Source organism: Nyctereutes procyonoides, unplaced genomic scaffold, assembly GCF_905146905.1.
Source record: "Nyctereutes procyonoides isolate TBG_1078 unplaced genomic scaffold, NYPRO_anot_genome, whole genome shotgun sequence".
NCBI lineage: Eukaryota > Metazoa > Chordata > Mammalia > Carnivora > Canidae > Nyctereutes > Nyctereutes procyonoides.
In genome coordinates this window covers 50,225,192-50,513,549 of record NW_026575020.1, presented here as the reverse complement: position 1 = coordinate 50,513,549, position 288,358 = coordinate 50,225,192, and the positions used below count along the sequence as shown (strand labels likewise).

At 41.1% G+C, this 288,358-nt stretch overlaps 1 protein-coding gene and 2 long non-coding RNA genes across 5 annotated transcripts; 2 read left to right on the top strand and 1 right to left on the bottom strand.

Annotated features, from left to right (window-relative positions):
- Window positions 1–108,089: 108,089 nt before the first annotated feature.
- Window positions 108,090–229,487, bottom strand: MAP2K6 (mitogen-activated protein kinase kinase 6). Of its 3 annotated transcripts, XM_055323800.1 has the most exons (13): window positions 229,206–229,487; window positions 151,690–151,756; window positions 142,132–142,180; window positions 141,441–141,554; window positions 139,673–139,792; window positions 138,308–138,424; window positions 137,584–137,635; window positions 135,404–135,531; window positions 134,254–134,331; window positions 132,692–132,831; window positions 124,951–124,996; window positions 118,624–118,739; window positions 108,090–108,418 (listed from the first exon to the last, which is right to left on the bottom strand). In XM_055323800.1, exons 1-12 carry the CDS (start codon window positions 229,219–229,221, stop codon window positions 118,662–118,664), a joined length of 1,005 nt encoding a protein of 334 aa, XP_055179775.1. In that variant the 5' UTR covers window positions 229,222–229,487; the 3' UTR covers window positions 108,090–108,418; window positions 118,624–118,661. The 3 variants fall into 3 exon arrangements, with proteins under 3 accessions (XP_055179775.1, XP_055179765.1, XP_055179784.1); XM_055323790.1 differs by lacking the exon at window positions 108,090–108,418 and having other exon boundaries at window positions 118,391–118,739; XM_055323809.1 differs by lacking the exons at window positions 108,090–108,418; window positions 142,132–142,180; window positions 151,690–151,756; window positions 229,206–229,487 and adding an exon at window positions 141,734–141,775 and having other exon boundaries at window positions 118,391–118,739.
- On the top strand, window positions 185,248–201,315 carry LOC129508755 (uncharacterized). Its single transcript, XR_008664235.1, has 5 exons — window positions 185,248–185,438; window positions 185,748–186,024; window positions 192,102–192,329; window positions 196,555–196,690; window positions 200,632–201,315. It is a non-coding gene; the product is annotated as an uncharacterized LOC129508755 (long non-coding RNA).
- A 134-nt stretch (window positions 229,488–229,621) lies between the features above and the next one.
- On the top strand, window positions 229,622–251,335 carry LOC129511542 (uncharacterized). Its single transcript, XR_008664859.1, has 4 exons — window positions 229,622–229,944; window positions 242,400–242,500; window positions 245,489–245,586; window positions 250,189–251,335. It is a non-coding gene; the product is annotated as an uncharacterized LOC129511542 (long non-coding RNA).
- The last annotated feature ends 37,023 nt before the right edge of the window (window positions 251,336–288,358 follow it).

Below are 288,358 nucleotides of genomic sequence, written 5' to 3'. Positions count from 1 at the left end.
TATGCTTCCAAAAGAGTTGATAGAAAGGATTGTGAATGGGAGACTTTCTCAGTTTAAGTTATAGAGAAAAGGTATTTGCTGGTTTTTTCATGTAACTTTGCTGTCTCCCCCACTTCCTACTATTTCTATGGACGTTAACTCCAGCCCCAGATTCTAACTTCTGGGGAGAACGCAGCCTCCTCTTGGGAATCCTGAACATCACCATGAGGCAGCCCTTGAAAATAGCCTTTCCAAATTAAGAATGTTCTCCTTTGTGCAAGAAATAAGAAATGTAGGAATGACAGCACCGTCTGCAGTAGCCAGTAATTGAAAACAAAGAGAATGTCTATCAACAGTGGTTGAATAAATTGTGTTATATTCATATCACGGAATATGGGGCAGTCATAGAAAATGACTTGGAGGATTTTTCTGAGTGAGGATTTCACCGAGTAAGAAACGCAACCCGGCAAAAGAATGTGTCATATGATCCCATTTTTGTAAAACACAAAATGACAGAAGACATCCTAGACTGGGGAGTGGGGAAAGCCTAAGATCACCTAAGTACAGAAAATAATAGTGAAGGACACATGTTAAGGTGTTATCCTGGCTTCCCAGTTGCGGTGTGTAGGTGGAAATTGGAATGAGAGGTATTGATGCTGGGAAGAATGAGGAAGTGTCCATGAGAAAAAAGCAAACTGCCATGTGTGGTATAATCCTATGTAAGTTAAAATTTGGCGGGAGGGATGGTATATGTGTGCATGTGTCTTGTGTATGCATAAAGACATTCATGGAAAAATGAATACCTAGGTACTCATAGTGGTTGTCACAAAGTAGCAATATTTCACATGACCTTTACTTTCTTTATCAAGTTTTCATATATTGTTGGATTTCTTTACATGAAACATACAGCATTTACATGAATAAGGGAATAATAAAGCCTAATTGATCCTAGAGATGAAAATTATTCATTCAGGTTCAACTCAACATCTACTTGCTGAGCATGCTAACATTTTTCTGTTGCTGCCCACATGGCCGGCCCCTTGGTCCCTTTAGTCTATCCTCAAGGCCAGCCATTGAGCGCGTCTCTGAGCCTGCTTCCAATGTCACATCTCTTTCTCTCTCTTCTGTCTCCTTTTTCTACTTTTAAGGACCCTTATGATGACACTGGGCCCAACCAAATAATGCAACATAATCTCCCTACTTTAAGGTCAAGCAATTAGCAACCTTAATTTTGTCCACAACTTTAAACCCTTCTCCAACGTTACCTAACATAGTCACAGGTTTGGGGGTCAGGAATTGGACATCTTTAGGAGAGGGGATATTATCTCACCTTCTTCTTTCCACACACTAGCACTGTACTATTAAAAGTTTGAAAGCAAGCAAATAGAAGAGTCGCTTTAGAAAAATTATACCAATGAACAATGCTCCCCAAGGATTGAGTGTGCTGTTGAAAGTATGAAGGCAAACAAACAATATTCACTTGAAAGAAAAATTACACCAACAACCAACATTCACTAAGAGTTGAGCGTGTTCCAGGTATTATTCAAAACACTACATTTATCCACTCAGCAAACATCAAGCATCTACTATGTGTTGGGCAGTATTTGGGCACAGGGCATGCCACGGTAAATGAGACCCACAGAGAGCCCTGCCCTCATGGAGCAGATAGTAAACAAAATGAATTTATTTGTCAAATGAACACTATGAGGTGGGTACTTATTACTCCCATTTACAGATGAGGAAACTGAGGTACAAAAGGGTCAGCCATTTCCTCTATATTCTAGCCAGTGGTAAAGTTGGACTTTGAATCCAATATTCTCTCTCTAGAGCCTGAAGGCCTTACCATTCTCTCACAATGTCACCCTTATTTTGCCCCGCAAAAGTGGCCCCACCTGAAGCAGTCCCAGTGGAACGCTGCCACCAGAAAAATGTGCTACAGAAACACACTTAGATAAATTTCTAGACTGATCGACTGGGAGACCTACTCAGAAGGCAAGACTTGGTATATTCAGACCCACACTGGCTCCTCCAGTCATCGACCTGGGCCAGCCTCATCCACTTAACTTTCCTTTCCCACTGCCCTTACTACTGTCCTAGTTGTTGTTATCAGAGAATGGTAAACCCATAGCATTGGAAGGAATTCAAGATAATTCTAAATCCCCTTTAAACAGAAAATGAGCTGGAGCCCATAGTTGGCATCTTTCCTCCCTGACCTAAACATAAATCTGTAAAGCCATATATCACATTTCCAATTCTTTTCCTCTCTAACCTTTCACTCACTCCTATCTCTTAACCCCAAATCACTATCAGCACAACAGCTCAAGGCCTCGAAATTTCCATCACATTCCTATGAGATGTAGGCTTTGCCACCCCAAGATCACAAAGGACAATTAACTTTGGCATTATACTGTCCATACCTCATTTCCTGAGAAACTCATAAACGTCACGTAATCCCAAATAATTGAACATCTTTCAAAGGGGTTAACATCATAATTCCCTGGAGAGATCATTATAATCTACCAGGTTTATTCATTCCCCTAGAAATATAAAGCTCAACTTTATCAGCTTAGTCCTCGCCCTATGGAGCAAAGAAAAGCCTAAGCTGCTGGCAGCCTTTCCAGACACTGTTCAGGCCCTGCTTGTCTGTGGGAAATTCTTTTCACACCTTTAGAAAGTCTCTTCCCTTGACTTGGGTCCAGGAAGAATTTCAATCCGTGTGGACACAGAACCTCTACGTGAACTTCCCTGCTTTGAGACATCTCAAACTTTACCTTCAAATGATACCCACCCACTTGGTAGCGCCAATGTTGTGAAAGAATGGGTACTGGTATCAATGCGTGTTTTCTTTAAAGCCACAGAAATTCCTCCATACTGTGATAAAACAAAACAAAAGAACAAAAAACATATGCCAGTTGAGTGCTCTGCTGTCAGGAAAAGGGATAAAGACATGGGTTAAGACTGATAAAGACACATAGCTACATGGCGCCATTTTAGCTGGATGCTTGGAAGTCCCAGATGGCTCCCTTTTAGTGGATTCTTCAAGATTGCTCAGAAGCCAAGGCTTCTGTGTTGCCACTAGGCAGTGTGAATATTTTGTGACTATTTGCTACTATTCTTCACTTGCCTTTCACTATCCCAAAGATAAGAACTGACCGTATTTCCAGTCTTCACCAAATGTCTCAGCATGGGCTCAAGTGATCAGAAATCTCTCTCCAGTTCACAGGTGTTTTTGTTTGATTCTTTTGGTGGTATCAGGAGGAGCTATGCATTTTTTATTCTTTCAGTTATTATATTAACCCCACTATAAAACATTTCTGTATCACACAATTTGAATTAATACTAGGAAGGAAGTTTGGAGGCATCGGCCCTTTCTACTGGGACTGATCTTAAAATCAAAAGCAAAAACTGTCTTATTGCTTTGTCCCTCTTGTTTCTCAGCCTGTTTGTTAAATTATCTGTTTGGTTTTGGGTTTTTTTGTTTTGTTTTGTTTTGTTTTGTTTTGTTTCATCAAAGGCCATGAGAAATTCCTTTTAGTTTGCATATGTGGACCATTCTCAAAAAAGCAGTGATGCTAATTTCCTGGACACAAGATCTGACATTTGCCAACAGACATTGGTTTTCCACACTATATTTTAAAGAAATTATTATATCATTATCCATGATTTATTCCACTCCAAGGGGCCTCCTAGGCATTGTTAAGTGAAACTTGCCTGAGCCAACTTTTAAAAGTCATAACACCCTTCTAGTATTTACTCAGGGACATTTCTTCTATTCTTTCCCTGAAACGAGATCACATTGCTTTCCTTTCATGCTTAATAGCCCAACACAAATCACTAACCAGTGTTAAGGCTAACAAGCCCAGCAAAGGCCATGCATTCAACAGCCAGACTCAGCAAAGGTGCATCTGCCACAGAAAAAATAAATAATAAAATAAAATAAATAAAATAAAATAAAATAAAATAAAAGATGGGGGGGGTTCAGAATTGAAAACATCTGCTGGTCCCAACATGATCATACTTTGAAATGAATGATTCCAACCACTTCACCAAATATAGGTACTAGAGATGCTACTTACAGGTATATTAGCACTTAGGTATGGTTTAATTAAATGTCTTGATTCCCGAGGAATTGATTAGCGATTCCCCTAATCGATAAAATACTTAAAGCATTGCTAACATTCAGACAAAAGTTAAAACACCCTTTTTCAATGATGCCTAAAAGGAAACAGCACATAACTGGTTAGTAGGGAAGAAAAGAAAATAGAAGATTACTAGGTATTGATGTCTTGCTTACAAACGCATCAGGGCTTTTTCCTTTTTTAAGTTTTGCAATACACAGATCTGCTGCTTTGAGTGTAATTTATGATACTTTGGACAAGTTAATAGCCTGCTTTTGTTGTCGGCTTTTGCTTTGATTCATCTCTCAATTGACTCATTGATTTCTGGACTCAAGTGCAGGCAACAACACGCTCGGAAAATACTCGGGTTGGTAGCACTAAATAAATTAGTCAATGACTCTCTATCGCTGCCACCAGGACTCTGAGCGAAACTGCAAAGTACAAGAAATTTGGATTTCTCATTTCAGTGCCTTTCTTCGACCAGTTTCCCAACAGAAGCACATAAATATTTGGGGCATGACAGCTCTTTGTACAGTCCCTGCAACTGCAAGAGATTTAGGATCCATTGCTCCAGACACCAAATGACAGAAGTACTTCCCAACGCATACGTGTGCACACATACCCCCCCAACCCCGCCGCTCCCATTACAAGTCTCTAAACTCCTAAATACCCTAATCCTTTCTGCTATCTTGAAGCCTGTCCAAAGTACCCTCCTGTACTCCATCCTCCCAGATTTTTCCTCTCTCATCCATGCCCCTTCACCTCAAAAATGCCTCTGGCCAAATAGTTCTATACAAACTTTGTTGAATTAAGGATTAGTAACTGTTCCAGTCTTGGCCATTGGTAAAGATAAAAGGAATTTAATGATCCAATTAAAGTAATTAACAGTAAATTCTCAATGACTAATAGACTTAATCTTTTTAGAGAAAATTGTAGGAAAGAAGAACAAATATGCGCACCCATTGTCTCTCTCCAGGCCCTCCCTCACACAAAATAGGAACTCCAGCCTCCAGTTGGGAGAGGTCGATGAACTGCCTCTCCCCCATACAGTGGAAAACTTAGAGAACTCTCTGACAGTGCAAAATAAATAACCAGAGCAATCTTGTTCCTCCTGTGTCACTGAGAAAACCAGAGCCAAATCGGTGACACTATTTTCCCATTCTCAAAGAACAAGGCAAAGTCGAAACTAAGGGAGAAGCAATAAAAGGCCCTGAATTTTTCAGGTTGTTCTTTAAAATCCTGGGTCTTTCTCACTTTCCTTGTGACAAGCTAACCAGAAACCCAGGACATACCTTTTCTTGCAAATGTCCTGAGGTTCAATTTTATTGGGCGGCTAAAGAAAAATATCATTTTATTCAAGTTTTATTAAATGCAGTCCCTCTTCCCATAAAAATTATAATAAAATTCAAAGTCCAAGGATATAGCAAATAATATTGCCCTTGGGAACTAGACCATAAAATTTTGAAGGGAAAAAAAAAAAACTTGACTTTCATTTTATAAAAAAAAAAAAAAAAAGCAATGGTCAGGGCTTTCCCCTTGTGAAACTGCATTGCTGTCTTCAGTAATAGTTCCAAATACTCAGAGAAAACATTAGGGCTTTCAAGATGACTTGAATATCTTTTCTCGGAGGGTCTTGGTACTATCATTAAGTTGAATGATTTAGTTGCAAATAAAGAAACCCAGTATGTTCTCCAAGTGACTTCCCATCCGTCCCTTAGCACGGGCATTTTGCCTGGATGTCACTGACAATCAGCGAGTGCAAAGAGAGGCTGTAGTCAAATGAAACCACAACCAGGGGAAAAGACCCCCAAATTGTTTCTCTCATAGATGTCATTCATTCTGGTGTCATTCACCATGCACTCTTCTGTAAGCAGCCATCTAAAGCCCAAAGCCCTATGGTACAAGAACAGAAAGCAGATTATGCTGTTACTCCTGAAAAATCTGCACCAGAAGGAAGTATCACAGCTCCCCCTTGGAGCTGTCCATGATAAAAACCCATTCACAGTGCTTAATGGAAGCTCTGGGATTCATTCCTTTGAGAGAAATCCATCTTATGGTGCTATCCTCAAAAAGACCTTTGTAAAAATTATTCCATGTCATCATTTATCCCTCTAAACTTGGCAGTTTTGTCTTATAACTGGGAGACTTCTATAAATCATCCACTGCCCATGGAAATTACAGTTCACTAGCTAGTTAAATTGTTACTTATCAGAGCTTTAGCAGAGACAGTGAGTAAATGTCTATGTAACACTTTCGAATTGCCTCCTTATTATTGTTTTCCATGAATATATGTGTATACCTGTGCGTGTATGAGAGAAAACTTTCATCTGTTTTTGATCATATTGTAAAAGAGCTACAAAAAGAAGACATGGAATCAACTTGGCTTATTTCTTCTTCTCCTATGTATACCCTAAGCCATCAAGTCCTGTGCTTTAAAATGTTTTAAAAATATATCTTGCGTTAATCTAGAAATACCAGAAGAGGATAAATAATTATGTAATGAGCACAAAAGTATCCACCACCCAATCTGAGAAATAAAGCAACACCAACATGGCTTGAAATCCCAAGGATCCTCTTTCCAGTTGCTTTTTCCTCTTGATCCCCAGAAGTGAACCACTGTCCTAAATTTGGTATTTATTATTCCAACATATTTCTTTTACTTCTACTACCCGTGTTACCCAGATGGGTCTCCAAACTATATATAAGTGGCATGATTTTTACCTTTATGTGGCATTGTACCATATGTTTTTCTCCTTCTCCTTGTCTTTTGATGCTCTAGGCCATATTATCCTAGCTTTATCCTGGTATTTCCTTACAATAGAATAACATGTAATAGTGAAAGGCAAAGAAGTATAAATGATTTGTCACATTTGTTCTTCATCTGTGTGCTCATTACCACTGCCTTATTTTAGCCTCTCTGCACTTCACACTTGGATCATTATCACAGTTTTCCCCTGGCCTCCCTGCCTCTAGTACCTCCCTACACTAAAAATGTCTCATTACCCCAACAGACCTGCGCCTCAAAACATCCAGAGGCTAATATGTGTGAAAATATTCAGGGGATCCCTGTTTTCTATCATGTCGGGTCCAAGCTCTCCTGTCTCACTTTTATTTTTTTTAAAGATCTTATTTATTTATTTATTCATGAGAGACACAGAGAGAGAGAGAGAAAGAGAGAGAGAAAGAGAGAGAGAGAGAGAGAGAGAGAGAGAGAAGCAGAGACACTGGCAGAGGGAGAAGCAGGCTCCATGCAGGGAGCCCGATGCAGGACTCGATTCCAGGACTCTGGGATCATGCCCTGGGCCGAAGGCAGGTGCTAAACCACTGAGCCACCCAGGGATCCCCTATCTCACTTTTAAAATGGCAGTGGTGTGTGCATATCTTTCAGGCCACCGTGGAGGTCAACTGCAGCTTCAGTGGGCAGTTCTCACACACATAGATGGTTTCCTGCACCACCCATCTGCAACGGGAACCTCTGGTCACAGGTGCAAGCTCAGCCCATAGTGGGTCAGGCCAGAAGTGCCAGGGAGTTATCACTGCTCCAGGCAATAGGAAGGACAGAAGCTAGTAGATAAACATCCATCTTTCTCACCCAATGGGAAGTTACTCTGAGATATGTTCTGCATATGGGACAAGAGTGCCCCAGTGGTCCACAGTCACCCATTCACTCACCTCTCCTTCATTGGCTTTCCTCCTTTCCAACTTCACCTAATCACTCTCCACATGCACCTGCTGAGTTCACCTCCAACATAAGCTATTGGCACTTGAGCCTTTGCCTTAGCATCTGCCCTTTTAGACAAATGCTACAAGAACTGGCCCTAGATAGTGACTCCCAGAATGAGACCCTAGAATGGGATCACTTGCCAGTCAAATGGCAAGAAGATCCTATTGCTGATGGTAAGTGGGTAGTGATGATCCTGGCCAACTGCAGCCTCACAATTATGAAAATGCTCATCTGTGTGAGGCAGAAGGAAAAGCACTGGCTTACGCATTTTTCTGTAGTCCCAGAAAGATGTAAGGGCAGTAATAATTATTATGAAGAGTTGAGTAGCTTCTGTTAAACATCCTGGAAGCCTTTAAGAGGGAGAATTACATGCTGGGACAGCCAGCTGTCAATGCAGAGCAAGCTGTTACAGCCAGAAAGCCTACAGGCTTTGGAGAAACCTACATACCCTGCAGCCAACAAGCAAACTGTGCTGAAAATCAGGTCCAAGCTTTGATCTTAAGAGTCGTAGAGTTACAAAGGAGCCTGAATTCACAGTTCAAACATCTCCTATGTAAAACCTAGAGCCTGAAAAAGTTAGCAGTGAGACCCTGAGCCTTGGGATGGGGAATTTTTGGTGGTTGATACCTTTAGAAACTTTGAATTTCCAGAGTCCTATGAACTGTCTAGGTGTTTAGAAGCAGCCTCTTGCCCTGGCTAGCAAAGAACAGCATCCTGTGTCCTAAAAACTGTCATCTAAGAAAGATGCCATGGAGGGGGTTAGAGGAAAAGATTTGGATGATGAACATTAATGATGAACATTAAGGGCACGTGATGTAATCAGCACTGGATGTTATATAAGACTGATGAATCACTGAATTTTACCTCTAAACCCAATAATACATTACATGCTAATTAATTGAATTTAAATAAAATTTTCTTAAAAATGAAGTATATGGAGAAGTTGCCCGGAGGTTCTGGGTGTGTTTTCCTATAGAAGATTTTTCCATTGCTAAAAAAAAAAAAAAAAAAAAAAAAGAATACATTTGCATTTTGAATTACTTCTCAAGCATAACTTTAAAGCCAAATTAACAATCTAAAATACCACACTTAAAAGAAAGCAAATATTCAAGATCAGATAGAAAGTATATCCAGCCCTCACAGCTTACAGAAAATATTTATATAATAACAAATAAGACTATTAAAAGAAAGGTCAGAATTTGTCTTGATGCAAAATTCTATTTACCAATTCTGTCTTTTTGTTTTTTAAGATTTTATTTATTATTCATGAGAGACACAGACAGAGGGAAAAGCAGGCTCCCTATGGGGAGCCTGATGTGGAACTCAATCCCAGGACCCTGGGATCAAGACGCTCAACCACTGAGCCACCCAGGTACCCCACCAATTCTGTCTTTTAATATATTACAGTTCTCACATTCTCTTTCTATTCCCAAATCACCATAAGATCATTTGATAAATTTTTAAATAATTTTAAAAAAGAAAAATGTCATGCAAGGTCATGTCTGGTCACTTGAGATGCTCCCTTGGCCCCTCTCATTGTTTCTAGACCAATAACTAAGGTCAGTTCCAAGTGTGGCCCAAGTAGGGGAAATACATTTGCTACTAGGGGAAGAAATGGATTATCATCAAAATAGTTGAAGGATATGGCTTCTCTTGTAGTAACCAGAAGGAAATGTCTGGAAATATACACTGAGGATACAGGACTAGGGGGTGGAAGTATATAGCCAGAAGACAAGCCTGGATAGGAGAGAATTTACCAATAAAGTGAAATTCTCCCACGACTTAAGATTTAACATCTTGACAGATAGCTGGAACCTATCCTAATACACTGCTGGAATGGCCCTTCAAAGCCTGGAGAGGACGATGGCTTATAGTAAATTAAGTGGAGATGCCAGCCTGTCTTGGCAAGGTACCAAGAAAGAGCTCCAAAGACCCAATTTTAGCATCAGCTTAAAGTTGATACCCTGAGTATTGAGGCGCTGTCCTCCAAAATGTAGTATATACACTGATCAAGCATCCTGTTATATGGTGCTATGTCCCCAGTAGCTGGAATACTATCTTGGAACCAAAACCTTTGCTTACCATATTAGACATTAAAACTGAGAAATGTATAAAATATTTCTTGATTTGCTAAAATTAAATACATTCCATTTAACTTGAATAATGTATTTTATTAATAATAAGTGTATTTTCCCAAAGAAATTCTAGTGAGAAGCATAGAATTGTTTTACATTTTATCAATCCTTTTTGTGCCTGGCTTAATTAAAGACCTTTAGATTCTCATATCTTCTTCTGCTTTTATGTCTCTGTTGTGATATGTTGTTTTGATTGAAGCATTTTAAAAATGGAGCCTCACACATATATGTAGTTGGAAAAGGGAGAAGTATTTTAATGGCCTTTTCATGTAACTGTGGAAATGCATCTCCGACAGTAGGGGAAATGCATCCTTGACACTATACCCATACTTGACAAGTGGTAGTTTCTTAAAATTAGTTGCAATGTAAAAAAAAAAAAAAATTTAGTTGCAATGTGATATCTGAAACCATATCAATGAGCTTTTTCTACTTTGCTTCATTCAAATTCATTGGCCTACCTTTCACTTTGAACGGATCTCTTACCCATGTCTAATTTTGCACCATCAAGCATTGGTCATTTGGAAAATGTTCGTTCACGAAGTTTTGCAGATCATCCAAATGTTGACACATCTTCATTATGCAACATCAAAAATCGCATTTGTTAGTATCACTTCCAATCTCATCAGAAAAGTCTTTAATTATTGGGAAACAATTAGGCTCCCGGTAGCAAATACTTGTTTTCCAAAGATTCAAAGTCTTACGTGTGGCTCAAATTTTATTATCAGCCAAAAAGTACTGTCAATTGTTTTCCTTAGCATTGACAGGTTGACTTCACTTGTCTTCAAAATGGTATCTGTCAAACACTGAAATATAAATATCCAAAGTTTGTCTGCCAGTTGTTCTTTTAAATTCAAGTGCATCTCATGAAAAAAGCGACTAGTTCAGTCTACAACTCAGTTGCAGAAGGGGTTTCTCGTCAAGATGGTCATTAGGCTTTGGTGGGCAGCATTATGTGTTGTGGGTCCTTCTCATTTCATCACACAGTTCATTAAAAAGATGTGTTCTCACTGCCCTGGTTTATGCCAGGGCACCAGTAGTTTTCCACCATTGCTTTTGCACCATCAGTATAAATGTCATCACAGTAAAAAAGCCAAACAACGTTTTAGGATTATTATGAAAATAGCCTTGACCTCATGAACCTCTGAAAGGGTCTTAAGGACCTCTAAGGGTTCACTGACCACAGTTTGAAAACTGCTTCTCTAGTAAAAGGAAACAAATAACAAGAAGGAGGAAAGATTCCATGGCAGTGAGTCCACAGTGGCAAGATGTAGGGGACGGCTTTCAGAATTGTAATCACTAAACACTGGAGTGGGGCCATATTTGGGTCCAATACTGTCCACAATTACTAGCTGAGTAACCCTGGGACTTACCCTCTCTGATCTTCAGTGGAGACAACCATACCTTCTCTGCAGGTGGCAGAAATATCCCTGGTGATAGCAGGAAAAAGACATTTACAGTGTACCTTAGAATGTCAAAGGGTATCAGACTACAAAATTGAGATTCCAGGACTTCAGTTCACTGCTGTTTCCTTCCATCCAAGAAAAGGAGAATGATTTCAAATTCTCACACAGACCTATACTTAGAAGTGCTCAAATGCCTTTTAAGGTTGTCCAAAGTTGGACATTAGTATCAGAGGAGACTGGGTAAAAGTGCCACAGGGGGGAAAAAAAAGCTCAGTTTTTTTGGCTACATGCCATACAAATAACCACATTGTTGGTGCCATTGCCAACCACAGCATGCCGCTTTCTCCCCATAACACGGTCCCTTATTGTAACTTGTTCACAGACCCTTCCAATTTATCGGCAATATAATTACTTTGTTTTATGATTCAGTAAAGAGCTCTACAAGTGTTTCTTAGATTTTTGAGGCCAAATAAAGTACACAAATGCTGCAATTTAAATACATGTTATATGAAAATACTGAAAAACGGAGGAAAGATTATTCATTTTCCTATCATTTTTAATGGAAGGACACGAGAAATGAAAATACCCTCCTTCTCCATACTAGCCCAGAAAAAAAAAAAACGCAATAGTTTGAGACAACTTCCTCAATATTATAGTTGTTACAGTAGATTCAACAGATACAGATTTATCTATCTATGCATATAATAGAACAACCACACAAAGATTATTTTATACCTCTAGTTATGTCCCATCTCTCCTTTATTCCCCCTTCCACTTCATGGTGTATTTCCAGGTCTGCAAACATAAATCTCCTTCTCTCTTAGATTCAATTGTTTCTCTGTGGAAAACATTTTCTTTGGGGTGAGAGAGAGAGAGAGAGAGGGAAAGAGAGATTTAAAAATAACAATGTTTAGATAATATTTACTACATACCATATCTCGCTGCACTGCCAAATAAATATACATAGTACTACTGAGTTTTTCCAGTGAGGAAAGTGAAACACAGATCCATCTCTATGGCTTTCTACCCCTCAAGAAGAAAGTAATCAATGCATCAGGCATAGGAAAGAGAGCTTGCATCAGGTCTGGCTTGAAAAAGAGAACATACTTGAGATGCATTTTACCAAACACTTCCAGGACATACAAGTTTGTTTTCTTTCCCCAAAAATACCAATCTTCAATGGAACACAGTTGTATGAACACTGTTCTGGAAAATCCACTTGCAGCAAATTGAACACTAGATGCCTATTCAAGCTTTTGCTCCTCACCTTCCCTTGGAGCCACCATTCAGGGCTCTTGCTCTGGGCTTTGAACGTGGACTGGAATCCAGAAAACCAACAAGACAATTCAGGAAAACCTGGAAACTGTATTGCTCAGAACATTAGCACCATCCTGAGGTTCGCAGCATCCTCCCTGAGAACAGCCACCTGCCCCCGAGCCCAAGGCCTCAATTCTAGGCCTCATAAATTGAAAACAGAGAAACAGTTCCCCTTCTCTCTAATCCTCAAAAACTGGCACCTGGGAACTCTCTGGTAGATCTGAATAGAGATCTGAATAGAGAAGCTCCGCTGGATATATGAATTCAGACCCTCTTAGGAATCAAGACTACACATTTCTTTAGTGTTCTGGCAAGCTGATGCTCTGCTGGGGAAAAAAAATTGAAATAATTTTTTTCCCTGAGCCATGATGGTCTCTTTCCTCTGAATATCCCATTCTTTATAGAAAAGGAGGCAGAAGCAAGAGGAGGACAATGAGTGAAATGAAGGAGAAAGTGGAAATGACTAGGAAAATAGGTATGGAGGAAAGAGAGGAGGTGTAAAGTGTCCTGGAAGATAAGAAAGGTGTAGGGAGCATGCAGGGTTACCTGTGCACTGGCATTTCTCCCCTTTGCCTGGCTGCTCAGGGATCTAACTGTTCCCAGCCCCATCTCGTTCATGATTCAAAAGAGGGTCAGCCGCCCCAGCTGAGGACTCAGTCACAATGGGACCATCCTCCTTGCCAACAACAAAGTTGAGAGGTGAGCCTGTGACCCGTTTCTGCTCAGGGAGGCGCCAGAAAAGGTCTGCTGCAGAGCTTCTGCAAAATGTGTCTCCACTTTTAAGGAAACGCAGAATGAGATGGCCCCTGTTCTGCCTCTGGCTATCATCACATCTGGAGCTGATGCTTGGAGCTGCTGCTGCCATTCTCCAACCGCAAGGAAAACTCACTTTAGAAAGCAGCCTCCACTGGCAGGGACAGGAACGGAGAGATGGAAGGACACTGGGTTCTAAAATTAGTCATTTTTTCCTGTGGCAATAAACAACTCCAACGTGTTAGCGGCTGAAAAGCAACACATATTTATTTCCCTTTGTCATATGAGGACTGTGGGACTTCTGGGCCTGGTCATCCCCAAGTGTCTGCTTGTTCCAGACCCAGGCTAAGGAGTAGCTGCTATGGAGGCGTGCTGTTCTCCTGGCAGAAAGCAGCAACCTGCAAAGAAAACGGGAGTCAGGCTACTCCTTTAAAGTTTCTGGGTGGATGTGTCACGCCTGTTCTCTTTCTCTCTTTCTCACTCTCTCTCTCTCTCTTACCACTGGCCAGAGCATGTTATGGGCCGAGCCCAAAGTCAGGAAGAAGTGGTAGGGTTGGGGGGTGAGGAAGGGTGGGTGTGGAGCACACGCTGCCCATAGGAGTAGGACAAGTCATGTGAACATGGGCAGGAATGTTTAATCCTGTTACAGGGAATGGATATTTGGAAACAAAAACCCAAATCAGCCAAAGCCCTTGGTGACATCATTGAGCCACTGATGAAAGGACACCGGGAAGCCTATTTCCTGAATTTCTGCTACTATGAGATAATATACATCTTTTTTGTTGGAGTCTGAGTTTTCAATGACTTCTCCATTTTAGGAAAGGGCATCTTCACCAGTACAGAGAAATATCCCAATGATTTTCTCTTATTCCGAAGGGCCATCCCTCCAGGCACTGACTCTCCTTCCCAAACAGATCAACACTTTTCCCTCCAACTGTGAAAAGTAGGGCACAGCTTCCTATAACGTCAAGATAGCTCTGAGCCTAGATGGCCAAGGACAAATACTACCAAGAGTTTCAAACAATGTGATGAATGTATGCCTGAGTTTCTATGGGTTTTGTTCTCATTTTGTTATAGACATCTAGGCACACCAGTGAGTCTGAAAAAGAAAGGAACTCAAACCAATGTTATTTTTCTTTACCAGTTCAATCACCTATATCTTATGAGAAGAAAAATAAAATGTACCTATTTATATCTTTGACTTATTCTTGCATTTCCATTCCAGTGTGATCCAATATTGTCTGTCCGCCATACCAAAAAAATTAATAATTATAAAATATATATAGTATTATATATATATAATTGCACATATATATATATACATATCAAAGATGACAGGCTTTAGGGTCTATTTAGTTGATAAAATCTAACCTATAATAGAGAGCTTGAGAAGAGAGGCAGACCTAAAAGATTTCCATAAGCCTCTTGCTACAACCTTGGATGACCTTGTAAGAACTTTTACTGAACCCAGTGAAAGAAAGAAAAAAATTAATGAAAACCTTCAAACTGTACAAGAGAACAGAATGGAGGGAGTCACAACAATCATCTTTTGTTTTGTTTCGTTTTATTATTTTTTTCTTTCTTTTCCTTTTTTTTTTTAAGACCATTGAAGCTGTAACCACAGAGGTGACTAGAGAATCACAACCCTCCTGACGCGATATCCAAACAGAAAATTTTCCAATACATATCCTAAAATCACAGAGCATGTAATTCCACATTAGCTCCAGGAAAGCAGCATCTTTGCTTAGGATATGGAAATTTGGAAGCTCATTGCTATAATCTGTGGTTATGATTTCAAGCTCCCCCAGTGATGCCGGGAATCAAACCACAGACTCCTAGCGCTAGGAGCCTTTATTGTAATCCAATAAAACCTTAACAACCAGTCTTCTTTTTTATGATAAATTAAGGGCCTCATTTGCTTTGAAGCAGCCCCTCTGCCCTAGAGTTTACCTCGCTGTGGAAACAGTCCTAGAGAAACACTGAATTCAGATGGGGTGAAGATGGTGGGGAAAAAAGCCTGTAGTCCCCACCTTGGTTTCATGGATTCAGAAACTTCAAAACAAACAAAAAGCTCTCTTTTTCAAAAGAACCGATCTTTGAGGATGAGCCACTGCTTAGAAGTTCTGACAACATGGTACAAACCATGACCTCTGAACTTTGCACCTCAGTCACAGAATTTCACCTTGAGCTCCTAAATGTAACATGTGGGACTGAGGCCATATGTGCTATCACCCACTCTTCAATTCATTTTATTTTGTCTTATATTTGCTAATTTCAATTCTTATTCAGAATCCCAAATTCTGCCCAAATTGCCACTATCCATTTTGCTGTGTCACCTTTGGGAACTCATTTGTTAAGGAATAATCTCCAAATTCAAAATAAACCTAAAGCTAAGGCCATGTTTATCTCACAGCCATAATTCCTTGCTAAGATCCCAGACTGTGATATCAAACTACCCTAATATTTAAACATGTGTATTTTTAAAGGATTGAAGAGACTAGCTCAGAAAGGAAGGTTTCAAACTTAATGGTGGCCCTAAAAATAAGCATCCATTCCCGGAGTGTTCATTTTAATATCCCTAATGATCTGGAAAGTCAAGGCCAAAGGATGTGGAAGAAAGAGTCAGAAAAATGAGACACCCTGGCTAGCATGAAACTGAATCTTCTATGTTCAAACATCAGGAAAGGCCATTGATAAATCCAGCTCTTAGGATATGTGAAACAGTAAGGAAAGAGACTCGAAATGGAGTTGCTTATGCTAAGACCCACCTCACCAAACAGAGATTTAACTACTATTTCAGTTCTCTCAGAAATGGAACCTTAGACCAATCAGCCCCAGTTAGGTCATCTGTCTGATAAGCCCCTGCCATAACCCTAAGGAAAGTAATTTTGCAATAACCAACTTGGTTTTTTTGCCTAATATAATTTCCTTGTTTCTGCTCCCTTTTGTCTATAAAAGTCTCATTTTGTACAACTCCTCAGAGCATCTGATAGATTGGATGCTGCCTACTTTGAATCAATTTTTGCTCAGGTAAACTCTTAAAAATTTTAATATGCCTCAGTTTATTTTCTAACAGGAACCCAGCCCAGTCCCTGCTGCCCTTCTTGGTAGGTAGAAACTTGATATGTACATTTTAAAAACCTGGAAACCCTGTATGTGTGTGCAGCTTTTCCATGCCCCAGTTCATTCTCAGTTTTACCGTGATTTTCACAAAATGGGAAAAGGAGAAATGAGGGAAAAAAATGGATTTGCCCAAGCTGTAAAATTTTAGATATAAAATGCTTAAAAATTAGTGGTTTGAATGAGGTTTATATTGGTTTATACTTTTTTTCCTTCCCACCATTCCCCCCACCCTGCCCCCAAATCCCAAAGATAATAATGACATGGTGCATTCCAAGGGGGATAGCATTTGAAGGTAGTTGATGACTTCAGCCAACGATTTCCCCCTCTCCAAAGGAAATAATGGGTTTTGTAATTCCAGATGTTCTTTTTACACGCTTCAGCAGTCATATGATTTCTCAGTGAGTAGTAAATTGGCCATTAATACTGATTCTTTGGCAAATCGGAGGTGTTAATGTATTAACCCAAAGCACAATATTTTCACTTCTAAGATGTATTTACAATTAACAGCTCTTCGTGCTCTCCCCGGAGTTCTAATTTAATTAGCAGTTGACACATCGAGCTCATTTCATTTAAATAGAAATTCCATTTGGAAATAGCAAATTTTCTTGGTTTTATCAACCCAACAATATTTGCTCAAGTGAGACACAGTCTGACTTCCAGTATGATCTATGGATTGCTCTCTAAGGTTAATGCTTTGTTCTCACCTGTAAATCTTCATCATCTTCTTAGAGATTCCTTTTACTTCCCCCCACCCCCAGCCTGAATTGCAGGCCTTGCATCCTCTTCTATATCCTTTTCCTCTTTTGTTTCGTTGGAGTACATTCTTCAGTACCCTCAGTGGATAGATATTTATTAACTGGGTTTCAGCTTTGATTTACCTATCTTACTCTAAGCAGGAATTTTATTCTGACACAATAAGTGGCTTCTTTAATGATGGATGAAGAAAGGAAAAAAAAACAATAAATATGAGATGTTCTAGGTCTATCTAGGGCACTAGAATTGAGCATGGCTGAAAGAGTAAATCCAATCTATCATAGCCTGTCCACACAACTCCAATATGAAAAGTAAGCTCTGAAATATGAATCTTTGGGGCACCTGGGCCTGGGTGGCTCAGTCGGTTAAGCATCTCATCTTTCTTTGGCTCAGATCATGATCCTGGGAGTCCTGGGATTGAGTCCGCATCAAGCACCTTGCTGAGCAGGGTGCCTGCTTCTCCCTCTCCCTCTGCTGCTCTCCCTGCTTGTACTCACTCTCTGTATCAAATAAGTAAAATATTTTTAAAAAATGAAATATGAATCTTTGACATTGAAGAAATAATATTCACAGGCAACAACAACAACTCAGACTCATTGAATTTTAATTTCAATTGTAGCTAATTGTCTTATTGAAGATTCAGAAACAGCCAGAAGAGCAGATTTTGTTTTGGAAAGCTATGCCTAAACATCCATTCTTAATCATAAAACCATGAAACATGATCCAGAAAATAAATTGAAAGAAAAGTACCCACAATTGTTATGTTTTCATTGAGTGGCTTCCTTGACTAGCCCAATTATGAATGCAACCACAGATATAGAAAAACATGATTATAAATCATTCATTATTAAACAAATGCAATTATGCTTTAAGTCAAGCCATACTCTTGTATACATACAATGTCCTGTATAAAAGAAGGTCTCAGCACTGATGTTAAACTTGACTATTAACACTAAAGTTAAAACAAATATTTTGTGATTATATGTCACTTCTGATTATAAAAAATCATATTGCTATAATCTTTCATATGTATCAGTAAAGATGTCCATTTGATTTAATTTACAAAGTCACACAATCTCAGCAAAAATACTATCAGATTTCTCTTTAGAATCAGATTCTATAATTTGATTATTAAGGTCATTTGAAAAACCAAATAAGCAATAATAAAGAATACCATGAAAAAGAAAAGAGATGAGGTAGTGAGGGCAGAAAGTTAGCTGTGACACCGTTAGAACATGTTACAAAGGCTCTAGAATTGAAACAGCGTAATAGTTATCAGTATATAAATTGTCATAGAACAATGGAACATATTAGAAAATCCAAAAATGGACCCAATCACAGATGCAAAGTTAATATACAATAAAGAAGTATATCACAGCATTAGGTAAAAGACGGACTTTTTAATAAGTTGTATTGGGCTAATTAGTCATATGAGAAAAATAAAATTGGATTCCTCTCTCACATCCTACTCTAGAATAAATTCTAGGGGGATAAGACACTTACATGCAAAAGTTTAAATCTATAATTCTAGAAGTGAATTCCTCTACAACCTGAAAGTAAGGAATTGGATTCCTATGGCTCAAGTTCAGAAGTAATGAAGAATTAGATAAATAAATTTGATAACATAAAATTTTAAATAAAGCTTTTCTTGACAGGAGACCACAGAATTAAACCAAAAGACATATGACCAGCTAGAAAAATAATTCCATTTTTATCATAAAGTTTAAAAACCTCTAACATGTAAGAATTTCTAAATACAGAGAAGTAAAACACTAACTCACCAACCAAGAGAAAAATAGGTAAGACTGGGACACTTGGGTGGCTCAGTGGTTGAGTGCCTGCCTTCAGCTCAAGTCATGATCCTGGGGTCCTGGGATTGAGTCCCACACCAGGCTCCCCACAAGGAACCTGTTTCTCCCTCGCCTATGTCTCTGCCTCTCTCTGTGTGTCTCTCATGAATGGATAAATAAAATCTTTAAAAAAAAAAAGAAAAATTAATGAAAAGAAATTTCATTGAAAGGGAAATGCAAAGAGCTCTTAACCATCACAAGAGAAATATAAACCAAAGCTAAACTGAACCATCCCTTCTCACCTATTTCTTTTTCCTCAAAAGCCAAAAGTTTGAGAATATACTGTAAGGACAAGTTGTGAGGACAAAGCAGTCTGTTGCTAGAGAGAATGGAAAACAGGGGATGGGTAATTTGGCAATACGTGACAAAATTATATATACATGTTTCACATCACCCACCAATCCCACCCCCAGATTCTAACACAAAGCTACATTTAAAAAGTCCAAAGAGTATGTGCACCAAGCTGTATACTCCAAGACTTTGTAGTAGCATCAAAATACACGTAACAGTCCATATGTCTATCAGAAGTCTGACCGACCAAATAACCTCTAAAATATCTACCCAATGGAGAAGTATTCCAAAAAGGGATGAGGAGTATCTCTATTCTACAATGAAGAATACTCTATCTACAATGGAAGAATATTTCTCCTTCTGTATTATGAAGGAGAAAGCACAAGATGAAGAGACACATATGGTATACTATCAGTCATCAAAGAGAGATGTGTATAGGAATATTAATTCAGCATCGGCTTAATACTCTAAAACAAAAAAAAATAATAAACTTCGATATTATTTTTAAAGCCTCTACATAGTGACAGAGAAGGAAAAGGAACTGGCTGGATGGACTGTGGAAAGAAGTTAGCATTGCTTGAATCCACTTCATTTGGGATATTTGAAGTTATATAAGTGTTTTACATAATCATAAAACCTGGTTATTACTTTTTAAAATCAGTGTCAAATATTAAAGAAAATGGTCCTAAATATGTACCTAACTAATGGCACAGCAATACATAGAGGAACTAAACTATTCTATGCAACTTTAAAACACAACAATTTGCACATTCCTGAATGATGCGGGGAAAATACTCTAAATGCTCCCATATACGAACAACAAAGAAAAGTACCCCAAAAAAGTTATATATTCTTTTCTATAATCATATGTTTGGGAGTAGTGTTGGGATTGTTATTCTCAGGCTGTTGGGAGTATTAAAAGGCATAAAGAGTTGAGCATCTATGAAATACTCGAATTCTGTAATTCCTATCATTATTGAGAATTGGAAATGCTGGGATAAGGGAAAGAAGATAGAGAGGTGTAGGTTACGTAAGTAGGTTATGTAAAAATCGTAAGTGGTCCTGAATTTGAACTGAATCTAACAAGAAAATTTATGATTTTTTCTCTTTAGAAGCTTATCAATATATTTGCCAGTACCATCCACTGAGAGGGCCATCTCAATAGCAATGATGACCCCTACAGACTAGATTGTGGTGTCCAAATTTTTTCCTCACTAAAAAGAACCAGGGCTTCTTACAGAAATGGCTGTTTACAGATACAAAATAGGCAATGTACAGATGAGTCTGGAATCCTACAATCTGACACAGACCCTACAAAAGACTACAGATGTCTTATAAAAGAACTCAGGAGCCAGTCTGAACAAGCTCCCACTGATTAACAGGGGATAATTTGGACATTAATAGGAAAAATAACTGCAATGGATTGAAACATACTAAGGAATTACGTTTCATGTGTGTATGCTTGTATGTTAATATGTATGCATGTATAATCTATGATCTCCAAATGACCTCCCCCAAAGTAATCACACTAATTGATCACTATTGGAGAATGTTTACTAACTCATTATTTTTAAAACTAGTACACAGAGAGGAGAAATCAAGCGTCTGTCTTGATTTTCCTATACAAATTACACCATTTAGGAAAAAAGTCATAAATGAGGAAGCATTTCTTTTTATTGAAATTACTAGCCAATACATGAAAAAAAGTTGCTAGAATGAGACCATGACAATTTTAGAAACCTTAATTAATGGATCTAATTGGTTGCTAATGACAGCATCGGCAAACATCACAAAAAGACCAGCCTCCCTATGGAAGAGCCAATCATCCACAAACCTTCTTTGCCCTGCCCACAATTACTTGTCAGATTTATCTTATCAAGCCTCCAAATATTACTATCAGTTTATAGGAAACTCAGAGGACAGTGCCAACGGGATGTATTCAGCAAAATCCAGACTCTGGACAAATAACCCAGTTTATTCGATGAATAAATTGCTAAGAGTGAGAGAGAGAAAAGAGAGAGAAAGAGAGAGAAAGATGATCTATACAATAAAAGTTATTTGTGATATATGAAATTATTTGGATCCCAATTCAAATAAATAATAGTTTTTTAAAATTAAAAATATACACACACATCAATAACTTTTATGAGGCACTTGGAAAGTTGAACATTTTTTATGGATATTTTATGACAATAAGATATTTTATGACAGTAAAGTGTTATATTATTTTCAAGCACCATATGGTATTGTGTTTGATTTTATTTCCTTAAGAGTTCTTATCTTTGGGGCACCTGGGCTCACTCAGTTAAGCATCTGCCTTAGGTTCAGGTCATGATCACAAAGTCCTGGGATCCAGTGGGAGTCTGCTTTTCCCTCTCCCTCTCCCTCTGCCCCTCCCACCCTCACTCATTATCTCTCTCTCTCTGCCCCTCTCCCCAGTTGGGTCTCTCTCTCTCTCAAATAAATAAATAAAATCTTTAAAAAGAAAAGAGTTCTTATCTTGTACAGAAGCATATGGAAATATTATGGATAAAATAATATGATGTCTAGGGATTTCTTTCAAAATAACATGGGAGGGGAAAACCCGTGGGGATATAAATAAAACAAGTGTGGCCATAATTGCTCATTGTTGAAGCTGGGAAATGAATTCTGGGCAGATTGCTATACTGGTCTGTTGCCTTTTACATATGTTTTGAATAACCCATGACTAGAAATAGGGGAGGGGAGAGGTTTTGCATATAAAACATTTAGACAACACCTAACACACAGGAAGCATTCAATTAGTTATCAGTAATTAGCTATTCATATTATTTTGTTGCTTTATAGCTTATACTTCACAAGGTTAGTTTTCTCAAAGAAATTTATTCTCTTTTTAAGTAATATATATAGGATATATATCATCTCTATCATTATTTTCCCATGTTCTTTGCAACTGGAGGTAATACAGAATTTGGCACTACTGAATTCAAGACTAGGAAGTTACTGCATACAATTGCCTTTGTGAAAATATATAATGTATTTTTTTTAAGATTTTACTTATTTGTTTATTTAGAGAGAGTGTGTGTGTGTGCTGGGGGTGGAAGGTTGGAGGGCAGAGGAAGAAAGAGAATCTCAAAAAGACACAGTGGTGAGCATGGAGCCCCAGACAGGGCTCAATCCCATGACCGGAGATCATGACCTAAGCTGAAATCAAGAGTTTGGATGCTTAACCAACTGAGCCACCCAGGAGCCCTGTGAAAATATGTTTTAGAGTTTACACATTAAAAAATCAAAATTTTTAGAAATACTACAATGAAAAGTGACTGGTCGGTTTCATTATTTCTAAATTAACTCTGTATTTTTAAAAATCATACATCATAAGAAATAGAAATGCTTTCATTCATTGTTCAAGAATGTAACCATACCTTGATCCTGCTTTCATTTGCCCAAATCCAGCTGAAATAAACAAGGTCAGCCCCATGTAGAGTTATCGTGTCTCATGTCCCTTCTATGTGCCCAAATCTTCCTTTTCTTATGTTTGTTTTCCCACATCCTGCGAAACAATCCTTCTCTCAAACTCCCATCACCTAATGCCCTCCTCCTAGCTTCAGTCCAGACACTATCAAAACAGACAAAATCTAAGTGTTTTTCACTTCTTGATTAAAATATACCTTGATTCACACTGAATTATACCAAAAACGTTGCTTTCATTTAGCATTTACCTTTAAATATATATATTTTTTCTAATGTTGTAGCAAAGTAAATTAAAGCACTTCTCTCCATTTACAAAGGGGAGATTGGGCAATCAGGAAAGATCTATTCAGGTCTGACACTCTCTGCCCTGGGTGGTTCAAAGTTCATCTCTACATCAACATACATAATGGTAGCAAGTTCGGAAAGGTACCAATGGAGATGATGTTCTAGGTGGAGGAAGGTAGACATATGCAAACACCCACAGGTGGAAGGATGATGCATGACTTGACCTCCAACGCTCATCAGGAACATGTTTTCCTGCTGTGGTGCTGAGAAGCCATCTAGACCACCACCTCTCCAGGTACTTCTGTGGAGATTTCCCTACACAAAGTATTCGAGGGCCATTTTAGTCAGACAGTAAGATTGGCACATGGTCACAAAAACACTCTGCTGGAACTAAATCTGAGACCAGCCAGCCAGTCAAGGACTTAGCCCTGTATGACACCAGACCTGCAATTTCTATTTTTGACTTCTTGGTTTTCCTTCCTGCCAAAAATTAAAAAAACAAAAACAAAAACAAACAAACAACAAAAAAAACTAGGATGAGGGAATGATAGAATGGGAGGCAGGGAGGGGGCTAAGGGGGAAGAGATGAAGGTGTAGAAGGAGAGAAGGGGGAGGATATAAAGGACAGGGAGCCCTTTCCTTGAACAATTCTCAAATGGAAATTGTGAATAAAGTTTAGAAAACTTTTATAGGTACTAAAGAAACTGCAATGTGACATCCCATTTCAGACTGTTTCTAATCTTCAATCCCTTTATCCTAAATATTCAAATTTCATTAGAGAAGAGCATTGCCAAAATCCAAGATTCTCCAATTAATGTGCACTTTAAATTACCAGATAAGAAATTTGAATATAGACTCTTTTCTCATTAAATTTTCCCAGCTTTTGTATTCCCCTTCACAGTGCATAATTTGAATTTATAATTTCTATGGAAAAGTTAATATTCTACTGAGATAAAAACTCATCTAATGTTTTTTGCACCCAAGGACATTAAGGCAAGCACTGACGTTCTATAGAAAAGAAATAAAACTTGTACAATAGTCATTAGGAGGAACACAGTGAAAAACCAGCTGCATGAAACTAATCCTCCCTGCTCTAGAAAGATTAAGGACAACTGGCGTGTAGAAGTAAGAATCACGAGGAAACAAAGTCAAGCCAAATTTATGACAGCAACCATTTTTAAGGGAAATTCTCAAAATCTGTTGGTGTATTAGAAAAGTATTGCTTATATGGTCTTCTCTGTCCAGGATGGAAATCCAAAATCCAGATTATTAGGGGTCTTTATACTGACACAACACTCTCTCCTGTACCAGTCTCTACCCCATCCCAAACAATACAAAGTATTTCTAGGCTTCCAACCCAGGCAGATTTCTTGTTGGGATGAAAGTATCATTACAGCCCCTCAGTTATTCAAGAAAAGTGAGAAAATCTAAATCTCTACTGTCTCATTGCCTGGAACTGCAGCCTAGCTTCCTTCTTTCTCCTAGAAAACGATCATGCATGAGCAGTTGGAGGACAGACATCTCCTACGTTTGGTGTCACTCCCATTTCCTAGGTTGAAGCTCTCAATCAGAGTTCCCAGGTGAGTCAATAGTGGGCATGACCCCACATGACTTTCTCAGTCTCTAGAAGCAGTGCCTGCTAGTTCCCCGCTGAGGTTTCTATGGGCAGGAGCTTCCTCCAAGTGATGACTCAAAGCCTTGAGAAATTGCATAGTATTATATCACCCTTCCACTTACACTTCTTTTTGCTCCCACCTGCTGCTCTTTGAGGTAAATTACATGTTCATTACTCTCCCGTTGAGCTCTCAGACTTCTTAATGAGCTCACAGAAAGCTACAATAAGGTCATCACTAGGACTGATGTCATCAAGATGGCGTCCCACACACAAGAAGACAAACATACAACTATCCACAGATAAGACACTAGAGCTAGGGGTGAAGCTAAAGCACCCCTGGCCCCCAGAGACTGAGAGGACCACATTATAAGGGTAAGAGGAGCAGCTACATTCTCACTGCATGCCTCTCTGCTAGGCCAGCAGAGCACCACACTGGCAGGGACCACCCCTCTAGCCCATCCCATCCCCCTGGGCCTGCTGTCCCTCCAGTGGGAAAGAGACAAGGGATTGTGGCCATCCAGCTCCCCTAGGTTTGCAGGATGCTACCCAGGAGGCCCCCTCAGGTCTAACCTCATGGGGATCACTGGGGGAATCTGCAGAGCCCAACCACCAGGGATCAGATAGAGGCAGACAAGGGGATGTAGGGCTTACTGCAACCAGTGCCCAGACCTTGACAGTCTGTGTTCCTGCTAGCAGCAGTACCTGCACAGTTTTTAAATTACTACTAAGTTGGGCAGCAAGTGTCCCTACTACCCAAAGCCATTTAGAGATTCAATGATCCTTATCAAAATACCAAGGACAGTTTTCACATAAATTGAAAAAAAATCCTAAAATCCATAGGGAACCACCAAAGACCCCAAATAGCCAAAGCAGTCCTATGAGGGAAGAACAAAGCTGGAGGCATCCACTTCCAGATTTCAAGCTATACAGCATAGCTACAGTGATCAAAACAGTATGGTATTTGCATAAAAACAGACATGTAGACCAATGGAACAGAATAGACACCCCAGAAATAAATCTGTGTGTATGTGGTCAATTAATTTATGACTAAAGAGTCAAGAATATACATTAACAAAAGGATAATCTCTTCAATAAATGGCATTGGGGAAACTGGAAAGCCACATGCAGAAGAATGAACCATTTCCTCACACCATAAACAAAAATAGACTCAAGATTGATTAAGGACTTAAACCTAAGACCTAAAACCTTAAGACTCCTAGAAAAACATGAGAAGTAAGCTCCTAATATTGGTCTTGGCATTGATTTTTTTTTTGGATTTGACAACATAAGCAAAGGCAACGAAAACAAAAATCAATAAATGGGACTACATCGAACTATAAAAAGCTTCTCCACATAAAAGAAACAACCAGCAAAATGAAAACAAAACCTATGGAATGGGAGAAGATATGCACAAGACATATATCTGTTAAGGGGTTAATATCTCAAATATATAGGGAACGTATACAACTCAATAGCAAAATCTAAAAATAAGAAAGAATAGAATTTTAAAATGGACAAAGGACCTGAATAGACATTTTTCCAAAGAAGATATACAAATGGCCAAGAGGTACATGAAAAAGTGGTCATCGTCACTAACCATCAGGGAAATAAAAATCAAAACCACAATAAGATATCACTTGAAAGCTGTTAGACTATCTATTACCAAATAACTGATGAGAGATAAAAAGTGTTGGTGAGGATGTAGAGAGAAGAAACACTCATGCACAGTTGCTTGGAATGTAAATTGGTGCAGCCACTGTGGAAGACAGTATGGGGGTGTCTCAAAAAGTCAAAAATAAAATCACCATATGATTAAACAATTTCACTTCTGGGTACTTATATGAAGGAAATGAAAACAGTACTCGAAAAGGTATCTGCACCCACTTGTTCATTGCAGCATTATTTACAATAGCCCCAACATGGAAATAATCTAAGTAAAAAAATAAATAAATAAATAAATAAATAAATAAATAAATAATCTAAGTGACTGCCAATGAATGAATGAATGAAGAAATCATGGCATGTACACACACATACACACACACGTGTGTGCATATAAACGATGGAATATTATTCAGTCACGAAAAAGCAGGAGAGTCTGTCATTTGCAACAACATGGATGAAGCCTGAGGGCATTATGCTAAGTGAAATAACTCAGAGAAAGACACAAATACTTCATGATCTCACTTATATGTGCAATCTAAAAAACTGAACTCATAGAAACAGAAGAGACTGGTGGTTACCAGAAGTGGGAAGTAGAGGAAATGGGTGACAATCATCAAAGGGCACAAACTTCTAGTTATAGATAAATAAGTTCTGAGGGTGTAACGTACAGCAGGTGACTATAGTTAGCAATACTCTATTGTATACTTGGAAGCTGCTAGAGGAGTAGATCTTGAAAGTTTTCATGACAGATCAAAAATAGCGATTATGGGAGGTGATGGGCATGTTAACGAGCCTTATTGTGGTAATCACTTCACAATCAAAACATATATCACATCATCACATTGTACACCTTAAACTTACACAATAGTATACGCCAGTTACAGATCAATACATCCGGGGAAATAGGGGCACCTGGTGGCTCAGTGGTTGAGCATCTGCCTTTGGCTCAGGTCATGATCCTGAGGTCTTGGGATCAAGTCCCACAAAAATCTTGGGAAATAAATGTTTGTGACGTGCACCTCTCAGGACGAATGCCATATTCTAGCCCCTTGCAAAGGACCAGCGATACTGACATCACCTGGAGGCTAATTATACACGCAGAAGCTCATTCTCAACCCTGGCCTGAATCGGTATTTTTATCAAGATCCCCAAATGATCCACATGCACATTAAAGTCTGAGAAGCATTGGTGGAGGTGCTTCAGCGAGTGAATTTTTATTTCTGTGTGCCCTACTCACTCACCTGTAAGACAAAGGAGCATCTCTCTCCTTCTGGAAATACTCCTTGCTTTTATCCAGTAAATTTCCCCGGGGAAATGCACAATGAAAAAAATTCGAACATCACTGCCTTACACCTAAATGAAGCATTAATAAACGGCTTTCTGAGCAAACATGGGAAGCAATGGCATTGAGGTCACCCGGTTTAATTTGCAAGTCATGTCATATTTATGCAGAGAATGACAAACAGGCTCCCTGTCTTCTCCACCAAAACTAACACTTCGTGTCATACGTGATTTCTGTCCCAATCTCATGAGACGTTTCATAATGACCCTCTTGTAAAACTGTTCCCAGTGAGAGAAAGAAAAATCTAAAAATGACTTTTAAAATATTCTTTGGGAGTCATTTGTAACATTACAATAGTTGTTCAATTAAAACCAGAAAAGGGGATCCCTGGGTGGCGCAGCGGTTTGGCGCCTGCCTTTGGCCCAGGGCGCGATCCTGGAGAACCGGGATCGAGTCCCACGTCGGGCTCCCGGTGCATGGAGCCTGCTTCTCCCTCTGCCTATGTCTCTGCCTCTCTCTCTTTCTCTCCCTGTGACTATCATTAATGAATAAGAAAAAAAAAACAAAAACAAAACAGAAAATTGGGATGCCCGGGTGGCTCAATGGTTGAGCATCTGCCTTTGGCTCAGGTGGTGATCCCGGAGTCCCAGGATCGAGTTCCGCATCGGGCTCCCTGCAAGGAGCCTGCTTCTCCCTCTGCCTGTGTCCCTGCCTCTTTCTCTCTGTCTCTCATGGGTAAACTTAAAAATCTTTAAAAAAAAAAAATCTGTAAACTTGATCCTACGTCAATATCCCCACTACAACCATCTATGATAAGAATAACCCAGCCTATAAACACCCCAGCTTCACCTCAACCAGCTATCTTTAAGGAATGGGCCTGAAAAGCTGCAAGCCTCACCAGCAACTCTGTGTGATTGCAACAAAGAATCTTGAGAAACTTGGCAAGCCGTTCTGACACTTTTGAGGGTATCGAGATGCACTTTGGTTAAAAAGAGCAGGTTTTTGGATCCTAGCCTGAGATCCCAATTCAGTGAATTGGTAGAGGAGCACAGGCCGTCATTGTAAACAGATCGTCCACGTGACACTAGTGAAATGTTCCAGGGCCCACCTCTGTGAAAGGCATGGCACAGGGACACTCCCCTGCTGGAGATCTGGCCCCATCCTGGACCCTGGGAGCAACGCTGTTTCCAGGCCATTGTACTGGATCATATTTCCGATGGTTACGGTTCAGACCTTTACAGCCCAATTTAACACAAAATGTGTTCTTGCCTCAGTGACGTTGCCAACCAGTTCCCTGTAATTTTCCTATCAACAGTTGAACTCCCTACCAGTGCTTTATTTCCTCAGCAGTTAAGGTTCCTGTCCCTAAAGCCCAAATTATCCTTGATAGGTAATGGAAAAATTCTTCACACTCTATCTAATGCCAGCTTCTGGATCTCTGCTGTCTACCTGCCGCCTGCCTTAGGGATCCCGGTCAATCTCAGTGGTCTTCTTTGTCTCACTGATCCATAGTTTTCAAAATTAAATGTTAGCCATGAAACTCTCCAAGAACAACCTTAGATGGAAGTCCTTAATAAAACAAAGCTGCTGTGACAGATGGAGGGGGAAAAGGGAAGTTGAGGCAGAACTCAACAGGACAGCATTCCCACTGTCCAACACACACACACACACATACACACACACACACTCATTCATGCAACACATTCATTCATTTGAACATGCAAAGCCGTTCACTCACACAACATCCTCCCGTGTACACCTGTTTGCTCACGTTTGCACACATCTGCATGCAAACCCCACGTATACACATGTGCTCACAGCCACACAACCCATCCACCACATTTACATACACACACACACACAGACATACTCCTGACCCTGAGGCAGCTCTACAAAAGCTTGTGACTCCATGGGAAACATTCTGAAAATCTTTACCCTTGGTCATGGGTTCCCTTTTGTGGCTATAGCATTGGATTCCCTTCCTAGGCTTCAATGTCTAACCTTAAATCCACCTTCAAGAGAACCAGATGGGGGCCGCCTGGATGGCTCAGTTAGTAAAGCATCTGCCTTTGCCTCAGCTCATGATCCTGGGGTCCTGGGATCAAGCCCAGCGTCGGGCTCCCTGCTTAGTAAGGAATCTGCTTCTTCTTCTCCTGCTGCCCCTCTCCCTGCTTGTGCTCTCTCCCCGCAGCTCTATCTCAAATAAATAAATAAAATCCTTTTTAAAAGGAGTACCAGATTGCCTCTTCATAAGACATAATTAATGAAAGTAACTCCCATGTTCACGTTTTCAACTCATCTATGGGTTTCATTAAAACTCCTGTTCGAACATATTTTACTCAGGTCTATTCAAGCACTTATCAAGCCTGGGTATTGTTACATTCTCTGAAAAAATTAATTAACAAATGAGAGTTAGACATCATTGTATACAACCGAAATATCGAAGTATTTCATATTTTAGTATTACGGTAAATGATACTGCTTTTAAATGTATAATTTTTCAATGCTAGCATATTGAAATATAATTGACTTTTGCACATTGGCTTCATATTCTACAAACTTGCTAAGTTTATTACTTACAGTGACTTGACATCCATTGGGGTTTTCTACATGAGCAATCATGTTATCTTCCAATATTAACACTTTGATCTCTTCCTTTCTAAACTACACACCTTTAATTTCTTGGGCTTGCATAATCGCAATGGCTGAGACCTCCAGTACGATGTAGAATGGGAACGGTGATGGTGGACATCCTGGCCTGGTCCCCAGTCTTAGTGGGAAAACATTCTATCTTCATTCAGGATGATGAAGCCTGTAGGTGTTTTTCTAGATGCTCATTATCAAGTTAAGGAAGTCCTATTCTAGCCCTAATTTATGAGAGTTTTTTTATCACGGAATAGTTGTTGTACATTGCCAAAAAGATGATTGTATTTTCTTCTTTCATCTGTTGATACGGTACATTTCACTGATTGATCTTTTAATAGAGTTTCAATCTTGGTTCAGTTCTCGAAGCCTTTGCTGTATGTGTCCTTGGGTCTATCTCACAAACCTGCAGCTCACAGGCCTTGGACTTCCGTGCATTCAGATCGTGAACTGGGGGCCCTCTGCCCCAAATGTCTTCTCTCAGGGATGGCTGCACAATCTCACCCACTTGCAGGCCTCTTTTCCTGGCTGCCGTGGCCAGAAACACAGGGTTTCTCTCTGAGTCCAGCTGCCTGCACCGAGTGCCATGCTTTTCTGTGACTGAGGCTCACCCCCAGAGCAAGACAAAACAGAAAAAGAAGAAAGAAAACAAAGACTCCTCACATGATTATGATTACAGGGGCACTTTTTTCTACTCCCTGTGGGTAGATAGATGGGATCACTACTGGAGTTTTAACCTCCCCTGCCGCGGCTGGGCAGTCTAAGGCCACAATAAAAATGAATAAAAACTAGAAAGCACGGTCCCCTGTGGGACACTTTTCCACTGTTTTACTTTATGCCACAACCTCTTTGTTTTCGTCTGCTTTTAAGTGTTTTCAAGTAGCTGATTGTTACATTAACCCAAATATTTTCAAATGTAATCGGTGGGGAAGACAGGTTTGCATTATTCCACTTTGAACAGAACTAGAAGCCAGGAGAACCTGTATATAAGACTTAATAAACATGGTCACACGTGAAGTACCAGGTAATTATTTGCCTTAACCAACCTATTTCTAGAGCTAAATAATGATGACCCTGGACCACAACTTTATTGAATATTTTTAATGTTATGGGTATTAGATAGATGTTTCAGAAGACAGTATAAGAACTTCCTAAGAGACATTCCCAGCATGATTTTGGTAATGCTCAATCATCTCAAACTATTTTTTTGTAAGTTTTTAGGGGTGGGGGACAACCTAAAATGGGCTATGCCTTGAGTCTTCACTTAAAACCTACTTGCACAATTTCTGTGTATTTTGAAGGAAACCAAATCCATCTATATCTAATCCCTAAAACTTCTGTCAACCAAATTTTGCTTTTTAGAGCCATTTGATATTTCAGACCTTAGCAGAGGTTCCCCCCCCCCCCGTAAAAACAGGAAGTGGTCATCTGCCAAATGTAAACTAACTTGAAAGTCATAAGAGGGTCATGTCAAGTTCATAACTTCAAATGCAAAAGTTCATGGGTGCATTCTAAACTTGGCAATATTTGTTTATTTGCTTTCTTCACTCCTAAAGATCACCTGGCATTAAGTGCGTTCACAGAAATTATAATTTTATCATCTTAAGGTATTCCTAGAGATCATATTTCATAAAAGAAAGGGATGAGGGGGTAGGTACTGAGTAATAAGCATAGGACATTTTGTTAAATGTAAAAACTGGAACAATTTGAGCAAACTAAATCACATAATACTGGATTATAATCCCACATTTAAAATAAATAACCATGAGTCCATACCGATATAAATTGAGTTGTTAAATAAGTAACTAATAAATAAATAGGGGATAACAGACAAATCTCCCATTCGGAAGAATTACAAATATCCTAAGTGGATCTTTTCTCGTCAAGGAGATAGAGCATAACTCTCCACCCCAGAAGTATAAGCTGCACATGGGGACTTCTTCCTTCCAAAGAACACAGGATAAAAAAATGGGGGGAGAAGGAAGAGTATGTTTATGGTGGAAAACATGACAAATGCCACCTCAGCCAGGTGATCAAGTTAAGTAGAAATACTGTTAAGTCATGTTGGCAGCATACACCCTTGATATGATATGATGGGAATGACCTCTGTGGTCTTCCTCTCTGAACCTATGAACCCAGTGTAACCTTGAGAAAAATATCAGGGAAAAAAAATGCAATGTAGTAGGTGCCACAAATATACCTAACCAGTACCCCTCAAAAGAGTCAAGGTCATCAAAAACAAGAAAAGCCTAAAAATTGTCACGGCCAGGCGCCTTGGTGTCTCAGTCAGTTAAGCGTCTGCCTTCAGCTCAGGTCATGATCTCAGGGTCCTGGGATCCAGTCCCATGTTGGGCCCTGCTCAGCAGGGAGTCTGCTTGTCCCTCTCCCTCTGCCCCTACCCACCACTCTTGCTCTCTCTCTCACTTTCCTTCTTCCTCAAATAAATAAATAAAATCTTAAATAGAAAAAACTGTCACAGTCAAGAGGAACCCAAGGAGACAGGACAACTAAATGTGATGTACTGTCCTGGCCAGGATCCTAAAAAGGACCGTCAGTTAAAATGAGAGAAATCTGAATAATGTATGGACTTTAGTTAACAATGTATCAATATTGGCTCATTAGTTGTGTCAAATGTACCACACTAAAATACGCTGTCAAGAATAGGGGCAACTGGGTATGGGTTATATGGGAACCCTCTGGACTATCTTCACAATTTTTCTGTGAATCCAAATCTATCCTAAAATAAAAAGTTATTTCAAAAAAACATTCAAGGCTGAGTTCTCTCCTCCAACCACCCACTCCTCATCCGAAGTAAGAAATGTGTCAACCCATTTTCAACGAGTAAAAAGCAAACTGAAAACACTTCCAAAATGTCCCTTTTGATCATTCTCAGAATTGGTCCGTGGCAAGCTAATTTATTGTGATAAAAACATGTGTTTTGTTTATTGTGTATTTCTCCCTACAAGAAAATAGTCAAACTTGAGTGTTCCCTTGTCTGCACAGTTTATGTTGAGTGGGGCAGGGGTGGGGGGATCTGAAAGTGTCTGAAAATGATGTCACTTAGGTTCTGGCTTACATTTCCAAAATTCTGAATTCTTTGGGTAAATGATAGTAGGTAATCCTTACATGGGGTGAGAGAAGCGAGGAGGTCATTGGAGAAGATGGGTTTAAGAATAGAGAGAAAGAAGTAAAAGTGTGGTTCCCCAAATTCAGGTACCACACAGAGACTTCAGCATCCTATGAATATTATAGACCTCAAACCTATTTCTTCTCAGCTTCCTGGAAAATCACCAGACTTCAACGAACAAAATGAATCTGGGAGAAAATGAATGGTCAGGCTCAAAACACTAGTGGTACAGGTCTTGGCAAAGATGCGGCTGTCCAAGCTGACCAGAAGCTGCAGTATCCCCCAACCCACCTGCACCCCCACCCCCACCCCTGCCAAGGGCCTGTGCCCAGGATCATCCTGAATAATCTGTACTGCTTGATACTGTACAGATCATTCACACCCCAAAGGACCCCAAATTTGATTGAGATTCAATTTCCTGCTAAGCCAGTGAGTTAGAAACTGGAGAGTCAAATACCTTCAAATGCTGAAAATCAAAACTACTTTAGGAACAAAGGGTAATAAAGCTGTCACCCGGGATCCCTGGGTGGCTCAGTGGTTTAGCTCCTGCCTTCGGCCCAAGGTGTGATCCTGGAGTCCTGGGATCGAGTCCTATGTCAGGCTCCCTGCAGGGAGCCTGCTTCTCCCTCTGCCTGTGTTTCTGCCTCTTTCTTTCTCTGTGTCTCTCCTGAATAAATAAATAAAATCTTTAAAAAAATAAAAATAAATAAATAAATAAAGCTGTCACCTAAAGAACATCAATGCCATGCTCTCGGAGCAGAAGAAGAAAAAGTTGCTTGTCAATATCCTACCCGCAGAAGAAAGAGAAAGAGTTCTTGAAAGATGCTCTCAACATGTACTTTATATTAAAAATAACATTTATTGAATCATTGAGCATTTATTATATGCCAGAAATATGTATTTTGCATGCATGATTGCAATCATTTCTACTGGGTGGAAGAAGGGAGGTATGACAAGTCTCTCTCTCTCTCTCTCTCTCTCTCTCTCTCTGAGATGTGAGAGATGAGTCTCCAAGAGGCAGAGGAGCTTGCCCACAATGACACTGATAACAACTGCCAGAACTAGACCCAACCCACAGCTACAGAGATGGGGCACACTCCAAGCCTGTCCTCCCTTGGAGACGGAGCTTTATAGCTCTCTTTGACTTTCCTCATGTCTGCCATTTCATCCCGGGCCCATCTTTCCTTACAAGATTTGCCAAGCCAGGCATGAGTACCTTTGTATGGGTTGTATCTCCCTTGGATGAAGGGCAAGATTTAGGCCAAAAGTAATTGGCCTTCATTTTAAAATCAGGATCCGTTCATGGAAAAATTTAGTTGCTACATAAATTACTCCACACACCACCAAGTAAATGTTCACCCATAAGTGAACTCAGGGACACCCAGAACCCCCTTGCATGTCTTCAGGCCACACCGCTTTCATTGGCTGCAGAACATTTGGTCTGGACTTTGGAGCCCATGAGAACCAAGCTGGTGTTACAGGCATCAGACATTTTGGGTTAGACTGAATAGTGCAGAAGCTTTTGTGTGCCAGAGGCACCTCATCCCTCTGTCCCAGAGGAGGACAATCACTATTGTCTGAATCAACCCCTACAGGGCTGCTGAGGAGAGACAGAAAAACCTCAACATGTTCCTCTACTGCAATGCAGACTCTACCCCTACCCCAGCACCCCCATAAACTGAAAATATCTCTTTTAAAATGATAATATAAATGAAGCTTCTTAGAGATTATGACCTTACATAAGTGACATTAGAACCACTGCAGCTGTTTAGTGAAAGTGGTTTTTTTTTTTACTTCTTCCTGTTGATTTTTTTTTTTTTTTACCCTTCTCTGCCAAGAAAGTTTACTACATTTTTTTGAATTATTTTCCTTGTGTCAAGTGGAACTTTTTCATCCGAATTTCACTGCTCGGCCCATATGTCTCTTCTTTCTTCTTCTTCTATTTTTTTTTAAGATACCACATAACAAAAATGTTTCTCTTATATTAATTTTGTTACTCAGGCAAAGTAAACCATCACTCCTCGGTATGTCATATAAAAGCCAGAAGAGTAGTGACTCACTCATGCAGAGATTTTATTTAAAACATTTGCTCTGTGGTCAGAGTAGATTAAAGACAGATCAGGTTGCCCTCGCTGTGCTGGGTTAGTGAGAGTGAGAGATGTTGCCACTTGGTAGATAAACCACATGCAGCTCATATGACAGGAACTTTCCTTGGTCCCCTGCCTCCCTTCTGTGAGATTGGAACACCTGCATTCAGCAGACTCAGGTTTACTGACCCAGTGAATGGGAAGGACCAGATGTTTCATTTGGTGACCAGAACTCAGAAGGCTAGTGGAAGATGGTCTGGGTTTCCCTAAGGGACCCATGAGACATGCAGAAAGGAAAAGGAGCAAACCAGTGGGGGTGAAAAAAGAAAATAAAAAGAAAGAAAGAAACCAAGGGAGAGCACTACGACAAGTTTCCACTGTTCTTTTTCTGTGCCAGAAAGAGTTTGGAATGTTAAATGATTGCAAATTGAGCAGCTCATGGGTAATCGATTTGGTCTCCACCAGTAGGGGTCAGAAACCCATGACATGCAAATAATATTTATACAATTGAAACAAGGAACAGATGAAGGCCATGGAAGAGAATGAATCTCTGCTTTTTGATTTTTATAGAAAAAGCACAAATTCCAACATCTGAGACAGACACAGTGAAAAAAATGGCACATGGTAGAAGCTTACGTGTGGATGAATATCCATAACTGTCAGTGCTCACAAGTCCATGTGATATTTAGCTCACGTCTACCAACTAAATTAACTCATAAAGATCAGCTAGGTAATTAATTTTGCGTGTGTTCAAGATTCCATTTTGAAATTTACACCTCTCTTCTTCCAATCTCCTTTTTTAATTTTTCCTTCAAGAAACTCAAAGCAAATCAGTGATTTCTTTGCACTTAAAACAACTCTTGAGCTGCTGAAGATGGAAATTGTCGACAAGATCATATAATCCACAGGTTACAAGAAATCCCAGTTGAACTGGACCTCTGACTCAGGGCAGGACTCTTTTTTCCAGCATCTGTTAATATACGGTTGCCAAAGAAAGCATGCTTGTGTATTTCTATTGATAAGGGAACTGATGTTTTGTGGGGCACTTACTTCCATTGTTCATGTAGCTGTGCATTAAATGCATATTTTTAAACACTTTTGTGTTTGGAATAAAGTAACGAACAGGAAAATCATAAAATAGTGATAAGTGCAATTCAAGACACTTAATTAGAATAATTATTTGTTTAATTTAACTAAATTTAATCAGAATAATATGCTTGGCTCCTATAGACTGGATGATCAAGGATGGCTCTCCTAAGAGGTAATATTGAGGTTCAGAAGGAAGAGTGTTCTAAGCAAAAGGAGCCATTGAGATGAAGGGACTAAGCGGGGGAATTAGTTTGGCCTAGCAAAAGAAGAGGGGAAATAAACAATGTAACAGGAAATTGGCCAGATCAAGGGTGCTGGAAGACATAATTGGAATGGTGGACAGAGGCCATTCAATGTTGGGTTTTGCAGGCCATGATAAGGATTGTGTGTTCTAGTCTAAACACAGCATGAAACTGGTGTTTAAAATTTTTAAATTAAATAATTTTAAGCATGGGATTTAAAACAGTGCTCACATATAGAGAATGGGATCCACAGCAACAGTAGAAGCAAGGAAACCATTCCAAGGTTATTGTGGTAGATCAGAAAGAAAGAGTTTGATAGCTCAGATTGTGGTGGTAATCCTAGAGGTAGAAAGAAGTATATGAATTTGGGGTATATTATAGGATTGGGGTTAGCAAAACCAGCTAGATCGTGTGACTTAGGGTGAGGGGAGTAAGAGAAAGAAGCCTCGCCTACAACTCCAAAATATTTAATTTGAACAGTTGAACAGGTGGTAGGATAATTTACTATGAAAAACACTATGGGAGGCACCTCGGTGGTTCTGTGGTTTAGCATCTGCCTTTGGCTCAGGTTGTGAAACTGGGGTCCTGGGATCAAGTCCCACATCAGGCTACCTGAGGGAAGCCTGCTTCTCCCTCTGCCTATACCTCGGCCTCTCTCTGTGTGTCTCTCATGTATAAGTAAATAAAGATCTTTAAAAAAAAAAAAAAGAAAGAAAGAAAGAAAGAAGAAAGCAAGCAAGCAAACAAACTATGAGCTGACCAGGTTTGCAGGCAGTGTAGATAACCCAAGAACTATGCTTTGACCACATTATGGTTGAAATGCCTCCCATGTAGACAATTGGCTATGCAAATCTAGAGCCTGAAGCAGAGGCCATGTTTTTGAGGCATCTGCATTTTGTAAGACAACGGAATTATCAGTAGGCTACCTCTAATACAGAAATGAAATGTTCTGTAACTACTACCTACTAGTCTTCATTTCATCTTGAGGTTGGGGTAGAGGGAGAGCTAATTAATGCATGACAACCTTCCAAATATTTGACAGCATATAAACCACTATTTACTACACATCTGATCTATACCTAGTACTTGCACGGAATTTATTATTTGGACATTATAGGGTATATAAGGACATATATTCATGCCCCAACTTTATTTTTTGTAAAGTTTTATTTATTTACTTGAGAGAGAGTGTGTGCATGAGGTGGGGGGAGGGGGGAGAGAGAGAGAGAAAGACAAGCACACTCTCCGCTGAGCGGGGAGCTCGATGGTGGGGGGTGGGGGGGGCAGTGATCCCAGGACTCTGAGATCATGACCTGAGAGGAAGGCAAGGCAACACTTATCCAATTGAGCCATCCAGGTGCTCCTACTGCCCCAACTTTAAAGAAAAGGAAACTGGAGTGTGGAGAGTATCTCATCCAGGGTCACAGAGCTACAAAGAAGGAGAGTGGAGTTTCAGTCCAGGCAGGTCTGTCTGATTCCAAAACTCATTATTACACCATACCTCCCAGCCCCCGATGAATAAACACTAGTGCCCTCAAGTGTTCCTCACATAGCAGGGCTTCCAGAACATTTTACCATTCTGCAAGTCCTCTAGTAGCTTCCGACTTCAGCAAGATTTCTCATTAAATTTCAGTCCTTCCAATGAACACATCTGATCCGACCGAGGAGGAGTACACCCATCTTCTGGTCAGATGCCTTCTTAGAATGATGCTGGACATTGCATTAGAGCAACCACATCACACTGCTGGCTCATATAAAATCTGTGGTCAACTACTGTCTAGCCAGGGCGCCCACATCCTATACTTGTGCTATAATTTTTTTTTGCCTAAATTAAAAATGTCGAGATATTTGAAACCCGAGTCTTTTAACGAGCATATTAGTCTCTTCCTCCCACTTCTGTTGCACATACAGGTCTGAGAAGTGAGCCTTTTGTCTACATCCCATTCGTTGACTAAAGTGATATTTAAACCACAGAATCAAAATGTTTAATACAATAAAAATAATAGCGAGGATTCATGGTTTCAGAAATTAGCCCAAGTCTCAGTTTTCTCATCTGTAAGACGGAAATCACAACAGTAACAAGGAATAAATGACACATTATGCCTGTGAAATTCTTAGCTGTGAGGTCATAACGATCCACTGCTCAAAATCTTGGAAGAGCATCTTATTTTAAGATGACGTTCACCCTTTGATATTAAGCCATGCTCTGATCTAACCATGGGACATCGTGTTGAGAAAGTATACAGGAACTAAAATTAATATGCCAACAGCAGTTTTTCTTTTAAGAAAAAAAGAAAGAGCAAAGGACATCAGTGTATCATGGAGAGTTATGCTACTTAATTGCCCACTGGCAGTCTGAAATAAGTCACCGCTAATGCACCTCCCGTTCTGTCCCACCAAGAAAATGAGCTATCTTAGGAGCCCTCAGGGAAAAGATCCTGGGGTAGAACAGTGACTGAAGGGAGGCTCTAAACACCCCCACTCCACCCAGCCCCATACTTCCTACTTATTGGTGCCCTGCATACAGCCTATCCTTCTATCCTAGCTAGAATTCTCCAGAAGCAGATGATGAGATGAGGATTCCAGTGTAAGTTGTTTCTTTGGGAGATGATAGGAAACACCAGGAAAATGGACACCTGAGCCAGAGAAAGAAAAGAAATAAAGGATTATTAAGTTAGTTACCACTGAGTGTAAACAGCCTGGTTCCCGCTGGGGAGTTTTGGGGTCCAGTGTAGACTTTGTGCCTCAGAGTCATGCCATCCCAGTTAGTTAGTTATATACTAACTCCCACCAGTCATGGGATGGAAGGTTACTTCCAGAATGCCTTGAGCACCAGAGAAGGCTGCCAGACAATTGTAAGGCAACTATAACTATAGTATAATACATGGTAAGACCAATACAAGGTAGATGGATATAGATGAAGAAGAACAACTGGGTGAGGGTTTTAAAAGCCCCCAAGCTGTTTAATAATCTAGATGATCAGATGCCTACTTCCCTGACTGGCTGCATGGCCAAAAAGAAGAAGGTAACATGAAAAATGTAAGCTCTGAACAACACAACAGCAAAACAAACAAAACAAAAAAGGCAAAACATTTTAACAGACATTTCACCAGACATGATATACAGATAGCAAATAAGCACATGAAAAGGTGCTCAACATCATAAACTATTTCGAACATGCAAATCAAAGGTGAGATACCACTCCACTCCCACCAGGATGGCTATTATCCAAAAAAGAGGGGAGGGGTATGATTACAAGTGTTGGTAAGGATGTGGAGACATTGGAGCCCTCATGCATTGCTGGTTGGGATGTAAAAAGTCAAGCACTGCTGTAAACAGGAAGTTTCTCAAAAAGTTAACATATAGTTACTGAATGATACAGCAAATTCACCCCTAGGAATAGATAGACCCAAAAGAGCTGAAATCAGGGATTCCAACATACTTGTACACCAGTGGTGGAAACAACCCAAATGTCGACAAATGAATAGATTGTACAAATGTGGTATATATACACAATGGAACATTACTCAGCTATAAAAAGGACTGAAATTCTGACACATGCTACAGCATGGATAAATCTTGAAAGCATTAGGCTAAGAGAAATAAATTAGACACAAAAGGACAAATATCGTATGACTGTTCTTGCATGGGGTACCTACAATAGGAAAATTCGTAGAGGCAGAAAGTACAGCAGAAGTTACTAGAGCCTCAATGAGGAAGGAACGGGGAATTATTATTACAGAATCACTATCTGGGATGACAAAAATATCCTGGAAGTGGAGAGTAGTGATGATGACCCTATATTGTGAATGTACTTAACACTGCTGAATTGTACACTTAGAAATGATTAAACTGATAAATTTTGTTATGTATATTCTGCCACAATAAAAAAGGTTAGGGGGGATGACTGGGTGGCTCAGACGCTGGGCATCTGCCTTTGGCCCAAGGCCTGATCCTGGGGTCCTGGGATCGAGTCCCACATCAGGATCCCTGAATGGAGCCTGCTTCTCTCTCTGCCTATGTCTCTGCCTCTCTCTCTGTGTGTCTCTCATGAATAAATAAATAAAATATTTTTAAAAACAATAAAATAAAATAAAATAAAAAAGGTTAGGGGCTCCTGGGTGGCTGAGGCAGTTAAGTACCTGACTCTTGATTTGGCTCAGGTAATGATCTCGGGGTTGTGGGATCAAGCCTCATACCTGGCTCCATGCTCACCACAATGTCAGCTTGAGATTCTCTCTTCCTCTGCTCCTCCCGCATTTGTGCTCTCTCTAAATAAATAAATGTTTTTGAAAAAGGTTAAAACAAGCCAATATGTCTTTTAATTAAACACTGAAGAATAATTTTTGAAAAGGGAACTTTGGAATCAATAAACACAGCATATTACAATTAGGACCCACATCTTCCATGAGAAACCATGTTATCTTAATGCCATTAGTTTCGGTGACTAAAAGCATGAGTTTGCAAAATATAACATTTCAAGTGTCTGAACATGTACATTTTAGTAACCAACAACTCATACCTGTAAGCCAGATTTCTCTTTCATTAGTGTGATGAACCCGATAATAAAACAACCTTTTTCTCTCAAAGTTCTGTCACTATTATACGGTTGGCCAACACTAGCATGGAACCAAACCCAGAGTAGCTTGACCTTTATTTCTTGCTAAACTATTTTTAATATGAATCTATTTCCAAAAATTTCATAAGGCAATAATTTACCTACTGTTCAACTTTCTATTTGGCTTCTTCTCTCTCTCTCTCTCTCTCTCTCTCTCTCCCTCTCTTTCTCTCTCTCACCCCTTTATAAAATGGGTAAATACATCTTGTCCATTTTTTCTTTGATTGAAATATTTTACAGTGAGCGTAGGCTTTTTCCATGAAGGATGTTCCAATGCCAAAGTCTATCCTCCACTCTTTCTTCCCAGCAGGATAGCCTTCCACTTGCCAACCCCTCTGACGTGAGCCTGTGTTCCCCACAGGAGGTGCAGATAGCAAAGATAAGTAAATCTCTATTTGAAAGCCATCCTATATTTGGGAAACACTGGTTACAGGATGGATATTTACTTTACCAAATGCTTTTATGCTTCAAAAAAAAAAAAGACATTATTTAGGAAACAAAGTAGATCAGCAAATGCTGATTTGAAAAGAGGCAGCTAGTGACAAAGAGGAGAAAGCCACCTGGCTTGACTTGCATGCCTTCTTATAAGTACATTGTTTTTGTTATAAAGACAATGAATATTCATCCTAAGAATGCGAACAGTATACGGAGGTGTTTGGTGAAAAGTAACTTTTCCCTCCATCTCTCAGACTCTCATTTTAAATCCCCAGAGATAATCACAAATTGCACTTCCTATATATATTATTTCAGACATTTCATATGTAAAGAGAAAAATATGTGTAAGTCATATGTATCATGCATCATAAATGCTGATTTGAAGAGATTCTGAGTGGGCGGGGCACCTGGGTGGCTCAGTCGGTTAAGCACCTAACTCTTGGTTTCCACTCAGGTCATGGTCTCACCGGCTGTGGGATAGAGCCCTGCTGGGCAGGGAGTCTGCTTAAAGACTCTCTCCCTCTGCCCCTCCACCCCCTCAGACATGTGTGCTCTCTCTCTCTCTCTTTCTTGTTCTAAAATAAATAAATAATCTTTTTTAAGAAGATTCTGAGTGGGGAAAAAAAATCAACAAATATAGTATACAACAAATATATGTATACTGTCATCTCATTTGTGTAACACATGATGTATATATGCAAAGGCATATTTTCATATTTATATGCAAAATGCCTGAAAGGAAATATATAAAATCCATGTTTTGGAACCTAAGACCCATGATAATGGTATTACAGGAGATGGAGCCTCTGGGAGGTGATTAGATCATGAGGTGGAGCCCTTGTGAATAGGATCAATGTCCTGATAAAAGAGACCCCAGCGAGGATCCCTGCCCCTTCCACCAGGTAAGGACACAACACATAGTCTGTGACTGGAAAGAGGGCTCTCCCCACACCTGACCACACTGGCATCTCAGACTTTCAGTCTTCAGAACTGTGAGAAATCAATTTCTGTTGTTTATAAGCTACTCAGTCCATGGTATTTGTGATAACAGCTCACACAAACTAAAATACCAGGTTAGGAATCAAACACACCAGCCAGAAGGACTTTTCCATGTAAAGACAAATAAAGCAGAAATAATCAGAATGCGCCAGAACATGTATCACATGACTTAGTATATACTAACTTCCCTGTATTTTTCCCCTTCTTCATTCCAGCATGGCAGCTTGGCCCATTTGGGTCCCACTTATCAGCAGATTCTTCCTGCCTGGAAAATCCTTGATGAAATTATGTTAGCTCGTCTTCATCTGATGGGAACAGAGCTAGAGGACTGCATAATTAAGCAAAGAGGAGGGAAATTTGCCCAAAGTGAGCAAAGATCCAGTTTTCTCATTCCAGTGAATAGATAGGCTCGGCCACTGCTGGTCAGATCACAGGACCTCAGGGGGAATGAGTACAAGTATTCTAGGAATCCTAGACCCAAGACAGCATCTCCCAGCCTTGGCAAAGATGCCAGTGCATCCAAAGTGGCACAGAAGTAGCAGAGGATGAGCTATGAAGGGACCAAAAAGGCTGAGGTATCTTGGGGTCAATCAGTATTGGCTGATAATGGGAAGAAACTGTCCTCTTTGCTTCCCCATGTCCCCTGGATGCTGTGACCTTAGAATCTTCATGCAATACCAGTTAATATGGGTAATGGAGTTAGGAGAAAGAAGATAACAAGAAAGAGAAGGATATCTCAATAATTATTGAGATATAATTTTCCTTGGCCAAGGGTCAGAGTCCATTAAGTTGATTTAAGGAAAGTATTTAAACATAAAATCTCATTCATACTTGGAGTTTTTTTAATAGATTAATGTAAAGTGATCATGTATTAAAGATCATAGAGAAAGGAGAACGTACAAATATATGAAAAGCTTCAAAAAGAGAATTCTAAAATATATGAAACACTTCTGCTTATATTATCCTTGTCCAGTGATAATATTACTTTTTGGAGTGCCACTCCTACTTTAATACATATGTTACTAGAATAAAGCTATTATTTATCACCTACCAGAATTAAAATATGCCCTTGTTTAAATTACAATTTAATAAACAAGCCTTAATTTTAACCTAAGGTTTTATCTAAATTATTATAAATCACTTTATCTGGATAATTTTATCTTTAGCTATCTTAATTTTATCATCTAACTTGACTTAACCTTAAAGACTCCCTGTTGTCAAATCTTACCCAGGACAAGTGTCCCCTCCACAAACCTCCTTAAATGCATGTCAGTTTGCCAAACACCAATTGTGCAAAACAAGCCATACCTTTAATGGATGTGGTGACTCTCATTAACAAAAACCCTCTTCATGTCATGGGCTCTGTAAAAAGGTAAACAGTATAGATCTCGTGTAGGAAATTTTGAATTAAATTAGGGACACATGACCAGCAAGAATGACTTAAGAAGATAAACAGAATGGATAAAGAAGGAAAAAAGAAAGGAAGTAGCTAAGAGGACCAGTTAACAGTATTCTTAAAATACAGTTTGGAAAGGTAAAGAATGATAAGACAAATCCTGAGTCTTCTGGGGGCTAAGAAGAATTTTTATAAGAGAGCATTTGGAGTTGAGGTACAGAGATCTATTACACACTAGAGCATGGTAATCCTAGCTCAACTTATACCTTCTTCTATATACCACTGGGTGCCTAACTGTGAACTTCCTGCCTACATGTCAGAAATCTTGATTAAAGTTGTATGATGGTCAATGTCATATGTCAGCTTGGCCAGGCTAGGCGACCCAGTTGCTTGGTCAAACACAAGCCTAGATGTTGCTGGGACAGTGCTTTTTAGATGGAATGGACACTGAAATGACAAGATGCTGAGAAAAGCTATTTGCCCTTCATAATGTGGATGGGCCTCCCTCAATCCCAAATCAAGGCCTTATGGGAAGAGAGGTTCTAAGAGGGGAAGGAATTCTTCCTCCAGACTGCCTTTGGACTCAAGACTGCGGTAGCAACTCTTCCCTGGGTCTCCAGCTTAGTAACCTACAGACTTTGAACTTCCATCCCGTAAAATTGTATGAGCATATTTCTTAAGATAAAAGTCTCTTTATACCTATCTATTGATTGATCCTATTAGCTCTGTTCCACTGGAGAACCCTGTCTAATACAAACTGCTTCAGAGTTAAGCAATAAAGGTATTTTCTTCCTTATCAAAAACAGCCACTCTAGGATGACTTGAATTCCCCCTACTGCTAGACTATTTTCAGGCCAATGGTGGCTGTGTCCAGCCTGTGTAATTTCAAGTACCTGAACACTGACCGTACAAGACATAGAGGCAATTTCCCAAAGCTAAAATGTGGAGATGAATGTCACTGGACACTGAGAACACACAGTAGAATATGGAAAGGCCCCTTCCAAGTAAAAATTTCCAAGTTTAGAGTCAAGGTAGCAGAGTGGCCTAACATCTTCCAAAAACCTTTTTTTTTGTTTTTGAGCGATGGGAGGTAGCTACAGTATAAAATATTACAGTGGGAAAGGCTTGTCTCTTTCTTGCATTAATCTTGTCCATCTATTTCATTTTTAGAGAGTTTCATGTTCAGCCAACTACCATGCAATCAATTAAATCCCCAAAGATTATATGAGCAGGATTGCACTTTGACTTCTTCATTTCAATTACCCAGGACCCCAAATGTCCGTGACTAATGAAAAAGAGGATCCTGTTACTAAAGTTCCTATCTCAAGGAAATGAAAATGATTACTGGCTTGCATGCCTGTGGGTAATGCCCTATAGTAAAGCCAAGAATTTCAATTCCAAGTGGTCAAGTTATTCTGTATGCTTCAAAGTTATGGTTTCTACATGGGATGAAAAAAAAAAAAAGGACAATCCGTCCAAGATTACAATTGCTAATCCCTAAATAAACAGTTCAAATAGATGCTTTGGTGCAGATTCAAAAGAATGAATGCATAGGAGGGTATGTGGGGCTTCAGGTTGGAATATGGAAGAAGGGTATGACTTATCTCAGTGGATGAATGCAATCAACAAACACAGAGATATGAAGATATGACCATAAATAGATCACAGATGATCAGGAACAAGATATTCTAGTTTGATTTAAATAAGGAGATATGGGAGAAAAGTATAAAAGGTAAAAAGGCAGAGTCTCAAAGGCCCAATTTAGGACCATAGGTTGTATTTTGTGGGAGAAGTAGAGCAATTGAAGTTTGTGATGAGTTCATGACCATGTGTATAGTCAGTTGGAGCTTTGTTATCAGTTCTCCCTTCCTCCTTGAAATAAAATGATGTGTCCACATATCTTCCCACATAACTGTGCAGTGGCTCCTAGTAGAGAAGGCAGGATATTCATGTCTGCCACTTTTACCTTGGGCTTAACCATGTGCCTTGATTTGACCAATGAAATATTAACTGATGTGACATCTACAGAGACGTGAAATACGCCTGCAGAGATTGGTTTGCTTGTATGTCTTTCCACAGCCATGAGAAGAACATCTACCAACCAGGTAGCATCTGATCCTAAATAAGGAGCTACATGGAGGCCTGAATTCAACACATGTGTGAAGTTAAGTATATGCGATCCTAGTGGAGCCCCCAAAACCACCACTGACCCACAGACATGCGAGTATGAAACATATGCTTGTCATTGTAAGCCCTCAAGGTTTGGGGCTATTTGCTACACAGCATTACTAGAGCAGCAACTGTCTAATAAAAATCAAAAGAGCAGTTTTGGAAAAGAAAACAAACTGGAAACACGAAGACAATTTAGAGAATTATTACAGACCCTCTAGAGAGATTTTTGTTCCTCTGACACAATAATCTATAACGTTTTGGATGCAGTTGTTCCAAATGGGTGGCTTCTAGGGTGAGGGGAGATGGATCGAATCCCCTATCTAATCCACACTGTCCACACAGTAGGAGCAAGAAATAAATCTTCCCTGTTATAGACACTAAGATTTAGGACCTGCTTGTTTCCTCAGCATAACTCAGACAACCTCAATACAGGAACGAAGTTCCAGGATTAATTCAGCAGTTTTCCAACGTCATGGACTTTTGCATTTTCCCTCTTCCTATTCCTCTCCTATCTGCAGACAGTAATATCTCCTTTTAAGGTGTCAAGGTGACGATAGCAGGTGTAGGCCAGGATTGAGTCACATGTCCATGTTTGGGCTGTATCAGAAGGAAGAACAGACAAGAATCTTTGTCTTGTCAATACCTATGGTGGGAGACAGGCTTTACCAACCATGAGGAAGGTGGGAGGAAGAGTTTCGAGAAGGCTGTCCAGAGGTCCTCCAAAAGTAGGATGAGATATACCACCCACATTTCAGATCCGACCCTATTGTTTATTGAGCACTTACTCTCTGACAATTTCTTTTCATAGTTTATAGAGGCTATTTTCCACCTGCTTGACAGATAATAAGCCAAGATCCAGGGGAGCTAACGGGGATCACAAAGCTAAGTCACCTTGATAGTAGGTTACAGAATCCAGTCTTGAAAGCACTCAGGCCTACCCCTCTAGCCAAGTGCCCTTCTTGTTAAGATTTTGGCCCCTCCCCATCCTTCAGTACTTCCAGACAGCCACCGATTGTGCTGCGTGATTTCTCTGTACTACAAAAAAGGCGCAGGACACAGACACAACAACAAAGTCCCTCCCTGGGGGTCTGAACTAGCCAAAAAAAAAAAAAAAAAAAAAAAGGCAGATGAAGGTTTTATTTTTTTTAGTGCCAAAGTCCATTCCAGAGAGCGCCTGCTGTCCCATGACTTATAACAGTAAGTGATGCTCAGATTCTGTTGGGCTCCCGAGCAAGCATGCCAGGTCTGTTTGTAATTTTGCAGCGCCTAGCATGCTTGTCAGAGGCTTTCCATTCATTTTCACTGACGCTTCTCTGGCCTTTTGAAGGCTTTGCAGCTCTGAAGGCCAAAAGCCCAGGCCCCAGCTCTTCAGAGGCTGGCAGTCCTCTTAACTGCACTTGCCTACATCCCCCGTCTCTCCTTTTGCTCCTTCCAAAGAGAGGATATCTCGCTACCACTGGAAAGGCAGCGACCTGAAACATGCTGTGAGGCTGGGCAGCAAATCTCTGTGTTGCTCATCCCCGGAGCATTATTTCCCCCTTAATCACCAGGATCCTGGACTCCTGCTCTTGGGACGGCGGCCTGTCTTGATCTCTCTGGGAGAGGCAACAGAGCAGCTGCGGTAGAATGTGATGCTGCTGCGTTCATAGCATTGCCCTCTTTCTTTGGATTCCCACATGGCTGCGCTCCCTCCTGGGTGGCCTGCCATGCAGACCAGAGTAGTCCCTCTTCCCAGAAAGGCAGCTGAGCTTCCCAGCTGTGGCATCTTGAGGAAGGGAAGCCCATCCCCTCTGCTGCACAACCGGCTTATATTTTTTCCACTTTGGAAGCTGGTTCCCAGAGAAAGAGAGACCAGGATTCTGGTTTTTTTTTTTTTTTTTCCCCTTCTGGAACTCTTGTTGCTGTTACCATCAAGTCAAGCTGTAGTAAAAAAAAAAAAAAAAAAAAAAGGCAGTCTGCTCTACCCATTTCCTACAAATTGCACCTTTCAATGTGCACCAGATCGCAATTTCCTGAGTTTGGCCTTTAGAATGTGTAGCTTTTGTTCATCGTGTTACCTCCAGTATCCACGGGTATAGTAGGTACAAAATAAATATTTGTTGACTCAATGCTTAAAAACACAAGCTTTAGAGGAAGAAAGACTCCACCGGTATCCCCTAACAGCATCATGATCTTGAATGAGTCATTTAAGCTCTCTGAGCCTTAACAGCCCATTTACAAAAAGGGGGGTAAGAATACCTGCCCTATCTTACTTGACTATTCTTGCTAAGTGACATAGCTGACAACTTACTCCTTTTTGAAACCCTCCAGCGCATTTGACAATATTACATTCTTCTGATCTCCGCCCTACATCCCAAGCCATTTCTTCTCCATCTCTTGGAGAACTTTCCCCTGTATCTATTCCTTAAATAGCAGAGTTCCTCAGGCTTTGATTCAAATGCCTTATTTTGCCTCCTTCTTTCTCTTATAATGAGGTTACTGCATAAATTTCCATGGCTTCAAATACCATACACAATCACCCTTATCAAGATTATACCTCCAGATCAGCTCTCTCTGCAGTACCCCAAGCCCCAAATCTATAGGTCTAACTACATGAGAGCTCCATTGGTATCTCTTTGGTTCCTCAAACTAAAAAAGACCTAAACTGAATTCATGATATTTTCTCCCCCAAATTACTCCTCCTTCAATGATTTCAACCTCCAAAATGCCTCTTCCATTGACTTCTACTAAAAATCTGGCGGGTGTCGCTGAAAACTTCCTCTGGGTTAATCATTCACATTCAACCCGACACCAAAGTTTGTCCATCATACCTGTGAAAAATGTTCTTCATCCGTTCCCTTCTCTCCAGCTGCACTGTTGCTATCATCCAAGTCACCATATTTGCTTGGACTATAACAATAGCATCTAAACTATATCCCACATGCACTCTTTTTTCTCTAAAATTTACTCTCCATGTTGTGTCATATGACCTTTATAAAAGGCAAATCTAAACATGTCACTGTGCAAATTAAAGTTTTTAAAGCTTATATTGCCTTTAAGATAAATCACTACTAAAATTAATGATAAAGTTATTAATCATAGAATAAGTTCATGAAGTTGTTAATTAAAGAGCAGTGATCAGTTATTTTTCTTTAATTTCAACACTAAAATTAATATTTACCGTATCTGCACAACGCATGCCCTCCTATTTGGAAGTGCCTCTCTAACCAATGTGAAGAAATATCTTGACTTTCTCACCTGGAAACCTTGTAGCCTCAGCCAGAGTGACTAGATGAGAATGAGAGAGAAAGACAGAGAGAACGAGAGAGAGAGAAAATGAGAAGGAGGGAGGGAAAGAAATGTCTGACATCTTAATAGTTCCCATGAGGCCAGTAGTACTTCCCACAGTTGGGTTTCATGAATTTCTCTTGGTTCCTTATAATAAATTTCCTTTTGGTTAACATGGGTTTGTTTTTCTTGTAACCAAATAGCCCCTAAACAGAAATAAAAGTAGCCTTTTGCCTTTCCTTCTCTACACAATCCCAAACTTGCATACAAATTTTAATTTGCAAAATCATCATATTTGAAAGGCACTAGATTTCCCAAGTTATGGGATTCATTTACCGAGTTCTTTGCAAGCAAGCAATCCCTTGCCAAGGGAAACAAAAATTTCCCAGATCAATGATATATTTTTAACTTTTTATTTGGAAATAACTTCAAATTTACAGATAAATTATAAAAAGTAAAAATAATATGAAAACTACCCATCTATCCTTTATTCAGATTCATGTATTTTTAACATTTTACCCCATTTGCTCTATCTTTGGTTCCATTTATCAATGTATCTTGCTATCTAGCTATATCTCATTTATTTTTTTCTGGACCATTTGATAGTAAATTAAATATATCATGGCCTTGACCCATCAATAATTCAATGTGTACTTCCTAAGAATGAGAATATTCTGTTACATAACCATGGTACCATTGTCGACTTTATCAAATTTAGTATCAGCAAATGTTTTCACCTAATCTATTTGTATTCCATCAATTTGGCGACTTGAGCATTAGCATCGGCTCCCCTGGCACCCTCCAGTACAGGGTCCAGTGTAGGGTCAGGCATGGTATATACTTGTCATGCCTCTGACTTCTTTTAATCTGAAACACTTCTACATCGTTTCTCTGTCTTGCATGATACTAACATTTTGGAAACAAAGAGTCCCTCTTTTGTTTAATAGAAAGTTTCTCTTTGGGGATTTGTCTGATACTTCCTCACAATTATACTGAGGTTCTACATGCTCAGCTGGAATACTGCATAGATGATGTGACGCTCTTCTGGGAACGTCACACCTGGGGTCCATCCATCCTCCATGAGCAATGCTGACTTTGAGCACCAGGCAAAGTACAAAGTGTGAGCTGATTCTTCATTCAACAATTACTGGAATTTTTCCTCCTTTACAAGGAGATAAGTAGTCGATGGAGAGAGACTTTAAGTACATGCAAGTTTTCTGTTCCTCATCAACATTTCTTCCTATATTTAGATCCAATACAGTATATGATGGAAGCAAAATGTAAGTTTCCGTGCCCACTGCCTCACCCTCCTCTGCATTTACCAGTTGGCTCTTGTCACTCAACTACTGGCGAGAGCCCTCGCCTCTCTCTTATTTATTTGTTTATTTTTGGTATGAACTCATTTCCTATTTTTTCAGTGGTTTATGATTCATTATGGTACTGAATCATTTTGATGTGCACATCGTCCTACATTTGGCTAATCATAGCCCTTCAACCTGAATCTTGTGTTCTTGGAATGGGCCACTATATGTACAGTGCTTTCTTACTTTATATTTCAGGCTCATCTTGTACCTACCCTGCCCCAGATCTAGAATCAGCTATTTCTACCAATTATATCTTAAAACTGAGACTATTGAACACTGAATTTTCTTAAAAGGAGGCACATTTATGCCTGCCCATTCTTTGTTATCAGAAAACTTCAGGCATACATAAGAGCAAAACAAAGAAGTTTCAATGGAAAATTCTAATGGCTTATTTCTCCTTAGTTCCTTGGTTATGAAGATAGACTGAAATATGGGTTGAATTCTAATTACTGAAAATCAATGTATTATTATCCTAATATTCTGAGAGCCAATGCTTGGCGGACTTCCTCAGATTTTATTGTGAGTTACAATGCTGGTGATCAACTAATCCAATAAATTGCTCAGTTCTTCCAATTCACTAAGACCAAATATGATTGCTCTTTAAAAAATGTTGGCATCCATCTCTTCATCTACAAGTATAATGATTTTGACTAATTTTACACAAAAATATTGCCATGTGTGGGCTCCATAAATCTGTCTTATTTTGTTACTTACTACTCTCCCCAGCTGCTTTAAATTTAGCAGAAAATCACCAAATCAAAAAATAAGCTGTCATGTGTGCTAATATCCTCTCTGTGGGCATTTTTAATTTTTATCATTATATATCTTAAATATATATCTTTAAAACATATTAAACATATCTGATCCTATGCTCAAGAAACAATTATTTCTACTTTTAAAAACAGAATTGGGAATTCAGGGAAAGAGATGTTAAAACTTGAATTTTTCTTGTGAGATTTTATGTGACAAGTGTTAGCATCTCATCTAATTACATTTGTTAGATTACTCATCTTTAGGAACAAAATGTTAATGAAACTCGAAACACTGAAATGACAAAGAATGGATTTTTTTTTTCTGGCCTTTATATTCATGCTAAATAGAATTCTACAATTCTTTGAATAGTATGCATTTAGGTTGTTGTGATAGGTATCGGTGGTATCATCAGATACCTTCAACAGAAGATAATATAATTTAACTAAGAAGTGTGTAATGGAATGCCAACAGCTAAAAGTTTAAATTGGTCCAAGTTTAAACAAATAAAAATATAAATAAATCGATCAAAGTTGGTTCATAGGCACCTATAGCATAGTCCAGACTATTGCTTGTTTTATCAAATTCCAAGATTCAGAAGAGGTGAAATAGGGGGATGTTTCTTTTTTATAATCACTTTTTTGTAATATAGTTCATAAATGTTACCACTTTAATGTATATAATTCAGTGTTTTTTGTACATCCCCAAAGTTATGCATTGATCACCACAAATCACAGAACATTTTCCTCACCCTGAAAAGAAATCGCAGAATTGTAAACAGTCACTCCCCCTTCCTCCCTCCCCTCTGCCCCAACCACCACTAATCCACCTTCTCTCTATGTCTATGTGTCTATTCCGGACAATGCATATAAACGTAATTGTGGAATATGTAACGTCTTCTCTCTGGATCCTTTCACTTAACACAATGTTTTCAAGGTTCATTGATGTCCTAGCATGTATCAGTGCTTCATTATTTTTATGGCTAAATAATATTCTCATTTTTTTTTTTATTCTCATGTTTATATACACTGTAAACACTTGTTCATCCATTCATCAGTTGATAGGTATTTGGATTGCTTTCACACTTGGGCTATTAGGAATGATATTGCTATGAACATTCATGTGCAAGTTTTTGTGTAGATACATGTTTTTAATTCTGTTAGGTAGATACCTAGATGTGGAATTGCCAAATCCTATGCTAACTCCGTGTTTAATTTTTTTTCCCCGTGTTTAATTTTTAAAGGAACTGCCAAACTGTTTATCAAACAGCTGTACCAGTGTAGATTCCCACCATCAAGGTATAAGAACCTCTGTATACCCAACCAACACTTTTTATTGTCTTTTTCTTGGTAGCTATCTCAGTAAGTGTGAAATGGTATCTTATTGTGGTTCTGATTTGCATTTCGCTAATGACTAATGATTCTGAGGATCTTTTCATGTGTTTATTGACCTTCCCTATATCTCTTTATTATCTATTCAAATCCTTTGCTTGCATTTAAATTGGATTATTTGTCTTTTTTAAACTGAGTTGTTTTAAGAGTGTTTTGTGTATTTTTATGCAAGTCCCTTATCAGATATATGAGTTGCAAATATTTTCTCCCCATCTGTGGACCGTCTTTTCACTGACAGTGTCCTTTGCAGCACAAAAGCTTTTAATTTTGATGAAGTCAAATTTATCTTGTTACATGTGCTTTGGGTGTCATATCTAAGAAACCATGATCTCATCCAAGGTCATAAAGATTTACTCCTCTGTTTTCTTCTAAGAGTTAGTATAGTTTTAGCTCTTATATTTAGGTTTTGATGCATTTTGAGTTAATTTTTGTAACATGAGATAGGGATCCAACTACATTCTTTTGCATGTGAATGTTCATTTGTCTGAGCCTCTTTTATCCAAGAGACTATTCTTTTATCATTAACTTATCACAACACCCTTGTGATAGAGTCTTGATTGAATTTGTCTCCCATAAAGATGTAGAAGACCTTTAAAATTCCCTTTAGATCCACAGTAACAAAGCCCTGGGTTTCAGAGGATAAAAACAGTCCATTTTTCCATTACTAAGAATAGATCTTTTTTAAAATAAATAAATAAATAAATAAATAAACAAACAAATAAATAATAAATACATACGCACTTATTTTTTTTTAAAGATTTTATTTATTTATTTGACACAGAGAGAGAGAGAGAGAGAGAGAGAGCATGAGCAGGGGGCAGAGGGAGAAGTAGACTGCATATTGAGCAAGGAGCCCAAAGCAGGGCTTGATCCCAGGACCCCAAGATTATGACCTGAGCCAAAGACAAACACTTAACCAACTAAGTCATGCAGGAGCCCCTTTGTTTATTTATTTTAGAGAGAGAGAGAGAGAGAAAGCATGAGCAGGAGGGACAGAGGGAGATGGAGAATCTCAAGCAGACTGTGTACTGAGTGCAGAGCCCAACTCGGGGCTCAGTCTTACAACACCAAGATCATGACCAGAGCCGAAACAAGAGTTGGATGCTCAACTGACTACACCACCCAGTCACCCCTGGATCTTTCCTTACTGAATACCTACAACAGACCATCAGTATATATGGACCTTATCTCAATCATTGCCATTCTTTGACCACTGAAGACCATGAAAAAATTTGTCCAGTCATAGAATTTATATTTCAAAATGTAATCAAGACTCCAGAAACACGAGAAGTGCCTTTATTACTGAGCCATTTGATACAATTTGGGAAAAGTAGAGCTGTCGTGGAAAAATTGTAAGATTTCGAATCTGTGGTCAAATGTCCAAGTACGGATGACACATTGCAAAGTTCTACTTTAAGCAACACTTCAACTGAAAGGGTCAGGTAGGATTGCAGGTAACTTCTTTCCAGAAAGCCCACTGTAGCAGGTGGGTCAGAAAGGTAAATGTTGAGCCTGAATAAATCATTCAATTTCTCTATAGATACCAGTGATTCATAACCTATTCCTCATTTATCTCTTGTTAAGCCCTAAACCTGCAATGTCCCTTCTAATTCTTTCTTTGGAAGAGAGCATCATATCCCTAACAAATCACTTTTGCAGTAGGCTGCTTCTAAAATAGCCACCAGCGATTCCTGCCTCCTGGTGTTCTCTTGTGTAATCTCCCCACGCCCCCATTGTGGGTGGGCTGGTCTCAGTAATTTCATTCTAACTGACAAAAATGATAGGACATTACTTCTGAAATTAAGTTATAAAAGATTGTGACTGCCATTTTGCTGGCATTCTCTTGTTCTTTCTCACTTGCTCATTTTTTGGTAAATCCAGCTACCATATTATGAACCTTTTGGAAAGGCCAACTGGTAAGGAACGGAGGCCCTTAGTCCTACAGCCCTACAGCGAAGAACCAAATTCTGCCAACAGCATGGTGACCGAGCTTGGAAGCAGATCCTGCCCTAGTCAAGCCCTAAGATGACTGCAGCTTGGACAAATACCTCGATTGAAACCTTGTGAAAATCCATGAGCTGCGGGACCCAGCTAGGTCATTCTCAGATTCCACATGAGCAGTGAGATAATATACTTTCTTGTTAAGCCACTAAGCTTTGGGGTGATTTGTTACACAGCAGCAGGCAACTGAAAAACAGGACAGCTTGGTTTTCTACTGTTTTATACTAGTCTGTAGTTGCTATAGTTTCTCAACAAACTGAAAGTAATGTCAAATAAATAGTCCCTAAATCCTGGGTTTTCAAATCCATTCGCATAAATGTACCTTCCCAAATATACAGCAAGACACTGGCCCCATATTCAATTGGTCCAGTATTCAACTGATGCAGTATTCAAGTACTAGATCATTCCAGCCATCCTCATGACTCGAGTCTCACTGCATCATCTGGAAGTTCACTGTCTCACTACTAAATGGTATCTTTGTATTCACCAACTCCTTCAACTTTCTAGCATTAACCAAAACCAGACTTTTCAAAAACCACATCAAAGGAAACTCCTACTTCCATCCCCCACACCACTCCAGCATCCTGCTCTGTGTCTGCCATTTACTGGTAATGGGAAATCAGGCAAGTTCACGTAAACCCTCAAAGCCCCCAATCTCTTCCTTTCTTAAATGGAAATAACTTCTAGTTTGTAGAATGTTGGAAAATTAGTAAAATGATGTAGGTGAAGGTGCTGACAGTGCTTATCACTCAGCATGTACCAAGTGATACTGGTTTTCATTTCCCAAAATCCTTTCCTTACTCATGTATTCAATAGTCTCTCATTGAATATTTATATGGTCCTGTTTTTGAACCACATCCTGCTGATACAAAGATAAATGAGTCTTCAAGGTACTCACAATCTGCCAGGGGAGATAGTATTTATCACACACTTACTGTAATAGTTGGTCAGTCCATGATAAATGCTTATACTCTGGGAACACAGAAAAGGGATACTTCATTATCCTGACATCTCGTCTTCAGTAATTCATGACACTTACTTATAACTGCCTCGTTATTTCCTCTTTGCCACAGTCTACAAAATTCTAAGACACCCTCCATCCCTCATCCTCCAACTTATTTTTTTTTAACGAGAAAGAAAGAGAGTGCCTGCACACATGAGCCAGAAGTGGGGGATGGAGGAGCAGAAGGAGAGAGAGAGAATCTTAAGCAGACTTTATGCTGAGCACCGAGCCCCACACATGGCACCATCTCACCACCCTGAGATCATGACCTGAGCTGAAACCAAGAGTCATATGCTTACCCAACTGAGCCACTCAGGTGCCCCTCACCCTCCAACTTCTGGTCAGAGTTTTTCTTTCTACTCTTCTCTGATCCACACCCCTTAATTCAAGCAGCTACTCTATTAATGATCATTTTATTGTTTTATGTCAGTAATTCAGCAGCAAATTTGTTACAGCAGCAGCATAGGAAACTAATAAAGCACCCCCTCAAGAACTGCCCACATCCTCTTCTCCTGGTTTCCAGGCTGATAACTAAGATTGAATCTCAACATAACCTAGCTGGGGACATGCTGGGTCTGATAAGGGCAGAAAGAGACCATAAATCTAAAGAACTATAGACCTACAAACTGGCAGGAGTCAGGGGGGTTCTCCTGAGATGTGATTTTGATGGTGCTTGACCAAGAAGCTGGAATGTAAGCCTGGATAAGCAAGGTTTCATTGAGTTCTGGATTTTTTTTTTTTAATCTAATGGTAATTAACATTCTAGCAAAGAATTCAGGAAACTGGACAAACTTATTGCTGGCATGACTTTTGAAGCCTAGGAGAAAAAAAGGTCCATTCGTAGCAATGGAGAAATGCCTTGTTTCCCTGGCAGGTAGTAAAGGAATAAATAAAGCTGAGGAGCAGCATGGACATGCTGCAATGGATAAGTTAGGTGCATCTAGAAGACCCACCAGAGGAGCATGTTTCATGGGAGGCCCAGAAACAAAGATATCTTTCCCCAAGACATTACCCCAAGGCTGATGAGAGGATACCAGCCTCACTAAGAATTCCAGAGGTGGTTCCCTTTGTAAGCCAGGGGTGACAGGAAAAGAGGTGCTACAGCATCCATTGGGAGGGTGAAGCTGCATAGGCAACTATGTCAGTTGCCATCCAGAGCAAGCCTGAAGATCCTCTATTTCACTCTTCTTAAGTAATTCATCACTTTCAGTAAAGTCTTCATAACACATTCCAGAGACACTGCGAAGTTCTGAAACGTCTGTGAAACAAAATTCTAGAACCACAAATAAAATATTAAATGACCTCTTTAAGTAGAAAATAACATATCTGGGAAGATTTCATATAACTACACACTTTAATCAGCCTTTTCTTTGCTAGGCATTATGTGTTTAAGTAGCAAACAACAGACAGATACTTTAATTAATCTTTGGCAGTCAAATATCATGCTCTGTAGCCAGACTGTAATCAATACGCACAGATTTCTTGGCAGTTGCATAGTATGTAATCATAACACACTGGCCTGACATTTCACATCTCATTGAAGAGGATTACTACCTACAACATTCTCCTCATCACAAGAGGCAGAAGTGATGGACACTTCATCTTGTCCAGGGGCACCAGGGCGTAATGGAAAAGAGTGGGTTTCAGAGTCCCACACAGTGGGTGATTTGAACGTCAACTTTGCTGCTTCCTGGTTTTCTTGCCCTGGACACATTTAACTTCTCTCCCCTCAGATTACTCCTCTATAAATAGGAAATTAACATAGATTTCTTGTCAGCAATACATGAGGTAATACCAACTGACAGTGGCCAAGAAATGCTAGCTCTGTGCCAACCCCTGTCCTTCCTCCTTGGTTTTCTTCCTTTGTCCATCTCCACACCCTCAGTACTACAGGCTCACATTGAGGGAAGACATAGACCAGGATTGCCCTAAAAGACCTATAACCACCATGCCCTACCCATTCTCATCTTTCTAAGTCATTTCCATTCACTTTGGTTAAAAAAGACTGCAAAAACAAAAACAAGACAAAACCAAACCAAAAGACAAAAAAAAATTGACCTTTCTACTCTCTTACCTAAAGTTTTATTTTTAAAGTGAGAGAGGGACATTCCATGGTACCTCTGAAAAGGGAATAAGATCACCTTTGGAGCAGGCAAAAAAAAAAATCCTCAGAAATCACCTATGAAACTCATAAATGTTTACTTCCAAAATTTTTGCACTCTTCAAAGGGCATCTAATATGGCTTTATTCCTACTTTTCCAACGGCACTTATATCTCCAACCATTGGCATCTGACTTGGCCTCCTGTTTTCAATCCATAATTGATTTCTTACCATCTTTGCCACTCCCTATTCACAGAAATAAATAATAGAGGAAAAATCCATTTACAGGGGTTTCTGGGTGGCTCAGTCAGTTAAGTATCTGACCTTTGGTTTCAGCTCAGGTCATGATCTCAGGGTCATGAGATTGAGTCCCACGCCTGGCTCGAGCTCAGCAGGAAGTCTGCTTCTCTCTCCCTCTGCCTCTCTCCCGAATCTCTCACTTTCTCTCTCTCTAAAATATAAATAAAATATTTTTTAAAATCCATTTACAATAGTTTATTTCTGTCTTATCAATGCAATAAGAAGCAACATCAGGAGAAGGTAGAAGCAGAATGGAATTCTGGTCAGGAAGATGCCCCAAAAGTTCAGTCTCCCACACAAATCTGTGGCAAGCTCACTCATATAACCCTCCACCCAGAGAACTCTCCAGAAGTTCTGTATCTAGTCTCTGTTAGCAACATCTGCCTTGAATTATTAAAAACAACTATATATGAGTAGGAGGACAGAGCTAATGGAGAAGTTGGTAGGTCACCCAAGGCATTCTCTTGGTCAAGGAATAGTTTGCAAGGATCTACAACAGGTAGCACTCCCCCATTCAGGCACCTCTAAATATTTAGCAATATCTAGAGAAAGTTTTTTTGTGCAAGAAGGGGGTGTTTCTATGTCATCTAGGGGCAGAGGCCAGGGATGCTACTAAACATTCTATAATGCACAAAACAGCCCCCATTAATAAAATAATATATTTTTTTAAAGAAAACAATGCTCTGGCCCAAAATGTTAGTACTACTGAGGCCGAGAAACTCTGGTCAGTCCAGAACTTAGCTGGGAATCCTATTATCCAGAAAAGAAGGAGGAGGAGGAGGAGGAGGAGGAGGAGGAGGAGGAGGAGGAGAAGAAGAAGAAGAAGAAGAAGAAGAAGAAGAAGAAGAAGAAGAAGAAGAAGAAAAGAAGAAGTAGAAGAAGAAGAAGAAGAACCACCAGCAGCTATAATATGGTTTCAAAACAGGAGATCCAAAAAAAAGATCCAACAAAACAAAACAAAACAAAACAGGAGATCCAAAAGGAAGCAAACATGACCGTTGTCCTAGAATAAAACTTGTGACATTGGAATGGGGGGGGGGAACCCTTGAAACACAATCAAAGAACTTGCCTTAACATCAGATGCATTTTAAACAAGCCATTAAAACTAATTCAGAAGATAGCATAGCAATTCCCAGAACTTGCCTAGCATGCTACTGTACTATGACCTCATGGGCTCATGGACATGACTCTAGGAACACAGAACTAGGTTTATTTAATCCCTAACTTCCTTTGAGCTCTGGCAACAGATGAGTTCTATGGGCCAAATCCTCTCTGTAGAAAGGCAATGGGTGTTGTGCACAGTTATCCAAGAGTACAGATTGGCTTTGTGGTTTCTTGTGTGGCATTTGGCTAGCTTAACTAGATTAGAAATGGAAACACAGCTAGATTTCCGGGGCAGATGGTTGATAGGCAATGCACTATTAACATCTCATTTTGAATGTGTAGTTACGTGCTTATAGGTAGCCTCTCAGGGAACATGGATTAAAATATCATCATCTGCAATCCCATAGCTTCCAGAGCAGATCTGCATATCATTGGTACTCAATACCATTGATTTACTATCTCATCAATCATCTCAGTCCAACATGACAGAGATTTTCATATCTCTGGAAAATGAAAACAGACACTGAAAAGTAACTTATCTAAGGAGCACCTACTGTATGCCACTTACTACATCAGGTGCCAGAAATAGAGTGATAAACAAGATGAATGAGTTGCCTACCATTTGGGAGCCTATTTCCTCCTCCCTGAGTTTACCGTGCCCACTTCTTTCTAGATGAGGCTGAAGTTCATTTATATTACAGGAGTAAAGTTTTGGGGTTTTTTTCTAAGATTTTATTTATTTATTCATGAGAGACACACAGAGAGAGGCAGAGACCCAGGCAGAGAGACAACCTGACTCCCCGCGGGGAGGCAAATGCAGGACTCGATCCCAGGACCCCAGGATCATGACCTGAGCCAAAGGCAGACACTCAACCAATGAGTCACCCAGGTGCCCCTACAGGAATAAAGTTTAAATCCTCATTTCTTCTTCCATGAGACTCTCCATCACTACAACCACACCTACTAGGTTGGAACAAGAGTTTAAAATAAACTCTTATAAAAATGTGCATCGGTTAGGCGGGGGAGGGGGAAACTATGGAAGACGGAATCAAAAGAATGGTGGTGTTTTTTTCAGGAAAAGAAATTCTGTTCAACAGTCTCCTTTTATGAAGGGAGCAAGAGGAGAGGCGGAGGCACCAAACAGAAGTAGAAATGGTAACCTGGACCAGAGCTACTTGTGTTGGAACAAAGATTCCAGAAGCTCTGAGACAAATGAAAAAAAAAAAAAAGTTTATGACCAGCCTGTAAGTCTGTTTCCACTTGGGGATTAATTAGTATCAACATTTTACCAGCCAATATGTCAAAAAAAAAAAAAAAAAAACCATCAACAGCATGCTCTGCTCTTTCTTGTGCAATAAACCCTTCATGATTACAGACGTATGTACACTATGCCCTTTATCCTTCAGTAGAATTGGAAATATTAACTAAAAGCATATTCTTGATGACTTTTTCATTTCAGGGTAGTTGTATTATTTTCAATAAGTGCAATTTATTAAGAGTATATCTAAATGTGATTCAATATTTCTATAAAACACTGTGTGCATTCACCAAGCAGACGATTTTATCAGATTTGTTACATTTCCTGTGCCTAGGTGAAGTGACTCTGCAGAAGATGATTTGGTCAGCAGATGTGACCAGAAATTCATAAAAGTTCTACTTTTATTAAACCTGCCTCATCGACACAGCACACTTCTGTTCTGGTCCCTTCCGCAGGGCTTCGGAGGCCGGTTCAACATTCCTGTGCTCTCAGTTATAAGTTTAGGTCTTTCCACCAAAGCAGTTTTATTTCCTGACAGGCACTTCAGCTTATGAAAGCCAGTGATGTTGGGAAAATATTCCAAGTGCACAGGTTGTGTGGTTGGTGGAAAATAGGCATTCATGGAAAACGGATTGAAAGCAAAGTCCTCTTCCGATTGCTATTTTGGAACTTCTGGTTTTCCTGTGGAACTCCTAGTCAGTGGTGATTGCAAAATCAAAAAAGGCAAACAGAATGTTAGAAATGCAAATGACCAGGAGTCTATTTAGAAGAAGACAGATGCATGCAGATTGTGCTTTTTGCATTTCTTTTTGAAGCCAAGTGGAGTGGGTAATGGTCAGGAGTGAGTAATGTTGCACAGTCGGACAGCAATGCAATGGGCCTTCTGTATTTCTCCTTTGTCTCACATCCGGCTCCCTGCATCTTAAACCAGACTCCTTAGAAAGGTTTTGCAGCTGTGCCCTTTGGACACAGGGCATGTTCTGACATGCAGAAGTTTATCTTGTGCGGTCCATGGCAGCCAGCGCCACCTAGCTTCCACATTTCCTCAACTCAACAATTTTCCAGATTGTTAAAGAGAGTCTTCCTGAGGGCTTGATATCAGTTTCACAGATTTTGAATGATGGAAGTCTGGACGGGAGCTGGGGCAGCCAAACTGCTCTCAATAGTTGTTAGGCAGAAAAACACATTCTGCAAGTCTGTGGAACTCTACATAAGATTTACACAGTTTCTCAATGCATTGACTGGTCAGAGCCTGCTTTTCACTTGACAAATCTTTGTGTGCCAAGTAGTTAGGTAATATGCATAGACCAGACTTCTGAATTTTAGCTACTAAGTCCTGAATTAGGGAGTATTTCTAAGAAGAAAGTCTTTGCTGGGCTCATACCCAGGGACTACTTCCTTACATCCAGAGAACAAAAATCAATTACTAGAAATAAGAAAAGTTAGAAAGTCCAGGAAAAATGGCACGAGGTGATTTGCTATAACTGAGAGTATACTCAATCTTTCTGATGTCAACTTTGGCTTGAGGTTATGATTCTAGATTTTTTACATACTTTTTTTAAAAAGTTCATTCACTCTGGGGATCCTGGGTGGCTCAGCGGTTTAGCACCTGCCTTCAGCCCAGGGCATGATCCTGGAGTCCTGGGATCGAGTCCCAATCGGGCTTCCTGCATGGAGCCTGCTTCTCCCTCTGCCTGTATCTCTGCCTCTCTCTCTGTGTGTGTGTGTCTCTCATGGATAAATAAATAAAATCTTTTTTTTTTTTAAAAAAAAAAAAAAAGCTCATTCATTCATTTATAGTAATTTCTCTACCCAATGCGGGGCTCGAACTCACAACCCTGAGATCAAGAGTCACATATTCTTCTGACTGGCCCTCCCCTGATTCACCATTTTATTAGATGACAACGATCTCACCCAGGGCATTATACTCTTCTGCTTTGGTGACAGCTAACTATTACGGTGTGAGAAACAGAGGGACACAGAATCAAGGGCCAGGCTGGATCTACATCATTAAGATCAACTTCATGGGAGCATGATTTGATATGCATGAGAGGCCCTGGGTGTTTTAAGTATGTAAATGAATCAACACAGAAAAAAAAAAAAGAGCAAGCAAATCGCTCACTTTGATTTCCTGGGAGGCATTTCTTTTTGTTTTGTTTTGTTTTGTTTTGGAAGTCATGATCATATGATCACCAACCATTAGTTCAATGGGGAATTTTGCAGACGGTATTGATGATGATAATGAAATAATGATGATGAAGAAGAATTTGCAAAGTATTCAATACTTGCAAAAAGACATCAATAGACTCCCTGCTTCCTTCTGTAGACTCAGATTTTTTTTAAGAAACATCAAAAATGACTACAGTAAACAAAAATAAAATTTACTACAGTGCCTAGTGGTAGCAAAGGAAAAACGCAGAAGGAGCTCCTACAAGCCTAAAACCTCCCTCCCTTCTAATGAGAAAGTAGCTTACACCTACCTAAATTCTTGTATGTTACTTTGGTAGGAAAAATTTTATCAAAAAAAAAGAATTCTATCATTCTATGTACTGGGTGAGCACACCCCCAACTGGGTGGCTTTGATTAAGAATAGAAATCTCATTGCCCAGAAGAGATACCTATGGTCTAGGTACAATCTCAAGTTCCAAGTCAGTCGTTCCTTACTTACTTCCTCACTAACAAAAGACGCAAAGATAAAAGTCCAAAATAAAGCCCATGGCATCTCCATTCCTGTTTCTTTGAATTGAGTTTGTAGTCTTTGGGATCCCCAAAGTAACCCACACAATGATCTCAGATGTTGGTGCATTTCTTGTTTCTCTTCATATGAGGAAGGGCAATGGGTTTCATACCAGCATTTGCTGATGGCAAAATATAATGAAAACATTTCTTTCTAATAATGTTGACCACATTCTAAATGTCATTTAATGTAACTATGCTCTATTTTTTAATATTTCAATTTAACATAGCTAGTCACAGGACCAATTATACTATGAGGTGGACACTTTGAGTCCTGCCTGAGAAAATCTGCCAAGATACTGCTCAGGAGAGAGGCCTAATCACACATTTACAATTAAACATTTTAGAATATTAAACTTTTTTAGTTTATAAATGATGAAACAAAGAGAGTGTTTTGTTTTTGTTTTTGTTTTTTAAGAAGACCTATCCTTGCATATAAATCATTAGCAAAGGGCAACTTTGGTTTACCATCTGTACTGGGTTGAATGGTGACCCCCTCGCCCAAGAGGTATGTCCACCCAGTGAAGGTGACCTTGTTTAGCAAGAGAATTTTTGCAAATGTAATTAAGCTAATGATCTGGAGATGTCATCATCCTGAATTACGGAAGGTCCGAAATCCTATGACAATGTTTTTTATAAGAAAAGAGAAGACACAGACACAAAGAGTAAGGCCATGAGAAGACAGAAACAGAGATAAAGGTTATGCTGACACAAGCCAAGGAACGCTTGGGGCCACCAATAGCAGGACGAGGTGAAGAAGAATTCTCTCTAGAGACTTCAGAGAGAACATGGCCCTGCCAACACCTTGATTTCAGATTTCTGGCCTCCAGAACTGGGAAAGAATCCATTTCTTTTGTTTTCAGCTACTGGATTTGTTACAGCAGCCCTAGAAAACTAACACAGTATCTAATTCCACAATAAAAGAATCAGTTAAGAAGAACAAACTTCCTTCTTTCTAACCATCCTCTACCCTCACCAGCATGGAGACTGCAGCAAGAAAGTTTAGAGATTTTGGAGTACTTCAGTACTAGAAGTATAAAAAAATCAAAGAAACTCTAGTAAGTGCTATTTCCTCGCTGTTCCCTGAGCACACCTTGTCCTGTGACACCTTTGCAAATGCTGTTCTTTCAGCTCAGGAAATCCCACTAGCCTTCCAGATGCAAGACAAGTATCATCCATCCCTTACCCTAATGCCCCCCTACACACAAGAGCTCTCTACCTTTTCTATGGCTTCTACAACATTTCTTACTTGATTCTGTTACAACAGAGTTTACAATGTTTTGTGCTTTGGGGTTTATAGAGCCATCTCTCCCACTAGACCGTGATGTTTATAGGCACAATGATAAGATCTATTTATTTCCAATCTCACTACATGTGGTCTCCAATCCTTCAGGGGCCTAGCCTGGATGTCCTTCTAGCATGGTGGTTGGGTTCCAAGTTCTAAGATGCAGAAGCTGCCAGTTCTCTGAGGGCTTAGACTCTGAAGTCCCAGAACATTCTATAGGTCGAAGAAAGTCACAAAGCATCCTCAATTCAAGAAGCAGGGAAATGGAGCCCCCCTCTTGATCTAAGGAATACAAGCATACACAGAGATGAGAAGAATGGCTGGTGGCCTTTATTGGAGACTACTTACTCCACCTGAATTCCAATCCTGCTCTCTTACTAGGATTATGACCTTGGCCACAGATTCATAATTTCTACAATTCAACATCTGGTTCTATAAAATGAGGATAGCACTGTCCACTTCATAAAACTATTAAAAAGAGTAAAGGAGATGTTGCAATTCACTTAGTATGGTTCTTTGCACATAGTAACCTTCTGACTAATGATATCTACTTTCCTCTTCTGATAAAAAGAGGGACACATGAGAAAACAGGAAGTCACTAGGTAGCTAAAAGGAAGAAATGCAGAGGAAGACCTTCCTGGGGCAAAAAAGAAAGGCAAAAGGACGATAAAGACAACCTTTATCAACTTCAACCAGTTTTGCCAAGGAGTAATCTTATTACTTAATATTAGGCAACCATAGTTGAAATAAACAAAAACTCTGGGAAAAAAAATGTTTTGGGTATTGAGCAGCTAAGTATACTCATATCTAGAAAACCTCATAGTTCAGCCTCAGGGTTTATATTATAGCTTTAAGAATTTATAAAATAAGTTTTATTTCTTATTATTAAAGCAATATATACATTGAGAACATCTTAGGTAACATAGAAAAGCAGTAGGAAGAAAATCACCATTTATAATGCTATCACAAAAGGTAACTGGTAGAAATAGCTCAACATACTTCCTTGCAGTTATTTCATTATCAAAATGTGCATTTAGGACCTTCTGCATTCAGCTTAGGTCACGATCTCTTAGGTCCTGGGATCAAGCCCCAGATTAGACTCCACACTCAGTGGGGAGTCTGCTTGTCCCTCTCCCTCTGCCTCTACCTCCTGTTCCTGCTCACTTGTGTGCTCTCTCTTTCTCTCACTCTCTTAGTCTCTCTCTCTCTCTCAAATAAATAAATAAAATCTTAAAAAATATATGCATGCAGGACTGACTTCACGAGTGTATAATCTGTGCAGTAACCCAGGGCCTCACACTAAGAAAAATCCTTTTTTTGGTTTAATTCTCTGCTGTCACTATCTTGAAATTCTTAATAATTTTTGTACAAGAGGGATGGAAATCTGTTTTGGCTGAGAGTCCTACAATTATGTAGCCAGTCCTGCCTACATGTGTGTACATTTGTAGGTATGTGTCTGTGTATATCTGTATATTTGTACAGATGTAGCTACACATATATATACATGTATTAATACTTCAAGCATATTTAGAATAAAACATTTGTTTCAGATTTTAAGATTTTCTATATTTCTATTTAGAGAGTGGGGGGAGCATGAATAGGGCAAAGGGAAAGGAGATAGAGGACCTCAACCACATTCTGCACTTAGCACAGAGCACAATACGGGACTCGATCCCACAATCCTGACCCAACCAGAAATCAAGAATTGGAGGCTCAACCCACTGAGCAATCCAAGCACTCCACATTTATATCAGATTTTAATGTAACATATCATTCTAAGTATTTTCCCACACTATTAAATCTATTTTGTAACCATTTTTTTAATGGTTACACACACTTCGCCCATGGGCCTGTCATGTTTCAACAAACTGTTCCATTCCTATTAAACTTTCAGGTTATTTACATTTCTACTTATGCAAAATATTTTGCAGCACATCTTTATGCATAATTTTTTTTCTTCATCTTTTATTTATTCCTGTAAGATGGATCCCGGGAAATGGAATTACTGGACCAAAGAATATAAATATTTTTGGATTTTAAAATGTATTTTCAGAAGGGAAAGAAAAATAAAATAAGAGGAAAACATAGAGGGAGGCAAACCATAAAAGACTCTTAATCATAGGAAACAAACTCTTGTTGATTGCTGTTTGGACTGTTCATCTGTATAGTTTTGTTAAGAAGAAAATCAATTTGAAAATATATTTTATTTTAAAGTTTTTAATCTAAATTAAATTAGTTAACATATACCATACTATTAGTTTCAGGAGTAGAATTCAGTGATTCATCAGTTGTATACAACACCCAGTGCTCATTACATCATGTGCTCTCCTTAATGCCCATCATCCAGTTACTCCATCCCCCCATCCCCCACCCCTTCAACGACCCTCAGTTTTTTAAGCGTTGATAGTAGAGTCCAGGGAAGGTCTCTCTGAGGACTGGTGTGGCTCTAGGATCTGAAAAATGATGGAGTATGGGATCCAAGTGAAAGCTGAGTGAGTCAGAAGGCATGTTGAAGACAGAAGAAAATACATGGGGCAAAGGCCCAGAAATGTGTATCAAGTTCAAAGACACCAAAAGAAGACCCATATGGTTGGGTAACCAGAAGTCCCGGGTTCCCTAGTCAGCCCCAGTTTATGTCAACTGTTTTTCATAATAATTGTGTCCCCCATCATCTCAAAAATGACCTGTCTTAGAAGATAAATAATACCATCATGCTACAGCAAAAAAAAAAAAAAAAAAATCCACGAACAAGAGGGAGAGGAGTAAGAAATTAGGTAAGGGTAGACTTTAGAGGATCTTATATATCATGTAAAGAAGTTTCATCTTTATCTTCAGAGCTATTAAAGGATTTTCATCAGGACAATTACATAATCTTATTTGCATCAGAATGAGAGATGTTTTTGCGGAGTGAAGATTAACACTCACAAAGAACATAGAGAAGTTTGCAATGTCTAAAAATGACAAGGAACTGCTACCTAGATTTGCTGAGGAATTCTTAGAAGTCAGCAATAAAGAAAAAAATAGGATATTTGATAGGCAAAGATTTGAACAGGCCTTCCCTGGAATAAGAAATCCGAACAGGTAAGAAGTATCAGGAGAGACACCTGACCTCAGAAGTTAGTTATCAGGGACACCTGGGTGGCTCAGTCGGTCAAGCATCCAACTCTTGATTTCAGCTCAAGTCGTGATCTCAGGGTCATGAGACTGAGCCCTTCGATGGGCTCTGTGCCAGGTTTGAAGCCTGCTTGAGATTCCCTTTCCCTCCCTCTGCCCCTTTTCACTCTACCACACTGTTTGCACACACAACTTTCTCTCTCTCTAAAAAAACAAACAAAAAAATTTAGTAATCAGGCAGATGATGCAAATTAAAACAATGAGGTGCCACCTTACCCTCATCAGGCAAACATAGAAAGTCCAACGATACCACTGCTGAGGAATCTTGATTCACACATTCAACAGATATTCGCTGAGAACCTATCATATGCCAAGCACTGTGATAGACACCAGGAATATAGCATTAAAAGGAGAAAAAAACAGGCAAGCTCTCTGCTAGACAGTCAGAAAGAGGGCAAGCAATAAACAAAACAAATAAACAAAACATATCTGATGAAACCTTAGATGGCAATAGGTCCTAATGAGATGAGAAAGGGATAGAATATTGGGAGAGAGGGGTAACGATTTTCAGTATGGTGCTCAAAGAGGCCTCACCCAGGGAGTGATACTGGATGTCAAAAAAGTGAAGGAGAAACATCTCTAGGTACCTGGAGACAGGTATTCCAAGTAGAGAAAACAACAAAAGGAATGGTCCTGGTTAAGTAGGTGGTTGGGTATACTCATGAAAAAATAAGTCGGCGGAAGTCAGGTTGGGAGGGCATAAGGTAATATTGTGTGGGTGCCTATGCCAACCAGAGTATGAGATCTCAGGTACAGAGAAAGATGGGGAAGATAATTAAATAATATAAATAACATTAAAGAAAGGAGGACTCTTCCTAACAACTCAAGTCTGTGGAGCTGACACCAAGCAATGACACAGGCACAACGAGAACAAAGGTATCTAGCGTACTGGGAAATGAAGTGTGGAACCTAAGCTAGAAAGGGAAATAAAGACAAGAGAGAGCTCATAGAGAAAAACTAGTCACACTCAAAGGACGAGAGGTCACAATGAGACCAAAGGACAGGTATATCGAGGTCCAGGTAGGAGTCAGTCGGAGGGTAAATGATGTGGGTCAGAGACAGAACTCTGATTTTCTAAGCCGGAGTAACACTGAGTGACATGTCCCAAGGAATGAGCCTTGCAAGTACTCAGAGAAAGTCACTGCAACGAGGAGTCATCAAAATTAACCACCAGCAAGGGACTGGTTAGCCACATGCATTTGACATTAAACTTGGCCAGGATAATAGCACATTGGTTCCAAGTACTTGACACTGTGCAGAATATATATAAGAACTCAGCAATCAGGAATATTATTATTACTGCTACTATTATAAATTAAAACAGTATTTTTTTAAAGATTTTATTTATTTATTCATGAGAGACACCAAGAGAGAAGCAGAGACATAGGCAGAAGGAGAAGCAGGCTCCCTGCAGGAAGACCCATACAGGACTGGATCCCAGGATGCTGGGATCATGACCTGAGCCAAAGGCAGATGCTCAACCACTGAGCTACTCAGGCGTCCCTAGGATAGTGCTCTTAACAAAAAGAAATTCTCTAGAGCTCTATGTCTCAAGGTCTTAGAAAGCAACTAAAAGTGACACCATCGGACTGCTGTTCCCAAATGCTAGTTTATGTTCACAATCTATGGTGTTTGGAGCGCCTGAATGGCTCAGTCAAGCGTCAGCCTTCTACTGAAGTCATGATCTCAGGGTCCTGGGATTAAGCCCTGCATCGGGCTCCCTGCTCAATGGGGAGCCCGCTTTTCCCTCTGCCTCTGCTGCTCCTCCTGCTTGCTCTCTCTCTCTCTCTCTCTCTCTCTGTCAAATAAATAAATAAAATCTTAAAAAAAAATCTATGGTGTTTGAAAGAATAAAGAAAAAGACATATCACTGATGATATATGTTTTTTATCTTCATTGATTTATATGGCAGATGTTTCTTTATCTGTGAAATCTTTATCCTAAGATTTCAGAAAAGAATATATGACCGAAAGGAAAGAGAGAGAGAGAGAGAGAGAATGAGTATGAGGCCAACCTAGGTTGAACGGTAGAAAGGAAGGAGAAAGAGAAGATGAAGACAGTTACGCAGCGCATGTAAGACCATCATACGGATGCTCAGCGCCATCTACGCAGCTAACACAAATTAAAAGGGATTCACTTTCTCTGCTTCCCCATTTTACCCACTTCTATTTTATTTCACACAAAACAGTCTAATCAGAGAAACTGAAAACTAATTAAAAAGGCCTTTCTTCATAGAAGTTTCCTGCCACAGCATAACATAATACGTAGCATCACACCTAACACGACATAAGACCATTGGGGATGTGTTGGGCCCAATATCTGAAATTTTCTTAAATACCTAAACTTATAATAGAGGAATTCAGAACTCCAATTTTTCTCCTTGAACTGGATCTTATCCTTCCATTTGAAAGTGCTTGGGAATGAAAACCATAAGTAGTATCTTATGTTCATTTATAACCCCCAGGGCTTCTTGGTCTTTGCTGAACCGGTGGATCCCACTGCCTGCCCCAAGAGGAGACAGGAGAGGTGGAACCAAAATATTTAAAATGCATTCTCTGAATCCATCTTACAGGGTGTTTAACACCAGCTAAAAAAAGGTGCATCTCAGGTGGGTGAGGGGGGCACGGAGTTCAGCCACGGATGTAGCACAGGCCACGGAGAGCCAACACAAATGACAAAGGATTCGGTGTGGCCGCCAAAACAAGGAAGATGGGAGGCTGGGGGTGATTCCATACTAACTCTCCACCTTGGGAAACCACGGGATCTTGTGAGTAAGCCCTGCCCAAGGTAATGAAAGTTTAGAAATATATTTACACAAGAGTCATTGAAGTTCAGTGTTTTTCATCTTGTTTTCTAGTCTCCTGGCTAAACAGGAAGTTTTCTGCAGGATGCTCCGATATCCTCTGTTCAGACTAACAACTTTAGCACTTTGCTTTCCTTTTCTCCCACGATACACTTAATGTTTCCGCTCTGGGTCCTGCATTCAGCCACAGATTTCCTGCCGGAAGCTGAGGCTCCTTAACTCTTTGCAAAGATCAGTCATGCCCCCACCCTTCACATTAAAAAAAAAAAAAAGAAAGAAAGAAAGAAAGAAAAAAGTCACAAGGGGACTTTTTTGTAGATCGATTCCACTTACTAATGTGCCCTAAGGAAGTCAGAGTTGGCAAGTTAACCTCGCAAAATGTGACCAGTTGTCTTATGTCAACTACCCCCCCCACCATGGCATTCCCTGAAAGTCAGGTATTAAAATAATTCCTGATCATAGTGAGAAGCATAAATGATTCATTGGGGTTAGCTATGAAAGGAAGTTCTTCCTCCAGGCCTTATCTTGGCATCTGGAAATAATTATAAGAGCTAAATGCTATTGCCATCTAAAGGGAATGATGAAAATAAATTTAAAATTAGCTCCAATGTGGAGCTAGCCATATTGCACTAATATCCAGAAGGATTATACCAACAGCTGTCAATCTCCTTTTAAACCAATCTTCTATTCAACTGGTCATATTTAATTTAATCTAATTTGGCAGGGGGGGGAAGGGGTCATATTGAATTTTAAGTTCTGCCTTTCTGGTTCAGTTCAGCATGGTGATTGAGAGTGCCCTGGCTTTGACTCCCAGCTCCAAAATTTATTTCTATAAAGTGGAGGAAACCTGTAGATTTGGGGGGAGGGGGGGCTTCTCTTTTTCTTCATCTTTAAAATGCAAATAATAGTTGCATTTGGTTGAATCATAAAATTATTCCTTTTTGTAGATGAAAGCCCATGCAAGATTTTTTTTTTAAACGGTTAAGTAGTTAACACATGTAAAACCCCTGGCACACTGCTAATGCCTATTCAATCTAATGAAGCGATCCAATTTTTGTCATTGTGGCATCTTTTGTTGCTTCAATCTACCATTACGAGTATTTGTGACATGGAGGTCACTTAATAACTTAATGCTAGAGACTGAGGTTCTGGAGGACAGTGTTTGTCCACTGCTACATCCAATCACAGAACAATGCCTGGTCGTGGTGCACGTTCAATAAATATTTGCTGTATGGATGAATAAATTAATAACATGAAGATAAGTGTGACACGACAGGGCTTACCCCCAGCTTGAAAAATCTTGAGCTACCTTCTCCAGTTTCTTTTTAGTGAAATGAGTTATTGGCTGAAAATAATAGCCTTTCCTAGTTGGCCCAGGCAAGTGGGTACATTTTCAAGGTGGCAGGATAGATCTGCATTTAATAAACCTTCATCTCCAGAGACAGCGCATCTCAGAAATGTCAGCAGCCATCCAAGGAAAGCAACGGGGGAGTCTACGAGGAGGGCTCTGCTTTGAAGCACATGAACCAGCAGGAATGGTCACTGTGGTATTTCTTATAAAACTAACGACAGCTATGCCTATTCATAGGCAAGAATGATGCATCTGATTTTGACAAACCCATTCTCAACTTGGCTCCTTCCTGGTTTCTTTCCCTTGCAATAAACAAGGGGGGTATAGAAAAGTCCTAAGATAGAGATGTCATTTTTCTTGATAATTTATAGAAAAAAAGACCTAAGGCCTGCCCCTTCAAAACCATGAAAGGGCACTCACTGAAGGCCCTCAGAACAGTGACAATGCTATAAGAAATCGGCTTCAGTATGAAATGTCACAGGGATTTTGAATCTACAACAGGAGAGTGATTGATCATTTTAACCAACAAAATTAATAGAGAGATCATGAATTTGCCTTTCCCGACCACAGGGTCTTTATAGAGGAGCGTGGGCATACTGCAACATCTACTGAAAAGTAAGGACAGTATGGACAGGTGCAGAGTGTAAAGCACAAGGGAGGTAGCTATGAGCCACACCACCGGGGTTCCAGTCCTGATCCATCACTTACTAGCTGTGAGGCATTGGGAGAGCCACCTCCCCTCTCAGAGCAAAAGTAGCTCCGTGTATTAAGTGAGATAATGCACATGAAGTACTTTGCACAAGGCCAGGAATGGTGAACACCTAATAAATGCCAGCGTTTGCTGTTAAGGTGGGGTTCAATAAAGATAGCATCTGCTCCAAAAGAGATGCTGTTGGAAAGATAAGATCATGAAAACCCTTTCTTCTTTCTGCTTTGTTCCAATTTACATCATTTCCCTTCAAACAGTGTCAGTCCTAAGGCATTTAAAGTTTTATTCAGCTAAAAACAAGTCCAGCATTGTAGCTGTGACACGGTGGGTCGTACTCATAGGCTTCAAAATAAAAGAGCAACAAATAAGATGTTTTGATGATGTCCACTGGAAATCTTGAAACTCTGCTTCATCTCTTGACTGCCTTCCTGTTTCAATAAAGATTCTCATGAGAGCCTTGAAAAAAATAGAGTCAAACAGACTTGGGTGTGAGCTGCCCACTTGCTGGTGTTGTGAGGATGTTGTTTATGTTTTAGATCCTGTTTTCTTCCTGGTTGAAGTGCTGTGGCTACCAGGTGCTTCTTCCGCTGGTGCTGGCTCCTCCTTGGGGCTCAGCCTGCTGGAGGCAGCTTCCTGCAGCCTCCCCCCCCCCCCCACTGTGTGATTCTGGCTGCTAAAGACCGCTGAGAGCCTGTCAAAGGTTATCTCCCACCCGGGTTATGGTTTTGAAGGGTCATCAAAATCTGGTACAGTCATTTATATGATGTGCCATGGGCCACATAGGGGAGGCAGGGTTGTCACTGAAGGAGACTTCAGAAGGAAAAAACAAAAACACAAAGGTGGTGGGGGTGGACAGTGGACATGCTAAAGGAACCCCCAACAGTCACATGCTGTAGGTACCAAGTAAAGTACAACAGCTTATACACCCCTGGGAAAGGCAAGGAATGCACGACACTCGATAAACGACTTCCAGATTGCTTTGTACTTATCTGATGGTCAATGTTGCTCCCAAGAACAACTTTGGTTTTGCTCTTCAGAGTGAATAGCTTTTGGAATCCTCCTCCAAAGAAAGAAGGTATTATACCTTGGATAATTAGTCTCCGGAACTGAGACACAGTGGGCCAATTTTACTCCAAAAGGCAACACATCAACTGATCGGAAAGCGAGGATGCTTAATTAGGCAGTGAAATGGGATGCCTGGGTGGCTCAGTGGTTGAGCGCCTGCCTTTGGGTCAGGTTGTGATCTTGGGGTCCTGGGATGGATTCTCACATCAGGCTCGCCATGGGGAGCCTACTTCTCCCTCTGCCTATGTCTCTGCCTCTCTCTGTATGTCTCTCATGAATGAATGAATGAATGAATGAATGAACGAACAAGTGAACAAATAAATAAATAAATAAATAAATAAATAAGCAGCTAAACTTACTGCTTCTACTGGGCCATGCCTTAGAACCAAAGGCAAGACCCACCAACACCCAGTTCCACTTGCCAGACTGCAGAGGAGAGCAGGTAAAGAGAGGCTCACAGAGGTCCTAAAAGTGACCATCTGGAAGTCCCACTAAAGCAGGCCAACAGTTCAAGGCCTGCCAGCGAATAAGCAGCATGCCTGTATAAACTACCTACGTACGGAAATGAATTACCAAGGTTGTATCCTCTGAGTGACCAAGTTATTGACGGTAAACTTGACTTAAGAAGAGGGAAGATATCACCCACTACACTTCCTCAGAGTTTGTCTCAGCCGTTTCCCTTCACTACTCATGGCTTCCTTCCAGACACAGACAGGCTCGAGCGACAGTCCTCTGATTCCAGACAGGCCCATTCTGAGCCCCCACTCACTGATCTCAAAGGCAAATCACAAATGGTAACCATAACAGCAAAACCACAGCATGGTCAGTAATTTTTCCGCTTGTTGACAAATTAGGAACGAAGATGGGACAGAAGAGAGGTGGTGTGGATGAGGGGGTGTGATTTCTTAGGACAATCATTGGGATTCCTTTTTATAGGTTGCAGGAAAATTGAGATTTGCAAATACACAGAACTGTTTTTACTTGGAATCGGTTTTTCTAGATTTGGGTAAAAACCTCTCCTCATCCCTAGGGTAATCACTTTCCAGGACTGGGATAAAACTAAGCAGTTTCTAGACCACAAGGGAATTCAGAAACTCTTTCCACTGAGTTAGAACTAGGAATGTCTAGAGAAAGGCCATGTTTCCTATACGGAGATTTCAGAGTCTCAAAAATAAGTGAGAAAAATTACATTTAAAAAAATAAGCAAGCCTCACTACTCTTAAAATATTAACCAAAAAGGAAAGAAATTCCATGGTTTTCACTCAAGCTGGCTTGAGTATTTGAAGGACATTGAAGTGTTACCCCAAAATATGTTTTCCCCAAGCCTATTACAATGTCTAATGCTCCACATTGAAGGATTTGTCTGTTTGAGTTAGGGCCTGCGTTGAACAAATATTTACTGAGTGCCTAATATCTCTAAGCACTACACAGTGGCCATACAGAAACAGTGCCTGACCACTATGATTTCAAATCGTTCCATAATGAATCATTTTTTAAAAGAAGTCCTGCATGTTAGCATCAAAATAAACAATAGTAACAGATTATAAACCGCAAAATAAAATTAAAAATCCACACGTCCATTCTGATAGATAAATAGATAAATATGGAAGAGAAAGTTTTTGCTATCAACAGAATTCACACTGATACATATAGAGGAGTAAAGGAATTTTAAAATTCACTTTTGGTAACCACCATAGTAATAATTGTTACAGAGATGGATTATCAATAGATGCTAAAACTACTGTGTGAAAGTTTGATAAGAAAATAGGGTACTTAGACCCAAAATAACCTCCCATGAGATACTCCTTGAATATATAATGGGAAACAGTAATTTTACAGCAGAGAAAATCTAACAGATGCCACCTCAACCAAAAAGATCAAAATTAATATAACCAATAATGGGAAAAATAAACACCAAGTGTCTCCTGTCACTGAGAAAGACACAACATCACATCTGGAGTGTTCACGGCAAAAACGTATAACATGAGTCTACTCATAACAAAACTTCAGACAAACCTAAACTGAGGTGTGCTCTACCAAATAAATGGCCTTATATTTATCAAAAATTTCAAGGTCATGAACAATTAAAGAAAAAGACAAAAGAAATATTTCATAGAAAGGAGAGTAAAGAGTCATAACAGCTACATATAACACATGAGCGTGGATAGGCTAACAAAATTGAAAAAGTTGTCTTTTTCTTTTGCAATAGAAGACATAGTGAGCAAATGATAAAATGTAATAGTATTCATGGACTACAGTAGGGGGCAAACTTTTTTGCCCTAGAAGGTCAGGGAGTAAATACCTTCAACTCTGCAGGCCATACGGTCCCTGACACAACTATTCAATTCTACCATAATAGGAAGAAAACAGCCATAGACAAATGATAAACAAATGAGTGTGGCTGTGTCCCAAGAAAACTTTATTTGCAAACATAGAAGGCAGGCCACATTAGCCAACTGTTGGACTACATAATAGTATTAGATCAATGTCAATTTCCTAAATATCAAAATTTTGATGATTATTCTGTAGTTCTATAAGGGAATCTTTCATTTCTAGGAAATATGCACTGAATTATTTCTGGGAAAAAGGTATCACACTTGCTTGCAACTTAGTCCCAAAAAGATAAGAAAAGAAAGAAAGAGAAGAGGGGTAAATGTAGTAAAATACTAATATTTGGGTAACCTGATGACGGATATGTGGGAACTCTTTGCACTATTTTAGCAAATTTTCCCTAACTTTGAAATGAATCCAAATAAACAATTAAAAGGAAAAAGGACACAAAAGTCCTTGAGACAGGATAATTGCTTAGGACATAGCCCACCGTTGGCACTATTACCAAACACATAGAAGGTGCTCAGTTAATGTCTGTTAAATTAATTAATTCACTAATAATTTTTTTTAGTTATTCACTGGAGGAATGACACATAGGAAATTATATTTGAAGAAGCTGAGGAAAGGAATGAAGTATGAGGGCAGCCTACATGGGACAAGGCCAGTACACAGAGAGAGGGGTAGAAGTGTGACAGGACGGAACAAGACAAAAATAACAGCTGGCACAGATCATTGGGGATTTCCTCCAGGGCTGACTTCCATACACCACCCTGAACTAAGCTGGTTCTCCCTTTATTACCAGCCATAATTTTAAACCGTGCCCTTCTGCCACAATATGCACAAATATTCATAAATATGTTCCTCCTGCCCTGCATTGTGAGCAAAAGGCATAACTCAGAATGGAAATTGCTTCTACATTTTATCCTTCTCAGCTCTCACATGGTGGGGGTTGTCTGGGCATTTCAAAATCCATGGGCACATTTTGCATAACACAAAGAGCTGCCAAACATTGCAACCAAAGCTTTTCCAGATATAGGTCTAAATTAGCAGGACAAGAATCATAAAATTGTGGAAATAAAATCTTTCCATCTAGGAGAGTTTCCAAGGCAATATTTGGAACCATGATAAAAATTTGGATAATAGTTCTGATGTTAAACAAATTTGGAAAATATCTAATAGATTAGTTTACGGTATGATGAAGTAATGAGGAAAACCCAAAACATGGGTGGCTGGACTCAGTTAAAGTTCATTTCTTGCTCAGAAGTGCAATGAATGCAGAATTTTCTCCAGGAAATCTCTCTCTATGCTTCTTCCACCTTGCGGTGCCACCATCTTGGCTCCCAGGGCCTCTAGAACATGGCAGGAGAGAACTCAATGGTCACAGAGGAACTTTTACCACGAGGCATGTAAGTAGTAGAGATCACTCCTGCTCACACCCCATTTGCTGAAACCGGTCAATGGCTCCCACTTAAATACATGTGGGGCTCGGAAATGCAGGCAGGACAACACTGCTATTCTGTGAGCACAAGTCAAAGCCACTTCTGCCACCAATTCTCTTGTGGCTCTTGTGTAGCAACAGACAATGCAACACATCAGGTGCATTCCATGATACATGACTAAACCACATGCTGAGAGTTGACTTCCTCGTTCTTCCCCTAAAGCAAACCCTACAAATGTCATGCATTTTGGTCTTAAATGTCTAACCCTTGAGAAGGCACATGTGGAACATCTTTGTGACAGAACTGGTTGTGGAGTTGATTCTGTAATTCTGGTTGGTGTCACGGGTCGTGGAAAGACACAGGGGAGCTGGGTGGCCTTGTATTTCTATTGTAACTGAGTTTGGAAAAGTACTCTGAGGGCACGTAAACAGAACACCTCTGTCATCGTAATAATACTGCAAGAGAAAAACATCTCACGGAGAAAGAAATTAATAAATTTCTGACATTCCAAGGTGTGAAAGGAAGCAATCTGACGTCTAAAAGCCGGAAAAAAAACAGTTTCTTGGCCCACACTGCTCACACACACCGAGGTCATCTTAAGAGTTATCAGGAGTCAAAAATAAATGAAATTAAAAGTCTATTTTAAATGATATCTTGTGCTCAAAAACCACAAAGAAGCATGGAAAGGCCCAGACATTTCTCTCTCCTGTGTTAAGACTATTACACAAAGGTGGTTGTTCACCCAGGTAAACCCTGGAATTATAGATTAATTCCCAAGCAAACATACTGCCCACTACATATCATGGGAACCCTAAGAGGGAAAGCCTGAGAATGTTGACTCAAAGCTGCAAAAATGATGAAAAGTCATTAGTCAAAAAAATTAGATGAACTGAAAAGAAAGTCCTAGTAGGACTAATGTCACAATGGAAGAAAAACAAGCTTTGCCTTGAAGTTCAAATGGTCCTGTGGTATACAAATTACATCTCTGGGGAAGATCGTAGTTTTAAGATGTTAAACTTTTATAAATGAAAGTCCTTCTTACCCTATGACTTAAAGAGGCAAAAAGAAAAGTTCCCCACATAAGCAGACAACACATTCCCTGAAATGCCACCATTATGCTTTTTTTTTTTTTTTTATAACTCAACTTCTTCCTCATGGGCAGGTTCTCTAACTCCCACCCTCTGTCCCTTACATACATACATACACACAGACACACACACACACACACACACCCTCACTGGAATAATATCTTATGTCACTGGTGAGTTATGGTTTAAATATATATTTAGTGTGGCATAGGGAAAGTGGTAATACGGATCAACCAAAAGGGGGAGATACTGAGAAAAAAGCAAAACAGAAGAAAACAGGAAATGGTGGAAAGCCTTCTAGCACATCTATTTGTATCCCATCTTTGCCATTTGTTAGTGCCATGATCGGAGAGAAACTACATTACCTCACCAAGCCTCTGGTCGATCTTCTACAACGTGGGAACGAGAGTGCGGACTCTAAGATACATGGAAGGACTAAGTTACTGAATACCTGTGAAATGACCACAGTGCTGGCCACACGTTTTCTCACTTTCCTTCCATCAAGGATGTTATCATCAATATCACTGTGAAAAACTTCTGACCACCCACATGTGTGCTAAACAACCAGTCGAAAAGGAGTAATGATTAGAATACCCAGAATTAAGTGAAGAGTCACTGATGAAGAAGTAAAGAAAGAGGAGGAAAAACAAGATGACAATAAGATGGCATTGGTGCTTAGCAGGACAGACTGATCTGTGTCTGGCCAACAGGTTATTAGCATATTGCTACAACCCATCCTTTCTCCTTCGGGTCATAAAGTAGGAACCAGCTGAAAAGTATTTGCTTACCGTGTGTTTTTCTTTCAAAGATTTATTTATTTATTTGAGAGAAAGAGAACGAGAGCATGAGCAGGAGGGGCAAAGAATAAGAAGAGAGAACCTCAAGCAGACTGAGCCCCACACGGGGCTTGCTCTCATCACCCTGAGATGATGTTTAACCAAGAGTCAGATGTTTAACCCACTAAGCCACCAACTTGTCATGTGGTTTTAAATGATCCTTAGAAAATACCACAAATGGAGTCACCTAACGGACTCATGACATTGGCAAGGTATTGAACTCTTCTGAGTTTTGCTTTCCTCATATATAAAGTAATAATGAAAAAAATAAATAAACAAAGTAATAATGATTACTATGAAAATGAGAATAGAGACCCTAGCACAGTAACTAGCAGAATTTCCTTTGATTCCACTTATTTCCTTTCTTTATACATCCAATCCAAGAGCAGTCTGTGGCCAATACCTTCACCACTTACCAAAGTCATCCATTTCTCCCCGTCTTCACTTTGGCCGGTTTAGTCTTGCCTTCCAATCTGATATTTACATGGTACATTAGTCAGGGTTCTCCAGAAAAACAGAAACAATAGGATGTGTGTGTGTGTATGAATGTACATATATGGAAAGAAAGAGATTTACTTAAAGGAATTGGCTCATATGATGAGGAGGCTGCCAAGTCCAAAGTCTGCGGGGTCCAACAGGCTGAAGACCCATGGAAAAGTTGATATTGTAGGTCTAGCTCACAGACAGTCTGGAGGCAGAATTTCCTCTTCCTGGAAATACACTTTTTTTCCCTTTTAAGGCCTTCATTTGATTAGACCAGACCCACCCACATAATGGGAAATAGTCTGCTTCACTCAGCCTATTGGCACTCAAATAACATCTAATTGTTATTTTTATTCATAATCAATTTACATCCTTTATTATGTTGATGACTTGTACTCCAGTCTCTTACAACCACACCCATACTATCTCTGGATTATCCTTTAGTGTTAGAGACTGAATTTATCCTTAATCCTACTGTCGTGATAAATTTGTGAAATCTAAATTGTATTATGTGAGGAGCAGAAGATGAATTCTTAGGGCATTGGGAACAAGTGGTATCTTGCAAAGCTTAATATTTCATATACTAGCTTACCTAATTGTGGATATAAATAATAGAGCCCTAAAATAGAGGATACGTACACACACAGCATGAGTTAGAAATGATTCAAAAACCTTGTGTAATTCAGGCTGAAATAACCATGTCGATTTTAGATATTTGGGTAAGGTAAAGCAAAGGTGGGCTCCTATTCCTTGGATTACCTTGTTATTTGGCTTCATTCCTTCCTTCATTTGTGCATGCAGACATTGAAGAGCACTTCAAAAATCTGTATTTGGGGACGCCTGGGTGGCTCAGCGGTTGAGCTCCTGCCTTCAACCCAGGGCGTGATCCTGGAGACCTGGGATCAAGTCCCACATTGGACTCCCTGCATGGAGCCTGCTTCTCCCTGTGCCTCTGCCTCTCTGTGTGTGTGTGTGTCTCATGAATAAATAAATAAAATATTTTTAAAAAAATCTGTATTTGACAGAGGAAATGAACCTCTTTGGAAATTCACTTATTTTGTAAAGATATAAAAGTTCTAACTTCACTATTCATTGGGGAAATGAAAACATGAAGGTGGTACATACTGGATAGTGAAATAAAATAAAGCCCTAAATCAACTATCTTTTCATATTTTATTCTATCACTATCATATTCAATTAAATCCCTGAACATGCTAATAAATATGACTTTGTTGGAAAGATGGTCTTTTTTTTTTTTTTTTTTTTTTAAGGAATGATGGAGTCTCATTTTCATTAGCACAAGGTAACCCGTGAGAACCTGGTAGAAAATTCTGAGAAGTTTCTTCTGCTGGGAGTTCCCGCGGACTTCTTCCTGAGAAACTCCTCAGCATCTCAGCCCCCTGCTTTCTCTCTGTTTAGCCTGAAACCTTCACAAAAGCAGACACATTCAATCATTGTAGTTTTTAACCTGGTTTCTTTCTGCCACAAAATTATTCTTTCCAAAATTTATAATTTGATAGAGACACAGGAACAAAATTACCTATTTCTTTTCCGGAAAGAGATCCCAAAGCAGAAAACAGATTGGTCATTCCTTGGTCCCCACATGACATTGTGAGAGCCACTTCCCCGCAGGGCATTTATTAATCGGAAACAAGGCCAGGGAAAGAGAAATCTCTACCTGGCCATTCTCTTCTTTAGAGAAATGAAACCAACTAAGTATCCAATTCATTTTGGAGTTGAACCCAAAAAAGGAAATACATCCTTTCCCTCCTTCTTGGGGAGCCCATTACTGAGTCCCAAACCTTCCCACTTTATCTCTTTGATCGGCACTGTGAAATAGGTATTATTATTTCCATTTACGAACTTGGGCAAGTGATTTAGACTCAGACTTCTCTGAGTCTCAGCCATATAAAACAGAAAGGAGGATTAAAACTATTCTCTCTAGTTCTAAAACCTAAGAGTAAGCTCTACATTCAGTGACAAAAAAAAAAAAAAAGCCATCCAGTGGAAAACACACACACACACACACACACACACACACACACACAAAACAGAAATCATAAACAAAAGACTGGTAGGTGCAGCTACGTAAAAAAAAAAATCATGCATGTAGGAACAAAAAAGACATCTTAAGACTAGAAGACAAAAGACAAACTGGGAAGATATTTGTATATCTAAGAGAAAAAAATTATATCCAGTGGAAAATTATTCTTAAGAATCAATTAGTAAAACCTAACAACCTCATGCGGGAAAAGTTGAAAAAGACAAAAATTAAACCCCTAAAGATAAAATATGAATAGCTAATAAATACATGTAAGGTTTTTCAAGCTACCCAATAGCAAAGATGGTCAGTGACAAAAATTGAAACAAAGGAAACCCTCCATTGGCCAGAGTTTGAGGAAATGGAAATTCGTATATTCTGTTGAAGAAATTTGAGGTGGATCCAGTCTTCTGCGGGATGGTCTATCAATGTAGAGCAAGACATAACACGTGTATGCCTTTTGAGTTAGTAATTTCACATTTAGAATTTAATTTTTTAAAGATTTATTTATTTACTTATTTGAGAGAGAGCACACAAGTGGGGGGGGGGGGAGGGCAGAGACAGAGAGAGACTCTCAAGCAGAATCCCCACTGAGGCAGGGCTCGATCTCATGACCCATGAGATCATGACCTGAGCTGAAAACCAAGTCTGACACTTAACCAAATGAACCACCCAGGTGCCTCTCACATTTAGAATTTAAGCTGAAGAATAGTGGTAGAATAATTCACTAAAAGTATAAGAAATTAGTTGTGGGACATCTGGGTGGCTCAGAGGTTGAGCGTCTGCCTTTGCCTCAGGTCGTGATCCAGGGGTCCTGGGATGGAGTCCCCCATCGGGCTCCCCACAGGGAGCCTGCTTCTCCCCCTCTGCCTATGTCTCTACCTCTGTCTCTGTGTCTCTCAAAGTAAATAAATTAAATCTTAAAAAAAAATTAGTTGAAACAATATTGATAAGAGTCCCCAGAAGGTTCATCAAGAAGTAATTGGTTGAATTATAAGAGCCCTAAAATGGTTGCCAGCATTGAAAAGAAAGCGTGGTGCTCATCCATTTTTCACTTTCATCTTTATATCTTTCTATTCTCTTTGAATTGTCTATACATATATATTCACTTCAAACTCAGGGACAGCAAACTATAATTTTCAAGCCCTTTAATACACCTGGTGCTTTACAATTTACAAAGCACTTTCCCAGATTTTATTCCACAGTAAAAACGAGGTCTCCTGTCCAATGAAAGTACCGCTTCACGTGGTTTCATGCCAAAAGCAATCGTTTCACTTTGCCTGCGAATTTCTTTTAATTACTTCAAAAAAAGGAAGTAGGCAGGCGACTCAAATTCACCCAGATGTTCAAGTTCAGCAGCCACGATCAAAGGGAGAGAGAGAAATGTGCTTTTCTTTTATTTCATTCCCCTTGAGCATCTTCGAGACCCTTTGAATGGACAGCTGCCTCTTCCAGGTGACCCGCTCCACTTTTGCACCAGGAGGTGATGAGCTGTGCCCTGTAAAGAGTAGAACTGCTTGCAGGACCCAGGGAGTTGAACTTGTCCGTGTCTTCCCCGGGCTCTGCTGGGCTGGCCTTTCATGTGAGCAGGAAGGAAATGACCGACAACTTTCTCGTCTTTATGGAAGGCAGACTTTATTTCCAGCTCTCAGGTCAAAAGGTGGCGGAAAGAAAACAAAACCACTAAGAGATAAAGGCTAAAAATAATGTCCCGTAGGGTGAATCAACACAGTTTGGGACTCTGAAGACAGCAACAAGGCAAGGATGTGCGTAGGGCTAAATCTGCGTCATCCTTAACAGGTGGTCGTGACCAAAATCAAAATGCCTGGACAGGAGAGGAAGAGGCTCTGCAAACAGGTGTGCTGGGGGGAAGGCGTGGGGAGGGAAGAGGAAAGAACCGTTTAAACAAGCCTGGGCTTAGAGCCCAGACACTTTCCCAGCAGTCCACCTCTGGGAGAGCCCAAGGGTTGGGCATGGGCTGGGAAGGAGCTAAATTTGATTTGGGGTTTTGTGGTTTGTGTGATGCACTTTGAGTTTAAAATAGAAATCGATGTGTTTATGCAGTTGGGCTTTCTTTCTCCTTGCTTTTAATTGTCACTTTAGAAGAAATAAATCCATGATTCACAGACTAATGCCAAAAAAAAAAGGGGGGGATTCTCATTTGGTGATTTCCTATTTTATAGGAAGCAATGGGAGAAGGGGTTTAAAAATCACACTAAAGACATCCGTTATGGACTTTTGATGATGATGATGAGTATAAAGATGATTTATTTTAGTTAGAAGCACTTGCGCTTCTAGCAACATTCCAGTTTGGACATATAGCCATCTGGGTGATCGATACGCTGGTCATTATCAACCATATTTTATAGTTTAGCAAAATGAGATCAGATAAGCTAAAGGATTATTTTTATCTTTGTAGACTGAGCTATAATAATCATACATGCACACACACACACACACACACACACACACACACATAACACAGGCCAGTCAGAATCATTATTTCTCTACCTGTACCATTAGGTAGACCTCCAAAGGAGAAGGTTGGCATTAGATCTATGGAGCATAATGCCAAAAGCAATACTCAACACAGAAGTATGAGGAAGAATCTAGCCCACCTGATTTAGTAACAGCTAGACCCGAGGGACACCTGGGTGGCTTGGTGGTTGAACGTCTGTCTTTGGCTCAGGTCATGATCCCGGGATCCTGGGATTGAACACCTTCCCCCAGGGAGCCAGCTTCTCCCTCTGCCTATATCTCTGCCTCTCTCTTTGTGTTTCTCATGAATAAATAAATTAAAAAAAAAAAAAGCTAGACCCCATAGGGATCTGAGCATCACCACCTTACCAGGCCTTTTGGACTATCTGCTGCATAGCTCTATCAGGATGTCCCACTGGCATCATGCCTATATTTGTGAGATGGGACTGGTTATCTTTCTTTATTCCCTTTACCCCTTTCTCATCCTTCCTTCCATTTCTCTGTTAACATCACTTTTTTTTCCCCAGACTCAGGAAGAAACGAGCTCCCAATTTCTCTACCTGCCTTGCCTTCTACCTTTAACCCCCTCTCTTGCTTCATCCACTGAAATGACTCTCATATGTGTCTTTCTCATCTCCTGTTTTAGTCTATCATTTCTCCCGCCCCAACAAATGAAATAATTTCTAACTTCCCACTATCTCCAGGTCTATTCCAGCTCCCATCCATCTCACATACTATTCCGGCCAATCTTTCCTTAGAAGTAACTAGAACACTACTCTGCTCAACATCCTTCACTTGCCACAAAATAAAATCTAAACTCATAGGCCATGACAACACTAAAAGACCATTTTCCTCTAAATATACACTCTTAGTGTCCATCACACAAATCCCTACATCTCCCTTCTTTGTCCTTCAATGCTCGGTCAGATATTCACTACTGAATGAAACCTCCCCCAATTCTCTGAGCCATTAGACATCCCATTCTTCCCCTCTGTCCCCACTAGACTCAGTACCTCCCTTGCACCACTTATCACATTTCATCTTTTAAAACAGTGCTCTGTATGTTTCCTAAGAAGTTGTAAAGTCCTTCAAGGGATGCCCTATCCTATTCATCTTTACATCTTAGAGAGTAAGAAGAAGATGGAAAGAAGAGAGAACTGAACTATCATACTCCAGAGTGTGGTCCTAACAAGCTATAACTGTAACAGACATTACGGATGGGTTTTCACAGCTACCCCGGACAGTACAACCAGTTTTCCCAAGGAGGTAATACATTTTCACCAGGACACTTATGTCCTCTTGCCCGGTCCCCCCTGAGAACAGCTAAATTATGCCATGACCACTATAAACAATGGCTCTGGATCAGGCTATAGGCTGAAACAAAAACAGAATGTAGAGCACAAATCTAGAATTGGGATCACCAAAGAAAAGCCAAGGCAGAGGCAGGTGGAGGAGCTGGCCGGAGTGATATCTAGAGGTACTGAAGCTGGAAACCTGACTTGGAATGGACAAGAGCAGACACACCAACAGGCACAAAGTCTGAAGAGGCCAGCTGTAGAGTCGGGAACAAAACAAAACCCCGGCCAGCAAGGGGGCCCGGACACCAACAAGAAGAATGGGCAAGGAGTCAAGTTCAAGCAAGCCCAAGGCCAGAGCTCCAGTATGTGCCAGCCATTACTTTCCCTCTTGCTAGATGTTTCTGAGAAGGCAGGATGCAATTCTGAATGTTATCTGACTTGGGACTTTTAGGTGGAGATTAGTGGAAGATCCTGCCTAGAGACAAGGATGGTGGGAGGGAAGCTGGTTCAGAAACTTCTGATAATTTATTCCTATATTCCCAAAAGCACACGGTGCAATGGAAAGCGTATAGCAAATACTCCCTTAACACTTGCCGATTACCTGTTAGATCACAGGGTCTGTCTCTTTGTTGTTCTCTTATGAGCAAAAATAAATCAAGGCTATTCATGGTCCTCTTGCTCAAACTAGCACAACAAATCAAAAAGGATTCAAAAGAAGCAGAGCTGAGCCCCAAGGGAGGAAGAGCTCTCTGCTTCCTAAGCCTGGGTAACTGGAAATGCCACCTCTCTTTGAGAGAGTAAGCAAAGAGTCCCTGCCTATTTTAGGAGCAACATAAGAATTCTCCAAGATGTTACGATTTCGAGCAGCAGTAGAGAAGCTAGAGCGAGTACAGTCAAAACTAGATTACTTCCAGAAAGCTTCACTCCACTCCATAAAAGTACTTAGAGAACACATTTTCTTTCCCAGATAAGAAAATTCATCATATGTCATCATCAAATTTCCCAAAAAAGTCCAAGTTATCTCTTACAAGTGTCAAAATTCAAAGCCAATTGTTCACTCCTATCAGGGCCCTTTCTGAAATCTGAAATTCCCTGATGAATTGGACCTGGCAAGATACAATCTGCCCCTGGAGGTGAGAGGACAGTGGGGTTTATCTTCAGCTATTTCCGTCTGTCCCCTTTGCTCTCTGATCCCTTGAAACCAACTCACTCTATTTCGAATGGTGTAGCCAGTAACCAAAGTCATCAGGAAAAGCCTATTTTTCATCATTTTTGAAATGTCTAATATTTAGTTTAGGATATTTTATGACATAGAAAAGCTTAGAAACTTTAAATGAAATACCTCTCAGTGTGGGTCACATTACAAGATATTTCCTTTCTGCTAAACAAGCATAAAAACCTTAAAACCCATGAACAAAATTAATATATTTTTTAAAGATCTTATTTATTTATTCATGAGACACACACAGAGAGAGGCAGAGACATAGACAGAGGGAGAAGCAGGCTCCCTGCAGGAAGCCCAATGTGGGACTCAATCCCTGGACCCCCGGATCACACCCTGGGCTGAAGGCAGATGCTCAACCACTGAGCCACCCAGGCGTCCCTGAAATTAATATTTTTTAACTAGGACGTTTTAGTCAGTTGGTTTCGATCACTAACGTTGTGATCAAATCATTCTTCTCCATAGTAGAATTTGTTTATAATTTGTTCTTTTAATGATTTTAGGAACAAAATCAACCCCTTTTATGGCTGCTCAAATGAGGGGTTGTAACTGGCTATCAGTCAACTATCAGCCCTCTAAAGAGGAAGGCAACACAGTCACTAAAATCCATAATCGCTATCAATACCTTTCGCTGTAAAGAATGTGTCCCTTATAAGTTTTGCCATAAACTAATGCCATAATGTGAAGCTTGCATAATTGTGCCTATTGATATGCCAAAAATTTATTAATGAAGAAATGGTGGGTATAAGACAAGGTTCTCAGTAAAATATAAAATGTGGGTTCAAAAGTATTTTTTCCCTTACCCTTACAGAAAAGAGGGGGGGAAAGAGACAAAGGTTAATAGAATCTCACTGTCATATTCAAATATATACAAATGTCCCCTGATTGGACACACACATATCCTGCAGGGCTCTAGTGGAGCCATTTGCCTCTCAGGCTAAGTACAAGGAATACCATGGGTCAACTTAGGCAAGCGATTGCCCCAAAAATGTGTCTTCCAGGCCTAACTCTGCTGGCCAGTCAACCCATCTCAGACATTCCTGGAATATCATTTCTTCTCATCTCTGCCTGGGCAGAATATAAAACTGATAACAGGGATCTCTGGGTGGCCCAGCGGTTTAGCGCCTGCCTTTGGCCCAGAGCGCGATCCTGGAGACCTGGGATCAAATCCCACGTGGGGCTCCCGGTGCATGGAGCCTGCTTCTCCCTCTGCCTGTGTCTCTGCCTCTCTCTCTCTGTGTGTGTGTGTGTGACTATCATAAATAAATAAAAAATTTAAAAAAACTGATAACAAACACCTGACATGCACAACATCATTCTTACCAAACAGCAGCATCACAAAAAACTAAATACCATTTGTAGAATGACTTGCACATATAGAGCATGGAATGTGACGCTGTCATTTTAGGCAAAAAGTGATTCTGGATGTCTTGACGCACAAGGAGTTTTTAGAGAAACACCTGACGTGCTACCAGCAAGTCTGAGTTCCCGCATGCAGCAGGGCACCATTTACAGAAAGCCCACATCACAAAAGAGCACAGAGGAGACCCTCTAGAAGGATGAGCAGATGGGGCTAGACTACTGGGATGGAGGGTAGCCATCAACAATGGCTTTGGGTTTATTTCTAAGTTTTCACCATGAGAAACTACTGATGTATTTCCCAGATAAATGCCCTCGGTTCCCTTACCTTCTGCCAACAAGGGTTTCTGTGTAGACACAGTAGCCTGTTTAATTATGAACTGGGCAGCTCTCAAGATGAGCCCACCAAACACCCATGTTGGGCCATCCAGTCCACATAGGACATACCACATGGACAAGAAGTCCATCTTCTTGGGAGATGTCTCTTAGCACTGAGGTCTGGTTTTTAAAAGCCACTCTTAACCCGCAGAGCCCAGAATAGTGGTTTTATCTTTTCAGTTAACTTTTGTGAGAATTGTCTATTTCCATCATTTCGTCGCTCATGTTGCCCCAAGACCCTCTGGGACCCCTCTGCTCTCTGAGACTTCCTCTGCTGGCCCCCCACAACCCAGCATCACTTTCTTGGAATTAACAAATCTTTTTTTTTTTTTTTGTAGGTTTCCCAAGTCCCTCATGAGCTGTTGCACATAAACTGGAATTAAAAACGACGACAAAAATCTATGCCATTTTCCTTTCTCCGGTTGACCAGGCTTCTCCAGACTAGAGTGACAACGGCAATAATTTATGATGATGCTCCAAGTAAACTAATAATGCAGACCACACTAATAAAACATTGTACATCGAGAACCGTGCTAATGACCACACAGTGGCCACAAAATGAACATTTTCCCTGAACTCTTCATCCAAAAACATCCCACAGCACTTGCCAGTTTTCAGATATCAAGAAGCCTTTGCACTCTTCACCACCAACGTGCTGGCTGCTCCCAGAGAGCACAAACAGCCGAGATAGGAAGTGTGCACCTCAAACTGGAAAATAACAAATATGTGAACCAGCTTTTGAAATTCCCCTCCACCCTGGACTGGAGCCAGGACACCACGTCTTCACACTTCCAGCCATGCATGAAGGATGTTTGGGGACTTTTCTGATCCAAGACCCACAGGACTGTTTCATGTTGACTTCCAGGGGACAGAGCACTGAGTGAAAGCATCACTTGCCACGGTCTGACTTTTATATCTTCTTTTTAAAATTTATTTAAATGTGTCATAGCAGCTAACCACATCTGCAACTCTATTGCATCCCATTTAAGAAATAGGATAAAAGACTCAAGTCCATCATTTTGGTTTTTTTTTTTTCCTAAGTAAGGATTTAAATTATCAACTTGAAACAGAAAGAATCTACAAGTCTGCAACTGAGTATTATTCAAAGACAGGTAAAAGCAGGGAATACCACCAAACCTGACAACTCACCATACATGAGCTTATCAATACGAAGACACCTGGTCGATTCTAAAGGGCTCTGCAAACATAAGAAATGATTTTCAAGGCTATCATAAAAGGTCTCACAAGGACTTTGACCTACGCATATTGTATAGCACCGAGTGGAGTTTTGGCAGCACACACGATATTTTTGTGATTATTACTCACTGTTATTAATACAAATAATTGACGTAACAGCTGTTCGTGGGCCAAACACTCATGTTTGATATGGAGCTACCAGGAAGGACTTCCAAATTTTCTCAGCCTGCTTCCTCTTCCCCTCCCCCTGGGACCCCAAAGCCACACAGGATGACTCAAGGAGATCACGTGTCTGTGGCATTTTGTGTGTGTGTGCGAACCAGCATGCATAGACATCACGCTCTCCTTTGAGGGATTTGCACTAAAAAGATGGTAAGGAAGGGGCAAAGCTGAATGTCAGAGGTGACTTCCAATCAGGATATCCCACCTGGAAGCCAGCCAGCTTCCTCTCCTTTGAATTCGGCAAGAAAAAGACTTGACCTTTCTTACAAATCAACCTACAAGCCCTTAGGCACGGCCACGGGCCAGGCCACCGTGGGGTCTGTCTTGACTCTGACTCGAAATCATTTGGTAATAAGTGAATTCCTGAAACAGACCTCGTTTGGCAACAAGGTCTGAACATTCAAAGCTGCTTAGTCATTCCCCTTTAAAAATTCACTTAAAAAATAAATTAATTAAAAATAAAAATTCACCTTGAAGTATTTCTTGAATGATTACTCTCAGGAGTCCAGCCAGAACCTGGACAATGTCCTATGTTGCTGATGAGAGGTTATGTGGGGTAAGACATTTAAAAAAATTAGTTTTGCCTTATTTGATAACACATGTTATATACTTATATGCTACTGAAGATGCTCTTGACATAGAAATCCTGTCTCTAGGAATTTAACCCAGGAAGCATTTGTAGTGTCACAAAGAATCGGCTACAGAAACAACTTTTAGAAAATAGTCAAGAGGAAGGAGAAATTGAAAAACGGACCCCTGACAGACCCAAGAATAGTGGCCAGTCACATGAATGAGGGATTATTCATATACGTGTCTGCTCTGCTGTTGTTAAGGAATGGGAATACTTAAAAGGAATAAAAGCAAAAATGTCCCCATTTTTAGAAACGTATATATTTTGTAAATTGTATGCATTATGTAGGTTGAGATATTGTGCGTCTTGGATGTGGACAGGAGAGAAAAAAATGCCTATGTGCACATGCACACACGCACACACACAGAAAGTCAATACCCCAAAATGGTAACAATAGAGATGATATCTGAATGCTCAGGTTGTAGGGACTTATTTACATTTTCTACCTGAAAAATCTCATTTTTGCCATATTTTTTTTTTAAATTATGTTAAAAATCAGCAACCCAGGGAAACAGAGGACTGTTTATGTTTGGGTTTGCTTTGGTTGTCGACATCGTTGATTTTTTTTTCATTGTTTCTGGTTCTTGTTTATGTTTTATCTGTTTGCTTGTGGTTTACAGGTCAGGCTATTAAAATACGAGTAACTTCATAGGCAAAAGGGATGTCTCCTGAATAGATTTCCAGATCGTTCTGGTTTGAATGCCTTCCTGCTGACCTGATGAAGCTCATGCTCTCTTACCTGCCTTGGGGACAGGATACCACCTCAGGCTGCAGGTGAGGTTGACAGGATGAAGGGTGGGGAGTGGACCAGTGAGAAGATAAGGAAAGTGTGTCAGAGTGGTGGTGGTCCCCACACAGCCCTCAGATTCCACGACTCTACCTCCTTTATGCCATCAGGATGAGATCCTTTTTCTGCCACTCCCAGGGGGTCCTGGGGGTGACTCTGTGAAGATGCACATGCACACATTTTTTTCATTTGCCAAAGGAGCACGGAACATCACCCTGCCGTGGAGCAGATGGCCTCCAGCTACCATCGTGTCGTGCAACTTGAGACCAACCCTTCTACCCGAAAAATTCATCCTCACCACGGGAAGGATGTACTGTCCTAACCTGTCCTTTTCTTCCTTTATGTCATTTTTTCCTTTTAGGTCACTTCCAAAATAGGAAGGTAAATACATGTTTTAAATCACCGGTGGCAATGTCTTAAATTATGTCATCTCTTAAAGAAGGAGAAGGAGGAGATGAGGAGGAGGAGTCAAGGAAGGGAAGGGAACGGAAGAAGAGAGGAAGGAATAAAAGACAAGGAAAAGAATGTCAGTCATTATCTTTCGGGTTCCCTTGCCACGGACATTCCACCTGTGAAGGCTGCTTCTTGCTGTGGGACGTGCTCTCAAGCACTTCTGGCAGTTTCGGGGAGAGCCACACAGACACATTTCTGATTAAACAAATGTTCTGTTTTGACTTATTCATTCAGCAAGGACTTGTTCCCATGGCAAAGGCGGACCTAAAAATCATCTTTGTAAAGATGTAAAGTGCATCACTGCATGTTTAAAATTAAAGCTCACAGGGAGGGGAGGTACCTGGGTGGCTCAGTGGTTGAGCACCTGCCTTCAGCTCAGGTCATGATCCTGGGATCTGGGATCGAGTCCTTCATCGGGCTCCCCACAGGGAGCCTGCTTCCCCCTCTGCCTCTGTCTCTGCCTCTCTCTGTGTGTCTCTCATGAATAAATAAAATCCTTAAAAATTAAATTAAATTAAATTAAATCCCAAAGGCCTGAGTGGTTCAGTCCCTTAAGTGTCTGCCTTAGGCTTAAGTCATGATCTCAGGGTCCTGGGATCGAGTCTCACATCAGGCTCCCTGCTCAACTGGGAGAACCTGCTTCTCTCTCTCCCTCTGCTGCTCCCTGTTTGTGCTCTCTCTCTCTCTCTCTGTCAAATAAATCAGCAAAATCTTTTTAAAAATTAAATTAAAGGCCCTATGTGGGAAGAAAGGCTGTTATTCCACAGTTGATCAGATATGAGTGGAAGCACATTTATTCAAAGCGTAACTTACATATTTTCCTCTAACTATTCCCTAAACATAGTTGGCACAATTCCTTCCCACGTACTTAAATCATCACAAGTGATGTAAAATTTACCAAATAGGATGTTTCATAGAAGTTTCCTTTACAGGTATATAAAACCAAAAGAAACATCATAGAGCCCTTCTGCAGAGCATACTCCTGGCTCTAGGGTAGACTCAGGAATGGAGAAACAGCTTAGGCAAACCAGAGGCGTTTGACCCCAAACCCACCTCTCTCCCTGACCACCACATTCCATCAGACCCCTTGCTTCCTGGACAGACAAATGCACAGAAAGCCAATTTGTTTCTCAAGGCCCATCCTCGAAAAGAACGAAGAGAATCCACTGATAATTCTCCCCAAACCTCAAGCAAGTCAGGGTCAAGGGCATGGAAGAGCTAAATAAATAAATTTATATTTAGGATGTAAATGAATACTACTTTTAAATACAATTGATAAAGTCAACAAAAATTCAGAAGATATTTTAAGGGCCTTTTCGATGGAGCCCTAAACTTTTGAGCTGGATCTTGGCAGCCACATGTCTTTGAGCACGGTCCACAGTAGAGCATTTACCACCACCACCCCCTTTGCATCTGTGATGCCTGGGGCTAGAAACCTCCAGAGCTGCCTGGGTGACATCTGAAACTGGCCCTGAAAACAGAGGGACAGAGAGGCAGGCCACTCCAAATGGGCAGCTGGCGGTTATAAGAAGCAAGGGGACTTGGGATGCCTGGGGGGCTCAGTGGTTGAGTGTCTCCCTTCGGCCCAGGGCCTGATCTCAGGGTCCTGGGATCAAGTTCTGCCTCGGGTTCCCCACAGGGAGCCTGCTTCTCCCTCTTCCTGTGTCTCTGCCTCTCTCTCTGCATCTCTCATGAATAAATGAAGGAAATCTTTAAAAAAAACTTTTTTTTTTTTTTTTTTTTTTTTTTTTAAGAAGCAAGGGAACTCACTTACAGAGGCTCATCCTGGGCACCACCAGAATCTTAAGCATTTTCAGGAAGACCTTGGAGGGGTTCCCCCACACACACACACACCATCTCTCTCTGGATTGCGTCCTGGAAAACAGCTCCCACGTGGAGCAGGGCCGGAAGGAGCGTACCTGGTATATTTCAAGGTTGTTGAGGGGTGAGGAGCTGCCCTTGGCCCCGCCCAGCTCCGGGTCACCCTGAGGTCACATCCTCTCCAACAGATGCTCCTACTCTTCCTACCATTAGGGTCTGAGAGCAGCTTTTATTCATTTGGGGGCACATCAGTTGTTATCAAATACTTTTTGAAAATAAATAGGTTACTACAGGAAGTGTCTTGTATCATCTCCGTAATATTTTCTCAGGGGATAAGAGCGAGCCCACATAAGGTTAGCGGCCCTTCTGTTTGAGGTTTTGTGCTTTTCATCTTTCTCATCGAGCATCTTCTGATTTAAAATAACAAAGACTTTCTGGATGATCAAACTGCTTTAACCAGAGGAGTTCTTTGTTTCGTTTTTTGTTTGTATGTTTGCATTTTGTTTTTCATTTAAAAAGGACACTTAGAGGGCTCCTGGGTGGCTTAGTGGGTTGACTGTTGGACTATTAGTTTTGGCTCAGATCATGATCTTAGGGTCCTGGGATCCAGCCCTGCGATGGGCTCTGTGCTCAGCAGGGCTTCTGCTTGAAGATTGTCTCCCTTTCCCTCTGCTCCTCCCCTGCTACAATCTTGCTTGCATGCTCTCGCTCTCTCTCAAATAAATAAATCTTTAAAAATAAAATAAGACAAAACGTACACTCAGTGTGGTTCTCAAATATATAAGGCAAGTGGCATGTGTCTCTAAGCCTGTGAGGGTGGAAAGAGGGACATTGCCTCCTTTGATGGGAAGAGAGGACCACATGGCACCATCTTGAGAGAGACCAAGTGGAGCCCATTCTGTGAGATTATGTATTACTCCTCACAAAGACTTAAAGACTCAGGAACATCTTTGGATCCCAGACGACCACATACCATTTTACTCCAGACAAGTCCACTCATTCCAACAAGCACCTGTTCCCATAGGCAGGGATTACACTGGATAAAGTGGAAGATGCACAAATGCACGGGATCATGAGCTGAGCGTGTGTTGCCCTAGACTCACCCCTGGTTGAGCCTGGTCTGGGTTTGAGACAGGAGAGTAGCATGTTCTTCCTTGGTGATTGCAAGAAAGCCTTCCCCTCCTCTCCCCTCCCTCCCTCTCCCCTCCCTATGCCCTCTAGGAGTCTGGTGAGCACATGGGGGAAGATCTATGATTCCGTCCTATGCTGGCCTATCAGACCATTGAGTCATTTTCAACAACCACCAGGTAGTAACCTCAGGTAATAACACAGGAGGGGAGGGGACATGACCATGGTCTCCCCCACCCAAGTGCGGTGGAAAGTACATGGGGCTTGGAATCCAGACCTGGGTGGAAATCCCAGTCCTTCCACTTAATCCATGATGTTAACCAGCTGATTAGCATTCTAGAATCTCTGAAGCTCCTGGACCCTAAAACTGGGAGGAAATAAACCTAGTTCTCACAGTGCTTGTGTGACTTCGGCGAGATAACAGCTAATCAGATTCGTCAAGAAATACTGGGCACGGCCACGTGCCACTCATTCCTTCTAAGGATTTCTTGTCCCTACTGAGTCAATTGAATTCTCGCCGCAGGTCAGGTGCTAGGCTAAGTGGGTGACATACACTCTCTTACTGGATCTCTGAAATGACTTCTCTGGTACCATCCTCGTGTCACCAGGAAAGGTCACACCTAAAGGTTACAAAACCTGCCCAAGGTTAACAATTGCACCAGATGGAACTCTGCCAGTCATAGCCGAGTTTTCCCGGGACCCTGAACTCCCCTGCATTTTGTAAGGCTCCCTGCCCAGTAGAGCCTACTAATTAGTGAGTGAGTATTTACTACTTCTTCTGAAGAGAGGTTTTTTTCCCCCATATTAAAAAAAAAAATGAAGCCTCATTGACACTTTACCCTCTTGTTATTCTTCCCTGAAATGCAGGAAAAAAAATCTTAACAGGGGAAGATTAAGATCTGCTGGGAAGTACAGTGAGCAACTGCCAGGTTTTAGCTCACTGTGGGCCAATCACCAGCAGCCCTTTTTAAGAAATACCTAGAAAGTTGGTGTCTCATATATTCAGTTAGGAATATACTCTAGGAAGCATAGTCCCCCCTCCTCCCCCCCCCAGTCTCACTGTATTTATTTATTTACTTACTTACTTACTTATTTTGAAGATCTCATTTATTTCAGAGAGAGGGAAAGAGAGCACAAGTGGAGGGTAGGGGCAGAGGGAGAAGCAGTCTCCCCTCTAAGCAGGGAGCTGGATTGCAGGATTTGATCCCAGGACTCTGGGATCATGACCTGAACTGAAGGTAGACCCTTAACAGACTGAGTCACCCAGGTGCCCCATGCTCACTGTGCTTGACCTAGGAGTGCCTGTGCTGGAGGATGGCTCAACCCCAGGTCCTTCCAGTAGTGCTTCCACTTGCCTTCATCACACCCCTGGAGCGGTTAGCAGAATATTGCTGCCTTGGCGGCTACGGGGGAATTCAGTGTATTTTGCTGCCTCCTTGTGGTCACCTTAAAATTTCCCTCTTTAAGAGCCCCCTAACCTGGATTAAAATTTTCCAAGTAAAATTCCTCCTTTCAGAGGACTAAGTGTGCATTCTTTGTACCATCGTCATTGATGTAAAAAGAAAAAAAAAAGTATATGTACTAATGCACTGATTTTTAACAGCTGTGACTGCTACAGTGATGACGGAATACTCGACTGCATGTGAAAGGAATCTTCTGACCTAAATGTCCACAACCTCAAGTTCTTTCTTTTCTCCAGAGTTTAGTATTGGAGTTGGGTCATTCAGCCTATTATCCACATAAACAGACCCTAATGAACTTCTGAACCTTATAAACTTATCATTATGTTATCTGCTTTTTATGAAAATGTTAGAAAATCTCAGTATTTTAAATAGTGAAGACTCAAGAGAGAATCAATGAGTCGTTTTAAAATAGTTTGCTCATGGGGGCACCTAGGTGGCTCAGTTGGTTAAGTGTCTGGCTCTTTGATTCCGCTGGGTAGTGATCTCAGGGTTATGGGATAGAGCCCCACACTGCTGGGCTCCACACTCACCTCTGGATCTGCTTGAGACTCTCTCCCCCTTCCTCTCCTCTCCACCTGCTTATGCTCACTCTCTCTCTCTCTCTCTCTCTCTCTCTTTCTCGTAAATAAAATCTTAAATGAAATGAAATAATAATGAACTGAAATTTAAAAGTTTGCTCATCAGTGCTGTGGAACTCCTCAGAACACAACCATCCATCCTGAGAGGTTGACAAGAAAGGAGGGTGGAACAGTAAAATATGACAAAATATGTGAAATGATCAAAATATGCTGGAAACTTTAAGAGGATTTTTTTTTTACCGACTAGTTTAAAATCAAGTTAGTTCATCTGAACATTTGCCAACCTCTCTCCTAAGACTTTAATGCTTATTGATCCCCAGAATATATCCTAACATTAATAGGGGATGTTTTTTCCCAAGAAACACCAAACGCATTTAAAAATAAATATTTTATAGAGTATAATTGCATGTGATAAAATATCAATGATCAGACATTGAAAATGATTTTTTTTGTCCTTTGGTTGATCCCACTCCTGTCAAAATTTATTCTCTTCCACCCGCACTTACACTAAAAGCGAGCAAACTCTTTAATTTGGGGGATAAGTTGCCTTTGGATCAGCACAAGTCTTGCAGGGCATATTTAATATAAGCCCCATACATAGTGCATAAGGAGACCTTGTTTTACTTTGTGGAAACGTATATGAGGATATTTGGGTGTTAATGAGTTAAAATGATTCCATTATGTGGTCTGGATAGGACACCGGGCACGTTGCTAAAATTCATAATAAATATTGTACTCTCTATGAAAATTGCATTTCTTTTCATAGGAATAAAACAACAGATTTCTTCATCCTTTTAGGGTTCAGGATTTTTTTTTTTTGGAGGTGGGGGTGCCTTCGCTGCTATGGATCCTCTCAGAAAAAGGTACGTCCATGCACAAAATCTTGCAATTAGTCCTATGAAGTTCACAGCCCCTTTGAAGCCATCCGTAGGTCCCAAAGCACCCATAAGAGCTTAATCTGATCATTTCCAGAGCTGTCCGTTCAGCACCAAAGAGGCCCCTCACGTTGTTGGAAAGAATGCAAGCCCACCCAGCCTGAGGAAGAAAGTAGATTTCCGTTACTGTTAGGGAGTGAGAGAGATGTACAGGGCTGAGTATCTGGCATGTGAGTCACTGGATGGCATGTTTGAGTTTCATTCAGCATTTCAGGGTTTTAAAGCAGTCATATTACCCTATTCACAGAAACGGGGTAATGAAAATTATGTAGATTTTATGGTATGGACATTATTGCTGGCAATATTGCTGGTTCACCAATACGAATTCACTTTTTTTTTTTTGAGAATGTGCTACACTCTCATAAATTATCGAAATCCTGGTATCTTACCAAAGATGGTTTTACAATTTGAAATGGATACAGTTCTCTGATGACAATACACTGAGATGGCTATGCCGCGTCCTAGGAGCTTGATAATTTCTTCCCCCCAAAGACCTAATTCTTTGGTTCGGGGAGAGAAATTTGCTGAATTTGCTGAATTGTTGCCAAACATTAGGATTATCAACTATTAGATATACATTAAAAAAAACTGCCCACTGACCTTTGAAATGTATTGGGAAGAACTGAAGCACCGCTCTGTGTGCTGTTCATTGTCTACAAATCAGTTTTTTTCCTAAGCTGCCCAGAAACCATAGCATAAACTGTTCTTTCCCCTGAAATGTGTGCTAACACCCAAAAGACAATGCAGAGCTTCCCTGTGTTCGCTCCTGTAAGGAAAAAATGGGAAATCCGCATTACTGGTCCATGTGTATTATGCATCTGAAAATATTTCCGTCTGCTTCTAAAGTTTCCATAAGAGAATGCCAGAAAGTCTTTTACAGATTAACAAGAGGGTAAAAGGAGAATTTCAACGGAGCTTTTCCCGACCACATCTTCCCACCTCTCCCTGCCTGCCACCCCACGCACACCTAGTCGGTGTGGGCCATCCTTGAGCTCCGAACGAGCTCTCCATCCACATGCAAAAGACATTAACTTGACATTTTCCGTAACTTCCCCGACCACAGGAGACATTCATTTACTAAATGTCAGACTATATAGGACATAGATTTTTCCCACATTCATCAGGACGGGCTTGTGTATTTAAGGAGGTGGAGCCCCACCCCCACCCAGATTTTCCAATCTGATGTTAGAAAATGTTGCCATTTTGTGGCGATGTCTTTATTTTAAAAAAGACTTTATTTATTTATTCCTGAGAGACACAGAGAGAAAGGCAGAGACACAGGCAGAGAGAGAAGCAGGCTCCATGCAGGGAGCCCAACGTGGGACTCGATCCCAGGACCCTGGGATCACAACCTGGGCCAAAGGGAGATGCTCAACTGCTGAGCCACCCAGGCGTCCCTAGACTTTGTCTCTGATATGGCCCTAAAAGAGTCCATCTCTCTTTCTTTCTCGAATTGGGGAATGAAAGTAGTTCACGTACTCTACGGGCACTGGTTTCAAGAAGAGGGCCTGGTTTTTCACATGCCATCTGAACGGCAGGGACAGAGTCGCCTACTAACAAACCCCAGGTTCCAAGGCATAATGCCACCATGCAAGGTGGTGGTCCCCATCCTAGCCAGTTCTTACAAAAAGCCTGAAAATGAACAAATTATCTGTGAGCTTATCCTCCCAAGCCCCTTGCTTACAGCATGGAATCAACCACCGCCTCTACCTGGGGAAACAGAAGCTCCTGCCATTGCTTCAAGCCCAAGACTATGGGTTCTGGTTCCTAGCCCCTCAGTCCTCTACTTTTTCTTAGTTGGATCCACCAGTCCCTCTCACCTCAAGGCTCAGTCCTACCTACTGAGTCCCTCACCTCTGGCTTCCCTGCAGCCCTTCACGCTGGGGAGGTGAGTGACAGCCCTGGCCCTAGACCTGGTGTCCTGCTACCGTGACTGCTGAGTTACTAGGTGACCTTTCTCTGACCCTCAGCCCCAGAGTCACCTTCACTGTCATGCTTCAATGAGATGAAGAACACAGGGATTGTGTTCCAGCTCAGTTCACCTGGGCTGCCTACTGTTCTCCTCCATCTCTTTGAGACTGGCCCACCCAGTCTTTGTACGTCTCTTCCCTCACCCTTGACCAGGACCCAACTCTCTATACTGCTCTCTCCGTAGCCAAATCAAGAGCCACCTGAAAAGCCAGCCCAACTGCTCAAGTCCTGGTGGTCTGCCCATAGGCCCATTGGGAAAACCCACACCCTCATTCTACCCTTTGCAGCCTGACTGGGAGGCCAGGCCTGGGCCTTCTGGAGCTCCATCTTAGCTCGGCCTTCTCTGGACCACACAGGGTACCAGGGTCCTGGTTTTCTGCAACTCCTCAAATTGGCCCATTTAAAACATTTCATTTCCTTGGCAGATGAGAGGATGGAAAAATTGTTCTCAGGGTCAAGTGTGTTAGAAAACATTTTCTTGGGTTTAATGCAAACCTAAAAGCTATACAATAGGGACAGGCCCATTATGTAAAGAGGTTTAGCACCTCCACTGCTTAGCTGCATAAATTTGGGGGAGTTTCTGCACTTCTGAATCTCCATTTGGGCTTTGAAACCTCAGGAGCTTGCCAGGTGAGATCTGAAAACGGCCCCGCACACAGAGGGCCAGGAGAGATGAAAGACACAGGCAGGCCACTCCAGACTGGCAGGTGGCGGGTTCAAGAAGCAAAGGGACTTACTTCCAAGGCTTGAAATGGGTGCCACCAATTTGGAATAGGTCTCCGAACCTGTTACCAGAATCTTAAAGGTTTATATGGAGACTTTAATGAGGTTCTGACACATATCATCTCCCTCAAGGCTGCGTCCTTGAAAATGGCTCCCACTCTGGGCCCCAGGAGTGAGGTGGGGAGGGGGTCCTGGAGGAGGGGCGGTGGGGGGAACGGAACATACATTCAAAGGACAGGAGGGGTGAGGAGCCTCTGACTGCCAGGGGCCAGCTCACAGGTCGGTCAACAGTCCCATCCCCTTGGTGACCTCTTTCACCACCATTTCTCCCACTGTGAAATGGGAGCAGATAGTGCAGGCCCGCTTGACATTTTGCCAGGATTGAAGGAAACAATGCTACATCATTACTGTTGTTCTTGTCTCAGATATGTATCCTTTTAAAGCAAAATGACATGCTTTCTTACTGATATTTTTAATTTATAAAACTTACATAAAACTGTCATATATTGCACTTATTGCACGCACTCCTCACCTGCGATGGGCCTGTATTAGCTGGAACACTCGCATGTGGGAACCATGTCCTCACATGGCATGGGTCTGTGAGTTGGGGTCACCAAATGCAAAATGAGGGCTGTATGCCAGGCACGCTGCTCGATTCTTTCCTTCCTTCTTTTTTTCTTAAGATTTATTTATTCATTTCAGAGAGAAAGAGAGAAAGAAAGCATGCAAGGGGGAGGGAGAGAGATACTTAAGCAGACTCCAAGCAGAGCGAGGAGTCCGACTTGGGGGCTCCATCTCACAATCCCAAGATCATAACCTGAGCTGAAATCAAGAATCAGATGCTTAACCGACAGAACCACCCAGGTGCTTCTATTTTCTCTTTTTGAAGTAGGAAACTGGGTCTTAGAATGGGCTGAGATTCAAACCCAGTTCTGAACAGCATCAAAGACCACATGCTTTCCACGGACATATGTCTGGTGCTTTCTCAAAGAATAAAGTAGAATGACAAACTATATGTGTTTTTAAAGTCTCAGTCCATAGAGAATACCTTAAGTATTTGAGAAATTACAAAGACATTTTTACTTAAAATTATTTTTGTTTTGGGACACCTGGGTGGCTCAGTGGTTGAGCATGTGCCTTCAGCTCAGGTCGTGATCCCGGGGTCCTGGGATCAAGTCCCACATCGGGCTCCCTGCGAGAAGCCTATTTCTCCCTCTGCCTGTGTGTCTGCCTCTCTCTGTGTCTCTCATGAATAAATAAAATCTTTAAAAAAATATTTTTGTTTTTAGTGTTTATATTTCAGCAGCCTAGAGTACTGTATTATCTGTTGTCTACTCTTTGTAAAAAAAAAAATCAAGTAAGGAAGTCTGCTCTCTTCTTTTGATGTATCTTATTTTCAATCTTAATAAATCCCCTGAAATTTTCTTTCACTATATATTGGATTTTCTATCTCAAAAGTGGTCATGTCACTGTTTTAATCTCAGAAAGCAGGGTCTGCAGAAGCAAAAGGTGTTGGTTTTATCACTTTGTGAGTGGTAAGCAAAGATTTTAATCTGATACTTAAACCAAAAAATATGAGCATTTGTTTCTGACATTGACATTTGGCTCTGGTGTAGAGTCCTGCACATTCAGTCCAACAACAGCTTCATTATTGTGATGGGTTGGGGTAGGTGACCTAAAATACCTTCATATTTGAAGTTGCCTGCTTATCTTTCCTTTATATACACTTCTGTTGAAATTTCTTTGGTTGAGAAAGATTTTGTTCAGAGGACTATATTAGGGAAACGGTATCGAGTGATAATGCAGCTGTCATGGGGCTAAGTGCTCTACAGCAACATTCCACTGAATCTGCAGAAGGTCCTGTTATTGGGGCACCTAGGTTGGTTAAGCATCCGACTCTTGGTTTCAGCTCAGGTCATGATCTCAGAGGTCGTGAGATCGAGCCTCAGGTTGGGCTCCGCACTCAACGTGGAGTCTGCTTAAAGATTCTCTCTCTCCCTCTGCTATCTTTCTCTTTCTCTCTCTCAAATAAATAAATAAATCCTTAAAAAAAATAAAGTAGGTCCTGTTATTATTTCCATTTGAAGAAGGAATAAATCGAGCGACAGAGAGTTGAAGACATGTGTCCAAGGTCACACATGGTGCAGCCAGGATTTCAAACAGCCTATGTGGCTCTGGACTGGATCCATCTTCCTACTTTCCATACCGACTCAAGCTCCGTCTCATGCTCCCTTCCAATACTTAAAAATAATTCCTCACCCATTTTATTAGCATTATCAAATCATATTTCAACTCACATTATCCTGCAAAAGTATGTCATGAATCATAGATATTTTTGTACACAAACATAATTTTCAGATAAGCTAAATTAAAACTCACTGGCTCCTTAATTTCTCGAGAAATTGCTTACATAATGAACAGAATTCGTGTTCTTTGCTATTGGCAGACATTGCCATTTGCCCTAGGTTTGTGGCTTGAAACAAATCCAATCTATTCTTCCTTATGAGCTATAGTTTAGGGAATTGGAGGCTTTGGCATATCGGTATTTATGTTTATCTCCAGCAGTGACTCATTTGATTCCAGCAAACGAGTCCCAAAAGCCAACCAGCTCAAGGAGCGGGTGGCCCATCCAAAGATCACTATCTGACTAGTGAGACCAATTTAGCCACTTTATGGTGGAAGTTGTGAATTGCTCAGAAGTTTTCTAAAGCACACAATGTCACTGGCTTGACTTTCCTGGCTGACAAATTGGAGGAGCCAAGAGAGATGGCATGCTCTCGATAAACAGTTCTGCAGCTGTTGAAAAGGTCAAGTGGTTTAGCAAGTTCTTGTCTAAGAACAGCTCTTTGCCTCCCAGTCCATGGGGTCACTCCAGATCAGGGGAAAGCTGATTGCTCTTAACCAAGCTGAGCATTCTTAGGCAAGTAGCATTAAGTTCTGAGTCTGCCTCATGTCCTTCCTTACAGGCCAGAGAGCCACCACTTGCCAAAGAGGTTTCTGGCTGGACTGGCAGGGCAAGGAAACCCAAGGTGAGGTGCCTCATGGCCCAGATAATACCAGGAAGTCACTGAATTTGGAAACAGTGGAAGCACTAGGTCATACTCTAAGCTTTACAGTAACTACCTCCTAAGCTCCATCACTACAAAGTCTACACAATGTTCTGCATCCCTGAAGCAGCATTCCATTTGGAATCTCTAAGACACTTTACAGATGTAAGGTATTCAAGTGTAAGAGTCATTTTTTTTTTCCTTTAGGAGACTGGTCTTCGATAATCTTGCAATGAAGTCTGAAAGGAAATTGTATTGAACCAAACATCAGAATATGTATATATTAAATATATACTAATACACCTGACATAAATAATATATATTTAATGAATAAATATATATTCAATATACCTGAACACATATAGTCCTCCATCCAATATAGACTTTCTACTATATAAATCTGATTATCACTTCCAGAGGCATCTTTTGTCTATCACATGGAGTTAATGTTGAAAGAATTACATCTGAGGTCTGACCATTGAAACTCCAAAATTGGGTGACATAGACAGATGGCCACTTCTCTATCATGTGAATGTGAGTCACCTGGGGGTAGTGTTGCACTCCAGGCTCTTCTCTGCGTTGTTAGCCAGCTCCTGGGGGGTAGCACCGCTGCTATAGCATCGAAGAACGAGAACACGGAAGACAAAGTCCTGGATAGAATTTGTCCGCAGAGGGATCCCTGGGTGGCGCAGCAGTTTAGCGCCTGCCTTTGGCCCAGGGCGTGATCCTGGAGACCCCGGATCGAATCCCACATCGGGCTCCCGGTGCATGGAGCCTGCTTCTCCCTCTGCCTATGTCTCTGCCTCTCTCTCTGTCTCTCTCTCTCTCTCTCTGTGTGTGTGACTATCATAAAAATTAAAAAAAAAAAAGAATTTGTCTGCAGAGGTCCACAAAACCAATATAGCCAGATCATACCTGAAAAGGGTTTTAATAGCTAATGCCTGTGGAGTGGTTGATGCTGAGTTTTGTTGGCAGAGTTACAGCTCTAGCTTCATTAAGACTGACATGGTCATAAATGGGTAGAATGCCCACTAAACCAACTGGATATTTTGCTCTTGCCTCATGTAGTCATTCTGTAATCATTATACCAACACAGCAAGAAGTTAAGAAAAAAAAAGTGCAATCTTTTGCTTCTCAGAGGCAGATTCCATTTCCCAGTTCCTATACTCTATTTTTCCTCCGAGCACTTCTTCCTGATATTTTTTTCCCCCTCTGTGTATATTCCTGAAAAGCATTCCTTATGCTCCAATTTACTCAAGAAATATACCTTTGGGATCATCAGGGCACCACTGTGTGGGCAGGTCCCTGTACTGAAAATTCTCAATTTGGGTTCACTGCCAGAGAGGTCTGATCTCTTAGTTTATGGCTGGAGCTGGAGAGAGTGAGCACCAGGAGACAAGTTTAAGTGAAACCATTGCTGATGTTCAGCCCTGTGGAAAATGTTTGAGGTCCATTAGCTCTTCAAAACGCCCCCAAGACAATCACACTCATGCATGAATATGTAGGAATAAGGGTATTTATCAAAACAATCAAAAAGGAATAATTAAAATTTCCGTCAATGGGGAAGCAGTTAAATATATATATATGTGATTTTTTTGGAATATTAGGCAGACCTCAAAAATAGTGATGCCATCTGCATTAATCGACATGATAAAGATGCCTGGGATATAATTTGGAAAGCAAGGCAGGAAACAATAGCATAATCCCATTAACATTTTGTACTTCTCTGTGTGTGTGTGCTATGAAAATATAGAACAATATATTTTCAAGAACACATGAACAATTAACTTGGAATTGTAGATGATGTTTATTTTCCTGCATGTATTCTCTAAGTTTTCTCATAATGAGTTATTTTTAAAATAAAAAAAAAAAACAAAGCTATTTCCATTTGAGGAGAAAACAGCTACTCCGCAAGTATTTATGAGGCCTGACATCTGGGGTGGTGGAGAAGTACTAACGGTTCTGTATGCCATCAAATGTCAATGCTGAGTTTTCTCTGTGTTATTCTCATTCCAATTATGGCTTCAAACTTTCAGGCAGAGATGGCTAATTCATCCTCTACAGGATAACATCATCTTGACCAATGCACTTGCCTTGACAAAACTGGATAATAAATGAATGGAAACTGATTCCATCATTAACTTTAGTACATTTATTCTATTACCTCTCTGGACCACCAATTTAGGAAAGAAGGAATAAGATCCATTTTTAAAGTTCACAAGTATATTCTAACTGTATCGGACTGACCAAGCACGTAGCTAGTCTTCAAAGATGCCCACACCGTGGAACACAGTCCACTATTCGTCCTGGGGCTTTCAGATCATTCATTCAGGGGAAATCCAATTGCCCTGGAAAGATTCTAAGTACTCAGTTGCCAAGCTGTGAAGAGCCCATGGTAGACACCTAGGCCGCCTGATGGAGAGATGCCTCATTAGTCCCTGATCCAGCCCAGTCCAGCCACCCCAGCCCAGGCACCAGACAGGGGGCATGAAGACACTTCCAATAGCCCTTGTTCCAGCTACCTGACTACAAATGCATAAGAGATGACAAGCCAGAACCATGCAGCTAAGCCCAGCCAACCCACAGGACTGGGAGAAATAGTTTCAAGCTGTTGTCTGAAGCTACTAAGTTTTGGGCTGTGCTATATTATCATAGAAAACCAAATAACCAAGGAACACCAGAAAAAGCTTTTGTTTTTTGGAACACCACAAAAACCTTCCCCATGTTCCACTTTAATTTGGTTTCCTTCAAAATCTTGAGTAAACAGGGACTCATTTTGATGGGCAAATAAGTGTCAGTCAACACGAGAAGTGTGCAAAAGAAGGCGCTAAGCCATCAAGAGGAAAAGAACTTTAAGATCTGATGATATTTTAAAGTTTGAAAATAAGGAATAGCTGCAGAGGACCATATGAAATGCTTTCATATATGAGGCTTGAGAATACTGTGCTTGTTTATGCCTTCCCCCTCCACATACCCTCACCCCTTATAGGAACTTAAACCAAAATTCCCAATGACAGGAAGGCCTACCATTTAAGAAAGATGAAGGATTACAGCAATCTTAAGATAGCACACGGGCAGGACTTCACAATCAGTATGAGAGAGTCCATTGGTGTTGGAAAGTGACATGAACAACATATGCAGAAGTCGAGAGAACCCTCCACTTGAGATTCTAGCCCCGGAAAGGATGTCCATCCAAGGTGAAACATTAGGGGCTCTAAAAAGAGTCTGTTCCTGACTCAAGCAACATCAACCGGTTTCAACAATAAGACAGCAGTGAAGGTGAGCCTCTGGGTGTAACTGGTCATGCATTCAATCTGGTAACACTAAGGTCTAGCCATTCTCTAAACTGGATTAAGGCAGATGCAAGTCAAATAGTTATAAACACTTGGTTGATAGGAGAAATCAGAGAACCCTACCAACCCAACCATATATACCTGAAATAACATTTTCTTTCCCAGAACGTGTCTGTGTCATAGCACTGCCTGATGATGTAGAGCAAATATCCTAGTATTACATATATTGTATAGAAGACAAGAAAAAATTCAAATGATTGGTTGGCCTAGGAGTTCAGCAGGAACCGTTAAGAGCCAAAAAAGTCTGGGTCTTAATATTTTCATCTAACCCATCTGGACCCATCCTCCCTACAAACCATCTGACTTTAATAATGTAATATAATATTGGCCTTCAGGTCTAACCTAGGAATATTGACTCTACGAAGATTTCATTACAGATGAAATGACCTTCTAATGCATCTACAACACTGTTGTTCTGTTATGCTTTGTTCCATGAGGTTCCATAATGTTTTGGAAGTGAGGTAGCAGGAATGGGAGAACAAAGGGGATAAATAGTTCAAACCAAGCTTTTACCTGCAGCACTTGTATACCTAAAAGCATCATCCCTGGAATAAAGAAATTTCCATGAACGACCCAATTAATATACAGACTCGCCGCACTTTTTTAAATGTCTTTTTATTGGTTGTACATTTTCTTATGAGATCAACACACCATTTCTTTCAAGGACACCTTGCTCCTGAATATGTTATGGTATTTGTCCTAGCTATGAAGGTCATAGCAAGCACTCTGACAAAAAGAGGTGGATGGGTGTCTTTTGCCATTATTCTTGTCTTCTGTATCTTCAAATTGTTGTTTGAGTCAGTTCATAGATTGACACAACATTGAACACAACACACACAGTGTGAAGTTTTGCATACACACGCACAAACATCCGGAGACCGTTACAGTGTCTGCGGCTTGCTCCTTCCTCCTCAGCAGCAGTATGAAACTGAAGAATATCCTGAGATAGGAAATCAAAGTTAAGCTCCTCATCAACAGAGGAGTCCAAGTTTGACTTAATGTCCCAATTTCATTTTCCTTTTGAGGTCACCATGTGAACCATGTAACAACCACTTAGTTCAACATCTCAGCCATTTATTTCCTTGGTCAAAAACACAGAGTCAATGAACTATTTTGTATCACATCAGAACTTTACTTTTCCTTTACTGTGCTCTTAGATCAGAAAAGAGAAGGAAAATAATAACATTACAGTTTTTACAAGATGCCGTGATTGGAAATTTCACCACAGAATGATCTATAAGAGGCAAAATTACCCCCACCTTTGGGAATTATTAGAATTCCTTGTTTACTGACTGATATGATACTGTTATCCAGGGATCCAGGCTGTTAAGTATGCCCTGCCAATGGTATTTGCATGAAAGGATGAATTTCCCACGAATAAGGACCCAGGACAGGTGGCTTCTCCAAATGTTAAAAACAAACATGGTGTCTTCAAAGCCACATTATCCCCCTCAATTCAGTATATTTCTGCTAACTCTGCCAAAACGTAACCTACATCAACACCGATGCTTTCATCTACCCCAAGTCCTGCGCATTAGCTATTTCCTTGGTGTCAGGATTTTGAGATAACATCACCATTTATGATGAGCAGTAGTTCAAAAGAAAACAACAACAGCAAAAAAAAATTTTAAAAAAAGAGAAAACAACAACAGCAACAACAATGCACACAACCTGGATAACAGGAAAACTAAGCTAAAATAAAAATGCATGGTGGCCACCAAAGCCAATATGGCAAAGACAACAAAAGGCATGCTTCCCCACAACACAGGTATTTTTAAGTACAGTCCTAGAGCTTGACTGAAGTTATCAACTGATATTTATAATTTCCCTTTGCCAGACAATGGTGAGAAATGTTTTTGCCTTAAGAGAGCAGCCCCAGACATTTCCTTATAGGAAAAGAGAATGAAGTACATACTCCCCGACTTCTTTGCCTCTGCAGCTTATGAGCAAAAAGTTCCCAGGGCCAAAGCATCAATTTCACATTCACCTCATAGGCATGGAACATCCCCCCCAGCCCCCCACATCCTTCAGAGGTCTTTACTCTATGAACTTCTAATGAATTCCATACTGGACAGTTCAGTCTGATTCATTCATAAAGAGAAGATATTGCCATCTATGAAGAAGAGATGATTCCCACCAAGGAGAGCTAGCATCACGTTAAACATAGCAAGAAAGACGGGAGAGTCCATTGATGAGGGAATCCATAAAATGGTAGTCATTCTGCTATTTTACACTTCCCAGAGACACAGTGTTAGAGATCGGTTTCAAACGATTGAGGTGCACAACCTCTCACATATCCTTTCATAATATTTCAGGTATTAGGAAGAGATTGCAGGGCCTCCTAACATATGGAATTACCTTTTTCTTAGCATCAGGGGATTGTAAAGACCAGGCATGTTTCCACTTGCCCAATAGCTATCTTCACAATGAACATGGCTTACAAATAAATGTGGGGGTCAGCGCAAGAAAACAAGCATATATACAAATAAAAATGGTCTATTATAAAATCCACACAATGTAAGGGGGGGGAGTGTGTGTGTGCGTGTGCGTGTGTGTATGTGTGTGTTTTCCTTACAAAGACCAGATTAAATAACCGGAAGCAGCATTTTCCAAGATGAAACAAAAGCACGAAGGAATCTGGGGCAGCCCGCCTATTTTACTAAAATTCTTGTAAAGTTCAATTCTGTACAGAAGTTACCTCCAGCATCCTGTCAGGATTTACACAAAATATACAGAAACATGTCTGTGTATTTAAATAAAGAATTTGAACTGCATCCCTAACCCCTTTCTCAGCTTTAAGTGACCTAATGTGATGATTCTGTACAGTAGGAAATAAGTTCCAATTATGGGAGTTAATGACATAGAGAAGACCTTTTTTTCCTGTAAAAAAAAAATACCTGTTATTTTACTAAAACATCAGTTCATCATTTCAGTTCATATAGGAAATCACTCCACTCAGAAAATAAATTTGAGACTGAAAAAGAAACTAAACACAGGGGTATGATGACAGATAAATTGTCTGAATTTTCTTAATTGAACCTCCTCAGGTGGTTTTTTACACAGAGATTGGCCAAGAACTCAGCAAACGGTTGCCAAATGTAACTTCCTGACACATAGAGTTCTAAATTGGCTGCTGGAAAACCTCCCCTGTTAAATTTGGTTTTAGCAGTTCAAGTTCCACAATCAGAGGCTGCCACAGACCGTATGTGTGTGTGTAGAAAGCACCTGATGTTTCCATCAATGCCTAAGAATTGCCTTGTGTAGAGCTCACAACAGATAACCCACCCGTTTTCAGCTTCCAAAGGCTGCCCTGGCTTCCCCCTACTGTTCTCCACCTGTGAAACCCAGTGAGGATAATCGTCAGCTTGACTCTCGCATAGGACCCCTCTCTCTGCCAAAACTGTACATTTTCCTACACGTCAATGAACAAAAATTACAACTCCTGCCTCTGCAAATGAAGAAATTTGGATACTCCACCGCCCATCAAGAGCCCAGTCTCGCTCCTCTTTACCACTGAGACCAGGTTATCTGCAATCACTTTAGAAAACTAAGCAATTTAAGAGTCTGCGTGCATGGCCATCACGTATTGATTTGTGCATTTTCTTTCAGAGGAGTCATGCTTAAACATTTAAATAAATGGCCACCTCTCTTTTTGCCCTTCTGCCGCCAAGCCCTGTTAGCATCCTGAATATAGCAGAAGCCAGGGCCATAGAGACATGGTTGGCTACTATTTCCCAGATTCTTTGGCAGGTCTTCCAGGAGTCATTTCAACCCAAGTTCCCAAGCTTTTAATAGCCACAGAGAATTTCCAGTTAAGGGGAATGATGATGGTAGCCAAGTACTCTGATTAGAGGTTGATGGGGTTTTCAGATGGGCATCACACTCTCCATCCTTCATCACATGGTTTTCTCCTTCCCTGCTGGACAAGAGACCTCCAAGGGGTAACACTGAACATAATCTGGAAACCACTTCTGTGCCCGCGACACCTCTCTCCCCAAGTACTGAACACACACTATGAACACACACTAGGTCAGACGATTTGAGTTCAGAAGAAAATAAAACTACTTTCCCCACACAATGCACTGCTTCTGAAAATTCAAACTAGCTTTGAGTGTTATGTTTTAAGATTATAAATTCTCCCCTTCGGATGAAGATCTGTAGTGTTTTCCTCAGAACATTCACAGTCCTCTGCCTTGTGGACAAAGTTTGCACACCAGATAAACTTTGGTGTCCACCTTTCTGTCCACGTCAGCCACCAGAATGAAAGATTAAGGGGCTTAGTTTTGTGTACATATTTCTTTACCCTGTGGGTAGCTGACGAATGGGTTGTATACTCACAAAATGCTGTGATGTCATTAATCATTTATCTTTTTTTTTTCCTTTCCTGGGTGTCATCAGTTTAAATTGGTAACTCTGTAGAATCAGTAAAACAAAGGAAACAAAATTTTCTGAGATCCAAATCAATACTGCTCTCTGAATCTTCTTTAGAATTCAGTATTTTTAAGGAAAAAAAAATAATGTTTGGCTTTTTGCTAGGCTTTCCCAGAGGAGATCATGTCCATGATAATACTGAAAATGAGTTATGGAATACACCTGACTGCCAGCTTCTTTTATCAGCTTGCTCTTCCATGGGGACCCTCGGTAAGCACTGCTCTTTGCATGGATCTTTTCTCCTAGCCCCCAAACATAATTCCACATCACTGTTCAGTCTTAAAGCCCAGAGTCTAAAGACAATCTCCTAAGGCAGGGCCTTGACTTGCTTTGTTGAAATTGCTTGTGGACTCCAATACAAATGAACATTCGTAGTGACCAAATGAGGCTAATTGCTCATTTCCGGCCACAACAGAATATTACTTCAGAGGAAAGGATACCAACCCAGCAGTCCTTGCCTACAGGATGAGGAGAAGTTTTATTAAGACCTTATATAGAAGGTCTTATATTTTGAATGAGGGTTTTGCTAAAAGTCCTCTTAGACATCCATTACGTTTTTAAGATTTGGGAACAATAGAATCCTGTAGTCAAACCAAGGCAAAATTGCCAAATCTGAGTTTTGATGTATGAAAATGGTTGGATCCATTCCTTTCCACAGAAGCGTTGAGCCAGCCCAGGTCACGTGTGCCTGGCAGAGGCGTAATAAGCAAATGCAATCAAGGGAACCAGGAAAGACCAGGTGGCCTGGTGAAAGCCACAAACTCTGGGGACTACTTAGGAAGTTCTGTTTCCTACATTAAGATGCAAGTAAGTGCCTAATCATTCCCGTGCATTCCCTGAAATCAGTCTCCAAGTCATAAGAGCATTAGCTTCATTCCTCGAAAGAGAGCTTGAATCCAAGAAATGCAAAAGTGGACCCTGGGGGGAAGCCTGTATGTATCAAGATGAACAGCCCACAAAGAAATCTTTCCATACTGACAATTCCAAGACAGAAATACAATGCAAATCTCCCAAAATCTCACCATAAACTCCCAATAATGAAGGGTTCTGTGTCCTAGTTTAAGTGACAATACAAATGATGTCAAGATCCTGACAGCCCCGGGAACTAGGTTGGATGTTTTTTAATTCTATTAACACATGTTTGTCTTAGAGGGGATTTTTTTTTTAAAATATCCCTACCACAAAGTCCTTGACCTTGTTTTGAATTTCTACTTAAGGCCCAGTCCCCTTCACCTCAGATAGGAAAGAGGCTTTTAGAGAAATCTTGCTTGAAAAAGGAGTTTGGGTCAGGAGCTCAAAAGATAAACCCCAACATTCGTTAAGTGTGAATTCCAAATGACTCCACTAGAAAACCCCCAATGGTAGAATTGTATCTGCATAGATGTAAACAGTGGCTCTCTAAACCTGGGCAAAAGGAACATATCTTCCTTGAAGACACCAGGAATGGGTGGTGAGTGATGTATTTGGGAGCAAGGTGTTTCCCCCAGAAGGAGAATTTCATTTTGAAGCCTCTGGAATTCGGGTTTTGTTTTCCTAGGCAAAGAGAAAACATTCCTTCAGGTAAATTGCCAGATCAAATACTTAAATATGCCCTTCAGGAGGTTCCGAGGGTCCTTCTAAGTAGAATTTACGTTTGCCTGATGATGCAGCAGGAAGGAAAATGTTTGGAATAAGAAAGAGACTACAGCATCAAGTGAGATGTGTTGGGCTGTTCCGGAAGAAGAAAGTGGAGCTAGGCAGCTTAGGTGGCAGACCGGTCTTTGAATGGCAATCCGACAGCAAGAGGGGGACAGGTGCCAACATAAGGAAAGCAAAGGACAGTGTTCTGGTCCCAGAGGGAAGGCAAAGCTTTCACTAGAGAGTTTCATTAGGCAGCCCAGAAACTCAACCAGGGCTGGTAATCCAAGATAATCACATCAGAAAGGGAGCATTTTGCATCAGGCCCTTAGAATAGAAATTTAGGGCTAGTACTCAAGGAGAAAGACTACGTCCCTTCCTGTTACAGTGAGAGCCTGGAGCTCCGAGTCTTACCTATGAACAAGTATTTTGACCCCACACGTGACCGCCTTACTTTCTTGAAAGAGGGCCAAACAGCTCAGAGGGATGAATTGGAAGGTTTTAAGAATTCTATCTGTCTTCTACTTCTGAGATAACTGTGGCCTCCCAAATTCTCCAATCTGAATGCAGGTCAGAGAAAAGGAAAACCAAGTGATTAATGCCTGGGTTCATGACTCCCCCTGCACAAGTATCACACCACAGAGAGAAACAAAATGCAAAGCTAAGAGACAAGAATGTCTAAGAGAAGCAGACCTTTTATTTCCAAGTTTGAATGAGTTATGCCGGTTACTGTATAGAAATGGAAAAAGGAGGTAGTTGATTTCATCGGAGGAAAATTGTCCTATTGGCTTCCCGGGCAAGAAATACTTACCTGAGACAATTAGGCAGTTTCCATGGGATTGAACAGTCTTCCATTCTTCCCAATTTCATTTCCTATGTCCATCTTCCTAATCCACCTCAACAGCAGTGGAGCTAAATACCCACGAAGTGGAAAAATTCAGTTCATCAATTAGAGTTTTGTATTCGATGGCCTAGCTCAGGTGTTGGTAAACCATAGCCTGTGGGCCAAATCCAGCCCATCGTCCGATTTTGTAAGTAAAATCTAATTGGGACACTGAACCAAGCTCATTCATTTATGTACTGTTTACAGATGCTTCCACACTACAACAGCGGACCTGAGTGGTTGTAACAGCTTGGTGAAGCACAAAGCCAAAATATTTACTATCTGGCCCTTTACAGACAAAGCTTGCCAGTCTTGGTCTAGAATGTCACAGTCCACATTCTACAGAGCAGAGGTTATTGATCCGATGGGGTCTATAAACCGGACTCCCCTCCCCTCAACAAAAATGTTTGCAAAACTATGTGTTCCATGTACCACGTGCATTTTCCTAAGGAAAAGGTCCTAGCTTTCAACAGATTCCTAAAGAAATCCAGAGTACCCCAATTAAAGCCAAACCAAACCAAAGAGTATCTTCAGCTGCCAGCATATTTAACAGTGCTAACACACACACACACACACACACACACACACACACACACACACACCAGACGAGAGGAACACAGAACTGCTACAATAAAATATCTTTTTTTTTTTTTTCTATTCTAATAGGGTTTATTTGGTAGTTCCTTCTTCCTAGATTTTTCTCTGGTAATTTTCCATCAGAGTATGTAAATGTTCTGGGGTCCCAAGAAACTGCACCCTCCACATGCTAATGCAATAAAAATGGAAGATTCCCTTAAGCCAACAAATCGCCCTCTAAGTCACAGACAGACATTAAGAAGACAACATTCCCAGCACAGTAGAGGTTTCATTCATTTTACTTGATCCGACCACCCACTCCAGTGAATCCTATAAATATATGAATCTTCCCTTCAAAGTCTGTGAAGGTCACATGCCCAAGAAAGCATTGAGGCGGGAAGTCAGGCACTAGGCATCTACCGCACTTCCAGGCTGAAGATAAAGCGTTTTGTTAGACAACGTTGGAAGAAACAGTAGTTTCCATGAGCAGAGCTGACAAAGCCCCTTGGGAAACAGAAGCATTTTGAGTGTTAAAAACCATGAAAACATTAGCCCCTCTCTGCCTCCTTTGTGATTACTTTCCTAAGACACTAAATCAAGTGCATGTGGAGAAATGCACATGCATTTCTCATGACCCCTTTAGTGTCAGTGCTGGCTTCCCCGAATGCTGAGGCTAATGGGTATCTCGTGTCCTCGACTAGAACAACAACCAATGTGACAGAACCAATCAACAGCAAAGGAAGGTACGCGATTAAAAAGCACACCAACAAGACACAAGCAAGAGAACAATAATGATACACAACGAACAGGGTAACACAGAGCAACCTGCATGTATGTACAGGAGGCTTCCAACTTGTATCAACTTAAATATGGTCTGTGCATCTCCACCTTTATTTTAAAATTAGTTTAGAACACCATTCTCAAAAAAAAAAAAAAACAAAAACAAAACCATATTCTAGAACTTAGAAGACGATCAAGTCCTTCTACTTTAAGCACAGAAGACATCTAATCACCATGGAGCACATCATTTCTATGGGGAAAATGTATCCCAAGTTTCAAATCAATATTCTGGGAACGTGCTGTCTCTGACAGCAGCAAAGATGTCCCCATTCGAGAGGACAGGGAAAGAAGCAGAGGCCCTTGCTTCTCTCTGCCAACGTTCCAAAGAAGTTGTAGGTCAATTCTCTCTTTCAGAGTACTAGCCCAGTGTCCTCAACCACGCTGTGCATCAGAATGACAGACAGCATGGTAAAAATACCAATTTGGGGCAGCCCAGGTGGCTCAGCGGTTTAGCATCACCTTTAGTCCAGGGCCTGATCCTGGAGACCTGGGATCGAGTCCCACATCAGGTTCCCTGTATGGAGCCTGCTTCTCCCTCTGCCTCTCTCTCTCTCTCTCTGTCTCTCATGAATAAATAAATAAAATCTAAAAAAAAAAATCAATTTCCAGGCCCCACTCTGGACCACTGAAACCCCAACCCTGGCATTGGAAGTGTTCACCAGTTCCCAGTGATTCCACTGTGCACAAGGCTGGGAACCATTGAGTTAAGTCCTCCTCTACCTCCGTATGATTGTTTCGCAAGTTTAGGTCCTGGGCTCACAAACTGGAGAGGAGTGCGCAGGGGGACACACTCGGTGAAGAATATTTCTAAGTAGAAACCTCACTTTACAACAGGTAAGACTTATCCGACTTAGACCAGAGAGGTGTTTTGCTTTACGTATTTCACCAAAAGCTGTCCATGGAATGAACTCTGATTTTTTTTCCTACTACTTGCTATTTTTCATAAGATGGATGGACAATGGAAAGAATATGGTTGTTATTTTTTTTTCCTTTTGACCTCAAAGAGAGAAACTGCCAGATTTAGGAAGGTGGGTGGGAAAGTGAATGACCATAATTGGTAGGTTCATCCACCTTTTCTGGCTAGAAAGAGATGAGAACAGAGGTAGCTTGAGAGCAGATGAAACTATGTTTGATCCAACAGGTATGTCTTGGAACTGGATACAAAGAAGTGAATGGAGGTGTCATACTCAGTCGGGGCTACTGCTACGAGCTAGACAGAGGTCAAGAACAAGGGGAAAACGCAGACACAGAAGATTAAGTGACAGCACTTCAAAATCTAAGAGGGGAAGAAGGGAGGATTTTAGGGAGCAGATATCTCCAAATCTCTGAACTTGAGGCAAAGAAAGAATCAGAGTGAGTTCTCTTCTTCCTTTTTAATGAAAATTCTCCTTTTGTCCTTCAAGAACAGCCTTATTATCAACTCCATGTCCAAAAGCAATGCTTCCAGGTTATCAGTCTGTACTTTCCCTGGATCATTTCACTCCTTTTCTCCTCAGGGAAACTAGAGAACCTAGGGGCAAACATAGCCACGAGAAAGAGCTTTTGTTGTGTTGTCAACCTGCCAGAGACCCACGGTGGCACTAGCCTCCTCCAACAGGACAAGCTACTGTGTGCTGCTGGGAAAAAAAAAAAAATACAGCCTCACCTCAACCTGTGGAAATTCGGCAATCTATTCCAAGGAATGAATTCAACCCCCCTCCCCCAAATTAATTCCTCAGATTATCAAAGAACTTTCATCTTCTTCTATTGCAGTCCTCCCATTAATAGTAAGGCTTCTTTATTGAACAAGAAAAACAAAGAAGAAAGCAAATGGGTATGTTCAGGATTGCCACCAAGTCAATGCTTGGGGCTTACACATTGAAGGCACCAATTCTCTGTATGGTTCGACATGATATTTCCTCTCAGAAGTGACATACGTCCTCCTTACTAGAGATGTTTACAGAAGCTACTTGGCAGAGCCTGTGACTTATCAAATACACACACACGCACACACACACATAGGATAGATGGGTGATATAAAATCGCATCACGAACTGTACATTTCATTAATACCACAAATGCCAAGAGAACCAAATTTGTGACTCTGAGATGTGATCAAAGTGATTTTATGTTTTCCAAAGTTAGGAAAAGGGTATGACCAAGATACTTTGCCACTTCACCTGAAATATGTGGTTATTACCCAGGAGTTGAGAGCAGAAATCCGAGGACATGGCAAGCAGCCACAACAGCTGGAACAGGTATTTTACAAGAAGAGCTCCTTGTTGATATTGTTATAATACTCTTAAAGATGCATATTAAATAATTTCTTCTGGACCACAGACACGATTGAACTTCAAAAATAAAAGGCCTATAAATATTGCCAACCCAACCTTGTCTTTTGTATCTCCCTCCTTGCATAAAATGGAATCTTTTCAACCAAGCGCTTAAACATAAATATTAAAATAATAAATGGGACAAAGTACAGATCTACTTACAAATTCATCACTACTGTAGCACCTTTTGACCAGGGCCAATGCATTCATTTCATAAAGAACAAGAGAAGTCTGAGAAGCTTAAGGACTCATATGACACATCATTAAATATTTAATCACCTTTTTTAAGTCCTAAGCCTTTGTCATATTTCATTCATCTAGACAGTTCATTCTATACTAGAGATTCCAAGGCCCCCTTTGGAGGGGAAAAAAAAAAAAAGAAAGAAAATGGGGAGAAAAAAACCTTCTGAGAGGCAGGATTAAATTATCTCAAAGATGAGTTTCTATTGGCGCTTTAGTGAACCTTCTTCACCCTGTGAAACCCACCAATCCACAGGAGGGCCAACCGATTGAGTCCACGGTACTTAGTCTCCAAGAATTAGTTTTACAAAAGATGCCACGTCTGTTGCTTTGGATTCGTGTAGGGTGAAAAATGGATGTTGCTGGGAAGGAAAAAGAAAAACACATGGTATTAATATTCACCACTGACAATATAGGAGATTAGCAACTTCACAGATGTGTTTGTTAAACACATTCAAATACCCCTGTCAGGGTTACATTGGACTCTTCCAACCTCTTCCCAAATCAAGCACGCATGGAGTGAGGTGGACATTTTAAACATTATCTTTTATCTTTCACCGTACCCCTCCCATTTTGGTATCTGTTTCCTCTAGAGTTTCTATTGCTTTCCAAAACAATAATCCCACCTGTGGTAAAATACAAGGATTGACAAAGACAGTCCAAACTCTTGATTTGCAAACAACTCCGTCCCCTAAAAAAGTAATTGTAGATTGATATAGTGATAAAATAATGAGAAATTTCATAAATTTCTGTGCATCCATTTCTCAGGAAATGGATGGTGGAAGGAGAAACCAATTTTGTAGCACAGGAAATGGTCAAGGCGTTGCTTGCCCTTGACCCTGCAGAGCTGGTTTGGACAGAAACAGTTAACAAAGCCACGCTGTAAGCCACATCGACAGCCACGAGTAATACTTCTATGTCTCTCTTGATGATGAGTTGATCCATCTGGAAAATAACGTAGACTGCCAAACTCTAGGTATGTGCAGAGAAATTCAACTTGGAGATTAAAGATTGAAAAGCATAAAAAAAAAAGAAAAGAAATGGTCTCTATCCACACAGCTCAGATTAAGCAAACTTTACAAAAATACCAGGGCTATCAGTTTGCTGGGGGAATAGACCTAGTGAGTCCAAGAGGCCACATATTCCAAAACAGTTGTGAAGGGAACAAAACATTTTCTCTGCACCGTACATCCCTCCCCAGAAGGCTCAATTTTGTTACAGTAAGTTCCCAGCTGTCACCCTGGAACCTCACACCTCTAATTAAAAGGAGATACATCAGCTCACGAACCACAGTTGTCACAGTGGAAACAGAATGAAGCAAACAAACCAAAAAGGATGATTTCCTTCAGATAGAACCTAGTGCCACGTATCCCCCCACACCAGTCACGGCCACCTCCCTGATTGTCTGGTGGCATTATTTTCAGTGACTATGTTGAGAGCGGCTACATATGAGCACTTTTGCATGCAGACGTGTAGATGACTCACTCCATTTCCCCCTGACTTTGGGGATGTTGGTTTATAACCTTCACATTGCCTCGCTGTAGGTTTTCTAATTATATTTGTTTTAAACCTGACAGAGCAGGGCTCGATGAGTCAGCTCTGTGGGGAACCGAGTGCCCACCCGTGGAAGTTTTAGGAAACAATGCAAATGGGAAAGGAACAAAGAAACAAAACCCAAATGAAGGTAGGTGGTCCCTGGTAAGTATCGTGACTCAAAAAAATGATAAAGAGGCTGTGTGCTCTTGCCCATCTGGAAGATCCAGGTGGAGTGTTGGCTCAGAGCCTCACACCCACCATATCCACTGAAGCTGTAGACTCCGGGTCCTTCATCCTCAACTCCTTGCACAAATAAACAGCAGCATTACTGCTGATTACTAACCACTTACACAGCACACTTACCAAGTGCTTTACCATCATGCTCATTAGCTTTCCCACATCCTCTTGACATTTGGTGATCTTTTAATGTACTTAAAAGTCTTTACTATCAAAACAGGACATGTCAAACCTCAGATCGTCTCAATGGCTACCTCTGACGCCTGCCAGCCCCATCTTGCCTCTGGGTCTGCTCTGGCTGTGAGCTCAGTGAATGTAGGCTTACTCTGTGAATGAATCAAATACCCTGACCTAGAAGTCCTTAAGAAAAAAAAAAAAAAAAACCTTCAGACATCTTTCAGGTTATTCTCTGGGTAAATGCGGTGAGAGTCAGAGGGCAGGGGGAAGGGAAAGCAGGCAACCATGTCAAAATGGAAAGTGTGACTCGCCCTCTTGTGTGGGTTTGGAGACTGTAAAAGGCTGGGAGGGAACCCAGTCCCCTCTATAAGCAATCAACCAAGAATAGCAAGGCCTGCAACTAGGAGGCGAGCAAATGAGGTACCATGGATTCATCCCCAGGCTGGGTTGCTCAAAAAAGGAGCCAGGTACGGGAAGGGAGGCCATTACCAATGGCTGTGCCTAGAGAAAACATGGAGACCCAAGAACACACTACCAGGAACATCAGGGCAAACCAGAAGCACCAAAGGTCACCGTATCTTCTACACAACACCTCACCCCTTAAGACTATGATTTCCTATGGGCTCGGGCATCCTTGCTTAACACTGGGATTCAATCTAGAACTTCCCGGATATTTGAAGAACATAATGGCCTGGCTGGGCAATCACCTGCATCACCTGATTATCATTTCGGGTGGTTCTTATCTGGGGCAGGGGTCAACGATCAATGTTCCAGGGGCCAAGTCTAGCCCACTGCCCATTTGTGACATAGAGGTTTTTGGAACACAGCCATACCATCTGTTTACGTGTTGAATATGGTGCTGTCACGCTAAAACAACAGAGCCGAATAGCAGCCCACAAAGCCTAAAATATTTACTATCTAACCCTTTACAGAAAAAGTTGGCCGGTCCCCACTCTGGAGGAACAAATCCTGCTGAGTCATGTCCCCCAGTGGGAGTTTGAGAGAACAAGCAAATGAGATGATGTGAAAGCATGTACACCCTTCAATCCAAGTTAGAGAGGGAAAACAGTTGATATTTCTATAAGAGGCACATGTCTGGGTTGGGGCCTTAATTATACTGCCCTTTACCTGGAAAAAAAAAAAAGGATTTTTTTTTTTTCTCCCTTCTTCACCAACTCCTACAATTTAAACAATAGTCTCTCAGCATGTGTTTTCCCAATGCTAAAGTCAAAGAGTTTGGACTCAGATTTTCCATTTAAAAACCTCAATTCCACAGGAAAGCAGAGAGCAGTTATAACCTTAGAAGGCTACTGCACACAGACTAGTGTCGTAAAAAGAAGTGTGTGTGTGTGTTGGGGGGGAGGAGATGGGGGGGATACACATGACTTTGTAACGTTAATATGTAGACCATGAAAGACCACAGCATTAGAACATACTGGAAAGGTGGAATTCGATTATCAGTTGCCCATGTATACTCAGCTAGAACTCAGCATTTTTCTCCTTAAGTGTGTTCCACTGAAATCTCTGATAAGAGTTCACTTGGAAGGAAAAAAAAAATATATTTTCCATTTTAAATAGCCAGAAATATATAGAAATAAAATGCTCTTCCTTTATCTGAAAATAGGGACTAATAAGGCAACTTTACAAGGAGTACAGGCTTCGTAAGACACCCCAGAAATCACTCCACGTCTGTTGAACTTTATGTGAAATTAATTTTAAAATGCTCTGGGGGTTTGCATAAGCATGCCCAAAAGGACTGAAAAGGCCCTGACTGGCTACTAAAAATATAATCAGGGTGGAAAAAAATATACGTATATATATTTCATATATATATATATAATATAAAATCAGGAGGAAATGTTCAGCCCAAATAGGTAGTATGCTGAGATTTTCTCAGCATTTCTCCACATTACCCATCTTTTCTCTCTCAACTGTGAGTCTTGCTCAAATACAGCCAACAACAGAATGCTGAGTCCTAGGGGATGCCTTTTTAAAGGGGACAATTGGGAGCCCAAGGAAACCACCTTGTCTATTCTAAAACTCTCCCCAGTGCTCCTTTACAGCTCCCTCAATGAGAGAATGGTTCAGACTTAAAGTTTAACCAGCAGAACCAAAAAATCCACGTGATTGGCTGTGACTATCACCTGTATGGTATGGATCAGTTTTCTGCAACTCTCCCTGGCTTGAAATCTCCAGGCTATACTTTTTCTCTTCTTTTTTTTCCCCCAGCTTTATTGAAATATAATTGACACAGAACATTGTATAAGTTTACGCATATGACGATTTGATACACTTATATATTCTGAAATAATTATAATAAGGTTAACCAATACATCCTTTACCTCACATACTTACCATTCTTCTTCTGCAATAAGAACCTTTAAGATCTACTCTCCTGGCAACTTTCAAGTACGCAATGCATTATTATTAGCTAGAGTACTAGGCTATACTCATTCTATCCATGGTGTCGCCAAAGGGGGGGATTTCCTTCTTTTTTATGGCTGCATAATATTCCATGGTATGTGTATGTGTGGGTATCACCTTTTCTTTATCCATCCATGCATTGATGGACATTTACATTGTTTCTATGTCTTTGCTATTATAAATAATGCTATCATGAACATGCCATTGCAGATACCCCCTTAAAATAGTGATTCCATTTCCTTCAGATACATACCCAGAAGTGAGATGGCTGGATCATATGATATTTCTATTTTTTAACTTTTCTGTGGAACCCTCACACTTTTCCATACTGGCTGCACCAATTTACATCCCCACCAACAGTGCACAGGGTTCTCTTTTCTCCATAGGCACGCCAGTACTTGTTATATCTTGTCTTTTTTATAATAGCCATTCTAACAGGTGTGAGGTGATAGCTCATTGTGATTTTGATTCCTATTTTCTGATGACTAGTGATGACGAGCATCTCTTCATGGACTTGTTGGCAAAAACAAGGGGTACCACATCAAACTAAGAAGCTTTGCACAGCTAAGGAAATGACTGATGGAATGGAATGGCAACCTACAAAGTGGGAGAAAGTATTTGCAAACCATATATCTGATAAGGGGTTAATATCCAAAATATATTTTTTTAAAAAACTCATACAACTCAACGGCAAAAAAAAAAAAAAAAAAAAAATCTGATTTTTTTTTAAATGGGCAAAAGACCTAAAAAGATGTTTTTCCAAAGAAGATATATAAATGGCCAATTATATGTTTGTATATAGAATACAAGATATACTTTTTCCATGTCAGAGCCACCTCACCACATCATTTTGTTAAAAGAGCTCAGGAAGGAATGCTTGGGAGGCTCCGTCAGTTAAGCATCTGCCTTCAGCTCAGGTCATGATCTCAGGGCCCTGGGATCAAGCCCCCCATGTCGGGTTCCCTGCTGAGTGGGGGGGTCTGCTGCTCCCTCTCTCTCTGCCTCCTCCCCCTTGCTCATGTTCTCTCTCTCAAATAAATAATCTTTTTTTTAAATTTTTTTTTAAAGATCTAAGGAACCTGTACTTCTAGCACCTGCCCTGAGCAGGTCTTAAAGACTGAGCACTGCTTGTGTTGGGGTGTGATAGAAGCAAGCATTTAATGCTTGCTAAATAATTGTGTTCCCAGGGATCCCTGGGTGGCGCAGCGGTTTGGCGCCTGCCTTTGGCCCAGGGCGCGATCCTGGAGACCCGGGATCGAATCCCACGTCGGGCTCCCGGCGCATGGAGCCTGCTTCTCCCTCTGACTGTGTCTCTGCCTCTCTCTCTCTCTCTGTGACTATCATAAATAAATTAAAAAAAAATAATAATTGTGTTCCCAGAAGAAATGGTGCCAATGATTGCTCTTATCTCTAGGAACAAAACTCTTCCTTCCCCTGCTAAAATTAAATCCTTGATAATTGAAACAAATCTAGGGAATAGTTCATGCAAATAAGTAAGCAGTCAGAATTTTATCATATTTCCCCCAAAAATGTGTTTCGACATAGATAAAAGTTCCTAAGTTTCGGTCCCTGCCATCTATACTAAAGAAACATTTGTAATCAGCTTAAAATTATAGTTACCATAATTTAAGAGAAACTATTTTAAAACAACAACTGTAAGGTCTTATTTTCACTCTTTTTTTTTTCTTAGTGCAAATGGTAAGCTGTGAATGCAGAGGTAATACAACTCAAATGAATAAGGCTTACCTTTTGTTCACTAAAGTGAAAATCAGAGAGAGAAAACAGTCTTTCCTCACTAAACATCCAGCAAAAAAGCTCCCCACCCAACAAATCCTAAATATTTTATCAAAAATATCTGATGAGTCGCCCAGCACTTGTTTTTCTCATTGCTGAAATCCTTTAAATCATGATTTCCCTCATTTATATTAGTAATTAATGACTCTTGGTATCTTGAGAACTTGAAAAGTTAAATTTTATAGGCATCATTTAGTCTATATGATGTCAAGGTTATCAACATGGAAAAAGTTGCTAAGAAAGGTGACCTGCTCCTGGTCTTTTTTGCTTTAATTCACTTCCAGTTACCAATTTCTCAATGAACCAGCTCTTCCAATATGATTGTTTGATTATAATTTAGGTCTTAGTCACTTTACCTTTACTACCTGTTGGTTTGGACAAGTTTACACCAGTAACGATACGTACCATAAGTTCTGGATATGTTGGCCGTTCTTTGGAATTCTTCTTCAAGCTAACGAAAAAAAAAAAAGGAATTGCGTTAAAATCTATGAACCATCTGTATTTTCACAAGACTAGGATTTCAGAATCTGCAGAAGACTAAACACAACCAGCATTAAAATGTATTGAAAACATGAATCTCCTATCCTGACTCCCCTCTTCTGTTACACTTATAAAATTGTTTTAAATCACACTAAGTATATCTTAATAGGAACACTAAGAGTGTGTGTGTGTGTGTGTGTGTGTGTGTGTGTACTTTCCTCTTGATACTTTACCAAATGACATACAAACTAGCTTTTCTGATCTACAGCCATTGCATTCCAAAATACGTATCTACTTTCCTTCAAAACAGCATTTCCTCTACCCGCACTGGGAAAGAAATTGGCACGTATTTCTTACATTACATGTTATCTCTTCACTATCTTTAATACCTGGTTCTCCTTGCTTATGTATAATTTGCTTTTATATATTTCTAACCAAACCCACCTAAGATAGAAGCAATATCCCCATAAAATGTCTAAAGTAATGCTACTTGCTTACAACCTCTTGGCTAATGAAAGAGAAAGCAAACTCAGTGACTTCCCAATTACTCTACTTAGAGATTCTTTGTGGTCACGCACTACTGTTGAGTGGCTCCCACCCCGTATACACAACTGTCTATATACACGAACGTTTTAATGACATTTGATACTGGAGGCAACAGTAACAAAACTGCAATAAGAAGAGACCAACCCCTCACCTCTATCCTCATCCCACCCCTGTATCCACCCATGGCCTTAAAATGGAGAAAAAAAAGAAAAGAAAGAAAAGAAAAGAAAAGAAAAGAAAAGAAAAGAAAAGAAAAGAAAAGAAAAGAAAAGAAAAGAAGTGATTTACTGGGAGTTGGAACCCCAGGTTACAGAATGAAGAGAAGGATGGTTCTGAAAACTATGGTTTGCAAGGCAACCTACGGACCCCTCTGCCCACCGGGCCACAGAATCATGGATGGAAAGGAACATAGCCTGGCGTTGAAGAAACCAAAACGTGACTGATCATTAGGTTGCTGGGATTTGTGCCAATGGATCATTTGAGCAGATGAGACCTAGTATGTGTGACATGAGCTCTGCTCCGCCCCCATGGACTAATAATAATGAAGAGGGGAGACAAGGTATGGAGCCATAAGAGAGTGAAGTAGTTGAGACACTTTGAGAAAGTGTGGTATAAAACAAAACGAAATGAAAAACAAACAAAAGAGAGAGAGTGAGAAAGCTTTTGAACCAAAACAACTTAAACCAGCCTACCTATTCCAGGCAATGCTGTGGGTAGAAGCCAGGGAACCTGAGACAGGGTACAGTAGATGTGAGGAGAGAAGTTTTCAACCTGGAACTGAGGGCAGATCTAGGACCTAGTGACCTCAGTGACCAGACAACCTATGAGAGAAAGTTTCATCTCAACTGAGGATAAAAATAAGAGCGAATTAGAAAGAGGAATTATCAACTGTCAAAGTCAGATTGATATGGGAAGATGTGCCTGAGTGAAATGAAGGAGACCTTGTAGGTCCCACTTAGGACTTTGCATGGATCTGTATCCTGAGAGTCTACAGGGGCTTTATTGGTGGTTCTCAGCTGCAGGTGATTTTGCCCTGCAGGGGATATTTGGCCATGGCTGGAGGCATCTTTGGTTGTTGATACACCTGGTGGTGCCACTGGCATCTAAGAGATGGAGACTTGGGATATTGTTAAACAGCCTGTAATGCACAGCACAGCTGCCCACAACAAAGAATGATCCAGTCCAAAAAAGTCATGCGTGCAGAGGTTGCAAACCCCTTGGGCTACGTGTACAAGAGGATCCCTCCTCATTGCTGCCTTCTAGCCCCTGCTCGGAAATGAAATTCACTTAGAAGCACCTCCAGCTGATGCAGCTGTCATTCGTGCACATTCTCAATTATACCACCTCCCTATCCCTGAACATCCCTGAACCCCAGGAAGCAGAAGTTTTCTTTTGAAGTTCAAGAGCTAGTTGGCCTAGAAGGAAACACACAGAAGAAGAAACGTGATCCCAGGAACGTTGCTGGCTTGCACCACAGACCATAGTGAAAAAAACAAAAAAACAAAAAAACAAACAACAACAACAACAAAAAAAAACAGGCGTACATACAAAAGCCCTGAATTTTCAGCTATTGTTCAAAGCAAATCAAAAACCAGAAAGTCTTCTCCATAGTCTGAACTATTTAACTGGCCAGAAGCAATCGTGGAAAACACAACCTTAAGTCCACATTCACTATTGTGCTTGACTTCAGGTGACAGGCACCTTCGTGAATCCTGGGGTCAGGGCTCTGGGTTGATTCTGCTAACATTCACCTGGGGGACCATGACCCACCTTTCCATGACTAGTTTCCATCAGTCAGCAACCGAACCAAGGGAATGACAAGAAAAGAAGCTTCTTGCTCAAGTATTAGAACAGTGGCCTCTTTTACCAACCAGAGATCTTTGTGATGTTGCTGAGTTTTGAACTTCTGTTTAGTAGATAATGAAAGAAGACTCTCTCTTCTCATCAGGTCAAGGAAAGTAAATGCTTCCTTTTTTTTTTTTTTTTTTTAAGGAGAGATCATTCTAAGTCAGGATAGCTTATCTTTTCACTTCTGGAACAGTTTAAGAAAATTTCTCTAGAGGTTTTTCGTTTGTTTTTTGTTTTGTTTTGTGTTAGTCTGTATAAGGAAAATGTGGGGAAAGTACCCCAAGTTGATGAATGCATCAGAAAGTGTTTCAGATTCCTGAAACCTCAGGGATTGCTGGCCGATAGGCTATTTCTTGACTTACAGCCTCTGATCAGGAGGCTCAGAATTTACCACAAGCACTAGCACAGAGAGCATTCATGGAAAATACTTACACAGCAATCCAAGGCTGTTTATTGAATTAATATAACTGATAAAACCCATTCTCTCCATCTTTTAAATTGAGAACACTTCAAAACACGAGCTAAAAATAGCAAAATACTCAGGATAAGTTTGGGTGGCGGGGGGGGGGGGAGGAAAGCAAATTTTCCATGTTTGATAGGAAGTGCTTGAAATTCAGTATAAAATAACAACCGTGGAGTTCAAAGCTACACCAATTTCTTTTTGGATTGGAGTCAGACTTTTGAATTTTCAAGTGGCTTGTCATTTTCAAGCGTGCAATTAGCTAACTGCTCTAATTCTTCTTCCAAATGCCACAACACACGCTCCTGACCGTAGCTGACACTAAAAAACAGCTTCATGCTGTCTTGAGAACTGCTAGCTTGAAGTCTGTGCTGACCAGAGGATTTCTGCCTATTTGAATTCCCTCTGGAGGTTTCCAAGAAGGGCTATTTGGCACATCCACAGAATAAAAACACATTGCGCCTCACAAGCCCATACATTTGTCATAAGCTAAACAAATACCCAGTGCCTCTTTTTACTCTTTTTTCCTGAACAAGTCGGGAACTATATTTGATTGTCTCTGCTTTATGCTAGTTCCTCTGAGTCAGACAGTACCACCATCTGGGTGGGCCTCCAACACACTCCAACATGCCATCAGGCTGGTCAGCTGGGCACTGAGCCTCTCAAATGGGCCCAAAGGAAAAGCAAAAAAGAAGTCGCGTGGTTCTGGCACTCAGTAGTTGGGTTTCCAGAGACTTCCTTCAGTCACCAAGCCTGTGAACCTATAGGAAGAGGCTATTCTGTTTTTCCTTTTTAGACATGCATTCATTAACCGTCTGTTGGACCAGAAGGGGAGGCTTTTTTATTAGACTTCTCTATTATGAATCCCAAAACAAGGCCTTTATGGACAGCATCACCTACTCCAGGAATCCTTTAGAACTGCTATGGTAAGAAAGCCATGTATAGGGAAAAAAGAGAGATGGAAATGTCATTCAGGAGTCCTATTTCAAAAGAAGTACAGAAAGGGCGGGTTTGTAGAACATCATTGGGTTTTCCTTTATAGTCCATAAGGAATAAATGCTTTAACTTTCTTTCCTCTTCTACCCCCTGCCTCCATCCTCCCCAGCCTCACACATGCACACACTCCCACCAAGGACGTTTCTCTTGTGTTATTGCAAAAGAACACATCAGATGGAGCTCTGGGCTCGAGATGTAACCTTGGGTATGAGAGTGTCAGCTTGTTACTGCTTTCTAGTCCATCTCACAGACCAGGATGACTGTCAACTCATAGCAGTGATCAGAGGACAGTGACAGCCAAGTTGACCCTCTGGATGAAGTTGTACAGTGTGGAGCAGCACTAGGACACTGGGAGGGGTCCTCAAATGCTTAGTTAGAACCCATCCCAGGAAGGGTCACACATACCCTGATAGATAACCAAGGCTATAGATAATGCGACCTTTCTCTTCCAGTTGGACACTCAGCCCAAGACAGAGGTAGGAGATAAAACCACAGGTGTGTCCATCTCAAAATTTACGATTAATTTTTCACTTTCCAGGTCTGTATTCCCCTTTCCCCACTTAAGCACAAAAATAGGGGCTTTCTGAGAAGTCTTGAAGAAACACAGCCATGTCATAAAAATACAAAAAACAGGGGTGCCTGGGTGGCTCAGTGGTTGAGCATCTGCCTTTGGCTCAGGTCATGATCCCGGGGTCCTGGGATTGTGTCCCACATCAGGCTCCCCACAGGGAGCCTGCTTCTTCCTCTGCCTGTGTCCCTGCCTCTCTCTGTGTGTGTCTCTCATGAATGAATAAACAAAATCTTTTAAAAAAATAAAAAATCAGCCCCGTGTTTGAAGCATTAGACAACTTTTCCAACTCAATGAACTTCAAAATAGTGTTCATACGAAGGGGGTATCAAAGAAAATATATTGGTAGTTTATGGGAGGCAAAAAGGTATTGACCTGCCATCTGAAACAGAAGAGACTGTACTCGTTAAACAAACAAACAAAAAAATCCAAGAGAATCATTAAGAATGCTGATAAATTCAAAATTAATGCTCTTCTTCTTCTTTCTAATTATCCTACCAACAAAAACGACTCACTATTTTACACAGTTGATACTCTTAAATGTCAGGGTCTACAGGAACTACAACACTGCAAGTTTGAATTGTTGGACGCCCGGGTGGCTCAGTGGTTTAGCGCCTGCCTTAGGCCCAGGACGTGATCCTGGAGTCCCGGGATCGAGTCCCACGTCAGGCTCCCTGCATGAAGCCTGCTTCTCCCTCTGCCTGTCTCTGTCTCTCTATCTGTGTCTCTCATGAATAAATAACTAAAATCTTAAAAAAAAAAAAAGATTGAATTGTTGAAATAGTTGAAGTTGAAAACTTGGAAGTTTAGGTGACTTGAGTTTGGTTTCTATTATATATATGTATATATACTACATATATATGTGTACTCCATTATACACACACACACCCACACACACACACACACACACATATATATTAGTAAACCTCATAAGCAAGCCAGACTGGCTGACACAAATATGAGTACAATGACACAGAATTAATAGCAATGACCAGAACTAATGGTTTAGGAAAGCTAGAAAATATCTATGGCTCAAAGTTTTTAAATTTATGAACTACAGTAACTAGGACCAAAATTGACAGAAAACGAGAGGGAATCAGAGACGTCAGACGGCAGGCACTAAGAAGCTGGCAGTGTTTCGGGGCGGGGGGGGGGACGGAGCATAGGCACAGAGTGGTCGCCACACAAAGAGCCATAATAAAGTATCTGGATCGTCCATGTATGTGTGCATATGTTAAATCAGAAAGCATTATTTCTTAAGGTTTTAATTTTTTTTGAAGATCCATTAGAAGCTTTAACGCTCTAAAATCTTCAGAGGAAATTCTAAGTAATAGGTAAGAATACTTTGGTGAAAGAAAAAATAATTGCATGATTTAAAAAAAAAATAAATCATAGAAGAAAATCAGGTTTTGAAAAAGAAGTTGATATCAGGTCCACAGATCAGAGGGCAAAAGTAGGCGGTCTCACCCCAGCTGTATTGTAGAATGGTTTGAGAACACTGGAAAAATCCTGATCTTTGGGATCCTCCCCAGACCAATTAAGTCAGAATGTCTGAGGGTGTGGCCTAAGCGATGGTACATTTTAAAGTTCTCTCGAGTTTTATAAATGAACAGCCAGAGTTGACAACTATTGCAGTACACTGGTGATTCGCAACAGGCAGCTCTGCTTTCTAAAGCGTTTCACGCCAGCCTTGTGCTTACCAAGTTTTCCCAAGTACCCAGCCAGACTCCTGGGGACAGGGGAACAGGCAACAGAAAGGTTATAGGGAGGAGAGTTTGAAAAGACTTCCCTAGGTAAGATCCTTCCCCTTTACCACTCCTCTTGAGAACTACTGGGCTGAACTACCCAAGATGACTCATCCCTTTTCCTATGTGACCTTTAAACGTTGGAGGATAAAGAAGAAGGGGAAAAAAATAAAAATAAACAATAAAAACAAGCTCTCAAATCCAGAAGGCAAAATCATGAGCCCATGTCAATCTGGCCGGTGTGCCACCACGCACAGCACACTGGCTCGAGGAAAGCAGAGAGGAGGACGCACCCCAACAGCCCAGAAGAAGTGCCCAGTCAGAGGCACCCAACGACACACTGTACGACGGCCCACTGCTCCAGCCCCTCTCTAGCCATTCAGCCAAAACTAAAACAAAAACAAGCAACAGTAGGCCAGCTTCATACATCATCAGGGCAAAATACCAGGGGTGACACGGGGACCCACGCTAACAGAAAGTCCAAGAGGCCTTGGTTTCACAAACAACAGACAGTTGCTTTGTCTCATCATGTTTCCCAATAAAAGCTGCATTCAGAACACTTCTTCCAAAGAGCACGGAGGCCAAGAAATGATAACCTTGAGGGGCTGTGCTGTCAAATGGCCTTCAGGGGCCCAGCTCCTTCCTCAGCAGGAGCGGCCGGGATCGCTCCTCTCCCAGCGTCACCACTGGGCTTGTCACTCTCTGCTTCTGCGGGGTGCCCATATAAACAAACTCCATTTCAGTGGCCTCTTCCAGGAGCACTTGCAATGGTCCTTCATACCAGGCAGTATGGTCACCATGCATGCCCTCTCCTACTTTCCTCGATGCCCCTGACAATTTCCATGAGAATAAAGTCTATGTAATTAGCATGACTCCTTCCATATTTCTACTTCCAAGCTTTCCTTAGATTCCCTTCTCAGACCCCAAGACTGCCCCATTGCACCCTCACGGGCAAGCGTATCCACAGTTAGTGAGCGTTGTCTAGGAGACAGCCTACAAAACACTAGAATGTCTAATCTACTCCACCGCCCTAATCATCCAACCATCCGATCACTGTTCTCTTGATGCTGTAATCAATATCAAATAGCTTATAGCTCTCATAAAGGAGTTTCTCGCTCCTGGGACACGAAGTATGGAATTCTGCTTGGAATATGTTTCTCTTCCCTACCTTCTTGATGGCTTGGAAAAATCTTCAGCACAGAATTGATCTCCTCCAATAACTCTATCCTAATGCCTTTCCTCTGAGTTTCCCCAAATACCCTATGCATACCTCCATCCCTGCCATATTGTACCATAGATTGAAGAGACTCCCCTACTTGACCCTGAGTTCACTGCGGGCAGGGACCAGGATAAAGGCCAGCTTTGTTCCCCCGGCCTCGAGGACACACTCCATACATGCTTTTGGAATGAATGTATGTGTAATGGATTAAAACCAATGGAGGGAGTTCATGAGAACTCCTCTTCTTCCTTCACCCTGGCATTTGGCAGATGAGGCTCTCTTACCACTGTGAGGTAAAGTCAACAAACTCTTCAGAGAATTTGTCCGCCGGGAGCTGTGGCGAGGGTTCCTCTACCACCTGTTTGAGCTGCTGGAAGGGAGTTCCCCAAGAGTCATAGGGAAACCGGAGGATAGCCAACTCAATCTAGAGAAGAGAAAAAAACAAAACAAAACAAAACAAAAACAAACAAAAAAAAAAAACACAAGGGAACAGCAGCTGAAATAGAGCTACTTTAGGGAATCTGCTGTGTTCTGTCCCAGGAGAATCCGAGAGAAATACAAAGGTGAAATTCAAGTAAAATTTGGGGAGAAAGGAACTAACGATACGTTGTCTACATTTTCCCAATTCCTAGTGCTATGGATTTTTGAATATTATCTCACTACAGGCGGCCAGTGGAGACTATTTATAACTGGGTCCTCACCCAAAGCCACTGTGACACTTAATAAAATTGTAAGCCAGCAGTATTAAGCTCCAGGATGTAAAGCAAGCAAGGTTTTCCAACGTTTGCTCTGAAAAGTTATGCTCGCCCTGCAGCTTTTACAGAGCTGTACATCTGCTGCCATCTGCAGGTCCCTTACTGGAATGGAAAAAAAAAAAAAAAACAACCTAGGACCAAATGACTGATCTTTTTTTGGATCTGAGTAAGGCTACTTTGCCATTACAAGATCATCACGTGTATTCTGGGCAAGGATGTGAAATAACTCACAGGATTCAATCAGCTGCTGTGCCTGGGAAGGAGCCAGGACCACAGTGGGTAATTTCAGACCTTGGGGATACACTGAAAATGTCGGATCACCAAAGTTACAAGTAAAGCACTAACTGTATGACTTTAGGACTGTGCCTAAGGGAATTATCTTGTTGGTTACTAGGCCCTTTGGCTATACGTGACCCGGATGGCCTAGACTTCTATCATAACCGCATTCTGGGGAGCACAGCCCGGGTAACACAGTTCTGTCAGGGTCCACACACGCTAGCACCCCTCGAGTAGCTTTAAACTTCATGCCCAGCTTAGAATAATTTAATTTTAAACAATAAGGTAAACTATCAAGAGCTACGGTCAGGATTCATTTTATAGATGAGGATAATAAGACAGTCCAGTCCGTGTGACTCCATCAGTTTACTCAGGGACACACGGCCAGTTAGAGGTGAAATGAAAAAAGAAAAACTGGGACGCCCGGGTGGCTCAGCGGTTTAGCGACTGAGCCTTGGGCCCAGGGTGTGATCCTGGAGACCCAGGATCGAGTCCTGCATCGGGCTCCCTGCATGGAGCCTGCTTCTCCCTCTGCCTGTGTCTCTGCCTCTCTCTCTCTCTCTCTCTCTCTGTGTGTGTGTGTGTGTCTCTCATGAATAAGTAAATAAAATCTTAAAAAAAAAAAAAGAAAAACTGGGTTGGCCCAATCCCAGTGAAGTCTTAACTACAACACCCTGCAGACAATCATCATTCAAAACCTCCTGCTACGTCAGACAGGAAAGGTTGCTCGGGACCCACAGTTAAGGTGTCAAACCCCACCCCGTTGCAGCTTCATGCCCAGAACCTCACAGTCCAGAATGATCATCACACGTTACCATTGTGATGCCCAGACTCCAAATGTCAGACTTCACACTGTATCCCTTCTGATTGAGCTCTGGGTTTATTCTTTCAGGCTGCAAAGGAGACAGAAAAAGACAAATGAGATATGTTCTTAGCTCAGTCAAATCTCTGGGGTTGGGAGGGAAGGTGTCACCAGCTGCCAGGTGAGTTGTTTAAAGCTATCACCAAGAAGACTCATTAACTACAATAAATATTGATGCCTCCATGGGATTTTCTTTATTCTACAGGAGTCTTTTCTTGGAGACAATGAAGGATCAAAGTCCCTCACAATTGAAAACTAATTTTAAGGGATCCCTGGGTGGCTCAGCGGTTAGGCATCTGCCTTCAGCCCAGGGCGTGATCCTGGAGACCCGGGATCGAGTCCCACATCGGGCTCCCTGCATGGAGCCTGCTTCTCCCTCTGCCTGTGTCTCTGCCTCTCTGTCTCTCTCTGTCTCTCATGAATATATAAGTAAAATCTTGAAAAAAACCCAACTAATTTCCATTTTGGCTTAAGAAGAAAATAGGATTACACAGTAGAAAGCTACTTTGCCAGGCTAGAATCTTCCTTGTTGAGAACACTAACAGTCCAGAATCCAATAGTAAGAATCCCCAAGAGTCACCGGCCACTGTCTGAGTTTAGCTCAACACTGATGGGAAGGTTCTCAACCCCAAGTGCAAATCAATTTCAAGACACAATACAGAGGCCTTGTAACGTGAAAGGGGGTCCCTAAGTCTCTGCCAATGGCAACGAGTCTTCACAGCTATGAGCTTCTCTCTGGACTAACCTCACTGACTTGTTTGGGTGATTTAAATTCTGGTTACTGCTCTGTCCTCAACAAACAGGACAACACTCCCTTGCAACACAGTGTGACAATTTCGTGTGGGCCGTACAGATGACTTACATGGCTTTCTTCCCCCAAGTAATAGACCTCTTTTCCTTGAATTTTTAAAAATAATATGTTTGAAGCAAGTGACTAACGAGTTCAGACAGAAGATATTTAAGAAAAAAATAAGAAGAAGCAGAATATTTCGTGCACCGTAAGCACATTTCCATTTTCCCCGTGTGGCCATCCATGTCCTATTTCCTGGCGAGCTTTGCTGGCGGCTGCATTTCCAGATGCCTCCCCCCACTGCTGTACTTACGGCCATGTACGGTTTGCATCCTGCATCAATAGTTTTAGCGACAGAGTCTACAAGGTAGCCACTGATTCCAAAATCGCACATCTTTACTTGGCCCAGAGCGTTGATCAGCACGTTGGAAGGCTTGACATCTGAAAGCAAGAACAAGCAGAAAAGCCCATGGTCCCAGGCTGCTCTGAAGATTCATGTGTCCACCACCAGGGGGCATGGCATCTCCACGTCCCCCCTGGCCTTCCTTTCCCTCTGGGGCCCAACAAGAAACTAATGGCCCTCCCTGACTCAACACTTTGGTGCATCTTACTGCTTCCAACTGGACTTTCTATTTCGTGTTTTGTCCTCCTTGTAGGATTGTGAATCCATCCGCAGAAAGGGCTGTTTCCTCTATAATCCTCACTGCCCCCGTATGTGTAGGACAAACTTTAAAGATTATGCCAAATCAAATGCCCTGTTCCTTGGGCAGAGTCTCTATTATGCAAAACGAGTAAGTCCTAGAAATCTGCTGCATTGACCCTATAATAAATAATACTGCGTTGCACACTTTAAATTTGCCATGAGGGTAGATCTCCTCTTAAGTGTTCTGATGACAACAACAACAACAAAAATTTTTTTTTAAAGCCCAGTTCCTCATAACTTATTGCACAGTAAGGGTAGGAGCAAAGAGACCATGGAATTGTAAGGCAGGCTGCAATGTAACCATACATCCAATCTGATCAAAACAACCAGTTTTGATGGAAGCATCTGCAAGAAGTGTGTCCGAGGTTACATAAATGTAACTCCTCAGGAATTCAGATATTCCAGATCACAAAGCATACCCTCAAATAGATAATCATTGCTATCTTTAGATGATGGACTTAGAAATTACAGTTAACTTTTTTTTTTTCCCCTTGTGGCACTTTTCACAAAGGACACGTAATCAGCACAGTAGGTTATTCTAAAAACACTAGAAATTATCCTTTATAATGTTTTCCTTTAAACTGAATGGTGGATATGCAAATTTTATTTTATGCCTTATGTATATATATATCTTTTAATACAAATGAAATACTTCCTCATCTTGAAATAAATCTTTAAAAGCTAAATTTCACATTTGTGGGTAATCCACACTCTTTTTCCCACATGGATTCTTTCCCACTTTCTTCTCCTCTTCCTCTTCCTTCCTATTTTTTCCAATTTCTAATGATAATGATTAATGATAATAGTAACAGTAATAATAGTAATAACCGGCCCTCTGTGTAAGGCATTTTACATCACTTTCAGGCTCAGAGAGCATAAGAATCATCAAATCTCACTACCCTACTAGCTATCCATACTTTACCCTAATTTTTCTTCAGACTTGGTTGAGCATGTGTCTTCTAAGACGTTTTCTTTTACTATAATCACCCAGTGCTAATCATCTCCTTGCTTTATATTCTATCTAGACTACTTCCATATTTGGTACTTTCCTCTGTGTAATGTGGTTTATTTTTTTCCATGTGTTTGTCGTACATTTGTCTTATTTCCCTATCAAAAATCCCTTTGTGGAATTTTAATAAGAATGTTTTCTTTTCAGCCATCTATTATAGTGATGCATAAATGGTGGGAAAATGAGCATAAGTGATAAATGGATGGATGAAAGATGGAAGAATGGATGTACAGATAATTGGATGGATGGATGGATGGATGAAAAGATGACAGGCCAACAGGAAGGAAAAAAGAGGAAGTAGAGGAAGAAGAGATAAATCTATCAATTTTTTCATTTTATCCTGCCTCCTGCTATCTGAAATAGCTATACTTTATACTAGAACTTTTCATACTCTATGGTATACAAAAATTACCTGGGGATCTTGTTAATAATGGAGACTCAGGTGGTCTGGGGAACCATGCATGATTCCACTTTTCTAAGAAGTTCCCAAGTGATAGTCTATACTACATGCATTTTTTATCCTATCTTCTAAAATAATTCTCAATGGGGTAATCCCAGAGCTGTGCATGGTAACAGGTGGTTTATATTCAATTTAGGTGTAATAAAGACCCCGTGTTTTCTTAACATCCTCAGACAAGATAAAAAGCAGCTACTTATTGGCTATTCCTCTGAGAAGGAAAACCCCTCAGTTTTACTGCTTAACTCAATTTCACCTCCAAATCTGGGTAAAAGAAATTGATTTCATAAAAGGAACAGCCAAAGCAACTCCACGTATGCTTACCTCGATGAATGACAGAGAGCTTACTGTGTAAGTGTTCTAATGCTTTTACAATCTGCAAGAGAAACACAAGATAGATTTTTCTCCATCACTGGAAAGAAACTGAATGTTAAGTATACTCAGGTTTATTATCCCATCACCAGGTGAAGTATTTTCTCAGACAGTGGTGGCCCTATCCAAGAAAATACACAAAAAGCTACACTCTTGGAACTCCACCCACCAGAGAGGACCAGATCTTACAGTAGAAAGCATGTCTCGGTCATCTATCCAGGGTCTCATTTGGTCTCCAGCATTTTTTTCTCTCCACCTTTATGAGCCTCAATGGCTATTAAGGGAGTAATCTCTCTTTCCAATTCATTTTCTTATGCTTCTCTCTATGCCCTCTTAGCCCTAAGAAGATTTGAAAATCTACAAATGAAAATCAAAGTAAACTAATATAGACACCAGTAATATGGTCACAGCAGATGAAGGCACCGCTTAGAGGCATTTTAACTGAGAGTTTACCAAACCAAGTCAGTAGTAAAATCTTCTACATGGTGCCCAGAAAAAAAAAAAAAAAAAAAAAAAGCATTCATTGACACGTCCAGGGACGCATTCACACATTCAACAGACATGTAGAGGAGGGAAGCTCTGGTCCAACTCGTGTTTCCTCACAGCAGGGAATCAGAGACACACAAGGTCTAGACGTCTCATATTCTCCTTGTGGTAGGGTCCATGATGTACTCACAGAAACTGCTATTTTCCCTAAGATGTCCTCTGGAATTGTTTGGCCTTTATCAATCACTTGTTTGTAGAACTTATCTAGCGACGTATCCATGAGCTCCATGCAGATCCAAACATCACCCTGGAGACCGATTGGTTCAGAGATTGTTAGAGAGGGTAGAAAAGGAAAAGAAAAGGAAACAGTTAATACCTGTCGGGAAGAACTGTTTCTTACTTAAGTTTTTGGCAGAAATGTACAATTTCCCTTCAAGACCTCAAATAAATTCACAAACAAGCAAGTGTGTTCCCAAAGAGCCAACTAGCAGGCAGCCAAGCAGAACTTGCATGTGATCACCTACTTACTCCTTGTTAAAGAGTAGGATCTGAATACTAACACTCCAGCTATGGAATGAAGAGGTTACGAGAATAAAAGGCACAGTATAGGGAATAGTCAATGGTACTAATAACAGAATTATGTGGTGACAGATGGTCGCTACATTTGGGGTGAGCATCTATAACGTATAGAGAAGTTGAATCCCTATGTTGTACAACTGCAACTAATGGGACATTGAGTATCAACTCAAAGTTTTAAAAAAACTTCTTTTAAATAAATAAAGGCATCTCTACTGATAGTCACAAACAATAGATTCCCAGAAATCCAGGCTTTTGGGGATTAGGTCTACAGGCCTGCTCTATCCTCCCACACAGAACGCTGGCAATAGTTCATCAAAAAGCTGGTTGAGGGCAGTCCCAGTGGTGCAGCGGTTAGGCGCCGCCTGTAGCCTGGGGTGTGATCCTGGGGACCAGGGATCGAGTCCCACATCGGGCTCCCTGCATGGAACCTGCTTCTTCCTCTGCCTCTGTCTCTGCCTCTCTCTCTCTCTATGTCTATGAATAAATAAATAAAATCTTTAAGAAGAAAAAAATAAAATAAAAAATCTACTTTAAAAAAAAAAAGCTGGTTGAAGCATCATAATCCATATCACGGTGAAGTAAAAGCAGAGGTAAAGCAAGAAGATAAATGTAAGCCCGTGTGGTCCATAAACAAAGTAAATGAAGCTTATCATTTGGCCAAAAGACCACAATATTTCAGGTTTTAAGAAATCTATCTAAATTAGCCTATAGACCGCTGCTATAGATGACTATGCCAAAATAAACAAACCAGAACAGAAAGGAGAAAGAGAGCCTCAGTGTCTTTAAAAGGGCTAATGCTGTCATCTCAAGCCAACTTCGCGGCGGGCCATGTCACCATCACCCAAACAGAGATGTCTCTATAGAAGACACATCAAACGAGAAAGAGTGCCAGGACTGTGTATTGTGTTCATGTGATTAGAGAGACTTCTTTTTAATTGCTTGTTCTCCTCAGATGGTGAATGGAAGGATCACCTACCTCCCGGAAGAGTGCGCCATAAAAGGTGACCGTAAAAAGACAGTCCACTGTCCTCATGGAAATATCCAAATCCATCAGTAGCCTTTTCTGCTCCTGGCTATTTACTGTGGCCCGGATCCGCTGAATGGGAACGCATGGAAAAATGTATGGTTACTGCTCTGAGGATGAGTCAGTTAATAAGGCAGGGACCTGAAAGATTAAGGAGTCCCATCCCGAAAATACTACAAAACTCACAGCCCAATTTCGAGCAAAGACCTTTCAAGTATTTATCCTAGTGATTAGCTGTTTGTAACAAATGAGAAATAAGACTTTCAGTGGATTTCCTGAAAGATCTCTGGCAAGAAACAAACTGATAATATATTTTGGACAGTGTGTGAATGTTGGCGAATGTATTTCCTTCCAAGTCACAAAAGCAGTCTGCTTTATTGTGTTATGTCTGTTCAGTACAGAGACCACAGTATTCGTGACTTTGTGGCTGACGCAGGATCCCACAGAAAAATCCAAAACCCCTCTTTGGGGATAGATAAGAATATTTGGACTAAGTAGCAACTGTAAAAGAATTGACAGAGCTGGGCGCCTGGGTGGCTCAGTGGTTGAGCATCTGCCTTCAGCTCAGGTTGTGATCCTGGGGTCCTGGGATTGAGCCCGCATCGGGCTCCCCGCATGGAGCCTGCTTCTCCTTCTACTCTGTCTCTGCCTCCCTCTCTCTGTGTCTCTCATGAATAAAGAATAAATAAATATATAAAAATTAAAAAAATTAAAAAAAAGGAATTGACAGAGCTATCAAAAATGGATGGAATCAGGTAGAAGTGAAGAAATTGTTCATTCCTATCCCAGGGCTTCTGAGAGAAGACACACCTGTCACACCAGTAAGTGTTAGCCTTAAAGAAACATGGTTCTGTCATTAACTGACAGTAAAGATATAACATCACAAGGCTTTCATATTTTTTGCCTAATGAGCAAAAAGTCTGCAGAAGAACACATTGCAGAATCTTCAAGGTAAGGGAAAGATATCTCCATCCTCCAAAAACAAAGGGGTCCAAGTCATCTGATGGTTCGAGCGCATTCCTAACAATGGCTCAAATCCATGAACTCATGTAGAGACACTGGATCTCCAAAGCCCCTTGAGCATCTATTCAAGAAATATGCAATGATTCTAAGTTCCTTTTTATAGCTCAAAAATTATGCAAACTCACTCAAGATGCATTTTTCCCCCTTTTTCCCACAAATGGACATAAATTTTCTCCCTCAATTCTGATTTCCTGGTTTTCAAGGACCATTCTTTAAAAGCAACAGAATACAGAATAAAAGAGACTTTTGAGGCAATATGTGAACTTTTTATTTGGATCCTGATTTCCACAACCAACAGGCAAAAAAAATAAAAAAAATAAATAAAAAAGAAAAGAAAGAAAAAAAGATTTTGATGATCACGATAATCTCAATTTGGAGCTGGTATTCCATGACATGAAAGAAGTATTGATAATATTCTTTTAACTGTGATGGCATGGTGGTTACATAACAAAATTAAAAGGAGGGGGTGGGATTTATCAGTTAAAAAAAAAAAAAAAAAAACAACCAAACCAGTAAATGCAACTCACACCAAGGAAGCACCTTCCACACATTTGGAGGGAATACTGTTCCCTCCCAATAATCTTTGTTTTACCCCCACTGAAGATTGTTTGTCTTCTACAAATAGAACTGATCTGTAACTGAGATGGATGAACGGATACACCACAGACAGAAAACGTTTGGGGAGCGTCAACTCTACCTTCACCGCCATGATCTGCCCGCTGGGCACGTGTCGCATCTTCTCCACCACCCCGTACGCACCTCGCCCCAGTTCCATTATAGGCTCCAGGTCATCTGCCTTCACCTCAAAGTTCTGCAGGAGAGAAAAGTAACAATGCAATAGTAAAGAAAAAATAAAAGACGACGATTACCTCATCCTTTCTCTGGCTTCTCCCAACGTTCTAAGGGTTATTTCTGGCCTAGAGGCTTTATCCAAGCAGCCGCTGAACACGGGAAGCACCAGGGCATGTTCAGACTTGCACAGTATGCCACCTGCTTGTCACCAGCAGCACAGAGATCCGGCCTCAACTCAACCTGCTTGGTTTGACCTATCTACACTGTGGCTCCTTTGCCCTCCTGCCCCCTTCCTCATGCATTTAATCCATTTGTGGACTGATGGCCAACTAGATCCACCCTTGGACTCGGAGGAGCACTCCCCAGAGTGAATCATCTACTCCCCTCCTCAAATACCTTCCATCAGAACCACGCTAGCCTGATTTCAGTAAGGCACTCAAAGCAGCAAAAGTGCCACATACCACTTCTGCTTAAATTCAAACTTTTTGGCCCATCCCCTGACGGCATGGTATGGAAAATATATTTTTCAATGGCCAGTCGGAAAGCATGCATGAGAAATGGTCAAGATGTTAACTGGCAAACATGATTCTTCTTACCTGATTTCCGATAGAAATGCAAGCTTTAGAGTCTAAGTCTCGAGGTGGCCTACGAAAATAAAAGGGGGGGGGAACATGAGGTATATTTAGTCAAATATGCCATTCCCAAATCACATACAACAGGAGGGATTTTTTTCCTTAGGAAGTTCATCAGTAAAACAAAGTAGTACAAAAGTGTTAATAGTGTGGGATTTGGAATAAACTATATCTGGGTTTAAATGACTTAATCTCTGTGGTGGCTCAATCGGTTGAGCATCCGGCTCTTGATTTTGGCTCAGGTCATGATCTCGAGATTGTGGGATCGAGACCCACATTGGGCATTGTGCACAGTGGGGAGTCTGCTTAAGATTCTCTCCATCTCCCTCTGTCCCTCCCCCTCCTCCCTCTGCTTGCTCTCATGCTCTCTCTCTCTCTCAAATAAATATTTTTTTAAAAATAAAATAAATGACAATCTCTTTGAGCTTCTATTCTTTAACATGAGGATATTAGCATATCCTGAGATATTCCAAGTAAAATGCTTAGCAGAATGGCTGGCATAGAGTAAATGTTCAATAAATATGAGCGAGGTGTATGTAATTATATAAATACTTATACTCTTCTTCTAAGCCCCAAATTTCTTCTTTCATCCAAGAACACCAATGTGCCCAATTATTCCACCACATTTTTCCACAATGATTTTTAAAAAACAATAATTATCACATGGTTAAGTTAACTCACAAAATTCATAAACCATAATAATTCCAAGTCTATCTAGTCCCCATGTTTATAGATGGAAAAAAGGTCCAGAGAGGTGAAGTGACCTTGCCCAAGGTCACAACTAACCCAGGTCTTCCAGTTCGCAGATCAGAATAGTTTCTCTTTTATCAGGCTACCTAATGCAGTTGTGTAATTTCTTCCGTATGTAGCACACACACTATCCAGGGGCCATCTCAGCAGCCAGAGCTTGGCTGATTTTGTCTCCATAGAGAAAGCATACAGTGCCCTCATGTGTATTTATTTCTACTACCCAGTTTGGTATCAATCCATTTAAGAGAAAGATGTTTGGCTTTGGCCGTGCGACTAGCTAGAAGCTCCAAAAAGCGCTTTCTTAAAATAAATGCACCCAAAGTATCACAACAAAAAGACAAAAGAATCCTAGGGCTGCTAGGGTCCAGGCTGACCAAAGAGACCCAGGTCTTCCTAAGGAGACATTCCATTCCAGAATAGTCTCTAGAAAAATACAAGGGAAAATGGAAGGGAAGGAAGGGAGCGCAAAGGAATCCTAGCCCATAACAATTTTTCCCAGTCCTAATGTGTTATAATCCCGCCCCTTCTGCTGAAACTAACTCAATAAAACAGTAAGGAAAAGGGACGCTTGGTTGGCTCAGAAGTTGAGCGGCTGCCTTTGGCTCAGGATCTGAGATCAAGTCCCGCATCGGGCTCTTGCATGGAGCCTGCTTCTCCCTCTGCCTGTGTTTCTGCCCCTCTCTGGTCTCTCAAGAATAAATAAATGAATCTTTTTTTAAAAAAGAATCTTTAAAGAAAATGATAAGGAAACAATGGGAATGTAAACACAGATATAAACATAAAGTTTTAATGGCAAGCCCTCTCTTACCTCAAAATCCCTCTTGAAATGCACTAAAATAAAGTTTTTCTATACTAACTTAAAACCAGCGACTGGGTGGGAGAGAATCAGAGGAACACACACACACACACACACACACACACACACAACACACCAGGGATGTTTTTATAGATCTTGTGTTTATGAGCAGGGAGGTTTTCTTCAGAAATACTTTCCAGAGGATTCAATTTCTAAAAATCTGATCGCTCATTCTTAAAATTTCCAAAGTGATTTTTCTTTCATCATCAATGATTTGTACTAATTGCAATGGAACTCTGAAATAAAGACGAGTATTACTTGAAACATGTGACAATCATAAACAATAAAAACTCTTCTGCAGTTGTTCAGCACCCTTCCTTTTAAAAAGCATGAAGCAACAGAAAGGTCACTATTACTTTGGGCTACCTCCGTTTTCTTGCCATCCAAGGAGGGCACTGGGGAAGACCTCTTCTACCTCTGGTATTCCAGTATTCATGCAGGGCTTTGCAAATTACAGACTGTGGTCCTGCTAAGAATGATTTTTTTTTTCAAGTTTACAAAGTTGTAGGAAGGGGCGCCTGGGTGGCTCGGTGGTTGGACATCTGCCTTTGGCTCAAGTCATGATCCCGGGGTCCTGGGATCGAGTCCCACATCGGGCTCCCCAGAGGGAGCCTGCTTCTCCCTCAGCCTATGTCTCTGCCTCTCTATGTGTGTCTCTCATGAACAAATAAATAAAATCTTTAAGGGACGCTTAGGTGGCTCAGTGGTTGAGCATCTGCATCGGCTCAGGGTGTGATCCCGAGTCCAGGGATCGAATCCTGCATCGAGCTCCCTATGAAGAGCCTGCTTCTCCCTATGTGTATGTCTCTGCCTCTCTCTGTGCATCTCTCATGGATAAATAAATAAATAAAATCTTTTTTAAAAAGTTGTAGAAAAACAAACCACAAAGAATATTCGACAGAGGCCACTGTGGCCCAGGTAGCCTGGAACATTTACTAGCTAGCTGGCCTTTGAAAAAAAAAAGAAAAAGTTTGTTGAACTCCAGTATTGTACTAACCCTGCATTATGCCTCTACCGAATAGGAGGGGGTCATGACATCTTCCAGAATGAGAAAAGCACAGAGATTTGCTAAAACCATCTAGCCCACCCGGCCTGAAAATAAAACTCATGCCACTTGAATCTCAGTCTTGACCTAAAGAGAAGGGACATATGGTGAACTGGGTGCAATGCTTTACCTAAATCTCATTTAATTCTTTAAACACACACACACACACACACACACACACACACAGAGTCCTACAAGCAGCATTACTCCTGTGGTCCAGATGAGAAACTATTTGGCTCAGAGTTTAACTAACTTGCTCCCAAGTGGTAAAGCCATGGTTTCAGTCCAAGTCTGATGGAATCCAAGGAACCTACTCCCAACACCAAGGCCCCCTCTAATGAAAATGATCAATCCGCCCAAGCCTGAGGCCTTTGGACTCATCAGGTCAGCCAAAAGCACCAAATGATGGAGCCAAGGCTGATGGCTCATATTAGACTAGTTGACACTGTGTTCTGTCCAGGGCTGGGCATATTAGCTTGCCTGGGGCACTGAGTCTCTGCAGGAGGTTCACTGTGGGTGTACGTTCTCTGTTGCTTATTCAATATTTTAGTCCTCTGGGGAAAGAAACAAACTTATTACAAAATTCCTTCCCTGGAAGGTCAAAGATACTCTAAAGGTCACCTAGTATTAGTCTTTTTTTTTTTTTTTTGAGAGAGAGAGAGAGAGAGAGTACACATGCATACAGGAGCAGGAAGAGGGGGCAGAGGGAGAGAGAGAATCTTAAGCAAGCTCCACGCTCATCATCATGGAGCCTGACACGGGGCTCCATCTCACGACCCTGAGATCATGACCTGAGCCAAAAACCAAGAGTTGGACACTTAACCAACTGAGTCACCCAGGTGCCCCTAGTATTTATTGGCTTTTATGAACAATAGGCTTTGTTTGGCTTATTATAATAATTATTTATTTGTAATTCTAAGTCATAAATAATCAGTTTACTGGTTATTAGGAGAACTATTATTCATCTGTTTGTTTGTTTTTTTTCATCTGTTTGACAATATTTAACTAAGCACCTACTTAAGCCAGAGACTGTGCCATACCCTTTGTACAAAATATCTTCTTTAATTTACATAACTCTACCTTAATGTGAAGAGCTGACAACAACAAAAAAAACTAAATAACTTAAAGTCCTTCAAAGACGTGGTGAAATTAGAACCCAGAGCCTCACAATGATGTCTTCTCGACTATAGAAGTAAAAGATCCTGCCTCTTGTTTTGCTAGCCACAGACTATTTGACCACACTCTGTACCAGTCTGACATGTGGCTCAGAACATATACTTGAAAGACAGAGAGCCCTGACTTTGTATGCCAGCTCTTCCACTTAATTATAATAATTATTAATAATTACTAAGTGGATTAGTAATAATAATAGCAGTGACTTGGAGCAACCTTCTTTGAGAAGTTATAATGGAACTAGGCTAAGCATTTAATAGGGTTATGATACCCACTCCTCACACCAACCACATCACTATTTATTCCCATTGTTCAGAAGGAGAAACTAAGGCTTAGTAGGGGTAGGGAGCTTGCCAAAGGTATTCAACTAGTCAAGTTTAGATCCCAAATGTGAACCTAAGCATTCTAGCTTGAGCCTGAACTCTTACCCATGAAGTGATGCCCAACTGTTCTGAGCACCTGACCTTGTACAGATCTGTTTTCTCACTTATGAAGTAAAAGTAACAGTAACTGCCTCCTGAGCTTCTTGGGAGGGTTAACTGGAATAATACTCACTAGCACAGAATCAATTCAGAATTAGCTGTTGCCAATCAAGTATGGGGACAGCTCAGAAACCTGAGCCAAAAACACATTGGCATCAGTTACTCAAAGAAAGAGCTCAAGCAGAGGGACCACACACACGAAACTAGGAAGAATGGAGCTCTGTCCCAGGATATTTATTTTTGTGTAGTACGGCAGAAGAAGGCAGGGTATAAATGGTAAGAGTCACCAAGCCAACCCTAAAATATCGCCAAGAAAAACACAAAATGTGGAAGCTACTTCTTTAGGACTACAAATATAAGAATCGGTATTAAAATACAACTACTAATAATAAGGCTCTCCATGAGCTAAAGTGGTCTAGTCTGTAATAATAAAGCGATGCTCTTGGCTTTACACAGTGAAAAAGAAAATCATATTCAAAGTTTATTCTAACACATGAGGGAAAGACAACACAGAAACTATGTTTATCATTGCGTAGGTTTTTATTCATTTGTTTATACCAAGGAAGGATTTATTGTGGCTTTCATAAAATTCACAAAATACAGAAAATCAATATAAGTTAGAAGAAAATGAGGACTAAAAATTTAAAGGGAAGGAATGTAAGACAAGTGGAAGGGTGACATAAGAATGTATCCAAAAAACGGGCACCGGGGTGGCTCAATCAGTTAAGCGTGTGACTCTCGATTTCAGCGCAGGTTTTCATCTCAGAGCCCCGAGTCAAGCTCCATGCACTCAGTGGGGAGTCTGCTTGAGTTTCTCTGTCCCTCTCTTTCTGTCCCTCACGCTCTCGCACACATGCTCTCTAAATAAATAAATAAAATCCTTTAAAAAAATCAATAATACTAGTAAACCTCAGTAAGACTGATACAAACTACAAGAGAGAAGGCACAGATTACCAATCTCAGGAAAAACTGGGATATCACATGTCCTGCAGTCATTCAAAGAATAATTAGGAAATACTAGAAGCTATGTTACTCTTAAAGATTCAACAACTTAGAAGAAATGGACCAGTTCCCTGAAAACCTACAACCATCCAAACTTGAAAAAACAGATCATCTGTAGAGTCCTACAACCATTACAGAAATTGATTTTGTATTTTAAAAGCTCCAGGAAAAAAAGAAATATATTGGCTCATTTTGTTTCACTGGAGAATTTTAGCAAACATTTTTTAAAAAGAATTAATACAGATTTTATGTGTCTACCAGGAAAAAAAAAAACACAGAAGAAACTCTTAACAATTCATTTTATGAGGCCAAATTACCTTAATGTCAAAACCAGAAAATAATAACACAACGAAAAAGAAAAAAGGAAAAAAAAAAAAAAACTCCAGACAACCCACTACAGATGAACATCTCTCATGCATTTAGATGCAAAAATCCTCAACAAAATTTCAACAGATTGAATCCAATGACATATAAAAAAAAAAAATGTACCACAACCAAGTGAGATTTATTTTGGGTATGCAAAGCTAGTTTAATATTTAAAAATCAATCACAATGCAATCCATTTAAACAGTACAAAGAAGAAAAATCTATGATTGTGTCAAGAGATGCACAAAAAAGCACTTAACAAAAATTCAACACACATTAACAGTAAAAACCCTCAATACCCCATGACTAGAGAGGAACTTTTTCAACCCTCAATTTACAAAAACCTAACATCATGCCTAATGGTAGGATATTGAATGCTTTCCCTGTAACAACAAAGCAAGGTTGCCTGCTCTCACCAATCTTATGTGACACAGTACTGGATATTCTTGCTACTGAAATAAAGCAAAAAAATAATAAAAAGCTTTTTAAAATACAGTTCAGAAAGGAAGAAAGAAAACTGTCTCTATTTGCAGACGGCATGACTACATAGAACTCTAAAAAATCTACAAAAATGAAAAAAAAAAAAAACCTCTACAAAAACACTCCTAGAACTTCTAAGTGAATTCAGTATGGTCACAGATTATAAGAGCAATACAGAAAAATCTATTGTATTTCAATACACTGACCCTTAACGGGTGGAAACCGAAATTTTAAATGGAGTATCATTTATGGTTACCTCCACAAAATGAAATACTTAGGTAAAAATCTTCACAACCCCTAATGCAAAGAGTTTGTATGATGAAAACTATAAAATATTGATGAAAGACATCAAAGAAAATCTAAAGACTTGCAGAAGTCTACCAGGTTCATGGACTAGGAGACAGTGTAGTCAAGATGTCAGTACTCCCTAAATTGATCTAAAGGTTCAACATAATTCCTACCAAAATCTCAGCAAGTCCATTTGCAGACATAGATGAGCTACTTCTAAAACTAATATGGAAAGAAAAGCCCTAAAATAGCCAAAATTATCTTGAAACATAAGAACAAAGTGTGGAGCAATGGGTTCTTTAAATTGTCACCAAAAGCATGACCCATAAAAGGAAAAATTGCTAGGCGGGATTTAATCAAAATAAAAGGATGAGGAGAAAATGTTTTCAAATCACGTATCTGACAAACTCCTTGTGTCTAGAATACAGAAAGAAGTCTCAAAACTCAACATTAAAAAAGGTAATCTAATTAGGAAGCAGGCAAAGACGTGCACAGATATTTCACCATCAAAGATATATGGATGGGAAATAAACACCTAAAAATACTCAGCAGCATTAGCCACTACAGAAATGAAAACGAGAACTGCAAGGATATGATATTATACATCGATCAGAATGACCAATGGGGCACCTGGGTGGCTCAGTCAGTTAAGTGCCCGATTCTTGATTTCAGCTCAGGTCAAGATCTCAGGGTCATGAGACAGAGTCCTCTGTCAGGCTCCATGCTCAGCAGGGAATCTCCTTGAGATACTCTCTCCCTCCCCTTCGCCCCCCCCCACTCCCCAATTTGCACTTTCTCTTTCTCACACACACAAATAAATATTTTTCTAAAAAAAGAATGACTAAAATGGGAAACAGTGTTAATGTTGGCAAGGATGCAGAGAAACTGGATCATTCATAAATTGCTAATAAGAATGTAAAATGGTACAACCACTCTGGAAAATATTTTGGAAGTTATTTCAAAAATGGACTTACCATATGACCCAGAAAATGCACTATTGGACATATGTCCATGGGGAAATGAAGACTTATTTTCACGCAAGAACTTGCTATGGTCGTAACAGTCCCAAAGTGGAAACTACCCATATCTTCTTCTAAGGCTAAAGGGTTAAAAGAAACCATGGTATATCCATACCATGGAATGGATTCAGTAATAATGAGGAAAGAATTATTGATACAAGGAACAATTTGAATGAACCTCAAAGAAACTACGTAGAATGGAAAAGCCAATCTCAAATAGATGCATGATTCCGTTTATGCAGCAACCATGAAAACAAAATGGAAATGTGGAACAGATTAGTGGTTGCCAGAGGGTTAGGACTGGGGGTTAGAGGTAGGCGTGGCTCTAAGGGAATAACACCAAAGAGTCTTGTGGCGTTGATACAATTGAGTATCTTGATTATGGTAGTGGTTCCATAAGGCTACACACGTGATAAAATTGCATAGAGCTACACACACACACAAATACACACACAAGAACTTAGAATACTGGTGAGATTTGAATAAGTTCTAGGTTTACACCAATGCCACTCTGTTTTGATATTTTGCTGCAATTGTGTGAGATGTTAACATGGAGGAGAGGACACAAACCAGGGGAAGAGTATATGGGATCTCCCAGTGCATTTCTTTGTAATGTCCTGTGAATCTACAATCATTTCAAGTGGAAAAGTTTCAAAAGTCTATGACATAGAGTCCTATGCAGATAGTACAAGGAAGCAATATATTTGAGTCTAAACTCTTGAGAGGGGAGAAGTTACGAATTACACAGGTCACAGGGCCACAGGAAAAAAAAAAAAAAAACCAAAAGGGCCAGAAAAAAAAAAAATCTCTCTCCATAGCAGATATGAAAAGAACCTAGTCCTGTAGGGCCTCACTAAAGGAACTGTCTAAGGTGAGTGTGGCCCTTGAGCTACCCTGAGGAGTGGCTCTCCACTCGGCTCCATACTTCAATGTTCTTGAACCGAACATTTCTTCATACCACTCATGGAATAGCCAATGGTCTCAACAAAGTCTTACAGTAGACATGATCAGAACATTCCACCACCAGAAGGGGCAATTTCTGATAGGATGAATCATGGTGAAGGCCAAAAACCTTTAGAAAGGGAGACACTTTTGTAGAGATGAGCAAAGGCCTTTGGTCTCGAGCTTCCACTGGGATGGCCTTTCCTTATACTTGCTCTGCCTCTCTTGTACTTCTGATCCGAATTTTTTCCTTGCAATTTCCATTCCTCCCAAGGAGATGCTTTGTAATAACATGGTCATACCTCCAGCAGGACAGGAGGTATTCTCACTACCCCACAGAGAGAAAAAGAAATAAGAGGGAGGCTAAACGAGAGGGTAATCTTGCTTCACCAGGACTTGAGCTCACTTAGGGATTTGGGCCAAAGCCTCTGCTAATTAAAATTAAAAAGTTCCTTTACTTCATTTTGTCTTCTATTTATATGGGACAGGATTTAGGTGTCAGGATGCTGAGTCCTTACCAAATACCATCTTTCCATCTCAACCCAAGTTTTATAGTCGTGGCTCTCACAGGGATTTGCTTATTTGCTCAAGTCTATGTGGAAAAGGCAAAAAAAATCCATATCCAGGGACCTTTCTGAACTTCATAGGACCCCATCTGCCAAATGCATTTGTGACACTCCATTTTCTGCCAACCAGTAAGGTGAGACGCTGAGTTCAAAGCTATCCATTCAACATAGACTGACTGACCTGATTATTTCAGGTCTCAGAGCAGTGAGCCCATGGCTCCCTGCTTTAAAGGGCTCTTCTTGGAACGCCTCGGTGGCTCAGTGGCTGAGTGTCTGCCTTTGGCTCAGGTCATGATCCTGGGGTCCTGGGATCGAGTCCTGTGCCGGGCTCCCCAGAAGGAGCCTGCTTCTCCCTCTGCCTATGTCTCTGCCTCTCTCTGTGTGTCTCTCATGAATAAATAAATAAAATCTTTTTTAAAGGGGGGGGGGCTCTTCTTTCTAACAGTGATTTCCATAGTCAAGGCATTGCTCATCAACCCAAAAATGAACCCCCCTTCCCTGGAAATCTGTAAAGTGAAGTGTTTGGAGTAAGACGATGATCTTGTCAACTTACGTGGAACTGGTCTGAGGTTGTTCAAATGCTTCTTTTGGAATTTTAAGACCAGGGTTCCGCTTCCTGCCTACGGGGAAAGACATAAGCATAAAGTTAAGGTCTGTATTACAGCATGAGTGTGGGGACAGAGACACTGCAGCAGAAGAAAGGGCTAGCCTGGGAACGTGGAGCTCTCACCTCTTCATTCAAAAACCCCACCTCCTAGCCAGGAAGTCTGTGAGTGACCAGCACCCAAGCATCAGGCAAAGCACAGCTTCCCAAATGCAGATTGTGGTCATGGATGAGGTTTTTCACCACTTAAGGATGAAACTATCAGGGGCCCCGGGTGGCTCAGTGGTTGAGCGTCTGCCTTTGGCTCAGGGCATGATCCCGGGTCCTGGGATCGAGTCCCACATCAGGCCCCCTGCATGGAGGCTGCTTCTCCCTCCGCCTATATCTCTGCCTCTGCCTTTCTCTCTCTCTCTCTGTGTCTCTCATGAATAAGTAAATAAAATCTTAAAAAAAAAAAAAAAGGGATGAAACTACCAGTATAAGAATGCTAACTCTCTTTACTCAGGAGAGCTGCCCTCTTCTCCCTACTGAGAGGTGGTTGTTTCAACTTCTTTGTTCTTTCCTGTACATAATAATGGTAGATGGTAAATGGTAGCTACAGAATTTTTCCTCTCAATGTCAGTCAAATATAATCACCCTTATCTCAGTATCTTATAACGTTCTAATTTGATCTGTAAACAACTGATAGAGTTAACTACGGAGGGAGAATAAACAATACCTTCCCGCTCCTCTGCCCTGCCCATTTGTCAACCACCTACCATAAGATGAAACACCTAAAGGAGGGAGAAAGTAATATTTATTTACATTTACCCTGTTCCAAAAAGGAATAAGATAACAGATGGGCTCGTGCAGGGAGGTTATCACTTCTTTTGGGGCCAGGTGGGATTGTAACCCACGTGTTCATCTCTGGATTGAAACTGCAGAGACTTTGGCTCAAATAATCTTGTTGATGAATAAAAAAGAACAGGCTGACAGGGCACCTGGGTGGCTCAGTTAGTTAAGCATCCAACTCTTGATTTGGGCTCAGGTTCCTATGATCGAGCCCCGTGTCAGGCTCTGTGCTGGGCATGGAGCCTGCTTAAGATTCTCTGTCTCTCCTCTCCTCTTGCCCCTCCCCCATCTCTCAAGGAAAAAAAAAAAAAGAACCGACTGAGAAATGCCAGCTCAGGAGACAGATCCAAGAAAATAGTCTCTTAAGGCCCCAGAATATTCCTCACCTAAGGAGATCCTGTATCTCTTCCTGCTTGGCAGGGGAAACCAAAACAGATCTGGATAGAAGGCAGATAGTTCTACTTTCTTTTCTCCCCTCTGCTCTACATTGCAGGGGTGTACTACAGCAATGACACCAGTCCTGGACAAAGCCCTTGATAGAGATTCTCAAGATGCAAAGAAACATAAGACATCAAGAATATAACCTCCTTACAGGAAAATGACATCCAAAGACTTCAGTAACTGTTCAACATCAGAGAGCCAGCAACAACCCAGCCAGGATCAGAATCTAGGTCTCCGACACCCAAATCACAGCTTATTCTCCTCCTATTCTACAATGGAAGGAGTTCAGAGATGGGGGGGGGGGGCAAGAGGAGCATGAGATTTTGAGCTTTTAAAAAACCAGTTTACATCTAGTATTTCCCTCACCAAGTAACCTCCAGAGTCACTTTTCACCTGACTCTCAATATCCTCAACTGTAAAATGGGGAAATAATACTAATCCCTACCTTCTTGGGCTGGATAGGAAGGCCAGAGGGTATCACATATGAACAAACACAGACTTATCTTAAGTAGCAGTTAATTATAATCATTTAGAGAAAGAATCTGTACAGTCTCAATAAAACAGAGTAAGTCATTTAAGAAATTCATGAGTGGAACTGGTCAGATTATCTCAGTCCAAGATAATGTGTAACTGACTCTATTTCTCTATGCCTTCAGAATCCAAAATCAAGACCAACTCTGCCAAGTTGTATAAAGCCAAGAAAAAATATGCTTGGCAGTAGCCAAGGCAGAGAAAGCCTTTCAGGTCCACCTTCGTTGTAACAGGTTTTCTCAAATGCTCTCCTCCTTTGGACTCATCTATGTGTTTCACAAGACTCGAAACTCACCATGTACTTTCCTCCTCCTGGAGCTCAGATGTCTGCTTAGCACATGCTACTAAGTTAGTCAGTTAGACAATATGTAAAGCCTTGTCCATACATATGGTGGATAATACAAGGAGCTGTGCTGTATCCCAGGAACGATGATAAGTGCTGGATCTGATAGTGAAAATCCAAATAGATGTAGTGGCCTAATTCCAACGGTTCCTCTCCATGGGCCTCAGTTAAATTGACAGAGGATGCTACTTTAAATGGGATACTCTAGTGAGGAATGAACGACAAGTGCCATTTGTCCAGATGACCACATCTCTACTCCCACCCAGGTGCCAGGTAATTCAGATAACCCCAGCAGATACAACCCTGTAGTCCTCTCCATTAAAACAAAATAAAACCAAAGTTAAATATATTTTGCCTGTGAAAAAAGGCTCCCCCAATGCCATTTAAGCAAACCAAAGTTATATTCCCGTATCTCTCTCTTCTTCATCTAACTCAGCTCTGACAAGATAGATGTCAAGAGAGAGAGCTATTTATGGGGAAAACTGCCTTTGAAAAATAGAGCAATGCATTTTTCTACCATAGCAATTGATTATTAACAATTCACTGTTCTACTATAACTCAACAAATCATTGAAACGTCTATGCAAAGAAAGAGTAAATGAAAGAGAGAGAGAGAGAGAGAGGCCCTTGGCACAGAGACTAAACGAATAAATGACCAAAACAAAAATAAAGTCTTCCAGGTGTGAGAAAAAAAGGCTCCTGCTTCTCTTCTGACAGCAATAAGACAACTACTTGCAAGAGATACCAAACCTGGTTGAATTACACAGTTATAACGTACCCTGCCTTCATTTTCCGTAGTGCATCAAATCAAACAAAAATCACAGACACATGCACAAAAATTCCACAATTCACTTACTTGCCCATCACTGAAAGAGGAGCCCAGTAAGAGGCCGGGAGTGACTCGGATGAGGTTTTCAAGGCTGCAAGCAAGGCTAGCAGAAGAACACCACACACAAGGCATTCTTTGCTTAGCTCTGAAGACCACACTTCAGCAGAGAGAAGCAGCACTGAATAGACTCCACCCTCTCAAGTGCAGATTGCAGCAAACCTCTCTGAGTTTATTGTTCCCAGCAAACCGCAACTTCACAAAGAAAGAAGGAAAAGTGGGTCCATTTGGACACCAAGGCGTGACGCTAACCGTTACCCCGACATGGAAGAAAACAAATCTATAAAGGAATTCTGGACAGTCGTGCATGCTCCAGCCTTTCTATAATAAATGCTTCTTTCATTTCTTAAAAGAAAGAAAAACGATATGTGGTCAGTTCCCAGCTGTGTTTATTTCAAAGCAATCTGTTCCCCCTGCAAGGCCTGCCAACACCTGACGTTAACATTTAACACCACGTTGATGAAAGAAAGAAAGAAAGAAAGAAAGAAAGAAAGAAAGAAAGAAAGGAAGGAAGGAAGGAAGGAAGGAAGGAAGGAAGGAAGGAAGGAAGGAAGGAAGGAAGAAAGGAAGGAAGAAGAAACTCAGTGAGGAAGAAATGTAAATGATACAACTAAGTGCCCAAGTGCGTTAAATGGCCCTTTCCCTTGATAGACTGAAGCAAACACGGAAAACATATCAGAAAATAGTCTCTGTGTTGTGTCACATGCTAGTAACCACCTTCTCAGAATGAGAGAATTCCTGTGTCCTCCTACAGACCTCGATTGTTGGTACAATCTGCAAAGGGTAAGCCTCGTTGGCTTGCCTGAGCATTTGCAGTGCTATATTACATCAGCCTGGGCCACACCCAGGCTTGTTTTCTCTGAAAATGTAGCCCCACCGCACACATATATTTGCAAAATTCATCTTAAACCAAAGCCGGGTCATTATAATCCTGGCCTGGAGCAAAATGGCACTGGAAAATAAAAACCTTGCCAATAGTTAGCAAACATTTCCCAGGCCACAGAAATGTTCACTAGCTTTGACCATGCCGAAAATGATGGGGTACACAAGACCTCTTGCTCAGTACCCACGCGGACAGGCTATGTACAAAGAGCTTCTCTCATGTGCCTTATTACATAAAACAGAAGACTGTGAGCCAGTGCCAACCCAAACAGCAAGAGAATCCCACAGGGTCAACAGAAGGTGGCATCATGAGGATACGCTGACGCCTAAATATTTGTCAGCTTGGCCGAGAGGTTGGGGGCATGATTATGAGGGTTTATGATTATTGACACAGCTTTACAAAAGGATGGCATCACTTCCAGTGCCAGATTTATTTTAAAAATCTGTTTCCCAACGTGAATGGGATTTCCAGCCAAGAAACTGGCAACCTGGAAGCCTTGGCTGCCCTCTCTTTAATACTTGCATCTAGGCTTAAGTCCCAAGGGGAGCTGGCACTGAAATCGGCAGAGGAGTGTCATTAGATGTTATTAAATTGCGATGATCAGAGGCAAAGCAGCTAACAGAGCAGGGCAGAGGGAAGGGAGTGCAGGGAGAAAGCTGGCTTTGCAACAGCGATAGGACGCAGATGCTTCCATTCCCCCTGAAACCCCTGGATCTCACGCACCACTGAGACTCCAGCCAGTGTGCCAACCTTCTTCAGAACTACATAAGATTTAGAGAAAGAAAGTTGACAAGTTTGTGTTAAAACGTGTAGTCATTTTGATTTCAAGGAGGGAGATGGATCTTTGTGCTGCTTCTGCCTAGAAGGCTCTAGCCCTCTTGTGGACAGGAAGTCAAATTTCCATACCCAGCTCTTTTATCATACACCCCCACAGAACCCTCCCAGACCTTCCTGAACACCCCTTCAGGGTCACAGTCCACATGTCCAGTTTTCATATCCTAGCATCTCGCACAGAATGTGAACTCAATGCACTTTACAGAACCTCGGACATTTTAGCTTAAAATGTCCACTCTGTCTCTGTTGGCAAGGATACCAATAGGTGTGGCCACTCTGGAAGGCAGTATGAGGGTTCCTCAAAAACCTAAAAATATAACAACCCTCTAATCCAGGAATTGCACTACTGGGTATTTACCTAAAGAATACAAAAACACTAGTTCAAAAGGATATGTACACCCCTATGTTTATTGTATCATTATTTATAATAGCCAAATTATGGAAGCAGCCCAAGTGTCCATCAACAAATAAATGGATGAAGATATGGTGCACACACACACACACACAATGGAATATTATTCACCCATCAAAAAAAGAATGAAATGATAAAATGATAAATTTGCAACAATGTCGATGGAGCTAAAGAGTATAATGCTAAGTGAAATGAGTCAGAGATTTCACTCTTATGTGGAACTTAAGAAACAAAACAAATGAACAAAGGAGGAGAAAAGAGAGAGGAGGACAAACCAAGGAAGAGACTCTTAACTAAAAAAGAACAATGCGGACTCCTGGGCGGCTCCATCGGGTTAGTGTCTACCTTCAGGTTGGGTCATGATCCCAGGGTCCTGGGACTGAGCCCGGCATCTGGCTCCTTTCTCCTCAGGAAGCCTGGTTCTTCTTCACCCTCTGCCTGCTGCTCTACCTATTTGTGCTCTCTCTCTCTCTCTTAATCTGTCAAATGAATAGATGAAATCTTTAAAAAATAAATAAAAAATAAAAAGAACAAACTGATGGTTACCCCCAAGGAAGGTGGGGTGGGGGATGGGAGAAATAGATGATGGGAACTAAGGAGTGCATTTGTTGTGATGTACAAAACTGTTGAGATACTGCATTGTACACCTGAAACTAAAATAACACTGTACATTAACCATATTGGAATTAAAATTTAAAAACTTAATAAATAAAAAAATGAATAGCTTAAACCCCTTACAAAAATGTCCAATCTGTCTCAAATGGCTCTCCATGACTGTCCTCCATTTATATTCCTCATACCATTTCTCATAATCCCACATTATGTTTGCATTTATGTTTACTTCTGCATTTATTACTTGTTTAGCATCTATCTTCCCAGTATGGGTTCCATTATGGTAGTGATTTCGCTCACTGCCTGCACATTGTAAATAATTGTCGACTGAATATTTATTTATTACTTTCTCAACTGTTTTGAAAGTGAGTATTGAGCCCTTGAAATAATAGAAAAAAGAAACAGACTGGAGTAGAAATAGCACAAACTGGGCAGCCCAGGTGGCTCAGCGGTTTAGCGCCGCCTTCAGCCCGGGGCGTGATCCTGGAGACCCAGGATCGAGTCCCACATCCGGCTCCCTGCATGGAGCCTGCTTCTCCCTCTGCCTGTGTCTGTGCCTCTCTCTCTCTTTCTCTCTCTCTCTCTCTCTCTCTGACGCTCATGAATAAATAAATTAAATCTTTAAAAAAAAAAGAAATAGCACAAACTTAAATACCAATAGACCTCAGTTTAAATACCAGCTGTGCCACTTATTAACATGGTGAGCTTGAACACATTTCTTAAACCTAGTTTCCTTGCCTGCTAATGGGAGATGAGAGACTTGGGTCATTGAGAGGCTCAGTGGGCACAATATGTGTGAAGATATCTAGCAGGGTCTAACAGCTAACAGGTGCTTAATATATACCAATTTCTTTTCTCCTTTGCATGGTTGTCCTTAAATTTTTTAAAAAATATGACCTAAATAGACTGTTCCCTGTATGGGCAGCTTATTTCTTCAGATGTCCTCCTCTGTTCTTCCTCTCTTATGTGATTTATGTTAAAATTACAGTTTTCAAGCAGCTCATCAATTTGAAACTATATTCTCTTGGTTCCTACTGACCATGGGAATGATTCCGGCTCTACAGACTCAGGATCTCTGGGAGTGTGGCCTCTGACTCCACATCTTTCTTTACGAAGGACTTACTTTTTAAAGATCAGTTTGAAGTTCACAACAAAATTGAAGGGAAGATACAGAGAGTCCCCATATGCCCCCTGTCCCCTGCCTTGCCATCATCAACATCCCCACCAGAGTGGCGCACGTGTTACAACTGATGAATTCACACTGATGAATCATTATCACCCCCAAGTCCATAGTTTACACTGAGCTTCACTCCTGGTGTTGTACATTCTACGGGTTTGGATAAATGTATACTGATATATGTGACATATACTGACATATACAGACATGTTTGGATATCATTATAGTACCACATGGAGAATTTTCACTGTCCTAAAAACCCTCTGTGCTCTGCCTATTTATCCCTCCTTCTCCCCAACCCTTAGCAACCACTGGTATCCTTTAACTGTCTCCATAGTTTTGGCTCTTCCAAAATGTCATATAGTTAGAAACATACTGACTGGCTTCTTTCACTTAGTGATATTCCTTTATCTTTTCTCAGCTTGATAGCAAATTTCTTTTTAGCATTGAATAACATGCCATCGTCAGAACGTGCCACAGTTCATCTATCGACAGGCATCTTGTTGCTTCTAAGTTTTGGCAGCTATGAATAAAGCTCCTATAAACATCTGTGTGCAGGTTTTCATGTGGACATATGTTTTTAATTCCTTTGGGTAAATACCAAGGAATGTGATTGCTGGATCATATGGTAAGACTATGTTAGTCTTATACGAAACTGCTAACCTGTCTTCCAAAGTGGCTGCATTACATACTTTTTTTTTTTTAACTCTCCACAAATGATTGAATGTTCTAGCCAGGGTCAAGTACACCTTGTCAAGTATATGTCTAAGTAGAGTGTCTCCTTTTTTCACCATTTCTTTCTTTATGATGATAAGGTCACATTCCGCCCAGTCTCTGGTACTTCCCCCACCACCAGTCAGTTCTTTGTGGCTAGTAAGAAATTCCAGATGAAGCTCCTAATGGGGCTATCTCTATCTTTGAGCTGAAACTGTTAATAACTCACCAAAGTAGACACACTACAAGGAACAAGAATTTCATCAAGCTACAAATTCTGCTTTGAAAGAGGGGATAAGAAAAACCAGTTCCTGTAATATCAGAGTACCTGTGATGTACAGTACAACTACCGCATCATGAATACATGGGAGGTTCAAAGCAGAAGAGGGAAATGAAAAAAAAAATGATCTCACAGGGGAAGTGGTATTTTAGGTGGTCCTTTGACCTCTGGTAGGATTTAAGGCTACATGAGGATTTATTATCTTATTAGGTCTTTTTTTTTAACATATTTAAATGTTTCCATTATAATTTTTTTTTTTAAGTAATGGGTAGGATTTTGGCAACCAGAATGCAGAAATACAACAGTGAGATTCTAAGCAGAATGAGAATGAGCTCCCAGTTGGTAGTGAGAAGGACCTGTGGTAGAGTCAAAAAAATTGTGAGTTGTCTACTCTAGACAAAGTGAAGGATGGTACTACAGAGAAAAATGAAAGCAGAGGTTGGAGCCAAAGATTGGAAGACCAAAACTAATAATATTTAAATTTCAGGTTTAAGAAAAGGAGTCATCTATGCTGTTCAGTTGAAGAGGCATGTCATGTCATCCACATTTCAAAAAAATAATGCAACAAGATGAATCTAATATCTGCAGAATATTTGGAAATAGGGTACACACACACACACACACACACACACACACATCCATATATACAACCTTGGCATTTTAAGCTTCCAGGTCTTTGCTTATGTTTTGCCCAAAATGCTGTCATCACTTGTCTCTACTGCTCAACTTTAACTCTCAGCTCAAGCATGTTCTCTTCCATGGAACCTTCCATAAAAACATGTAGGATAAATGCTCCTCACCTGTCTGGTTGCAGTAGTCTGAATATATATTTAATGTCTCCCTTCCTACATGGATTGAAACCCATCTGCTCCCCCTTGCGTCGCACTGGACCGCAAGCTCTTCAAAGCCATCCCCCATGTTTCACCCATGTAGGAGTTAAGCACTACACCCAAGAAGTAAGAGGCAGCGACCACAGCAATCTGATAAATAAGCTGCTTAAATCTCATGGGGGCAACACCCCTAGGCTCTAGAAATTCACTGGATTAGAGGTGTAGAAGATTAGAAGATAAGCAGCAGCAGCAGCAGTAGTAGTATTACAGGTGGTAGTAGTAATAGTAGTAGTAATTTGGCTTTTCCACACCTAAATGAAATTTGAGTGAATGTGGAAAGTCAGGCCAATTGGGGTAGGTGGTGGGGAGAAGGCAGATAATGAATTCCAATGCAGACATGCAGACGTGTTAAGTGTAAGATGTGGGGTGACCTCTGACAGATTTCAAGCAGATGAATGGAGCTTAAGGCTGGGTGGGGGTTGGGGGTGGGGAGTAAATACGCAGATCTGGGAGTGACAAACAGAGGTAAAGAGTTGAATGAGAGTCAGGGAAACAAAAAGAGCAAGAGAATGAAAGGCAGTCAAGGCAAGAACATTTTGACAGAATGAGATGTGAATGAAGAATCAGTGAAAGACACAAAGAATTGCAGGATGCGTCAAAGAGGAATAAGCCAGAGCGTTTAGAGGAGCACTCGTTTAGAAATGGTCCTGTTTTCAAAGAATGAAAGCACTCAGCAGACTCTTCTTACAACCTCATGTGATTGAAGCTCTTTTTTTTGAGACCAGATCGAGCTGAACTATGTTTTGTCGTGTCAACAATTTGATGCTGACTATGTGTTCTTGAAAGAACCTAAAAGCAAATCACAGTCAATGCCCTTTACTTGTGGTCTGGGCCCAGCGTGAAGGTAGGAGGCAGGCAGTGGTTAGGTGGGGAATCCCCACAGTCTGCGCTCACCTTCCTCATTTATGTGCTGCTTCATTCATGAGTCTTTATCGAGAGGAAATGTAGTCATACGGGTGTTAAAATACCACTTTAAAATATGGCAACAGGTTGCTAAGAAATTTGGTGATGTGTTTGATCTTTTCAAAATGGTGGGCTAAATTTAATTTAGATTTAAAATTAGCTTTCATATTTTAGAGCTAAGTACCAAAATGTCTCCAAATGAAATAATCTGATTGTAGGGTGTGCTTCAAAATAATATGGTGGTGGGGGAGGGGGTCGGGGAGTGGAGATCTAGATGAACTTAGATTAGCCATGAGTTGGTAACTGTCAAAACTAAGTGATATGGATACATGGTGACTCACTGTACTGTATTCCATTGATTATGTTTGAAATTTTCCAAAATATAAAGATTTTCTTCAATAGCTACTGAATTACAGAAAGCTCTCTTTTCATATGTAAAACAGGTGGATAGTGAGTCAGAGGGTTGAATTTTTTTTCTTGGGAGAAGTGGATGACTTTTCCCTCTGGTCCAAGGTCACACTTTTAATAGAACTGTGATCACCTCCCAGCTAGCCAAGGAAAACTACAGAGGAGTGACTCTGATTCAACCAAGTTGCATGAAGACGAGATGCAAAGAAATACACAGTTCCTCATCTGTGTTACCAGTGTAACCAGTGTAGAGTCGATTTCACACCATTTCTGCTATTGAGCTATGTTCTACTATGAAGTAGGGTACATCTTTAAAGAAAGACCTCGGAAATTCATCTCTGTAAGGATGTGTCTCATCACCTTACATAATGCCCTCTTTATAAAGACTCTTAGAAAATAAAACATGTCATCAATAATTAGAAGAGTTGGCTTCTTCTGTATCAATCTCTGATTATGGATGTTGTGAATATCTTTCTTTGCATGTCCTTCCATGGGGTGGTGGCTGAAATGCGTAGGGCCAAACTGGGACTCATATTCACATTCGCATTCCAGGAAGTATTTTTTGTTTGTGTCTTACCTACCCTTTAATTTTTATTTTATTTTTTATTTATTTATTTTTTTTAAAGATTTTATTTATTCATGAGAGACACAGAGAGAGAGAAGCAGAGACACAGGCAGAGGGAGAAGCAGGCTCCATGTAGAGAGCCTGACGTAGGACTCGATCCCGGGTCTCCAGGATCACGCACGCCCTGGGCCAAAGGCAGGTGCCAAACTGCTGAGCCATCTGGACTGCCCATCTTACCTACTACCCTTTTAATACCATTTTATTACGGAACATCTTAAATACACGGGAAAGTAAACAAGACAGTTATAATCAATTCACATGAACCCATTCCTCAGCTTCAACAAATATCAACTCACAGCCAATCTCATTTCATCTATACCCACCCAGTCTCCCAGACATCAAATCATTTCATCCATAAATATTTTATCAAGTATCTCGAAAAGAAATTGACTGTTTTTTAGAAAAAAAAGATTTTATTTATCTCTTCATTTGAGAGAGGCAGAGACAGCATGAGCAGGGGCAGGGAAGAGAGCAGAGGGGGAGACAGTGAGGGAGGGGGAAAGAATCTCAAGCAGACACTGTGCTGAGTGCAGAGCCTGATGTGGGGCTGGATCCCATGACTGTGATCATGACCTGAGCTGAAACCAAGAGTTGGACACCCAATCAACTAAGCCACCCAGGTGGCCCAGAAACTGACTATTAAAAAACAAAACAAAACAAAACAAAAAAAACAGGTAGCCCTGGTGGCTCAGCGGTTTGGCGCCACCTTCAGCCCAGGATGTGATCCTGGAGTCCTGGGATAGAGTCCCACATCGGGCTCCCCTCATGGAGCCTGCTTCTCCCTCTGCCTGTGTCTCTGCCTCTCTCTCTCTATGTCTCTCATGAATAAATAAACAAAATCTTTAAAAAATAAAATAAAATTAAAATAAAATAAAATAAAAATAAATAACCACCGCAGCATTATTACATGTAAACAAATAATTTCTTAATATTTACTCAGTGTTCAAAATTCTAATGGTCTTACAAATATCTCAAATATTTTAAAATTATAATGTGTTTGAATTAGGATCAGAATCAGATCTATGTTTGATGATTGCTTGATAAAGTTTCTTGTCTCATTCTTTATCTATAAGCTCTCTCTCCATTTCTTATTGTCTGTCCTTCCCTATGCATGAAATTATTTTTTTGAAGAAATCTGGTCATTTGTTCTATCAAGTTTCCCACTGGGGATCCCTGGGTGGCGCAGCGGTTTGGCACCTGCCTTTGGCCCAGGGCGCGATCCTGGAGACCCGGGATCGAATCCCACATCGGGCCCCCGGTGCATGGAGCCTGCTTCTCCCTCTGCCTGTGTCTCTGCCTCTCTCTCTCTCTCTCTCTCTCTCTCTCTGTGACTATCATAAAAAAAAAAAAAAAGTTTCCCACTGGATTTCGCCCATCATGTATATCCCCTATTGGTACAACACTTTCCTCTGCACATTAAAACTTGATCAGATTCAAAACTGACTTCTTTGCTTGGCAAGACTCCCTCACAGGTGGTCTCATTTTTTATGCAGGCTATATTGCTGCATTATATACATCCTCATGAACTCTCTCAAACTCTTGATGAAAAAAAGAAGAAATAAATAAATAATCCTTCAACAACACTTAGTATTCAACAATATTTTTAATCTTTGTCAATTTAATATGCAAGAGTACTTCATTGTTTTTAATCACTTTTTCAATATTTAATAAAGCTGAAATATTTTACCTTTTTTCTATGTCTACCATTATCTATTTTTCTATGAACTGCCTGTTCAAACTATTTGCTCATTTTTATATTATTATTTTTTTTTATAAGAATAGACATTGCCCCTTTGGTAGTTTGTGTTGCAACATGGACACACACCACACATTTGGGGGCTTTCAGCCTTTGGATTATATAAAATTAATTTTTTTATGTTCCTTTATGGCCTCTGCGTTTTTATAAAGCAGGAACATTGTTTCCTCTTCCGCAAATGGCTAGATACATACTTGTCCCAATACCGACCTGTTAATCATCCATTTGTTTCTCCATTAATTTTACACACTTTATTTTTTTCTTTGAGAGACAGACAGAGGGAGAGCACATGCACAAGGCTAGGGAGGGATAGAGGGAGAGAGAGAGAGAGAGAATTTGAAGCAGGCTCCACACTCAGCAAGGAGCCAGACACAGGGCTTGATCCCAAGACCCTGAGATCATGACCTGAGCCAAAATCAAGAGTCAGACATTTAACCAAATGAGCCAGCCAGATGCCCCATATACTTTTTAAATATGCGTGCCTCTTATTTAGGTTCATTGGCTTCTATATCAAAAAATAATTAAATATGATGGTCACTGCAGATATCTTTACTTGATCCTGACTTTAAGAACACTCTTTTGGGGCACCTGGCTGGCTCAGTCAGTGGAGTATGTGACTCCTGATCTCAGGGTTGCGAATTCGAGCTCCACACTGGGTGTGGAGTGTACTTTAAAATAAAATTTGCACAATTCGTAAAAAGAAAGGAAAAAGAAAACTTTCTAGCCTTCCATCTTAAAAGAATTATTCTGGGTTTAGATTCAGTTTGGTAGAAGAAGTATATAACCGTTCACATTTTAGTGGGTGAAGCAGGCTAATAATGGCTTCCAAGATGTGCCCATATCCTAATCCTTGGCACCTGCGAATGTTACCATAGTAACAATTTTGCAGATGTGATTAAATTAAGGATCTTGTGATAAGGAGATTATGCTGGATTATCCAGCTGGGCCCTACATGCCATCAGAAGTGCCCTTATAACCAAGATGAAAGGGAGGTTAGATTCAGCCAGAGAAGACGGAGGCAGAGCCTGGAATAAGGGAGCCAGAGTCTGCAGAATGCCAAAGAATGTGGCAGCTCCCAGAGGTTACATGAGGCAAGGAAAGGATTCTCTCCCAGAGCCACTGAAGGAGGCTGACCTGCCCACACCTTGATTCAGACTTTTGGCCTTCAATGACAGAACACATTTCTATTGTTTCCAGCAACCAAGTTTGCACAGATTTCTTGCAGTAGCTACAAGAAGCTAACACAGTGAATCATTAGAAATGGACATGAATGGATGCCTGGGTGGCTCAGTCGACTGGGCGTCAGACTCGTGGTTTTGGCTCAGGACCTGATCTCAGGGTTGTGGAATCAGGCTCCGCATCAGGCTCTTCACTAAGCGCAGAGTCTGCTTAAGATTCTCTCTCCTTGGGGGATCCCTGGGTGGCTCAGTGGTTTAACGCCTGCCTTCGGCCCAGGGCATGACCCTAGAGTCCTGGGATTGAGTCCTGCATCAGGCTTCCTGCATGGAGCCTGCTTGTCCCTCTGCCTGTGTCTCTGCCTCTCTCTCTCTCTCTCTCTCTCTCTCTCTCTCTCTGTGTGTGTCTCTCATGAATGAATAAATAAAATCTTTAAAAAAAAAAAAAGATTCTCTCTCCTTGAAAGGGGAACTCTCTTATAGTGTTGGGGGGAATGCAAGCTTGTGCAGCCACTCTGGAGAACAATGTGGAGGTTCCTCAAGAAGTTAAAAACAGAGCTACCCTACAACCCAGCAGTTGCACTACTAGATATTTACCCCAAAGATACAAATGTAGTGATCTGAAGGGGCTCATGCCCCAGTGTTCATTGCAGCAATGTGGACAGGAGCCAAACTGTGGAAGGAGCCGAGACGTCTGTCGACAGATGAATGGATAAAGACGAGGTAGCGTATACATACACAAAGGAATATTACTCAGCCATCAGAAAGGATGCAGTCTTACCATTTACATCGATGTGGATGGAACTGGAGGGTATTATGCTGAGAAAAATACGTCAGTCAGAGAAAGACAATTATCATACGGTTTTACTCATGTGGAATAGAAGAAACAGTGCAGAGGATTATAGGGGAAGGGAGGAAAAACTGAATGGGAAGAAATCAGAGAGGGAGACAAACCATGAGAGACTCTTAACTCTATGAAATGAACTGAGGGTTGCTGGAGGGGAGGTGGGGGGGATAGGGTAACCGGGTGATGGGCATTAAGGAGGGCGCGTGATGGGATGAGCACTGGGTGTTACATGCAACTGATAAATTATTGAACACTACATCTGAAACTAATGATGTCCTATATGTCGGCTAATTGAATTTTTTTAAAAAAGGAATCTCTCTCCTCTCCCTCTGCCCCTCCCCTCTCACACTCACGTTCTCTCTCTCTCTCTCAAATAAATACATAAATAAAAGCTTTTTTTAAAAAAAAGAAAGAAATGGATACTGAATTTTATCAAATTCTCTTTCAAAACTTATCCTATATCTCTATCACACTCATGCTGCTATACTCTTCTACCAAATATATTTCTCTTTTCCCCTTTTCCTTTCTTTTACCCTTTCTTTTCACTCCTTTCATTTCCTTCTCAACTGCTTCGGTCACTGACCTTCCAAAGCATCCTACAATGCCGCTGGTGATAGAAACACCTAAAAGGTCTTTTTTTTTTTATAAAAAAAGATTTTATTTATTTCTTTGAGAGAGAAAGAGAGCAGGAGCGCACAAGCAGGGGGAGCAGCAGAGGGAGAAGGAGAAACAGGCTCCCTGCTGAGCAGGGAATCTAATGCCAAAATCTTGACCTGAGCTGAAAGCAGATCCTCAACAGACTGAGCCACCCAGGTGCCCCTAGAAGGTCTTAACCTGATGATAAAGTGGGGCAAAACAAGCACAACTGAGAAGTTAACTGCAAACTAGAAGAAATGGGAGTGGATAAATGGAGCCATCCTCCTCCTCGGTGGATGCCCTTCACTCAACAAAGAAGGAGTAGATGCTGACTTCGAGTTCTTTCTAACTCGATGACATCTCAGAGGAAAACTAAGAAATGTGACTCTTTCCCCAGGCCCGTGGCATATTCTGGAATCCCTTATGCCCCCTGCCAACAAGAAACAAGAATATAAAGAAACCATGGCCAAAGCAATGCCAAGAAACCATGGCAGGGCGGGGTGGGGTGGTGGGGGTATGCGGTAACTGGGTGATGGACATTAAGGAGGGCACATGATGTGCTCAGCGCTGGGCATTATAAAACACTGATGAATCATGACCTCTACCTCTGAAACTAATAATACACTATATATTAATTAATTGAATTTAAATTAAAACAAGCAGCAAACAAAAACTATGGCAGGATTCTTCACCTGGACACTCCTATCCTCCTGCCAGCAAAAACTCAATACAATCCTCTGCATCTTGGTTGTTTCTGCAATATCTAGTTACCTTCTTTCCAGGGAGGCTGGATAGTTCTGAGACTTGTGTTTTGCAAACCACAGCCTGGCAAAAGACCGAGGTGGGCTCTGCCTTTTGGTCTGCCACGTACTCGCGTGGCTTTACTGCACCTCCCACTGATGACACTCCAGGCTAGAGGTTCATGATGCTCAGTTAAGAAACAAAGACCAAGCAACAGCTCCTGAGAGAAAACCACCACATGCAAATATGATTTTTTGAGAAAGGAATGCTAATTTGCTAAAGCAAACAACTTAATTTCAAAGCAGAGTGCTTTATGCAAATCTATTGTACTTCAATACTAACTATTTCAGATCCTGTGGGACGCTGAAGGCAAAATTCCACAGTCCTGGAGAAAGACTTGGGCCCTCTGTTTTTTTTTTTTTTTTTTTTTTTTTTACTCCTGGATAAACCATTGTCCCCATAATGAACAAGTATTGCTTCAGGCAGTGCTATAACTCTGGGTGTCAAAAGCAGTGGAGTTCTCTAGTCTTGGGTAATAAGTCTAGAAATTGTTCCAGGCAGTCACCTTGAAACATGTAAATCAGTTAATCTCCAAGACTCAGCACCAAAAAAAGTACATAAATTCTTTACTGCACCAAAGGAATGTTCCACCTTCCTATGTGATCAGAAATGTGAGTCAAGCGTGTAAATTTAAATACGCTCTGTGATGTCTCATACACGCTGTTACCTATACAATTTCCCTAAGTTGGCTTTCCCGGCTCACCAAAAATATGAGGAGATGATGTAAAATGATCCCTGGATACACTAATTTTATAGAACTTGCGTTAAGTCCGAGATTCTTATGGGTTTGACTTCAACTGAATATTACTGATGGCAATTCTCACAAGCCTTTATTATTGGAAAGCAGCCTGAAGGACTGGGGCAAACGCTTGTCCGACCAAGTTATATATGGTTCAGTTGGAAAATAACTCCACGTGACCCTGTCAAAAGGAGGCCTAGTGGGAAGGGACCAATCATGGTGCTCATTAGTCGTAAAACCTTGAGAAGGTATTAATCCAAACCTCATTCTTAAAATGGGAATATTGGTATCTATCTACCTTGGCGGAATGACGCAAGGTAAGCAATATATGCAGTGCCAACAGACAAAAAGGTGTTGGGTAAATGGATGCTGAAAATGGCCAGGTCAGCCTACGCTGCTGTTCTTGGCAGGTGCTTTCTGATGAACAAGTAGCTGCTCATGAGAATAATAAAAGCACCTAATATTTACTGAGAATTTATTACGTACAAGGCATGGTGCTCAGCTTTGCACATAAACTCTTAATTTAATGATCAGTACAAATGCATGGGATAAGTATCACTTCCTCCATTTCAAGGCTTTATGGATGTGAGATACTTGGAGCTTTATGGATGTGAGCAGTCAGTCGGCCTTCCCATATCATATAATAGCATTCAGTCCTTTGGTTGCAATGACTTTTCATCACAGGTCTATTTCCACTGGCTCGTAGGAGGATTATTGTTGACTTGTGTCCAGGCTATATATAAAATCTGAGATCCAAAAGTAAAATTCTCAGTTCAATCCCCCGTGCAGGCTTCCTACCCCCCTGCCCGGACTTCTCTTGATAACAAACTCAGGTTGTAAAGCTATTTACCGGCAACTAATGCGACATGACCTAAGGACTATCAGGAGATCAAAACTCGATGGAAGAGCCATGAACTTTGTCCAAGATATCTCACTGAACCTTTCTGGACTTTCGTTCCCCTGATTCGAAGATGGAAAACATCCCATCAATAAAACTAGCTGATTTCCTCATTAAATGGAGCTCTGGTATTTGGAGGAGCACTCTATCAGTTTCATACATGATGTCATAAAGTTCTCTACCGTGTGATAGCTCTGTGGTATGTCTGTAAACCAGCACCCCTTCCCTAAGGGGGTTCTGATAAAATTGATAAGCCTATCGCCTCCCTGACATCAATTACTCCAGCAGGAGGGTAACGGTCAAATGACTATTTGAAACTCATCACTATGGCTTCGGTTTGCAAAATGTTGTCTTGGTGTCACTTGGGCTGTGTGGTGACCCTCCCCTCTCAATACAAAGAAGGAGGGGGGTTAGCTCTCTCAGTCCATTAATGGATTCCTTGATTGGCTGATCCTGATGGTAATCTCAGCCTGATGTTTCTCCCATTTTACCCGAAGGTTCACCCGTCCTGGGCTGGACTGAACACTCAGGGTCACTGAGACTCTCCAATCTGATGACTCCAGAAGCCTTAACACTCAAAATAAAATAAATGCGCAAAACCAAATACATCCCAATGACTATCTTGGGGCCATTTTTCTGAAAAGATAGAACTTTTAGCTTACTATCATACTTCTTCTCCAGGAAATGGCCCCGTCCTCCTCCAGCACCTAACAAATAAACCAATGAGGCCTTACACCAAAGCACACTCACACTGCATCTGGCCATGTAACCAGAATGAGAGTCCACTTGGGCCTCTAGCACAATGCCTGGGGACACCATTAGGAAAATGTGCCTTCCACCATGTGAGTACAGGACGCCCAACTCTGTAACCTCAATCTCTTCATCACAAGGACACATCAAAGAAAACAGGAAAATACACAGATACTTGGCAAAAAAAAAAAAAAAAAAGTTATCTTTGGGGGGGAAAAAGGCACAGAGTACATTGAGGAAGAAACAAGAATCTAAGGAAAGTTTTGGAATTGGGGGTTTTTCTAAGTAGGACGGGAAATTTCTCAGCTGTCTAGCTGAGAAGAGAAGCCAACGGGGAAAGGGACAAAGAGGCCAGAGATGTGGACAGAAGCGATGGGGCCAGATTCCCGATGGGCAGAGTGGGCTCAATGGCACAGTGGAGAAGCCTGGGCCCAGAGGAAGGAGCAGAGGGTGTCTCTTGAGGACAAGAAGAACGATGGGCATAAAAAAGTGACGACAAAGAGAAAATTCAATGTGAAGGGAAGTTGAGAGAGGCATTCCGTATTCACGTAAAACAGGGTGTTCTGCCAAGATTTCCCATGGGGTCCTCGGGAGCACGGAGCCAAGAAACATTAGAAACAGCCAGAATAGGTCAGCAGAGGAGTTCCTGTAGTTTCCAATGAAACTTTACCACACACTCTCGCAGTATATAAGCTCCTGAGGAAGTAACTAATGAGAAACATACGGGAAGATTCCAGAAGGCAACTCAACTATGTCAAGCTCAAGTAGGTGTGACCTAAAGCTTCCCTCTTTCCTCTGAGAACCTCCTCCAGTCCAGAGGTGGTCATCATAAAATGCGGAAACACACGAGTCAGAGGTGGTCCTCAGCTCGAGAACTATCCATGAGTCTCAGACGTCCCACATGCATGTGATGAGCATTTCATTCTTCCAGAAAATTCAGAGGGTTGGCGACTTAAAGAGCTGGAATTCTTCATCTCCAGAGTTGCAAACCCCAAGGTCTAAAGAAATCTGAGCCACGACACTGCCTTTGCCCTCCAAATGTCATTACAACAGCTTTATTGAGATAGAATTCACACACACACACACACACACACACACACACACTCACAATTCATCTATTCAGATTGTACAGTTCAGTGGTTTCTAGCAGACTCGCAGAGTTGTGCAACCATCGCCACGACCAATTTCATGACATTTTCATCACCCACAAGAGAAACATCATGCCCATTAGCCATCACGGTTTCCTTTCCTCCCAGTATCATCCCTCCTTCTGGTCCACGGCAACCACTAGCCTAACTTCTGTCCCCGTACAGGTTCCTATTCTTGACACTTCGTATAAACGGAATCATACACTTCGTTTAAAAGGAACCTGTGCCTCCTCCTTCTGTGCCAAAGACTATGCTCTCCCCAGTTAAATGGGTTAGTACTTCTCTTGATTGTCTCCATATCCAGAAGCTGTTGGGCCAAAAGCTTTGCTCCGTGAAGAGCTGAAACTAGGACCGTCCCAGGGGGTAAGGCTGTGCAGTGAGTCCTGCTCTCCATGTGTGCCAAGTTGCAAACAGGTTGGGGCTGGTGGGAAGAACGGAATGTCCCATGACAAAGAGGAGGGGCGCAGAGGGAGCCACGGCCAACAGGAGGAGCTGCCACGGTGCTCCACATGCTGGGGGAACGAAAGTGAAAGAGCACGAAGGAGCAGACAGGAGAAATGCAAAATTCTGGGAAATGATACTAAGCTCTTTAGAATGCTTAGCTTTCAAGAATACAAGCCCCGTGAAGGGCTGGGCTGTCTTTTAAAAACTCTGTGTTTCTTAAATTTGATAAACAAATAAGAAAGCATTGAACCTGGGGATATCAGGTTAAGTCTCCAAAGCCTCCTGTACCGGGGGCAGAGCAAACAGCCAAGCGTGTGTGCAGCCAAAGCCACGTTATAGAAAGTAAAAGCACGTTTCCTGGGCTTAGCTCCCCAAATAGTACCACGGTTAAGTCAAAACCTGTTACATTAAAAACAACAACAAAAACAAAACCCTGTTCCATAAAGCTCCAAGAAACCGTTCAAATTCTACGGTGGTCCTGAAATTCGGTTATGCTTGAGACTGGCTGGAAAAAAGTAGGCCCTTAACTGGGGCCGAGCCCCTTTTTCCATATAAAATAAATAGCCCTGGCTATGCGGTGAGCTCTCTTGGCGCACGGAAGGCAACCTGCTCTGGATGTCCTGGCAGAGGCTGTCATCACTGGTAACACACGCTGCCTCTGAGTATTTACCCGGCCACGTTATTTTTCAGTGAACTACACCACTTTTACCAGTACAAGCCGAAACAGAGCGTGCTCTGACCTTGGGAGAAAAACGGAGACACGTGCATTCAACACGTATCTCGGCTCGAAACCCTTCCCGCAGTCTTGATACTCAGAGCTTAAGAACACTGTCCTCTGGGGCAGCTGGGTAGCAGGCCAACCGATGCCTCCCTGCTGGTGCTTGGGTGAATGTCTCACCCAAGGGGCCACAGAAGCTCGTGATGCCACCAAAAAGGGAACTGAAGAGATAAACACACAGAGCTCTCATTCATTCATCCTCTGCCCCAAATACTCAGGACCCGCTATGCGTCAGCCCTGAGCCGTGCCCTGCAAGTAAGACATTAATTAGAGCTAGCCCCCTGCTCCCATCCATCCCCAGCCTCTAGGATGTCTCTTCTGGAATGATCAAGCTACACTGCCAGATTCCCACAGGCTGCAGGAAGGACAGGGCAATGGTTACTTCCTACATGGCCTAAATGAGCCGGGAAGTAGGGACCGGAGAAAGCCAGGTGGCCCCTCTGGTTCCCTATCGTTAATTCCCAATCTTTTTTTTTTTTTTTTTTTTTTTTTTTAAGATTCGATTTATTTATTTGAGAGATAGAACACACAAACTGGGGGGAGGGGCGGAGGGAGAGAGAGAAGCAGACACTCCACTGAGCTGGGGGTTCGATCCCAGGATCCCAGGACCCCAGGATCATGACCTGAGCCAAACGCAGACACAGACACCTGAACCGACTGAGCCACACAGGCGCCCCGGTTAATTCCCAATCTTTGAGGAAGTTTGTCTACGCCTCCTTCCTAACTGCCAGCCAAGTATAATTCAAATTACTCAAGCTGGCATTCAAGAGCCTACCCCAGTTGTACTACTACTTCCACCTCCAAGAAGCAACTATGAGACAGTCGAACAGAAGTCCTTTCTCTTTCCTCGAATACACCTAACCTTGGTCTTGACTCTTCCTCTGGCCGTGCTACTCCTGCCACCTGGGCAGGGCACACATGTGGTCCTCTGACTACTAAGAGCTCTTTTGCCTGCGTTTTGGCCCAATAACTTCTTCCTATATACTCATCTCTCACCTCCCACCTCCTTCCCTCCCCTTCCACACTTAAGACTAGAAAGTTATCTGTGCATCTACTGCTCCAGACGGTCAGGTGGCAGGTCACTGAATTTATTCCAGGCCCAAAGCAAGGAATTCAACAGAAACCACCCTCTGCTAACCCTCTTGAATGCAAAATGAGTTGTTTTCCTCATTGCACAGATGGGAAACTGAACTTTAGAACGGTCAGGTAAATACTCCAAGGTATCACAGCTAGGAAAGAGTTGAGCAAGGTGTGTTTTGCTCAAATCCTGGATTGTCCTCACTCAACCATTTGCAACACAGTGTGTGCAGGGGACAACTCTTGTACACCACTCCCAGTTTCTCTCTACCTCACCTCCCACTCCCTTCCCTGGTCTGGGTTTCCAACACAGCCCGGGTTCTGGCCAGCTTCTAGACAGATGCAACCTGACAGTGCCCGGTCTCTAGCTGCACCAGGTGCCTCTTCCATCTCTGGATTCCTATTCTCAGAGTGCTCTGGCTGCTGGAATCTGCTGGGCTTGCAGACATGCAGAACCTGGGGTCAAAGCGTGTGGGGCCACCTGTGATCAGTGAACAATGGGGGACAGGAACTGATGAATAACCCCTTTCGTCCCATGGGCACACAATTCTGAGACAGACTTCACAAGGCTCTTAGAAGGTCGATGCAGTGGCCCTGGCCAATGACGGCTGCACTGGCTTTCCCTCCTTCCCTATCTCAGCTGCGCTGTCCATCCCACTTACTGAGATCACAGTCACAAACGAGTCTCTTGCACATAAGCCTCTATTTTGAGCTCTGTGGTCAGAGTCCACACAGAAACATGCAGCAGAAACGTGAGCCAAAGCAGAGGAGGGCTCAGCAGCAGTGTAGGCAGTGAGTGGTACAATCTGCCCTGCCCCTCAGGGCATACGAACCAGAGATCCAATGATGCTTGAGCTACTCTTGGAAGAATGCATGTCTCCCCCGTGGACGTCAGCTAGCTTCCCCTTCTCAGCTACTCCAGTGCTGACATAATGCACCCAGGAATGGCATGGCTCAGGTGACAGGGATGGATGGTGCATGGGTCCAACAGTATGGGCTTCCTCTTACCAATGGCCCAGCATCGCCACTGCTAAATCTCTAACCAACCGACAGCAGAGATGGATGCAATCCCTATAGCGCCTTCAAGGCTATCAGCCAGCCCTTTGGCGGAAGGTCGATTCTAACACGCCACTTCCACTCCGGAGGAGAGGAGGAGATAGCTAATTCATGTTTCCTGGAATTCAAGCCTGCCCACCTACTCCAAATATGGGTTCGCCTTCTCTGCAAGCACACTGTCCAAGGACCTAAGAATGCCTCGCCTACCAGCATGTATCCCATACAATATTGTTGCAGACCAAGGGACCGATTTATGTCAAAGGAGGTGCAACAATGAACCTTATGACCAAGGAGTCGACTAGTTTGATCACGAACCTCATTTTACAAAAGCAGCCAGTTTAACTGAATTGTGAAATGGCCTGCCAAAGGCTCAGGCAATAGCTTAAGTTAGAGCACTAGCATACTTAGGGCACTAGGTTGGTTAGAGCACCAACACAGTTAGGGCACAGGCATATTTAGAGCATTAGCTTAGTTAGGGCACCAGCACAGTTAGGGCACTAGCTTATTAGAGCACTAGAATCACCTTGACCCCATGCCCCATCCCTCGAACTTCTGCAAAGAGCCTTTTTTCCTTTCAGAGCAGGCAATGGTGTCGAGATCTGAGTACTAGGTGTGTTCACTGTTACTTGAGTATCATTTCTTCTTGGCCCTTTCACCAATCAGAGGTGGAAAATACATGCATGTTATGTACATCTATACCCAGATATTAAAAATGCACATACGTGCACATCTGCACATGAACATACGTATGCACATCCAGGTGTGTATTTTAGAAATCATGAATTCATACCAATACGGCCAATTCCAATCCATCCCCCCAGGGTTCTTTTTGTTCTCTCTCATTTGCTCAGTCCCATAACACACCTAAAAGAGTGTCAAGATAGCTCTCTCCATCCTACTGCATGGTTTTCATTTTAAGAGTGATCAAATTTTGACAGCAAGCTCCCCAGAAGAGTTACACTCCTGCCGTATTTGTCAGCAACATCTCACACACCCATGCCAGAACCGATCTCTGGCAAAGGACATGGGGCCACCTTGATTGGCTCATTCCAACCATCCTCCCCACCACCTCCACTCCTGGGGCTGGAGGGGTCAGGGTCTCCTCTCAAGCACACCATCACATGGAGGAGGGTGAGACACCTAAAGCATGTAGGGTTTATAGTAGTCTCAAGGAAGGGGGCTGTGTGGAATGTGGGTATTGGGGAGGAAACCAGCTGTACGGCCACATGAGCCTACAATCCATAGAGTAGATCGGGCCACATAAATCCTCTGAAATTATAAGCAAAATGTCTCCATGTGTGCAAACGCATAATTCTCCAGGGAGAGGATCTTCAGTCATCTTCATTTCTCCTTCACCTTAAATTTGCAGAGCACAAGAGGTTTCCAGGAACTTAGAGCCCAATTCAGAAATGCAAGAGTTTCCCCAATCTCATTTATTACATCCCTGCTCCTAGGGCAGAAATCAGAGAACGGCATGGCCTTTGTCAGAACACAAATGTCTGTCTCAATCTGAATCCTTCTTGAGCCTGACTTCAGGCTTCTAGGACAATTAAGGGGCACTAAATCTTCTTCGAATTAGACATGCTGTCTCTAAACTCTCTTTCTTCTAAAGAAAAGGGGGACCTAGCGGGAGTCTCCGAAGAAATAAAGGGAGCAGAAGTGCACACTGCCATGAAAGAAGAAGAAAATCAGTGGTTTAGGAAAAACCAAAGAGCAAATGTCAAGGCAGCTTGTCAGTGTCAACCTGGTCTCAGGATTTTATCCCACTGGCCCCAAACGCAGCGTTCAGAGCCCTAGAAGTATTACCACCATCTGGGGCAGCTGTGGGCATAGAAAGAGCTCCCCAGTCCAGAGCTTTAATCCTCTAGGGTTCCTTCAACAGTTGCATTGATCTGTCTGAAAAGGCCGAATACAAAGGCATCTACTGCAGTCGCTGCAGGATAGGGAGCGGCATGGAGCATTAAAAAGCATGTGCCCTTGGGTGTGGCGCTTAAATTTTTGCCAGGCGGACAACTGCTGTGCAGAGATGAAATCACAGAATCCAGATTTGACTTGGCCACCTCGGTGACAGAGTGACCCTATAAAATGATCATCCCAAATGAGGAACTTTGGAGAATGAAAGAGGACACGGTTAATGAATAAAGCAAGGCAAGGGGTGTGAAGAGGGGCAATGTTGGCAAACCCCGGTGCTTCGTAAATCTCGGCTCTGCTCTCCCCTCCGCAGCACCTGCATGGGCCTTACGCTGTGCTCAGCATCACAGAGGATAGAAATGAAATTAAAATAAAATAGCATAGGGGTGCCTGGGTGGCTCAGTGCGTTAAGCATCTGCCTTCAGCTCAGGTCATGATCGCGGGGTCCTAGGATTGAGGCCCGCATCGGGCTTCAGGCCCAGCAGGAGTCTGCTTGTTCCTCTGCCCCTCCCTCCCCCCAGCTTGGGTACTCTCACTCTCTCTTTCTCTCTCAAATAAATAAACAAAATCTTTTTTAAAAAATTAGAAACAGGGTACCTGGTGGCTCAAGTGGTTGAGCGTCTGCCTTTGGCTCAGGTCATGATCCCAGGATCCTGGGATCAAGTCCCATATCAGGCTCCCCAGAGGGAGCCTGCTTCTCCCTCTACCTGTGTCTCTGCCTGTCTCTCTCTCTCTCTGTGTGTGTGTGTCTCTCATGAATAAATACATAAAATCTTTTTAAAAAATTAAAAATAAGTAAAATAGCATGTTACAGCACACCACACCAGGTTGTCCTGGCCCATAAGGAGCCATCTCTCTTCATTCTAATGCTACTCTGTCTTGAAAATAACCACCTTGGTAGCCTGAAAACCAAACTTCACTGATGTTCTCTCAGAGCTAAGGCATTAGGACCATTTGCAGGCTTTGGTTTTTAAATCTTTGATTCAGGATGTATCCAAGTGACTCACTGGACTATTTTGGTCTTGGGAATGAAGTTGCTTTCAGAAAATCTTGCTGCAATCACACATACCAGGGTAGACGGGAGGCCCTCCTAACAGAAGCTGGAACATCTGCCTGAGGTTGGGGAAACCACACAGATCTGAGCAGGTACTCACTGCAAATCTCTGGAGCCCTGGTCATATTTCTACACTTTAAAGTCATCTCCAAATACTCCCCTGGATCAATAAGCATGTACACTCATTAACCTTCATTTTCTAGCTCTCTTGACTAAAAAAAAAAAAAAAAAAAAAAAAAATCAAAACTCAACTCCCTGTTTTTTTTTTTTTCTCTCTTCATCGTTGGCCAAAAGAAAAAATAAAAGGAAATTTTAAAAGATGTCTTACCACTGATGCTTAAAGAATAATAAATTACTCCTTAAAACAAGTACCATGGATTTTCTAAGTTCAAAAGTAGACAATATTTAGTGGAAAATAAAATAAGGAATAGAAAATAAGGAATAGAAAATTCCTTATTTACTGGAATAGAAAATAAGGAAAGCTATGAAGAAGAAAATTGAAATGACTCAAATTCCACTGCCCGGGCCACACTGTTGCTAATATTTTGGGGCGCTACTTCGTGGTCATTTTCGTACACAGATCTATAAGTATATACTTATACAGATACAGCATTTTCTCATAAAATTAAGACCATACCGTGTGTGCGATTTTTAACAGTTTCCATCCCTTAGCATTTCACCATGAACATTTTCCTTCGCAGACATTAACCGCATCTTTGTAGATCTTTTCTCAGTTGCACAAGATTCCATCCGAAACACTACAAATACTGCTTAGAAATATATGTATTTATTCCTGATGGTGAAGTGACCAGTTGCATAGCTAGCATGCCTTAGAAGCGCATGTGAAACGGGTTTGGCTCTTTACAAAGAACAAGTTGACAACTGATTTGCTAAGTCACCCGGTTTCACAGAACTTTGAAATCAATCCACTTAGAACACCACCGGCCTCTGACACAGGTAAGGGACTTAAAGTCATGGTTGTATCAGAATACCTCTCTCGAAAGACTGTTCGAAGAACAGAAGGACATGCTCTGGAAAGGAAGACCGGCCAGATACTACAGCTTCTAGAGAAAGCCATCACCCTAAGATCATACAAAATAATGGACACATTTTAATGCCTTCTACAGGTTTTCCTGCCAGGTAATGGTGACACAGAAGTGACTAGGGCTATAATCTTTCTCCAGAGGACTGCAAAGCCTACAGGATGATCCAGAATCAAAGCAGGGACAGAGAATGCATGGCCTGCTGGGATTTGGCCGTAGATTGTGGGCAAAATAGTCAAAACAGGTCAATGAGAAGTACAATAACGGGTCATGTACACTAAATAGATGGATATTTTTCCATCCCACTCTAATATTTGCTTGATATACCTGCTGTGATACCGTTAAGTTCAACAAACAGTTGAGCTTATTTATTTATTTATTGAGCTTATTGAGCTTATTTATTGAGCTATTTATTTATTTATTTGAAGATTTTGGGGGATCCCTGGGTGGCTGGGGGATCCCTGGGTGGCTGGGGGATCCCTGGGTGGCTCAGCGGTTTAGCACCTGCCTTTGGCCCAGGGCGTGATCCTGGGGACCCTGGATCAAGTCCCACGTCGGGCTCCCTGCATGGAGCCTGCTTCTCCCTCCACCTGTGTCTCAGCCTCTTTCTCTCTCTGTGTCTCTCATGAATAAATAAATAAAATCTTAAAAAAAAAAGATTTTATTTATTTATTTGAGAAAGAGCAGGGATAGGGGCAGAAGGAGACAGGGAAGCAGGCTACTCTGACCGGCATGGAGCCCCACACAGGGCTCGATCCCAGGACCCAAGATCATGACCTCGGCTGATATCAGAGAACACTGATGTCAACTGAGCCACCCAGGCACCCCTTATTGAGTTTTTTAGACACACAAGCACTGTGCTAGGTGCTATGGATACAAAGATGGAAGATACATGCCTCCTGCCCTCAACAAATTCACATTTTAGTACAGATCACAGATATACAACACACAATTCCATTAGGAGTAATAGTAGTGAAAGCAGGGAGCTCTGAGTGCAACTGAACAGCTAACTAACCCGGGTGAGGGTGTGTCTCAAGGCTGGTTGCTGGAGAGCTGCAGGTGGGAGTGGCGCCAGAGGTGGAGCACTAGAGGTGGAGCACTGCAGGCAGGAGTAGCAGGGGTAAGGGAAAGTTAGAAGAGGTGAGATATTCCAGTAAAAGAAGTGAGCAAACAAGAAGTCAAAAGCAGAGAGGTGTGGTGTGTCCAGAGGTTTCTAAGGAATGGGTGAGGCTACAGTGTGCAATCCTAAGCCAAGTACCCAGAAATGGAGACAGAGATAAGCAGAGAGGGCCGGTGAAGGGTTTGAGGCCACCAGCTGGAATGATCACAGCTGTTTCAGATGATAGCCCTGCTTCATATTTGAAGAAATGGAAAGTATGAGATGGGATCTCACTCATCTCTCGTCACAGTGTCAGAAAGTTCCCTTTCTCCTTTCTACACAAAGGTTGGCACATCCCTCCCATCAAAGGCCAACTGCTCCACTGGGCTCTGGATCCACCCTCAGAAGGATTCCAGGGCTTCAGGTGTTCTCTCCCTGATGATACGACCCTGTATTCCCATCGTGCTACTCTTGCAGGTTTATTCCCCCCAGTGAACAGCTATGTTCTTGTATCTGCCCTAAACAACCCTTCACTCCATTCCACATCCCCTCCAGTCCTGATTCCAGTTCTCTACAGAGTTGCCCACATACGGAGTTGTTTCTACTTCCTAACTTCTCCTTCATCGCCCAACGCACCATGATATGGCTCTTTCCTGCCATCATGCCCCTGAGAAAGCACTGTCCAGGTCCTAACCATCTCTCTGGATATTCTTCCCATTTTACTCAACCTCTGTAGTAGACAGAATAACGCAACCCTCCAAAGAAGTCCACATCCAGAACTTGGGAAGACGTTACCTTACACAGCAAAAGGAACTTGGCATGTGTGTCTAAGGCCAAAAACACTAATATAGGGCGATTACCTGGATTGTTTAGATGGGCCCAATCTAAGCAGGAATCCTTCAAGGTGAAAGAGAAAAAGAGAATGGTCAAAATCACTTCCTCATCTCAACAGGTGACCTCCCCTCCATTCAGTTGTTCAGACCAACCATCCTGAATCTCCTCCTGTTCTTTTGTCCTAGTGTCTAATCCCATAGAAGACCCTATGGACTTTACCTCCCAAAGATATTTCAAATCTGCCCACATTTCTCCATCTCTCTTACTAACACCTTGGTCTACACTACATCACATCTTACCTGGGCTCCTTCAACAGCCTCCTACCTTGTCACCACACTTCGCCTTTTATCCTCCTCTGACCTATGCCCCACAAGGGCAAGAGGAGGAGTGAAATGTAAATTGGGTAAAACTGTACCTGTACTTTGAATTCCTCAGTAGTTCACCATTAAACTTAAAATGCACTCCTACTGTAGCCTTCAAGGCCTTGTGTCATGTGATTCCCCCATTTCTCTGCTCTTATCTCAAATCGCTCTGCTTTGAGGGATCTGCACATTAATCATTCTCGTCTAGTTTTTTGGTTCTTTGATCCCACCAAGCTCTTGCACATCTCAGGGTCTCTGCACATACTGTCTTTTCTGCCCAAAACATTTTTTTTCCCCACTAGAGTTATTGCCCTTCTAGATCCTTTTTATCCTTTTTATCTCAGCTTGAATGTCATCAGCAAAGGGAGCCTCGCTTGTCCACAGCATGCAAAGCATGTCCACCTTGCTATCCTCCATCTCAAATCCTTGTTGGTTTCCTTTATGATATCATACAGTTTATAAACATGTTAGTCATCTGTCTGGGTACATGGCTTTGTTGGTCTTCAGCACTAGAAAATAAGCTCTGTGACAGAAGAAACAGTGATTAGTTCACTCTTTTAACCCCAGCCCTGAGAAGAGAGTGATTGGCCTGTAACTGGTTGCTGAATTACTGACTTCTTTACTCATCCCGAGGGCCAACAGAGAGGGAAGCAGGATGGGGAGCAAGAATGGAGGCGGGAAAACTTACTGAAAGCCTATGGCAGAGATCCAAGTAGGAGGAGGGAGGAGCCTGGGCATGATCAGTGACAGTACTGATGGAGAGGAGGAAAATCGAATTACATTAAAAAGATCTTCCTAGCAGAAACAGGAGGTACCAACTGGGAACAAGCACACAGGAGAAGCAAATTTGAGAAGCCAAGAATGGATGGGCTTGGGTTGGAGTAGAGTGAGGTTGAGGGACCATCCCAGTAAAGAAACTCAGCAAACAAGGGTCTATTTAGATCTAAAGCTTCAGGGAAAATGATTGGACAAGCAACCAAGATTTGAGTCATGTTGTTATATACAGAAACATACATAGTAATGTTTTGATTGTATAGTATTTCTAGGATGTTCCTAGTTGTCTCATCAAACAGGCCAAGTCTAAAACCACTGTTTAATGCTCACCCCAGCAGCAGTGAAAATGGAAAGGGACTCAGTCCAGAGCCTTTCTCTAGAAGAACCAACCAATACACAATGAAAGGAAACTCACCACAATGGCATTTCAGAGCCCCATACAACCTCCTTTCCTCCCACCTCTTCCCCCTTGGCCATCTTAAACCTTCCTGGCTACAGATGGCCCATTTCCTAACATGCATCAACCCCAAAGTACCAAGTGGCTATGCCTGCAGAGCAGACCAACTGGATACTTTTAAACATGATATATAACACCAGTTCAGGATTTCTCCCTGAGAAATCTTAAAACACAGATACTAACATTTTCTAGTCTCCTCCTATATATGTTTATCATATATGGTAACTCTTCCTTTACTTAACCCCATATTCTTTGCCTTATTGAGATCCCTTTACCCTGCCAGATTTGCAAGATGAGCAAATAACTGGCTAAATGATACCCAGTTTCAAGTAAAGCACCAACCAGAAGCACAGGATGGGGTCCAGTAAGATGACCAGCTCAGGGAGATAAGTGGGCAGGCGATTGCCTATAGATTTATAGAACATAGAAACATCATTTTATGTAAGACTTTGTGTTTGCAGTAGTCAGTTCAGTTAGCCCATCTGGGGTCTCAACAAGGTCTAGATCAACCAGGAATTCCTGCCTAGATATAGCTCAATTTCATATACACAGATTGCAACCCTAACCACTCCCACTGGCTCCAGTCATTCAAAACAGCTGCCTATCATTCCTTCATTTATTCAGTCAACCAACAAATATCATCAAGGAGTTATTATGTGTCATGCCCAGTAGAAGTCTTTAAAAATAAAGAAACCTTTTCCCCTCCTAAATGGGCATATAACCTGGTAGAGAAGATAAAAAAGGAACCCAAATAAAAACAGAATAAGTAGTCAGTGTTTAAAATAGGGAAAATGTTATGTTAAATATGGTACACGTAATAACTCATTTATCTTCATGAAAATATAACCAACCATTATCATCCCCATTTTACAGATGAAGAAACAGACCAAAGGGGAAACAGTTCACATGCCCCAGAGCTAGGACTTGGGAGCCAAAAGTCTACCTTCAGAGTTCATTTTCTTCACTATTAAGTAAACTGAGCCCATACTTTATCATTTAAACAGGGACACTTTTGTAAGAGGTGGTAGGAAAAGTGATAAAAATTACACAATAGTTTAAATATTTATTTAAACTATTTTATTTATTTATTTTTAAAGATTTTATTTATTTATTCATGAGAGACACACAGAGAGAGAGAGAGAGAGGCAGAGACACAGGCAGAGGGAGAAGCAGGCTCTATGCCGGGAGCCCAACGTAGGACTTGATCCCGGGACCTCAGGATCACGCCCTGGGCCGAAGGCAGGCACTCAACCGCTGAGCCACCCAGGGATCCTATTTAAACTATTTTATTGATCCAATTGATCAATGGATTGGTTTCATTACAGTGGTGAACCTCTACAACCCAAACTTACTGAAAGCTATTTTCAAAATGAAATTCTTTCTAAACACACACACACACACACACACACACACACACACACGTGCACTAAAGCAAAATGTACATTATGAAATGACATAAGCAGAATTATTTTTCTTGGCAAGGGTTCGCATCCTTTAAGTCAGTTTCTAAGCCATGGAGCCTCTAACACTGTGTCTCGTGGAACACAGCTTGGGCCACAGTGGTATAGTGGTATCCAGTTCTTCTCCCACCATCTAAGCCTGGAAGCAGCTAGCCAACTCTGACCACTTGGATTTATTAGTCGGCAAGCCCTCTGGGACAAGCAAGGAAACGAGAGAAGTCATTGCTGGTCATCTTTTGGATGCATCCTGGCACTAACGTCCAATTCTGCTTGCTGCAAGCAGCTCGCAGCTCGCACTCTGCTAGAGATCACAGCAGAAGCCGAAATTAGAGAGTGGTAGTCTCTCAAACCCATCCTGGCTTGGTTTAATGCAACTATGAGATAATGAGACTCTGTTTAAAAAATAAATAAATATAAAAATAAAAATCTGGGATAAATGCTAAACCAGATGGAATGAGGGACAAAGGAGTATTCCAAGAGTGCCCTGGGCAAATCAGAGTGCCTGCTGTCTAACTACTGAGCTCTACTAACTCATCAACCCCCATAACAGGAAGCAGATGTCAGAAGAAACTACCACAAGGAAGCTTCAAACATGTGCGAGAGAGATGACCTCTGGGATGGGTAATTAAGAAAGCTTTTTTTTTTTTTTTTTTTTTTGCCCTTTATTACAAGAAATTTTAAACATACACAAAGGAGAACAATCCAACGAGCCCCTATGTGCCTATCACCCTTCTTTAAAAAATATCAATTCTTGACCAGTTTTGCTTCATCTATGCCCCCGCCCCTACTTCTTTAAAGGGAATCCCAGACATCTTATAATTGCTTCTGTATGTTGTTCCACATGTACTCCTGGATACAAGGGAAAACTCTACCCATGAAATATCTCTCGAGCTAATTCTTAGACATGACTTCCTAAAGGCAGATATGGAGAAAAGAGCAGGCTAAGGGCAAGGGGAAGGAAAGCAGGAAGCAAAAACGCACAGAGGTGGGGAAGCGTGCAGGACACCAGGACAGTCTAAGTGGACGGCCAGGTGGCATGAAGGACAACAGTTCTGGAAGGGCCCAGAAATCAGGACTCGACTGTGCAGGGCCACGTACGCAGGGCAAAACCATCCATGGCAGATAGACACGAAGAAGATGAAACTGTGGCTCAGAGTAGTTGAGAAATGTTAACCAAAGCCATAAAAATAATATGGGGCAGAAATTGGATTCCAACCTAAAGTGCTTTAGACTGCTGGTCTAGAATTCACCCCAAGTAAACCACCTTTGTCCTGACCCTTGGTTGGGGGGGGGCGGGAAGTAGATGGCTCCATACAGATCCAGCAGCACTCAATAGCACACTGTGTTCTCCCGTCATTTTATGGAAGAACTGCATGTTCTGGAACCCACAAAGACCAGCCAAGCCTCCCTTCACTGCTGGAATGTGCTTGCCACCCCCGTCAGCCGACCAGAGTCCATGCCCCGCCGGAGGAGATGCTAACCTCCTCCCTGCCAGCTGAGGCCGAGGCCTCCGGGACCTCTCTGGCCCCTGGTACTCAAAGCCTGCCTGTTAGGGATTCTGCGGGGTGTGTGCCCAGGCGTGTGAGGGAAAGCACGAGAGCCCCAGGGGGAAACCAGCGTTACGCTTGCACTTGCACGTTCCAATCCCCAAAGGGTGTGATTCATCCCAAACGCGAGCTGAAAACCTTACTAATTTCACCTTCCTGTCCAAACTGCCTCCTTTTCCAGACTTCTACCCCTTCTACATTCCGACGACAACCGACATCGTGTTTTCTGCAAAAAGAAAAGCAAGCTGACTGCCAACCGTGGAGGGAAAGTTCTGGAAAGTGGGTAGGTACACAGCTGCTTTGTTTTCTTTGTGTGTGTGTGTGTAATGCGTGATCACCGATTAAAATGGAATCTTGCTGCTGGCCTGGGCCCCTTCCTGACTCCTAGGAGGCTGGGGAGCTGGACGGCAGTTTCTCCTCCCCTCTCTATCGGAGTTAGGGCTGGGGACAAGGACGCCGAGGCCTCGGGTGACCTCCGCTGGGCCGGGGCGCCTGCGGGAGCTGCATCCAGTCCCCGGGAGGGCCTTGGAGATAGCCCCAGAGGCCAGGGGGGCCCGGCGCCCCGCTCAGCAGCCTGCTTTCCCCAAAGCAGCTCTCCCCAGAACAAAAAGCACCCTGTCAAGCACCGTAAACGGTCAGGAAAACATGCCTCCAGACAAAGCGACACTATTCAGCGGCCCCCGAGCCGCCTCCTGCACCCGTCCGGCTCGTTGACCCAACAGCTCACACAGCGTCGGCTGCAAAACTCTGGAAGCAAAGAGCTGTCTGCAGAAGGAGGACGGGAGCAAGACAAGGGGGCAGCCGCTGACGGCCCTCAGGCTTTCTGGTTCGCCGTGACCACAGGGCTGCTGGCCCTGCTGGCGATGCAGGTAAGCGGAGGAACCGTGTCACTTGGGGAGCCGAGGGCACAACAGGGAGGCTGTCACCTGCCCCCGCCCCGGGAACCCTAAGAGCCCCCCCCCCCATCACTGCAAGAGCTGTGGTCCCGAGGGCAAGAGATCTGCTCCGAGTTACTCCGGGAGGCCAAAGAGTAAGGGATGCGCCAGTTCTGTTACTACGAAAAGGACTTTTCTTACGACCAGTTGGGAAGGGTTTGACAACTGCACCAGGGAGGCCTTCCTCCTCCTTCTCTGGGCAGCCAGCCCTTCCAAGTCAAAGGCGAACTTGACCTGAGATTGTCTTCAGCCTGTGCTTCCCGCCCCCACCCCCGGCCCTCTCACCTGTGGAGTTGTCCAGCTTTCTACGACTCCAGTGACTTCTCCATACAGAACCTCAGTCTGTCACCCCTTGGCTAGGCCTTGCGCTCTTTTCCTTACAGACACCCCATCTTTTAGGATTGCATTTCTCCAACCCGTGGTCCCCTTCGTTGTCACAGATGCCCACTGGCCACATTAAAATCCAGACTTGCGGGGGCCCCTGGTGGCTCAGTGGTTGAGCGTCTACTTTCCGCTCAGGTTGTGACCCCAGGGTCCTGGGATCGAGTCCTGCATCGGGCTCCCCGCAGGGAGCCTGCTTTTCCCTCTGCCTGTGTGTCTCTGCCTCTCTCTGTCTCTCATGAATAAATAAAATCTTAAAAAAAAACAAAACAAAACTCCAGACTTGTGCTCCCCTTGCTCCCTCTACTTCCTCCATCAGTACAACCTCCTCCATCAAGACACCCACTCCCAGGATGCCTGGTGATCTCCGGGTGCTGCTCATGGGGCCACAGTGCCTGAATCCCTCTGCATCCGCCCTCCTAGGGCTGCAACAGCTCCAACTGGAGGCACCCGTTCACCTTTCAAGATTCAGCTCCAGCAAGATCCCTCCTCTGCTGAGTCTCCTCTTGCTCCCCACACACCCCATCTTTGATGCTCCCTCCACAGGAATTGCACCCTCTCCCCTTCCCTGTGTACTTAGCAAATTGTTTTATTTCTGGGATGACAAGACTGACTGCCCCACGCTAAACCACTAAACCGTTAGCATCGTAAAGGCAAAGGGCCATGTCTGCTTCATTCTTTTCTTGCCAGAGCCTAATAATGTACTGCCTGGAATGTGTTTGCTTGCTGGATCTGTAAAAAAAGAGAGAGAGAGAGAGAGAGAGAGAGAGAGAGAGAGAGAGAAGGAAAGAAAAAGGAAAGAGGAAAGGAGGGAGACAGAAGGAGGAAGAAAAGTTTCTGTGCTTTTTTTTTTTTTTTTAAGAAGGATGTCCAGCATGGTGCATTCTTACTCTATGTCCTTTTGAGTACTTCCCTTTCCACTGAATGTTTAAAGGTTGAATTGTTGAATTTACAGGTTCTAGAAGAGAAGATAATGGCTTATTTTGTTGCTCTGATTATGGGTTCATTCTATAAAACAAGGGAAAATAGTAGCCAAAAGCAACTACAGAATGCTACGCAATATAAGACTAATATTAGCAATGATTTATCTGAAGAAATTTGGTAATGTAATGAATCAGGAATTAAAATCACTAGCTTTGTGCTAAAAACAAATTTTTTTTTTTGCAGTAAACTTGAATTTGTCAAACGTTTTTAAGTATAAAAACCTTCAGTGACTGACTGCTTTCCTACCCCAGGGGTTGGCAAGTAAAGAGAGGGTAGGGTCCAACTTCTCTCTGGCTTAGAGGCTGACATTCATGCTCAGCTCTGCACACCAGCAAAGCAGGTTAAAACCATAATTCATGATTTTTTTTTTACAGGATTGCGAACCTCTAAGAGATTTTTCTAAAGTACTCAAAAGGTCAGTGAATATGAAAATAAAGAAGTCCCTAGTGATTTTTGTGAGAAGAGCTTCAGTAACATATCGGAGGGAGAAGCCAGATGGCAAGAGATGAGCGGGCACGGGGACGATGGAGAAAACCAGTGGCAACACACTATGAACTTGAAAGGAGTGACGCAGGCAGAGAAGTGGGGCAATTACTAGAAAGGGAAATGCGGGGACACTGTGCATTTCTCAATGCGAGGTAAAGGACTCTTCCAATAGTGGGATGCAGGCCAGGGCCAGATCCGGGGACAGCAGGAGAACAACTCTGTTAACAGCAATGGGGAAACTAGAAAGGGCCACAGACATGGACCTCAACAGAGTTGACACTAACCGTGAGGACAGATCTGCTAAGTCCAAAGCTTTGGGGGAAATCAGAGACGATGAAATAGTTAAGAAATTCCCTAGGATGTGGTTCTCAGATTTCAGGGTGATAGAAATGTCCCGGGGTATTTGTTTAAAAGGCAGTGGCCCAACCTGCCTGGCATTCCGGTTCAATAGGTCTAGGGCAGATCCTGTGATTGTGCATTTAAGGAAAGAAAGAAGGAGGAAGGAAGGATGGAAGGAAGGAAGGAAGGAAGGAAGGAAGGAAGGAAGTCAGTTATTCGGAAGGGGAAGAGAGAGGGAGAGAAGGAGGAAGAGAGCTCCAATTTTTTGTATAAGAACCCCCCAAACTGAGGGTGAATGTGTTACAGATACTAATGGGCCATTCGGTGACATGAGCCTAGGGCAATACTTCTCAAGCTTAACTTGCCTACCAATCTTCTGGGGATGTTGGTAGAACACAGATTTGGTGCAGCAGATCTGGGGTAAGATGGAAGATCCTGCCATTTCTAGTGAGCTCTCTGATGATGCCAGGCTGCTGGGGTGCAGGTCCAGGGACCATACTTGAAATTGCAAGACCCCAGCAAAGGATGGATACACTTTAAAAGAGAGGATTCCCCTATGAAAATCCTGAGTTGGGTTCCTTCATTTATTCAAGCATTCATGCAGAACACCTACTGCGAGCCAAACATTTTCCAGATAAATACCACCCAACATGGGGGGGATAAACACGTCAATGGGGTAAGACAGGAAAAACCCTATATTAGTGCTCAGTAATGGGAGCCCTTCCTTAAATGTTTGTTGTGGTGCACAAAGGTAATCAGAGGCTGAGTAGGGAGTCATAACCTCACGCTCTAAATCCCCAAGCTGCAGACTTCAACGGAAGAAGCCACCATGACAGAAAGGTACCAAGGTCTCTCACAAGGAAGAGAACATTTGAACCAGGTCCAAAAGGACAGGTGTATATATCCAGGCAGAGAAAGGAAAAGGAGGATGTTGTAAAAGGAGAATGGGAGGAGCAGCATGTGCAGGGGTGTGGATTGTGAAAGGGCTCCATGTGGGTGGCCCATAAAGCAGGTCAGGCAGGGCTTCCAAGCTAAGAAGCTGGCTTTTATTGTGGTGGCCAAGAGGAAGCTGCAGGAGCCACCTTGAAGCAGGAGAATGATGATAGATGTTTTGTAGGAAGATACTTGGCAGCATCGTAGGAGACGTATTTGAAGTGACTGGTGATAAAATACACAGGGGAAAGGTGAGTATGAGTACCCATAACAAGCAGTGAGCTAAGATGAAGAAAGAATGCCAGGCAGGAGAGACATCTCTGGTAGAAAGAGCAGGATTTAATGGTAAGGAACCATGGGGAAAAATAGTTTGGGTTAAAAAAAAAAAAGAGAAGAAAGAAAAGAAAAGTAGTTTGGGTATTACCCGAGACTCCTAGATCTCATTGAGAAAAACCATTGGTCCAACCAAGCAGATCTCTATAAACATGGAAAGCAACTCCTCACACTCAAATTACCAATCTCTACTTTAGGAAAGTCCTAGATGTGTAGGGCACAGCTGACCAAACCTTAATGGGCTTAAAGATCAGATTATCACAACAGATAAAGTTAACTCAAGCCAATTTCTAGAATCAATGTTTTTAAAGGTTTAAGGCAGAAAGTTGCCTTGGTCTAAAATAATAAGGTTTAACATAAATGCTAGGCCATCCCTAATCAAGCTCCTCCCCTGTAAAAGAACAGAAGAGACATCTCAAAAGTCAGGTACTATTTTCCCCATAAAGAGATCTAAAGTATAGGCATTCCCCCAGGCGAAGCCAGGGGCAGGTTCCAAGAAGGTCCACTAAATAGAGTGACTAACTCATTCCGGTTTGCCCCGGACATTCAGGGTTTTAAAAGTGGAAGTCCAGGGATCCCTGGGTGGCGCAGCGGTTTGGCGCCTGCCTTTGGCCCAGGGCGCGATCTTGGAGACCCGGGATCGAATCCCACGTCGGGCTCCCGGTGCATGGAGCCTGCTTCTCCCTCTGCCTGTGTCTCTGCCTCTCTCTCTCTCTCTGTGTGACTATCATAAAATAAATTAAAAAAAAAAAAATTAAAAAAAAAAAAAATAAAAAATAAAAGTGGAAGTCCAGGATCCCAGGAACCCACTCACTCCCAGGCAGAGGGTCTGTAGGGTTGGTCATCCTCTAACTAACAAAGATCTCAATAATAGCTTTTCTAGTCCATGTTAGGGAAAGAAGAACAAAGGAACCGTTAGGGTAGGAATTTCCAGGTACATTGTATAAATATTCATTTAACTTTCACAGTATTCCCAGGAGACCCATTTTACAGATAGGTAAACTGAGAATCAGGCAGCTAAGTGATTTATGAGGCTAACTAACAGCTAGTCAAAAGGGAAAGCCTTCAAGAATCCCATAATACATCTCACCTTGAGTATGGAACCTTGTAATCCTCAAGTGAAGCAAGTTTGGTAAGCAAAACAGTTCAGCAGTCCCAAAAGGAAATTTGAGGCAGGGCAAGAGTTAGAAGTCCATTTAGCAAACTCCACGCCTCTAGTTTGCTGCATCCCAAGATCAAAGAGTCTACCATCATACTAAGATAATTAAGGGTTCTCTCTCTTTACGTATATTTCACTTGGGGCGACAAATATGTGTCCATATAACTGATTACTATTGTTATCAAAATATATTTTTTTAGCATTAACAGCAATTTCAAACACTGGAATCTTCCCTACCTCAACCCCATCATTTTCTGTGGTGACACTATCCCTTAACTGCTCTTCTAGAAATCTAAAATCTTAAGTGTGAAATATACATATCCAAATATAATTTTAGTAAGAATAACATTGCCATGATGAAGATGCTTTGAGTCAAAAAAAAAAAAAAGATGCTTTGGGTCCTTTGATCAGTAAGTACACGTTTATACACTCATATTTATGAAACAGGCAATAGGGACATCAAGTACTCTCTACATACACATGAGTTTTCCCACATTTCCCAGCCCCCTTTGCAGTTAGTCTGGCCAATGGGACATGTGTCGATGTGACAGGTGCCCCTCTGGTCTAGGGGCTAGTGAAAAGCCCATGTTAGAACCCTTGGTTCTCCCATTTGCCTTCAAAATCCACATGATCTGGATGGCATTGCTGAAGGATGATAGTCTGAGCTTCATCCAACTTTATAGGATATAAAATCAGTGAAAATAGCACTTTTTGTTAAGTCACTGAGATACATGAGTTACTTGGTTATCCCAGGACAATTTATCCTAGCTACATTCCACTTTCTCTCTTTTTTTCTCAATTATGGAATTCCTTATATGGGTGTTAAGAGAAAAACATCTAAAACTTAAAATAAGGCGAGAAGGTCAACTGCATATCTTTCCATGACATATTACAGTAATGGCTCTCAAAAGTGTGTCACCTAAATCACCAGGTTCAGCGGCATCTCCTGAGATCCTTGTTAGACCTGACAGGAGGTCCCCTTCACAGAGCAGCACAGAATGAGAAACTGAGGCTGAGGCCAGCAATGGCTTCCACAAGCCCTCCAGGTGATTCTAATGCAGGTTTACGTGTGGGAACCATCATTCCAGAGCACTAATTGTCTCACCTGCTATTGTCATTTGTATCTATATCTTAGATATACCTAATAACTCCAACAGTTCATCTATAGCCCTGAAGTATACTAACCAGTTTTGCATTCAAACTAGCATTCTTATACCAATGCTTTTGCTCCAGTGTCTATAAATCCTCAGTCTCTTGATTTCTCCCATGAGCCAGCTTTGCTGCCCTCATTAACAAGTCATAAAAATACTGCATATATGTTCACTATATATTTTTCACAATTTAGAAATTATACTTTGACAATGGCAGCTTGGATAATCAATGTGAAATCTTTTAGAACTCCAGAGATGAATAGAGCTTGAAAAGGACAAGAGAAAAACGTGTAAAAATGGCATTCGGAGATTCTGCTTGAACCCTGTCCACTTAACCACCACAGAGTCTGCTGAAGGATCAACTAGCTTTCGGAGGTTACATTTTTACCTGGATATATCTCACAAAAAAATGGAAACAAGTCAGAGTCATGCAAATATGAGAAGGCCGCCCAAGAATACAAGGACTCAAAGAGGTAATCAGTAAGAGGAGGGGGCAACACCATCTCAGCACGATTAACATTGGGGCCGGGTAATTTTCTACAGTCAGGGGTTGTCCTGTGCTTTGTATAATGTTTGGTAGCATTCCTGACTTCTACCTGCTAGATCCTCGTAGCAACCCCACCCTACTTGTGACAACAAAGAAATGTCCTTAAACATTGCCTGATATACTCTAGGGAGTGACAGCACTCAGTTGAGACTTACTGGGTGAGAGGCAAATTCAAAGGTCAAAAGAACCTTTTGACACTGCAATGATACATCCTATTGCATTTCTACAATGCAATAATCCAATTATGACACACCTTTTCATAGCTATCATTTTCTGACTTATGCACTCTAACTTCTAGACACCATGGACAAGACTCTAAACTGTGTCAGGAAAGAGAAAGGTGTGGGAGAAGAGAATATGTAATTTAAAAACGTTAGAAAGGAAGGGATGGGATAAACAAGAGTTTAAAAAGAGCAGAAGGTAAAGGATCAGCAACTGGTGTTGTTATGACGTGTTACAACACAACTTCATAAGTCTCTTCTTCTGGAAAAATATGAAGAAAGCAGTAAGGCTGTGGAAGGGATAATAACACTCAACCAATATTCCATTTGCTCCCCCATGGTTTCCAGCCTTCCTTCCAGTTGGGTTGGCCCACATGATCAGTTCTGGCCAGGGCAATAGGTCACTTTCAGAATGAGCAGGAGGAAACCCAAGAGCTATTCTCTAGACTCCTTCTTTTCCTTGTCTTCTTGGAGACGGAGGAGGTCATGTGATCCACATGGCGCAAATACTCAACAGTGGAGCCCCCATTCGGGTGGGTCCCTGCATCACCAAGTGGAGTAGAATTCCCTGCCAATTCACTTGAGACACATAGTATGAGCAAGGAATCACATTTTTCTTGTGTTAAGCCACTGAGATTGGGGATTATTTGTTACTGAGTTTACCCTGACTACCATAATGAGAATAACCCCACTCCAATTAAAATTCTACTAAGGTCCTGAGAATTCATATCTCAATTTTTCTTCATCAAAATGCCCATTGCCAAATTACTATGAAATTTATACAAATAGACCACATATGGAACTTAGAGTTGGCTGTCCATCCAATTTGCTAACAAAATCACAGTTTAGCTAAAATAAAAAAAATGGGTGGCAACGTGGGCAGGGTTGGTGGACCCCTCCACCAGCCTCAAGAGATGGAACACAACTAGTTATGCCAGGGTCCATGGCCTGGCAAACACCCCTAGATCTAACAATACTTTTTACATTTTCACAGGGTTAAGGAAAAGATGATATGGAGCAGAGACCATATATGGCCTACAAGGCCCCAGATACTCACAATCAAGAGACTCTTTACAGAAAAAGTTTGCTAACCCCTAGTCTATGCTAACCACAGCAACCACTCTGCTAGTCTAGTTTTGAGGGTGAACAAGTAACAGCTTTTGGCTCCAGGTTTGAAATCTGAGAGAAGTCTGCTGGGAGCTACTGGAAAGCTTTTCCTTCTTGATTAATATAATAATAATAGAACCCAGGGGGAAAATGCCCCTTGTCTTCCTGCCTATTGATGTCGCCATGTTGCATCATAATAGCCATCCTTTGACCAGAAAAAGTCAAGAGAATCAAGACTCAAAGGGATACCATTTAAAGCCAGAGCATGGTGAAATGACTGAATCGGCCAACCCTGGGATGGTATATTTGCAATATCTTCATAGAGGGGGTAAGAAGCTCCTATTGTTGCAAGCATGGTCGTTGGGCATTCCATTACTCATGGAGGACAGAATCCTATTCTCCTTCCATCACCCCTCAATAAATCCTCAATAAATGAAGCAACTCTTACATCTCCAGTACAAAGGAAGCTGAGAAGCTACAGTAGTCCTGAGACACTTGGCTACCAGCTGGGAAACCCCTCAGAACATTGTAGGCTACTCCCCACTCTCCCTCCAAAATACCATGATCCTCTAACTCTCACTTCAGAAAGAAAGCACTAAATCCTTGATACCCAGGCTGGAATATTAAATGCCTGAGCAATTCCAGGGTCACAAGATTAGAATCTTCCATTTGTAAAATGGAAGATGAAAACAAAAACATGATTGTTGTGGGGGAAAAAAATGCTCTTGGATTCCTCAAAAATGTCACTACTCACAAAATAAAATTATCCCTGTATCTATATTTTCAAATGAATTTTGATCTATCTTGATAAAAGTTCCTTGAATGTGCCTTTTGAATTCCCTACATCTCCCAACATTAAACAAAAAAAAAAAAAAAAAATCACCTTTCACTTAATCGATTAGGCCCTTTAAGAAACACCATCAGATTGTGTATGCACTCATGATGATGTTAGAAAGTTATTCCCTGTGGACACAGAACACATATCCTGATCATTTCCTCAGGTAAGAATGGCTTTGGTGGATAATGACTTAATCATTGGAACTTGAAAGCTTTCATCAGGTTCAAAGGCTGCCACCAAACTCGCTGATGGAGAAAGTGCCTCTGGCTAGAAATACTCACATCAGCCAAGTCACATTAGATTCCTGATATTTCTTTTATTGTTGATACCAAACCACAACAAAGAAGTTTCCACTGTGTCACTAGTACATTTGTCTGAATATAACCCTTGAAATCTGAAGAATCCAGTTTTCATAGTTCAAACCTGCAGGCCAGAAACCGTTACCCCTATACAGGTTAGATTTCCCTGGGCATCTAAAGCAAGTGTTGAGGACAATTTTTTTTTTTTCTTTAAATCCAAGGCTGTGGTTCTGAACCTTGGCTGCACATCTGAGTCCCCAGGGAGCTTTAAAATATAATGATGCCTGGCCCTAACCCTAGAGTTCTGATGAATTGTTCCACATACAGCCTGGGCAATGGAAACACTAAATGTCCCCCCAGGTGATCTGAATATACAGTCAAGGTTGAGAATCACTGACCCAAGGTCAATGGTGATATCGAAGAAAACATAATTAAAGAGCTCCACCAAGAGAAAAAAATAACTAAATTGCATTTGCAAACAGCCAAGAGAAGAGAGGAGCAAAGTTTCCTCCCACTATTTAACATTTCCTCCCCAAACCAGAAAATCAGTTATTATAAATCAAATTATTATATGATCAATTATTGCAAATTATTTCATTAATAACAACTTATTAAATATAAAAATTATATGCATATAATTAAAGAAAGGAGAAAGATGGCCAAGAGTAAGAGACCAAGATTAGGGAAAGAAAATAAATGTGTTTGGTCCCTTAGTCATAAATCTTAATTGCACCTCTGCCCTCATATCCATACCTTCCTTAAATAGCATAGCAAAATCTTTTTTTTTTTTTTTTTAAGTGCACCGGCTCAAGACCGTAAGCTGAGGTCAGCAAATTAGTGCCCACTGGCCAAATCTGGCCTTGCCACCCGTTCTGGTAAATAAAGTTTTACTGGATACAGGTCGTTGATTGATTTCCATATCATCTGCCTGCTTTTACACTAGGCAGAGGGGCAAGAGACCATCTGGCCCATAAAACCGAATATCTGCCCCCTTTCCAAAAAAAGTTTTCAACCACTGCTCTAGTCTATCAGCTGGTATCCTAGTACCAGGCATAAATATATCTCCCTTTCATGCTTCTCCCACTAATGCCCATGCCGGAGCTCTGCACGTCTGCTCCCTGCCAAGGCCGCAGCTCGGCCTGCTTGCCCCCCCCCCCCGAAGGGCACCTGCTGTACCTCCCAGTCACTCTGCTCCCTCCAACCTGCTCGGAGTCGTTCTTCACCTCTGACCAGGATGTCTCAGTGCACCCAGCAGAGGGTCGCCCTGTGCACTAACCAGCTTTCAGCCAAAAAAATAAAAATAAATAAAAATAAAAGGGCACCAAGGCTCTCGCCACCTTGCTGCAACTGAACGTGCTCCCCGTTAAGAAGCAAACAAAGATACTTGACATAGTGCTTCTCCACGAGCTGAGTTCCAACCTCCCTAATCAACTTCTGGTTTCTGCCTAATTAAATTTAATGTTCTTCCTCTGCTCGACTACTTTGCTAAAACCTAAGCAAGGTGTCTGAACAGCATCCCCTACCACTGTTTTGCCAAACTTTTAATGACGCCAGCAAAAACCAGAGGTGATTTGAAGAGCCCCCTTATTATATGTGCTTGCTTGTACAATCCCCCCAACCCTGGGGTCCTGGGATCAAGCCCCTTATTATATGTGCTTGCTTGTACCTCTGTGTTTTTCAATACAGAATGAAGCTCTGGTTTACTTTCCTCTTTTGGAAGGAAGATGGAAGGGAAACACGTGCGAACCTACTGCTACCTAGAATTAAAACTTCCATAGGAGACAAGCAAGGGCTTTAGTGACTCGATGATATGCATTTGCTGGTAAGATCAAATTTCTTCTCTTCTCTGTAAAATACCGTCTCCACTTCAGCAATCTGGTGCTGCGTTAGGGACTCAATACGCAGATGCCCAGGGAAGGGGCAGAGAAAAATCTCTCCCATTTCCTGTCCTTATTCCAAATATCATTCCTTTCTTCTTAGTATTATATCAATCTTGACATTCCCAATGTGTGGGGGCTGGTGACTCTGCTATGGAGGCTGTTCTGTGCTTCATAGGGTGTTTGGTGGCCTCTCTGACCTCTACCTACTAGATGCCAGTAGCACACACACAGACACACAATCCCTGCCAGTTATGACAACAAAAACGTTTCCAGACACAGCCAAAGGTACCCGGGTGGGGGGCAGCCGTGGCACTTAGTGGAGAAGGACTACTACAGGAGGGGAGCTAGCCCCACAGACCCCACCTTCCCACACTTTAGCCCCTCCCTATTGCTACCTCCTTAGTTTATGCCTTCATCATCTCTCTCTCTCTCTCTCTCTCTCTCTCTTTTTTAAAGATTTTATATATTTATTTATTTCACAGAGAGAGAGTGCACAAGTAGGCAGAGTGGCAGGCAGAGGGAGAGGGAGAAACAGGCTCCCCACTAAGCAAGGAGCCCAATCCAGGGCTCAATCCCAGGACCCTGGGATCATGACCTGAGCCAAAGGCAGACACTTAACCAACTGAGCCACCCAGGTGCCCCCTATGCCTTCATTATCTTTTTTTTTTTTAATTTTATTTATTTATTCATGAGAGACACACAGAGAGAGGCAGAGACAGAGACAGAGGGAGAAGCAGGCTCCCTGTTGGGGACCTAATGTGGGACTTGATCCCAGGACCACAGGATCATGTCCTGAGCTGAAGACAGACTCTCAACCACTGAGTCACCCAGGCGTCCCCATCACCTTGAACCTGGAATGCTTTAATACTCTTGCCCTCCACCTCCCCCAGAGCTCGTGTATCCTCCAAACAGACACAAAATCACCTTCAGGCTCCACTACTTGCTGAGCCTTCTCCACAAAGTGCTCTCAGATGAACAGAGCCACTTCACCAGTTATGTACCCCTCCACAGGGACAGCCTCTATACACACACACACACACACACACACACACACACACACACAGGTGCCTCTGGGTTGGTTCTCTTTGATGGGCCATTCCAGCTCCAAAGCATCCCTGTGGGATGGGCCTTACAACTGCTTCACTACTTAACTGTGCCTTCTGCCCAGGCCCATTTTCTTTTGCTTGCCTTCAAGTGCTAGTTGCAATAAGGCTCTCCAGCAAATCTCCAGCATGTAAAGCTCCCTCTCTGGATCTGTTTCCTGAGGGACAGGACCAAAGACACAGAGTTATCTTCCTAAATTACAAATCTGACCATGTGGCTTCCCTGCCAGCCATCCTGCACTGGCTCCCCACCACCTACACTGAGGAATCTTAAAGAATAGTTACCAGGGCACCTGGCTGGCTCAGTGGGTCAAGAATCTGACTCTTGGTTTCAGCTCAAGTCATGATTTCAGGGTCCTGGGATGGAGCCCCACATCGGTGAGCTCCATCCATGCTCACCGGGGAGTCTACTTGTACCTCTCCCTCTGCCTCTCCCCCCAATCTGTCTCTCTCCCTCTCTCAAATAAATAAATAAAATCTTTAAAAAAAAAGAATAATTATCAGAATGACATACAAGGGCATCTCCATCACTACAGTATGGTAAAACAGCTCTTTGCAGTATGAGCCCTGATATGTGGGTATTTGCTGATTTCCATGGTATAAATATTTCCACCACTATCCATTTCAAGCTACCACCAGTTTAACGACCAGCTTACAAAATTACTGGCTATTTAATAGATGGCTGTTATGAACCAGACAGGAGCCAGCTCCAGCATGCTACTGATAACCCCTGACCATTGTTCCCTTTCACTCATACTTCATTTCAGCCATGACAAATTCTTGCAGTTCTCAGACCACCAGGATGCTTTGAGGTCCTGTGCCCTTACTCATGGTGCTTTCTCTGTCTAGAATATGCTTCCTTTCTCTCTGACTCATGCAAACCTACTCAATGTTCTGGATTCAGCTCAAATAAATTTCTTCCATAAACATTTTCAAGGTTTACCCCACCCCATCCCATTTTACTCAAAGGTTGAATAGAACCCTCTTGCTTTTGTGTCCACAAGTACCAAAAATACTTTCCTATCATAGTGTTCCTATTATATCTGTGTGTTTAGGTATACATGTGTGTGTTTACAAAACTGTACTGTCCAGACTGTAACTCTTCTGAGGGTAGGATCTCATTTATATCTTTCTGGCACATAAGATGCTTGCAAAATATGTTTTTTGAATAAACTAAAATCTGGCTTCACTTCCTGGTTCAACTGTATCATCAAACACAGATCTTAAAGGAGACATCTTAAGGAAAAAATACTCTATTACCCACATTTAAAGAGTGGGTTTGATCCCTGGTTCCCTATCTCCAGAATGTTACAGAGAGGCAAAGCTTGGGCAAAGGCTGGGCCTGAGCATGACCTCTAAGGCTTCATCCCAAGCCCAGTAGTCTCTGAATGGAACAGAAAAGCACTGGAAACTAGAGCAATCTTTGTAGGCCCAGGGAGATGGCCCAGGTGGACTGAGTGGACACCGCCTGACCAGGCAGCGTGGAGATCAACCTTCCCAAAACCTATCGCCTCAGACTAGGAGTTGCCACCAGGTTCTCACTGTGCTTGAGATTTAAACCAAGCTTCACACACTCATTCTTTGCCTACTACTTGAGAAATACTGCATCTTTAAAAGAAGAATAGAAGGGACGCCTGGGCGGCTCAGTCAGTTAAACATCACCCTTCAGCTCAGGTCATGATCCTGGGGTCCTGGGATCAAGCCCCAAGTTGGGCCCCCTGTTCAAGCAAGTAATCTGCTCCTCCCTCTCCCTCTGCCCTTCCCCTGGCTGCTGCTCCTGCTCTCACTTGCTCTCTCTGTCTTTTTTCCTTCTCAAATAAATAAACAAATAAAATTTAAAACAAAGAAAAAAGAACAGGGGACGCCTGGGTGGCTCAGTGGTTTGGTGCCTGCCTTTGGCCCAGGGCATGATCCTGGAGACCCGGGATCGAATCCCACATCGGGCTCCCCACATGGAACCTGCTTCTCTCTCTCTGCCTGTGTCTCTGCCTCTCTCTCTCTGTATCTCTCATTAATAAATAAATAAAATCTGTAAAAAAAATAAAAATAAAAAAGGACAGAAATGATAATTAGCCACTCAGAGGAGTTTGAGGAATAACTCAGTTTTGCTTTTAGGTCAAAAACAAAAGTGTACTCCCCCCTCAAAAAAAAAAAAAACAGAAACATAAAAACAAAGAAGAATAATGCAAAGTCATTCAGCACCTGCTTGCTATGTATCAGTCTGTTCTCAAGGCTTTGTATATATTCACTATATATGTGTGGTTTATATACTATATTATACATATATAAAGTTAGGTATATACATAAAATTATGCGCGCCACATATTATACATATATAAAGTTAGGTATATAGTTATACATACTATATATTATACATATATAAGCTTATGTATATAAAGTTATGCATACTATATGTCATACATCTATAAAGTTATGTATGCACATATGTAAAGTTATGTATATTACGTATATATAAAGTATATTATGTATATATAATTTTATATATAGTGTTATGGCATATGTTATTATGTTATAGTAGCTTGTTACATAAAACAAATATAAAAAAATAAAACAAATACAAGTGGGTATGCTATACATTACAATAATATATAATAACACAATAAAGGTAATAATATGGTATCTACAAATATAACTCTGGGGTGTGCACATAATACAATGATATATTTAATGTTGTATGTTATATATCATAACACATACAATATATATTGTGATATATAATATTGTGTTATAATACAACAAGTATTGCCCCCATTTTACAGAGTAAGAAACAAGGAGGTTAAGTAATTTGCCTAAGGCTACGCAGCTAATAAGGGGAAGAGCCAGGATTTGAACTCAGGTCACCGGACTCCACAATCCTTGTTCTTGATCACGTGAAGAGGAGGAGAAAAACAGTCTCCCTTATAATTTTTCACCACTGTCATCAAAGGATTGGCAATGGCCCTTTCAAAGCCTGTAAGCTGGGAGGGCCGGCCCCCACCCTCGACCTTGGCAAGGGGCGCATGCAGATCACCTGCAACGGTGCCACCCGGCCAGCCCTACCGCACCTACTACCACCTCGGGTATCAAGGGACGCCTGCTTTGAGCAACTTCCCCATGTGGAAAAGCCACAAACCCCAATGACAGAAGAAACCAGAGGCAAGAAAAAAAGAAAAAGGAAAGGAAGCACCTCCACGGCCAGCAATGAAAACAAACGCTCTGAGCAAGGCTGCAGCGAGCCAAGAGGAGACACACCACCAGGAGGACATCCGGCCCGCGAACAGTCTGTCCACTGACCAGAAGGAAGGAGCCTTCTCGTTACCTGGGGCGGCTAAAGAAGCAAACCACAGGGGCCCGGAGCAAAGATGTGGCTGAAGAGAAAAGCAAAAGCAAAAGACGATGGCAAATGAAAAGAGTGAAAAGAGCCTTGGCCGCAGTGGTGGCCGCAGCTGGGAGTGGGGCCAGGATGGTGACACTGCCTGTGGCAAGGCCCCAGGCCAGCAAAGCGGGGGGAGGGGGGGTGTGGGGTTGGACACGACCCAAGAGTCACCCACCAGGGCTGCGAACACAGACCTTAGCAACCCCTCGTGGGCTTTCCACGCACGTGCTCATGCTTCTGAATAAAAACACTGACTGGGGCGCCTGGGTGGCTCAGCGGTTGAGCGTCTGCCTTTGGCTCAGGGCGTGATCCCGGGGTCCTGGGATCGAATCCCGCATCCGGCTTCCGCAGAGAGCCTGCTTCTCCCTCTGCCTGAGTCTCTGCCTCTCTCTCTGTGTCTCTCATAAATAAATACATAAAAAAATCTTTTTTAAGAAAATAAAAAGTTAGACTCCATTTAAATGAAAAGAATAAAAGACAGTGCCTTGGGGAGAGAGTCTTATGGAAAACAGAAAACAGGGTTCTATTAGGACTCAGTGCTCAGAGGACCCAACTTCAGTTTAAAAAAAAAAAAAAAAAAAAAAACAAACAAACCTCTGAGAACTACCGAGCTAGATAACTGGGCCTTTGCTTGATTTTACAGTGGGGTAAGGAGTCCTGAGACAGAAATTAGAAACAGCCAGACAAATCAGAGGTACGCTGTAACAATATTTAGGGTGAGTTCCTGGTGGGTGACAGAAAGAACAGGCACTTAAAGATGCTTCCCTGCTGTGGTCCCAGGCTGACGGGGTTCCCTCCCTTCATCCCTGCGCTGAGTCCTCCCTCTGCTGTGTTCCAGACGCAGTCTCTCAATTTCAGGTTAAAAGGGCCCCGTGTGCCAAATGACCTCAACAGTCTGGCCGAGCTGCACTTCCCTGGACTCGGTCCAGGCTCTTGCCCTGCTCCCTGGCCTGGGCCTGTGCTGGGATACGAGACCCTCTGCCTCCGGCTCTCTCTTGCTAGTAACTGATTCATTGATTCATGAACTGATTAACTCTTCATTCATTCATTCATTCATTCATTCACTGACCTTCCACTGCATGAGCCCCTCCCCACCCCTGCCTGGCCTCTGCTAAGGCTCACCCCTCTGAAGGCCACTCACACCCTTCCTTCCTTCGTATCCTCCCTCTTCTCACCCCTACCTGTTAACCAAACTGCCTTCTGTGTTCATTTCAAATTCCACTTCCCAAACCTGCCTTTGCTTAGGACTCCTTCGTAGGTTGGAAGGGAAGATTACAATAAAACATGAAGTTCTAGGGGCGCCTGGGTGGCTCAGAGGGTTGAGCATCTGCCTTCGGCTCAGGTCGTGATCCCGGGGTCCTGGGATCCCGTCCTGCACTGGGCTCCACGCAGGAAGCCTGCTTCTCCCTCTGCCTATGTCTCTGCCTCTCTCTATCTCTCATGAATAAGTGAATAAAATCTTAAAAAAAAAAAAAAAAAAAACACACAACACAGGAAGTTCTAGAAATCATGCACATCATCAAATCTGCTAAAGGTATCACATTCAATGACCACCAGAGCAGAATTGACTGAGCCAGGGAAGTCCAGCAACTGTGTGTTCAAACACCCATTCCCCAATAAGCTCCAAACACAGCCACCTTGTAAAAGGGTTGGGAGACCCTAAGGTGGGCATTACAGGCAGTACTGAAATGCTGCCTGAAAGGTCGTGGGCAAGAAAAGGCCAGTAAGCTGAGGGCTCCGGAGCACCCCGGCTGTTTGTATCCCCAGCCCACTCTTCACTAGCTCTGTCCCCTCAAGGACAATTACTCAGCATCCCCCCCCCCAACCCCTTGCACTTTATTTCCTCACCTGCAAAAGACAGAAAACACCTCCCTAAAAGGTTAGCAGTGAAGGAGTGTTAAGCTAACAGACACAAAAGGTCTGGCACATAGTAAAGACCTTCAAACACTGGTGGAGAAACTGAGGTACAGAGAGTAACTTGGCTCAGCCAGTCCTGCTCCTACTGATTTAGCCCCACGTAACACGATTCTAAATCCCGCAATTCAATCTCTGAGTGCTTAGAATCATTTAGGCCTCCCCGTGCGTCACTCCAAAAACTTGTTGACTAACGTAAATCCAAGCTGTATCCTTGTACCCTGTTTTCATTCCCTAGGAGAAGCCTGGAGTTTTGCTGCCCAACAGTCAACTGTCAATTACGGGCCTGATTATGTAAACCTGATATTCTTAGACAAAGGGATGGATCTGCCCTCCCCTACCCCAGTTTCCATTAATCACCAGAAGAGAGTACAGCAACCAACACAGCCAGCACCAAAGGAAGCAGCAGCTGGTAAGACAACATGCTACATACCCAAAATACCTTTGTTGCAGGGTAAAAAATAAACAAAGTCTCTTTCTCGCTCTAAACCCTTAACTCCTTAGGTGTGAAGGTACCCAGCCGATCTCCTCTGCAGCCTGACACCCAGAGTCCAGAGGACTGAAACAACTTTGAAGTAAAGCTGAGATGGATACATTGAAAACTGAAGTTGATAGCATAAGAACCCCAAAATAAGGAAGAGAGACCTTTGTGAGGTTTACGTTTTTCATGCAACAAGTCTCTCATCCAAATCACCACCCTGAGAAACAAAGCAACTGTGTGTGTCCTAGCGACCCAATCATTATGCATAAAAATCAAGAGTTCTTTTAGTACTCTTGGGGGAGCTCAGGCATTTACAGACAATTCATTTGTTACCCAAAGAAAGGGGGGTTCATACAGGGAAATGCCTGTGGTAGGGGGAGAATCCTAAAGAGCAATGAATGGAAGGACCAGGTCCCAGCCTTGGGTTTACCAAAAAGGAGATTGTTGAGTGTCTAAATGAAGGTGGTAGTTTTGGGGGCTTGCCTTTCAGTGAAAGGAGAAAAGTACTTGGTTTACTCCATTGAGTTTTTAGTAAGGATAAAACAAACGTTCATCTATGATTTTTATCTTTGATTCCTAAAAACTGTGCACCCCTCAGGGCAATGTCATGCACACAGAAAACGTCGCTTTTGTTAAATGAGCTAGAATTAGCTGACAGGCCTAGTGAAGGCTGAGCCAGCCCTTTTGCTTTTGAGGTCAGTAAGTAATCTAAGACTCGAGAGTTTTCTCTCCACTGCTTAACTTCCCTCGAGTCAAGTTTCCTTCCTCTATCTCGGAGAGTGGGTAAAATCTTTTCCTGATGCAAAGGCACTTTGATTTTCCCATAAATCCCCAGCTAAAGAAAGTTGGTGGCATGCACGCAATGGCCAGCTTAGAGACTGTCGTGGACATTTGTCATGCGTTTGGCATCTGAGCCCCCGTCCTATGTTTGGAGTCCTCCACATCATGAGGCAAAGACAGCCACCCATTACAGAAGCCAGGATACTCATTTTCCCAGCATCCTCTGTACTAGAACATAAGCCCAGGGTGATCACGGCAGACTTGGAATCAGCCCCTCGCGATGTAGACCGGCAGGGACAGCACATGATCCAATCCAGCACTTGACGATGGTAGTGGCAGCTCCATCCAGTTTGGGGAAGCTTTGTTGGCAGCAGTTCTGATGACAACCACACCCCCTGTCCAGTAGCAATGGTGCACGCTGTGTATCTGTACCCCTGGTGGGAGCAGTAGTGTCTGCACCAGCCCCCTTTGGTGTATTTTGGGGTTTTGTTCCAGCTCTGTTGACTCTGATTCTAATTCTCTGCGCCTGTGGGACCTTTCACGAGCCACCCTAAGTTCTTTCAACGGATTCCTTTCCTGCCAAGATCACCAAGAATCAATTTCTGTACATATATTTTTTAAGCTTTTTTTTTTTTTAATTTATGAGAGAGAGAGTGAAAGAGAAAGCACATGAGCAGGGGGAGGAGCAGAGGGAGAGGGAGAAGCAAGCTGCCAGCTGAGCAAGGAACTCAACTGGGAGCTCAATCCCAGGACCCTGGCATGACAACCCAAGCAGAAGGCAGACACTTAACCAACTGAGCCACCCAGGTGCCCCAATTTCTGTACATTTTGACAACAAAATTCTCTTATCAGTTTAGAGATCATCCTCAAGGCCAAGAGATCAACCAAGACCAGCAGAGCACCCTACTTCAACCAGAAATTTCCAGATGATGTGCCACTAAACCTCATGACCCTATCAACCTTTCTATTCACAAAGTACATCACATAGCAGAAAGCACAGGGGCAGAAAAGAAAAGGGGGTTGTGGGAGCCTGAAAATAAGCACACTGTAGTACACTGGTACAGAATGTCAAATCTAGAAGGTTAGATTATCTAAAAATACTTTAGGACCAACTCTACTCTGAAATTTTATAAAGAAGTAGAATGAGGTACCAGGATCAGAGCATGGACTTTTGAGACCAAAAAAAAAAATTTCTTTGAGGGGTGCCTGGGTGGCTCAGTTGGTTAAGCATCTGCTTTCGGCTCAGGTTATGATCCAGGGGTCCTGGGATGGAGCCCTGCATCCGGCTCCCTGCTCAACAGGCATTCTGCTTCTCCCTCTGCCCCTCACCCTCCCAGCTCATGCTCCTGCTTCTTTCTCTCTCTAATAAATAAATAAAATCTTTTTAAAAAACTTGAAAAAAAATCTGAATTTTTGTTACTGCCTCCATTATTGCCTCTCCTCCAATGCCCTAGGGACAGTACATCCCAGACACACCCTGGCAGTATCACAAACTTACATACCACACAGAACATGCATGTTCAAGCTCTTTTGCTTTTCCTATACTCTTTATTCTGACTAAAATGTGTTCTCCTTGCTATTGAACTCTTACTCACCCTTCAAAACCCAGCTCAAATGTCTCTTCCATTGCAAAGCTTTCCTAATGCCCCTCCAAATTAATCACTACTTCTTCTATGTTGTTGAAATCTCTACTTGGCCATTATTCTGCCCTTTAAAAAAAAAGATTTTATTTATTTATGACACACAGAGGGAGTGAGAGAGAGAGAGATAGCATGAGTGGGTTGAGGGGCAAAGGGAGAAGTAGGCTCCCCACTAAGCAGGGAGCCTGACACCGGACTTGATCCCAGAACTCCAGGATCATGACCTGAGCCAAAGGCAGATGCTTTACATACTGAGCCACCAGGTGCCCCCATCTTGCCCTTTTTTAAAGAATATTTGTGCATCCCCTACACGCTGCTCCAATGGTGGGTTCTTAGGACAAGTGAAGGTCCTTAATCAGGGCCAGGGTTAGGTTAAGGCAAGCAAGTTTCCCAAAGAGGCACTCACTCTCAAGTGCAAGTGCATAAAACTGGTCTTTACCATCTGTCCCTTAATTCAGAGCCTATTATAGAATAAGCTCCCCGACTCTTGTTGACTGAATGGTGAATAATACAGGAAAGTGTATGTGATTCAGAGAAGATTTATATAATACCTTACTAAAGCTACTTAACCTGGCCAAGTGGGAAGAAAAACACGATGCCTTTCGTTGCCACGGTCTACGGCTCTGTGACTCCACATTCAAAGGAAGTTCAAAAAAGGAAGCGATCGGGACAGAAGGACTCAGTCACAGGAGACTCTGACACTCCAGCTTAGGCCTGACCAATGCACAGGATTTGAAGGGAAGGAGGGGAAAATAATCACACCGAGAACAGGCACCGAGTATGGGTAAGATAAACTGAAGAAAAATAAAGATAAGAGGCTAACCAGAGGAGATGAAGCACGTCAGGGAATGAAAAATAAGCTGAACATAAATTGGAAAGCCGGGTGGAGAGAAATCACAAAATACTCTAGAAAACCAAGCAAGGTAATTCTGGGGCTGGAGACTGGGCCATAGGGTAGAAAGTACTGGGGATCCCTGGGTGGCTCAGCGGTTTAGCGCCTGCCTTCGGCCCAGGGTGTGATCCTGGAGTCCCGGGATCGAGTCCTACATCGGGCTCCCTGCATGGAGCCTGCCTCTCTCTCTCCGTGTATCTCTCATGAATAAATAAATAAAATATTTTTTTTAAAAAAAGGATAGAAAGTACTGTTTTGGTATATAACATGTGAGGGAACACATTTCATTCTCAAATCAAGCCTTTGCGGTTGCGATTATCCATCACCCCATTTCACAGATTGGGACACTCAGAACTAGTGAAGTTAAGTCAAATATTCAAGGTCACATAGCTGCAAATGCCAGAACCAGCTGTAATTCATGCTCTCTTGCCCTAAACCCACCCAAAAGGAGGAGAATCTCACACGCGGTGGGTCAGCAGATATGGCCAGGAGAGCTGGCCTAAGCAAATGTTGCTCTCAGGATGCAAGCTTAATAAAAATAAAATAAATTAAATAAATAAATAAATAAATAAATAAATAAATAAATAAATAAATAAATAAAATAAATAAAAATGACCATTAGAAAAAGGGGTGGGGAAGTGAAGAGGGTGTGCATAGAGGAAAGGGGTGCAGAATGGGGTGGAGAGATAACTTTAGGTAGACAGAGGGCAAAGAGAACATCAGTCAAGAGTAGGAATGGCCCTGGGATCAGAAAGGGGTGACCTGAGGTCCACGCTCCAGCACCACAACTTACTAACTTTTGTGTCCTGGAGAAACAAGGTGACTTCCCCACATTTCAGTCCTCACATCTATAAAATGAAAATAACAAATCTGACCTTCCATCTCTGATCTCTGAGCCTTCTTCACGGCCCCACTGAGTGCTCGAGCATCACAGGCATCTAACAAACGGTTATCTTGTTATTACTGAGAATAGATGAATCAAGGACAGGATAGACACAGACACAGAGATGTGAGGTCAGGGCATGGACGTGTGGTCCGCAGCAGGAATGATGCTCAGTCATTTTTAGCAAAGAGGCAAACTCATCTGTTAAGAGAGAGGAAGGCAGAGAGAGCTGGCGACTTCTCATGTAAGCAGATGTAAACAACTTTCTCTGCAATTCTCAGAACATTAAAGCTGAAAGGGACCTGCAGAATAATTTAATTAAATTCTTTCCCTGTCTCCATTTTACAAATGAGGAAACGAGCAGATTTACTCCGTAAAGGGCCAGAGAGGAGATATTTTAGGCTTTGTGGGCCACAGTTTCTGTCCCAATAACTCAACACTGTCATCGTAGCACGAAAGCAGAGATAATATGTAAACCGATGAGCGTGGCTATGTTCCAATAAAACTTTATTTATAGACAGAAATTTGAACTCAGTATAATTTTCACGTGTCATGAAATAGTCTTCTTTGGAGGGTTTTTTTTTTTTATATAGCCATTTAAAAACGGATGAACCATTTTAGCTCTTGGGCTGTACGAAAACACACGGTGGGCCCCGGTTTGCCAAGCCCTGCCATATGCTGGTTATGAGCTCATGCTAAAGATAGTCAGACATGAGTCTGGCTTTTGCCCCCACAATTTACTAGAAGTGAAACTTCGGCTATGGTTTTTAGTCTTCCTACTCCTCATCACTTACGGACTCCTCGTGTATCAAATGCAGATAAAATTACACCTGCACCGCACAATTTTTGTGAGGATTAAATGAGATAACGCACACAAAAGAGCTTAGCAAAGGGCCCAACTTAAAATCAAACCAAAGTCACAAACAGAGGACACCTGGGTGGCTCAGTCGACTAAGTGTCTGCCTCCAGCTCAGGTCATGATCCCGGAGTCCTGGGATGACTCCTGAAATGGGCTCCCTGCTCAGTGGGGAGTCCCTCTGACCTTTCCCCCTGCTCATGCACATGCTCTGTCTCAAATAATTAAACAAAATCTTAAACAAACAAACAAACAAACAAACAAAAAAAAAAACAGAAAACACTGCACCCAAGTGACACAGTTAACTCACAGCTCACCCAAGATCAGAACCCTGGTGCCCATCTATTCAATTCAATACTTTTTCCAGTCCCACAGCCACTGATAGACCTGCCTTCACAGGAAGTCAGATACTCATGACAACGTAATTCACTATTAAAGAGTTTCCCATTCCTGTCCCTGAGATTTCACCATTAGAAATGTAGTTTTAAGCTGTTTTCTACTTGCACGATGCAAATTCCCCTGGATGAGTTTTCAATTTAAGTGCAGTTAGCTGTCCTTAGATGTAACTTATTACTTACTTCTTAAGCGGTTCTTTAGACACCAGATTTTGATAGGTGATGGAAAGAGGAAAAAACATAATAAATCCATACAATAGAATGATATTCACCCATAGAAAGGAATGAAGTACTGATTCGTGCTATAACATGGATGAACCTTGAAAAAAAATGATGCTAAGTAAAAGCAGCCAGATACAAAAGGCTCTATATTGTATGATTCCATTCATAGGAAATATCTAGAATAGGCAAATCCATAGAAACAGAAAGTAGCTTAGTGGTTGCCAGGGGCTGGGGTGGGGGGAGGTGCCTGCTTTCCATCTGTAGAGATAAAAATGTTCTGGAACTAGATAGTGGTGATGGTTGCACAACGTTGTGACTACCAAAAAAAAAAAAAAACCCACAAAAAACAGAATCATATGCTTTAAAATTACTTAAATGGTGAGTTCTGCTATGTGTGTTTTACCATAATAAAAAAAAATACACATATAAAGAAGACCCAGGAGGATTCTACAGGTATGATGAGAAGTTCTCATTTGAGAAGTGAATGCACCAAAGGCCATCTTCGTTCTCTTTAAATTTTTGCATAAGGTTCAGTCTGTACACTGCTAATAAATAACCTATTCAAACAGTACTTGTTGAGCACCTACTATGTGCCAGGCGCTGAGCCTGACTCTGCGAATAAAATGGTTAACGAGTATTTCTTTGAATTTTTTTCCCCACTCTAGAATTAAACAGCAAAAGTCCCACTGAGTTATTTTTATAAAAATACAGATGAAGGGTGTCTGGGTGGCTCAGTGATTGAGCATCTGTCCTTGGCTCAGGTCGTGATCCCGGGGTCCTGGGATCGAGTCCCGCATCGGGCTCCCTGCGAGGAGCCTGCTTCTCCCTCTGCCTGTGTCTCTGCCTCTCTCTCTCTCTCTGTGTCTCGTGAATAAATAAATCAAATCTTTTAAAAATATATATATATATGTGAAATATTTATTGTGGAGTCGTTATTATAAAACGAAAAATATATGATAGCATTGCTTCATTCATTCTCATTTCAAAACTGCCTAATTACTAACATATCCAACAGTGAGGAAAAGGAATCAAATGTTCTTTGGTTCAAGAGAACCAAAGGCCTGTGCTCTCAGAGGGGGTGGGGCTGGAGTGTCAGAAGCTCCAGGGAAAAGGGATGGAATTTAGATGAGATCTGTTAATTTGCAAACTTGTTATCTTTCCAAAGCTAAATCTCCACAGAGGACAGAGAAGTGTGACAGCTGTTCACTTCTTTTAAAGTGTTGTTTGTAGTCGAACAATCTAACACTGCTGGCAGCACATCTATTTTATTCTTTCAAATCAATTCCAAATGATTGGAATATATTTTTGTTGTGTTTTTTTTTTTTAAACTTTTAGGAACATTGGCTCTAAACCAACCCATAAAGCGGATTCTGTCCTTTTTCTGAAGACTTCCTAAACTTTCTTGGTCAAACAAACATCCTCACATTTACAACTATTACACAAAGAACAAAGTTCTTTCCCCATCTCCACTATTTACCTTTTACCCTTAGCAGAGTGAAAACGGATAAATGCATTTCCAGGTGTATGCAAACTCAGCCTGCTATGAAAGTATGGTTTAAGGAGTTAATTTCTTCCAAACTTCTACCTAAAACAACCAAAGCATGGATGGTTTTCTTGAGCCCAACGGGAATGCAGGGAAGGTAAAAATGTTGGAACCACTTCGTCAGCTAGCATTCGCCCATCTTAATTTTATGCTTCTGTATTTGCACCATATCTCTCTCTGTATCCTCCTCACATTTCAGCCTTCATGCTCCCTCCCAGTCAAATTGGGTATTTCTTGAAAACAACAGAATGTAGCGACCATTCATTACAAGGAGAGGAAACTGAGGCCCAAGCAAGTTAGTTTGAGGTCGATGAGATCACAAATCTAATGAAAAATTTGGACAACCGGTTAACTTTTCTTTCCCTGATTTGTTGCTAAGAAGTCTACAAGGCTGTGTATATAGACTTTGGAAATTCTACGTTTAAAAAAAAAAAGTTTATGGGTGGCTCAGTCGGTTCAGCACCCACCTTCAACTCAGGTCATGATCTCTGGGTCCTGGGATCGACCTCCAAGTTGGGTTCCCTGCTCAACAGGGAGACTGATTCTCCCTCTCCCTCCCCCTACTTGTGTGCTTTCTCTCTCTCCCTCCCTCTCTCTCTCAAATAAATAATAAATAAAATCTTTAAAAAAAAAAACTTCAGGGGCGCCCAGTGGCTCAGTCAGTTAAGCGTCCTGGGATCAAGGCCCACATCAGGCTCCCTGCTCAGTTGGGAGTCTGCTTCTCCCTCTGCCTCTGCGCTTCCCCCTGCACTTGCTTGCAAACACACGCCTTCTCTCTCTCTCTCTCTCTCTCTCTCAAATAAATAAATGTCTTTCTTTAAAAAAGTTGAAAAACAACACAAAAATAATCGTAGCTGCTTATGAAATTTGGAGAGACCACCTCAGGTTTGGTTTCACCTTCCAATATCACCTGGGTGCTCCCTCCGGCACTTTTGTAAGACTTTGGAATCAGGGAGCATTCCTCTCCTTCACAGGTTAGGACCGACTGCCAAAGTCCAGAGAGTTTGAATGTCCAGCTCTAGAAGACACAGGCTGGGGTTTCTGCCCCATAAAACCTCCAGAACGGCAGGTTGCACTCACTTGACCTCATGGAGGAAGCAATGGAAGGGGAAGGCAAGCCCCCAAGGTCTTGGCGGGCAGGAAAGTCAAGTTAGTTAGCTAAAAAACAAAACAGCAGGGTGGGAGACATGCCCAGATGAATACAAACTCTATCATCAGACCTCAAGGCCTGCCCTATAGAACAAAGGCAAGGGCAAGTTGACGAAATGCCAACAAAATGTCATGATGAGTTGAGTCATCAAATGGTAAAGAAAACCACTAATACTAATCAACCTGGGCAAACTCTCTTCCCTATAAAGGTTAATATCTTTTCTTTGTCTAACCTGATAAAGTTCATCGTAGATTTGCCAAAGGAAAGCTCTTCAATGCTAATTTGGCTCTCCGTTTCATACCGAGCTCAGAATATTAACAAAACCTGTTGCTAAGGTCATGCACAGATGCACAGCTGAGTCTGAAATGCAAAATTATCTGAATCTAGCTGCTGGAAGAAACCGTTTCTCAGGAGTACTTGGTACTCGGTATCAGAGTCAGGCAACGAACACCTTCCGTACCTCGGCACCTGCCTATTTCTCGGACATCATCTCTCTCCGCTCTGTGAGATGACCCCCTACCTTAAAAACCACACAGAGATCCTGGATTTCCAGAACATTCGTACCACCGCACATGGCCCCACAGCCCAGAGCTGAGTCCGCTTTGCCTCCCCACCCTAATCTCTGATTCTCCCATTCACATTGCAAGATCTAAGCAGATAATCACCTTCCCTTTGAGCTATCATGAAATCACAAATGTGGGTACACACATCTGTTCCCCATTAGAATTTGAGCTTCTTGCAAGCAGGAATCATCTCTCTGCACACTTCCTGGTGCCTAGCCGTGAACCACACTGAGAAGCATCTAATAAATGTTCAGAGGATGAATAAATGGATGAATGGCTGCATGCATGATTGAACAAGACCCATTCAATCATCTGATGCCCCACTGAATAAACAGAGGTCCTGATTTCCACCGTGCCTGGTGTTCTTGTTTATTTTTTATCTTTAAGCCTCGGGGGTTAGTCTCTGTCTTTATAGGAAGAGTATAAGGGCTCCCCAGAGAGTCAAAGGTTGGCTCTGCATCAGGGTGCACCTGGGATGCTAACAGCAGGCCAGGTGTGGGGGTGTCGGAGATGTGTCTTCCAGAACCAGTTCACCATCACCTCGACCTTTCCAGTTACTCAACCTTTCTCAGCCATACTCGCTTCACCTGTAAAATGAGGTGTTCAACCTAGATGATGTCTAAGGTCCCTGCTAGATGCAACCTTCCACGACTGGAAACTTTACATCTCGCCAGGCATCTATTGCTCAAACTCTCTGTACCAACATACTTGGGCAACTGTCATCAGAAAAATTAATCCTGTATTTATCACTTAGCCAATAGAGAGAGCACCAGCGTGCCTTTTCCATTTTTTTTTTTTTTTCCAGTTCAAGGGAGCTGACTCAGTTTGTTCACTGGCTGGTATTCCTGCTTCTCTTACTGCTCCTCATTGAAGCAAGCGGCCAGAGAACAAAGGACGTAGAGGCGTCTGAGTCTCTCCACCCACAGAGATGATGAGAGAATCAGAGGAGACACATCTCCTTCCTCGTTCACCAAGTGCCTCATTACCAAGAGTAGGCAAATTTATAGTGACTTTCGATTAAATTAATGAGTGAAACACCACAGGCAACAATATTGTCAAAGCTTCACACCTTTGAAAGCCTCAACGGCCAGGATTCATTTTCATTTTCTCCTCTATCTCCTCCCCATGTGCTTAGGAAGTGAATACATTTTCCCATCTCGCTCATGCTCCTACCCCGATGACCTGTTCTCCCAGCATCTCTAAGTAGCAGTGGGCCCCATGCTTACCCCACAAGCCCCTAGAGATGGACACCTGACTCAGGGCCAGCCAATCCATCGGCTACTCTTCATTACTGTTATTTTTTTTTTTTTATACCTTTGCAAGACAGAGAATTAGATCTCAGACCAGAGACTATAACAAGCCAAAGAATGGTGGGGACTGAAGCTACAAAGTCACACGGACCCAGGGCTAGTATCTCTTTTGAACCATGTGTAGAGGAGCACCTGGGTGGCTCAGTCAGGTGAGCACTGGACTTTTGATCTTTCACTAAGGTCTGGATCTGGGGGTTGTGAGTTCAAGCCCTGCCTTGGGCTCCATGCTGGGCATGGAACCTACTTGAAAAAAAGAAACTACATGCATATTGAAAAACCCTCCAAGAAAAACAGAATGAAGGCCCCTTCAGAGGGAGAGCAAGTGGAGAGAGAGTCAGAAAACCCATTTCTTAGTTCCTATCAGGCTCAGCTATACCTCCTACAATTGGATTCAATGAAACTCTCCCTAATAAAGACTCCTTGACTTGAGGTAAAATAAAATACAAAGACATAAACACACACACACACACACGTATAATCACTCCATGTATCTATAACCATTCTTCTTCTTGGGTCCTAAGTATCTTCCTATTAACATTATTGCTCTGTCTTCATAACCTGTTACATTATCAGGCAGGTATCTGTAGCTGAAACTATTCCTTTATTATTATGCAGTAGGGTGCTTCTATTTTTCACTATTTTGCCATGGCAGTTACGTAGTGAAAAACATGAACTTTGGAATTTAAATGAACTAGATGCAAATCCCAGCTCTGCAAGCACTAACTCTCTGATCTTGGGCAGGTTATTCATTCCGCGTTCTCATTCTCTCCTTTGTAAACTCGGGATAATCTTACCTACCTCTCAGGTTTCTATGCAGGTAAGAACTAATAAGTAAGGCGCTTTATCACAAAGCCTCGCACACAGTAGGCACTCTGAAATCACTAGTTATTACAGGACAGATTCTCGAAACGGAAATGCTGGATCAAAGGGAACAAAAATCGTCCCAGCTTCTTGACACTGCCCAATGGCTTCAGCAAAGACTGTCTCCATCCCCCTGATGTGTTTTTAGGACAGAAGGACACACAAGCTCTCTTCCCAGCTTTGCCTTACAATTGGATGCCTAGGACTCAGGGCTGCTTTCTTGTGTAAGACGGGGCTCACCTCCTAACCTGGGACAGAAAACCAGTAGCTGGCTTCAGTCTATAAACCAAGTGGCCCGATCGTCCAGCTGATATTCACTATTTCCTGTTTTCCTCTGACCCTGTAGGTCCCACTTTGAGCTGTGCGCACAGGTACTCAACGTGGAGATAAGTCTGGGCTCGTTTCAAACAAGCCCCAAGCTAGTTCCTGCTGCTCTTCTTCTGCATTTCCTTCTCCACCCTACCTGCACAGGTCTCCTATGAGCGCATCGCACAACAGCCAGGTGAACCAAGGCTGCTTCCAAAGGTGCAAGAAACAGGGGAGGTCCATACTCATTTCCTAAAAGCAGGGCTAATATGGCAGGAAAATAACATACACTCCTGCCTGAATTCTGCACCCTGGTTTCCTGGACCCTTTGACTCTCTGATCCCTGTCTCCCAACTGATCTCTCTGTTTATTATTTCTTTCTTCCCTTTTCATGTTGACTCATCGAATACTTGACTTTCTGCCTCGCTTCTGCTGCCCACCTGTCCTTTTGCTGTTTGGATTGCCTGTCCCAGGACCACCCACCTAGCTCTGAGGGATGCTTTGCCTTCCTGCAGCTTTTTTCTGGGGTGCCCACCTGCCCCCGCCCGATCCACCCGTTCTTGAAGCATGCCATCATCAACACCCTGGCAGGGCGATGTGACAAGTGATGGATGTCTGTTCTGAGCTGGGAAAGTCCTTCTCCCCTGACCTTAGCCCCAACCATCACACAACATGCCCTGAAATTTCATCCCAGACTGTCTCCTCTCACCCAAGCTGATCCTAGTATTTCCATACGTAATTTTATCCTATGCATACTCCGACCACATTAAAAAAATAAAGCTATGGGGATCCCTGGGTGGCTCAGCGGTTTAGCACCTGCCTTCGTGATCCTGGAGTCCCGGGATCAAATCCTGCATCAGGCTTCCTGCATGGAGCCTGCATCTCCCTTTGCCTATGTCTCTGCCTCTCTCTATCTCTCTCTTTCTCTCTATGTGTCTCTCATGAATAAATAAATAAAATCTTTAAAAAAAAGAAAAAAGCTATTAGCTCTAACAAGTCTACACACAGTCGGAAAGACTTTTTGGTAACAATCAATATTAAAGAGGGGCGCTGGGGTGGCTCAGTCAGTTAAGTGATGGAGTCTTTGATTTCAGCTCAGGTCATGACCTCAGAGTCCTGAGATCAAGCCTCAAGCAAGGCACTGCATGCACTGGGTGTGGAGGCTGCTTGAGATTCTCTCTCTCTGCTCTGCCCACTGCCCAGATCTCATGCTCTCTCTCTCTCTTAAAAAAAAAAAAAAAAAAAAAAATCAGTATTTAAGAGCTTGGTAACACTCGACTAGAACTTTTTTTTTCCTTTTTTTTTTTTTTTTTTTTTTGGTTTCAAGACTTACAGGCCTTTTCTAAAAATAAGCTTTGCCTGGCTACAGATCCTTGGTTCTTACTCACTCCCATTCCCTCTTAAGCTTTGTTCCATTAGGACTAGAACCATTTGTTACAGAGGGAAGGATGCCCTCTTCCCCCAACCTCTAAGCACACCACTTCTGTGTCCATCCATGAAAGCCACCTGTGACAACAGGGCTTAGTAGGTCTCATCACCTGTAGACATTGGTTAGGTTTTGGGAATCAACACAGCAACAGCATGTGTGTGTGTGTGTGTGTGTGTGTGTTGCACACACGCACATTCTCCAATTTAACACCCCCCAATTTAGAAGCATCCAGTCTGTCATTAACAATAGAAAATCAGAAGGAAAAGCAGGTAGTCTGCTCACGGACCAGATGGCAAGCCTCTTGTTTTACTTGCTTATTCTCCTGAGAAGAACCACACTTCAAGTTCCATTATGCCAATTTAAGGTCCTCCCTCGACCGATTGCTTTCTTCATCTTCCCAGGTTAAGTTATACCATTACCTCCCATGGTATTCCAGCTGCAGCTTGTCCCAAAGCTTACATGTGCATCACACCACATGTGTTAGTATGTCGGCATGTTTATCTTCTCATGTTATGGGTTAAATGCGTCCTCCTAAAATTGATATGTTGAAGTCTTGACCCCTCAGTACCTCAGATATATGGGTCGTTGCATAGATTATTAGTTAAGATAAGGTCACATGCGATTAAGGTGGGTCCCTCATCCAATACGACCAGGGTCATCATAAAAAGGGGAAATTTAGGGGCACCTGGGTGGCTCAGTCAGTTAAGCACCGCCTTTGTCTCAGGTCATGATCTCAGGGTCCTGGGATTGAGCCCCATATTAGGCTCCCTGCTCAATGGGGAAATCTGCTTGTCCCTCCGCCTCTGTGTGCTCTCTCTCTCTTAAATAAAAAAATCTTTTTTAGAAAGTAAAATAAAATAAAAGTAAAGGGGAAATTTAGACACAGGCACGCACACAGGGAAAATACCTCGTGAACACGAAGGCATAGGTCTGGGTGATGCATCTACAAGCCTACAAGGAATGTCAAAGATTGTTAGCAAACCACTAGAAGCTAGAAGAAAAGCATGCAACAGATTCTCCTGCCCAGCCCTGAGAAGGAACAACCTGGCCACCACCTTGATATCAGACTTCTGGCCTCCAGAGCTGTGAGAGAATAAATTCCTCTTGTGTGAGCCACCCCATTTGTGTTTTTGGGTTTTTTTTCCTGGCAGCTCTAGAGAAAGAACACATCCTACCAGACTGTGAGCTTCTTGAGGATGGAGTTCTATTGTCTTTGTAGTCACATAGCATGGTGCAAGATGCAGATAATTTAATTGTTCAATAATATTTGTTAAATTCAACCAAAAAATATATGTGGTCCTCTACACCCCTCAGCCCTCTCAACCACCTGCCCACCCCTACCTAACACTGACTCTCTTGTCCTTAACCAGATCACATCAGGAAAAAAAAAAAAAAAAAAAGATTGAAATGAGGGATGAGAAAAGTTATTCTAATCCTAATGTATCAGTAGCTCTCAATCTCATTCTTAAATCAACTCCAGAATTAAATATGCATTTTTTTCTACTTTACCTATAAAATTGGTAGCTCATTCAGGAACAAAGTCCCAAGCAAGAAGACCTGGCAAGGCATGCAAATGAGATGACATAGCTGGCAGGTCCTGTTTACCTGGCTGGGTCATACGTGTTCTTTAACCACACAGCAAGGTGAGGCAAAAACTGCCCCTTGTCTTTTCTGACTCTGAATGGGGGTGAGTCGACCCACCCACCTTCCCCACTCTGCTGACACTGAGTTGAATGAAGTCACTGAGGAGAAAGCAAGTGACTAAGTGCTGCTTACACTGAGAAAGAGCCTACCATGAGCCCCAAAGCTACAGGTCACTGTGTTTTTTTTTAAACCAAGATAATGAAAGACAAGTTAATTTAACCTATCAATTGTCTCCACATATTTATCTTTCAAATGGAATTTTTCTGAAATTAAAAATACACACACACAAAATTTACGAACTCTGTTGTCAGTATCCAGTATCATGCTAGAGAAAGTAAGTATGGTAAGAACAAGGAAACTTCTGGAACACCTCCCATAAGGTAAGTAAAATTCAGCAATGCGCTGAACACTTTTCCTCTTTAACTGACTTCTGATGATTCTAGAAAAAGAGAAAACACTAAGAAATGGAAAAGGCAGGTTGGCAGGTTATAAAAAATGAAAATTGCAGCTGTGGCCATGCTCTGGAAAATATTCACTGACTTAGCTAGACGTTGATTATTGAACCAACAGCTTGCTTATATAATTACAGTGTGCCTATAAACCCAGGTGATATGATATACTTGTTTAACTATTAACCTCTGGATTTCCTGGAGTTTCCACAATCCAGAAAAAAAAAACCCTCTGAAAGTATGAAATAGGATATGTTCCATTTGTTAACTTATTGTGATCATAAGTAATAACGACAGTATATAGCTCGGTAAGGAAAAGGAAATTCTTAGAAAACACAAGCTTCAGAGATTTTTCTAGAACATCTTCTCTTTTTTTATTCTTCTAAGGAATTACTGTGCCTATACGAACATTCTCTCGGTGCCCCAAGATTCCTTCTCCATTCCGACTTTGGATCTAGGGAACAATTTCCTCATCAACTCTGAAATTCATGTCAATACTTGCACGCTCATTGTAAAAATTTCCCTGAGCTCCTTCTCATTCCTCGGACCTCCCAACTCACAGTATCTCTTCAGGGCATATCTAGGATTCTAGCTTCTATTCTATACATTTCTGTGCTTTTCTTACCTCCTACTAGACTATAAGCTTCTTAGGGCTAGACAGAAAGGAAGAGGGGAACAAATTTATGTTCATAGTGAGCCTGCTATAGCAAAATGTGTCAAACCCAGCAGCGTGCTCAATAAATATTTGTTGAATAAATGAGTGCCAAGCACTGGCCAAAACACATTACGTACAGAACCCTTGCCTAATTTTCATAACAATCCTATGAATGAGCGCCAGTCTCTCCATTTAGCTGGTAAGGAAACCAAAGCTAGAGTGTTAGTAGATTTTTCAAGGCTCACACCTAGTAAGCAAAGAGCAGAGCACGATGCACCCCTGTCTAGTTCCACCTACCACAATGTCTTAAATGTAAGCTTCGACCCAAACTTTACTGGTTGAAGTAATATGGACAAAACCCTTATGCAAGTTCTCTCCTTAGGCATGTTCAGAGTCTCTGGGATTATGTTTTTCAAATGGCAATGGAATTTGGGGCACAAGAAGGAGGAAATAAAGCATGGAGAATATGCTTATAAGGATTTCCAACAGCACAGAGAGGGTGTTTCTGCACCTTCCCTCCAAAATAGTTCCCATACCCTTTACCATTCTGCTACCACTGGTTCTTCAGATTCTAGCCCTAACCCTTATCTGTAACTCATTCCTCCCATGTGGGATTGGAGTGGGTCGAGAATGGAGGAAAGTAATAAATAACTTGTCACTCAACATCCAGACCACCTATTCCCATGGCTTCCGCATGGGATCCTGGGAAACAACTGAAGCACAGGTAGGACTGTCCTGCTTTGGCTGGAGACAAAGTGGAGAGAGAATTCACTGGTTTAAAGAGAAATTCATTCCCCCACTCCCCCAGCTGCCTCCTCTACCACAACAAGATATAATTCTAGTTTCTTCTACAGCATTCAGTACAAGAGGAAAGCAGTGGAAATGTACGTTCATTCATCATTTCAAGGAAATAATGCTCGTTACATTTACATAGAAATAACCAGGAATACAGGAAATCACTAAGCCACAAAGGTGTTATAGTATGCCTCTACTTAGGTATGTTGCCAAATGGGTCATGTTCTTCCTCCTGTCTAAAAAAAATTTTTTTAATGGAGATGTGCAGGGAGACACATAAAATTTGGATGGGCTTAGTTACAGCCTATAAGACAGCTAATGGAATCAATATTCATTACTGATGTTTAACATTAACTTCCTGTCTGTACAGACAGGATCTATCAGTAGACCTGTTGTAACCAGCTTCCTTCTACCAATGGGTACTTTGTACCTGGAATTCAACCTTAACGCTCAGAATGAGTCAGACTTGGTATCCCATGATCAAAAGAGGCTTAAAGGAACATGTCAAAAGGAACCTCCATAGAGGTAGACACAGGTCAGCCCCTCCTAATTACCATACCCAGGCGGGGTGTACACAAATTCATATGGAATCCACTTATGTTTCCTATCACCAGCCAGCCATGTCTTCTGGGTATCGGTTTCATAAATTTATCATGGGGTGACAACTCAAGTAGAGTAGCCAGGAGCTCAGATTCTAGGGTCAGACCGACCTTGATTAAAGCTACTGCTCTGCCACTGTCAACCTGGCCATCTCAGGCAAGTGCCTTAACCTCTCTGGCCTCAGTCTGCTCATATACAAAATGGGGCCTCACTTCACCAGGCCCTGCTAAGGGGAGAGTGAGATAATTAACATCCATGGCTAAGCACAGCATCTGGAATATAGAAAGAATGTGCAGCATGGCTACCATCTAGGAGAGTAGGGATTATAGCACTCCCCTGTATGTGACTTCAACATACCTCATTCTGGATATGAGCAAATCTGGGCGCATCCTACTGAAGCTACTCTGTCCCCATGTAGCTTCCATCCCCATCTCTTCCCTCTCTTCATTTTTCAGAACATTTCCCAGGGCCCTCCCTTCCGAAACACATGCAATACCCATAGTTTCAGTGACTTTGTAAGCAAAAGGATACTCATTCCCCAAACAAAATTGTCTACCCAGGGGTGGAGGAGTTAATGTGATAAAACAGTTCTAACCTTTGCAGGAGATGATAAATGGAAAGCTCTCTAGGTAAGATGGAGGCTATCTTACTAGGGAGGGAGGCTTCCATCTTTCCCCACACAGATGAAATGATGGACCTTCTGGGCCGGCTCACGGTAATAATCAACAAAGCCTGGCAACGATGGTAGTGAGAACTGTTTTGACTTTAGCTGCTTCTGAAACAAAATGTGCCATCAGGAAGGGGAGATGGAAGGGACCAGGGAAAGAACGAATGAACAGCTTCTCAGTGGGAGGAGAAATAAAGAAAAGCAATCTAAAGCAAACAGGAAGAGTGCAGCTGAGGGGAAAGGACCCCAGGATGGGCTGCCGGAGGCCGGTAGCTGGGTTCGGCGGAAATGAGCCATGGCCTACAAATCTCATAACCAGGAGAAGCACCACTCAGACATTTCCTGTGGGCTGGGCCCCAGAGGTCGCTGGTGGAGCAGTTGTCCAGGTTAACAACTTCCAATTAAAGCCGAAGAGGAATGTAATATGGAAGCCCCATCACAAAAAGATTCCATTACTTGATTGAATAAAGTCATAAAGGGCAAGGTCAACAAATGTTTTTTTGAAAAAGGCCAAATAGTGACTATTTTAGGCTTTGTGGGGTATTACATCTCCATCACTACTATTCAACTCTACCATTGTTGGGGGTAAAGCAGCCACAGCCAACATACAAATGCATGTGTGCAGCTGTGTCTTAATAAAACTTTATTTGTTGACACTGACTTTGAATTTTATATGATTTTCATGTGTCAGGAAATATTACTCTTCTGGATTATTTTTCCCATTTTACCTCACAGGCTATCCTTAAACACAGGTGAGGCCACAGTTTGCAATGAGCGTGGGCCCTGGGGTCAGACAGGATCTCCTTTGCATCCTGCCTCTGCCGCTTACTGGTTTTCCAGCCATGGGCAATTTGTTAACTCACCTGAGCCTGTTTCCCCATTTGTAAATGAGCAATAATAGTATCTATCCCCATAGGACTTGTGTGACGTTCAAAGCATAATGCATGAAAAGTGACTCCTATTATACAAGGGATGAGGATGAGGATGAAGATAGCATGGGGCATTGGGGTGTGGGTTGGGATCAACACCTAGATCTACAACTAATGGTCTGTAAAAAAAAAAAAAAGTTGATCTCAATCCAACTATCCAACTAGAATATGAAACAGGCAATGGATTATCCAGCAAGGGTCTATTTAATGCTTGAACTCGGAACGGAGTTGACTCTATTACGATGCTTTGATGAATTTCATGTGACTAGGTTTTAATCTGAATATCCTTTCAATGTACAAATAGGAATTTTATGGGTTGCACACCAAACCGTATGGACCAGCTCTGGAAAGGAAGACCTGGATGAGGAGACAGGGTAGAAATCGAATCCCAGGGCAGAAGTGGGGGTGCACAGTGACAACGGTGGTGGGCTAGGAGGAAGCAGGGGATGGTCGCATTTGGGGGTTATCCGTGCAGAGTTCCCTGTTTTGTCACTGAGCAGCCAGCTGTTAAAAACATTCAGATGATCTCCAACAACCCTTCAGGGGCTCAAGTGCTGAGGGAGCTTTACAAACAGCCCCCAAAACCAGCACAGGATGGAGGAATTCACTCCAGTCCTATCGCATTGGATTCTGTAGACAGCTCGCCTCAGTTTCACAGATTTTTAGAAGAAAAAGTTGGCCAAGGCTCCAGCAACCTCTGACTCTGTCTAGAGGATGTGAGTAGGAGAAATGACCCTTCTTCAGCCATCGACACTGCTACTTATGCTATTCCTGCAACTTCCAAATAATGAAGCAAAAAGATGTGATGGGAATATTTATGCAAACAAAGAAGCAGAGGAAGAAATTTACCTTATAATTTAATTACCCCAAACCTTTGGTGAAATGTGGATTAAAAAGATAGAGATCCCTGCTGATTAAAAAGACTTTAATTGTCAGACATTTATTGAGCACTTCTTATTTATAAGCACGATGCTAAACGAGGTGGAGATGCAAAGATGTACATGAAGAAATGTTAGCTACCCAGCAGGGGCTTTCAGAGATCGTCCATAAAAGGCAAATAACAATTATAGTGGTTAAAACTTGCAGCTGTATAGTGTAAGCACTGGGAATTAAAATGAGAGTATTTGCAAAATATCCCCTGGCAAAGAACTGGTAAGAAGCCTCATCAACATGATTCACGGATCACCATTTCTTGGGTACAGAAAAAGAACCCCTGCTGTTTGGCCTGTCAGCCCCCTTTTGCAGGCATGCCCCCCACAAAAACAAACAAAACAAAAAAAAATGTGAAATATGCTAAAGATTCTGAAGAAAATAAAATACTTTATAAATGTGGATTAGTAGTTTTTGTGTGTTATTTAGTGAAAAGAACTTTAGGACAGAGAATCAGAGGACGTGCAGGCAAATCACTTTGCTGCAAAGCTTCAATTTACTCATTTGTAAAACGAGATGATTGGACTAAAAAACTCCTTTCATAGCTCTAAGTTCTATCACTGAATATCAGGATGCATAAGTAAGCGCATTTACTAAGGAAGGCTATGATAAGATGTAGTGATTGACATATAGTTTGGGAGGCCATCGAAGTTGACCACGGCTTTAATTCTTCTAACAAATCTCAAACTAAAGTAAACCACCTTTTTATGATGCACATGATTGCACATGAGGCTAAAAAAAAAAAAAAAGAGAGAGAGAGAAAGAAAAAGCAATTATTCTGCAACAATGCATAGAACACAGCCAGGTGCTCTGTAAGAATTATTTATGAAACTAAAGGAAAGCTACTTTTGCCCGTAGAGATTAACTGTAAATGCAGAAATGTCCAGAAGTAAGTTATTTCCCAGACTGGAATTTTAATCAGATCATTACATTTTTTTCTTATTATTTTCATACGGGTCTGGATAGCTATAGAAAGTATTAACAAAATGAATATACGAAATATGTGATGTTTATTTAAGACATTTGGGTTAAAATTAAAATTAGAACTCACCAGGGAATTCAACAGTTGAGACACATGGGACCCAACTCTCAACCCATGATTACCTAAGCTTTGCAATTTTAGAATGTTCTGTCCTAACTCTGGAAATAATTTGATCCCCGTATTAAAATTTCAGGATACATTTTCTGAGAAAAAAAAAATTCAAACACATAAAACACAAATGTCAAAAAAGGGGGGGGATTCAACCTTTTTTTGGTAAAAAATACAAATGACAGTAAAATGTTAATACCTTTTATCAAATTGGCAAAGTTTCTTTTTCAAATTATGAGAGTAGGATGAAGGAAAGTAGCCATAGCTTTTCTGGAGGGCAATTTATTTGGCAATATTTACCATGATGCTTAAACCAGAGAGTGGGCACATCCAAACACTGGTGGGAATATCAATTCTGGTTAGCTCTCTGGAGGGCAATTTGGCAATATGTCCATGCCCTCTGACCTAACACTTCCATTTCTAGGAATTCATTTTAAAGACATACTCGGGCAAATGCACAAAGATGTATGTTCATGGTATTCCTTGCAATTTTGTTTATAGCTGTAAAAAAAATGGAACAATCTGAAAGTCCAACCCGAGATTAATTAAACAACTACATTCTTGCAAATTAAAATAAGCAACTGTTTAAAAGAATGGGGTAACTGTGTGTATGCAAATGTTGAAGGATGACCAAGATATATGGTGGAGTGTAAAACAAGTTGCAAAGTATCAGATATCATGTGTAAAACAGCACATATGCGTATGTGTGTAGTTATCAACACATGTACAAGTGCAAGATGTTTACCAAAAAGTTAACAGTAATTAGCTCTGGATGGTGTGACTTTGAGTGATTTTAATTTTCTTATTATGAAACTCTCTTTGGCTTGAATTTTGTTTTCAATGAGCATATATCATTTTTTATAATAAGAAGAAAACTAGTGTTAAAAGGTGGAACAGAAAACGGCAGTGGGGAAGAATTTGATATCCAGAACCTGGAATTCAGTCTAAGGCCATAGTACACAGAATAACATAGGAACTGGGGTGATCATCACGGCAACTTCATAACACTGAAAATTAATAAACAACTTCATAACACTGAAAATTAATAAACATTAATTAATTAATTAATTAATTAATAAAATTTCTATTGAAGTAAATAAAACAGAACTGAATATAATGAATGTAGAAATATATTCGCTTGGGGGGCACCTGGGTGGCTCAGTCGATCAAGCGTCAGACTCTTGGTTTCAACTCAGGTCATGATCTCAGGGTCATGAGACCAAGCCCCACCTCGGCTCTGCAACGGGAGTGGAACCTGCTTCAGATTCTCTCTCTCCCTCTGTCCCTCCAGTACCTTTCCCGCAAAAATCTATTTATTTATTATATATTTTATTATTTATATATGTAAGTACATTTTATTATTTATATATATTCACTTGGGAATATTTCACAGTATATTAAGGGTAAGTGAAACAAAAGCTAACTAAATAGACATTAGTTCTAGACACATTTTAAATGTATTCTTACACGCAGAGTAGAAAAAAAAAAAAATCCAAAAGGATAGATGCCAAAATGTATACTACGGTCGCTAGGGACTCTTCCTTTTCTTTATTTTCAAATGTCTCTCTAATGAACAAGCATTATTGGTGGTGTACTTTTTTTTGTTGTTGCTCTAAAAACATTATACAGAAATATTAGAAATACTAGAAATACTAGAAAATAGTTCCAAACCTCAGCCTCCGACCCCCCCCCCCCACCTCCAGCACTAAACTGCCCACGGAGACAGCCCCTGGGAGCCCCTGCAGCTGACCTGAAGCGCCTGTGAAGTGCTGACTGGCACCCCAACACAAAACAAGCTGGGGAAACCCAAGGTACCTATTCTGATTTTGTGTCCTGAGATGGACGGGGTTATAAAACATACCGGCTCAGATTACAGGCTAAGCATGACAAGTCTGTCTGGTACAACCTAACAAAGGAATTTACACAGAATGAGAAATTTACACATTTCATTTCCCAGGGTGGGAATGAATTACAGGAGAAAAGATCCCCTAACAGTGCCTGCCACGCTCCCTACATGCTTCTGAATTATGCCTTCCCTGCCTTTCTCACACCATTTACCTATTGCTGTAAACTAAGGTAAACGAGTATCTTGAAAAGGTGAAAAAGAGGGAGAAGTGAGAAAAGAGTGCTTTTCTAACAGAGTCCAACTTTTTATGTATTTTCAGGTGACCTGGGAGATGCCAGACCTCCCGACCTCCCTCCCTCCCATCAGGGCTAGTAACAATAGTTTTTCTCTCCCGGGTAATGTAGATGACACATTTTTCCTGTAGCCCGTCTTCCTGTAAAGTGCAGGAATTCCTGCACTTTCTGGGTGCCCTTCCTGTTAACTTACATTTCAGATTTCCTCAAAAGGCATCCTACCACTTTAATATTTGAAAAATGTCAGCTCAACCCCAGACAGCTAATATAAACAAGCTGAAAAGCATACCACCTAAAGTTACAACGGTGGAAAACAAAATTTCTTTTTAAGAAATTCTTTCTCGGAATCTCACTGCTGGTAAGGCTGGGAAGAAGTAGCCCAGTCCTTCCAGCTCCCAGAGAGTCTGTAATTCTTTTGCCTCTGCTCTGCCTTAAATTAGAGGTCTGTGAAACCGAATTATAGTGATCCAGAAAGTTCGTAAAGGTCCTTTGAATTGAACATGTTGTTAAATTCTTCAATACTATGAGGTTGTGTCCACCTTTCACTTCTGCCTCCCATTCCACTTGGTTATAGTATTACAAAGCAGTTTGGTACTGCGAAAAATGTCTTGGCCACTTGAGAATACCGTAGCTGAATTAGGCCAATTCCACCCTTAACATCCAGGCCAAGGCTTCCATGCCATTTCTGAAATGATCACCCACTTCCTTCTATCGATAATTTTCTTTCTGCACAGGAACCTCACATTGACACCAGATGTACCTTCCGAAGAGGACCCAATTAACAAAAACCATTTGGCTAACTGGGAACTGATCTGAAGAACCACCACCAGTATCTGATCTACAGTGGGCGCACTCCTGATAGAAGTGTGCCATGCTAGTATCTTTTAGTTTCTCAACTCAGAAACTTGCTTTACTAGGACAAAGCTACCTTCAGAGTGAGGGGAAAAAAAAAAAAAAGTAGAAAAGAAATCTGATTTACTTTAGACCCTAAGGTCCAAAGATAAGATCACTATAATACCATCTTCTTCATGAAACCTATCTCCCAGAGAGATCATTGCCATTTCTGTACTCCAACTGGGCCATTTCTTTTTACTATCTATACAATAATCTTGTATCATCATGATTTGCATACGCGCTTTCTAAATGGTAAGTTCCTTGAAGGAAACAGGTACATTTTAAATATTTTTGTATACCCCCAAATCCTATGCACTACATTATCTATCTATCTATCTATCTAAAATCTCATACATCCACATACATGAATATGTACAGATACCTACACACATACACATACATATTTATACATCTATTAAACCGAATTGAATAAATAAGTGTATACCAAATACAAAGTAACTGATGCCAGCTCTTTAATACATCAAAGCTTGGAATGCCCATTCGAAGCTGTTATGTCTAAGAGATTGTAGGTTTTCCCTCTACTAAGGAACATCTGCACTTCATAATGCCAATTCCTACGTTCTTCAGCACTCTGAGCTTTCCAGAGTCCCATTCTCCCTTAATGGTCAAGGAAAACACAGCCTTACTTTGAACTCTTGAGAATATATATCACCTCCTTCTTGGTCTGAGATGTATGATTCCCATCAGGAATTAAAAAGGGATTCAACAAAATGCCAAAAAAAAAAAAAAAAAAAAAAAAGCAGAAAGCTTATGAGACACTTTAATTTCACCAGATCTTACCCATGCATGTAGTCTTACTCACCTATACCTAATTCACCTCTTCCCTCCATACATTCTCATATGGCATATGCTTTCTCTATAGGGAAGGATTTGTTCTGAAACAAGTGACTTAGGGTCCTAGAGGCACCTGACAACACCCCCTCAGCTCTCTAATGCCATGTCAGAAATTTTTAAAATCCCCTCCCCAGAATGACATTAGGGCTGCAAAACACAACTGTGTAAAAAAAAAAAAAAAAAAAAAAAAAAAAATCAAGAAAATGAAAAAAAAATTTTAAAAACAACCATAACCCCGAATTTCTGACTTAGTATAGATGTCTAAATACATGAAATCACACATTTAAAAGATTTTATTATGATTTTCAACAAAACGGTGCAGTCCCCTCTTGTTGGTATAATGCTTAAAAGTACAGTTTTTCTCCCCATATTTTCCCCCAAGATGCAAAGCATCTCCCAAATGGGGAGACATAAAACATCTATGTCCTCACTGCTGCTTCTAAATACTGTGAGCCAATAAGCAATTGGTGTACAGTGCAAAATCTCAGAAGAGAAAGACTTCTCGTCTGCTTTTTTTTTTTTTTTTGGTAATATGTTATTATTCACACTTCACCTTTACTTCCTTTAAAAATCAAAAGTTGCTTAATGTTCAAAGCGATATCAATGGAAATTTAGCTAAAAACAGGCACCGCAACCGTTTATTCCCAAAGGAATATAAGATTACATTAATTTCCTACTAGTTTAACTCAACTTTTACCTTTCATCTTCACCTACGGACTTTTTAAAAGTTTGTATTCCTGTTGCACATAAAATTACTTATAATGTGTGTGCATACTAAAGAATTTTACAATTATATAAAGCACTGCACATTTAGACGCTACCAACCTGCTCTATCTCTCCTGACTGTGCAAAAGGCAAAAAGAGCTCAGTAATCCTAGCAGAAGAATGCAAATAACGTCAATGCACAGCTGAACTGCAAGCCCTGCCTTACAGGAACTCTCTGTGTCTGCAAAAAAAAAAAGACACATACTAAACAGGAAATGCAACTGAGCTGTGGAAAACCTCAAACTTAAAAATGCAATCGCCAGGCGAAAATTGCATCCATGCATTCATAAATGCATGCACAACCCTTTGCATTTTTGCAAGTAATGCAAATAGCCTCTTACCTTTCGACTGAGACATTTTCCCCTTTCCTTTGATGGGGGAGGGGAGCACAAAAGACTTTGCCTTGCTTCTCTTCTGTAGCTAGTTTTGCAACAAAGATGCAAGCTGCAGGCGTGCAATCTTCATGCAAGTGGAGTTTCTCTTGACCGATGCAGCAGATGGACTTTCAGGGAATCAAGATGGAAATGCACACCTTGCAAAACAGACTGGAAAGTGATTTTTCCCCCAGTTGCAACGTTAGGGAAGGCTGTGCTGCAGCTACATGATGGGCCAGGGCTGGCAGCTAAAAGCTCCAAACTTGGAACTGAGTATCTTAGTGCGCAGACGTCCTTCCTGCGAAGGGCGCGGGGGCCGCTGGGTAATGTAGTTCCGAGCAGAGTCCACGGGGCTCGGATTTAAGGAAACGTGGTCGCTCGGGTCGCTGAGCGGGAGGACTGGGTGCACCCAGATAAACAAGTCAGACATGCAGTCGGTAGTGAAGTGATGAGGCCAAAAACGGCGGGGCCAGGGCGAGGGAGCATTTTTGTTACGGAAAAGCCCCTGAAACAACAACAGTTGAAGAACATTAGGTTAGCTGAAAAGCATTTGGCTCGCCGAGCAGGTTGGCTGGGCTGTTTCGTGCTTGCAGGGCAGCACCTGTTGCAGTGTCCTTGCCCGTAGACGTTTTACCCCCCACACCTCCATTTTTTTAGAACAGTTTTCTCGCATGGAGCATTGGTTGGTGATTTGGCCTGGCTAGAGGTAAGATGACCCCTGGCAACTGAAGAGAAGATGCAGAGTTTTTACTAAGAAATGATCCAGGTCGGTTATTTTCAAGAAACCTGAAATTCATTCATTCCTGGGGGATGGGGGGATGGGGGGGGTAGTTCTCATTTCTTGACGGGTTGGAGGAAGTGCTGCTTTTTAGGTGTCCAAGCTAACTTTATCAGGGTTAAAATGTTTAGTTGCTTTTTTTTTTTTTTTCCTCCCCTGATGGCGGAGGAAAGTCCCTGGTGTAAGGGAGAAAGGGGGTGGTAATCTTAAATTAAGCAAATCAGGTATCTTGAATTTAGTCAACAAAATTAACAGGTATTTGTTGAGCTCCTTGGATGGGCCAGCCTCCTTTCTAGGGTCTTGGGGCATCCACTTGGCATATGTTGTTCATGGCTAGGGGATGGGCAGCAATATGGTAGACAGAGCCACCTCCTACGCAAGGAAGCCAGAGATGCGCAGGGTGATTCCATGCAAGGAATGAAACCGAGTCTGGGGGCATGGGCTGAAATGAGCTCAGACTTCTGCTTTACTGAGTAGACCAGACTCAGAAATGTGCTTTCAAGGTAGAGTGGGGGAAATGGAGGATTTTAGGCATCTGAGACCCTAACCAAGCAGGGTAAGGAAATGAGGACAGCCTATTCAGGAGACACTAAGGATACCATGTTGCCTTGTATGCAAGAGTGGTGGTGGACAGAATGTGTAGGTGAGGACTGTGCTGGGCGGTAAAGACCGACTAGGGACTAGGGGGTTGGGAGGTGGTGAAAGGCTTTGGGGGTGCTTAACAGAATCTAAGCATTGTTTTCAGAAAAAGGTAAATTTGTCCTCAGCTATCTCAGTGAATGGAAACTCAGAGGGTCTAGAGATAGGTCTGGTCAGTAGTGGGAAATTAAAAAGGGCACTTTGAAAGACAATTCAGGTAGATTTGATGACTGCAAATGAAAACTATTGTAGTTTTGTTCGGAATTCTAGGAAGCCAGGGCCTTCTGAGCAATGGATACATCAGAGGGAAGAAGGCCACCATGTTTAAGCTAGAAGTCAGCAAATCAGCTCTTAAAACAAATACACCGTAGGTGTTGGAAGGAACATTGATTTACCGAGGTTAATCTCCTGTCTTGACATTATCGAGAATTAATCAGGGTCACCTTGTATTCATATTGGCTTCTGTCCCCAAGTCGAAGGGGGTCTGTGTCCCAGGAGCAACAGACTCAGAGACTTGCTGGCTAATTTTCTTTCACTGTCCTTCTAGGCAAATCATTGCTGGCTCTTCCTCTCCTTCTTGCACACACCATCTCAGCACCTCTTGGAACCGGCATTTTTGTTCTCTGAGCCTCATTTAACCAAGAGGCATGTTAAGTGTGGAGATCTGCATCGGTGCATCCCGTTCACCTCTGCAAACATTAGTGGAGCACCTGCTAAGTGCCAGGCCTTGGGGTAGCTACTGGAACTGCTGCGCACACACTCCCTTAACATCCCCATCCCACCCCAGGGCCTGCACAGCAACGCAGAGCTTACATCAGTTTGCATTTTATGGGGTCAGCAGCATTGCTCTTAGATTGTCCCAGACGCCTTTCTTTATGGAAGAGTTCTGATCACAACCCGTCTAGTGCATTTTGTCCTTTGTGCTTGTGCTTTCTGTTCATGGCATACACAGTTCACCGCTGGCACATGGATTGCATTCTGAAAATCCATCTGCAATCCACATTCCCATAGAAACAATAATGTTCCACAGCCAGTGCACGTATTCACCCATACACCCATATGCAAAACACCTTTGACCGAAAAATTGGCTGCACCACATGTTTCAAAACACCAACATTGAGATGGCCGCTGGCTCAGTTGGTAGAGTTTGCAACTCTTGATCTCAGGGTAATAAGTTCAGGCCTTACATTGGGCGTGGAGCTTATTTTAAAAGATATAAATAAAAATAGCAAAAAGTGATCTTTTTTCTTTTTCTTTCTGGAAAATATACTTGTCAAGTTCCCACAGGGAATTCAGCCTCTCTTTGAAGTCTTAGATTCCAGAAGAAAAAAAGTTCTTGCCTTGGTCAATGCTTTCCTCTTCCCGTAGACAGTCCTGGGTGGTGGTAGAAGCTGTACCTTTCAACAGCCATGGGCCTTTCCTCTTCCTGCCAGTCTGTGGCGATGCTCCTAGATGCTCCTAAGATAGGAAGCTCTCCCATGGTGGTGTAAGGAAGCCAAAACAAAATCTGGCACATTATTCTTTTATTAGACAGTACCTCAGGTGTTTATCATGAGGTGGCTTGTGCTCCTGCTTCGAATCCCCCATCTTGAAAATGTTCTATATTGGGGCACCCGGGTGGCTCAGTGCTTGAGCATCTGACTTCAGCCCAGGGCGTGATCCTGGGGTCCTGGGATCAAGTCCCGCATCAGGCTCCCTGCAGGGAGCCTGCTTCTCCCTCTGCCTGTGTCCCTGCCTCTCTCTCTCTCTCTCTCTCTCTGTGTGTGTGTGTGTGTGTGTGTGTCTCTCATGAATAAGTAAATAAAATCTTTTTTAAAAAAATAAAATAATAAAAGCCAAATGTGATGCATTGCTCTCCCCACCCCCCAGCTTATAGTTGCCATCAAGACAGTGGCACACTCCTTGGCATGGTATAATTGGCTCCTTCAGTCCTGCCCACTGCTTCCTCTCTAGCTTCATTTGTCACCCTACGTTGATGCTATAGCCAGAAGCCAGATTTCTCTCTCCATTCTTTTAGATATACTGATCCCTCTGGCTGGCAGGCCTTTTCCATTCTCAACCCAGCTCATTCTGATCTGTGCTTGAAGAGTTAGCTTGGCTGATAACTTCTGACAGCCTTCTGTGACCCAGCACCCTGTGAACACCCTCAGTGTGAATTAGCTGTATTCTCTGATTCTGTAGTTCCCAGCATACACCTCTTTGTTGATTCTCATCATAGGACTGACAGGTGTTCATTTACATCTTTGTCTCCTCCAGGAGCCTGAACTCCTGAAGATCAGAAACTTATCTCTGCATTCCCAGTGCCCTGGAACTAGCATATAATAGGTACTCAGATGCATACTGAAACAATGGATGCAATAAATCGGGAAAGGACTTGTGACCATGTACAGCCTGCAATAACTAGATTCCAGCGATAGTAACACCTGCAGGGAAAACTAGAACACCTGGGCAAAGCCCTGTGCTGTCAGGTTAGAAGTGTGATTCTTGGAAGGATGCCCTTAGGTTAAGTCAGACTGGCTCTGAAAGAATTATTCTAGAAGTACATGCAGGGTGAGAAGGTGAGGGGAAGATAGCGTGTCTCAACCTGGGGTGATTTTGCCCTCACCCACCCACCCAGGGACATTTGGCAATATCTGGAGACATTTTTGGTTGTCACAATGGGGGGACGGGGGCGGGGCAGTCAGTGATACTGGCATCTAGTGGGTAGAGATCAAGGATGCTGATAATCTTACTGTGAGGCACAGGAAGCCTCCCACAACCAAGAATTATCTGGTTCAAATGTCAGTAGGGCTGAGTTTGAGAAACACTGGTGTATAGTGACACCTTGAGAAGTTACTGACATTCTTTTCTTTTTTTCTTTTTTTTCTTTTTTTTTTTTTTTTTTTTAGATTTTATTTACTTGAGAGAGAGCATGAGTGAGCATGAGCAGGGATGGGGGTGGGAGGGAAGGACAGAGGAAGAGGGAGAAACAAACTGCCCGCTGAGCAGGAAGCCCAATGTGGGGCTCGATCCCAGGACCCCAGGATCATGATCTGAGCCCAAGGTCAAGTCCATTTAATGGACTGAGCCACTCAGACACCCCGGACATTCTATTTTTAAGTTAATTTAAAGCTAATGAAATGGAGCCTGGGTGGCTCAGTCCGTGAAGCATCTGTCTTCAGCTCAGGTCATGATCCCAAGGGTCCTGGGATCAAGCCCCATGTTGGGCTCTCTGCTCAGCCAGAAGGCTGTCTCTCTTCCTCTGGCTGCTGCTCCCCCTACCTGTATTCTCTCTCTCTCTCTCTGTGACAAATAAATAAATAAAAATCTTTTGAAAAAAAATTAAGCTAATGAGATTTGGTAAGTGTAACTTTTGATATGAGGAAAACACTAGACTCTAAAAGATGTGAATTCTAGTCCTGACTGCAGAAAAAGTTAGCAGTGTCTCCTAAGGCAGATCATTTAACTTTCTGGTCCTCTTTTGGTTCCACTAAAATGAGGAGGGTCAAACTAAGTTCTAGTTCTAAGATCCCATAGCTGTAAACCCAGCTCAGTGTCTGATTAAAACCACCAAAGATTTAAAGGAAGAGAGGTGTACTATTCTACTTTTTACATTGGGATTAAGGGCTCCTGATCCCCTATTCCTACAGACCAACTAATGACTGTTATAACAATATCCCTTAAGAGATGAGACAAGAAATGTTCAAAGTACAGTTTGAAACATTGCCTTCCAGATAGCAACACTCCTCTGTATGTGACGTTTATGAATGTTTTCCAACAATGTCTACTAGATGTCAGAAACATGGGAAAGAAGGTGCCGGAGTTAAAGCTAAGAGTTCGACTCTGAATATTTACTTTCCTGGATTCTAGGAAATTACAGTATAAATAGGTACGTTATATATAATGACATATATTGGGAAGAAACATGGCAGGGCAGTTTACAGAACTGGATGAGTTGTACCTGTACAATAGCTTTTAGTACAAATTTTGTTTTTATTGCATTAATATATCACAATGAATTATGATTGTTGGTAGAAATTTTAGAAATCCCAAGATAGATTGAGCTTAGCTTCCAGTGCCCTCTCCAGTATATGGCCCAGCTATACCTTTTCCTCCTTATCTTCCATTCATATCCTCTGTGATTCCTTTGTTTAAGCAATGTGGTCAAAACAGGATTATTTATCCTTCTGAAATACGAATCTCCGTGTCACCACTTCTGTTCGTTAACTCATGCCGGTCTACGTCTTTACCTTATTCTGGCCCTAACCTAAGTCTTCATTTTTCTGGCATCTACCCCTCATTCAAGATTCAAGGTCACCGCTTCTAGGAAGTTGTCCTTGATCACATCCCTCTGTCTTAAAACATTGTCCCCTTTAAATTCTGATGGCATCTATTAGCTCTTAAGGGCCATATATTGAATACTTGCAGTAATATTACTTAAGTACAGATCTTACCTTTTCTGCTAAATCTTTCCTTCTCCACACATTCCTAACCTACTCCCTTGGGCAGACCTTACTTGTCTATATTTGGCCCCTGTTCTAAGCTTGGGTGGGGACAGTTTCATCTTCATCATGTTTCCCGCGGTCAGATATATGCCATGCACATAATATGTGCTCAGTTAATACTTGTTTATCTGATGTGTGGATACATTTATTACATACTGAATGTATTCACCGAAAATGGATTGATTAGCTTATCTTAGCGTTCTTTGTTAGAAGTTAAACAAATGCCAACACAGAGATTTACTAGGAAGAAGAATTTTTATTTCATTATGATATATGATTATCTAAAAAGTCTTTGACTAATACTTTAAGACTCCTCTTAAGAGATTTTCAAATTACTACCAACAACCTTGAAAATAAGTGTCTGATGTATCTAATGGAAATGCCAGCTGACTCTCCAGAGTCCTCATTATTCATTCTTATTGAATAAAAAATTTGTAATATGAATGTTCAGTGTGTCTAAGCAGTCAAGGAGCTATACAGAACTCCAATGTGGTGCTCTTTCAACTTTTTGGTTTCAAAACCAAATTGAATCTTAGCCAGGCATACTGGCATGAGCTGACTGACAAAGGGTGTAGGTTCTAGGGAAGTAAGAATAGAAATGATTCCTGCGTAGCATTCACCCTATAAGATGTTCATATGTCATCTAGGTGGTGTGTAAAGCAGATAGCAAACTGCTTTGAATCATTAGGTGAAGTAATACAGAGCGGGCACAAAAAAGATTTCAAATTCTATTAAGAGAGAAAATTGATGTGATGTCTAATCCAACAGATGCATATACTTTTTCTCCTCCTTCCACTATAGTCAAATCAACCAGTTTCAATCTCTGTAAACACACACACATGCACGTGTGTGTGTGTGTGTGTGTGTGTGCATTGTTGTCTCTCTCATACAACACTCACTCATTTTCTTCTGCGGTCCTGCCCCATCTGGCTTCTGAAAATCTGAACAAGTCAGAGCTCTACAGAAAGCCAAATAAATTATCATGCTCTGTATGTCAGGTTCAAGTTACACTTAAATTTGGAGCTGCTTTGCTCCTAATCAATCCCATATTTAACCAGTCGTTGATTTGTATCATACAGGGTGCTCCAAAAAGAAGTGCACCTTGGACCCAGATACTCAGATATTTCACTTTGCAGCTTCTCTAGAACCTCATATTTGTACTGCATCATTGTTTGCAACCTTAAAAGAATGAAGAATCTTGTCAATGGCTGTCATTGCAGTTGTCAGAAGTGATATATTACAGAGGGGTCCAGGGTGATAGATGCATGCCCTAGTGACATGAAAGGCACATATCAAACATTTATTAAATTGTAAAGAACTCTAGGGTCACCTGGGTGGCACAGTTGATTAAACACCCAGCTGTTGATTTTGACTCAGGTCATGATCTCAGGGTTCTGAGGTCAAGCCCTGCATGGAGCTCCACACTCATTGTGGAGTCTGCTTGAGATTCTCTCTCACCCTTTCCCTCTGCCCCTCCCCCTACTCATGCTCATTTGCTCACTCTCTGTAGGGAGAATTTCTTTACAATGGGAGTTGTAAAACTATGGCCCATGCGCCAAATTCGTGGTACCTGCTATTTCTGTAAATTAAATGTTATTGGAGTACAACTATGCCTATTTACCTATGTATTGCCTGTGGCTACTTTTGAACTACAACAGAGTTGAAATAGAGACTACCTGGCCTGCAAAACCTAAAATATTTACTTTCTGGCCCTTAACTGAACTAGCATACAGACCTTGCTTTACAAATTGGTCTTGACTACATGTTCCTATGAACCCCAACCCCAGTTACTAATTAATGCATTTCCAAAGGTGTTCAATTTTTTTTTTTAGGTGTTCAATTTTTTTTTTCAGTCACCTTGTACTTGAACTGTTTCTAATACAAAAGTCTTAATTCCCCAATTATATTGTATAGTCCTTGGGAATACTCATGAATACCCTGGAGATCTTATCTATCACAGCAGGGGATACAGAGCAAGTCTGTTCCAAGTATTTCTTGATAGACTGATTCAATGGAGCATTTACTATAAGAATCATGAATCTTGTAACATAGGAAAAAATGAGCTCTCAGTTTTCCTTGAATATCTCTGCTTTTCCATCTATTTTCCTTTCCTTACTTATCTCTCAGGATATTCAAATCCCAGATGTTTAAATACTAGGTCTATGCACGAAAGAAGGATTAAGAAAAATCAAAACACAAAATACAGGCAATGCCAGCTATGAAACATTGCATCTCACAAATCTTTTTATCTTGGGAGCCCAGAAAGAAAAGAGAAAAGCATCCTGGTTTATTACATCCCATTTTAAAAAGTAATAGACCTTCACTAAGACCTACAATGATGACCAACATGGTATGGGTTAAGAAAATGGAAAAAGGATGATCTCTGTTCTGAGAAACTTAAATCCTGTGGGTAATGTTAGTAACATTTGTATAATATTTCAAGGTTTACAGGCTCTTTCCACATCCATAATTTATAATTTTATCCTTATGGTGACACTGAAGTGGGTTGTCCCTAAATCCCAGTTTATCATCATCATCACCTCATGTTGTTGCTTTACTTGGATAAGATGGGAAAACATGTGATTTAAAACTATCTGGCTATCAAGGTAGAAACTTGTCTTCTGATTCCTAGTCCCTTACTTGAGCTATCCAGTCTTGTCTTAGGCTAGGTAACATTCTTGCCAATGCCCTGGAAACTGTACCTTTTTCAGGTTAAGAGTCATTTAGTAACATTTTGCCTTGTTTTATATTAGTTATTCATGGGATAAGCTCCACTCCAGACCCATAAAGTCCACAGTAAATCTGGGTATCTCCTTTACGCTCTGTACCTTAGCCAACTTGCTGTGACAATTCAGTAAATCCTGTACTATTTGAGGATGAGTTAGAAACACTGATATAGGACAGTGTTGTGCCCTTGAAGGCTCCTTGATCTGTTTACATTGATATTAATAGATGGTTCTGGCCTTCAGTCACAGACCTGAATAATTCAGGTCAGACTGCCCTGCTGCACTTTTTAAAAAAACTATAAAATATTCTGGGAAATATTTTAGATAAGTGATATATGCAAGTTACAGAAAAAGTTCAGAAGCCCACAGAGCATTAAGCTGTCTGAACTATACGGTGCTGTAGAGATAATTATAGTCAACATAATGAATCAACTTTTTCTTAAATTTTTCCATTTGGATTAGTGTCCAAAGGAAATGCTTTATTATTAATGGCATATGGCAGATAAGTTGAAAATAGTGCTAATTTTCCTTATTTCCGCTCCTTGGAGATGGTAGACTAATAATTTTGTTTGTGAGCCAAATTTGTAAAAACAGTGGGTTCTATATATTTGTTAAATTAGTCTATCTTATAACCAAATAGCATTTTAGAAGTATAATGTAATTGTATAGTATTAGAAAGTAGCTATAATAAGTGTCTGATGGTATTTTATAGATTGGGCTTCGTACCATAAAGAGGGTTAAGGTTAACCTCTTTATGGTGCAGTAACGTGAGCCACATGCTCCGTGCCTTTTCATGATTCTGTAGCCTGCAACATACGGAGTAAAACAGCAGAGGTCTATTAGATGATACCTACTGCCTGTGGAATTGTTCGGAAGTCTGTTTCAGAGCTCCTTTCCAGCAGCCTTTCTTTATTGACATTTAGGTGGGAAATGAAGAGAACCTAAAAACCTGCACATTTGCAAAAGCAACCAGAGATTTCCATTTTACAGGGCCTCATTTATCCTGTTGTTTCTGGATTGTTGTCATCCAAATAAATATCAAACGCATGTACTAAACAGTTTTGGGCATAGTGCCATCTGGCACTAAGTGAATTTTGGAATGCTGGTGGATATTTCAAAGAAAATTGCAGAAAGCGTCGTGTACAATTTCCTTAAGCTTATTTCCACGAGATCTTTGATTTCAGAAGCTCATTCTACAGGTTTTTAAGAGGCATTTGAATGATTTTTTTTTTTAAATACCCAGGTAGTGCCTTATGAAAAGATATAATGCTTGGCTCCTAACTTACAAAGACTTGTCAATTTTGCGTAAAATAGAGCTTCTATTAGTAGTCATTTAAAATATACTATGTAAAAAATGTTAAATATGGGATCCCTGGGTGGCGCAGCGGTTTGGCGCCTGCCTTTGGCCCAGGGCACGATCCTGGAGACCCGGGATCGAATCCCACGTCGGGCTCCCGGTGCATGGAGCCTGCTTCTCCCTCTGCCTGTGTCTCTGCCTCTCTCTCTCTCTCTCTCTCTCTCTGTGACTATCATAAATAAATAAAAAATGTTTAAAAAATAGTTTAAAAAAATGTTAAATATGTATTAATTTCATAATATTAGTTCTTACACCATTTTAGTGAGATAGCAAACCAAAGTATATCTAGGTTTGAAGTTAGGGACAACATATATTCACAATAAATGCTCCTGGCGTTACAGGTAGATTCAAGAAAGGAAACAGAGTATATATATTTTAAAGGATTTCTTTATTTATTTGAGAGGAAGAGAGAGACTGCATGTGCAGGGAGGCGGGGCAGAGAAAGAGGGAGACAAACAGACACCAAAATCAAGAATCAAATGCTTAACTGACTGAGCCACCCAGTCACCTGAAGCAGAATTTATTTATGACATTTAACTATCTTCTAAACTAAGATTAAGCAAATTATTATAATTCATAGGAGGTGAGCAAGCCACCTCAAACGTAAAATCATTGCATTATTTATTCCTGTATCTGCAAATATCAGTTTCTTTCTTCTTCAACATTGGAGGGGTCAAGTTGATTCAAATTTTAATCTAGTAAGCTGAAGGGACTGTTTTAGTTTGCAAGCCGAGAACCCTCACTGTCACAATTTTAAGTGACCTGATATATAGGATGTTGACTTAAAGGCAATATGAAGGTGAAACCAAAATCATTACTAGGTATTCTCTGTTATATTTAAAATTAAGTACCAGAGAAACAAAGCTTTCCAAAATATGATTAAAGTTATACCTCTGTGCTACCAACCTGTTAATCTACCTCCCAACTCAGAGACGTAAAGCCTGTGTTCTATAAAGATATTTAATGATTGTCATCCTCAAGTCTTTATATAACCAGTAGTCACAGACTATTTTCCAAGGACAGTCGTGACTCTGAAATATGGAATTATTGGTTAATGATGCTCTTCAAGTGCCTTCTACATAATATAGTTCCTCTGTTCTGTCTCAATCCATTTTTGATGATGAATCAAAAGATGTTACATGAAAAAATGTTTCTAAGGATTCCTGCTGTTTTCTCATATCTGAATTAGCAAATTAATACCTATCCTATCTGTTTTTAAAATTTTATATTAGTAGAAGAGTCAAATATGATGAATATTTTTTTAAAGATTTTCCTTATTCTAGAGACACAAGGAGAGGGGCAGAGACATAGCCAGAGGGAGAAGCAGGCTTCCCTGCAGGGAGCCCGATGCAGTACTCTATCCCAGGACCCCAGGATTATTTTCTGAGCCAAAGGCAGACGCTCAAACACTGAGCCACCCAGGCATCACATGATGAATATTTCTACTGAGAGCAGTTTAGGCTGGAAAAGGCAGAAAAATTCAGAATGTTATTATATGGAAGTATATTTCATGAGAACTAGTGGATATGTTCAGATACAGATTAAAAGAAAAATAAAAGGGAGTCAGATAATTTGGAACATATTTAATCTACTTATAATGAATACTGCAAAAACCAAATTCATACATAAAAAGCAAAATAATCAACTTTAAATTAATAAAATCATTTCAGGTCTATTTCAAAGAAAATAATGCTCCCTGCCTCACCTGCACAGGAGTAGATAAGTGTCTCTGTTATCTTAGCTGTACTTAGAATCACCATTCTTTCCACTCAACTGAACAGTTGACAATTGAGAACTGATGACATAAGAGCCCCTGAGATACCATTCATTGTGGTTCAGGCTGTAAATACTGTGATTTAGGCTGTAAATACTGTGAAAAATTAGGTGCAATAAAAATTCAAGTAAATATGAATTTTGGGCCCTGGTTTCATGTTTAGAGCACTATGGTAGAGATAGTAAAGTGTCAAATACCAAAAATAAAGCATCAGAAGATGCTATTTTCCTGTGTAGTATCCCATGGAGCAGATACACTGACAGAGCTCGAGCACTTGCTTCCATGACAAGTCAGTTTCCATTATTGGCTAGTTGTTCACAGGTATAATTTGATGACACTAGATCTGTATGGGCTGACCATAATTGTGAGGGGATTACAGCACAGACTCTGGAGTCAGACTGCCTGGCTGGGTTGGACTCCTGGCTCTTCTAATTACAGTTGACCCTTGAATAACACAGGTTTGAACTGCATGAATCCACTTATTTGTGGATTTTTTTCCCAATGAATACAGTACTGTAAATGTATGCCTCTTACGATTTTCCTAACGCTTTTTTTCCTCTAACTTTATTGTAAGAGTACAGTATATAATCAATATTACATACAGAATACATGTTAATCGACTATGTTATCTGTAAGGCTACCAGTCAGTAGTATGTTATTACTAGAAAATTTTTGGCAGAGCCAAAAATTATTAATGGATTTCCCTGAAACAGATGTAATATAGTGTGTCAGTTGTACTCAAATTATAAAGAATGCATACAACTCAACGCCCAAAAAACAATCCAATTCAAAATGGGCAGAAAAAAATGAACCAGACATATCTTCAAAGGGGACATACAGATAGCCAACAGACACATGAAAAGATGCTTAGCATCCCTCATCATTAGGGACATGCAAATCAAAACTACAATGAGATATCACCTCACACCTGTCAGAATGGCTAAAATCAAAAACACAAAAAACAACAAGCGTTAGTAAGGATGCAGAGGGGAAGGAAGCCTCATGCACTGTTGGTGGGAATGCACACTGGTGTGACCACTGTGGAAAACAGTATGGAGGCTCCTCAAAAAGTTAAAAATAGACCCACCCTACAAGGGCAGCCCGGGTGGCTCAGCGGTTTGGCACCTGCCTTCAGCCCAGGGCCTGATCCTAGAGACCCGGGATCGAGTCCCGCATCAGGCTCCCTGCATGGAGCCTGCTTCTCCCTCTGCCTGTGTCTCTGCCTCTCTCTCTCTGTGTCTTTCATGAATAAATAAATAACATCTTTAAAAAAAAACACCCTACAATCCAGTAATCACATGAGTGGGTATTTGCCCAATGAATGCAAAAACAATTCCAAAGGATATGTTCACCCTGGTGTTTGTTGCAGCATTATTTACAATAGCCAACGTGTCCATCCACAGACGAATGGATAAAGAAGATGTGGTATACGTACACAATGGACTATTATTCAACCATTAAAAAGAATGAAATCCTGCCATTTGCAACAACATGGATGGAGCTAGTGAGTATAATGCTAAGTGAAAGAAGTCAGTTGGAGAAAGACAAATGCCATATGATTTCATTCATATGTGGAATTTAAGAAACAAAATAAATGAACAAAGGAAAAAGACACAATCCAAGAAACAGACTCGTAACTATAGAGAAAAAACTAATGGTTGCCAGAGGGGTGGTGGGTGGAGGGATGAGTGAAACAGGTGATGGGGATTAAGGAGGTCACTTGTCATGATGAACAACTGGCAGATAGATGGAATTGTTGAATCGCTAAAGTGTACACCTGAAACTAATATAACACTATGTTAACTATACTGGAATTAAAATTAAAAGCCTAGGGGCACCTGGGTGGCTCAGTGGTTGAGTGTGTGCCTTTGGCCCAGGTCATGATCCTGGGGTCCTAAGATCGAGTCCCACATTGGCCTCCCCACAGGGAGCCTGCTTGTTCCTCTGCCTATGTCTCTGCCTCTCCCTTTGTGTCTCTCAAGAATAAATACATAAAACCTTTTTAAAAATAAATAAAATTTAAGACCTAGTATAATTTTTTAATTTTAAAAAATGTTATTCATAGATTTTCAACTGTGTAGGCAGGGGAGGTGCCCCTAACCCCCATGTTGTTCCAGGATCAGCTTGTACTAGTTCTGTGAATTGAGCAAAACAGATCACTTCTCTGCCTTGGTTTCCTACAGATACAAAGGCAATGATAATAATACCTACCTCATGAGGTAATTGAGAAATGTAAATAAACAAATAGACATAAGGCTCTAAGAACAGTGCCCAGTCCATGGTATGCTTAGTGGCTATTAGGTATGGAAGCTTTGGGTTCTTTTTATTACTACTAAATTTCTCAGCAGTGGCTCCTTTCTTGAGAATGAGGATTGTATGTGAAGTGGGAGAGAATTGGGATGTAAGAGCACACATCCTCTCAAGTGATAAGAGAAATAAAAAAGCTTTGAAATTAGAGGAAGGTTACCGCCAGCATTAAGAAATGTGAAGAGAAATCCTTAGTTTAATGGAAGGGAAAGGGAGAAGAAATATTTTTATTATTGTGGCAAATCAAAACACTGTTGGATACTTGTTAAGAGGAAATGGAGGCCATATGGAGAAAACCATTCCATTCCACAGTGTGGGATGGATTTAAAGGACAACCAAATAGCCCAGGCGTGAATTATGTAGGCCTTTGGCCATATAATGTCATAGATTAACAAAGCAAACAGCAGAGGGCATAGTAGTTGTTAATGAGAGGTGGCAAGAGTCGTCAGGCTTCAATGGTCAGTTCTCATATGGTTTTTTTTTTTTTATTAAAGAAATACACTGAAAACAGTATTTTGGTTCTTTCCAATCATTTGCATACATTAAGACCTTAATATTATAAATCCTTCTATTTTCTTTAATCTCTGTATTTCTTATATTCGTTGTCTTTGTATGAACCTTTTTCTTGTAACCATTACTAGAGGGACTGCCTTCCTGCTAATTAAGTTGTTAATTAACTAAAGTAGCTCAATTTTTTTTTTTAAGATTTTACTTACTTATTCATAAGAGACACACAGAGAGAGGCAGAGACCTAGGCAGAGGGAGAAGCAGGCTCCCTGTGGGGAGCCTGTTGCAGAACTCAATCCCAGGATCCCGGGGTCATGCCCTGAGCCGAAGGCAGATGCTCAACCACGGAGTCACCCAGGTGTCCCACTAAAGTAGCTCAATTATTAGACATATTTTAAAAATCAGAATGTTTTCCTTGGGGTCTACTTGCCTGATAATTAAATCGAGAGGAGAGCATGTAGGGGAGGTATTTTATTATTATTTAAAAATGGAGCAATTCTTATGAAAGATTTATTAATTGATTATATGTTTGAAATAATTTGATAACCTATCCAAAGGATCCACATGAATTGTTCGGAAGTAGGCAGGGGTAAAAGGAAAGGCCTAGAAAACAAAATTAGATAATTTTTTGTATCTGCATGAGTTACTGTCCATTGAGAGTTTAAAAATACACCTAGAAAATAAACGTTCTTCCTTTATCAATGTTAGGAAAAGTCCAGACATGAAAAATCATCCAGTAAGAATCTGCAGAACCTCAAAAGGATAAATAGGATTACACTGAGGTTTTAATCAGTGTTCAGAAAAATCAAAAAGTCCAGCCTACTGGTAGAATGTTCTGTTGCCTTCCTTCCACAAATACTAGTGCCAATTTTTGAAGTTATTATGAGTTCTGAAGCTACACTTTTGGCTTGTCTAAAAATGTATACATTTAACCTTTTAACTTTCATTTATCTGGGTGAATTATTTTAGGAATTTATGATCAATGCTGGTTTTGAGTCGATAGTAAAGGAAGAAAATAAGACATTTTTTAGATTTCATGTTCCCCGTGACAGATTCCTTCAAAGAAAAAAAAAGTTTCTGTAACAAGAGCTGAGCAAATATCTATGAGTGTGCCTTCCAAAAAATGAATTGAGCCTTGTGTCTTAAAAACAGCATTTTAAAAATAAGTCATAAGGGAGATGAGGGAGCTGAGCTGTGATAGATGATATTCCAGATATCTCTTCAATCAATTTTGTATAATGCTTTGGAAGCAGACTAACGAGTAATATGAAATCATTTTTCAGGATGCTATATGTGCACACTCTTTGTTCTATTTCTGTATTCCTTGGCACAGGCAATTTAAGCAATGTACTTGTAATACTCCAAGAACAAAGACCAATTTCCCTGAAGGTGATGAGCACTCTTGAATTTCACAAATGCAAAAAAAAAAAAAAATCATTTTCATGTTGTCACATTTAGATAATGAAGTGTGCTAGATTTACAGAGTCTCCATGTTGAGTTTCAGAAATTATGCCCACTGTGTGTATGTTTTATTCCAAGAGTCAGAAAGTAGATGTAGGCCGTTCTTAACAAGCATTGACAAGTAGTAATTATCAGCGAGTGTTGTGAAAGATGGAGGGCTGAAAGGATTCAGACATCAGCTTCTGAACATGAGTATCTTTTATTCTCGGGAAAACAGGTATCCAGTTGATCTGTTGATGATCCTTCGTCGAGGACTCAGGATCAGATGGTATCTCTGTGTGACTGAAATGAACCACCTGTTGTCTTCAAACGAAAGTAAGGGAAAAGGTCGGAGAAGGACAATATATTAATCCTTCTGGCACCTTGCAGCCGTTTTGCTTGTTTTGTTTTACTTTGGAAGGATGTGCAGGGCTGAGGGTAGAAGTGCCTCCCATCTGGGCCCCCTCCTGGGATGTTCCCCTTGACAATGATGTGCATTCGAGCACACAGTATCCTGTCGGAGGGGATTCCAACGTTCAGAAGCTACCCTGTCTCTTTGCTCATCTGATTTTTCCTTGAATGTTGACATGCACAGTTTTGTTTGTTCTCCAAGTGTACCAAGGGCACTTTGCCAGAGAACTGTTTCCCTCACAGTGTAGGTAAGAATAGTGTCAGCACGATTAAAATGTTGGTAGCTATTTGACAAAAAAATCCAAAGTGGAAATCCAAGGGTTGCAAGACACACAGATACTTTCTTCCCTCTTCCTGAAACCTAACCTGAATGAACAGGACACAAAGATCGGGTGATTATTCTCTCCCCGCACTCCCCCTGAAGCTCCCCCATCTTTGGGGGCACAGTCCTGCTTAAACTTGTTTCTTCACATTCCACACAGAGGGCAGAGTTCTGAATGCGTACACAGTCTACCTTACCCAGTTTCACGTTATGTAATAGCTGTGAATGCCCTCTTGTGCCTGGGAATAGTACAAATCTAAGCCTTGATAGAATGTCCACCAAAAAGAAAACCTTCGGGCAACATCTCAGTAGGTAGGCACAGACAGAAAGGCAGTTTTGCCCATTTTACTAAAGCCTGAGACCCCATTATGAGGTCGCAGAAGAAAATCAAGATAGGGACACCTGGGTGGCTCAGTAATTGAGCATCTGCGTTTGGCTCAGGTCGTGATCCCAGGGTCCTGGGATTGAGTCCCACATTAGACTTCCCATGGGGAGCCTGCTTCTCCCTCTGCCTTTGCCTCTGCTTCTTTCTCTGTATCTCTTATGAATAAATAAATAAAATCTTAAAAAAAGAAAGTCAAGACAATAAAGGGTTTGAGTTCATAAACCTCTCTTAGACCTGAGCGCAAAAAATTAGGGCCGGTTTGAAAGCTATAATTTGCTTTACTGGCTTAAGAGTTGGAATGTTCACTCTCAAGATACTAGCTGCTGGGAAACCAACAGGCTCATTCAGATATATCCGTCTAGAAGAGTCATAGGACTTCTTCTCATTCAATGACTAAACTGTAAGAACTTTATTGGGACTACAAGAATGCTTTTAAGGCAGCTAGTAGGAGATTTCATTAGAAGTTCACAAATGGGGAAAGGGGACGGGGGAGAAAGATGACCACAGAGATTTGGCACTCAACACCTTGAGTTATGCCACTCATTTTAAAGGTGTTTTCATTCCTTCATTCATTCACTCACTCATTCCATTTTGGAGGGAAGATGGAATGGGGAGAAGAATGAGTTCGGACACTCACTTGATAATCTTGCTCTTCCTGAGAGGTTCCCCAATCTGTTTTTTTCCCCCAATCTGTTTTGAATAGGAAGAACATTGCTTGTAAAATCACATACAGCTAACTGTATTTAGATGGGTTATCACTTTCTTAAAATTGCACTCAAACTGCCTTTTCTTAAATATACTTGGGAAATTCAAGAAGCCATCAGTACCAATGATGCTGTAGCTGAACAGAGCCTTTGATCAAAGACAGGATAGCAGAGGAGTGGATGGGTGAGGGTCCCAGGAAACCCCTGGTCATCAGGCTAATTAGGTCTGTAGGTTCTTTCAGTTGTAAACTCTTGTATTCTTGTTTAAGGATATATGCTTTTTTGGGTAAATGGTGAAATAGAAATGATAAGCTAATGAAGAGGTAAGCATCCTCATATCTCTTTGATTACATTGATCTTTATCTCTATGCATGTCAGCAAACCTGGCCTTCTCGTCCTGTTTCCTGTCTCTAGAACAAGATTTCTCAACCTTGGCACTGTTGACATTTTAGACCAGATCATTCTTTCTGGAGAGGTGCTGACCTTTGCATCCCTGGCCTCTGCCCAACAGGTGCTAGTGGCAACCCCCTACTGGTCACAAATGTGACAAAAAATGTCTTCAGACATGGCCAAATGTTGCCTTGGCAACAAAAATCAGCCCTGATTGAGAGCCATGACTCCAGGGTAAACAGATTTTCCAAGACAGTCCATACGTTTTCCCGACTATAGGACAGGTCCTTTCACTCTCCAGAGTGTTGTGATCTGGACAGGGAGTTAAGTGGTTCCCCCCAGTTACTGAGGTCTCAGTAAATCACAACTCCATATTTCCAGTTGCTTATGCCAAAACTGAAGATGTTCTTAACTGTGCTCATTCCCTGATACCCCCAGCCAAGCACTCGTGGGTCCAGTTAAATAACACCACCTTTAAACTGTGTGCTGTGTCTAGCACCTCTCTCCACATCCGGTGACTGATGCCACCGCTTTTCTTGCCCAGCAAAACGTGTGTCCCTCTTCCGGCTATTCTCAGCATAGCCGCCAAAGCTGTCGTGTCTGATTAGAAGTGGGATCATGCCACTCCTGCGCTCAAAATCCTTCAGGGGCTTCCCCTTCCACTCAGAGGAAAAGCCAAAATCCAGCTGTGCTGGCCTCTGCTATTCCTTGGACACCTGGCAGGTCCTGATTCAAGGCTTTCCTCTGTGAATTCCTTCTGCTTGGTCCCCTCCTGCTCACCCCATTCCGGACATCTGCGTAGCTGCTCCCTTGTTTCCTCAAGTTCGTATTCTACTGTCAGCTTCCCAGACCACCCTACTTAACACCCGCCCCCTCGATTCCTCTCCCCTGATTTATTTTTTCCATAGCTCTTAACCGTTATCTGCCATACTAAAATTGTGCCCGTTTATTTATTTGCTTACTTCCTAAGTTGTGTGGCTCTCAGGATGAGAATGCAGACTCCATGAAGGCAAGGACTTTTCTCTGTTTTACTTGCTGTGCTGTGCTTAGTGCCTTTAGCAGTTTCCCCAGGAAATGCGTGGTGGGCACTCATTAAATACTGATTGAGTGCAATAATGAGTTTATTGAATGCTTGCTTGCTTCTAGGCCTGGGGCTGAATGCTGAGTATTCAAAAGGAAGTGCAGTCCTGTTCCTACCTTCAGGAAGCTTACAGTCTATCAGCGGACATGCACATGTGAACACATAAGCACAGTCGAGCAAGATGTTTGCAATAAAGAGAAGAATGCAGGGAGGTAGGATAGAGGAATAGAAGGAGTTGGTGGAGCACAAGGGGAGTGCTCTGTGTTGAGCAGGAAGTAGATGGTGGGGACAGGATGGTACTTAAGATGCTCTTTCTTTCTTTTTTTTTTTTAAGATTTAGTTTATTTATTTGAAAGAGAGATAGCGAAGTAGAGCATGAGCAAGGGAAGAGGCAGAGGGAGAAGCAGACTCCTGATGAGCAGGGAGCCTGATGTAGGGCTCGATCTCAGGACCCTGGGATCATGACCTGAGCCAAAGACAGACACTTCACCCACCGTGCCACCCAGGGACCCCTAAGATGCTCTTTCCTGCTGCCCTATCTCAGTCCATCATCTGCCTTCCTGCTGTGGTGCAAATACAGAGCGAATGGCAACCTAAAGCCACCATGTGTACAATCCTGACTCTTTAGCATGGTATGTAGCACTCGCCATCAGTTAGCCCCCTGCCCAAGTTTATTATTGCAGGAGAGTTCCTGCAAACTGCCTTTCTCACCAACTAGACTGGTGGGAATAGGATGTGCTCTTGCCAACCTGAGGCTTCTCCTTGCTCCTGGGATGCCCTCCCCCACTGCATGGTCAATCTGACAGGTTTCAAGATTGGGCTGACATGGAATAATCTTGATGAAGGCTTCTTGATGTCACTTTCCGTCTGGATGAATTATCACACAAAAGGCGAGAGGCACCTGCATTAGGCAGCGTGGAAAAGCATGTTTCTCAACAGAATGAACCTATTAAGAAGGTTTGAAGAACAGTGCAAAAACATAAATACCATCCATCAAGACTGTGTTATGAACTTTGAGTAACTGCAGTCTGAGATGCACATTCCTGGAACAAGAAATGACAAACCTGTCATAGGTAGGTATAAACAAGGAGACAACATAGGCTCAGGGCCCGGGCGATGAGAGAAGAGGAAGATTAGTACCTTTTCAAAGCATTTCCCTCATCTGACTAAAGTTTAATCTGGGACAGGTTGGAATTAAATTCTGGACCACACTATATGTATGACTACATATAATTGTATTTAAATGTAGATTAAAGCGAAATCAGTAGTAAACTAGATAAATTTATCATAGGTTTTGAGTTTTATGATTTATAACTACTAATCTCTATTATTGTGATAAAGTTGGGGGTTGAAAGTACCAATTCAAGTATTTTTAAAAGTAAATGTTACAACCAGGTAGACCAGAATGTGATTGCAATCAAGATTCAACCAGAGTCTGATCAGTTGGGTCAGCAGCATGCTTTGTAGAAGAGTATCTGTAGGACCTGTTACTCTTTGAATACTTATTCAACAATTGGATAATTCAGTATTAACTTCAACATGCAGTTGAACAATTCTATAGCTGAAGGCCTAAGTATCAGGCATTATTTTGATCCTATGACATTGTTAAGAACCTATGAATTAAGTGTGTTTTCTCTACTTCCAGATAATGAAGCTGAAGCTTAAGGAGGTTTAAGACCTTGAGCAGCCAGCAAGACAAGAATGCAAGATCCAAACCCAGTTTATTCCAAAGTCAAAGCTCATTCTTTTTTTTATATAAATATTTTTCATTTATTTATTAGAGAGAGAGAGCATTGGGAGAAACAGAGGGAAAGGGACAAGCAGTCTCTGCACTGAGCATGAAGCTCTATGTAGGGCTTGATTCCAGGATCCTGAGATCATGACCTGAACCAAAACCAAGAATCAGATGTTTAACCGACTGAGCTACCCAGGCACCGTAAAGCTCATTCTTTTTCTTTTTTTTTTTTTTTTCCAAAGCTCATTCTTAACCACAAAGCACATCTGCCTCTGTGCTACATCAATGGATGATTTCATTTTAGGCATTTGTGTCTGAATTGAGGATAATCTTTTGCATCCAATTTATACAGATTTTGATGGGAATCTGTGTGTCATGAATCTTGGTTAGTCACAGAAATTATTTAATTGTTACAGTGTAAACTCATTGAGATTAATGAAATAGCTGATAATAATGTTTGAGCCTAATTGTTATCTTGGGCAGGTATACTGCATGCTTGGTATCTAATCACATAATGGGCCTTTGTGAAAACAGAACAGTTCTAAGACTAGTATCAGCAATTCATGAAGGAAGATTAAAGCAGCTGACAAGGTCTTGAAAATTCCCCTGGGTATTATGGATTTCATTTTAAGTGAAAAATGCAAAGCAATTAAATTTCTTGTAACAGAATTCCTTAATTACACACAATTTATACTGATGATTTAATTTTATTTAAAAGTTAACAACTTTGATTTCTTACAAATATGTAAAACGCATTGGTACATATGGAAAAGATGAAGAGGATATGCAAAAAAAAAAAAAATTTGGCCTAAGGGGTAGTAAGGTAACTGGAAGATTTTTCTCCTTAAAAATTTTTTCAGGGCAGCCCGGGTGGCTCAGCAGTTTAGCGTTGACTTCAGCCCAGGGCCTGATCCTGGAGACTGGGGATGGAGTCCCACATCAGGCCCCCTGCATGGAGCCTGCTTCTCCCTCTGCCTGTGTCTCTGCCTCTCTCTCTCTCTCTCTCTCTCTGCCTCCCCCTCCCCCCGCCATGTCTTTCATGAATAAATAAATAAAATCTTTAAAAAATTTTTTGCAATATTATTGTTTAAATGGTCTCTCATTTTTAAAAGAAACAAATAAGTAAAACTAACGCATGGAATAATGTAGCAGATTGTATTCTATTTTGCTATTTATGTGATGTTACACAAGTCACTTCATTCCATACATTTAGAATATATTTACTATAAAAACAACTAGATGACAAATTACCCCATCCCTTCTACTTGCCCTATAATCCCTTGGGGGCAAATCACCTCTTATAGGTTGAATTGTGTTCCCCAAAAGATACGTTCAAGTCCTACCCCTTGTGAATTTGACCTTATTTGGAAATAAGTCTTTGTAGATGCAGTCAAATTAAGACTAGGTAATATTGGATTAATATAGGCTTTAATCCAGTGACTGGTATCCTTATCAAGCAAGGGATACTTGGACACACAGAAGACAAACAGGGAAAAGCCAAGTGACAACAGAAGCAGAAATCGGAGTGATGCATCTACAAACCAGGCATCACCAAGGATTGTGGGCGGTCACCAGAAGGAGAAAGCAAGGAAGCCTCAGAGGCAGCGCAGCCCTGCCAACATCTTGATTTCAGACTTCTGGCTGCCAGAACTCTGAGACGATGAATTTCTGTTGTTTGAAGCCGCTCAGTTTGTGGTAATTTGTTACAACAGCCTTACATTGAGTGTTGCATCGCCCAAACCTGCAAGGTCCACATGGCATCACCATCTGCATGGGATGAAGCGAAGGAAGCAGTGTGGCATTGGATGACCCAGGAATAGGAGGACTCTCAGATCTTCCACAGGTACTTGCTGAGAACTGCAGCCCAAACTAGGAAGGATTCTGCTGGATTGAATTCATGAATGTATGCAAGAGGCTAGGATGGCATAAGGTCCAATCATGTCTAATGATAACTTGAGGAATCCAATCTCCATAAGCTCAGGAAACTAGCACATCAAAGATCATTTCCAGGAAAGTTCTGTTTTGAACATGATGGAGTTACAGCCTACCCAGCCTTCCTTCAGATAAACTTTGAGCAAAACACCAAAAACAACAAGCAACAGCAGACAGATTTTGGAAGGCTTAAACTCAGATGGAAAGCTCCCCCTCTTTCTTGTTGGGCAAACCAGGAAAGGGGCTTAGGGCAATCCGCTTCCACAGAGTGAGGAGGGAATCCCAGAAAAGACATCATGAGAAATGGAGGACCCCAAAGTCAGTGTGAAAACCTGCCAAGTTTCTGGCTCATCCTCGGGACACACACATGGGCAAAACAGGCTGAAGTCAGTCTGAAATGAGAGACGAGACACCACCCAACACAGGTGTTGACAGTTTGCAGTTAATTGCCTACTACAACATAAATATCAACAATCTGGAGGAAAATAATAGAATCCACAGTGTCTAGGTTACAAGGCAAAATTATATACAAAGAGTCAGAAAAGATAAGATCTGTTTTAAAGGGAGAAGACAGTCCACTGATGTCGACTCCAAGATGGCCAACGCGTTAGAGTTAATCAGACTAGACTTAAATGCAACTGTTGTAACTATACTGAATGAAGCAAAAGGAAACATGCTGGCAGGGAATCAAAATACAGGAAATTTATAGAAATGTAAAAAAGAGGGATCCCTGGGTGGCGCAGCAGTTTGGCGCCTGCCTTTGGCCCAGGGCGCGATCCTGGAGACCCGGGATCGAATCCCACGTCGGGCTCCCGGTTCATGGATCCTGCTTCTCCCTCTGCCTATGTCTCTGCCTCTCTCTCTCTCTCTCTCTCTCTCTCTCTGACTATCATAAATAAAAATAAAAATAAAAATAAAGAAATGTAAAAAAGAAACAGATTTTTAAGCAAAAATACAACATAAAAATAAGTTCTGGTAATACAAATTCAAATCTAAAATTGATTGGATGGCCTCAGTAGAAGAATGGAGATGATGGAGGACATGATCAGTGAACCTCATAGGTAGGTAGGTAGATAGATCTCTTTCTTTTTTTTTTTCTTTTTTGATCTCTTTCTGAGGAGTGTACTAGAGTGAGCTCCCAATAAGAAATAAGAGTGGAAAGATTTTGATGTAAAGACTTGTGATAAGCATTAAGTATATACTTAATTTGAAATATTAAGAATCAGTAACACGGATGCCTGGGTGGCTCAGTCGATGAAGCATCTGACTCTTGATTTTGGCTCAGGTCATGATCTTGGGGTCCTGGGATCGAGCCCCATCAAGCTGAATGCTTAGGGAGTCTGCTTGAGGATTCTCTCTCCCTCTCCCCCAGCCCCTCCCTTGCTCACTCTCTCTCTCTCTCTTTTCAATAACAGTAATAAGGGATAATGCATTATACTGTAGATACAGTACAATTATTTTCAATGATGAAGAATCAGGACTTTATGTAAAAAAGTAGAATAAGCTTGCTGATCTTCTTAGTGGTCTTAGGACTAAAAAAACTTAAAATCAGATGTTGGACAGGTGAAGGAGAAAAAGAAAAGGTAGACGAGATTGCTGGCTATTCAATATTGCTTAGAGTAGGAGGCCAGGCAACAATCTATTATGACTAAACACAGTTTATCCCAGGAATACAAGGGTGGCTCAGTATTAGAAAAATCCAAAATTTATCACATTTATGGGACTAAACGGGAAAATGATATAATCATCTCTGTAGATGTAAAAAAGACATTTGACCAATTTAATACCTGTTCTTTAATACCTTTCTAAAAATGTTCAAGTATTGATACGTGTGCTTCCTAACATGTGAATTATGTGCGTGCACACACACACACACACACACACACACTTCATGAGGACTTACTCAAGCTTTTCCTGCAAAACTCAGAAACAATATAATGATGCTTACAATCTCCACTCTTTTTTTTTTTTTAAATTTTTTATTTATTTATGATAGTCACAAACAGAGAGAGAGAGAAAGATGCAGAGACATAGGCAGAGGGAGAAGCAGGCTCCATGCACCGGGAGCCCGACGTGGGATTCGATCCCGGGTCTCCAGGATCGCGCCCTGGGCCAAAGGCAGGCGCTAAACCACTGCGCCACCCAGGGATCCCAATCTCCACTCTTATTAAATACTATGTTGGAAGTATTAACTGACATACTTAGATAATAGTTATCAATCAAGATACAAAGATTAAAAAGCAAGAAGTAAAACTATAGAGACCTGTGCTACCCAATAAGGTAGCTGAAAGCCACATGTGAATGTTTACATTTAAAGTGAATGTTCTCGGGGATCCCTGGGTGGCTCAGTGGTTTGGCACCAGCCTTTGGCCCAGGGTGCAATCCTGGAGTCCCGGGATCGAGTCCCACGTCAGGCTCCCGGCATGGAGCCTGCTTCTCCCTCCTCCTGTGTCTCTGCCTCTCTCTCTCTCTCTCTCTATGTCTATCATAAATAAATACATAAATAAATCTTTAAAAAAAATAAAGTGAATGTTCTCAGGGGCACCTGAGTGACTCAGTGGGTTAAGTGACTGACTCTTGGTTTCAGCTCAGGTCATGGTCTCCGAGGAAGGTGATCAAGCCCCGCATCAGGCTCCTTGCTCAGCTGAGAGTCTGCTTCCCCTCTCCCTCTGCCCCTCCCTCCTCTGCAATAAACAAATAAATCTTAAAAAAAAAAATAAAGTAAGTATTGTCAGTTTGGGGGCACATGAGTGGCTCAGTAGGTTAAGCATCTGCCGTCAGCTCAGGTTGGGATCTCAGGGTCCTGCAAGCTCTATATGGGGCTCCCTGTTCAGCAAGGAGTCTGCTTTTCCCTCTCCCTCTGCCTCTGCCCCGCCCCACTGCTCATGCTCTCTCTCTCTCTCTCTCTCTCTCTCTCTCTCTCTCTCTCTCTGATAAATAAAGTCTTAGGAAAAAGAAAAAACTATTGTCCCTGGCTTGGAGACCATTGTGGGGCTCTAGCCCGGACCCTGAGATCATGACCTGAGCGGAAATCAAGAGCTGGCCACTTAACTTACTGAGCCATTCAGGCCCCACCAAGATTCAATAATAAAAAGTTTTTTGGAAAGAAGTTTTTATAAGTAAAAGAAAGTCACATTAGGCACAGTCCAGGTACTTACTAGCTATACACAGATTGTGGCTGCTATTTTGGACAAGGTAGATATTAAACATTTCAATCATTACAAAAACTTCTGTTGGACAGTTCTATTATAGAATATAGGAATATATATATATATATATATATATATATATATATATATATATAACTTGAAACTCAAAATAAGCAGTGGAAAAAATACTACCAACAATTAAAAAATTAGGAAAGTACTGAGTTTTAAAATTAACGTACCAAATCAGTATCTTGCATATATAGGTTATTTTTACAATAGCAATAAATATAAATAAATATACATTTTCATGCTCTTGGATAGGAATGCTCAACATCATAAAAATTTTAGTTTTCCATTCATTAATCTACAGACATAATGCAGTCCCAACAGAAATATGATTTTTTGTGTGTGTTTTCTTTTTTTTTTTTTTCTGTAATGAGACGTGTAGGTTATAAGATGCCTGGGGAGAATTAAACAAGCAAGAAGGTCCTGACTAAGGAGAGCAGTGGGGGGAGTGGTGGCTGCTGGTTTGCAAACTGGCCCCCTACAGAGAGGGCCAGAGAAATGGAGACAAGGCAGGCCACTCCAGAAGGGCAGGTGGCAGTTTTAAGAAGGGAACTCATGTGGCTTGTTTTGGGTGCCACCTGGTGAGTAGATCTCTGAACCAAAGGGAGAATCTTAAACATTTACACAGAGGCCTTCCATCATGTGCACCATCCAGAAGGTCTCAACAACACATGGCTCTCTCAAGACTACATCCCTGAAAAAGCCTCTGGCTGTCCGCATGGCGGGCAAAACATACCTTGTACATTCCAAGTACAGGAGAGGGAGTGAGGAGCCGCTGAGTACCCAGGTCCAGTGTAGGGTGGTGAGTTTGGGAGTTGGGAGTGGGGGGACTGCAGGATGGTCAACCAGTGGTCATATCCTCTCCATGACTTCCTCCAATAGTAGTCTTACCAGATATTAAAATATACTCTAAAGCAGTGATTCTCAACTTTGTTTTCCCCTCCAGGGAACACTCAGCAATGTCTGGAGACATTTTTGGTTGTCATAGCTAAGGGGTTGGGGTAGGAGCAATGGGCTGCTACTGGCATCTGGTGAGTAGAAGCAAAGGATGATGCTACATATCCTGCAGTGCACAGAAGAGCCCCCCTACAAAGAAAGAATGATCTTGTCCATAATGACAATACTGCAGAGGTTGAGAATCTTGGCTCTAAAGCTTCTTTAACTAAGAAAAAAGAAGAAAGAAAGAAAGAAAGAAAGAAAAGAAAGAAAGAAAGAAAGAAAGAAAGAAAGAAAAAGAAAGAAAGAAAAAGAAACTAAGCCATCTCTGTATTAGTGCATGAATAACGGGCCAGTGGAAAAAAACATAGTTCTTTTATTAGATCCAGTTGCCTGTTAAATCTAGTATACAATCAATATAGACACACTGCAAATTAGTGAGGGAGGGGTTGATTTTTTAAATAAGGAGGATTGTGATATCTGGATAGCCATATGAAAAAAAGCTAAAGCTGAACCCCATCCTTAGATATACTTCAGGATAAATTAAAAATAGATCAGGTGTTCAAGTGTAAAAAAAAATGGAACATGATATACGTATAGAAGCTTTTATTCAACTTAACAGGTACGTCTTCATAAATTCTTATAAATAAGATAACCACCATCCACATCAAGAAAGAGAACATTACTGTCACTACAGAAGGTATTTTCCCGATTACAGTTTTTCCTCCTTCCAGAATTAATCGCTATTCTGGTATTTTGACTTTTATGGAAATCAGTTCCTTGATTTTCTTTATATCTCTAAGAGTCTAAAGAGGACTATTGCATTTTGCCCTTTATTGTATTTTATATAAATGCAAGCATTCTTTATCTCTCCTTACGTTTCTTGCTTTTTTTTTTCCTCCGAAGATGTTTATGTAATATATCCACATTGGCCTGTCTGACTGTAGTTCATTTTGATTGTCTTATAATATTCCTTTTACAGATTTACCCTCATTCATTCTGTTGTTGAGAGGTAGTCGAGTTGTTTCTACCTTTTGGCTCTTATAAATAATGATGCTATAAACATTCTTTTATATTTGTATGGTGCACACACCCACGCATTGTTCCAGAATATATAGGAGTATCTGGGGAGAAGTATGTTATATTCTTGAAAAGAATGTGCAATCTATGATTGTTACAAGCAATGCTTTTATAAATATCCAAGTTTTGTTAGTCATGTTTTTCAAATCTTTTATATCTCTCTGTCCTAACTTTTTATTTATTGCATCAGTTACTCAAAGGGTTTTTTTTTTTCCCCACAGTACGATTTATGGATATTCTTCTTTCTTCTGTGGTTCTTTTTTCTTTATGTATTTTTAGACTGTATTATTAAGTGTACCTAAACTGTAAAATGGTTTCCTTCCTTTTAAATTAAATATTTTATCCTTATGAAGTGGTCCACATTGTCCCTAGTTTCGCTTTTGATTTTCAAGTTTACTTTCTTTCCTATCCATCTGGCTAGCCCAATCACCCCACTGGGCGTGCAGCCTGCTTAAGATCCTTTCTTTCTTCTCCCTCTGTTCCTCTCGCCTCCCTCACACACTCTCTCTCTTTCTAAAAAAGGTAAATCAATTAAATAAAATGTTACAATTTCTTGAATTTAGAGTAAGAAAAATAAAAGGAAGTGAAATTGGAATTGTTGAACTTTACATGTCTTTTTACCGTAGGAAAACTCATTTCCTAAAATATGTCTCTAAGGTTAATAATAAAAAAAAGGTACAGGTATAAACATTAAAAGTATTAAGCTTGGGCAGCCCAGGTAGCTCAGCGGTCTAGCACCACCTTCAGCCCAGGGCCTGACCCTGGAGACCAGGGATCGAGTCCCACGTCACGCTCCCTGCATGGAGCCTACTTCTCCCTCTGCCTGTGTCTCTGCCTCTCTCTTTCTATGTCTCTTATGCATAAATAAATAAAATATTTACAAATAAAAAATAAATAAAAATAAATAAAAATTAAAATATTAAGCTATTGGAGTCATTATGTTTTTTTAAAACACTTCAGCCTTCAAATTTAGGAAGTATTTATAGACTGGGTGCTGTGAGCTGTAGGGATACTCTTCCTCTCATCTTCCCTGTGGTGAGTTACATCACTTGTACACCATCCGGCTTACCGCATCCACATTCCTGTTCACTGTAATCCTGGGGGTTGTTTTGCTCTCTGATCAGACTCAAACTTAACACTGGGCTTTCACTTCTTGTTTCTTAGTTCCTGAATTCTTTGAGACATCTGAATTATGTTATCAAGCCTTCAGAAAGGCTCCTGGTGCAGCTGCACTCCAGTAAGTCATGTCACATTTGAAAATATGACCATATAAATAGAATGAATGGCTCACTAATTGAACGAGAATACTCCTGCTGACACCTTCTTTCCGGGAAGGCATTGCAGATCACTAATTCTCAGACTTTAATATGTGTACATATTACCTGGGAACTTGTTAAAAATGCAGATTTGGGACACCTGGCATCGGCTCTGAGTTCTGCATGTCTAACAAGGGTCCAGGTATTCCCATGCTACTGACCTGTGGATCCCACTCTGAGCAACACTCGGGAGGACTTGGCTTCCTTGTCTTTGGACCTGAATGTGGCGACAGACAAGCTGAAGGCCAGTTTTATTTTTCCCCTCTTGAAGATAATTTGCTCTTTCTGCCTGGATGTCTAAAGGATTCTTCTGTCCTTGAGATTCAGTCATCATGTGGCATTTGAGCATTCTCTCTCAGACTTTCCTGGAAAAAAAAAAAAAAAAAGAGTATGTTCTTTTTAATTTGGAAATGCAGCCTTTTTCTTATTTATGGGATATGCTTCCTGAATTATATTTTTGTGCACATCTGTACCATCTGATGGGTCTCTATTTCATGGAGAGAAATTCATGATCAAATTATCTTGGTCTGTGTTCTGGATCTTGTCGCTTCATTTATTGCTTTATTTTCTCTATTATTTTCGATATGCATTTACTCTGATTATTTGACACTTCTCTGTGAGTAATTCAATTCTCACTAGTGTCTATTCTATCTTTCTTTCTTTCTTTCTTTCTTTCTTTTACTTTGGCTGTAATTACCTAGTTTGAGACTTTGGAATAATTTTCCTTGGGCCAATATTACCCTTCCTTATTCCATTCTTGAGCTATGTTTTACTGTAAGGTAGCTCTGTGCCTCTTGCATGCTATATTCCACTCTTCCCTCCATAGGATATTTGCAGTTACCAAGCTACTGCCTTTTGCTAAGACTTGAGTGCCTCTGTCCCACCTGATATAATGTGGTGACTTCTTGACTCTTTTTCCAAAGTGCATTACATCTGCTTATTCAACCTTTCGACTCTTTCCCTCGATTCAGAGCAGCCCATCAGAGATAGTGGGGGCTCATTATTCATCTCTCCCTCACCTCCCAACAACAGTGAGATATTGCAATATATGGAAAATATATGTAGTTGGTCATTCAGATGACCAGAATATATTTCTCATATACATTTGGTTTTTATCCACAGTTCCTGACTCACAGTTCATAAAACCGTTAGAATTTCCTGAGCAATAAGAGCAAGAGGAGCATCTTTTGTTATAATATGCGATCTCTAGTCCTCATCTCCTGCAAATGCTTCAAAGCCATCAAGATGCAGTGGGTGTTTCCATATTCATTACCAGTCCCTTTCCACCACAGTTGGGTTTATGTTAATGAGTGACTTTTGGAAAGCACCTAAGAAGGAGGACTGGTTGCCAGGGGAACCAACCAAGAATAGAGGGTGGAACTTTCAGTTCCACCCTCTGATTTCCGGGGAGGGGAGTAGTATTGGAGGAATCAATCACCAATGACCAATGAGTTCATCAATCGTGCCTATGTAAGGAAGCCACCACTAAAAACCCAAAGAGGAGGGTATTCAGAGAGCTTCCGTATTGGGGAATCAGAACGCTCCCATGTGCCAACATATCGGGCTCCAAACTTCAGAAGGACAGAAGCTCCTTTGTTTGGGGCCTTGTCCAGTGTATCTTTTCATCTGGCTATTGATTTGTATCTTTCAATATCCTTTGTCATAAACTGATAATCTTGTGTATAAATGGGTTTCCTGAGTTCTGTGAGCCACTCTAGCAAAGTAATTGAACCTAAAGAGGAGGTCTAGGGAACCTCTGATTTATAGCCAATTGGTCAGGGATGCAAGTACCAATCTGGGTGTGCAGTTGGTGTGTGAAGAGCAGGGCAGCCTTGTGGGACTGAACCCTTACCTGTGGAATTTGATGCTGTCTCCAGGTAGAGAGCCTCAGAATTTAGTTGAATTGTAGGACATCTGGTTAGTGTCCTAAGAAATGTGGGGGAAGCAGTCTCCCCTTCACACATTGGAATTGAGTACAGAACCCCAAAACAACTGTTTTCCTAATTCTCACTTCACTTAGTTATTGCGTTTTGGAAGAGGACATTTTTTATTTTTTTACTTATTATTATTATTATTATTATTATTATTATTATTATTATTTTGTCTATTGGGGTTGGTGGGGGAGGCATAAGAGCAGGCTGAGAGCCAAGTACTTCCCATTTTCTCCCTCTATAGATTCTTTTTATTTCTTGTTGATTCTTTCATTATTTGATTGCAGTCGCTATTGTTTTTCCTCTGACGATTCATTTAAAATTGACATCAGGTCATACCACTCCATTATTTAAAGTTCTCCAGTGGCACCCCATACTCTGAGAGCAAAGTCAAAGACCTTACACTGGTTCCCTGGGCTTATATGGATCTGCCTCCATGCTCACCTGTTACCTCCCTGACCTCATCCAATTCTCTCCTCCTCCCTCATTCTGCTGAGGCCAGATGGCCTCCTTTTTGTTTCCCAAGTGCACCAGGCATTACCCTGCCTCAGAGACTTCTACCCGGAACATTCTCCCCTCCTCCCATCCCACCTTGTATCTTTAGGGCTTGCTCTTTCTCTTTAAGTCTTTGTTCAGGGATGCCTGGGTGGCTCAGTGGTTGAGCATCTACTCCTGGCTCAGGTTGTGATCCCGGGGTCCTGGCATCAAGTCCTGCTTAGGACTCCCTGCGAGGAATCTGCTTCTCTCTCTGCCTATGTCTCTGCCTCTCTGTGTGTCTCTCATGAATAAATAAATAAAATATTTTAAAAAAAAAAGTATTTGTTCGGGCAGCCTGGGTGGCTCAGTGGTTTGGCGCCTGCCTTCAGCCCAGGGCATGATCCTGGAGACTGGGGATTGAGTCCCACGTCGGGCTCCCTGCATGGAACCTGCTTCTCCCTCTGCCTGTGTCTCTGCCTCTCTCTGTGTGTGTGTCTCCCATGAGTAAATAAATAAAATCTTTAAAATAAAAGTATTGGTTCAAATATCCTCTCAAAGTGACTTTCTCCGACCAGGCTTTTTAAAACTATAGCCCTCAGACCTTCCCTTTGCTGTTCACCTCTTTCTCCATAGCACCATGACTCTTAACACAACATATCATTTATTTCTTCATTTATCCTGCTGATTGTCTCTACCACCATGCTCCTTGCTCACTGCCAAGGTGAGCTTCACCACGGTAGAGATTTTTCTGGCTAAAAGAGTACTTGGCACATAGGCAGTATTTAATAAATGTTTATTGAATTTATTTATTTCCTTTGTGGTGGTGGTAGTGGTTGTATATTTTGCTCATCGTGGTATTGAGGGGAAGAAATTGGGGGAGGGGGATGTTCCTCCTGCTCCTTCAACTCATTTTACTCATTTTCTTTAAAAGCTTTTACTTATTTATTTGAGAGAGAGGGAGAGAGCATGGGTGGGGGGTGGGGAGAGGGAGAAGCAGGCTTCCCGCTGAGCAGAAAGCCCCATGTGGGGCTTGATCCCAGGACTTTGGGATCATGACCTGAGCTGAAGGCAGATGCCCAACCGACTGAGCCACCCAGGTGCCCCAACCCATCTCACTTAATCTTCTCAACAATCTGCTTTATATATCTTGATGAAAGCCAGTCTTGTTCCCAGAAAACCTGCTCTAGTGTATAATAAGCTTGTAATTAGGGTGCCTTCCTATTTGTTGAAACTGGATCTTTAACTGTATGTAGCCAGTTCAGATTTCTTTGTTTTCTAGGGTAACTGGGAAATACATACCTAAATAAAATATCCTCTACTTCTCTGCAATGCAACATTTATTTTGGTAGTAAGATAAGCTACAATAGGGCAGTTGGAAGTTTATTTTGACTCTTATCTGCTAATCCATATTATATCTTCCCCCTTGGTGACAAAAGCCATATTATTTGTGAATCTTCAGCAAGTGGATGACTTCAATTAGTGATAGAACTGTGAGCAGTGAGAGCTGATTCCTTTCAAATTCTGCATGTTTTTTCAGGTGGTTTTCTTGAGCCTCTGCATCCATATGCACTTCAGGTGGTAACTTAATCTCTGCTAGTCCCTTCACTGCTTTTGAAAGTATTTAATATGATTTTAAGTGAGATTGATATTTGAACATTTATAACAAAATAGATGGAGTTTATTAATATTTAAGTCCTTTTCTCAAGTACCTGTAGTTTTAATTATCTTCAAACCACCTCAGCCAAAGCCTTTGTTATTTTGAATCCTTACCAGCTAGCAGTGAGGAAGACACTCTTGGCTGGAACCACTTGCTCAGTAGACTAAACATGAATAATCATCATCATTAGGTCACAGGCACTGTGCCTAGTACTTAACACGCAGGCAACATCTTACTTAATCCTTGCAGTAATCTAATTATGTAGGTAAATTAAAGGATAATTTCTTAATTATCCTTTAATCATGACCCTAATACAAATATGAAATGCACATATGTCCAAGATTTTATTTAACTTATTAGTTAATGAGGAAACCAATACAGTGTTATAACTGATGTAAAGAAGAATTCAAAGAACTAGAAGTATAGAGCAATTAGGGATGTTGAAATGAATTTTCAAATGAACATAAACCATGTTCCTATCCAAAGGCAATGGTCAATTGCATTTCAGTGGACCTAATCTGCACATCTTTAGGCAAGAATCCTTAGAATCACTAACTGTATTTTCCATCGTACAAAGTTACAAAATAGCTCAGAGACAATAAAAGGTAACAATAAACCAGCAGAATGTTCTGAACAGGATACTTAGTACCCTGTCCATTTCCCAGTCTTTCCCAGCTCCTCTGTTTTCCTGACAGTATTATTCCAACTTTGAACTTTCAGATCTCAATATATAGGAATAAAAGATCAGCTTACAGGGCACCTGGGTGGCTCATTAGGTTGAGCATCTGCCTTTGGCACAGGTCATGATCTCCAGGTCCTGGGATCAAGTCCCATTTCAGGCTCCCTGCTCAGCAGGGAGTCTGCTTCTCCCCCTCCTCCCTACTCCGGCTCTGTCTCTGTCTCTCTCTCTCAAATAAATAAAATCCTTAAAAAAGGTCAACTTAATATGAGGAGTAACATCTTCAATATTTAGAAAACAAAAGATGATCTTTAAATAAAGCAAATTTTCACTGAAAAATAGATCTGGAATCCAACATTGAAGATCAGACTTGACATTTTATACGTGGAAGAATCTGTAGTTAAATAACTTGCCAAAATCATAAAGCTGGTTTTTGACAGGCCAGGAGAAGAGAAACCAGGACTTACTCCTAGAGTATTACTAACATAAACAAAAACAAAAATTAAAGACCTTGTGTGTTAAAAGTTCTCTTAAAAATGTTGTGTTTAATGAATTACCCCTCTATGATAAAAATAAACTGAAGCAAACATTGGTTAGGAGAATTCTCTAAGATTATAGTTCAGGATAAGATCAGAGTCTGTGCTAGTATCAGAAAACCTATTTTCTCCATCAGAGCAAATGTGACAGACTCACATTGCCTATTTACACAAATGATATATTCATTTAAAAATTACAAATGTGTTCTCTAACAGTAAGGTTTCACTGAGCTGATTATTATTTCTTTGATTCAATATATCTGAAAAGAGACATTCTCTGAAAAGACAGACTCATCAACTGACATTCTCTTTTTAATTAAGTCAAAGTATTCCCCTGCCTTAAGGATACATTATCAAAGGGATTACTTCAATTACAGACTTGAACACTAATTTAGTAAATTAAGGATATGCCTGACATTTAATCCAACAGATAGCTAACCTGAGCACTATAATATTTAAATTAAAAATCAAGTCCTATTCAGATTTGATTCATATATATAAAAACAAAACAATTTGCTAGTTTTTCTCAGCTACTTAGGTTTCTGAGACGCAAATACAGGTTTTGACACAGCTCTATTTAACATACTTTAGCAAGTGGGAAAGTCCTAGAAACCCACCAATCTGTTTATTCAGATTGGCATGACCAATATAACAAAAAGTAAACAGGTTACCATACCTTACTGTTTGGGAAAATGAGCACTGAGTCCACAGAGCTCTGTTCTTTGGACTTATCCAATCTATGTCTCTTGCTCTATTCCAAAACCCCTCACTTGGACGTTGACTGATCAGTCAACATTAATAACTGGAGAGAGATTAACTGGGAAATGATCTAAAGGCTGGACCACATCTGGTGAACAAAGACGAGTGTTGCAATCTCCCTTGGGAATAGAGATTGTTGTCCTGTGCTAATACATGCTTGACTTAAAAACTTGTACCAGCTTTTGGAGGTACACTCTTGCTTTCGAAAAAAATAAAATAAAATGTGGGAGGGACCACTCTGAAATTTTTTCACTGTACTTGTAGTTTTGATTGACCTTCCTTCCAGTACCATATTGAATTTTAGATACTACAATTTGAATGTTACATTGAAATTTTGGGGTCTGTAAAAAACTCCCTCAGGAGAAAGACTCCTCTGCCCTGTGGTGCTTCTGGCTGGACTTAGAATCAAACTGACATGAAGCAGGAGAAAATCAAATGTAATGCGCGTATGTGCAGGGAATCCACACATCCTGGAAATTCCAAAGACAATGAGGCAACATGAATCTTATTGGAGCTAAGGAGAGGAGTAGAGTCAGAGAAACAAAGGAGAAGTAGGCCATTAACAGGAAGGAGAAAGGAGATATTTGGAAAAACAGGGTTATGCTGGTAAGTTTCTTAGGTAAAGGGGAGTCTCTTTTAATAGCTCTCTTCCTGGAACAGGCTTCCTGTTCCAATGCAAATTTCAGTAGTTGAGGAGGAAGCAGAGATTAAATATGTTAATATTTGTAACATGTTTAGGATATGGTTGCATATATAAATATGTTTATTATCTATTTATATTATACATTTATATTTATTTGTATTAACATTATTTATTATCAATAACTTGATATTTAACAGGTCCAATTTGAAATTCTTTGTAGTCTCTCCCAAACCAGGTGCTCCTGTATGGTCTTCTTCATCTTATTAAAGGCATCTCAATTCCACCACTTGCTTAAGCCGACAACCTTGACGATGGCTTTGACTACTCTCTTTTTCTCACTAATCCCTATTCAATTCCAAGTAAAAATCTATAGGCTCTGCCCTCAACGTTTTTCCAGAAATTGACTTTGTTACAACTTCCAAACCACCTTGGGCCAAGCCATCCTCACGCTAATTTATTACCATAATTTGCATTATTAGAATGGTGGATACTGAATTTTTTTTTTAATCAGGGAACATTAAATAACTATTTCATAAGACTTTTGTATTCACCCTGAGTATCAAACATTATGGTCAGCATGGGCATTAACAAACCTCCAGGAATTTCTAATATAGCATTTGATTTCTGAAATTTTTATATTGATAACATTGTACTTATGCATATTTAACCTAGGCTGGGCTCTGTGTACTTTCTTACTTGACAGATATTCCTATGCAACTTTTTCTATTGTAACACATCAAACAAACTTAACTTAATTATTACTAATATCTCTCTTTTTTATAATAAAGTAAAAGAACAAACCTTTGTGCTTTTCCAAGAGCCCTCTAGGAAATCTCAGAGATAGGTTTAGTATACAAAATTTCTAAAAATGTCTTTTATAGGTCACATCTAGTTGTGAGAAAGCAATGAAAAATGTCTTTAAAGGAAACGTGGGGACTTGATTAAGATAGGATAATGGGGGGGTGCCTGGGTGGCTCAACTGTTAAGCATCTGTCTGCCTTTAGTTCAAGGTGTGATCCTGGTCTGGGGATTGAGTCCTACACTGGGCTCCCCATAAGGAGCCTGCTTCTCCCTCTGCCTATGTCTCTGCCTCCCTCTGTGTCTCTCATGAATAAATAAATGAAATCTTAATAAAAAAAAATAGGATAATGGGTGCCTGTGAAACTATTTAACCAAAGTGCCAATATAACATTTAAAAATGATCACAGAGGCACCTGGGTGGCTCAGTTGGTTAAGCATCTGCCTTTGGTTCAGGTCATGGTCTTGGGGTCCTGGGATTGAGCCCTGCATGGGGCTCTCTGTTCACTGGGGAGCCTGCTTGTGCTCGCTCTCTCTCTCTCCCCCTCTCTCTCTGTCAAATAAATAAAATCTTTAAAAAAAATGATCACAAAAGGGGCACCCAGATGGCTCAGTCATTAAGTGTCTGTCCTTAGCTCAGGTCATGATCCCAGGGTCCTGGGATGGAGCCCCTGTCGGGCTCTCTGCTCATCGAAGAGCCTGCTTCTCCCTCTCCCTCTACCTGTGGCTCCCCCTGCTTGTGCTTTCTCTCTCTGTCAAATAAATAAAATCTTTAAAAAAAAATTTTAAGTAATAATCATAGAATAAAATTTGGCCATCTCTGAACCAGGAAGTGGATCCTCACCAAGCAGAATCTGTCAGCACCTTGATCTTAGGCTTCACATCCAAGTCTCCAGAACCATGAGAAATAAGTTTCTATTATTTATTTATAAAAGAAATATATAAAAAATAAGCACAGATTCTTATAAAGACCAGTGAGAACCTTTGTTTTCCTTTTTCTTGAGTAATCAAGGATATAATAAAGTGAAGATGAAGCAAAGAAAATCATTCTACTATGACACAGACTCTTTGCTATATAGGCAGATTACACATAGGGGAAATAATAAACTTTGTTATTTTGGATGAAGCCACTAATCAGTAAGCCCAGGAAGCAAGACCATCAGAATCAAGAAAATTTTGTTATAAATTTTGACATTTCATAGCTTTATTTGAGAGTCGGGTATTATAAATCAAAGCAAATAAATTCACTTGCAAAGTTTTATGCTTAATTATGCTCTTTCACATTCCGGAACAAACTGAAATTTTAGGACAGTAGTTTTCTCAGGGTCTCTGTGATGTAAAAATCATACTAATGTAATAATAATGCTAGGATGATATTAACGTTAATATGCAATGTGCTCCTCAGTGCTATCTTCAAATCAATAAAATAACTTCTCAGTTTTTCAATTTCCAGTACATTAAGTATTGATAATTATAACTCACATGGACAAAGCTCTTCAGGATCCTCAGTAGATCCTAAAAATGTAATGTAGCCCAGAGACCAAAAAGCCTAAAGCTTATTGCTTTAGAACACAACTGCTCTTGAAAAATGAAAGCACAGTTGTATTTATCTGTCACTATTACTCCTGGCATAGTCTCCACCCCTTGGTTGTGACTTTTAGTAAGTGACTGCTTTCTATTTCACAGGGAAAAGCAAGAGAGAGCTATCACAAGCCTTTTTTTAACAGAGTAGTATCATTCTTGAATACACATACCCTAACTGTGCAACTACATTGTTATGGACAGAATGGCTGTATCTCCTTCAATTTGTAGATTGAAATCCCAACCTCCAATATCACCATTAGGAGGTGGGGCCTCTGGGAGGTGATTAGGTCATGAAGGTGGAGCTCTCATGAATGGGATTAGTGCCATTATAAAAGAGACTGCAAAGAGCTCTTTCATTCCCATCAGCCATGTGAGAAACAGAAAAAAATGGCCCTCTGTGAACCAGGATGCAGGCTCTCACCAGACACTGAATCTACTGGTACCTTGAGCTCAGACTTCCCAGACTCAAAAACTGTCAGAAATGTTTGTTGTTTAACCAACCAGTCTATGGTATTTTTGTTATAGCAGCTGGAACAGTCTAAAACATACATGCATCTCTTATTGTCCTAAAGTGCCAAAAAAAATGAATATATTGCTTGGTACGACCCCAAATTATATCTTTTCTGTAGAATAAAAAAATAAAAATAAAAAATATGTAACAATTATCCATTAATTAACTCAGTTTAGTATCAGTCCAAGGCTGAGTGGGAAATGCAGATGGAAGAGGATGGTGGGTAAGACACAAGAATCAAAGACAGCTTTGAGGTTCTTCATGGGTGGGAATGCTGTGGAGAGAGATAAAGATCACAGAGTGGTAGGCACGTTTCCCAGGAGGTGATGATTCACTCAGAGGGAGATGGTCGTCAAGCATCTGGCCAGGCATTACTCGTATCTGTAAGACGTGTCCCACTTTATCTAAGGAGGACATGTTCCAACACCCCCACTGGATGCCTGAAATGGTGGATAAGACTGAATCCTATATCTACTATGTTGTTTGCTATACATACATACCTATATTATAAGGTTTAATGTGTAAATTAGGCACAGTAAGAGATTAACAATAACTAATAATAAGATAGAACAATTATAACACTATAGTAAAAGTTACGCAAATGTGGTCTCTCTCTCAAAATATCTTTTTGTACTGTTCTTAACTCTTCTTGTGATGATGTGAAATGATAAAAGGCCAACATTCATTGTGATGACATGAAGTGAGGTGAACGACATAGGTATTGTGACATAGTTAGGCTACAACTGACCTGACCGTGTGTCAAAGTGAGGCTCATCTACTTCTGGACCATTGTTGACCGTGGGTAACTGAAACCATAGATATGGGGGCAGTGACCCTATTTGGGCCGGGTCTTAAGGGTGAAAAATTTGTTGGGTGCCTGGGTAGCTCAATCAGCTGAGCAGTTGCCTCTTGATTTCGGCTCAGATAATGATCTCAAGGTCCTAGGATTAAGCCCCATGCCAGATTTTGTGCTCAGTGGGAAATCTGCTTGAGGATTCTCTCTCTCTAAAATAAATCTTTTATTTTTTAAACAGATAACAGATTTCTGTGTTGTCTCTCTCTTTTTTTAAAGATTGTATTTATTTGAGAGAGAGAGAGAGTAAGAGCACAAGCAGAGGGAGTAGGAGAGGCAGAGGAAGAAGTAGGCTCTCCACTGAGCCGAGAGCCTGATGTGGCGCTTGATCCCAGAGCCCCAAGATCATGACCTGAGCCAAAGGCAGATGCCTAACCGAGTGAGCCACCCAGGCACCTTTTGTGAGTTGTCTTTATTGAGATGATACTAAAGCCATGCAAATAGATGAAATAGCCAGAGAACATTAAGAAAAACACATTTTTTTTCAGAATGTTATTGTTATTCTGTGCATTAAGTATAACTTCATTCATTTTTGAAATAGTGTCACTTATAACTGTTTTTTTTCTCTAAGAGATCCACTTTATTTTTTTTTATTCTGCCCATTTTTATTTATTTTTTTTCTGCCCATTTTTTTATATAAATTAATTTTTATTGGTATTCAATTTACCAACATACAGAATAACACCCAGTGCTCATCCCGTCAAGTGTCCCCCTCAGTGCCCGTCACCCATTCACCCCCACCCCCCGCCCTCCTCCCCCTCCACCACCCCTAGTTCATTTCAGGGGGCACCTGGATGGCTCAGTTGGTTGAGCATCTGACCCTTCATTTCAGCTCAGGTCATGATCTGAGAGTCATGGGACTTAGCCCTGCATCAAGCTCCATGCTGGGTGTGGAGTTTGCTTGAGATTCTCTCTCTCCCTCTGTCCCTCCCATGCACCATTTGCACCCGCGCTCACTCTCACTAAAATAAAATAAAATAAAATAAATTTTAAAAAATGCAAAAGCCAAAAGAGGTTATCACCATGGAATGTTCAGGCTTAGGTTACCCATATAATGTAAAGCAAACAAACAAAAACATGGTTTGGTGAATATTTAAACCAGGCTCTGAGAATTATGCAGTTTCACCGTCTCTCTACTTGGACCTTCTTTTGCATTGGTTCCCCCTTTAGTTTGTGACTTGCGTTTTTTAGCTTATTAATTTCTTGTTGGGCCTGCCTTGGATTTGTGACACTGCTCTGGTTTACCTGGATGCCAACCTGGAAATCAAATGGCATTCTGCTTTTGTAACTTAGTTCATGGTTTTACTCAGGTGATTCTATGCCCACCTTGCCTGTGTGTGTTTTCCTTGCCTAAAATGGTAGGTAATATAATGAATATTTTTTAAGCATTCATTTAGGGCTACATTCTGGTTACCTCTCCCCATACCACACCCCTACCTCAATATCACACAAAGGATGGGTTCCTAGAAGTTGAATTCCTGGGTCAAAGGTTATAAACATTGTTATAGCTGAGTTGTGTCTCCCTAAAATTCATAAATTGAAGCTCTTACTCCCAGTGTCATGGTATCTGGAAAGAAGGCTTTTAGGAAGTAAAGTTAAATGAAGTCTTAAGAGTGAGGTCTAATCCCATAGGACTAGGGAGGTGAGAGCAGTCTGTCTCTCCTCTCTCTGTGGCCTCCACCACCATGTGAGCACACAGAGAGACAACAGTCCTCTACAAGCCAGGAAGAGACCTCTCCCCAGAAACTAGCATGCTAACGCCTTAGCCTTGACCTGCCACACTCCAGAAATGTGGAAAATAAATTTCCCTCGGTTAAGTCATCCAGTGTGTGGTATTTTGTTATGGCAGCCTGAGTTAATAACAAACATTTTAGAAGTTATTGGTATGTATTGATAAATGACTTTTTAGTAAGGTGTTACCAATACACACCTATTACCCTATACCCTCAGCAGTACAAAGTTTTTATTCTTTTAAGATAGAAAGATATCCTTTTAAAGTTTTTTGAGTCTCATTCTTTTAAAGTTTTATTTCATCCCAATGGACTGAGCTTCCATGGCATTGCCTCATGGATATTTTGAAGTTCTCAGTGTTAGTAATATTTCACAGAGATAAAAACATCCACCCAGGAATCCCAAAACAAAGCAAATAAACGCATAAGAAAAAAATTTAAAATTTTCCATCACTTTATCATCTCCATTTTTGTATTTATGGAAAAGGAAAGCTAAGAATTAAGAACCTGAGATGGTTTCAAGGCCATGTATAAATAGAATCGACAAGGACCTATCATATAGATCTCCATTTTAAAGCCCTCACCTATTTTACAAATAATATACATATATGTTTATATATATATATATAAAAGACATTTTCATAAGAAAAGAAAAAATGGAAAGATTGCTATAGAAACAGAAAAAAAATACTGTCCTTCAGTATTTTTTATTATGCTTTGAAATAAAGTGCTTGCCACAGAATACCCTCTTTTCCCCATTATGCACCCTAAACTATTAATGTTTCCTATACATAATTTTCTCTCTTTCAGTTTGCAATAGAAATCAGTGACTTAAGAGGCAGAGTGGGATTAAAAACTAAACTCTACTTTCCCATCTACGTTTATACTAGGAACATTGTGCCATCCACAAACTCCCAACTATTTATAGCACGAAATAATTTACCATTAAATAGTGGCAGAAATTTGCCAATGACCGCCACAGACGATTCTCTTGAGGATACAGTTATGATGCTGTGACTTTATGTCTGACTCTGACTCACTTTTCCATTCTTACTCCATTCTTAACTCACCTGTTCCATTCAGTATTAATTTACAGCACATACTGCACCGTTCTCCTAACTTTGTCCTGAGTTGGCACCCAGTGAGTGGAGATGAAAATATCTTTCACGCCAGTCTATCTTGCCTCATAACATTCTCAAGCTGTTTTCCCCATTTTGGCATTTCAAGAGCAGTTCTGCCCTACTGAGTCCTCTTGAAGTTGGATGGATTTCCATGGAAGAGGGGCCTGCAGAGTTGATAATCGAACAAAGAAAAGAGAAAATTAAATTCACCTATTCCAACCAAGTGGGCAAACGAGGGCAATCCAATGTCAAATAAAGGACGTTTCGAACTTCCATCTTAACGGACACTTGTTTTATTGGAAAACCCGGCCAGAAATGCCCTCAACCCAAAGGTTTTCTTATGAGCTTTCAGTTTGCATCTTAATGTTATTTTTATAGCATCTGGGTTGGTTTTCATCTACCATAAATAGAAAAAAAAAAAACCAAAACAAAACAAAACCAACAAACCACTGAGTTGAGGAATTGAAAAGATAATTTGAGCAGAGTGATGAGTAGGTAGGGTATGGAATAAAAATGCCAGTTCTTCATATAGAAAAATGTTCTATTCTAGAAAAGGAAAAAAAAAAACCCTCTTCTGGTTCTAAAAAAAGTCATTTCAGTGATTCTTGTTTTGTTCAATTTGGAAGTGCAGGTATAGCAATTCTAATTTCTTAAATGCCTACTGCTCTGTAAATTGAACAGAAAAGATGTAATTAAGTGTGTATAATTTACTTGAAATGAAATTAGGTTCAAATTTAATTCTTCCTCTGTGTGCATTGTAGTGTGGAAAATGCCAGATTTTTAATAATCTTCCAGAAAAAAAATGACGTTTCCTTATATTAGGATCTAATATAATTGGAAGGATGCCTGGCTCAGTGGTTGAGCATCTGCCTTTGGCTCAGGTTGTGATCCCGGGGTCCTGGGATCGAGTCCTGCATCAGGCTCCCCATGGGGAGCCTTTCTTTCTCTCTGCCTATGTCTCTGCTTCTCTCTGTGTCTCTCATGAGTAAATAAATAAAATCTTTTAAAGAGAAAATAATATTCGTGTAGCTTCAGTGGAGACTATAGGGTTGTGTCTAATCTAAAGAACATATTGATTCCTATGGAGGATCAGGTGGCGTTTCTCCTCTTGCTGTTGACACATCGTATACCTCTGATGGATGAGGTAGCCCAGGGGCCTCTAGCAAGTCCATGCTACGACTCCAGCCAGGATATAGAGAATGAAGTTTATCGGTTTTCCCCTAGAAAAGGGAACTTGTATTAGTATCATACTAATATGCCATAAAATAGGAACTCACAGCTTTATCAAGCCTGCCCAAAATGAGATCTTAGACAAATTTCAGATGTATTAGATAGTATCAAGCCCTGATCTAAAAGAAAAATAATGACCATATTGTGTGATTACTCTGTGCCAGGCTGTACTTAAGTGTGTCATTTATCACATCATTTAATTCTCTTACCAGCCCTGTGAAATAGGTACTATTAATATTTCCATTTAACAGATGAAGAAACTGAGACTAAGAAATGTTCATTTATTTCCCCAAGATCACATTGCCAGTATGTGTTGGGACTGTGATGTACATTGTGTGTGTGTGTGTGTGTGTGTGTGTGTGTGTGTGTGATCTACCTCTTGAAAGATACTTTACTCTTGCCTCTGTTCCTACACAAAGTCCTCTAGGCTACACATAGTATTGTTGTGACAGAGGAGTTGGAATATAAAGTTTCTGTGAGTACCATATTACTAAATGGTACAGTGTTTTATGAACAAACTGGATACAAATAAATTTTTAGCATTCCCTATAAAGCAGCACAAGGTATAAATGTGATATTTTGAAACCAGGATATTCTTTTTTTTTTTTTTTAACCAGGACATTCTTAAAAAAAAAAAAAGATTGTATTTATTTGAGAGAGAGAGAGAATACGAGCAAGGTGGGGAGGCACAGAGGCAGAGGGAGGAGAAACAGGCTCCTTGCTGAACCAGGAGGCCAACACTGCTCTCAATTCCAGGACCCCGGGATCATGACCTAAGCCAAAGGCAGATGCTTAACTGACTGAGCTACCCAGGCACCCCGAAACTCGGACATTCTTAAGATTTCATGCTTGATTTTTTTTTTTTAAGATTTACTTATTTATTTTTTAGAGAGAGAGAGAGAGCATGAGCAGGAGGGTCAGGGGGAGAAGGTGCAGACTCCACATTGAGTTCAAAGTGCTATGTAGGGTTCGATCCCACAACCCAGAGATCAGAACCTGAGCCCAAACCAAGAGTCAGACGCTTAACCAACTGCACCACTCAGACGCCCCCATCATGCTTGATGTTTTAATTGGCACGTGGTCTTGGTTTCCCCAATGTAGCTATGAATATAGATTCCTGGGCTTTTTGTTGTCTTTGAACTATTTTGCAACTCTGGAAGTCTCAGAAATGTGAGGCTAACACAGATGAATCTTGTCTCTAGAAATGCAAATGAATTTTGTCAAGAGGAATGCAAATGATTGTCACTCTGTGGACAATCACACCAATTTTGCATCTATGAGTATATTCATTTCAGTATTCCTGATTTTGTGTGTGTATTGCTTGAACTCCCCTTTGAACCCGCTGTAATATCTGATTCTCCCATTTGAGTTAAATAAAATCTTTGACATGTGTTCATTTTGTATTGTATATGACTCATGATTTCACCATGAAAAAATTGTTTTTCCCTTTAACTTTCCCTTTACTCCTTCTTTCCATTTTATCATCTATTACAGCAGGCAGATCTATCCCCAAATGCTGTTTCTGTATGGCCCACTAGCTAAGAATGATGTTGTTCTAGGAACTTTTTTAAAAAAAGAAAAAATATTTTGTGACATGTGAAAATTGTACAAAATTCAAACTTTGAATAAACTTTAAATAAAGTTTGATTGGAATGCAGTTGTGCTCATTAGTTTTCATCTTGTCTGTGGCTGCTTTCCTGCTACAACAGCAGAGTTGAGTAGTTGCTACAGACACCAGGTCTGATCTTTTTGCCCTTTACCTCCTCTCTTCTCTTCTACATATGTTAACCTCCTTCCTAGATACCCCTAGGTATAAAAAAAAAAAAAAAAAAAAAAAAAAAAAAAACCTAGGTTTGCTAGGTTTGTTTTGTTTTGTTTTGTTTTTTTATTGCAAGGAGAATTGTTTATTTTCTAGGAAAGCAAGCCAACACACCAATTTTTAACTGAAAGAAAAAAATGACAAAGCAAGGAGGAAAAATAATTGGACAGTAGCATCTCTAAAATTGCTTTGCATTTATTTTCCCAGGCTCTAAGAGGAATATTTGTCCAGAAAGGCAGTCCTGTCCTTATACTCCATTTGCAGACTTAAAATCAGTTTCTATAGTCATCCAAACTATTATAAAAAGCTAGAATTCTCATTATTCCCACCCTTCCCAAATGGGCCCATCCATAACAGTGGGATTGAGTAGTAGATCTGAGACAGCTCCCTCAGTTGCTCTGATCTCTCTCTACAGGAGAAAGCTCTGCTGGGCACTGTTGGGACTTGCTCTGGTTCCTCCTTTCACAGACAGAAGAGCAGCATTGTACCTACATCTCAGTGCGATGGTGTTATTGTCAAGACCTTTTTCTTTGGTTTCCTTATTGGACTCCCATTGACCAAAAGCATTCTGAAATCACCTTAGTTCTCTGAGTGTAACAACACCTGTGAACCCCCTTAGGTTTGGAAGTGTAGTGGGGCTGCCAGCAACAGGTGCTTTCTTCCTTTTGCTGTTCTCTCTTCCAAAGAGCTATCTCTGTTTCACTGATCTTCTGTTGGCCAAACCCTTGCTGCCTAACCTCTGCCTCCCCCAAGTCCAGCCCTGTATATTAACAAAAAACTGTATGCACTTACCATTATTGTATTTTGAATTCTATCAATTAAAAATTGTGGAAATTGCCACAATTTAAAAATTCTCAAAAAATTCTCATTATGGATACATATTTATATGTATATACATATGCACACATATATAGGTATGTATATGTGTGTATATGTATATAATCTTTAATTTTCCCTCTTGATCTGCAAAGCCTAAAATACTTATTTTTAGCCTTTTCTAGAAAAAAATCTGCCTACCTTGTTTGATAAATGACAGCCCCTGGGGATATAACAGGGACCAACAAAGAAGTAGTTCCTGTCCCACTAGAGTTTATATTCTTACAAGGAAGAGTGAAAGTAAGCAAATTAATAATTATACAGTTGACCCTTGAACAATACAAGGGTTAGGGTGCTGAATCTCTGTGAGGTCAAAAATCCACATATAACTTTAGACTCCCCCCGAATTTAACTAATAGCCTACTGTTGACCTAAAGCCTTATTGATAATACGAGCAGTCAAATTAATACACGGTTTGTATGTTGTATGTATTATACACTGTATTCTTACATGAAGTAAGTTGAGAAATAATAATAAAGTAAGTCAGAGAAAAGAAAACATTGTTAAGAAAGTCATGAGGAAGAAAAAAGACATTTTTGGTACTGCACTGTGTTTACTGAAAAGAACAGCGTATGTGCAGACCTGCGTAGTTCATGCCCACATATTCAACTGAGTATGCTCAGGAGAGTATTCTTGTTTTTAGTTAATATGCACCATAGTGTTTAGGGGGAAAGGGATATAGTGTATGCTGCTTACTCTCATATGGTTCAAGACAATAAAAACGTGTGTGTCCACAGAGTTTTGAGGGGAAAGGGTGCTAACGCAAGAATTCTGTGTCCAGGGATCCCTGGGTGGCGCAGTGGTTTGGCGCCTGCCTTTGGCCCAGGGCGCGATCCTGGAGACCCAGGATCGAATCCCACGTCGGGCTCCCGGTGCATGGAGCCTGCTTCTCCCTCTGCCTGTGTCTCTGCCTCTCTCTCTCTCTCTCTCTCTGTATGACTATCATAAATAAATAATAAAAAAAATTAAAAAAAAAAAAAAAAGAATTCTGTGTCCAGCTAAATTGTGATTCATGCATCAAGGCAACAATATTGGACTATAAACAGCCCAGCTTGCTAAGAGACTAGATCTTAATTATTTCCATCACAAAAAATAAGTGATAATTATGTGAAGAGATTTAAGTGCTAGCTAACACTACAATGGCACCCGTACTGCAATATCAGCATATCAAATCAACATGCTATACACCTTATACTTATGCAATGTTCTTTGTCAAATGTATTTCAATTTTTAAAAAGAAAGTTTCTCAGGTGATCCTGATGCCCAGCTAGATTTAGGATCTAGGCTGAAAGTTCTGGCCAATTAGAGGCATATCATTATACCTTTTTTTCTGTATAGTAGCAATATATATAATATAATATAATATAATATAATATAATATAATATAATATAATATATATAACACCTTATGATTTTGATGCAATTGTGGCTGTTGTAAATATTCTTTTTTGAGTTAGTAGTATACAAATTCACTTTTTTCTTAGTAGAATGAGGAAGTATAAGAGCACCAGCTGAAAAAAAAAAAAACACTAAAAGAAAATGTAATCGAGTTGTTGAAAGCTCTGGGAATTGGTAGTGATTTTTAAAGCTTAGAAAACCTGCATCAAGGAAGGTGAATACGTGCCTCCTGTTCTTTCTTCTTTCCAGTACTTCTGAGGAGACATTGCTATAGATATATACACACTCTTTTTTCACCTAAGTGAGGCTTGGCTTTAAAATCCATCTTTCTATTTCTTTTTTCTTTTTTTTTTTAATTTTAAAGTAATCTTTATGCTCAATATGGGACTTGAACTCATGATGCTGAACTCAAGTGCTGTACGCTCTACCCACTGAGCCAGCCAGATGCCCCTAGAACCGTTCTTAATCTGCATTCCACGCAGCCACTAATAAATGATGTGGAGAAGCATGTGAATAAAAAATTGGCTATCTATTCTTGAAATAAAAAAGTAATAAAATTCATTTTTTAGTGTAACTTCTTAAGTTCTTTAAGTACTTTCCTGCCTTCCACTTGAGTGACTTTTTTTCTTCCTTCTTTGCTTATGAGTTATCTGTTTATCTCTAGTTTTTAGTGGTATGTCAGTGGGAAATCACCTTGGTGCAATGGTAGCCTCCAAGTTCACCACCAAGAGGCCGACCAGAAAGGCTGACAAACCAAATTAAGATGCTGAAATCACACTATTTGTTTAATCTTTTTAAAGCAACTGGCAAGGAGGCACCTGGGTGGCTCTGTGGTTCTCTCATGGATAAATAAATAAAATCTTTAAAATAAAACTAAAAGAAAAAGAAGTTTCTGGATACATTATTGACTTCCTGGAAATTTATCCTTTTGAGGACTCATTGTATTATTCCATGAGTCATGCCTTTCTTTCTTCCTGAGGAATTCTTTGCCATTTTCTCTTTGAATAATGCCTCTTCTCCATTATCTTTTCTTCTTTTTTTGAAATTTTTATTCGGTGTGCATTGGACCTTCATATTCTATTCTCCATCTCTCTTTTTTAAAGATTTATTTATTTTATATAATATATATTTTATATAAACATACATAAAATATAACATATTAAATGATTTATACAACATACTTATGTGATATATGTATAAAGATTTTATTTATTTATTTATTTATTTATTTGACAGAGAAAGAGCAAGGGGGAGCAGCAGGCAGGAGAGGGAGAAGCAAGTTCCCTGCTTGAGATTCCTGAGAGAGAGTTTCAAGAGGACTTTGTGCTGAGTGCAGAGCCCCAACATGGACCCCGTCTTATGACCACAAGATCAAGATCATGACCACGAGATCTGAAACCAAGAGTCTGACATTCAACTGACTGCGCCACCCCAGGCACCCCTATTCTCCATATCTCTTAATTTCACTCTTCTCTGTTTTGTATCCTCTGTGCTGATTATGGATAATTTTCTCAAGTTTATTTTCCAACTGAATAATCATCTCTTCTGCAGTTTCTAGTCTGTTAAACCCATGTGTTGAGTGGTTTTTTTTAAAGAAAGATTTTATTTATTTGTTCATGAGAGATAGAGAGAGAGGCAGAGACATAGGCAGGGGGAGAAGCAGGCTCCCCATGGGGAGCCCGATGGGGGACTCAACCCCAGGACTCCGGGATCATGCCCTGAGCCAAAGGCAAGACACTCAACCACAGAGCCACCCAGGTGCCCCAACTGTTTTATTTTCAACATAATAGAAGCTCTGTCATAGCAGGGGATTTGTGTGTTTCATTCACCATTTTATCTCTAGCACTGCAAATAGGGCTGGAACTTCGTGGGTGTTCAAAAAATATTTGTTGAAAGAACTAATGAATCAATAAAGCCCATTTTTTTCCCCAAATGTTTCTCTTTTTCCCCAGATACTTCTATTTTTTTAATCTTATCTTGTTCTTTCACTTTATCTTATAGTCTTTCTTTTATGTTTTTAACCATTTTATTCAAATTTTGAAGTCATGTTAAGGTTGTTTTATTAATGGAAGTTATTTGGGCACAGATTTTTTTCCTTTTTTAAAAAAGATTTTATTAATTTGTTCATGAGAGACACAGAGAGAGGCAGAGACACAAGCGGAGGGAGAAGCATGCTCCCTGCAAGGAGCCTGATGTGGGACTCCATCCCAGATCCTGGGATCATGCCCTGAGCTGAAGGCCGATGCTCAACCACTGAGCCACTCAGGCGTCCCAGATTTTTTTCCAATTTGGTGTATCTGTTAACTGTCCCTTGTGGTGAATTATTCCCTGGTGGTGCACATTTTGTTGAGAGTTTATCTTCAGTGAAGGTAATTTATTCTGTGGGATTCTTTTATGCTCTGGGTTGTACAAGTGTCCTTACTACTACTACTATAAATTTTTATATTTGTAAGGCTAGGGGGTTGGCAGTTTCTCTGTTTCTAAGTTTGGGCTTCTGTCTTCAAATGCTAATGTAAAACTGGATTTCCTTCAGCTAGGACTTTCCATTTTCATGGGAACTGCTACCCCACACCTCTGTCCAATCTAGGCTACTGGGTAGAAGATAAGCTTCTTGGCAACTTTCTTAGGCTTCAAAAAGTGACAACCTCTTTAGGGTCCTAATTTATGCAGGAATTTTCATTCCAGCTACACATTAGGTGGTTCTAGGGTCTCACCTCTTGGTCCTGCATGAGGTTAAAACCTTAACTCCTGGCTCTTATTACTATGACTTTGAAGTTCTTCTTCATTCTGGTATCTGAAGTTTTTGGTCTCTCAATTTTGAACTCAGCTTTATAGTTTAAAATAGTTATATTCTGTCCATTATTTCTATAAATTTGGAGGAGGTGGGAGTCTCATGCTATGGCTGTCATTTCTAGTTGGAAAGATGAGTTGGTTCCCCAGGTCCTGCTAATGAATTTCATTCAAATTATCCAGGGGACTATCACTAAGAATCATTACCTCATTTTTTTATTCCTAGAGTTTTTGGCAACAGTCTTATGGAGATTACCATTCAAATCAACTCAATAAATAATATGGTGCTAAATGCTTCAGGACAGGGATCCCTGGGTGGCGCAGCGGTTTGGCGCCTGCCTTTGGCCCAGGGCACGATCCTGGAGACCCGGGATCGAATCCCATGTCGGGCTCCCGGTGCATGGAGCCTGCTTCTCCCTCTGCCTGTGTCTCTGCCTCTCCCTCCCTCCCTCTCTCTCTCTCTCTCTGTGACTATCATAAATAAATAAAAATTAAAAAAAAATAAAATAAATGCTTCAGGACATATAAAAATGACTAGGATGGTCTCTGTGGTCAAAAGGCAAACATTATATAGCAGGGAGATTATGAAAGGTTCATAAATAATCACAAGCAGAAAGTCTTTGCTACAGAAATGCATATAGCTTTACAATAATGCATGCTACATTTATTATTAAACAAAATACTAAGTTTGTTAAGAGAATGAAAAAAATTGAAAAAAGGCATTCTCTAGTGGTAGTAACAGAAAAAAATGTCACAGAAGAGGTGGTAGTTGAAATGTATCTTGAAGAATGAGTGGGATTTCTAAAGGTAATATTGGAGGGGGAAGTTTTTGAAGAGAGAGTGGCTCTTCGAGATTGAGGGAAAATCATAAACTTGGATTAGTAGTTGGGATAGTGGAAGGCATATATAAGGAACTACAAATAGTTCAATTTGACAGGTTAGGGTGCTGGAATGACAGTTTTGTTAGAATGTAAAAACTAAAAAAAAAATTAAAAATTTAAAAAAGAAAAAATTTTATTTATTTATTCATGAGAGACACAGAGAGAGAGAGAGGCAGAGACACAGGCAGAGGGAGAAGCAGGTTCCATGCAGGGAGCCAGATGTGGGACTCGATCCCAGAACTCTGGGATCACACCCCGAGCCAAAGGCAGGAGCTCAACCACTAAGCCACTCAGGCATCCCCAAATAAACAAATATTTTAAAGAAGAAAGTAAAAATAAAAGAAATAGAAATAAAGCATGAGTGGGGACAGGGTGGTTCAAGATAGGCAGGTATGTACAGGTAACTAAATTTTAAATTTCTTACTGTCCCATTTATCCAAAAGGAAAGAAGAAAGGAAAGATGTTGGGTTTATTTTTTACGGAAACATTTGAGAACCAGGATCACTTAAAATTTAGTTCGGGCAGTTTCTTCTTTTCCATGTCCCAATCCTCTGATTGGTTACTTTCTCTAGTTCCCAGGAAGGGAGGAGAGACTGAACCAGCCTGTTTGTCTCTCAGGCTTACGGGCGTCATCTAGTGGCAACAACAGGTAATCACAGGTAATCACAATTCCTCTATAGAAACACCTGTTCATTTTTCACTTGTTATTTATATTATTTTTAAATAAGATTTTATTTATTTACTCATGAGAGACACACAGAGAGAGGCAGAGATATAGGTAGAGGGAGGGAGGATGAGGGAGGGAGGGAGGGAGGGAGGGAGCAGGGGAGAAGCCGACTCCCTATGGGGATCCTGATTCAGGACTCAATCCCAGGACCCTGGGATCACGACCTGAGCCAAAGGCAGATGCTCAACCACTGAGCCACCCAGGTGCCCCCTATTTATATTATGATTAACTAATAAAATTGGGCCAGATTCTGATTGGGTAAGGAAATAAAGTGGTCTAACACAGTACTGGTTGATCATCGGATTAAGAGAATGTGAGATCAGATACAAATGGATTAGACACCAAGATCATATTCAGTATGAAACATGTGAAAATTTCACATCAGAGACTTGACATCAAATTGTATTTAGGAATGAACCTTTAGGGGATCCCTGGGTGGCGCAGCGGTTTGGTGCCTGCCTTTGGCCCAGGGCATGATCCTGGGGACCCGGGATCGAATCCCACGTCAGGCTCCCGGTGCATGGAGCCTGCTTCTCTCTCTGCCTCTCTCTCTCTCTCTCTCTCTCTCTCTCTCTGTGTGTGTGTGACTATCATAAATAAATAAAAATTTTAAAAAAAGTTTTCTAAAAAAAGGAATGAACCTTTAGGCAAGATCCCTCTGAGTCGTAGAGAGAGCAGAGAATAAGAAACTCAGTGTGAGTGGGTAAGAGGCTGAAATACCACAGGTTACAGTATTCTATCAGTTTTGCTGAACCCCTATTCACCCTTTGGACCCTAACCTAACTCTCTGTGGACAATGTTCCTTCACCTCTCAGGTCTGTATTAGGTGAATCACTTACCTCCTCCTGCTGACACCCATGCCTGTGGTGCTACTGACCACCGTGTACTGTCGCACCCATTCTTATCTATAGCCCTCTTTACAATTTAAAATCCTTACCAACTCCTTGTCCCATGCCTGTTTCATTTTCTGCACCTGACATATAAGAGGCATTCCCAAATATAACTTCCAGAATGAATGGGCAGATTCATTAAGAGAATAGCTGTGTAAGGAACAAATATTGAGAGTTGATATCAATAAAGCTTACATGAAAAAGACATTTTTAAAGGAATATTACTAGTAGAAAAAAACTTTCTTCTTTATTGTATATCAAGTCCCTCCGTGATGTCCATTTTTCTGTAATCTCTGGTATTTTATAACTTTCAAAATATTTCTCTCAGGACACCTGAATGGCTCGGTGGTTGAGCGTCTAGGGCGTGATCCTGGAGTCCTGGGATTGAGTCCCACATTGGGATCCCTGCGTGGAGCCTGCTTCTCCTTCCTCTGCCTAATGTCTCTGCCTCTCTCTCTCTCTCTTTCGAATAAATAAATAAAATCTTTAAAAACAATACAAAAACCAAAATACTTCTCTCTGCTTTGGTGGGGGAAAAATAATAGTTCATAGCTCACAGTGGCATTGTAGTGATCGAATAAAAGACTACATGTGAGGCATATACAGCAGCATGTAGCACGTATTATGTGCTTAATAGTTGGCTTTTATCATTTCACTCACCTCATTTCGAAAACTCCTTGAAGCAACCCAGAGACTCAAAGATGGCAGATATTATTTATCCTATTTTACGAGTTGGAAAACTAGTGATCATATAGGCTAACTATGCATAGATGACTATGGAGTCACTTGAGTCCTTAAGTTTTTGAATTCACAACATCTAAATAATAATTCATTGTCCTTTCTATGGTATTATGTTTCTTAGGTGGAGAAAAGAAAAGAATGGACATTTGGATGCTAATAATAAAAGGGCTATGCAGCAGAGAATGAAACCAAGTTGCAAGAGGTGTATTATTTTTTTATTGCTGTTGTAACAAATGACCACAACCTTAGTGTCTTAAAACAATATAAATGTATTATCTTGTGGTTCTGTACCTTAGAACATATGGTTCGCAAAAAAAAAAAAAAAAAAAAAAAAAAAAAAAAAAAAAACATGGTTCGCTCTGCGATAAAAATCAAGGTGTTGGCAGGACTGCATTTCTTTCTGGAGGTCCTCAGGGTGTCCTCGCTTTTTCCAGCTTCTAGAGGCCACCCGCATCTTTCATCCAGCCTCAAAGCCCGCGCTGGTGGGTGGAGTCCTCACTCTCATCTGTTCTTCTGCTTCCCTCTTCTACTTTTGAAGACCCTGGTGATTACACTGGGTCCACCTGTATGATCCAGGATAATCTCCCTATTTCAAGGTCAGCTGATTAGCAAACCTAATCTTCTTTTTCTATGTAAAGTAATATATTCCCAGGTTCCAGGGGTCAGGATGTACACATCTTTGGGCAGACCGGAGGCCTTATTCCGTCTGTTCCAGAGGGAGGGTGAATTCTAAAGGGAATATCGAGAAAGGGATCCCCCAAGGATGAAAGGAAGTGGCAGGTTTGTGGGCACAGTGTTTTCAAATGGAAATGTTAGAAGCATCGCTGCAAGCTATCTGACCTAGATTATTAACCCACACTGATTTTGGCAGACAAGAAGATCTCTTGATGATCTTCCCATGGCTGAACCAGAATCTTATTTTGTACTTCCCATGTGCCTTAATTTTTCAATTAATTTTTTTTAAGATTTTACTTATTTATTCATGAGAGACACACAGAGAGAGGCAGAGACACAGGCAGAGGGAGAAGCAGGCTCCATGCAGGGAGCCTGACGTGGGACTCGATCCCCAGGACTCCAGGATCACACTCTGGGTTGAAGGCAAGCGCTAAACCACTGAGCCACCCAGGAATCCCCTAATTTTTCAATTTAAACCAAAGTAGGGACTTCCATATATTCCTGTTAAATGTTATCTTTATCTTTTAGCATAGAATTCAAGTTATTAGTATAATTTTGTTTCCTGGTTCTCTCTTCAGAACAGAATTTTGGCTATGATTACCCAACTTCGAGTTTACCTAGTTAGAATTACATCAAGCCATTATTTTGGAGTCTCATCTACACAACTATCATGAAAGACTGGATTAAATGCTTTCCTGAAGTTAATTTCTATCATGACTATACAATCCCCATTTTAACCCAAAAATCAAATAAAAAATACATTTAACTATGAGCTCTGGAGTTTTGCTTTTCTGTTCTAGAGCTTTTAGTGTCTATCTTTAAAGCAGTTTCTGAAAGCAGGTGATCTATTGTCTCTTTTCATTTTTTTACAGCTTCTCTGAACTTACCAGTTGTGCATCTTAGGTTACCTATAAACAGCTGTGGGATGTAATTTGTGCCTGGAAACATGAACTTATTTGAAACAGATAGGTGCTTGATCATTATCCCCTCACCTCTCTCGAGTTTCAGTTCTCTGTTTCACTTTTACCTCCTTAAAGTCCATTTTCCTTACTGAAGAAAAAACACACAGATCAAGTCAAATCTTCTTTTTTAGCCTTTACATTATTCTCTTAGGTAAATAAATCATTTCTGTGTTTATAAAGACCTCCACAGGCTTGTATCTCTGCACCCTCTCTTATACTGCATGCTAGTTAAGCCTATCTTCCCACCTTTTCCCTTGAAGATAGCAGGTAACTCCAAGCCCTCAATGTTTTCTCGTCAGCACTTTATAGTTTGCGGTGCAACAAGTATCACTTTCCATTCGATGCTCTTTAATTATTTATTTTGTTGTCTCTCAGGATAATTGTTGATTTTTTTTAAAGATTTTATTTATTTATTCATGAGAGACACAGAGAGAGGCAGAGAGGTAGGCAGAGGGAGAAGCAGGCTTCCCGTAGGGACTCGATGTGGGACTCGATCCCAGGACCCCGGATCATGCCCTGAGCCAAGGGCAGAAGCTCAACCACTGAGCCACCCAGGTGTCCCTAATTGTTGATTTCTTTTTTTTTTTTTAATTTTTTTTTATTTTTATTTATTTATGATAGTCACACACACACACAGAGAGGCAGAGACACAGGCAGAGGGAGAAGCAGGCTCCATGCACCGGAAGCCCGACGTGGGATTCGATCCCGGATCTCCAGGATCGCGCCCTGGGCCAAAGGCAGGCGCTAAACCACTGCGCCACCCAGGGATCCCCTAATTGTTGATTTCTTTACCTTTATTTTTAAACCGGCAAAGCTGGGGTTCTTGCTAAGCAAGAATACCAGGCACTGGATACATACTGTGGGTTGGTTGAGTTTTTTAAATATCAAATTTGGCTAGGTATTCTTTACATATTAATCTCCTTGACTAATTTTCCTGTAATAAAACTAAAACTATCATAAACAAATTGAAACTACCTCTATTTTTTTTAAAAGATTATTTATTTATTTACTTGAGAGAGAGCAGAGAGAGCATGTGAGTTGCGTGGGGGACCAGAGGGAGAGGAAGAAGCAGACTCTCCACCGAGCAGGGAGCCCGATGTAGGGCTCCATCCCAGGACTCTGAGATCATGACCTGAACAGAAGGCAGATGCACAACTCATTGAACCACCCAAGTGCCCCTAAAACTACCTTTCAAAGTCGTTTTCATCTCCAACCTTCCACTGGTCATTAATTCATCATTTCCCTAAGCTATTTAATAACAATCTGAGCCACATTTGAGATGGTAGTTTGGAATTCTATTGCTGAAGACGCCAAGATTGTCTTTCTACGTTGTCACTCAAGGCTGTGTTTCTTTATTTGTCTGGCCTTATTCTAGAAAAAGATTCTAATTTGAAACTCTTCTAAATTATACCTAACTTAAACCCTGAATTTAGAAACCACATCCCTTCTCTTGGCACTTTCTTTTTAACTTGGAGAAATGGTAAATGTTTAAAAACAAGAAATTACAAAGAGGGCTTAATAGTAACAATTTAAAACTGGTATATCTCATTTTCAGTGTATTGATGATCATGTAAGATAATGTCCTAATGTGACATCAGGAAAAAGGTAGCAAGCGTAAGTTTCTTTTTCTACATTAAATACTGTCAAAATTCTGATCACCATTTATTTTGTTCAGCTAAGGCAACTTGTTTAAGTCTCAGTCTATGACTTCTATGATCTATGTATTCCCCTATGATTTATCTGTCTAAAAATCTATTAATGAGATATGGGGATTCGAGTTGCCGTCATGACAACCAAGCAGTTTGGCTTGTTTGCTATTTCCTAGATACAGAGGCTCAGAAAGGAACATCTTCCCTGCAGCTGCTTTAGTACTGGGACCTGGTAACTATGGAAATTTAGATTGAGATTTATGTGGCTAAATTGTTTAAAAGGTACACAAAAACTGATAAATAGCTGGCTCAGAAGCACAGTGAAATATGTTATGGCCAATATATTTTTCCGTAACAGTCTTTTTATTTAACTGTCTTAGTGTTCTCTCTATATAATTCCCCAAACCATATCATATAGTTTTATGATCCATCCTATAAGAAGAATTTAGTATCTTCTCTTCCTTGTGTTAGGTAGATTTTGCTGAGTGAGTGGTGATATCTTGTGGGGATAATACTGACAATAATATTTGCATACTCTTGTATGTGTGCTTTCTCATCCTTAGTTATCAACAACATGTACCACACAGTATGATGCAGAAGATCTGGAAATTCAAACTGATAATAGGAAAAAAAACTCTTGATCCTAGAGATTTGCAGTTTAATTGAAGAGACTGTACCTAAGTAAAATGATGTGAACAAGACGAGAACATGTGTGCAGTTGCAATGAAAGGGGGATCATTCTGTTGGGGGGAGGGGACGAGTTTCAGAGAACTGGGTTTTGGTCTTGAAACGAGTAGAAGCACCAGCAGACAGAATGAATAACGGAGAATCTTATAAGAAATAAGCTTAGGAAGCAAATGCCTTGCATAGTCCTAGAAAAGATTGAGGAGACTTCTTGAAATCAGAGCAGGTTGAGGCCAATAGTGAGAAGTACAACTGCAGCACTGTGAGGTGATTATGTGTTTCAGTTACACATTTTTACCAAGTTTATTTATCTTTGACCTCCATCCATGTACTTGCCCACAAATCCTAGGCCATTGGGAATTCATTCTTTTGAATTTGTAACATGTCCTAGATATTTCCAAAGAGAAAGAATACATGGTTGGATAGTTTTTATTACCTCCCTGCTTCAGTTTTCCTGCATAGTTTCTAGGACATTCTATTTCCCCCTCGCTGCACATCCACTGCCAGATTTTAATCATTACGGATTCTGCTAAACCTCTTTGAATTTCTCACTTAATCCATATTCGGTAGGATAAATAAAACCCGATACCTTGATTTTTCTTTTCTTTTCTTTCTTTTTTTTTTTTTTGTAGAATTTAGCAGTGACAGTTGGAGAGATTTGGTTTAGATTTGAGAAGCAGAAAAACAAAGATATGTAAAAATACATGATGTACACAGGGTTAACGGAATTTTTTAAAAAAGTCTTTAAACAGTTACATTCCCCAAAGTAAAGAACTGTGCAGGAAATGTGACCATACAGACATCTGGAGAGGAAAATCTGTAACGCTAACTTTGAGCTTTTCTTTCCTTTATAATAACTTCTGGCTACCATTTAGGTCACTTTGGGCAATAAAATCCAAAACATCGGTTTATATTTTTAGCAAAAATAAGTGCGGTTTAGAATCTGCCACAGATGCCTGTGTGTCAGGCCATTTGGAAAATTCAGGGTCCGCCGCCACAT

Bases quoted from the DNA above. Each gene is read 5' to 3' on its own strand.
- MAP2K6 (XM_055323800.1), bottom strand. The intron at 139,793-141,440 runs GTAGAGTTGACG...GTTCCCATTCAG, and splicing joins GGCAGATCATGGCGGTGAAG to CGGATCCGGGCCACAGTAAA. The intron at 118,740-124,950 runs GTACGTATCGTT...TTTCCTTCCCAG, and splicing joins CAACATATCCAGAACTTATG to CAACATCCATTTTTCACCCT.